This window comes from Meleagris gallopavo, chromosome 1, assembly GCF_905368555.1.
Source record: "Meleagris gallopavo chromosome 1, MGAL_WU_HG_1.1, whole genome shotgun sequence".
Classification (NCBI taxonomy): domain Eukaryota; kingdom Metazoa; phylum Chordata; class Aves; order Galliformes; family Phasianidae; genus Meleagris; species Meleagris gallopavo.
Window position 1 is genome coordinate 87,578,378 of NC_139404.1, and position 284,816 is coordinate 87,863,193.

The 284,816-nt window shown below is 40.7% G+C and overlaps 9 protein-coding genes, 1 long non-coding RNA gene and 1 pseudogene across 22 annotated transcripts in view; 8 read left to right on the plus strand and 3 right to left on the minus strand.

Annotated features, from left to right (window-relative positions):
- The window catches only part of PLCXD2 (phosphatidylinositol specific phospholipase C X domain containing 2), a 23,922-nt gene extending 22,445 nt beyond the window's left edge, over positions 1 to 1,477 (plus strand). Inside the window, exon 4 of the mRNA XM_010721336.3 lies at positions 1 to 1,477. This exon is cut by the window's left edge and continues 4,468 nt beyond it. The gene's annotated coding sequence lies outside the window, so the exon portion shown is untranslated.
- A 30,361-nt stretch (positions 1,478 to 31,838) lies between these two features.
- Positions 31,839 to 54,551, minus strand: LOC146545493 (uncharacterized). 4 transcript variants are annotated; one of them, XR_014887330.1, is made up of 4 exons: positions 54,010 to 54,551; positions 35,844 to 35,963; positions 33,049 to 33,208; positions 31,839 to 32,415 (listed from the first exon to the last, which is right to left on the minus strand). It is a non-coding gene; the product is annotated as an uncharacterized LOC146545493 (long non-coding RNA). The 4 variants fall into 4 exon arrangements; XR_014887332.1 differs by having other exon boundaries at positions 54,285 to 54,548; XR_014887328.1 differs by lacking the exon at positions 35,844 to 35,963 and having other exon boundaries at positions 54,285 to 54,501.
- On the plus strand, positions 53,759 to 122,598 carry PHLDB2 (pleckstrin homology like domain family B member 2). Of its 7 annotated transcripts, none has more exons than XM_085239605.1 (20): positions 53,790 to 53,908; positions 61,613 to 61,703; positions 64,916 to 66,264; positions 75,462 to 75,845; positions 77,834 to 77,977; positions 78,808 to 78,945; positions 88,937 to 89,065; positions 94,946 to 95,101; positions 95,863 to 95,973; positions 96,633 to 96,722; positions 100,012 to 100,155; positions 100,944 to 101,117; positions 101,817 to 101,957; positions 102,531 to 102,630; positions 109,477 to 109,684; positions 112,453 to 112,543; positions 114,423 to 114,569; positions 116,795 to 117,014; positions 119,888 to 119,973; positions 120,695 to 122,598. In XM_085239605.1, exons 2-20 carry the CDS (start codon positions 61,655 to 61,657, stop codon positions 120,833 to 120,835), a joined length of 4,002 nt encoding a protein of 1,333 aa, XP_085095731.1. In that variant the 5' UTR covers positions 53,790 to 53,908; positions 61,613 to 61,654; the 3' UTR covers positions 120,836 to 122,598. The 7 variants fall into 7 exon arrangements, with proteins under 7 accessions (XP_085095743.1, XP_085095731.1, XP_085095755.1 ...); XM_085239610.1 differs by lacking the exon at positions 53,790 to 53,908 and adding an exon at positions 59,351 to 59,462; XM_085239617.1 differs by lacking the exon at positions 61,613 to 61,703 and having other exon boundaries at positions 53,759 to 53,908.
- Positions 122,599 to 125,721: 3,123 nt separating this feature from the next.
- On the minus strand, positions 125,722 to 128,950 carry LOC146545494 (uncharacterized; annotated as a pseudogene).
- Positions 128,902 to 138,128, plus strand: ABHD10 (abhydrolase domain containing 10, depalmitoylase). Its single transcript, XM_031555317.2, has 5 exons — positions 128,902 to 129,060; positions 131,925 to 132,108; positions 132,871 to 132,982; positions 133,910 to 134,047; positions 134,515 to 138,128. The coding sequence occupies exons 1-5, from the start codon at positions 128,949 to 128,951 to the stop codon at positions 134,854 to 134,856; spliced, it is 888 nt and encodes a 295-aa protein (XP_031411177.2). The 5' UTR covers positions 128,902 to 128,948; the 3' UTR covers positions 134,857 to 138,128.
- Positions 134,515 to 155,250, plus strand: TAGLN3 (transgelin 3). Of its 3 annotated transcripts, none has more exons than XM_085239670.1 (6): positions 134,515 to 134,539; positions 144,286 to 144,395; positions 144,839 to 145,020; positions 145,876 to 146,050; positions 150,797 to 150,899; positions 154,699 to 155,250. In XM_085239670.1, the coding sequence occupies exons 3-6, from the start codon at positions 144,841 to 144,843 to the stop codon at positions 154,838 to 154,840; spliced, it is 600 nt and encodes a 199-aa protein (XP_085095796.1). In that variant the 5' UTR covers positions 134,515 to 134,539; positions 144,286 to 144,395; positions 144,839 to 144,840; the 3' UTR covers positions 154,841 to 155,250. The 3 variants fall into 3 exon arrangements, with proteins under 3 accessions (XP_085095796.1, XP_085095792.1, XP_003202846.1); XM_085239666.1 differs by lacking the exon at positions 134,515 to 134,539 and adding an exon at positions 140,501 to 142,067 and having other exon boundaries at positions 142,953 to 144,395; XM_003202798.5 differs by lacking the exon at positions 134,515 to 134,539 and having other exon boundaries at positions 140,501 to 144,395.
- A 19,935-nt stretch (positions 155,251 to 175,185) lies between these two features.
- Positions 175,186 to 204,825, plus strand: TMPRSS7 (transmembrane serine protease 7). Its single transcript, XM_085239861.1, has 18 exons — positions 175,186 to 175,254; positions 179,482 to 179,674; positions 180,476 to 180,606; positions 183,032 to 183,099; positions 184,114 to 184,307; positions 185,204 to 185,242; positions 189,797 to 190,025; positions 190,910 to 191,040; positions 192,271 to 192,383; positions 194,342 to 194,448; positions 197,030 to 197,166; positions 197,780 to 197,887; positions 198,486 to 198,596; positions 199,692 to 199,808; positions 201,257 to 201,434; positions 201,619 to 201,887; positions 202,862 to 202,998; positions 204,654 to 204,825. The coding sequence occupies exons 1-18, from the start codon at positions 175,204 to 175,206 to the stop codon at positions 204,822 to 204,824; spliced, it is 2,484 nt and encodes an 827-aa protein (XP_085095987.1). The 5' UTR covers positions 175,186 to 175,203; the 3' UTR covers position 204,825.
- Positions 204,826 to 206,284: 1,459 nt separating this feature from the next.
- Positions 206,285 to 228,892, plus strand: LOC100549962 (suppressor of tumorigenicity 14 protein homolog). The gene is made up of 17 exons (XM_031556413.2): positions 206,285 to 206,381; positions 206,733 to 206,901; positions 207,534 to 207,658; positions 208,581 to 208,648; positions 209,587 to 209,768; positions 209,865 to 209,903; positions 210,707 to 210,926; positions 212,776 to 212,915; positions 213,626 to 213,723; positions 214,422 to 214,534; positions 215,157 to 215,290; positions 217,767 to 217,874; positions 219,764 to 219,883; positions 220,393 to 220,576; positions 222,460 to 222,731; positions 224,314 to 224,450; positions 226,362 to 228,892. The coding sequence occupies exons 1-17, from the start codon at positions 206,301 to 206,303 to the stop codon at positions 226,518 to 226,520; spliced, it is 2,349 nt and encodes a 782-aa protein (XP_031412273.2). The 5' UTR covers positions 206,285 to 206,300; the 3' UTR covers positions 226,521 to 228,892.
- A 395-nt stretch (positions 228,893 to 229,287) lies between these two features.
- On the plus strand, positions 229,288 to 273,093 carry C1H3orf52 (chromosome 1 C3orf52 homolog). The gene is made up of 9 exons (XM_085239868.1): positions 229,288 to 230,015; positions 230,801 to 231,034; positions 233,877 to 234,000; positions 234,547 to 234,674; positions 235,568 to 235,638; positions 237,095 to 237,294; positions 260,192 to 260,527; positions 265,436 to 265,747; positions 266,133 to 273,093. Exons 2-9 carry the CDS (start codon positions 230,858 to 230,860, stop codon positions 266,381 to 266,383), a joined length of 1,599 nt encoding a protein of 532 aa, XP_085095994.1. The 5' UTR covers positions 229,288 to 230,015; positions 230,801 to 230,857; the 3' UTR covers positions 266,384 to 273,093.
- Positions 241,206 to 264,578, minus strand: LOC146545495 (uncharacterized). Of its 2 annotated transcripts, XM_085239833.1 has the most exons (5): positions 264,313 to 264,578; positions 251,540 to 252,076; positions 247,161 to 247,210; positions 245,903 to 245,937; positions 241,206 to 242,424 (listed from the first exon to the last, which is right to left on the minus strand). In XM_085239833.1, the coding sequence occupies exons 2-5, from the start codon at positions 251,563 to 251,565 to the stop codon at positions 242,227 to 242,229; spliced, it is 309 nt and encodes a 102-aa protein (XP_085095959.1). In that variant the 5' UTR covers positions 251,566 to 252,076; positions 264,313 to 264,578; the 3' UTR covers positions 241,206 to 242,226. The 2 variants fall into 2 exon arrangements, with proteins under 2 accessions (XP_085095959.1, XP_085095969.1); XM_085239843.1 differs by lacking the exon at positions 264,313 to 264,578 and having other exon boundaries at positions 251,540 to 252,301.
- A 589-nt stretch (positions 273,094 to 273,682) lies between the features above and the next one.
- Positions 273,683 to 280,880, plus strand: LOC100550270 (OX-2 membrane glycoprotein-like). Its single transcript, XM_010720932.4, has 6 exons — positions 273,683 to 273,825; positions 275,250 to 275,591; positions 276,795 to 276,857; positions 276,974 to 277,073; positions 277,276 to 277,396; positions 280,299 to 280,880. Exons 1-5 carry the CDS (start codon positions 273,765 to 273,767, stop codon positions 277,373 to 277,375), a joined length of 666 nt encoding a protein of 221 aa, XP_010719234.2. The 5' UTR covers positions 273,683 to 273,764; the 3' UTR covers positions 277,376 to 277,396; positions 280,299 to 280,880.
- Positions 280,881 to 284,816: the final 3,936 nt, after the last annotated feature.

A 284,816-nucleotide genomic window follows, 5' to 3' on the forward strand; every position in this document is an offset into this window, starting at 1 on the left:
ATGAAAGTCGGTTGACAGAGCCCGTGAGACTTGATTACTTGAATATGAAATATTTATTAGAGTCCATATGCACTTTCATTAAGACTTTCAGGTAGACTTAAGTATATTGTTTCCCATCCTTAAAACTCAAGGACTGCTTCTTGGGACGAAATGTAATTTGTGGTGGCTGTTTTGAATGCAGGAGAATTCTTCAGTGTGAAGACCAGAATTAACCCAAAACTGTATTCAAACTTCATACTATATCAAGATGTAGTCCTTTTAGCAGAGAAGATGATTTCTTGCTCTTCTAGGTGTATGATTGAAGTTCTTCCACTGTCTGGTAGCCAGAGCATACACTGACAAAGTAGTGAAAAGCTGCTGGGTGTTGATGTTTCTAAAAGTCCCATTTCAATTTGCTGACAGAAGGCACTGTGGTAGGAGTTCTCTATATTTGAACTGGCCTCCATTTACTAGTTATTTTACAAATAGCAGCTCTTGGCCTTTAAGAAGTCTATGATTGGACCAAGAGAAATGGACATCCATGCATTTTGTCAAAACACACAAATATTGCTCAGTTGAAATCTTTTCAAACTTTATTTGAATACAGGTTTGAAAAGCTATCCTGCAGTAGTGAAATGCTGCACCTGCTCTCACCAGTGTAAGTGCAATAGATCTGTTTTGACTTAAGCTGGTAGAAAACTCAAGCATAAACTGGAGAGTGAGTAGATTTTGTGCTAACAATGTGTATGCTGGGCTAATGTGGGTAAGAATGTAGCATTCTACTTAATGGTAAGTAGGTAAATGATAATCTTCCTAGCACTTTGGGTTAGATTGTTAAACCAGTCTCTATTTTACATTTTAAAAAAGTCAGGTCCTCTGAATGTGAGTCTCACTGAAGAAGTATGTTCATGTAAACATTTTCTTTTTCTACAAGTCTTTAATCTTGTAAACAAGCTGTAGCTCTTAATTGTAAGGCCTGGAATAGCACTGTCAGTTTAGTTGTTTGCTGAATCAAATTATATTTTATATTATATATTTATATTATAAATATTTACATATTGTATCGTTCAGTGAGACAGTGCTGCTGTTATGCTTTGTAGACCTGCGATAACTTACTGTCTGTATCTCTCAAATTCAGCTGTAATGTATTCTCAATTCTTAAGAAATGTACATTCTATATCAAAGTAATTTTGACTCTTCAATTTTGCTCAGTGTCAAATGTATTTTGTAATTGAAATTGAAATTTTTTGTTCATACCCTCGATGGGAGGGGCAAAGGAAGCCAGGTGAAGAAGAATTGCTTGCGATTCATTTTGTGCAATTTCTCTTCTCTTTTTGGCCATTCATGCTTTGAGTCTGTGCAATTCAGTCTTGTGATACCAGGATGCTTCACTTGAACTGCAGATAAACTTGGGTTGACATCTGTTTGTTTCTGCTTTATTCTGCATCTATATCGTTGGGGTTTTTAATCCTGAAAATAAAAATGTCATGTGAGATAATCCCACTGTGTCTTCTGTGCTGTTGACTGGTAAATGAAAACTGCATTGAGTCACTTGCATTGATTAGGCTTGTTTCATTTTTTTTTTTTCTAATTCAGAATGGTGTCACTGAGAGAATCATAGAACAGTTTGTGTTAGAAGGGCCCTTCAAGATCACCTAGTTCCAACCTGCCTGCTATAGGCAGGGACATCTCCCACTAGACCAGATTGCTCAAAGCCCCATCCAGCCTGGCCTTGACTGCTTCCAGGGAGGAGGCATTCACAGCCTCACTGGGCAACCTATTCCAGTGTCTCACCACCTTCACAGTAAAGAATTTCTAATACCTACTCTAAATCTATTAAGCTCAAGGTTTTTTGGGGGTGCCAGATCTTGCTGCACTCGTACTCCTTAGGCAGCAGACCTAAACAGTGTGCTTGGTTTTAGGCTGTGCTGGATGTTTGTCAAAGTAGCGCAAATAGATTAGAAAACTGTATGCTTGCACCTGTATGCATGGATGAATGCATCTCTGCCTGAACAAACAGGTAAAAGTATGCTATTACATGGGTCAAGTTCTCTTATGAAAGGCAGGTAGATGCCTTTGTGCAGCATCTATTGCCATACACAAATGATGAAGCTGTGTGGTAACACTGTATTAGAAAGTGAAATACTGATAATGATTCCCAAAGCCCAAATGTTGGATACTGGATAATCCAGTCGGATCAATGGAACTCTTCTCTATGGTTACTTTCAGCTTACTTGTTTCAAGAATGGAGGGAGGAGGGTGAGGGTGACACCAATTACCTTTTCTTTGGACGGTTGGCTGGTATCTGGTAAGTACTACATGCATCCTGAAGTCCTAGAGGTAGATATCAGAGTACAGGGCCTAATCACTGCTGTTCCTACCTGTAGTCTTACACTTTGCAGTATGCTGTTATGAGCCAGACAAGATTAACAGTCTCCAGTTTAATAACCTGTCTGAAGTGTACTATAAGGAACAGGGTGTCCTACTTGGTTTCTAAGGAATATTGATAATTTGTTTTTAAATAAATTAAAGACTGGCTAACTAGCTTGCTTTTTTTAAACTCTAAATATTGTTTTCCATGTGTCCATGCTGCAGTCTAGTGCCTACCAGAAGTGCTACACAAAGATGTGTGGGCACATGTAGAAGGTAGACATCCTTTGCAGAGCACATAATGAGACTACAGAGACTAGTCACGTTCTGTGACAAATTTATGCATTCCTTATGTGCGGAGTTTTGCTGTTGCCATAAACCTCTGAGTAGCTCTGTAATCAGAATCATTCCTGAGTTGCATGTGGCTAAAGATTTGCCTCTTAGGAGGTGCTGCTGGACTTAAAGGCAGATTTTAGCAGTGGAGGATCACTTCTGTGGTCTAGTTCCCTGGTATAGTAGTTGGCAACCCAGCACCATTATAGTCCTTTTCAACCCAGGCCATTCTATGATTCTATGCTGTCAGAAGGGAAGCCAGCACGTGAACACCCTCAGGCACTGCTGCATTGAGTTAGCAAGACAGTTGTTGCATTCAGAGGAAAGAATGGGACATGATGTTGTTGCATACTGTCCCTCTGCAGTAGTGGCAGGCATCTTTGTTTCAGGATGAACCTCTGGAAGAGTCCTGGTGGCTCAAAGAGATGCTGAACAAGTGACTTTTCATGGAAATGCTTGTAAATTTTACTGAAATGGCTTAAAATCTCAACCAGCAAATACAAAGTACAGATGGAACCTCTTGGTTGGCTTCAAAGGGTAATTTGTGCTTAATCTAACACTGACTGTTGTACGTCTTCAGCATTTTCATCCGTGTTACAATCATGGCGGTATTTTGATCCTGCAGCATCTTGGCCTTTGACATCTCTTGGCAACTCTAAAACCAAGTCATCTTGGGTCACAAACGTGGGTGTCTGTACAACAGGAGAAACTGAGAACCGAGTTGTTGTTTTTTAACAAGTTGATTCTTGCAAATATGCTTTAAGAAAAGGGAAATAAAAGACTGCCTGAGGGGATGTTCTTCCCTGCATCAAAGTCATCATCTGGCAGCCTGGGTAGAGAAAAACATACCTTGTTTGTTTGGTGAGGCCTGTGTAAATGAGAATTAAAGATGAGGAAGATATTTTCCTTGATCTTTCTGCTACTGAGTGTTCGCATTTCAGTCATAGCAACTGAGCAAAGGGTTGGGTTTCAGTATTCTTGTCTTATCTTCCAGCTTGAAATTAGCCTGACATCATAAGTGAAAGAAAAAGCATCCTTGGGGAAAGACTGGAGCAGTGCAAAGGAAGGAGGAAACAAATACTGAAATGTACATAGCAGAAATCTTGTTGCAGTTTTTCCTTTGAAACAAAAAATGAAGTTATTTTTCTTGGTTTGGGGGTTTCTTCAGAACAAATTATTACATGAAGTTCATCCTTTGAATCACATCCAGCACAAAGTTCATCTGATAAGTTAAATACAGTGTTGTGATTACAAAAGTGCTGATCTTGACTACACTGGCAGCAAATAAAATAGAACATGCCAGGCATTTCTTCACAGGGAAATAACAATCACTGATATTTCAGCCTACATATATCATGGCATCACTTTTCCTATAATTTTGCATTTTGTAGAGGAGTCATGATTTGAACTTCACAGCATTAGAAACAGCCGTCTCATCCCATGAGATAGCAGTTATTGCTCGAAAAATGCGCTTTGGTCATTGCCAAATCTAAAACCAAAAAAACGTGTGCATCACAACGATAATCCTCTTCTGGCCTTCCATAAATCTGTCTTGAAAAGTCTGAAGATAAATGATGCAAGCTGTCTCACCATGTTGCTGCTTTTGTTGCACACCACAGATGTGTTTATAGAGTGATGAGCTGGTGTTTCTCAAGACTGTTTTTCCCCTGCATGCTGGATGTGTTCAGTGTGTAGCTGTGCACAGTGCTGACAATTGTGCCCCAAACCAGACAAACCTTTCCAGGATGTAAATTTCCAGGCAAATCCAAAACTCAGGGTAGGGTTGTTGAATTGAGAACTTCACAAAAGGAGAACAAGGCTGCTGCGACAATAGTTTACATGTGCAAATGGTAATGTAACTTTGAGGACCTTGGTGTCTTCTAACAATCATTTGTTTTCATAGTACTACATCTGGAAAGAGATTTGGTGATGCCATCTGGATTTTGTGCACACGGAGCACTGTGTTCTCAGATGGTTGACTGCTATCTCTTGGGGAAAAAATGCTGAAAATTAGACCACTAAAAATGTGCTTATTTGTGGCAATAAGCTAGATAATTAGAATCTTTCCTTTTTGCCTTTATTGCAAAGAACAAGGGCTTCTGAGTAGTTTAATTTCCTTTCTGCATTTAGTTCCTTCCTCCTGTCTTGGGGCTAGGTTGTTCCCTTTCCAGGGCTGACAAATAATGCAGGCAGTGTTAATAAGCACTAGGGACCTCAAGATTACAATTGTAGTGAAATTCTGCTTACCCAGGAGTGAAATGAGATTGAACAGTGAATTTGTTCTCTGCTATATCACTACACTGCGGATTTCAGAGCAGAAAAGGCTATAGGAGCTGTTGCAGCAAAGACTTTAGCAGAGAGTGAGAAACAAGCTGGAAATCCAGCCTCCTGAGGACGCCAGAGCTTCCACTAAAAACATGTTTTGTAGATGGCAAGCAAGCAGCCAACTTGAAATTCTCATTATCCTGCCATGCTGGATGTGAGTGCTTGGTTAGGGCACTTCTGAAAAGCTGAGATTGAAAATGCTTTTTACCATTCTTACGCTCACAGAAATGTAATGCTGAGTTGAGTAGATGTGTATACTTCTGTTCCTCAGTTCACAAGGAGTGCTGGCCAGGAGGTATGGAGGTGTGCCAGATCTCTGCCACCTGCCTTCTTGTTAGAGAGTCAGTTGCCCTGCCCTGTTCCCAGGGCCCTGCTTTTCTTGGGTCTGTATCATTCATTCATTCTAATGGTATTTGTAGACCTAAGATGCCTGTGGAACCAACAAGTGGAGCCTTATTTTATGGATGTCTTCAAGCGTGCATGAACAAAATTGATAGTGGTAAACAATTAAACTGTTATCATCCTTAGGAAAAAAAATGTGAGTACCTTCCAGTATGCTGAAAATTACAGTGGTGATCTTTGTACCTGCCCAGATCACAACGGTATTGCACCACATTCATTAAAGCTTGAGAATGCTCCTGCTATGGTACCAGGGGCTGCAAATATATGGATCTGTATACACTCTGTATTGAGCAGACTGAAACCAAACTCTCTCATACGAATGCAAAAATGACTTCTTTGAAGTGCGGTGGGTATATGTGCTACCTTGCTCCTCCTGAAGATGTGAGACACACCTCCCTGGGGAATGCTGACCCCCAGGTCACAGGTAGGCTCCAGCATATACACCAAGATACCATCTCTAACATTTCAGTGCACCACACGTTATCCTCTTCTTAAAGAATCCTGTGTGTGGTAGGGCAGGAGAGGGAACAAATAAATAGTGTCTCATGTTAGGATCCTCAAATCTATTATCATATTTCCCTTTTGTTCCTGTCTTGCTAGATTCCTGTTGGTCAGGACATGCCTACCCTGCCCAGTGAGTCTCATTACTAATGCTGGTGCTATTGTTTTCCTAGCTCAGAGATAGCTGGCACATATAGCTGTATTCTGTAAGAGAATTTAATTAGATTAGGTATGGCTTTTTGGCTCCAGGTCGAGACAGTATTCAGACTGACTTTTTTTTAATTTTTTTTTTTTTCCAGAGCTGATTAGTCTAGGACAAGTGTTGAAAGCTGCCTTTGAAATTCAAAAGCACTTAACCATTATCCTCAATTATTAGCGCTGGCAAAATGCCACCAAAGTGAGGTGAGGTGATAGAGGTGTTCTTAATTTGTAGGAGCTTTTTGTTGTCTTGATTGGCAACAATCGAGAAGACCACCTAAAATTCAAAGTTTTTCCCTCCTGATCAGCTGGCAGCAGGAAATATTGGCACTGCATTTGAGGGAAATGTGAGCTCTTTCCTGTGTTCTTCTCTTTTGATGGCACTAAATTCAGTATTGAAGGATGGTTGTGAAATAAAGGAAAATTCAGAAAATGCAAAGAATTCTCACTTCTTTTTCTTGCTGTTGCTAAGTGCCTAAAAGTGAGAAGCCCAAAGCAGCCTTTCCAGACCTGTTTTCAGAATATAATTACTCCAGAATGCATTTCATGGTTATTTTGCTATCTGGGGAGGGAGTATCCACCCCTAGAGGGGGGTTTCTGGACTTCTGTTATCATCCTGCTGGATGATGGACTTGCTGATGTTTGTAGAGCTCCATTTGTTGTCTTGGCTGTTTTGTGTCAACACACCTTCAGCTGACCTGCTCTCTAGAATGTTGTTAAACATTGCAGGCATACTAAATGAGACCATCTCCGTTTGGAATGGGATTGCAGCACTCCACTTACCAGTCTGGCAATAGGAGCAGTAGATGCAAGTGATGGTGGTGCTTTTGAGAAGGTCAAAACCAATCTGGAGAGAGCAGGGAATGGTGAAGCATGGAACCGTGTAAGATTTATACTCTGGTGGGATAGGTAAGTAAGGCACTGCCTGTGGGCAGAGCTTTTTAATGTGGGCGTTAGAGCTTTAGGAGAGTTGTAGGCTACTGAGGGAGAGCATGGAAAGGGTCTGAAACCAAACCACTGCGTTGTGTTTGCCTCACTGAAGGAGAAGGTCACTAGAGATGGTTAATAAAGCTCTAGCTGCTGAACTCACCAAACATTCTTCCAGTTCAATGGCCTATGCAGAATGATGTGTTTAGTCAATGTTTAATTCCTAAGCAACAAATGGGGATTGTCATAGCAGAAGGCACTTGTGGTGTTGACTGAAGCAGAGGAGGCCAAGGATTAAAAAGGTCATGTGGGGAAGATCCCTTCTGCAGCCTCTAAGCTTTCTCCTGTAGATCGGGTCCCTTCATAGCAGGAGAAAATGGGAAGAAACAAGAAAAATAGAAATAAAAAGTGTTGCAGGAGAGGCAGACTGCTGGCTGACAGCATGAGGGGAAGAGTGAAACAGCCATGTGGGAGGCAGCAGCTGCAAAGAGGATGAGGACCACCTGTAGGTCCAGGGCTTTGTGAGGAGATGCAGGGAGAGCTGCCCACAGTGCCCTCACAGAACAGGGGACGCCCTGCTAGATAGAGTTATTTCCAGTTTTGTGAGTGTAGACTGTTAGTGAGCCTGGGCATGTGGAATACAGACCAGAGTTCTGCTTTGGGTCTAGGAGATTAAGGCAAGACTGAGTGGACCATCTCTGATCTCTCAATACGATACCTCAACTGTTTGTCAGAGGGGAGGGCATGGCAGCAGGCTAATGGCAGGGCTCACCTGTGGGCAGGGATTGTGGCTCCTTGCATCCCAGAGATTGACTGAGTGGGGACTAGGAGTACACTTTCATCAGTGCAATTTCCATCTGTAAAATAGATCTAGTATGAAATTACTGATCAGTGTTTCAGTTGTGGTAGGTTTTGTTGTTTTTTTTTGTTTGTTTGTTTGCTTTTCATTTTTTTTCCTGATGAGTACGTTCTGGTAAGCACGTAAGGCAGCTTTGTGAAGGTTAACATTTGTGCAGTCTTTGCTTTATTACCATTCTCTGAAATTTCATGCTGCTTACCTTCAGAATGAGGGATATAAAGCAGCGTGTCCTATGAGCCAGCATTACTTTGCTCAGTGTATCAGCAGGACCAAGCTGTTCCAGCAGCCAGGGTGCACATTCCAAAGCAATTAGAACAGCTTCGTGAGTATGTATTGCTCAGTGGTTGATAAAAATGATTTCAGATGTCTTCATAAAACAGATTCAGGTGACCAGCGAAGAACAACTCTCTTTAAACTTTGTAGTCGAATGTGAAAGCATTTGTTTTGATTTTAACAATTTCTTCACTTTAAAATGCCTGAAATTGCAAGTAGCTGTTAATTTGACACATTAGAATAGCCTGCAATAGGAGTCTTAAGAGAAAAGAAAAGGTGATGATCACAGATTCCCTACTCCTGACTGCTTCTCCAGGGCTCTTACTCTCTGGGAGCATAACTACACATGCAGCTCATTTGATGCTTGGCACAGCTGAGAGGATAAAAACTTTTGGGGAGGAGAAACGAGTGGGGGCTGGAAAGCATAAAAGGAGGATTTCCTCTGCCTATAAACCAGCATGTACATAACTGCAATTCATCTGGGAAGCTCAGAAAATTAAAGCATGCTTGTCCGATGCTCAAAAGGAGCACTGCTGCAAGCCCAAGTTTGTGCTTCCCAAACTCCTTGGACTGTCAAACCTCTCTAGTCTTCAGCTTTTCCTGAGGCTGCCCCTTGTCGTTGAGCTGTGAATTCCCAACCCCACAACTGAGATGTGTTCTCCAGGCCCTCTCCCAGGTCCACTAGCTCTTTGTATCCCCCTGGCTTGGGGGGTATCCTTTAGGTATGAACTCAGGGAGGTGGTGATTATTTACTCCAAGTCCAAAGCAAAGATCTCTTTTTCCAGAAATGTGCCTTTAGAAATTAAATAAAACTGTCTTTAGATGTTATTTTTTTTTTCCTTTTTTTCCTCCCCATTTCTCAGTTTTTTTTCTTTCTTTCTTGATGACTTCTGGCTAGTTTTCTTCCTTTCTCTGGATTGATTCTTTTCTCCGTGTTGCTTCTTTGTGAAGGACAGATAGAAAATTACCCAGGGATATTTATTTCTCCAAGCACTTTTGTTTCTGGAGAATTATACTGTGATGAACTGCACAAGAAGGAAGGCTACCTGGGACACCCACTGAAAATGTGTGTGCAAATGTGGAGATGAAGGAGAGAAAGCACAGTCCTGTGACCAAGGCTGAGAGCTGAACTCAAGAGCAATAGTAAGCAGAGATGGGCCTAAAGCAACGCCAGCTGAAATTCAGCCTGGGCTCTGTGTTCAGCCAAAGCCCAGATCTGCTTGCTCTGTCTGGGTAACTTAAGACGTGCACTTGGACATTGCAGTTCAGGCTCTTGCCAACCACACAGAGCATTATTCTCCCTGAATGTGAGGAAGAAGTCCTCACAGCTTGTCCAGCTATGACCCAAGCCTGTCACATAAGCACATCCCTAACATTAAGCTTTTGCGTAGCCTTACTCCCACATGGCATATGAAAATGTATCCTCATTCTCCTTCATCGTGATGTAGAGAACAGTTTATAGGACATGTTTTAGGCATAAAATTTCCTTTTGTTCTGCACTGCACTGTGGTATCCAAGCACACAGATGTGAAATGTACACAAAGATCTATTTAATTTCATTTGCTCCAGCTAGCAGAAGTAGGACAAGTATTGGTGCTTTGTTTTTCTTGTTCAGTTCTGATGTGGTTTTCCTTGGGGGGTTGTACGTGATGTGGTAGAGTGAGAAATGCAAGTGAAAGAACTGAGCTTGGCATTTCCTGTGGACATCCAGTGGGACTGCTGGTGGCACATACCTGGCGAGGTTCCAGATGTGGAAGATATTTCTACTGCCTCTTGCCCAAAAGCTTTCCCTGCTCCCCTTTCAAGATTGCTTCCAGTACAGCAGCTCGTGATTGCACCTGATGGAGCCTGGTTCTGCTGGAACCCTTGGCCAGTGCTGTGCTTGGACCTTGGATCGTGATATGATATCCAGAGATGTACAATCCACTTTTCCTCTCGTTGGCTCGGAACCAGAAGCGTATATATAGAATTTGTTTCCACATGGCTGGATTTTGATTTTTTTTCCTCCCTAAATCTTCAATTAGACTAAATAGGGAAACAGCTGTTGATTATTAACAGGACGCCCTACTTATGGTATGGCTATCTGCCCCAGTTTGACCTGATATTAAAAACAGACACTTCCAAAATGTGAAAAGACTGTGGCTAAAGCTTTCTAATACTTTTGAGAGCCTCAATACATGGGAAGTATCTTAGGTTTGGTTAGCAAGGAATGTAAATTTCAAGTTTATCAAAATTATCAGCTAAATTTCATTCCACACGGGTTCCTCTATATCGAGGCAAAGGTTAAAATTTTACCCAGCAGATTTGAAGAGCTTCAGGACTCTTTTAGAGGACTTTGCTCGGTTTCAGTACTTCATGAAAAAAGCAAGAGGGAGCTTCTATAGTTTTAAATTTAGTTTCAAGCTGTGGCTAGAAACTCCATAGCATCTCCTTGTTTGGTTCAGGTAGACAGCTGCCTGGCCAGAAGACAGCTGATTGGGATATAGCTGTCATACCTCCCCATGGAGCCCTGCTCTTTGCAGGTCTCCTGTCAGGAGTTGCTGGGGAAAGGAAACCTATAGCTGCTGTGGTTTTTCTGAGAACTCAAGCTTCCTACGGATCTGGGCAGTGTGACATCCTGCGGCTCACATGGGCTGTTAGGTAAGGATGTAACAGGCCAAGACAAATCTCCCAGAAGCAGGGATAAGGTCTCAAGGCAGCCAGTCCCTGTGGTCGCTGGGACCTGTCTTGCTATACCAAAGTCAGTTTGGAAGAACTGATCCTGAGAGCACTGTAGCATGCGTCAGCTCTAGGAATATAGAGTTACATTTTTAAAACATTGGGTTGGTTGGATGGAGGGATTTTTCTCTCTGCCTCCCTAATCTTGTGTGAGCAGAGTTGAAGTCTGATGCAAAGTTAGCCGTGAGTCCTCTGGCTTCCAGAATGATGCTCAGGCTCACGTCTGCATGAAAATCATTGTAGCAGACTTCAAAGTGAGGGTTGTGTTTTGGCTGAGTAAGACATCAAAATTCAAGGAGTGTTCATATAGAGGCCTTTCACTGTTTTCATACTTCTGACTGTGAAAAAGCCTTAGATTCTTATGCTTCTTATACCTATTAGTTTTTAGTCCTACCCAAAGCTCTTGTATCAGCACAACTGACAGAAATCAAGCAGGTGGGGACCATGTGACAATTTGCCTGTAGATGTAGATGCTTCCTAATTCTTGCACTGACTTATGCAAAATTCATGAGTTTGGGCAAGTTTTCTTTTCTGCCTTGTAATCATTTGGAGCCTGGATGGTCCTGCTGTGTCAGTGTAGCTGCTCACAGCCCAGAGTGAGGCATCAGTCTTGACTTCAGGAAGAGTGCTGTATGATGAAGACTGCAGTTTTGAAGTCTGAACCCTGTGACACAGGAAAAACCTGAATCTATGCCCCTGTTCTCTTGTGTGCAGTGTGGCAAAAGGTATGTTCTTCTCACTTTTCAACTTCTTGACTTCATTCTTTGCTAAATTTTCATTTTAATTATTTCGTGGGAGAGGTAAAGAGAACCTTTAAAGCCGTCTTTTCAGCTTTAATTTGGGCAAAGTGAACTGAGAACTGCTCATATGACAATGCTGGAATGGATTAGCTAGCATGTTAACAGCTTTGATTGCTAATCTGCTGTAGAAAATGTATTTCTAGATGTGAAAAACTGCTTCTTTTCCCTAATGGCCTTCAGCTGTATGTATACATAGTATTTCCTTGATATCTGCATGAGACCAGTGAGCAGTGTACCAAGATAACTTTAATGGTATCGTACTCCTACGAAAGTTAGCAGCCAGCTGAGAAACACTGGTATTAAGATGATCTTACAAGAGTATCCATCAATGATGGTAATGCCAGAACATCTTAGTTTTTTGACCATGTTTTCACTTCCCTGGAAGCCAAGAGAAGCTTCTCAGTCACAGGATGCCCACAATGCCTAATCACATCTCCTAATCCCTCAGTAAGTCAGAAAAAAAAAAAAAAAAAAAATCCATTTTTTTTTTTCTGGTGTCGTCTTCAGCTTGTTGAGAAATCTCTGCTTCTTCCACTCCCTTAAATGATGATTTTATCATGTGTTCATCGTCTCCTCAGTGATTTTTCTTGCACTGATTGTTTTTGAAGCGGAGTAACTCTGGAGTATGCGTAATTCTATTAGAACGGTATGTAGCTGCTTGCTTTTCCCATGTCCTAGATTCTTGTGGTTTTAATGCACATTCATAAGGTAGATTTTGATCTCTGGGTTCCCATGAAACAGCCGCATACTTCTTGGACATAGGAAGCCATGAGGTATGGAGAGAGTGCTGGAGGACAAGAAATCATATGCTTGTGGTTAAAGAGGCATAGAGAAAAACCAAGTCAGAGTTCCTCCTTAGGAAACCTTTGCAAAAGAGGTGTTTCAGAGCAATCAAAATATTCATCCTGCCCTTCTTTCTGCAAATGGCTAACAGTTTAGCTCATTAGAGAGACTGACTTCTCTGACTACTCATTCACAGAAAAGTTGTGCAGCTCAACAGCAATGGGCTTGAATTAAAAGCCTCAGGGAAGTTCATAATGCATAGCCTGATAGTTTCCCCTCGCATGCATTTCAGAATGATGCTTGCTTCCAATTTGGAGAATGCCCTTTCAGTACCTGTTGGCAAATCACACCACTTTAATTTCAGGTGAAGCTTTAAGACTTTTTTCTTTAGTATCATTTCCCATTGCTTCTTTGTGCCTTGGTTTCCAAACCTCTTCATCTCCTTAAATCTCACTTGTATTCTAAAATATTTGTGGGAAGTTAGGTATTCGGGGAGAAGTAATAAAAAGAAGGCCTTGCGGCATCATCTGATGTATAACAAAAGGTTAAAAAGTCCTAAAAATCTCTCCTCAAAGCTGTGGGCAATTTCAGGCCAGGTTTGCATTTTTTAAATTCTTGCTTTACCTTATTTGGCCATGCAAAATGGGATCCAGAGGTCCCCGGGGACCTGGCTGTACAGCGATGGGGCTTTGTTCAGATGAAAGTATGTGCTTTTTTTCCTTCGGAGACACATTGCTAAATATGGGCTGTGTTAATAACAAACAAGGCTGCTTTCTGGCACAGGTTCAGCTCCCTAACGTCCCTCAAGTTAAGAAGGCAAATTCACAGCAGCCCTTCAGCATCAAGCTCTGCACCTTTGACAGCAACTGCCTTGAAAGCCAGGGGTAGCGAGGGGATATGCTGGTGCTGACATTGGTGAAACATGCTTTGATTTCATGGAGATGTTTGTGTGCAATATAGAAAGAGTTATAAAAAACAAAGACTTAAAACTACGCTAAGCAGGCCAGAAAGTTACAGTTGAATATTTTTGTGAACGAAGACAGTGTGTTGTCTTTGTACTTTCTGTTTGTTTGCTTGTTTTGGGGTGCTTTTCCAGGGAACAGCTACCCTCCGCCTGAAAAATACAAGCTGGCAAAACATAAGGTAGCCAAATAATATGTGTAGCTTTAGGGAATAAATATTGACTAAGGATCTGGTATTGGCTAAGTGTTACAACTGAGGTGCGTCTTTATAAAGGAGAAGGGTCAGATTGCAAAACCTCTTCCAGCTCAGCATTTAATTTCACATTAACAAGAGCTGTGACTGAAATAATTTTCAAGCTGAGATCACTGATGGGCACTATTGACATTTACCACAACTGTGGGGGAGAGCATAAAGGGGACAATAATAATAAAGAAGCAGAAACTTATGAAAGCATGTGTTATATTAACTGTATAAGCAGAGTTTTAATCTAACAACAACATCTGAGACTCTTTAAAATGCTCCATTGCTCTGATTGATAAAGGCATGGTGGTGGATCCATCATTATTTTGATGGATCAAGCTTGAGACCTTGTTTGTCACCAGTGGCAAAAGCATCCTCCAACAGTGGCCTGAGTTGCACTGGAATTGGCAAGAAGAGAAGAAGAAGAACTTTTCTGTGAGCTCTGCTAGAGTTAGCAAGAAGTTGCGGATAGCGAAACAGCTTCTACTGGTGGGAGCCGCTGATATGACAGCATAAGGATGCCCATTCTAGTTAACAGAGTTAGCTTCTCAGAAATAGTTACAGACCCAAATCCTTATAGATGTCTGTCTCAGGCTCTTCACTCACAGAAGAAATTTAGGAAAAAACAGCAAAATGCTGGATTAAACTCTTCTATTGAGTGTGACTTTGGGTGACTTGTCAAGAAAAGGCTGAGACAGCAGGTCCGAATGAGATGTTGGTTGAGAACACATTACATCTCCAGCTTGGTTGCTTCACAGGCTTACTATGCAGCTGATGAAAAGATGAATAGTCAAAAATACTGTTCAGATATGCTGAAAACTTAAGGCAGCCCCATGAGCTTGAAGGCGTGGTGATGACACAGTGCATGTAGATGCAGCTGCATCATGAGTAGAAACAGATGTGGATCAATTGCACAATGGCTACAGCCCTGACCTGATATCTACTCTTGGGATAGTCATTTTAAACTTAGCAGACTCCTGAAATGTTTATATATTATCTGTTGTATTGTATTTTCAAGCAGTGGTGGCTGAATTTTATTTTATTTTTTTGTGAGAAGAGTCTCACAGAAAAGGATCTTACTGAAAAATAACTTTTACATGAAAATGGAAAACTCTTCCTAGACAGTTATTTTGGAGTTTTCTTGCTCTCTCTACAAAATATTTTCCATGAAAAGATAAATATTCCTAAACTTAACGAGATATGCCCTTAGACTTCCTGTGAACACTCGTACTTTCTGCTGGGATGAAGGAGAAGGATGTTGGTTCCCAGGAGCATTGTGTGGATTAAAGTCTTGAAAGTGCTTTGAACATGTGGACTATTATAAAACCTCTGTGTTATTTTTGATGTGAATGACATTCTCAGCCTTTTCATAAATGTTTTGAAAGCCAGAGGGCAAAGATCTCAAAAAAAAAAAAAAAAAAAAAAAAAAAGCGCCAAATGCTGTCACTCTTACTGTAATGTACTTGAGTGTCCAAGGTAGCATATTTTTATTGTTTTTCATTGCCCAGCTTTGTATTCAAATGGTAGCAGTGCTGATAAGCGTAATAAGTTGCGCATGGTTTAGGACTGTCTCAGGCTTCTCAGGCTCCAGTCCAGGATTAAAGACTTTGTTCTGCGGCAGTATGATAGTTATAACATGAAATGTGTGACTTGTTCAGGAGTTTGCTCAGGACTGAGGTCTAGAGGTGGCTGGAGAAGGGTTGAGTGAAAGACTGGGGGCTCAGTATTATCAGTGTCCTCATACTGTGTCCAGATATGGAGTCTTCCAGGACTCCTACAGGAGAGACATGGACTTGTTGGATTGTGTCCAGAGAAGGGCCACAAAAATGACCCAAGGGATGGACAGGCTGAGAGAGCTGGGGCTGTTCACCTTGGAGAGAAGAAGATTCTGGGGAGACATGGAAGCAGCCTTTCAGTATCTAAAGAGGGGCTGTAAGAAGGAAAGGAGCAGATGCTTTAGCATAGTCTGTTGCAATGGGACAAGGGGAAACTGTTTCAAGCTAAAAGAGGAAAGATTCAGCTGGTGAGGCACTGAACAGGTTACCCAGAGAGGTAGTGGTTGCCCCATTCCTGGATACTCTGAAGGTGAGGCTACACGGGGCTCTGAGCAACCTGTTCTAGCTGTAGGTGTCCTTGTACATTGCAGGGGAGTTGGACTAGATGGCCTTTAAGAGTCTCTTCCAACTCAAACAATTCTATGAAAAAAGTGGTTTGTTTTGCTCCTTGTGGCCAATACCAAGACCAGTGACTGCGAGTACTACTTCTGGACCATGCCTAAAGTAAAGCTGTAAGATTTTATTTAGCTGTATCTTGTCACGTGATCTGACACTGTCAAAAAACTATATACCTGTGCAGAGGTGGGGAAGCAGCAGCCTAATGATACTTCACAGACCTGGGCAGGACTTGGTCCATCCTCTAGCTTGAGCACAGCGTGCCACAGAAATTGAGATGCTTCTACAGCCCTTGAGGGCTTTTTAGTGAGCTTCAGCCAACTCAGTTAGCAGATTTTTGCAATACTAATGTTATCGCTGTGCATGCTGCCTCTGTTTTTTTTTTTCTCCAAGCAGCACCCACGCGTTCTGCGAGGCCTTCTCCTCCGTGCCGGCTGGCTGTGCCCACGTGCTGAAGGATGCTGGGACAGGGCTGGGATTCATGCCTGGCATGCTTGGTGCATGCCAACAAACCCACTCCCACCGCCTGTCTGCCTGGAGGAGGCCCTAAGGGCCCTCATAGCCATTGATAAATTAATTAACAGTGACCTGCATGTCCGTAGGGTGGAATGCTGCCTCCCATTGAGCCTCTGACCTGTGTTAAGGAGCTGTCTGTGGCATGTTGTTTTGTGGGTGGACGGCATTAAGTGTTTGTGCAGTATCTGAGGTTGAATGATGCTCCTTCACAACGCTGAAACTGCTCTCCTGCCTGTTTTAAGACATTAATTAGCACAGTGCATCGAAACTGGGCACATAGGTTCATCAGGCAGCCACATGGCCCCCTCAAAGCCAGCATGTTGTGTGAGTAATTGCACTGCTGCTAATTACAAGGTATTCATTATTTATAACCTCTGTTACCCTTCCGGCTTCCTATTGGAAAGATGGGCACGGCTCCATCTCCCCGAGGTAACCGGAGACAGCATGTCTTGGCATTGATGGTTGGCTATATCAGCCGAAGCATGGCACTGGAGGAGAATATCCGAGTGTGGATCAAGCTCCTGCTCTTCAGATGCTCCTGAGCGAGAGTAGGATGGGAAGGAGCAGGCTGTCATGTGGGGAGTCCTGTAGGACAAGAAGGAGGCTGGGGGAACGGGGGCTTGCCCAACGTTTTAAAAACAATGACAACAACAAATCTGGTTATTCTGTGGTGAAGCAGAACATGAATTCCAAGCGGAATAGTTACTGTGAAACAGCCTCCTGGATAAATGAGTGTTAGCGTCTTGAATTAAGGAATTATTGTTTTCAGGAAATGAGAAGAAAGAGGGGAAGCGTGCTTTTCCTTTGGAAACAATAACGTGGGACTTGGGCTGTCAGATTGTGGTTGCGCTGATACAGGCACAATAACCATCTGCAAGAGCATGCTGACAGCTTAAGGTCAAAATCCCAGTTCTCCCAGAGAGCACCCACACCCGTCCAAGGAATTATAGAATCACATAATGGCCTGGGTTGAAAGGGACCACAATGATCATCTAGTTTCAACCCCCCTGCTCTGTGTGGGGTCGCCAACCACCAGACCAGGCTGCCCAGAGCCACATCCAGCCTGGCCTTGAATGCCTCCAGGGATGGGGCATCCACAGCCTCCTTGGGCAACCTGTTCCAGTGTGTCACCACACTGTGGGAAAAACTTCCTCCTAATATCTAACCTAAATCTACTTTGTCTTAGTTTAAAACCATTCCCCCTTGTCCTATCATTATCAACCCCAACTATCAACGTAAACAGTCGACCAGGAAGAGCTGGTGGCCATGGATATGGCCTTCTCCCCAAGAGAAAGATTTCTCTGGTGTTACTGCTAGGGACAATGAAAATTTACCTGATTTAAAATGCTTGCTGTTAAATCATGAGTCTGGGGAATGATAAATAGTAGTCATTAATTTCCTCTATTTGGTTTTGGCTGAAAAAAAAAAAAAAAGAATACCTCAGTTTGAAACAAAACACCTTAACAAGTCAGCCATGTTATGGGAAGGCATTGTTTCATTTGATTTCTTGGAGACTATATTTAAACAAAACTGTATTTGATATTTTAAGACATTTGAAAATGAAAAAAGTTTTTGAGATAATATTTCCCTTTATTGAGATCAGCAATTTGCTTCTAAAAAAGACGCTTTATTGCCCTTAACATAAAAAAGATTTTTAGCCTTTCATTCTTGTGAAGACTGAATTATTTTTAAACATTAGCATGTTTTCCAAGAACAGAAACTGGTTCTTGGCTGACTTATCTATATTAAAGTATTTAATCCAAATATTGACCTAACTGCTAGAGCCTTCAGGACTCAAGTCTTTTAATTTTCATTTGGACTAGCCTGTAAACTCAAGCTTGAATTCACAGCAAGGAGAAATGGGGTAGTGTGAGCAAGATGCATGGGCTCCAAACCCCCTGCCATGCTGATAACCAAAAAGTGGACATGGGTAGCTGTTTATCAGAGCAATGTGACTGTACTTGTCCTTGTCTGCTACAGATAGCTGGTGCATCCAGCAGTTGACATCTCTTAGGTCTGATTGACAGGGTAGGCACAAAAGAGGGGATGAAGAAAGGAGGTGGCTGTCAGGGCTGCCTCATGGAAATGCCATCCACGGGAGGCCCTGCGACCGCCTTTTCTGCTCTTCTCTGAATGATGTGATGATGTGTAGACTGGGTTGATAGTTAAATTATCATTATTACTTCAAGGAACCTGTGTACAGACCGGGCACAGCTGTTGTTTCAGGCTTTATGCACATTGTGCCTTTGAAATCAGAGGGAGCAGCTTCCTGGACAGAGAGCTGAACCTCAGGGGAACAATGCAAGCATTTGCTAGAGGTGTGGCTGGGGAAGAGGGAAGGTTACAAACAGAACTTTGCTGAGTAGCTTCCTGCAGCATCAGGGAACATACTTACATGTTATCATTTTAATGGATACTGCTTTGTCTACTAGACATGTCCATTTTCCTCTGAAGCAGGATAACAAGGAGGCTGCTCTATTTATGCTGTAGTCATCTCAGAGGATTCCAGGGTTGGGTGGAAAAACAAGACGAAAAGACTCAAAGATATGTTTTTGATGGGAAATGAGTGAGCAAGAAAGCAAGGAGTAGAAATGAGAAATCCCTACCCCACATACCTTGCTTCAGAAGGAGTCAGCAGCAGCCCCCTCCCCAACAGGTTGGGCCAGGGGCCTCTAGCTGACTGGAAAATGGTTACAGGCGGACCGTTAAGCATAACACAGGGCCTGGGAAAGGGCATATTCTACACTGGCTCTGGAGAACTATTTCCCTCTGTCTATTCTTGTCTTGCATAAAAATTCTAAATTGGCACCAGTCTGTAGCCAGTTGCAGCCGATGTTGCGTATTTCACATGTACCAGCCTTTTGAAAATATGACCTAGAGCAGTTAGATCTGAAATTTAGCCTTAACTTTCAAATGGGAAGGACGAATTATAAGCCTTAATATAAAATGAAATGTTTTAGTGGTTATTTTTAAACGTGTTTTGGCACTGCAAAGTGCTGCAAATCAAGCACGAATTCCTACATTGTACCTAGAAATAGGAAAGTCTAATAACGATGAACTTAAAAGGTAAGCTAACAGCACAAAGAGGGTTAACATAAGTGTAAAATAACATAATTTCCTAAGGAAGCAGGCTGTTTGATCAGGCCTGCTATTGTGTCTTTTCTGCCTGAAAACTTTTAGCATCTGCTGTCTAATGTCAGTTAAGCATGACAAATGGAGAAAAGTACTCAACAAAATTAAGTTCTGACAAGGTTTGTGAAAGCAGAGAGCCAGCAGCAGGGCGGAGAAGTCATTGCTGTCCCCCAGAGAGTGCTTAGAGGTGATTGCAATCTTCATAGGCGCCAGAGAATCCAGGCAGGGAGAAACCTTGCGCACACTGCTGCTGCGGGAAGGCTGCCTGGGAGCCTGCTGTCCCTCTTGCTGCCTTTGTGAGCCCCACCATCTTGGGAAACACTCCCAGCATAATGGAGAGGTCTCTGCATAGTGAGAACGGAGCGCATGCTGTATGTGAAAAGTTGTAGAGATGCCATGGGGCTTTGTAAAGTAAACAGAAAGAAGCAATTGAGTGGAAAAGAATGAAAAGAAGCAGTGAAAAGTAAATAAAAAGAAACAATTCTAACACAAATAGCTCTGTGTGCAATCAGTGTTGATTGCTATCCCTGCCTCCCTTGTGTCTGCGGCTGGTGCTCCACACGGTTCCCCATCTTGTCAGGAGCAACATGAAAACAGTTGCTTCCTCCTTTATCCTGGAGGCATGCCCTTCTCTTTGAGTGTATTTGCAGAAATTATTTAGAGAGGAAGGTTCTAGCTGCTGGAGCGTTCACATGGCAATGTACAGAGCAGAGCCCTGGCTCCTGTGAGAGCAGAGGTGCGAGGGCACGCAATGCTGCAGCAGTGGTGACGAGAACTGCCAAACTGGATCTCCATACCCAGGAGTATTACATACCCAAAGTCCTACCAGGTAAGATCAGTTGCTTTTTATATAAACACATTGTTAAATAAATATTATTAATAGTCATTCTGTGGCCCACGCTCTAGGGAAGAGGTTGAGTTTAAGACTACCTCTGTCTTTAAAAATTCTGTAAATGTGTAGAAAATGAGAAGGAGAAAAAAAAAAAGAATGCATCTTTGGCAGTGTTGTGTTTCATAGGTATGAAAGCAAACAATTCTGCATGCTCCTCCTAGTACAGCCTTCCCAGTGTTAAGATGGTGAAGAGGTTTACTGGACCAGTACAGGAGAGGTCCAGGTTTTCAAATACCTCACTGTAGCACTCAATCCCAGAGCAGACATTACAATTTGTCATGGGGGTCAGCTGTGTTTGCCTTCAGATGCTACGTGTATCTGCAGATTTTCAGTGGGAGGGTACATCTTTGGCAGAAATTAATGCTTGTAGTGGTTTGTACGGCAGGGATTCGGTGTTGGATGACGAGGCTGGTGCTGGTACTTCCTCTTGGCTGATCGAAGCCTGACCATTCCCAAGCAGGGAAGAAGCCTGCTCCAAAGTGTCCTACCCTGTGTGAGACTAGGATGTGGCAGTGGTGCGACACTGCTCAGCAAGAGGGAAATTAGCATCCCACGTTGTGATGGATGAGTTATGAAATGGCGTGAAGCCTCTTAAGCAAGCAGAGCTTGCACATGCCTTATGATGGCCAAAATAGGAATAATGTGCTGTGACAGAAAATCTTACTAAAGCAGCAGTATGATGTTAATGAAAGTTTTGCTGCTGACAATTTTCATTGTGGAAAAGCTGTGTTCTTTTAAAAGATTCCCATAAAGACCAAGTTACCGCTTTACAGTTCATTTCCTGTATTGTGAAATGGTGTGCTAGCCATATTATTTTATGGAGTAATTCATAACAGTGTTATATTTTCGGATTTAGCAGAATAGTAAGATTTATGAAACATGGAGTTTTATAATGGAAAAAAATGACAGGGAATCGCATTAGGCAGATTTTACATCTATTTGAAACTGATTGTGGTGTTCTGTAAGTTTTCATTGTGGTGAGGTGCTTCTCTCAACTTCTAGCCCTGAATGTCTTTGAAGATAGAGATCATTGTTTTTCACGCAAATCAATTGACCATGCTCACTTTGGTCTTCAAAGAGAAATATCCACTAATGGGTGTTAATGAGAAATAATCCTATTAGGCTTGAGAATGAATAGTTTCTCTAACGCCATATTTGACTATAGAAGAAAATGATGCAACTGTGAGCAGTAAAACAGAGCTTTACTGCAAAAGCATTTAGTTTAGCAGTTTTAGAAACTTAGGCTTCAAGTTTCTCTAAGAGTGAGGTGATGGATTTTCTGTGTATGTGGAATATTCATGTTAGGCCCAGACTTCTCAGATCTCTGGTTTCATCATGCTGCTGCATCTCCTCGGAAATAAATAGGGAATAAAACTGAACATGCACAGGCCATGTTGATCATTGACAGTATGAGCTAATGTTTTTCAAATTAAGCTACATGCTATTTCCGTCACTGTTCCTTTCCTATTTTTTGTTTGGATTGTGGCTTTGCTGAAACTCACTGAACCCTATGCCTTTGCATTTTTGGGTGCAGTTCTTTTTTTCTTCCCTTCCTTCTGCAGCATACAGCAAGAGAAGTAATGTTTGTGATCCATCTAGCTCAGACCTCAAGCCTGGCCTAGCATTGTGAAGCACAGTGGGACTCAACACTGTGACACTGTCTGCGTGGCAGGTTAGACCTGAGCTGTCTCCATAGACCTGGCCTCAGTTCCTGGTCAGAGTGGGCTTGGTTGTCACCCAGCAGCACTTGGGCTGGAGAAAAGAGCTTTGGTTGATTTGCAGTGAATCAAACCTCTCTCATCGTCGTGAAGAACATTGTGGGGCCTTTTATTTGCAGGGGGGAAAGACAAGCTGAGCAGTGGCTAACTTGATTTGCTTCAGAGAGCGCTTGGATCAGATCAGGGGATTAGATTTTGGAAGGGAGGGCTGCATCTTGATAGGAAGCACAGGAGGCAATTGTCACTACCCCTCCGTTTGGTAAACCCATGCTTGCTGAAAATGACTTAATGCACCTGTTTCCTGCATTTTGACTGTTTCTTTTATATACCAGAGTAATTTACATCAGCCTTTAGAACACTATAAAACCAATATAAACATTTGTCCTTTCTTAAGCAAAACTTAACCAGATATTTGCGTTACCTTGCTTGATGAGTCTCAGGACATATATAGTTTAATATAACTGCAGACCAAAAAAGTGCAAAATCCAAACATCAGAATGCCCCACATCAGCATGAGACCGGTCATTATTTCCTTCAACTGCTCGGATGCTGGAATAGCAAGCTCTGGTGAAATGTATTCAATAGTGGTTGTGGGGATCAGGAACTTTGGGTAGCAAAGTTCTGATTCAGAAAGGCTTTGAGAAACTGGAAAGAATGATTTCAAAATAGAATATGGTCCCGAGAAGAGAAATATGAATTCTTGCATTGCAACAAGCAACAGGTTATAAGGCAGGAAACACGTGGCTATGCTGTAGTTCTGCAGAAAGATTTGAGAATGGCACTGGCTGAGGCAATGACTTATAGTGAAGAAGTCAGTTATTCCACAAGGTTACACAGGTGGAGGTGACAGGATATACAGTGTGATCCTGCTCCATGTGAAGATGATAGTGGCAGCTCCCAATAATTAAGGAGAAAGAGCAGGGCCCTAGAACCATGGAAGCCCAAATGGGGTTTGTTATTTTGGGAAGACTGAGGGAAGTGTAAGCTTTCAAATAGATCAACTGTTTGCAAAGACAAATAATAATCTGTTCTCTGGTAGAAATTAAGAATTATTTATTTATTTATTTATTTATTATGGGGGAAAAGCCTTAACCTGTGGTGATGCAACATTTTGGCCAGTGCTTTCTTCTGCCTTTCTTCAACCTTGTGCTCCAATCTCTAAACAGGAACACCTTCTCTTTGCTCTACCTACTTGTTGCCATAAATTATACAGCAAGTTCTTTCAGGCATGGGCTGTGTTTACCTGCCTGTGTTTATCTAGCATCAGCAGGACTCCAGTCTTGACTGAAGCTTCAAACATAAGCAATACCTATTGTCAGAATAGATTATTCAGCTCAGAGCGATCTGAAGTCATTTGGTCATGAAAGGCTCCCCAGAACATGATGGCTTGCTGTGGCCCAGAAATGTTGGCATGAAAATTGATTACATGGAAGGAGTTATGTGGCAAACTCAGAGCTCTTTCTTGTGCAGACAGCGTGCGGTGTCCTGGAGCTTGTGCTTATTGTGTGAAATAGATATGCAGTCCTCCTAAAGTGAACAAAAACTCCAGCCATGTGAAAGAGAGCTGTAGGAGCCAGCTTGCAAGAAGGTGAGGTTACGCTGGAGTTGGTGATGTGGGAGGAAAAGTACAATAATGATGGCAGAGCAAACAAGATGCAGGGCGTGAAGAGAAACAACTCTGACACATGCTCTGCTGCTTGAGCACCAGACAGGCAAAGCACTAGAGAATACACAGCTATGTGTCTCTGAGGAACTAGTCTGCCAAAATCCTCCTTTCTGGGCTGGTAGGGAGAAGTTGTGCCTAATTATTCATTCCATCTGCCACATTTCTAAGTGCTTTGCTGTTGCTATTGCTGCAGCCTGGCAGCAGCTGAGGGCACAGCATCCCATGGAGGGTGACTCAGGCCTTGCAACCCATTGTTACATTCCCCTCTAACACGGTGAGAGTTACAGAGAAGGTCCCCAGCTGTTTAATCTGTGCTGTCTCAGTGCTGTTGAGGATGGCTACCTGGGCGGTCAGACTGCAGGGGCCCCAGGACAGAAATTTTCTTAAAAGCGAATTTTGGATTTCCCAAAGGAAAGAGCAAAATGAAAGCAAAACAAAATATGGGGCTAAATGGCCTAATGGGGACGGTGTTGAGTCTTATTCTGAAATGGTAACACTGCCTCAAAGGCTAAATGCAGAAAACCTCTGAAGATGATCAAAGCCACTCTTCCAGTGCATTCTAACTAGCACAGCAAGGGAATTTCCTGGCAATCTACTATTATGTGAAAGTGCAACATGTTAAATATCTACAAAGTATGCTCTGCTCAGAGCAACAAAGCTGCCTTCTTGATCTGTGCTCTGCAGTAGGGAATGCATGGAATAAAGGACTGAGAAGCTGTGCATGTCCAGCATCTGCATTTTCCCCAGTGGCAGCCACCCGATCCTTGAGACTGTAGCAAACAATCCCCTGAAAGTGAGCTCTGAGAGCATGTGATAGCTCTACATGCAATGAGAGACAAAGTTTATTTCCTAATCCATGTGGTGATCAGTTTAAAGCATGAAGCATGAAATGTGATTACCCTTGTCCTGTGTTTGAGTTAGGGGGCTGCAACGAAAGGCTCGGGTCTTTGGTTTGCATGAGGGAGGGGAAAATGGGCACTGTGAGCTGCTTCTGCACATCTCTGTGGAGCAAGCACATTTATGTGCTGTCACTTATGTGCCACTACAGTTTAATTTTTAATTTTTATATTTTTTTTATTACTTCTTTTAATCTGCCTGCTCTGCTAACCACAGCCATCCATCTGTGGTGAGAAAGTCAGTGGGTTATATTGTGAGGGGAGCTGATGAGACTTTGATGCTGCAGTCTGTTGCATCTTTAGCGCTGCTCTGACTGCTGTAGCAGCAGTGATGAGGGAGGATCCCTCCCTTTCTGCCTGCCCTAGAACAGAGCTGGGGATGCCTTATGGTGTTGCTCTGAACTGATAAATAGGTATCAACTTTGATCAAAATAGAAATGGTTTACCAGATCCTAGTGCTTCTATATTTCATATGTCTAAGTGAATCCACTACAGGCAAGCCTACAGGACTACAGAAGATAGTATCAGCAGTGACTTCAGCTTGCAGAACATTCCTTTGGAGCACCTTCTTCTACACTGTCCTCAAACTTGCAGAGGTTTACAGGGACAATTAGAAACTCTGGTGTGCTTTGCTGTTGCTCTAACACTGGTATTTTTCATGACATGTTGGAGTGGGGTAGCAATTCTTTTGAGTCTGTGTGCTATTTGAACTGCTAGCTTTACAGAGAAGCCATGGTATCCACTGTGAATTTTGAGTGTTTCAAGTTAAAATGTGTACGCAGTAAGAGCTTACAACTAATAGTCATTGTCACTGAAATACGAAGTGGAAACTTACTGTTGCTTCTTCACTTGCATTTGCTTTCCAGACTTTTTCCTGGTTATCTGACTAGTTATGGAGGTTCTCTAGACCGAAAAGAATCACCTTCTGCCTCTAGAAGGAGCTGAATGAAATGTTTTGGTTTTAACAATATGTTTTAATCTTAGTGTACTGGTATTGTACCACTGTCTTTAGAGACTAATCCCACAAACACAAACATTCATAACTCTGTTTGCTGTAACTGGCTAATTGCAAGCACTTGATTTTGTCTGTAGTTGCTTGGACTTGAACATGTAAGAATACTCAGGAGATCTCGATGGTCAGTATCAAGAAAATAAGCTCATTTGGCTAGCTAAGCCTGGAAACTTAGAGAAGAAATCCATACAGTAAAAAAACAATACAAAACAAACAACAGCAAACCCTTAGCTTTGGTCTGGTGGACTGCTGTTATGCCATTGCTTTGTCTGAGGACAGAACGGTGTTCTCCACCCACTTATAAAATGTTATACAACAAATACAGTAAAGTTGATGCATGTCATTACTTTTACTCATTCCCTGAGACTTGCCCCTGGCCTTTACAAGCAAACCTACTTTTCTTTTTTCACTATTCGCTTTGCATGCGCTATCGTGTAGGCTATTGGCAAGCTACCTACAAAGAGATTCCATTCTGGTTGCATATTGTCCTTTCCTATTCCATCACTCTGGCATTAATATATTTTTACATGTTGTATAATGAGTCCATGCACTGAGGTGTTTCAGGGCTTCTTTCCAGCATGCGTGTCCTTGAGGAACTTCTGGAGGGATGATGGAGAGCTGTGGTCACCTTGGATGAGTCTCTGGCTGAGTGCAGGGATTCCCACACTGACTAGGCATTACTTAAGGGCTCAATTATTTACTTTTTAAAAATCATTTTATAATACTTTATTATAATTATTGATTTAATAATTATTTTTTATTATAAAACAAGCAAAGAATAAGAGAGGAATGACATAGTTTGAGCTACAAATCTCTCCTCACTCAAGTTAAAGATTGAAACTCCAGTTCAATTTTTATCTATACCAAATGCTATTCTACTATTGACACTAATACATGCAAAAAGCCAGACAAGAGTACAAGAAACCTTTTAATGTGAAGTAGCCTTCTCATCTTGTTTCAGACTAGGTATTTCAAGTGTGTCATCACCTTTAACAGTTGTCAAAACAGTTGAATATGGCGGAGGGCTTGCTTCTCATCAGGAAAATCTGCAGCCTGTCTGACTTCAGATAATAAATCTCTTTGTTGTAGAAAATGTTTTCCTATGGAGAGACTAGTTGTTAACTTTTGCCTTCATAGGATTTGTAATAATATGCTGCATACAAGAGATATTTGTGGCTTGGACGGGGAAAAGCTGAGAAGAAATGCAGCAATTCATATTTACATATTAGGCAACGTGTCTGGATGAGCAAGGATATGACAGAATTAATTATGCAAGGCTGCAGTGACAGCTGAAAAATCGAGCATACAAATATGGATGTATCTTTTGACGCTACCAGTGCTGGCCACCACAGATAATTCCAACTATGAAGTTGGCCCTGCTTGGTTAGTTCATTATTTCAAATTACCTCTAATTTCCTTCAGATGTATGTGGCATTAGTCATTTTGATCTGGTATATTTAGTTTACTTAATATTATTCTTTTATTACTTACTATTCTTTATTCTTTTCCCCAGCACATGACTGAAACACTCGGGAGAGAACATTAGGGCAAGAAAAGAAACAGGACATTCCAAGTTTAATAATCCTGTTGATATTAGTCAGTGTTGTAGGAGCCACAAATGCTCACATGAAAAGTTGGCAGTCTCTAAATATTTGCAAATAATTAACATTCTGATTTGATAAATGAACACAAACTAAGATATGGGGTTTAAATTCTTTTTATTTTTTTTTAATGTTGCACTGTATTTTTAGCTTTCTTCTGTGTTCTCATCCTGCTCTATTTAATGAAACTGCAGTTAGCCAAAGGCATTTGTCATAGGCTATCATTTTGCACAGGAAGTTACAAGCCTTTGGGTTTCCGGGCAGGGAGCTCTTTTGCTGCTTTGCTGTACACTGTAATGGCATTGACAGTTGCCCTTATGGATCTGTTGGCCAGTGTGTAAAGCACAGGTGCTTCCAGGCAGCTCTGACACCTGCCATTAGCAAGCATCACCTTCCCACACCTACCCTGTACCTTCCCGTTGGAACTCCATCTGCACTCCCCATCTCTGAACTGTTCACCACTGACATTAGATCTTTACATCTTTGCTCATGCAGGGTTTCCAAACTCAATGTATTTCAGTACTGCCAGTGGTAGCAGCAGCTCTGGGCTCTGCACTTTACGCAAAAGCAGAAAGCGATGCTTGTCTGCTCAGGCAGTGTTTTGGCAACATCTCATGCATGCAACTTGTCTGGGAAACTATAATTAAGACTATTCAAGTCCAACAGCATTGCTCTTCTGTGGCTGGAGTTAAAGAGATGTCAGACCTAGCTCTAGAGCCTCAGCTGTAAGCATTTGCTCATGATGCCAGAACTCAAATATTCCCTGCCTTTTTTCCTGAGCCCTGGAAAAAAACTTTAAGAAGCAAGTGACATCTGTCTTGCACATCCTTTCCTGGCATGCAAGCAGTGGCTTGTACAATCAACAGCAAAGGAGATTTTAAGACTGGAATAGACAACAAAGCGGCACAGGCTCAAACCTTTTCAAGAATTTTAACTGTGTAGCTTTTGGGGATTTTTGTTTCATACATTGTGTGGCTTTTGAAGTTCTGGGTTAATTTGAAATGCAAGTTGAACAGGATTTAGAACTGTAAGTCCTTCAGTAGACTTTGGAAATCAAGTGACATTTATGTTAGGTCCACTAACCTGAGGAGGAACATACAGCTTTTACAATACCAGGCAATAAGATGACACTTTACCCTAGCTGAAATCTCTTGTCATCTACGTACAGCTTTGCATGATGTTTTGGAAGTGTCTCATGTACAAGAGCACAGTAAGTCTCTCATTGGGTTTCAGCTGTAGAAAAATGGCTCCATCCTGGAATGGTCCATGCAAATGGCTTTCTATACTTGAGGGGCAAATGTTTAATTAGGCAATTAGGAGCAGCAACTTCATTCTCCACTGCTGGAGTGCAACAGTGTGCAGCTGAATGTATTACTTATTTGCTTCTGGATGTATTTTCCAAATGCTTCTTAAACAGCACTCACTGACTAATCTTTCTTCATACAAGAAAAACAGCTCTGATTACAGCACCACTGCACTCTGCATTTCCATCTTGAATACATCTCAGACTCATTTCTCCTTTCAGGCCTGTGTATAGAGTAGTCATCAATACAAGGTACTTAGCAATTACCTCAGCTTGTTTCAGAGAAGGCTATTAAGCATGTGATTCTTCTTCTTGTAAAGCAATGCTTTGTTCTAATGGATAGCTTTGCAAACAAATTATGATGATCCGTTGAAACAAGAGTTGAAGTGACACACTTTAGAACTGGAATATTACTGCAGCCACAGGTGGTAAATTGGGAAAAGGAATATATTGATAGTATCCATCTTTCCATGATGGCATGTAATATGGTTGTGCAGAAAAAAGTAATCTTGCAACCCTCACCGAGTAACTGGTACTCAGAAGTTATTACATCACTGTCTCAATTTTTCCAGGGTCATCAGTTTTGATAATTGTGTGTGTGCTTGTCTGTAATAAAGCAGTAAAGTTTACGTAAAAGAGAGCGTATGTTTTTGGCAAGGCACTACATCTGCTTGGAAAGGATTATTTGCTGACTCATTTGGCATAGATATGTGATGATTTTATGTTGATAGATAGAATCTGAGGTTATTTTCTGATGATTTGGTTTGTGAACCAGAATAAGTAGACTGGAAGAGAATGTTGTATTTGTCATCTTTTAATAAAGATAGATTAAGAAAAGAGAGAGGATAGACTCTGAAATGCCTGAATTTGGCCTGATATTGCTAGGAATTGTCTGTTCATGATGTCTAGTCAGGATTCTCTGGTGCCAATTAAAAATTTAGGTCCCCAGTGTTTATAAACCAGAAACTTTGCCTGATACCTCCCAGGCTCTAGGACTGTCTGCTTCTATGTTAATTAATATATATATTATGTATGTAAATATATTGAAACTAGATGATCTTATAGGTCCCTTCCAACCCAAACCATTCTAAGACTTTTTGATATATGTATGTGACCATTAAGGAGTCAATCAGAAAAACAGTCTTTTCAGCTTTACAAAAACGTAAGATACATCGGCACAAAGCCTGCAGCCAATTTAGGATTTTAATCAATAGAAGCATTCCTGGGCCTGTTTCTGCTGACAGATAACTTTTGTGTAGGAACAGTTCTTAGCTTACATAAGATCTGGTTTTGTTTTTAAAACTCATTCCTCATTTCAGTTATCTTTAATAATTTATATTTCTAATACATCTTCTTCATCCAGGTCTTATCATCTCAAAAGATGCTCCTGATTGGCCAGTATCTGGCCAAGAAAGTAGAGCAGATGAGGGGGAATAGAAAGATGAGGAGCCTGGTATAACTCTATGCACATTGAATGCTATGAAACTTGGTGATGACATGCCTGAATGTGAATGTCTGCTAGCTGGAAAAGCCAGGACTTGCACTGGATGTGTACAGGACTCTTAGATAGTTCATCTAAGCACCTAGGGTGCTCTTCCCACCTAAATAGTTGGGAAGGAAGGAAAAACCTACTCTTGAGAAGGCAGTTCAGAGCAGGATTATTGCTTCAGAGAAAGACTCATCCATTTCCTTTATATCAGAAGGGATAGGTAATGCCTCGTTGGCACAGTCACTACAGTGATTGTTATGGTCTCTTAACACCCACTAATCCCATGGGGCTTATATGTAGGGGTTCAGGCCATTGCTGGCCCTGGCAATTTTTACCACAAGCAGGCAGTGGGTGAGGCCTGAAGCTACCTCATTCTTTCATTTTCTCCTGGAAATTAAGTCATTTTGGACTGAAGTTGCCCTGTCCTTCTGAGGTATGGGCTGATTGTACGTGCATGTAACAGCTCAGGAAGGAAGCAAGAAGGATTATCATGACACAGTTCCCACAAACTGTTGTTCCTTCTCCAAAGTTTTACTGGGAACACAGTTTGCTCATATATCCATGATGTGAAAAGTTAGGGGGCCACATGACGACGATGGTACCCCAAAGTAACCTCTTGCAGTAGACCCCCAAGTAAGTGCAACAACTCAGTCCTTCCTTTGGCAATCAGAACAGCTGCTCAAAATTTAGGGCTTTGTCACCTTAACCTGGATGCAGATCACCATGCAGGGGCTGGGTTTTCAGAGGGGAGTATTCAGTGCAGTCTGAAAGCCTTCTAGGGTGCTCTGTGTTAAATATGCAGAATTGGAGATTCACAGAATCACAGAATCACAGGGTTGGAAGGGACCTCAAGGATCACGAATCTCCAACCCCCCTGCCACAGGCAGAGCCACCAACCTCCCCATTTAATACTAGACCAGGCTGCCCAGGGCCCCATCCAATCTGGCCTTGAACACCTCCAGGGACAGGGCATCCACAGCCTCTCTGGGCAGGCTGTTCCAGCACTTCACCACTCTCTCTGTAAAGAATTTCTCCCTGACATCCAACCAAAATCTCCCCTTCCTCAACTTAAAACCATTTCCCCTTGTCCTGCAGTTATCAACCCTTTCAAAGAGTTGATTCCCGTCCTCTTTGTAGGTCTTTCAAACCCACCGTTACTTTAGAATATGTTGACTGGAATATTTCAAATTGAATTATTCATCTTTTAATTTCTGGGAATAATTCTGGTGACACCACCGTTTACATACAAGTTGTTCGTCTTTGAATTTCATTACTGTCACTGTGTGTGCCGAAGCAATGGGAGCACTACAACACTTCAACTCTTCCAATACACAGAAAATCTCATCCGTTTTGAAAGCCTTCTTTACTCTAGCTGAACTGAGCAAAAATTCTAGCCTTTGCTTCTGTTTTGTATATCAAAATTAAATAAAATTTTGGCTAAATGGTGATTTTATGCAATCTTTTACTGCAAAAAAAATCTTTTTTTCTGTATTGTTCTTTCCATACAACAGAAAAAAACTAAGTGGCGTGTATCAAGACTTTCAAGTATCAGCTTTTGCAGATGAGACAGTTGAGCAGCAGATGTTCAAAGAAAATATTTTTCGCTTTATACCAAGATGTTAAAGACATTTTGGACAAATTAAAATAGAGTTTGTTAATTGCCAAATGTCTGGCAAAGGTCTCACCATAAGGTCTGAGTTTCAAACTTAACCCATGCTCCAGGGTTAAATTATTAATTATAGTGCATAATACAAATGACAGAAATAGGAAGGTGAAGAAATTGATGTATGGTATTTATTGTTTAACAAATACATAAAATATTACAATCATGACTAATACAGGAGAGAATGAAATCAAGAATTGGAAGGAAAAAAGACACTAGATTTTAAATATTAGTTTAAGCGAATGTTAAAGAAATACTGAATTCTTTAATTGCAAGTTCTTTCTCCTAAATAAATTCCCCAAAAAATCAAGGGGATGGATGTAACATTGAAACACTGCCTTGCAAGGATTCCCCCAGCTATATTTCTCAAGCCATAGAGCAATGTGTCTACCTTTGCATGGGAACTTCTAAGGTGGAAAACACATCATAGACTAACATCTTGTAAAAAAAAAAAAAAAAAAAAAAAATCTACTTGTGCAGAAGAAAGTAAAAAGATAGAGAAAAGTTTTTATTGGACAATAAGGGCCATCACAGCTTTGTTTCAAAATCACGACACTTCTGTGATTCTGTGTTTCAGCCTCTTCTCATGGTATGAAATTTGGGAATGTGCCCAGAGCCTCGTGTGAGCCTGAGGTCCTACGAGCATTCTTGCATTTGGCAGAAAGGCTCTTCTGCTTGCTGTTTGCTGCAGCAAAAAGAATGAAAGGAATTTGGTAAAATTGAGCATTTGATAAAGCTGGGATCTGGAAGCAAACACTTACAGGACTCACACTGGTCACTGGTTGTCGTAAAGCCAAAATATGCTACTTAAACTTGAGCATATGCACACCTGAATTAAATACAATTACTATGCAAAACTCTGAGGCATGAGGAAGAAACATATTTTGGTCTTCCTTATTAAGGTCTAGATAACTATTTGCAGCAAGAACAGAGTGCCTGGTATCATGTAGGGTGAAGTCTAAGACATGCTGGTGGTTTTAATTTTGGTATAATTTTGCCTGGGAACAACACGTAATAATATGTTTATAATGTAGTGATTCACAATGGCTTTCAGAGGAGGAAATGCACATTTACTTGAATGTATACCTTGCCTTGTGGACAGATGGCTGGCTTCTTTGAATGACTCAAATGACAACATCTTTTTTAGGACACGTTAAGCAAAAGATGCTCTATTTTTCCATTATTACTGCTTCACTAATATGTGTTACTGCTGAGTTTGATTTAAAACATAAAAAAGCAGATGAATCTAGAACAGGTCCCGGTGGGAGAGGAAACCAAATAACTGACAAGCCAAGGTCTAAAATAATCTTAGACTTACAACCTATGGCAGCCAGTCTTTCAGGGAAGCTGTGCTAGTCTCCCTGGACCCTGTAGGCTTGAGAACTTCTGGAAATGTTTCCTGTTTGGTGCTGTTTGGTGCCTGCAACTCATAGTTAGGTTTCCAGCCCATTTTGTCCATGTTCATCTTTTGGAGAAATCTGAGAATAAAAAACAAATACCTCATCTTTTGTTTTCCACTTGAAGTGTTTTTACAGAAATCAAGAGTCAGCTGGACTTTTTTGAGAGATCAAATAGGATAGCAAGAAGAAATAACATGTTTTTAGCATTTGTTTGTTTACAGTAGATAAAGGCGTCAGATATTACTTGATTTCATATGGAAGACTCTTTTCATTAGAACCACTCTTGTGTTAGTGAGTAATTCACCCATATGCAGCAATTTAAGGTGTGACGTTCATTCATTTAAAATATGCAGTTTACATGCAGGCTGCATAGAAGTTACAGCTTCTTGTAGATTTTTCTTTCGTATCAGCTTTTAATCTGGATCTTTTCAGAATCTTCCACCTGGGCTTTCTGTTTCCTCTCTTTACATTCAGTAGACTTTTCACTCCATTTGCCTCACGTCTCATGATTATAACACAAATAACACATGATACATACTATTCTTAATGACCTTGGGCAGTAGCTCATGCCTTTTATTTTTTTTTTTTCCCCAGCCCTCAGCCAGGAAGCAGAAAAACAGGGTGTGCAAAAAACAGGCAGGAAAGTAGCTTTAAGTATCTTGATGGCTGTAAGATCTTTTATTTAAAACAAACAAACAAAACAAAACAAAACAACATGTTTTTCTTGGACACTCTCCAAATCTGTGGCTTTGTGAAATGTTAATTTTAGAGTCTCTGTCCCAGTGTAGAAGTGAAGCTTCTAATAACACGAGCAGGACTTCCTTTCCTTCTTTCCTCCTCCCACAAAGTGATTTACAAATAGTATTTTTCCTGTTGAGTAAATAACTTCACCAAAATAGATATATAACCCCACTGTAAAACTCAGTCTGTTTATAGCAGAAATCCAATTGTTATTTTGCAGCTGGTCTCTGCATCATATGCTAAACCTCACAGAATTTTGTTAGCTTATCTGAGATCTTAATTTTTAGCACATTTGTTCTTTTTGAATGAGAAATCAGCCTTATTTCTGATGTTTCTCAGTAGGCATTTCTGCAAGCAGTAGGTATGATGAAGCTCATTAAAGTAGCTGGGGTTGGTTGAGGGTTTGCAAGCTGCTCGCAAGTGTGTTCACCTGAGCAGCCATAGCACCAGAAGCAGCAGTTGGAGGCAGGGCTGGATGCAGCTTGGCAGTGATGGCATGTGTCCTGTTAGAAGCCTCTGCTGCTTCCCTGACCTTGCAGAGCAAAGGAAGCAATTGAAACTGGGATGAGCCAGAGGCTGGAAATCACGTCAGACAGGAGAGACCTGTGTGGCACTTGTCCGCAGTGTAACAGCACTCACTGCACTTGCTCCCAGGCTGCATCTCGTGCAGAGAAGGTCATTAGTCATGTGCTTGGTAATGGCACCCGTAAGGAGTATGGATAGCTCACTGCTAGACTTCCTTTGTGGCTTATTACTTGCCTCATTTGAAACAGGTAGCTTAAGCTTCTTATAAAATGATGTTTGTGTTGTTTGGTCTTTTTTGGCCAAATGGGGACAGTCCCTGGAGCACTCCTGGACTGCAGATGGAGCTGGGGCCTAGAAGGGCTGATATGACATAAAACAAATCATAGAATGGCTTGGGTTGGAAGGGACATCAAAGATCACCTAGTTCCAACTCTTAGTTGTGAGCAGGGCTGCTGCTCACCAGATCAGGCTGCCCGGGCCTCAATCCTCCTGGCCTTGAAGACCTCCAGTGATGGGGCATCCACAGCTTCTCTGCTTCTCTAGACACCTTGTACACTCCATATAATGGCTATTACTCATGTCTACTAAGCATTACTGCTCTGCTTTCTGCATTTTTTGAGGTGAAGAAGGGAGAGGGAAAAGTAAAAGGAAGAGACAAGATTTTTGCAGAATGTTTTATGGGTGCATTAAGGACAGAGCTAGTATCTTCATAATAAGCTGTAATTTCCAAGCTATAGGTCATGGTCATAAGATGCTCATGATTTTTGGAGGTGATGTTACGTGCCTAGAAGCACTAATCAGAAATGTATTTATGAAGGGGAAATTTTGGGAAGCTGCCCTCTCTTTTTTTTTTTTTGCCAGAGCAACTCTTAGATTTTGACCACAAGAAAGCAAAGTGTGGAGAGAAGTGGAAAATTATGTTGCCGTTCCAGTTCAGGTCTTGTTGTCAGAATATGCAAGACCTAACAAGATTAGAGCGGTTTTGCCCTTTAATTTAAACAGATGCATGTTGGAGTCACTAGCAGATTTACATCATAACTCTGGTTCAACACTGAGTCATGGGATTATTTCATTCTGCTGTATTCTTTTTTGATGAACCACTTTGCTCCTTGTTTTGTGAGGGAGGGTTAAACAGTAATTCCTCAATGAAATATTTCTCCCTTGTTGAAACTTGAATGGGATATTTTCCAGAAACTCGGCTCAGAAACCACCCCTAACATGCCAGCTCTGCCAAAAATGCCTTACCAGGAAAGCAGATTGCCCAGGGGGTGGTAGCATTAACAAAACGGGCAAGGGGGACTTTGAGCAGAGCACCTCACTCACAGGTGCTGAGAAGCTGGCTCAGAACATCTGCAAAGAACCAGCCATCTGCGCAATTCCAGGCTGCAGCTGCTACAGCATCATAACAAAGCACTAAATTGGAGCACAAACATGAGAAGGGACTTACTTGGTGCATGAGGGAGCCACGAGCCAGCTAAGGGATGTAATGAGGTTTTTAATTCAACAACCTCCTTGAGACCTGTAAGATTTTACTGTAACTCCAAGCTTCTAATGAAGAGAAGCGTTTCTGCTGGGATAAAAAACAGAAGGTACAGTTACATCAAGGCTTGACTGTGCTTGCTAATGCAAATGAAGAATGGATATTTCTTTTCAAGTCAGCTTTCTTAAATCAGACTATATTGAAAATGTCGGAAAGAAAAAAAAAAGACTATCTTTGCCTGATACTGATTTTCCTCATATGCTTTACCTATGTTTAAATCTGTTTTGCTTTCTCTCCTAGAAATTTGATCTCCCCCAAAGCGTAGTCTGTGTAGCTATAGAAGCAAGACTGCACTGCTCTTGGAAAAATCTGCATGCCATTGTGCTTAGATTTCCTTGCTTTTGCGTCTGAGCCGAGCCCCTGACAATTGAAAATATTTAAAGAAGGAAAACTAAACCCTAATGAATGTGAAACGCATTTGCACAAAAATACAAGCCGTATTCCTTCTGTCTTAATAGAAATACCTTAAAAGGACTGCATAGGCTATACCAGTAAATGCAACCACTCATTCCCTCTATGTGCGCCAATTTTTGAAAGTCTTCGTTTCTATTTTTGTCTCCTTATTCATTATCCAAATAATGATCTGTAAGTACAATTTCTATCTAAGCTCAGCAGCTCTGTGGTCACATCATATCATTTTTCCTGTGAACTTTCAGTTCCTTCTCCTTTACTTGGAATAAAATCAAGCACTCTGTTAATGGCCAGAACTCTTCAGCAGGAAGTCTGTACCACATCTCATGTGGGCCTGCACAGGCAATAGGTGAAATGCTATCAGGTGGAACTGTGATGAATAACTTTAAAGTCACTTTCCTATAACAGAAATTAGTTCAAGAGCAGAACTGATGGTCTGCTTCAGTGCTTTCCAAGACCCGTTTTCACCATGTAAAGTCAATTGGCTGTAAGCTGTAGACCCAGCTTGGCTTCAAAGAGTGCCTGGCTCCTCATTCACAAACTAAATGCTCTAGAGAGTTGCCAAATTGGGGAGATTATTCTGTCTCATTTTCTGGCAAGCTCCGACTGCGTGTATCGCTTCATTTATATGCTAATTGAGGCCAACCCTCTGAATAGGCTCCATACAATATCAGTGTGACTTGGCTCCTCTCTATGATTATTCTGCCTTCCAGCAGCTTCAGTGAATGTTCTGAGACGGAGAACTTTTGCTACGTCTTCATCTATGAAGTCCTGAATCCTAGCCCGAGCTTTCTGAATGTGATGGTACTGGAGGGGTGTGGGTCCCTCGTGTGAACGATCACTGTGGGGCTGTGAAGGTGAGCTGAAACCTTTTCTTGATGAGGACTCTCTCTACTCTCTCTGACTTGGAGGAGATGCTGTTGTTACTCAGGTCAGCCAGCGTAATAAGAGATTGCAGGGGCCATGGATAATTCTGGGCACAAAGTGTTGCCAAGGCAGAACAGACAGTTCTGTTGCCTCCTCTCTTCTGCCGGCTCATATGTGATCATAAGGCAAAAGCTCTATTCTGCCTATTTTTAAAGCACTGGAAGGATCCATGCGTTCAGTCATTCTTTGAGGAGCACTATGTTGTTATTGAAAGAGCGGGCACCAATACTGTGGTGGTTTCACGCTGGCTCAGCTCTACTACACTGCTATCAATCTCCTAACCTTCTGAGGCTGCATTAGCTTTTAATGTAATTGTTTTGTTTTGTATTTAAAAACTTCACAAACCAAGAATGCACTTTTCAGTAAATGGGATGCTTGCCATAAGCTGAATTCACTGAATACTTCACCAAAGGCTACTGAACATAGAGTGGGGAATGCATGTGTTTGTGGTAAAAAATCTTTGAGCCTTTTCAGAGGGAAGTATTAGTACCTCTTGCTTGAAGCAGAGAGGTGATATTGGCTCACAAGTGTATTTTACCAGGATCCAGAGCTCTATAGTTCTGTGCTAAATTCTGAAATTTCCATGTGATATCATTTCCCTACTTTTTTGAACTTTCTCTTAGAAACACATCAAGGTGTATTTTAAAGCCTTGTTAAAAAAGAACTGTGCACTTCAAAGTTAGAAAATTCCAGCCAGTAGTCATCTGCACACGCCCTTTGCTGCGTTACAGCACATGCCATTACGGACAACAGCAGCACAGATGTGGGTGCATGGAGTTGTTAAATGTCTAACTTTTCAGTAGCCAGTGTTTGTACTGGATTTCAGTCCTGGTCCAGGTAATCAAAGAGGGGGTTCACAGCCTACTGGGGAGTGCAAGTAGCCAAGGAAAGAGTGTTAACACAAATATATCAAAAGTTCCTGTGTTCTCATGGGTCAAGTTCATGCTCACAACTTTGAAATAAGGAATGATTTGAAATCAGGATTCATGGCTTGGGCTCAGGCGTCTATGGCATCTCTGTACATGGGAAGTGTGTTGTTCCTGTCTGAGCTGTGGCAACGCCTACTTCTCATCCAGGGTGCAAAGGATATCAGAATCAGTACAGCATGGACCATGTCCCTGCCTCAGGCAGTTCAAATTTAGGCTGCATGTGCAAGGTAATTTGCTTACCTAGGGTGTGATCTGGCACGGAGGCACTCCCCACCTCACCTATTGATGTGGAGTCATGATCCAGCCAGCGAAGAAAGACTCATCAAGCCACAGGGAGATAAAGCAAGAGGGAGCACGACTGTTTTGCTTGATGATGAAGCAATTTCCTGGGGTGGACCAGGTGTGGGTTCTGGTACTTCCCAAATGCACTTAAGCATTTTTGCAATCTGCTCATCACTCACCAGAGAAGCCTTCCATGGGATTTCCAAAGCCTGCCTGTGCATTGAATTCCCTTTGTTACTGCAAATCGTTTATTTGAATCTCTCCTGAGCAACGTGTTGCCTCAGGGTTATGACCTGCTGGCTGACAAAAATAGGTGCCAGGTGAGGTTCCTGCCAGGGCATGACCGCCGGGCTGAAGAATACAGCGTTTGTGTAAGGAAGTGGCTCGTTTATTTCCATGACATGCTGTTCTTTTGTGTGCTGCATGCAGCAGGTCTTGGCAAGCAGTGCTCATGCAAGTCTCTATTTTATGTGGAAAAGCTCCAAAGTTGATAAATTTCCTGTGTCAGATAAAGGACATCTCTGTTCTAGGCCAGGATGCTTTCGCTAGCATCCTGTTGCTATTCAGTCTGTAGTCCTATTGCTGCTGGAGTACGATGCTTGTTCCTTAGCAGATCCAGAGGCTTTGAAATTTGCTTATTCTGTGCTGGAGTGAAAGAAGAACCCTTTGAAACGTTATTGATTTTTACATATATATTTTTCTTGTCAACTCAATTGCCTTAATGTCCTCTTTTGGACTCTTAACAGGGTGTTTAAATTCTTGAAAAGATATTTTGTGGTATCAAACACTGCCTTGATGCAGGATGCATCCCATTTTACAGTGGTAGTTCTGCACACCGTAGAGGTTGCAACTCCAGACCCTTTCAGATGAACAGAGCAGGAACTTGAACACGGGTGTCTCATGGGCGAGAGCTCACCAGATATGTAAAAAGCTTCCATTCATTGCCAAACATGCTCTGGCTATGCTGCCAGCTGGCCACACTGACACTAGCTGACAATGCCAGTTACTTCTGAACTGTTGTTTCACAAAGTTATGCGCCTGTGGATAGGAAAGTTCAGCTTTTGCAGCGAAGAGAAAAGCCCACTGGTAGATAAAACTGGAGAAGTATCTGGGGAGAGGAGAGTGATTTAAAGAGGAAGAGTGGAAGGGATGGTTTTCCTGTAGGATTTAGACACTATCAAGGCAAAGGAGATAGAGCATGTAAATACGGGACTTCCTTACTACAAGAAGATGGAAGAAAAAGCTCTGCAGTTTCAGGAGTTTTGTGGGAGCATATATTAGTGTGTCTGAGAAAACTCAAGTTGTTGCCAGTGGTTAGTGTCTTGTTGAGCACTTCTTAGAGTTATAATTGCAATGGCTTGTCTGGGTACAGAAAATGCATGTATTGTGATGCTGGCAGCTGTGTAAAGACTTGCTGAAGGTAGTAGGAGTAACAACCACCCTTCATTTTATTTGCAAAGTGCAATTAGGTTTTATGGAATAGATAGCTGAAACAATAGGAGCCACCACCCCAAAACTACGGGTACATGCAAAGCTGTTCAAAAACCCGTGCTGTGTGGGAGGAGGGTTTGATAACATGCTGAGTTAAGGTGCAGGTGGCTGAACATAGTTCACGTGGGAGAGAAACCAGGAAGACATCAAAGCAGATGCATAGGGAAGACATCAAGAAAGTCCCAGCAAAATAAAAATACTTGCTGTCTAACTGAATAAAAGCCAAGAGAGTCTCCAGGAATCCAGCAACCTGGAGCTCAAGACAAGCAAACGAGGTGCTACTTTCCCCAGTGTTCTCACTGATACAAGGAAATGGATGTTTATGGAGTTGCACCGAAATCAAAAGGTTTAGTTTCAAAAAAAAAAAAAAATAGGACCACGTTCTACCACCTGTCCATCTGCCTGGGAGAAATGATGCAGAAATACTGGGCGACTGCTCAGCTCAGCATATGGAAACACTCAGATAGATCTCCATTACTGCAGTGTCAAAGAAGCACGGATCTCTGCTTCCAGCTGTAGATAGGTAAATCTGTTATAGGGAATGCAACTTCAGATTTCAGGACAGAAAATATAAATGGAAATCAATGTCAAGGGAAAAGCTAAGTCAAAATGAAATACAAACCTGGCCCACCTAGCCTACTGGTGCTTTTCATGTAGCATTACTTACTGGACACAGAGCTGAATTTGGCAAAGTGAGACATGCACTTAGGTTTGAAGGTTTGCCTTTTCTCTTGATTGCACGGTCAGCTTGACCACTGTTCACCTTTACACATCTTTCTGATTACTACAGTGTCTCATGTGCTTTCTCTTGTATGAGCTTTACTTACTCACTATTCACCTATCTTGCCACCTTCTTTTAGGTGATTCAGATTTTATGCACAGTGTGAGCTTTGTTGACTAGATTTGTCATGTGAATGCCTTTTCTATCTTTGACAGAAAGGTTATCTTATAGCTTAGTTTGAAAAAAAATCCCTTAGGCTTGAATTTAAAAGATTTCTAATCTGAATTTGGGTTACAACTGAGACAAAGATCAAGAATACCAAAGCAGCACCTGCCATAGATGGTTCCTCTGTTTTTAAAGCATCAGCAGGCTCCATCTAATTTCCTATACAACCAAGCCTGACTTTTATTAAAGCACTGTCCCAATGTGACTTGCATTATTTCCATGAATGATGGCCAAGTGCTGATTTAGATGCTTCTTACACTTATACTCCGCAAAATGCAAAGGAAATGGGCTTAAGACAAAGCTGAATCCATGCTGTACATTATTCTGTTGCATCCTTCAGAACCTCAGCTAGCTCTCTGACGAAGCATCAGCCAGAGTCCTGTCTTTTCAGAGCCTTCATAGAATCATAGAATGGCTTGGGTTGGATGGGACCCCAAGGATCATCAAGTTCCTACCCCTCTGCCACAAATAGGGCCACCAACCTCCAGATCTGGTACTAGACCAGGCTGCCCAGGGCCCCTCCCAGCCTGGTCTTGAACACTTCCAGGGACAGAGCATCCACAGCCTCTCTGGGCAGTCGTCTTCCAGCACCTCACCACTCTTTCTGTAAAGAATTTCCCCTGACATCCAATCCAAACCTTCCCTCCTTGAGCTTAAAACCATTCCCCCTTGTCCTATCCTTTCCAGCTTGTATTACCCGAGTTAAACTTCTAGACTTTTGTTATCAAAAATTAGTTTATGTATAATAAAGAAGTTCTTAGTAAGCTTTCAAAGTGATAATATAATGAAGGCATTCTTTATTTCATACAAAACAGTAAACAGTACAAGATACACCACAAAGATGCATGAAATAAACCACTTGGGTCATCCAATTCACTGTCTCACAAGCACAAGATTAATAGATGGTTAGACCCAAAAGTTCTACAAATCACCCCTTCTGCATATACCACAAGCCACAGAACACTCCCCAGTGCTCTGTAACAGCTTGAATACATATTGTACATCCCATTCTAAGCCACAAACTGGTGAGTACAATTGTGCTGCTGCAATCATGGGGACCAGCATCTAGCAACTCCTTTATTGTACCCTAAGAGGCTAGCAAGGTATCTAAGGCATTTTCAGTGTCCTAAGTATCAGACACATTGAAGGATTCTCTAACAAAATGCAATAAGCAATATATCCTACCACATCCTTCAGCTAGACTTTTGCACTCTGTTGCTATTACGTAGGTTGAAAGAGAAAGTTTCAACACAACATGCACACTTCGCACTTGAGCAGTCACACATGTAAACACGTTCTCCTGTGATCTTCTCATTCGTGCTTGAGGTGAAGAAAATTTGGGGTCACAACCATGTGAGCAGACACATCTAAGAACTGCACTGCTCATATGCAAGTCTGAAATCCTTGTATCTATGAGCTTTTTTCCTCCCGTGTTCCACTGACAGTCTTCATTTCCATGAATAATTAGGTGTGAATCACCATGAAGATTGCCCCTCCTGAAAATGCATCTTCTGTAGTTTCAGAAACATCTGCATATGTTCAGTATCATCATATCTGGATGTTTCTGGCTGAGCTGCTGTATCCTGTTCCCTGTATGTGTGCACAGATGTGGAGTATGCACACTTCTTTTTCTCCCTCTCTCAAAACAAAATATCATATATGGTAACCTAAAAGACATGTCCTACAGAGGATCCTAAAGAACTTAGGTATGTTTTCAAAATTTAAATGTTTAATGTTTGGTTTTAATTATGGCTTTTAGTCCAGTTTAGGTCTTCATTTACTTGAAAGAGTTGCATCATTCTTAGCTTATCATACATAGAAATATCAACTCTGCTAGGGAGCAGAAAGCTAATTCTCTACAGATACTTCCAAATAAAATTAAGAAAAGAAAAATCTTAGGTCAGTATACTCTTCTGGTAACAGGTAGATGAGAACTTTCTTCACACAAAGGACAGACTTAGTCTGTTGGCATCCAAACAAATCAGCAGTGTGACATTTGTTTCTCACAGGAAAATCCTTTCCCTAGAGTGCAGACAGGAAATTCAAAATAAGAAGAGGAAAATACCAAAGGACCACTAAGGGAAGGGGAGGATCAGAAAGAACAGTGTTCACTTGTTCCACAGGCTAAAGAAAGAAGATTGTGTGAGAAAAAGTGTTTATTTCTAGATTATCTGAAGAGCTCTTATTGCAGAACGAATCACTTCTCTGCTGTGGAGTGTGCAAATCGCTGTGGCTCTCGGTGAATCCTTCAATTACTGTGTCTTTATTTTCTCCTTTCTTTACTTTTTTGAGGAAAAAAATATCATAAGAAATCATATCCAACTAATGTATGAGAGAGACCCTTAAGTTTGTTCTCTGCACCTATTTTTCTGACCACTGGGAACCAGCAACTTCTGTGAAGCCCTTGACCTTGTGTTGGGCATTCAGGTCCACTCAGCGATCCCATAGTGGGCCAGCACTAACAGCAGCACACAAGTGTCTAATATGCGGACCTTCTGCTGGATATACATTGTCTAGGCTAACTTTACCTTCGCAAGATTCTTCGCTCTACTGTACGGGGCTGCTGAATCACAGCCTGAACCTTTGATTGATCACCTGAGGCGAGCAATGAGTCAGCCACGGGAGTACAGGTGAAGGCAAATCACCTGTGCTGCAGGAAGGGGTGGAGCCTGGCTCCACCTCTTCTAGGCCCATTTAAGAGCTGACTGCCAGTGGAGAAGGATCTCTCTGGAGATCCGCTCCATCAGGAGTTCATCTCACGAGCCCAGGACAAGGTGAGTGACTTTCTCTCATTTCTCCAATATAAATTATATTAGCCAAGCTCCTGGATATATATATATATATACACACCATCTGTATATCCATTGATTAAACGCTCTACGTTATGCTACATTACAGGAGTAACATGGTGTGGTAGAGACGCCTAAACCAAGCTTTGTTATTTCTCCACAAATCCACCGATGGCAGCTTCAGTTTGGGCTGTTGCTGTGATATCAGCTTCCCTCAGAGCCCAGCACCCACAAGCTGGGCAGCTGTGCTGGCAGTGTGTTAACAAGAGTTCATTACTTCAGCACAGGAAACAGAGTAAGGGCAGTTCACCTTGTAACGACGGGCCAGGCGAGGTGCTTCTGCACAGAGCTACTGTGATGTTCAGTGACAGCAACGCTGTGAAAAGAGGCTCTGAAAAGGACATTCCTCCCACTGCATTTGCTGACTTGAAGTTTTTGTCAGCTGGATCTTTGGGCTTCTTGCCAGCCCAGAAGAACTAACAAAGGCCATTTCTTTGGTTGCATATGGGCAGGAAAGAAGGAGGAGAGGAGAAAAAGGAGGGACTATAATACTTTTAAAAGAGAAGGTTTTTTTTTTTTTTCCAGAGAAGTATAAATGTCTTCTTTATATAGACATTCAGCTTCTGGTTATTGTGAGCCCCTGCATAATTCTTAAATTGATGAGAAGTGGCAGAGGTCACACAGCTTTAACAGACAACAGAAGCCAAGGAAAGTTAGGATACTCTTGAAACTGAACCTACAATTCTACTGTGGAAGGAAAAAAAAAAAAGAAAAAGAAACATGCAAAAATAAGCCTGAGAGGGAAAGGCTTGGACTGGATTTGTCCAAAAGGTTACTTCCACTTACTCAGTGTTTTTTCACCCAGTTCCCTAGGCTCTTCAGAGTGTTTGTGCTCTTAAGACAATGTTATCAGGGGCTGACTGATTTCTGTGCCTTCAAATAATGAAATAAATAAGCTGCTCGCGTATCTTTCATTTTCAAAATTTCCCTTTCAGTTTCTCAGTCATTGAAAACGTCTGATTGAATTCAGGAATTTCACGGAGCTCACATCCCCTGGCCATGGCATGTTTGACAAAAGTTGAGCTGTTAGATATCATTCCTTGAACAAATTCCAAAATAGCCACATCTTTGCATTCTCTTACTGATCTGCTACTGGACGCAAATGCCATCATTGTAAGCACTGCCAAATTCTATCCAACTCATTCTTTTTATTTTTTTTTAAATTCCAACTAAATGTATATTTTTAAAAGGGAGTCAGAACAACATTTTAATAGCAAAGTATAACAATTGTTGTCCTTTCTCATATATAAGCTGTTATCAAGTTTTTGAAGTTCTGCCAGCTTGTTTCCATTACAAGGAAAACCTGATACCAGCTGGAATTTTTGCAGTACAGAGGGAGTGATTGCAGTGGTCCTGTTGACTTAAAAAACATGCACAAAATCCTGGGTTTTATGAATGTGGAAGTAAAGAAAGTGAAGAATTTTCTTCTCAACTATCTCTGCCTTGTCAGCAGTACTAACCCCTAGGAAGGTCCATCTTTTTAAACTTCTTCCTAGTCTAATATCCACCACAGCTTTTTTCATTCTCCCGTTTCTGTTCAAGGCTTTATTTTCTGTCTGTGCAGCCCACCAGTACTTCAAGCTATAGCTATGAAGTGTTCCAGCCCTATGCTTATCTACCCTGAGAGGAGCCTCCCTACTCACATTGTGTGGCTCCTACTTGGTGTTTTGGGTGTTAGCTTTTAGTTGTTTTTTTCTGCCATCACTAACTCTTAAGAGTCCTTGAGTTTTGCTGTCTGTTTAATCCAAGCCCGTGACTGATGAAAATGGTTATTAACGCTTTCAGTGTAACAGCTGGCTGCAGCTAGTGACATTAAAACCAGCTGTCATGTTCACTCCGTTGATCTCATGCATCAGTGGGCAGGTAAAGCATTCTCATCACCATCGTTTGCTAAAATGGAGAAATCTGAGTGTAGAATGGATCCTTCTTAGTACACAAAGCAGGCATGAACATGCAATAGCCCTGTTTCATCTACAAAACAGGGTTCCATTTCAGCATGTGTACTCTATTAAGCTTTCTCTGCATCAACATAAAAAAAAAAATCTGGAGTTCTGCAGTATGACATGATTTGAGCCATATGGTGCATGAGAAACAGGTGGAGCAAAGCCTGGGCGAAAAGCATGAAAGGAAGAAAAAAATGAATCACATAATCAAGATAAAGGACTACACTTGTGACCATCACCCTCCCAGCAATTATTACCAGAATAAATAAGCAAGCCTTTCCCAGGAAAGAAATTACCTATGATTGAAGGCTGAATGCAAGAAATTCTGCCACCATACAGCATTCTTTAGAAAGGTGTTACTAACAATTATTTGGTCTAAGCTATGTGTGGCTGTGGGTTGCTGCTGGGCTGATGTATCTGACTTACATATTGCTTATTTGTAATCTGTTTTTGCTAAGAATTTTTCACCTTTATCATTAAGTTTTAGTTCAACATCTCAGTTGTGCAATTTGCTAAGACTCTTCAAAGTGGCTAGTTGAGCACTTCCCAAGCAAGTATTTGTTGATGTGCTTATAGAACAAGATCATCTTACAGATATTTTGTTTTCATGAATGTCGTTATTAGCAATGTTAATGAAAATAAGGGGTAATTTGCAGAAGGTGTTAATACTTCCAGTCTAGCTGGTTGAAGAGGATGGATTAATAAGGGTATTTACAACTACATGTCTTGTTTTTATTTTTCCTTTTGCTTGATGCCTGTTTTATTCTTGTAGTAAGGAAATACATTGTTGTATGTTCCTATGGCAAGTAAAAGCCAAAGCAGTCATCCAGCTGTTAAAATGAGTGTTAGATCTGAATTTTCTATGGATTTCCTGCTGCATGGGAGGAAATCAGCTTTCATTGCTTCTTTCCCCTCCTCCCATTCTAGCCTTCTATTAGATTAATACCAGAAGCATGAAGTAACGCTGAACAGAAAGCTGTTGCTTTTAGCTCTTGGAAAACTTGGCAGCGGCTCCAGAAATGAAGGGGGAGGGGGAACCTGAAACTTCTACTCGCAAAAGAAAAGATCTTGAGCATTCTGCATGAAAAAATATTTTTCTCCTATAAAGCCTCTGAGGTTTTACAAATAAGCTAATGACAAACTACTTGGAAGTCTAGTGAGGATCCAACATCGTCCCCATCCTCTTTCTGCATTCATTGGCTGGCTGCTTTTGTGTCCCCTTTTCATATTGCTACCTAGTTCATATGCTGTTAGCTAAGACGGTGTATTTCTCTTCTTGGTTGTGAAGGATTTCTCAGAAGTTTACAGGGCAGACTAGAGGGAGCTTGGAATCAACATGAATGGTATTGTTCATAAAATGCTGGGATGCTTCTCTGACTGTTACAATGTTTTGGTAGCACAAAGAAGGGAAAAAAAAAAAGTAATGTGCAAACAAGGCATTATGAAACTGAAGAGAGACCACCCCTAGCATCCTATCTCACATTTCACAGTCCTCTTTAAACTACAGTACAAAATTATAATTTATTAAAACAACGTGTTAAAAAATGTCATGTTAATTTCCTGTGATACTCTGGGATCAGCAAGCGTATTTTATTGCTTCCTGTGGGCCTAATTCTACATCAATCGGTGTGAATTTCATTGGGAGCACATGGGATCGTGGTTGCAGCAGGGCAGACCCAGATGGAAAAGCATGCATGGGACTGCTCTGTAAACAGGCAGCTTGGGCTGCTGGCATGCAGTGATGTAGGAGAGGCACAGATGCTCTGAAGTAAGAAGCTTGGTACCGAAGTTCTCTCGGCTGTAGGAGCTGGCTTTCTATGGTAGTGACCAGTTTAAAAATGCAGGGAGGCATTGGTCCGTCTCCCTTTTCAGCCCATGCTGTCTGACAGGACGGAATGCGTTCCATTCTGCAACCTCCTTCCCCACCCTGCTCCACTTTTAGGATTTTCTTGAAGGATTTGCAATGGCAGTCGGGCAGTTAGGTGCTTGGACTGATGTTCTGGTTAGGCTGCGTTTGCATTAGGCATTACTGACTCTCCAGGATGTTTGTCTTTGAGTTTTGCATATTTTGTTTATCTAAGTACATAAGCAGCTTTGAGTAAAGGATAGATAGGGAGAAAATGGTAATTTGTTTTTATTTTCTGTTGCTTTAATCCTGTCCCTGTTTGGAGGGGGGGAAAAAAAAAGCAACAGCAACAAGTGTGCACGTGCACACAACTGAGGCTGAAATTTGTATGCATCTTATTCTGTCCCTAGTAGTGGAGGAAAGCGGTGATATTGTCATCCTTTGCGTTGTTAATGAGAGCTGATTTCACATTTGAGGGCCATCTGCCAAGAAAATCCCTCTACAACTCTCTTCAATGCAGACGTAAAAATTTGTTAGAAAGGCAGCTCCATGAAGCTGTTGTGAAGATGTATTTTACCTACCTTCATTAGGATGAGCTTTCACCCTTAAGAAAGCCATTAACTTAACTGTAGCCTGAATCATTCTGAAAAGAATGAAGAATGTTTTTGGCAACCACCTTCCTTTTTGGCAGATAGGCACTATTTTACCTCTTTTTGACTCTACTACTTAACTGAATTTACACAAATTAACTTTAAAATCAAAGAAGTATCGTGGATTTTTCCATTCAGTGTCTTGCTCTAGCTGAGATTTTGTGTGTAACCTTGGTCATGTGGCTTAAGCGTTTTTAGATTTCTTCAGTTTCCCTGCTAAAGAAAGCACTACCTTGCTCAGACAACTCACTGCATTGTTATAGAGTGAGGTATAAAAACACTTGTGCATCTAGATTTGATAATGACAAATAGAGACCAAATGGGAACAGCACATTTTCCTGGCTTGGCATCAGAGACAAATTAAGGCATGTATGGAAATCTAATAATCAACTTATTGCTTGCTGGGAAAAAATCTAGAAGGAGCAACCGCAGGACATAGATACCCCTTGTATCCAACCACCAACTACAGAACAAATTGCTGCCCTCATCTGTGACTGTACTTGTAAAACACTGAAGCAACTGTATTTGCACCATGTCTTCTTTGCCCATCGTTTGCTTACTGCCTTAACATCCGTAAGGAACACTGGACAAGGTGCTGCCTGGAAACCCCACGCTTGGGGTTATCAGCTTATTTGTTCACAAAGCTGACTATCGCGTACTAAACACGTATTTATGTGTAGAAAATCTTCAATAACACTGTACTGAGTTTAGCTACAGTACTGAGGGTTGAATAATTAAATCAAGAGCCTCTCTCATTCACAAATGCATGCTGCTTCTGGTAATGGGAAGCAATTAATCAGCTACAAAGACAGTCAGGCTCCAAGTAATAGGGCAGTGCTCTTGTGATGCAAAGAGTCATGTCTGGCCTGTGTTAGTAAAAATCTTTTTGACCACTAAAATGAATTAATTACATAGGAACTAGCAAGACCTTTTATTACACTAAATGGTATGCTTGCTTTAACAAAAATGGTTGCCTTTCTAACAACTCTTGTCTTGTTTATATCTCTAGGTTATTATGGCTACAACACTGCTACTACTTATGTGAATAATTAATAGTTATGTAATTTACCGATAGAGACATTTTTAAGGCGACAACTCATTAACAGAAAACTAACCCCTCACTTTCATGGTTGTTCTGAAATACAGCCATACTACGCAAGCGTGGAAAAAAAAGCATGAAAAAGAGCAGACCCTGCAACTGCAATGCAAACATCAGCAAAGCCTCACAGAAGAGCAACTAGAACAAGCCCTGCCAGCCTGGTCCTTTAAGCTCAGAACTCAGCTGCAAAAGCAGGCAGCACTTGATTCAGAGGAATGCAAAGCCTAACCACTTTCTTGCCTTGCAATTACAACCTAGTTAATTGTGTACAACTGCGCAAAGGAAGAGAGTGAGGAAATTCCTTTCCTGACCCTTCCAGCAATTGACTTGTGCCCTGGAGCATGAGATTTGATTAGTCATTTAACTTATTTTCCTAAGGTGGTTTGTGGTTGATAGCTCTTGTGTGACAATTCAACGAAGTTTTAGGGCAAGTCACAGAAACTCCTCACTGGCTGAACATCATCTTGATTTTCTTTCTTTTTTTGATACACCTCTGTGTGCTGGATTAACAGATTTCCAGATCGCAGCTCAGATGACAAGCAGAACTATCAGCAATGATTATTCTCTTTTCACCAGAATGGTACCAATGAATGCAGTCGTGTTCCAGGTTGCCTTTCTGTTTAGTAGAGATTCCCAGTGAGCCTTAAAAACCAAGATTGTTTCCAACCCAGAGCCTGCCTACTACACTGTCTCAAAATGTCTCTGATGATGTTACAGCAGAATTACCACTTGCTTTCAGAAGCTCTGGTAGTGAAGATTGTTATTATTTTTGAGCTATAAGCAACTGTGTTAGTATTATTCTACAATGGCAAACAACAGCTGGGTTTCCTTACTGAGGCAGTGGTTCCAAATGCTCTGGTCACATGCTGTGAAGCACTGAGTCAGTACAACCCCATTTGTTGCCATGTGCTGCTCAATTAGGGTGCAACTGAAAAATCCATTGGTGTTCTGGTGATGCTATTTCAAGAAATGTAGCTTTGTCTCCAGCACAGCATCTCAGATCTGTGCTGCACCATGGTTCCTCTTCACATCAGTCACTCTAGCACAAGAACATATTGGACCTTTTTCAGAAGAAGGGGGCAGGGAAAGAAGTATTCACCTGGATCATTTTCTTGACCTGGTTTCCACCAGTAACTGCACCAGCCCACCATGGAGAGCCACAGGCTATAAATTGGGAACCTAAATGAATACTTAAGGCAGGAAAGGGAAGAAACTGGACCAGTTTTGCCACCAAAGAAAAAACTGGGTGTAACTATGCCCAGAGTCATCAACAGATAGCTTTGTCTTGACTGATTTTGTCAGGTCAGTGTTGTCTCTCCCTCCGCAGGTAGCACAAAGCCAGAACCAGCTCCCAGCTGTGGGCTCTGGCTCATTGTACGGAAATGCAGTCACGCCCACACCTGATGTGGATAAAATCTGTAATGCTAAGAGACTGGTTAAGGGAGAGATGGTGACTATGAGTGCCTGCTGAGAGGTGACTTCAGTTTAGAACTGGCTGAAGAGATTTCTCCTTCCCTGTTACAAAAGCATGCTAATGAGATATTTTTATTACTGTTTTCAATGCTCCTGATTAAAATATACTTCCTGCAAGCTTTCCGACAGTTGATTTTTACTTGTATGAATTACCATGGAAACTACTAAACCTTTATTGAGCGTGCTGCATACTCAAGGATGGAGAGTTTTAAAGGCTTCCATGATTTGCAATACAGTTGATGTAGCAATGATACTGCCATGAAGACAGCTCAAGCTAGCTGGACAAGTGAATCCACTAGAAACTCCTAGTTCATGTGCAAGTTTCCATATCATTTTTTTAATTAAGAAACGTTTTGTTGCTTTTGTTACAAGAGCAGGCAGGTTGCACCTCTTTAGTTTTTGGAGTTTTACTTCTTTACTCATTTTTGACTATTTCTCAATCATAAAAGATTCAGATGTGTAGTTTATGCTACAAGTTGCCAGAGTCTTGCTTGTTAGACATTCCAGCTTATCAACTTATTTCATAGCTGTAGCTATGGCTGGCTTTGTGTATCTCTCGTTATTTTGGAAGCAAGCTCTATTCCTTCCTTCTTATTATTTTCCTGCTAAGAAACAGATGACAATGATTTGGGTAGTGTTTTCCCATGCATACAAGGACTGTTCTGAAAGTAATGCCTCCTATTTCAGCCCATGACGTCAGAGGCAGATGCTAGTAGTGCAGTAGGAGAGGCTGAACCTTCTCATCAATATTACAATACATTTAGTTGCTGTGTGACAGATGGTAGCAGAGGGGCAGTCTGACAAAACACCATCTGATCTGAAAGTGTTTACAAAGCAAAGGTGTGTCACTGAATTCCTTCTTGCAGAAAAAATTGCACCCACTGGCATTCATCAATGCTCGCTGAACGTTGATGGAGATCAAACAGTGAGGCGGTGGATGGTGTGTTTCAGTGTGGTGACAGCAGTGTGAAAGACAAGCCACTTTCTGGACAGCCATGCAGATTTTTACAAGTATGGCATACAGACATTTGCTGGAGAAAATGCATAGCTAATGGTGGTGACTATACTGAAAAACAGTGTTTAGTAGCAGAAAATGTGCCCTATCAAACAGTGCTATTGTGCATTTTGTATATATCGTAGTTTCCACAGAAATAAAGAGGAGGCGTCACTTTTAGACTGACCTACCTACATCTATGAGAGGGGACACACACTCAGCCTCATCCAGCTTTGCTGACGCCCCACCTACTGTGTAGGAGCTAACCACAGGAACAATTCAACAGGCATTTCTGAATTCTTTCAGAGGAAAGGTTTGTACCTTTGTAAGTTACTCCTTTCCATATTAGGCTTCATTTTCCCTAGGGAGGTTTTTTGCATACTACTATTACAGTTTTCCCACTCAAAATAACAAAAGAATACCCTGTGAGATGAAGGCAAGGCTGGCTGCTTTTGGCTCTGAGTACAGGCAATGTTAAAAGCCATTCTCATTTCTTCCAGCTGTGAGCACGTCCTTAACTTTGCATTCCTGAAGTGTATGTGGCTTTATTTGTTTAACCGCATGGACTGACTGTTTGTTTGGTGAGCAGAGCAGAAGAGCCAGGTTCAACACCAGCAGTAGATGAAGCGCCCAGACATCACAGGGGAAGAACTCAGCTAGGTTCTGGCCTCTTGGAATAACTTGTCTTAAAAGCTCATCATTTTCTATGAAAACTGCAGTAGGCACCAGGACAGCCGTTACTTCTTTAGTGTTCTCTGGGACTGAGGGTGTTATAAAACAGATTTGAGATTTTAAAGAGTGATTACAGAGTTTGTACAGTGGTAAAGTGATTGTTTTAGCCAAGCAAAATATCTCCTGGAAAATGCAAGACGGGCTTTAGATCATAACTAATGCTGCAATCAGGACCAGTACGGAGTTTCTGCAATGTGTCGGGTCTGCAGGGTGCTACCCAGGCTCCTGTGCAGTAGGTGCTTGCTTACTGAGTCACAAACAGGAAGTGTCAGGGAATCAAGGCCACACTGCACCAAGCAAGACTGTTATCCAGGACACCCTGGTCTGCTGCCCCCATGTCATGGGGGATGGGGTTAGTTCTCTGATTGCTGGGGTTTCCTTTGTAAAGCTGAGGATGCATACGTGTTGAAGGAGCAATGCTGGCTGCATGTCTGGCTCTTGCAAATCTCCTCAGAGACCCTGGAGGCTCCTTGATTTGCCCTGGTGACAGCGGCAGCCTTGCTGCCTTATTGCTTAGCAGCCTCTCAGACCTCTGGAGGTGCCTGGGCCAGCATCCCCAGCCTTCTTGGACAAACATGTCATGGGCTGGGCACACCATTTAATTGAATGCACCCTGCCTGGTGCGCAGGGCCATAGGCTGCAGGCTCCTTGCCCTAGGACTGCTAGTAAGGCAAAGCAACCACACGTGGAAACGTGGGGCCTCTCCAGGAGGCCACAAGCGTGTGCACGCACACGTGGTGCTTGGTGGTGGTGTTTTTCCAGGTGGAGGCAAACTGTTCGAAGGTCCCACAGGTGGCTGCCAGGCTCAGCCCTCGAGCAGCCCCTTTCCCTCCTGGGGCTCAGGGAGCAGCCTTGCCCTCAGGGCTCCCAGAAGGGCGCAGGTAAAAGCACCCCCGGCCCCGGGCGAAGAAAAGCAAGCCCGCACCTTCCCGGCAGCCGTCCTATTTGTTCAGCTAATCTCACGGGCAGGAAATTGCCTCATGATTAATATTTATGCTTCGCAAAACGCCCTCAGGGGCCGGCCGCTCTCGCGGGCGGCCCCGCCGCTGCCCCTCACGTCGTGCCGCTTAGCCCCTGCTGCTGAGGAGCGACGGGGCAGGACCCAGCCGGCCGCCGCCAATCCTCGCCCTATCGCTCTTTCCGCTCTTTCCTCCCGATCGCCTCCTCCCAACCCCACCCCCTATTCCGGCTCTTCTTCGCCTGCCCCGCTCCCGCGACCCCAGCCTGCGGGGAGCGAACCATTCCGCCCGCGGGGGTACCCCACGGCCGAGCCCTGCCAGGGGCGGCGCTGGCTGCTGGGCTGTGCTGCGCGGGGCGGGGGGGGCGGCTCCCGGCGGCGGCGGCGGCGCGGGGCCGGGACGGGGCGGCGGCGGCGGACGGCTGCGGGATGCGCGGCGGCGGTGAGTGCGGGCCGGGGCCGGCGTCCCACGGGACCGGGTGGGTGCGCGGGAGGACGGTGTAGTTTTGTCTCGGTGCCTTGCGCTTCCCCCCGCTCTCGTACCTGGCTCGGGGACGGCGCTCTTTGTCCGTGCCTCTTTGTTCGGCTGCTGGCTGCGGGGCTCCGCCGGGAGCCGGCACCGCCGGGTGCAGCCTCGCACCTGAGCGCCCTGCGGGAGCCGGGCAGCCCAGCCGGCCTCTCGCGGAGGGCAGCCGACGGATCGCATCCCTCCCGGGGCACGATGCAAGCCGGCGATCCCCTGCGCTCTCCTTCCCACCTCCGAACTGCCTGAGACGTTTCCCTGCGTGGAGAAGTGCGAACGGGCTAGCGATACTTACATAAAGGCTGGGGAGATGGAGTTCTGCCTCCGCGAGCTTAAGCACATTGCTTTTATCACCAGTTCCTTTCCACCAAATGCTCGTCTTGTCACCGTGGCTGCGCACCTTGACGCCACACGTGCCATCTCCAGGGCGGCTGATGGGCGCATTGCCCATAAGAACAGGGCAACGAGTGATCTGTGGGGTGTGTGCATCTCTCTTTAGGGGAAAGAGGGAGATAGGGAACGTTGCCTGTTCTTACTTAGATTTGGTGAATTTTATTTATTTATTTATTTATTTATCTTCCCCAAGCCCTCACGGTTCTGATTAATAAGGGAGAAGGAAGAGATGCAGGATGAGGAAAGGCGTGGTAGAGCCAAGTGGGATTGCCGGCACGGAGGTAGGCTTGCTTTGCTCTAGCAGAAGGAAGGGATGTAGGAGAAAAAGAAGTTAGCAGAACACAAGAGAGTGCTCACCTGTGCTGTTAGAGAGAGAACTGAGAGAGTGTTAGTTTTTAGAGGGTTCGGATAGCAAAACTTTACTCTTGCCAGAGCCACTGATACCTTTGCTGTGGTTGCTTTAAGTAGTTCCTTCTCTGCACCATAAATGTCTTTCCGTTTTGTCAAATGCTAAATCAGCTTTTTTGCGTGTCCATGTTCTCACTGAGGGAATGGAAATCTTTGAGAGCAACCAGGACAGGAAGAGCAGTCATTTTTTTCTAAATTGGTTCTTATCAGGGCTTGCCAGATACATCAGCAACTGGTTTCTTGAAAATATGTGAAGTTGACCATTTCAGGAAAGGAACAAAGTTCAGACTTGGAGTATTTTTTGTTATGGTGGGAGGCACAGGGGTGGGTGGGATGAAGATTGCATGTCTGCCTTGAGATTGGCTGGGACCTGAAGAATTGAGGGGTTTTGGATCTGAAGGAGCAGGGGATTTTGGATGGAGAGGTCTAGTCTGTTTTTTCTGCTTCAGGATCCCGAGAACAGCTGTAATAATGAAAGTGCGGGGAAAAATGTTGATTGCTGGCGAAAGAGTTAATGCTGCCTTCACTGCGCGTGTAGTGCATTCTCCCCATCTTCATTTGTTAGAGCAAACAGATAATGCTGGTGTGTAGAACAGCCAGCACCGCAAGCAGTGCATCCCAGTGCATTAGCCAACCAGCTGTAAGGTGATGCCCTGCTTAGCGTGTTCGGAGCAGATGCTTGTCACTCGGCTTTTGTTTCGGAGCAGTGGGGCACAAATGAGGAAATCTGGGAGTTCTTCCCTGCAGAAGGTTCTCCACACACCTCAGTGTAGGAGGGAAAACTATAAACATGAAGCTTGTTTTTCTCCTCCTCAAGTCTGCAAGTGGGATCAGATTTTCAGTGAACTATTAAGCTAACTGCCTTCATTATATTAAGTACTATAACTGTAGGTATAGCACCTGTATTCCTTGCTCAATGGAACAAAATCCTGCTGATAAGTGCTGTGGTGTGTTGTGTAGGCAGGCCTGTGGTTTGGTAGCACTGCTGCCCGCAGTGGGTACGTCCCGACAGTTTGAAGCTTCTCAAGCTGCCACTGTCATGATGTGGTTTGCTGAGCAATTATGATGTGGAACATTTAGTCTGGGGGCATCTCTGCTGCACTGAGAGTGCTGGAAAATGAAGGCGCGCTGAAGAGCTGGAGGGGATGTTTGGAAATACAGGGCAAGCGTCTCAGGAAGGAGACAAATTGAGGAGAAAGGGACAAACGGAATAAGAGAAACTGTCAGAGTAAGTGGGCAGTGAAGGCTGCTGATTAACAAAGGAACTGACAGGCACAAAGTGGCAGTGAAAGAAATCAGCACAGAGGGAAGCATATCATGGGCGAAGGTTGGCTGAGTGAGTGGGAAAACGTAATGGGAAGATAGGAGAAAAATGGTAAGGATGTCCAAGAAGCAACCCTGGCATCCACTCCCGCCTCAGAGAAAAAAAATAAATCTTAGGAGTTGTTCTGAGTAGTTTCTCTAGCCTCTTAGATTTTCTGGGACTCACTCACCTGCTGTGTATGGCAAGTTCTTATTGAATATATTAGGGGCATCCTAACAGCAAAGGTATCCTGTCAGGTTAGGAAAGTAGGAACTTCTCTTTGAAGTCTTTCTACTCCTCTACAGTGTATGAGTTTGGGTTCATAATTTTTTTTTCACCCAACCTCTTTCCTCAAATTTTAAATCGGGAAAGTCTGCATTTCCTGGGTTTCAGATATGGAAAGTGAATGTATTTATGTACTTTTCCTGCTATGCCAGATGTTGTTTGTTTTTTGTTAGTCTGTGCAATTAGATACAAGCAGTCATAGGCCATTAGCCACCAGCAGAGCTCTCTGTTTGCCAAGTCCGTGTGAATTTTTACATCCTGATTTAGCACACTCAGTTTTTATTTTTTTTTTTTGACAGAAAAAGAGTAGATGAAATAGTGCTTGACAAAGGCCTGGGAGCTCCATGATATTGGTGCATGGTGGTAAGCTGGTGTGGGCTGGGTAGCTGACTCCTAAGCTTCACTACCAGAGAGATACTAAGCCAACCTGAAGCTGGCTTGTCCTTTGCCAGTCCTGTTTTTCGGCATGAAGAAAGGAGTTCATTGTTTCAGCAGGAATTTCTTCTAAAACATTTCTGCCTCTTGGTGGATTTTGTTTGGGCAGAAAACAATGAACTCTCATTTTAAAATAGCAGTGTTAACCTCTGCTTAGCTCAGTGAACAAATCCAGATGAAACAGTGATTTATGTGACCAAGAAGTAAGGGAGGGGTAAGGATGTCTGCTGAAATAATGCTGTTTGAGTAAGTGGTTTAATTTCTTGTCCTACCTGTGCATAGGAGTAAGATAAGGTCCTTTGAGATGTGGACTTGAACGATTTCAATTCCAGGTAAGAGTAGCTGTTATAGTGTAGCTTCTGTTATTTGCACTGAATTTTTCATGTGGACATTCTAGTAAGGTGATGTCTTCTATTTGCAATCAAACTGTGGTACTTAAATGGTAATAAACGTTTTTGATTTTGACGGGTATTTAAAATTGCCAGTTTTCCTGACCTGATAAAAATGAGTATGTGGTTTCAGTTTGCTAGAAAGAGTAAATGGTTTACATCAACTCTCATAAAGGAGAGACTCATGCTTATGCATTAGGGTGGAGCAATTAAAAATCCTGAGCAGTTGTGCAATCTGGTGCAGTTTTCGGAACCATTGGTGTAGTTATACTAGAAAAATAGATGTAGTTTATTATGAGGATGAAGCTATGTAGGATTTTTTCTGTTACTGCATTTCCCTTTTTCTGCTCCTTCTCCAATATCCAGCACAATAATTTCTCAAAGGAAGAGATAAGCTGTAAGAGTGACTTCCTCTGCCACTCCTTTTTCCACATCGGAAACGTGCAGGGTTACAAGGGAGGGACTTCATCAAATCGGATTTGCAGATATTTGCCTTTTAATTTATTTAGTCTAGTGAATGTGCCAGAGGGTGAGCGTTGGGAATGAAAGCTCCATAACCAGACTTCGTAGTCATTCACACTGGCATATTGCAGGCTATGTCTATTCTATATTGTGGAAAGTGAGGGACTGGAAGATTTTCAGAGCTGTGCTGGCAGGAAATTAGCTGTAGCTTAAGGTCTGGTGTACTAGGTTGTGGGGGAGAAGGAGGAGGAAATTGAGATGTTTAAGTGGACTTTAAGATAGCAGCCTTGCTGAGTTCCTGAGCTTTTGGCAGAGATGGCCATGGTCCCTCTTTAAGGATGAGCTCATTCCCTAGGCCTTGGGTATAACATCTCAACTGAGTTATGCAGGTGCCTTGCTGCGAATGTATTGCTTTTGTTGGCAGTAGGCTTTAATGGACTGGGGAAAGGCTGATTTACACTTCGGTGTTTCTGGAGGTAAACTGCAGAGCTCCACAAAGTTCACTTTCCTAACCATGTAAGTGAGCCTATCAGTACTTTTCATAAATAAAAAATAAGAGAGGAGGGAAAAAAAGTAACAGTCTTGCTTTAATTGTGAACAAGTGCACTGTCCTAAGATTCTGCAGGAAAAAAGTAAATGGTCTTAGGATCGGAGCAGCCCATTTTTGGGTACAGGTGTGCTATTCCATGGGAAAGTTGCAACTCCAGGCACTGAAGCCATCAGCACTCATTCACCAAACTTTCTTTGTGTTGGGAAAACTTAGCAGAATTTTTTTTTTTTTTTTTTGCAGAGCACAATGGAGTTTCATCTGTTTTCTTTGGGTGGCTGTATGCTGCTGCAGTGCGAGCTCCTGAAGGGAAATGTCAGGGACATGAGAGGGGACAGGAGCTGCCGGGTGCTACTTGTAGTGTTGTTTGGGAAACCAGGAATGAAGAAACAATGAAGCGCAGAGAAGCCTGAGAGAGCAGATGGTCAATTTTAGGAACTTTGTTTAAAAATGGCTGTTTATTTTCAGTCTGAGGAACGCAGTAGCTATTCCTGAGGCACTGTGAGGGGCTTGTTGGTAACACAGGAGTGACCAGTGTGCTGCAGCAGCTTGTCCTGAGGAGAGGAGGCTGTCAGTTCAGGCTGAAACTGAAGGAAGGGAACAGAGCCCACGCAGTGAGGAAATAACACCCTAAATGTCTGGAATAAAAACTGTGCAAAGCTGTACCTGCATTATGTGGAGCTGTAGATCTGTTCTGCTCAGCTGAGTGGATGGATGTTTGGTATAAAGCAACCCTGTGTTATAATACCTTAGAAATGGAATCCTTTGTTTGTCTCGCCGCCTGTTTGAGCCATGAATCACAGTGTCTTCTGGTCGTTAGTAAAACAAAACTTAATTTGGCCTGGGCACTGCAGGGATGAAACGTGATTGGTAATGCTGTCTACATTCACTTCAGATGACCATAAATCCCAGATGAAGTCACTTTACTTCGTTCCAGACAAGGCTGAGTGCAGTGTGTGCTCTGTCATGAGGATCAGCCTTGCTGGTTGCTGGACAAAGTCCTGCTTAATCTTAACCTGAAAGAGTATGATTTCATGTGAGGAGAAGAACTATTGGGTTTGAGCTGTTAGTTTAACTCCCAAGTTCTTTTGAAGTTTGTTGCTTATGTTCACAGGTGAAAAATTCAGATAGTTTTTCTCTCCCCAGATCCAACTACTGTTAAGTGATGACCTCTCTGATCTCTCATTCTCTAAGGAGAGAGTTATGTAATGAATTCTCAAACTGGAACCGAAGCTGTATAAATATTTAACCGTAAGAAATACATTCTTCCTTTTGACTGTTGGGAAAATGAGTTCACCAAACGGAAGACTGAATTTTCAATTACATAGAAATCCTTTCCTCTCACCTGTATGCTTTTTAAAATTTGTCGTATTGATTAAGTGGTAGCCATCATCTTACAGGATAGAAGGGATGGGCTTTTAAATTATTTTTTAGTGATCTTACCAGTCATCTTAATCATAAAGCAGTAATGCTAGAGATGCAGAAAGGTATTAGATGTATTTCTTATCCTTCCTTTCAAAGCAAATCTTTCCTCTGTCTTTTCATTCCAAGTTGTCCGTAGTTTAGTTTTCTGATCAATGATACAGTTACACTCTGTTACAGAATAGTGTGAAAGTTTGCAAGTCACTAGTTTTCCATGTGAAGTTGAACATGTGCTGAGAAAATTAGGGTCCACTCCTTTTTGAGGAGCATTGTTATGAAAATGCCTTTTAACAGTGCTTTGTGTGCACACACACTGTGTGAAGGTGGGAAGGTAGCAGCCACTTTACTGGCATTTCTGTCCTGTTGCTTAATGTTTTGCCAGCCGGCAAAAGACAGAGTACCAGCTGGTCCTTCCTGGTGGGGAAGCCTCTAAGGCTTCAGAGCTTTGGGCTGGAAGAGTTCATGATCACCAGCCACTCATAAGAGGAGGCAAGGCGAGCAGGAAGGGATCTCTCCATGGGATGGGAGACCCTATGAGGTCTTGGGGATGGTAGATGTTCAAGGTCTGGGTCTCAGAGATGGTAGACGTTCAGCGTCAACAAAATTGCCTGCTGAACGTGACACTTATGGATGAAAAAATTGTCTACTTTCCAGTCCATTTCCTACCGTCTGCCCTGGAGCACACAAAGCCTGCGGTGCCGAAGCCCCAAGTGGAGGCCTCCTAAGAGCAGAACTGCATTCACAGTGCCCACGTCTCCCGTTCCTGGAGAGGGCTGTCAGGGTGAAGGCAGCCTCTTGCTGTGAGGAGAAATGCCCAACAGAGTGGAAACTCTCTCCTTAGAAGGAGTGGGGAATGACCTCTGTATAGAGAGAAAGTGCTGTGAAGTGAGATCAGCACAGATGTGATTCGTGAAGTAAGAGGGGAGGGACAGGGCCTGCCTGGCACAGCAAGGGAGGGGACCAGCAGGGTGGGAGAAAAGCCAGAGGTTACTGCAAGGAAGCTTCTTTCCAGAGGGATTTAGCAGGCAGCTCCTGTTCTAAGGCTGTTCTCCAGTGAAAAAGCCATGGCAAGAAGATTCCGTGCAGCGGTGACCCGAAATGCTGAGGCTGTGACTACCGAGGACAAATAGGTGGCTCATCTGTAGGCGACATCAGTCATCTGTCTCTGTTCCTCACTTGTTCTTCTGCCACGTTTCTGTTTGCTCACCCAGAATTAAAACACAGAGGACCTACAGACGGTCACCATTAATTTTGTCACAGGGTGCAATTCCTTTAAAGCCTGTTTTTCAACCTTTCATAAACAGAGTAACCCTCTAGAGACGTTCTATTTGGATTTAAATTTAATTTTAGTGTTTAGTGGCTGGGATACAATTTTGGCATTTCTGCTAAGCCAAGTTTCTGTTGTAGCTGCATCAATTTATTTATTTCTAATGAACTTTAAAGAACCTGTTTGCGTTCCTCACCCAGCTCCCTTGGAGCCTCAGAAATCACGTCTTGCCAAAATATTTTCTGTGTTTTGCATACCTGTTTCAATATAGGTTTTGTCATGATTGCAGGATGCTGGTATTGCGTGGGCTGAATTTGGGCTTTTGGCTCTCAAAAATAAAATCTTCTGCAGAAGAGTCCAACCTTCCTAACAATTTCTTAAGGAAACCACAGGAATGCAAACATTGCTCGGGAGCTGTGACTAGTAACTGCCTGCACGGAGTCAGGGATCATAGATAACGGCAGATTATCAAATGAAATTTTATGGACTTCTAAACTGATAAAACAACTCCAGTCGCTTTTTTTTCCACAGCCTCCACATTAAACATGGAGTGCACTTTCTAAACATCTTTTAACTTGTTTCTTTTTGAAAAATACATGTGGAAATTTTACGTGAAGAAAAGTCAGTTTTGGTCTGTACCATGCACTTGAAACATGTTCTCAGAATACCTTTCTTAAAGCAACGTTTTTTTTCTTCTTTATTTTATTTGCAGGTCAAAATTAAGTTTCTTTTAACTATCACATAGAAGGTGAATATGATGCCAAACAGAAGTAACGCCTCGTCCTTTCAGAATGTTGGTTCAGGTAATTAATAGAAATGAAGTTTTTTTGTAAATTTACTGAGGTGTTTCAGGATTTATTATTGATTTTGGTCCTCCCTTTCCGCTTACACATAGATAAGATCAGCGCTCCATTCTTCCGTCTCTAACTCATTTCACCAGCTAAAACAGGGCCACAGCTGGATACACTACAGCCAGCCAGCCCTCCCCCATCTGTTTAATGTCTGGCTGGAATATAAATCAGTGACCCCCAGCTAAAGAACTTGGAGTGACAGAAAAGGAAAGGAATGAGGGGGGGAAAAAGGAGAGAGGGAGAAAAAAAAAAGGAAGAATTTTCATCTGTATAGCCCCTGGCAGCAAGTGCTTTGCTAAGCACGGAACCTTGAACTGTGCATCGAAGGTTACCAAGTGTGAGCTTGGGCTGACCTTGGGGCAGGACAGATCCTGTACAGTTCATGGGCTGGAGCTCCTTGCCTGGTTGCTGTGAAGGCAGCATCAGACAGAACATGCAACAAATAATGGCTTATTCATAAAGCCTCATCCCAGGCATTACCTTACAGATTAACAAAACAAAACATGATCTGGCTTGTGGGAAGAAATTAAGATTCAGTTAAACGTGTGCTGCAGTCCAGTTGGGATTTAACCTTAAGATTGTGGGCACTCATACTGGAACTGAAAATGTGGCAGAATTTGCATTAGATATTGTAGAGAAAAGTTGAATCCACATGACTACATAAAGGTATTGTGGCCTTTTTTTGTTATATATGTTTGGATTTAAAGTACAACGAACCCTTCATTGCTGTAGTGAATGAGCCTAAAAGTTTCCATGAGCTAACTTGTTTTTTGGCAAAAGCAGTTAGTCTTTGCAGAATGAGATGTGCCCCACTGGTGTTGCAAGGGAGTAATAAACAATTATAATGTCCCATTAATGTGTCTGCTAAGCTATTTATATAAGAGTCAGTGGAATTTATGCAAAGCCAGTTGAACTTCAGCTGTGTTCAAGTTACGATTTGGACAGTATGTTCTTGATGTGAGATTAACTCTCAGTTAATTTTAAGAGAGATCTGGAAAAGGGAAGAGGAAAGAGGGTAGATGGAAGTTAGGTTATTGTTGTACAATGGAAGGATAAGCATACAAGGCATACACATTGTGCTTTGTTCTCTCCAACAGCTCTTATATCTTCTTCCTCATAACACCACTAATACGATGAGTGCTTGATCTTTTTCAGATGCTTTGTTTCGTCTTGAACACGATCACATTCCTCCTTTTGTTCATTTGCACTTCATTGTTGCTGTTCATCAAAACTTAAGAAAGCAGTTAAAAATGCAAGTAAAATGTCACATTATAAGAAGTTGACTCACAGCAATGATGATATGACAGAGTTCTTGAACTTACTGGTTCAAAGGCAACTTAACTGTATCATCAAAATGAATGCATTAAAATTACAGCAAATAACATCAGTCAGCTTAAGAAAAATATTAAATTCTGTGCAGTGATAAATCTGAGGTTTGGACCTAAAGCTGCAAGATAATGTTTTCTGCTACTAGTAGGACTTGTCTTAACACGTGGTTAGCCAGAAATGCCATGCACAAGGAGACTTTGTGTTCGTAATGTTGACCATTTTTCTGCCTATTGAATTATGTTATTGATGATGATTACCTTTGTTTTTAAATGTACAGATTTGTTCCTTAGGAATTGAGGAGAAAGTTTTGTTATGCATTTAGACTCACCATAGGTGGTGTAGGGTGAGAACTCATTTCCAGTAGCCTGTTGAATAGGTATATATTGAATGATGCCCAGGACAGTCATCCAGGAGATTGTCAGCAACAAAGGTCCCAGAAACAGGGATTCACTCGAAGAATGCATTGCCACCTTCCACCTAATGTTTGAACTGCAGTGAAACTGGATCATCTCTGTTCTGCTCTGCAGTTCCACTGGGGGGTAGAAATCCAAATTCCGTGTCTGGGTTCATATAATTGTTTGAAGTGGTACTCAGAAGAGGATTAAAGGATCACCTCAGAGGCTTTTAAAAGCACTTTACAGGTTAGGATGTTAGGTTTTCTTGCAGAGTGACATTCTGAGATGGTTTGATGTCACAAGTGGAATGTGACTGAGCCAAGAGAAAATCCCAGAGCTGACCCACGTTTCCAGAAGCTGTGCTCAGGGACGCTGCAGGAACTGACACTGAAGAGTGGTTGCCTTATTAGCTCAAAGCACAGTGTGGCACATCCAAGGAGTTGTTGGAAATGTTTATGGTGCCATTTTTACATCAAGGGCCTGTTTATCTCCTGCAGTGACTGATGCTGTCAGGAGCTGAATTCTTTTATCTGCTGTCTGCAGAGTGGGACTCGTAGCTGTAGGCTTGGGCTTGACGTGTCAGTGAACAGTAACATCCAGCACAACAAAATTCTTTTTTGTCTGTGTTCCACCCCAGCATGTAAGTTACAATTCTAAGCTTAGGTAGAGGACTTGCATTTTGAAACCCCTGTCCATGTTTTTTCTTTTTTTTTTAATGCTCATATGATTGTTATTGTTCATGGATCCTAACGTTACACTTGCTTGGGACAATCCTTTCCACTGTTCTCTGCAGATGTAGTTACAAACTTTTTATTTTAAGAACATTAGAGTACTGAGCTGAAATACCTTTAAAAACAGGTGTTGATTTTCCATGAAGCTTTGTATGGCAGACCTTGGAGTGAGCAGAAAGGTAGCCAATGCTTTGTGAGCTTTGAACTGAGCTTTATTGAGGGCTCAAATGCATTAGTTGCACAAGCTAAAAGAAAAAGTCACCCAGAACAGGACCTGTATCCTGAAAGAATTGCATTCAGTTCTTTCCTTTGCTGCCAGCTTTGTATCTTCTCTGTGTATCTCAGTTCCTCAGTTGTAAAAAATCAGAAAAATAACATCTTGTGAGACTCAGGCTTACAAAGACTGAAAGTCCTGCAATGGATAAGACAACAAAGAAAGAGTCTGATATCTTCCCAGCTTTATTGCTGGTCTGCGATGTGAATTTGGTAGTGAGTCTGTTTCTTTTTTGTTCTGTTATGCTACAATTTTTGCTAAAATAGAGATTAGAAGATTGCTTATATCTTGCTTTTTCTAATGATCTGAGACATTTATTATAAGCACGACAATGTTTAGGAAAAGCATTCTTTTCAAGTTAATATGCAGACATACATATACAAGAGGTTACTTATTCGCTAAGAACTTTTTCTTCCTGTTTTCTCTTCCTTACAGATTCCAGTAAGATTATGGCAGAGTATAGCCACACACAAAACCAGATGGAATTACAAAATGCTAGTTTGGGAAAGGGTTCTGTGGTGAATTCCCTTGAAAATGGTCTCCAGGATATTATGGAAAACCTCAACACGAAGAAATATTCATCAAGTCTCAAATTTAAAACAAACGGGGACTGTGCTGGTTCTTACTTAACCCTTTCACAACCTATGATGGCTAAACCCAGTCCTTCCACCAGTGTTAAAAATATACACTCTGTTACCAAAATTCAAGGAGGCAAGCTCTTCCCTTGTGAAAGTCCGTATCTTCCAGATAAAAGCTTCTCTGTAAAGCATTTGAGTTCCCTGTCAGCCACATCTCCATCCCTCAGTGGGTACAATTTAGGAAGGACAGACTTTGATATTCATGCCAACAGAGAAAATGAAAAAGCTCTTGGACACACAGATAAGTTTTACTACTCTAAGTATAGCCAGAAAAACAAGTCGTATGACAATGTCTACTTGCCAGGAATGCTGGACACAAAGAAGATCTCAGGCTCTCTTCTTACGATGTGGAATGGCAGCTCAGGGAGCGAGCTGATGCTTTCTCCTGTTAGCAATTCAGGGGCAGCCAGCATGCCTTCTAGTCCAAAACAAGGTCGGAGAATGAATATTGAAGATGGTCTGGCCCTTCATGCAAAGCCAGTTAAACACAGGGATGTGATGATGGAGACTCTGGCCTCACGCCCTAGGAAATACTCCGGTGGATCTCTAAGTCATATGGGAATGTACAGCCGTTCCCTACCCAGGCTTCATAAATCAACCGAAAGCCAATTGATGCCATTAAGTTTGCCCCCAAGAAACTCTTTGGGTAATATTAAAAGGAAAAAACTTGGAGAAAAGGATCTACCTCAGAATGCTTTAGATGCTGATAATTACCTGAATTTTTCTTCGTGCAGCTCAGGGGTTTTACCACATGCAAATTCTTTCTCTGGGAATAATCCCTATGTTAGTTCAACTCTTAGCGTTCCTGCAAGCCCTCGAATTGCTAAAAAAATGCTTTTAGCATCTTCTTCCTCGTATATTCCTGATGATTTTGATAGACTTGGACTCTCAGGCACAAGTCCCAGTAGTTCATTCTCCCCTGTGGATTTTGACAGATCATTCTCTGTCAGGAGAAACCTCTCCACCAGTTCCATGGAATTTGATGATACAGACTTGGAAAGTTACAGACAGACACCAAACTCACTGCAGACCTCTGTGAGAGAGCGTAAGAACAGCATCAGCTCCATTTCAGGGAGAGAAGACCTCATGGACTATCACAGGAGGCAGCGGGAAGAGCGACTTCGGGAGCAGGAGATGGAACGCTTGGTAATTTCTTCTTTTCCATTCAGTTTTTCATGGCAGTTGGTACTTCCAATTCTATCCATTGTGAGAGTGTAGCAAAGCATACGCTGTTGTCTATTGAAATGTAAATTTTGCCAACGTCAGATGCGTTTTTTTATTACTGTGGTCCATGAAGTTAATGATTAAATGGCGTACTACTCCATTAGCTCAGATGGATTGTGCTGTTCAACCATCTTAAAGAAAAAAATAAGCTGGAGTATACATAAATTGTGATCATTTATCCTGTGGGCTCTGTTAAAACCCACAAGTTACACTGTAGGGATCCAGCACTTTGGTTTTAATTGATGGCACAGCTTTGTGGTGAGTGAGTAGGATGAACCCATCTCCTGTAAGCAGCTTGGAGTCCTGTGTGCTGTGCTGTGAAGTCACGTATACATTGATGTTGGTTCGACGTCTGTCATCAGCTTACCCTGCCTGTGGTTTCACCGTCTGAGTATTTTCATTAAAATGCACCCATTCTTGCTTTGCTTCTGCTCTGAATGGAGAGGAGCAAAATGGGACAGAGCTTCTCTCTCTGCAAGAAGTCTATGGTCAACTAAAACCATGTATGGCCTCAGCCCTGCAGTACATTGGTAGTGAGGTGTGACTTCTATGTGTTATTGAAACAACTTTTAGGTTAAAAATAAATAAATAACTATTCTTCAGAATAGTCAAAGATGATGTCATATTGAATCGCTTTAAGAGAATGCTTAGTAATTCTTGAAAGTTCTTGCAGTGACTACAGAGGCCATCTGGCCCTATTTGCATGCTCTCATACTGTGCTGATTTTACCATCCACAGGGAAACTGAGAGCCCATTTGTGTGATATTGAGTCTTAAATTTGAGACGTTAACTTCATATTTGTGCTTTAATTCAAATGTTGGTAGGTTTGAGCAAAATGGCCATGGGATGTTGTTGCGACTGTCCTACAGAGCTGTTGTCTATGTGTACCTTTGTAAGGCACTGTGAAGATGCTCAGCTTCATGTGCCCAGACACGACCAAGTAGTCAGGGTGGTCCTCTCTTTCCTGGGACAAGTGCTGCTCACTGCTGGCTTCATTCTGGTGTCTTGGGCCATACTGTGAAGGGTGGAGTGGCCCAGCTGCCAGATCATGCCCTGAGAGAAAGGAGGTTTCTGCAAGCAGGAGGAGAACTGCATGAAGGTTGTCTCCCTCCTTCTCCTTGTGGTTGATCCACTCCTTTTTGAAATCTTCCCTCTGTTCCCAGTCGTGATGCTTGACGTGTGCAAAGTGGTGCTGACTTTTTATCAGAGAGTGTTCCAGACGGTGCTGATGTAAAACTCGAGCAGTAATCAGTCCTGAAAGACACTACAGTGGGGTGTATTTATATTTCACGGAGAAGAGTTTTATTTTTTGTGGTGAGGAACTGAAGGTACAGGGTTGTTTTTGTATTCAGTAATACTAAAAATTATTATGGTTTTATGTTTGGATGTGATGGCTGCTTAATTTTCCTTGCACTGTTTCTTTACTCACAGGTCCCTTCAAGTTCTGACTCTTTCTAAAGAGAGTTTGCCTCACATTTTTCCAAGCATGTCGAAGTTCATGAAAAAGCAGTAGTATTTTCTGCGTATCACATAATTTGAACGTTAAAAAAATTCCCTCGGCTTGAGTTTATCTTCTGCTCAGGATTCTGCTTGATTTCCCCCCCCCCCCCCCCCATTTTTTTTTTTTCTTTCTTCTTTTTGAGTTAGCTGGTTGAAGAGCTGCATGTCAGGAGAGCACCTCCTTCCTGGCTTGAGTAGCCCCCAGATAAGTTTTCAGTGCTCTGAAAGAAAGGGAGGAATGTATTTTACTTTATTTATTTTTTATTTTCTTTAAATCCAGTCACGTAATGCTTATCCACAAACTCTGCTGTTTTATTTTTGTCCTTCTGGGAGGATGGAAACATGAGTCCGTCCAAACAGAGTCCTCAAGTATCTAGTCTGAGCTTCCAAAGCACAGCTTGATCTAATTTTGTGGAAGGTGACATGGATGAAGATTGGCAATCCAGATCTGCTCAAGACTATCTTGGGGAGGAAACAAGGGAATAATAATAGGACACAATACAACCACTAGATAAGTGCCTTTGGATAGCAAATCTGTATGCTTTGAATTCTCAGAGGTGGGTGAAAGTCCTGACTGAATACCTGGTGGGTAAATGGCAAGGGAAACCCAGTCTTTCTAAGCATTACTATTCAACTGATATAATGTGCCTTCAAAGCAAAGTATGAAGGACTAGTTGGAGACTTCTTCAGAAACGTGAGCCTCTTGCAGAGGATCAGACCATGCTACAATGCAGATAGAAAGTGAAGACCATCCTGGCTGGCATCCATAGCTGTCCTGCTGGCATGGAGCTAATGTGTTGCTCTTGCCAGCTCATGTTCTTTGAGGTGCATTCAAAACAGCGTGGTCAGCAGATCGAGGGAGGTGATCCTTTCCCTCTTCTCTGCCCTGGTGAGGCTACATCTGGAGTACTCTTTCCAATTCTTGGCTCCCAGTTCAAAAAGTACAGGGAACTGCTAAAAAGAGTCCCATGGAGGGCCACAAAGAGGGCATTGGAGTATCTCCAGTACAAGGAAAGGCTGAGAGTCCTGGGACTGTTGAGCCTGGAGAAGACTGAGGGAGGATCCTGTTGATGCTTATAGATATCTAATGGGAGGGAGTCAAGTGGATGGGGCAGGGCTCTTTTCAATGATGCCCAGTGACAGGACAAGAGGCAATGGGCACAAGCACAAACTGGAACACGGGAAGTTCCATGTGAACATGAGGAAAAAATTCTTTATTCTGAGGGTGACAAGTTGCCCAGAGAAGCTGTGGAGTCTCCTTCTCTGGAGATATTTAAAGCCTGCCTGGACACTTTTCTGTGTAGCCTGCTGTTCAAAACCTACTTTATCAAGTGGGTTGGACGAGATGATCTCAAGAGGTCCTTTCCAACCCCTGTGATTCTATGGTTCTCATCTGAAGTTTTCAATAAAGCCTCTGCAGACATTGTCTTTTGATCTGGTGTCTGCCCTTTATCTCTTCCCTTTATTTTCATTCCTTTTGTTGTGCTTTTTTTTTTTTTTTTCCCCCATACAAATTATTCTGTGAATCTTACTTACATTTAGTTTGCTTTTTAAATGTCAGAAGCCACTTGGGACATTTGCATTTTGGACTGCTGCTGCTGTCTACTTGTGAAACCAAATGATCTCCTCTCATCACTCAGAGAAATAAATATACACGGAATTTTAAAAACACAATACAAACAGTGAAAATTCACAGGACTTTTTTTTTTTTTTTTTTGAATGATAACAACAGAAGATTTTAGTGTGTTCCCATACACCAAAGAGAGAAGACTTGTACGTACTTGTGTTATGTTTGGTGTTGTACCTTCTCATAGTATCATTAAGGTTGGAAAAGACTAGATGATCTAGATGATCTAGAGATCATCTAGTCCAACCATCAGCCCATCCCCATGCCCACTACATGTTCCTCAGTGCCACATCCACACAGTTCTTGAACACCTCCAGGGATGGTGACTCCACCACTTCCCTGGGCAGCCTGTGCCACTGCCTCATTGCTCTTTCTGAGAAAAAATTTTTCCTAATATTCAACCTGAACCTCTCCTGGTGCAACTTGAAGCCATCCTTTCTAATTCTGTCACTGATATCTAGGAGAAAAGGCCGATAGCCATCTCATTGCAGCCTTATTTCAGATAGTTGTAAAGAGCAGTAAGATCTTCCCCTGAGCCTCCTCTTCTCCAAATGCAGCCAGACCCATCTTGTCACCTGGATGTGTATACAAACTTTGCATGAGTACATGGCACAGTGAGCTGTTGCTGGAGATGGTTGATCCGCCTCATAAACAAGGGAAAAACTTAGCATTGGGATCTAAGAATAGTCAGTGAGATTCAGCTATTGATTTTTTTTTTTTTTTAAGAGGAAATTTTTTTTTTTTTTCCTGTCTGAGATAAAAGGCAAATTGTAGTGGCTGCTGGAACTGAAAGGCTGTCATTCTCCTCGGTCTGTGAGGAGCTGGCTGTGCACTGGCACGGACAACAGGGCTAGAGATAGTAAGGCCATCTGTTATGTTTGACGCTCTTCATTTGAATAGCAGCAGCCTCGGTTTTGTGCTGCTGTTTTGGGGCAGTGCAGTGCTCTTCCTCTAGGTGGAGGTAGATACCCAAAAATGAGTGGTGAAGTGTCGGCCCGATCCGGCCATAAGCCAGCTGTCGGTCTGGATCTAAAGCATATGGCTGTAAATTAAGTTTTACTGAATGCGGGAGTCGTGCTGGGAGGGATTTCAGCTTGTATGGCCGGTGACCTAACAAGCAGCAATAGAATTAGGAGAGCTTATTCCACAGTCCACGCAGACGGAGGAGCACTGAATTTCATTACATTTGTTCGGCTAGTAGGAAATGTGGAATTACTCTGAGTATGTCAAGCACTTTGCATTGATTCATTACAATTTAGCAAGATGAGCTAATGTGAGGTAATATTAAATGGAAATATTTTGGAACCGTCAAGGTGATACCGTTTTAAAATTGCAGTTATGGAGCTTATATAAATATCCATATAGATTGGAAAAATCTCCTGTATGTACTCTATAAATTTATTTTGGCACTGTGTCTTTTTATAGATCCTTTAAATGTGAAGTGCCCAAGCTGTATTTAAAAATGCTAGTGACTTGCCTCTTACAGGACCCCCAGGCGAGCTGGATGAGGATGACTTTTCTCACCACTAGCATTGGGCAGTCTTGGTGGTGTTACAGAGTAGCTGTTTAACAACAGTTTGGTTTAGGAAATTAGAAAGCACCATATAATAAAAACAAACAAACAAAAAATTTGCAGAGTACTCCTGAGCTCTTTGCCCATTGCTTTCTTGCTTTGCTCCCTTGCTGCCTTCCTGCAGCTCTCCTGCTTATGGTGCCCTGCTGTGGAAGGCTCCTTGGGTATCTGCCAGGAGAAGCCAATGTGAAACACGAGCGCTTTCTGTGAATCTGGTGCTGGTGCTGATAGCCTTGTGACCACAAGACTGAACATAGCAAAACAAGGACTCAAAAGAGCAGAATAAATGAGGCTGAAGTGAGAAAGTTCTGCAAATTAGAGGGAAGAACAACAATAGCAAATGAGTTGCTCTCAGCCTCAGTTGGCAGTCTGGCTCGGAACCTTATTTCAAGCGAGAAGGCCTGGGGACTTGACTGCTCTCCTCCATGTTCCCTCTGCCTCCTTTTCCTCTTCCTTTTTGACTTGCTGCTGTTCAGCCCTTCAGCTGCAGAGCTGTGGTTTTGCCTGCCCATGAGGGTTTTAAAGAGCAATGGAAGCAGGGAAAGACCAGCAGCTTCCTCTGCAGACATAGGGAGCTGTAGCTGCACTGATTAGCTGCAAATCTTATTAGCTTCAGCTGCAGAGGACAGACTGCACATGTATTTTTAATGAAGTCTTGGGTTGCTTGTACAGTTGCTAATGGCACTTATCTAAAAAGCTTCCTGCTTGCCACAGCTGATTAACAAAGTCTTGCCATGATACCTAGATAACACCTAGCCTCTACGCATTTGTAAAATCCATGTAAATGTTGTGCAGCAGATGAACAAATCCAGGGATTGATGATATGTTTGCCTTTGAAAGATGAGGAGTTACTTGTCTCCATTGTTTCACGCTATTTTTCTTAGCAAGATGCTAGAGATGTCTCCTAATGTCATTGTTTTGCAGTAACAGAACAGGGTTGTTGTCCCTTTGTCAAATCTTCTAGCACCTAAATTTCCAGCCACTTGGATGTGTATATGGATTTATCAAAGCTGGTACTGGTGAAATTGCTACAGCAGCAAAAGCATGAGGCCTATGTACCCCTTCTCATAGCAGGGAAGCTGATAGAATCATAAAATCATTAAGGTTGGAAAAGACCTCCGAGACCGTCTAGTCCAACCACCAGGCCATCTCCACCATGCCCGCTAAAACATCTCTCTCAGTGCCAGTCTATAAGGCTCTCAAACACCTCCAGGGACAGTGACTTCACCACCTCCCTGGTCAGCCTGTGCCACTGCCTCACCACTTCTTCTGAGAAGAAAATTTTCCTAATGTTCAAGTTGAACCATGGAAGGTTCGAGTTAAGGCCATTCCCTCTCATGCTATCACTGTTACCTAGGAGAAGAGGCTCACCCCCACCTCACCACAGCCTCTTTTCAGGAAGTTGTAGAGGGTGATGAGGGCTCCCCTGACCCTCCTCCAGACAGAACAATCCTCGTTCCTTCAGCTACTCTCCTTAAGACTTGTGTTCCAGACCCTTCACAGCTTTGTTGCCCTTCTCTGGACACACTCCAAGGCACTGATGTCTTGTAGTGACTGACCCATAACTGAATGCAGTACTTGTGATGCAGCCTCACCAGAGCTGAGTACAGGGGAACGATCACCTCTCTGCTCCTGCTGGCTGCGCTATTTCTGATACAAGCCAGCATGCTACTGGCTTTCTTGGCCACCTGGGCACACTGCTGGCTTATGTTCAGCTGGCTGTCAACTTACACCCCCCAGATCCTTTTCTTCCATGCAGTTTTCCAGCTACTCTGCCCCAAGCCTGAAAAGATCCACTGAAAATATACAAGGATGTTTTTAGTCTGTTAGAAAGGGCATTTTTACAGGAAACAGTCTGAAAGAAGACTCATCAGGCTCGATTCAACATCCTTCTCTCCCTCCCAATTTTAAACCAAATTTACACTGTTTGACATACCTTTTTTATCTGCTGTGTTCAGTAGCACAATTAAGTTATCGAGTATTTCTTGCAAAGTCATTGCTTGGATTTTCATGGGCTCCTACTCCTGTGTTTTTCATTGCAGGGGTGCTTTGCTAGCTAGCTGCTTGACTTGGAAGCATGTTCTAGAACAGCTGAGTGCAGGTGTGCTGGAGCTGGAGCAAGCTGGCTGAAATGAAGTGATGAGAATAGAGTGTATAAAATAACCACTCGGCTTCCTGTCTGTAAGCCTGTCGGTGCATGTCAAAATAGAAGTGAGAGATAGCGGCATTTCTGTAATGTGTCCAAAAGTTTTTGAAGCCTGGCAGAGGTTTTCCTGTGATTTTTGAGTTTTCCTGACCACGTGAGACTTGGGAAGGAAGAATCCCTCCATTGGACTGCTGACAAAAGGACAGGTTTGCGTTAGGAGCTCCTTACCTTTGTGCCCGGGTTGGGATGAGCAGCAGCTGTACTTGGAAGCATGCTGTTTGCTGTGATTGCTGAGAGGCTGGCCTGGGGTAACGTGATATATATATATATATCCTTTCGTAGCAGGGAAGGATGGGACTTTGTGTCCTAGTGCTGCATTTCCCGTCTGTAACTATCGGGGTGATTGTATTGAGGGGCCAGGCCCTGTGCTGTCGCACCAGCAAGAGCAGCATCATAGAATCATAGAATATCCCACCTTGGAAGGGACCCATAAGGATCATCGAGACCAGCGATCCCAGCCAGCACTTGCACAGCGCTTTAGGAATTGGGTTGCGTGGCCAAAAGACTTGCTGAGAGGGAGGGTAACAGCTTTGGCGGGGTGAGGGAGCGGATGGAGCGGCTGGCAGTAGTCATGTGGAGGGAGCGGGGCTTAGTAGAGTCATAATTACGTTGGATGTTTGGGTTTGAAGGACAACTGCAGAAGCTGCCGAACCCATTTGGTGGAAAATCTGAGCCGGTGGTCACTGCCCAGGGCTCGGCGTGTTGGACAACTCAGCCCTACTGCCACATTGGAAGGGACAAGAAACCTGCTGAGGAGGCGTGGGAGCAGGCTGCCCAGAGGTTCTGGGTTGGGTAGGGCTTTGAATGGGCTTTGGCTCTTTATGAAGGGTGGAAACGCAGCTATGCAATTAACGTGAGCAGTGTGGGTGGATATGAGTGCATAGTGCCTATAACTGCATAGCATGGTGACTATATGAAAAGCAGGGTGCTTATAAACCAGAGTTTAATTGTCATAAAATTCCAGTGGCTTGCTTCAGGGAGAATGGAAGCAACGCAGTGCCCTCAGTGCTCTGCTTAGCTCATGTTCTCTCACTTGCTACTGCATGTAGGATGTTATGACAACAAGGTTGCAAATGTAATGTTGAGTGGACTTTGGAAACTGAATATATCTGCAGTACTTTTTGGGGATGAAGCTGAGGGGTTCAGTGTTTTGGATTTCTTTCTAAATAAGATTAAAAAAGGAAAAGCAATTTCTTATAAGTAAGAAATGGGATCATAATGCAGGTATTAATGCCAAACGTGAAGCTTTCACAGTGGTGTTTTTTATTTGTTTGTTCATTTCTTTTTTTCCCCCAGCAGAATTTTCAGTAGATCTATGGTAAGCAATTTTTTTGTTTATGTTGTTTTCTTCTAGCAGTGGGAATGTGAAACAATATAAAAGCATCACCTCTTAAAAATGAGAATGTCAAATGCTTTCATCTGAAATAGAAGTTATGGGAGGCTATGCATATAGTAAAATAAAGCAACTTTCTGATGCTTTTATAAAGCATTGTAGATATCTAGAAGTCTTCCAGGAATTAAATATCTAAACCATCTTGAAGCATGTCAGGTCAAACTAGTTAATATGAAACCATATAGAGTTTGAGTTAACTGGTAAATAAAAATCCACCCCATTTCTGTATGTTTGAAGTATGATCTATTTTAGATGTGATGTTCCCTGAACTGTGTGCTTCGAAATGTGGACTAATTCTCCCTCAAAAAAGAGAATCAAAGTTCACAGAAAATCCAAAAAAGTCAGGAATTAATGAGTTCATGGAAAATCTGTGCATGTTTTGCAGCTTTGTAGGCGTGTAGCATAAGTGAAAAACAGAATAATTAGTGCTTTATACAGTGAGCTTGCTGGGCACATATATGTACAAATCGGGTGTGGTTACAGCAATCAGAATAAACAATATTAGTTTTCTTCATTGGAAAGAGAAGTAGGTGTAAGGATGCTCTAACTTAAGTAACTGTTAATTTCCATGAAATGTACTTTGTTTTAGAGTTTTACTCCATGTTGGGTTTGATTTGGTTTTCCCTCTATTAGCTTTGATTCTGTGTCCTACACAGCAATTTATTTATGTGGATTTGTTCACTCTCTGAGAGCTAAAGGCATACTTGAAATTGGATGACTTGAAATCGGTCACTGTAAAAACAAGCAGCGTGTTTTTCTGACTTCATCTTTACTTTGGCTCGCATGTGAAGCATAGTGCCTTTATCTTTTCCTAAACTAGGAACGACAGCGGCTGGAGACGATCCTCAATCTGTGTGCAGAATACTCCAAGTCTGACAGTGACCCTGCTGCAACTACAACAGTTGCTGATGTTCAGAAAATTAACAAAGAACTTGAAAAGCTTCAGCTATCAGATGAGGACTCAGTATTTGAAGACTCGCAGACGAATCTAGAAACGCAGTTTAGAAACCACCTGAAATCGTCTGCAAGTGATTCGGATTTCTCAGAGCCAAGTAACCACAGTCGCAGCACTGCTTCTTTCCTTTCCTCCCGGGGGCTGAGAGCCGATGAGCACTTCAACGAAAACATGAAGCCTTCATCATTAGCTACCCCTGGCTTCCTGAAGGATTCCACTGAGTCTTCGTATCTAAGCATCACGCCAAAGGTAATGCTGGGAAGGAAGGCATAGAACAGTCTGATCGATGGCATGAAGTCCTCCTCTGGAAGTCAGATTTCACAGCACAGGTCCTAACTGGGATGGTTTAGATACAAGAATTTATTTCAGAGCTCGTATAACTTAGAACCCAGCAGCAGATAATTTCATTTTCTATGAAAGCTGTTGGTGCTGGAAGTTTTTTTTCTGGGGGATGTAGGGCTTGGGAAGACTGTAAGGAATTTCAGGTTTCAGGATTGCTACTTAGAGCTGTGCTGAGATAGAGGAAAGAGAAGGGAAGTGCTACCAAGCTCTCCTAGACTGAGGCTTCCATTTCCTGAAAGAGGAGGCTATTTTCTCATTGGTAAACCAGTTGCAGAGGAGGTGAGGAGGAATTGCGTGGGCTGTGTTTGCTGGCCTGTCGGCTGTCCCTGGGCTGGACCTGAGCCACTTGTCACATCAGCTGCTGCCTCTCATGAGGCGTGCGGTGGCAGCCTGCCTCCTGGCACTCAAACGCATCTCCTACACTTGCTGAGATGGAGCTTCTTTCTCGTCTGCTGTTCTGTTATTGAAGGGGAGTTGTTCTTTAAAAAAAGAGCTAACAGTGTTTCTAGTAATTTCTTACAGCTAGAAGAGCAGGAGCTTAGTCCAGGGTGGGGAATGGCCTCTCCCCCCTTTTGGATCAGTGCCTGGGCTCTGCTCTGCAAGATGAGCAGCGCAACTGGTTCTGGGGAGAAATGCTGTGTTACCATCCTAAATAGGTATATCCAGTAATTAGAGTGAAGAGTTTATTGTTAAATGTTAAACAAACATGACATTAAGGTTTTACTTGGTCCTACTAAGTCTTTCCATGTACAAAAGGTAGTGAGACATTTAATTTACAAGTTACTCTGGTCTTGCCTTTCTTCCCCATTTGTTTCTTCCTGCAGGTCGGAAATCCTATTTTAAATCCTTTTTAGGAAGTTGAAATTGAAGACATTATGTCAGCATTACCCAAGCAGGATGCTGGACAAAAAGTGGCTTTCCTGCTAGGATTACTAATGCTAATCAAGGAATACCTTTCATTCATTGCAAAGGGTGCTCTGCTAAGCCCTGAGAAAAGCAATAAATGAGCAACTGCATTAATGAAACACAGCTCATTGTTTCAAAATATCGAGATCAGATCTGTCCATGATGATTTGTCCATGCCTGCTCTCAGAACAGCCATTCAGGAGCTTACTTGAGCCTCTTTAGAACATGGCTGTGTAGTCCAGTGGTTAATGCAAAGCTCTGTGCACAGCCCACTTCTCATTTGGGTTGGCGACAATAAGTGAGCAGCCTTACAAAAGTAATTTGATCGTGTGCCCCTGGGATCGGGTGAACATCAAGAATATGTTTGAAACTCAATACTCTTTGATCTAACCTTTGTTGCTCTAATGAGATCACAAGTATTTTTTTAATAATGCTTTTTAATTATTGGCATAGTTGTCTGGTAATTAAATGGCAACGAAAAAGCTATGTTAAAGGTATTGCCTCCTGATGGCCAACCGGGGAGGCAGGGCTGAGCTTTGTCCCGTTTTACAGAAGCTACCCATCTTACTGGCTGCTTGTAGAAATGTGCTGTTCAACATTCTGGATTTTATTACATGAACATTGATCTCTGCATAAAAACCGTCGTTATCTATTTGCTTTATTATTTTTAAAAGAAAAATTGGATTTTTACAGGCTAGATAGCACAGCAGGTAAAGTATTCTCAAGGGTCAGATTTAAATAATTGTATTGTATGAATAGTATTTACTGTCCAGTATAGTATTTAATTCTAGTGCTCGGAAGCAAAGTATCATGTTTGTTTCTCTTGTATGCTTTCTAAATATAGAGGTAGTAATATAGTAGGGATGAAATATGTACCAACTTCAAAACCAGCATGTAGTACTTATTTAAAATGGTCACAATATTAGAGAGGAAAGGGAACACAATATTTAACCTCTTTTTGATAAACCTCTTGTAATGTGCAACTGCAGATACCAGAATGCACAAGTGATGATCAAAGAGGCCAGGAGCTCACTCGACTAGAAGAGGAGCGCATAGTAATATTAAATAACTTGGAAGAACTTGAACAGAAGATCAAAGATTTAAATGACCAGATGGATGAATCCTCAAGAGAGGTATGACATACGTTTCGGTTTTAAATGTCTTGCTTGTTTCATATATCTACATAGCATAGATAGGCTCAGCAAGTACATAGGGAGCTCATGCATGTATTCTGCGCTTTTTCACTAGAATTAGGCACAGAATCATGAACCTGGTAGTCTCCTACTGCGAAGGTTATTTATTTCCAAGCAGAGGGATGGTTGTGATGCTCAGATTAGCCTTTTCCAACTGTAACCATTATACTCATAAGCAGAATTAGAACAGTCTTCTTGCTGAATGGTCACTCGGATTGATCTAAATACCTTGTGTCACTTGAGTGTTTTATAGTGTATCTCATGTGACCCTTGAAAGAGAAGGGAAATTAGGTAACTTCCTATTAAACATCCTTGTCTTTATGGTGGCAAAGTTATATGGCCATCTCTCGGCTTCTGGAATCTCACAGTTGCAGACTTAGCTGATCAGGCATTTGGGCTGTGTTCACTCCAGTTATCAGCGACAGGAAAGAAACAGCTATTCTGAATGGGTTTCCTACAGAGCCTGGGCACGGATACTTGGTATAGTGTCACAACAGGAGGAAGCAAGGAGAAGAGTTAGAAAAAAAAAATCTTCAGAGTGAAGTTGGTTTGGACTTTATTTTGCAGTATTTTATGTTTCAGTTTTACTTTTTCTCAATTTTATGATCTCTTTTTAACTTTGTGGATGTAACACAGACTTTTTTTTTCCTTTTAAAAATGCTTTTTTGTTGAGAATTATGAACAACTCACTACCCTTCCCCCAGAAAATAATGTGTATCGAGATTTCTTCTTAATTTGGACTGCTTCTGAAAAATGTTTTGTGTTCCTAGCTGGATATGGAATGTGCCCTTTTGGATGGAGAACAGAAATCTGAAACAACAGAGCTGCTGAAAGAGAAGGAAATACTGGATCATCTAAACAGAAAAATAGCTGAGCTGGAGAGGAATGTTATTGGTGAAAAGGCAAAGGTAATCAAGTTATCTTAGCTAGCTCTGTGCTCTGTTCCTATTAATCTTCAAAATGCATTTACACAATTAACATATTGGTGGAAGCTATTTTATGAAGTAGATGCACTAAGTAAATTTTTTTGATAAATGTGGAAGAAAAAGTAATTGTTACCAGTATATCCTTCTAACAGTCTTGTTTCCCAAAATATAATCAACTGGCAGAACAAAGTATGCCTAAGTAAGGAGACTTGACCTACACTGAAGATATTTTTGATTAATAAAGAATTCGTAGAGGGCTTGAACTTGAGTTACCTGCTGTTTAAAAGAACAGTATTGATTGCACTGTTCTTCAGCCTTCTGTTATATGTTATAAATTTTGAGTTTTTTTTTTTTTTTAATTAATCCTTTCTCAGCAAAGGAGTGGTATGAAAAGATGTTGCAGTTTCAGAAGATGGTTGTATCTAGAGTAGTATATAGTTTGATTCATGAAAGCATCTGTAAAATATATAGTTTTAAAGTAATTATGTTTGTTCATTTTGTTTGTTGACTAACAGTTTTAGTACTGTGGCATAATTCTACCTGAGATTAAGTAAAAGGAATTACTTGGTTCTCCTCTAGAGTCAGATTCTTACTTGCTCTCAAATACATAACTATTAGCAAAAAGGATAGCATTACGATTTAAGCACAGAAAGGGAAAAAGCTCGTGAGATGAACTTGTCCCTCCCAACCAGAGGGAACTCATCTTCTCCAGCACGCTCTCTGCTGGCAATCCAGGCCAGCAGTTCCTTTCTCCGCAGGGGATGTGCCACAGCCAATAATATCTCAAGGTCAGGAAATTTTTCCAGGGCTTTCAGCCAGTAATGGTTCCTTTTTAAATTTCATCCTCTGCCTCATAATTTAAGCCTGTCACTGTGAAAGTACTCCAGCTAGTCTCTCCCCTCCTTTCACTTTCTAGAAATATCTGAAAGTCTTCTGCATTATTTGCTCTTGTTCAGACAAGCCATGCATTTTTAGCTTTCTTGCACTTCCCATTTAATTCAAGCCTTACAGCATGCATTGTTTTATTTTGAGTTTGCTGTCTTCAGTGTCTGTTGATGCTGTCATGAGCCTGAACATTGTTTTGCATCTGCTCTCAGTAAACCTATGTTTGAAAATGGTGCTCCCACCTCTTTATTCTGCAAAGTGACAGCACACATCCAATTCAAGCTTAAATTTTCATAAGCGTTCCTGCCTTGTTCTCAAGTAGTCCTCAGTGATTCTTCAGCTTTCAGCAGTGCCTCTGGTCACATTAAGGTGTCTGTGGAACATGTTTCATAGTTGTTGGGTTTTTTTTTACTATGGAGAGGAATTTAAAGTTGGTAAAAGCAGGTGGGGTGATGCAAGCAGGTATAGCAATATCCTTTTGCAGACCGAGCTTGGTTTCACTGGTAACAAAAACAGAAGTTCAAAAGATCTTTTGCCTTTTTTATTTGTTCTCTGGTAGACTCAGAGTTCAACAAAACTCATGGAAATTATTTTAAATCCTGTATGTTGTTTACATTTCCATGCAATCAAATATAAAACAGATAATATCCTTGCATTAGTGTATTAGAAGAAAAAAATTACAGTACTAAGTCTAACTTAAAATTTCAGTCAAACTGAAACATGGTAAGCAGCCTAGGGAAGGCAAATTCATTCAAAATAATTTTTTTTCCTCAGTACAAAGCATACTGGTGAAGTTAGTTACTTTATTTTAGTAATCTTTTCTCACATGCTGTTTAAAAAAAAAAACAACAACAAAAAACCAGCTATGAGTGATTGTAGTAGATTTAGAGCCATGGCTTAGTTAATACTGGAAGTACTTTTGAAGAAATAAAAGTGAAAAAAAAAAATAAAAATCTTAGGCAAAATACCTGAAAGTGATCTGGAAAAATTAGTGTCAACCAGTGAAACAGCCAGCACTCACCATGTCAATTAACAGAAGTTCTGGTTGGTTTTAGAGAACAGTATTTTTTAAAGCTTGATTTATGTGTCAGTATGTTTAAGGTTGCAGCCCCTTCAGATCTTGTCCACAGTAGGAAAAATCTTGGCTTTTTAGTAGTACAGGACCAGACTCCACCAGGAAAATGGTGCTCAGGTGGAAGCACTAGGTGGTACGTTTTGTTTAAATTGGAAAACAGATGACCTCCTTAACAGAATGAAGGCTCAGCTCCTGGCTGATAATTGCCACTCCTTTGATGTTACTTCTGCATTGTTTGTTGGAAGAGCAAGTGCTCTAGTATCTGTACAGCGGTAATAGTTTTCTGCAGTTGCCGTTATGTTTTACTTGTAATAATACAGGTAGTTTGGTGTTGGTGGTGTATCATAGCAAGAAGTTGTTGGGTCCATTCGTTCAGACAGTGGTTACATTTTTGTTAGGGCAGGGGGCTGACACCTGAATTTGCTGTGGGGTGCCTTCTTGAGGTGAAATAGATAGTTGATTTCATTCTTGAAACGATGCTGAGGCATTAGTGCTGGGCATGATGGCACTTGTTTCTGGAATGCCTTGAGTATCTCCTGGAATTTGTCACTGATCTCAGCACCTGTTTGACAGGAAACCCTGCCTGATTGCATTTCATCCTTACTGATGCACCTGTTTGAAAATCTTGTGAAATTCTTAAAAAGAGAGATCATGATATACAACCTAATTATTGGGCCACGTTATGTTCTTGAAATAGAGTATGGGTGGAAGTTTTTGTATTACTTTCTACCTGAGTCTGTGACTGTTTTCATGGTTTTTGCATGAGATGAGAGCACAGAGTTTTACCAACCTTTCCACAGTCTTAAAGCCTCAGTTTAAAAGGAAATTTCTAGCCTCTGTGAAAACAGGGACCTGCTTGCTATGCAGGTGCTTCAGGTGGAAAACATACTTAAAGACAGAAGGCAATGAGACTTGTGAGTTCAGTTCCTGGCTGTGGTGGTGAGCTCTTTGCTGTGATACAATGTCTTTGTGTCCCTGCATCTTTGCAATTGTGTTTATGTTAACATGGTATGTTGCATTTTCATCTTACTGAAGACCAAGTGTTCAGCCCTATGTGAACACATGGCAGGACTAACAGTGAGAAAGAATGAATGAGTTAGTGAGGAAGATGATGTAGTGAATGTCCTGTGGTAAGTTCAAAGCATTGCTTTGCTCTTGTGACTATGCTATTACACATGTTGCAAGGAACAAAGCAATTTCGTGTCAATTTAGTCAGGTTTTAGAAAGAAGAGCTATGAGCAGTTCCATTTTGCAAAGAAAAAGACAGAGCCTTTCAACGCCACTGCAGGAATTAGCATTGCTCTGGTAGTGGTGTGACTGTGCACGATGCAAGTGCTGAGAGTACTCACTTCTCCTGGCAGGGATAGCTGCTTTCAGTGCTGGGGATTGGGCATGGCCTATGTCTTCTGCTGTCTGGGTGCTCAGCTGTGCTAGAAATCCTGGTAGCGTATGGATGGAGATTCAGCTTTGCCTCTATGGTCATACTTCCTGAGCATACTTCCTTCTTTCTTTCACAGAAGATGATGACCAACTATGTGTTTGAATAGTAGCATCTAGGCTATTAGTTACAGGCTCCAGTTACACAGGAACAATCCTGATAAGTCACTACTAACACAGTGTGACACGCACAGCTTGGAACTCTCTGGAAAAGAGCTTTGCTACAGATATTGACAGTGTTTTTGAGCCCTGCCTGCTTGGGAGAGAACGGAAATGGACAGTCCTCAGAAACAGATAGGCCTGTCAGCCAGTCTCCTTTAGTGCCTTCCATCAATCCCTGGCCCTTTGTAATGTCGTATTGCCGTACTGAAGGTGTACAATAATTATGCTGTTGTTCCCAGTTCAATAACAGGGTGGAACTATGGTGCTATTTCCAGTCACAACTTTCTTGTGCTGTCTCTTTGGCTCATGAGACTTCTTCAAATTTGTATTTGTTTACAAGGAAGTTGGAGAAAATTTTATTTGCTCAATACAATGTTGTCCAGATTGCAAAGTACTTTTTTTTTTCCTCATACTGTGCTCCCTTAATTTAAATTACATTTTGAATGTGCAGTCTAGCATATGTGGAGAAGATTACTTAATGATTCGCCATGCCTTTTATCTCAAAGTAAGAGCATGAAAATAACAACGTAGTTGTCGGAAGAAGGAATGGATTAATGAATAAACAGGGATAAGTGAACATGATTAATGAATTCAGCAGAAGTGCTGTGGGAGGTAATCATAGTTAAATGGGACTTTTGGCAGTGAATTTCAAAACAATTATCTAGGTTTAGACTGCATTTTACAAGAGGGAGGTTATTCCTTTGCTTCCAGAGGACCTTTGCCTTATGTCATGGTGGAAGTACATACTCTGGAACTCCTTTATCACCCAGGGTTTCCTTTTCCTTTTCAAGAGCAGGAATAAGGAGCAGCTGGCAATGGGTGACTTATCTTCTTTTGGAATACATGAGATTTTGTCTACATGCTTTTGTGGAAATGTTTTTTAGTGATCAGTGGAATATCCCAGACATGCCAAAGCATTTGAAGCTCAGCCTCTTTGCTGAACTAGTTCTGTAAAGATGAATGGAGCCAAGGAAAGAACATCTCTCTAATAATTCATGTGAAAGGAGACTACAGCAATCAAAGATACAAGTCGTTTCTTACGATTTCTTTTTCTTCTGGATTCATAATTCTCCCTATTGTTTTTTAGCATTATTACTCTGACAAATGTGGATGCCATAGCATAGTGCTTTAGATCATTCCTGGTCAGATTCTAGTTGAACTAGATGTAAGCAGTGTTTTTAAACAGTTGAGTTATCTTCTCTATAACATTGGTTGAAACTAGATGATCATTATGGTCCTTTTCAACTCAGGCCATTCTATGATTCTATGATTCTGTGATTCTTAACCTCCTTAAGTCAAGATATATAATTGAGTATTCTGAGGAATACTTGCATCCTCTGGATATCAACTTAAAGATACCCTGTAGAGAAGACATTAATAAGGAAAAAGATGATTACAAGAATCAAGGAGAAAAATCTGAACTCTAATGTTCTCTTTAAAAACAGTCATGAGAGAGTCATAAAATCACAGAATCATAGAATGGCCTGGGTTGAAAAGGACACAATGATCATCTAGTTTCAACCCCCCTGCTATGTGCAGAGTTGCCAACCACCAGACCAGGCTGCCCAGAGCCACATCCAGCCTGGCCTTGAATGTCTCCAGGGATGGGGCATCCACAACCTCCTTGGGCAACCTATTCCAATGCGTCACGACCCTTTGTGAAAAACTTCCTCCTAATATCTAACCTAAATCTCCCCTGTCCTGGTTTAAGACCATTCACCTTTGTCCTATCACTCCCATCCTTGTTAACAGTCGTTCCCCTTCCTGTTGATATGCTCCTTTCAAGTACTGGAAGGCCATAATGAGGTTTCCCCAGAGCCTTCTCTTTTCCAAGCTAAACAAGCTCAGTTCCCTCAACCTTTCTTCATAGGAGAAGTGCTCCAGCCCTCTGATCATCTTAGTGGCCATCCTCTGGACCTGCCCCAAGAGCTCCATATCCTTCTTGTACTAGTTACTTCTTGTACAGTAACAATAACTATTGTGAAATACCTTCTTCTATCACATTATGCTCCTTTTCATAGGCCTGGCGTACTTTTTTTTTTTTGGTCCTTTAATGGTTTCTTTCATGAAATCCATAGAGATTTAGAGACCAAATCATGACAAGCTTTTTCTTTCTCTCCTGAAAGAGGCCAAAGAGTGCAGTAAAGAGTTGTCTGAAAATAAAGAGGAGCGCGTGCATGTTTACAGGAGAATCTGCTTAATTTCAACAGTATTTTTTTTAATGAGAGATATGTGTGGTCTGATTTTATTTTATTTTTTTAATCCAGCCATTGTGCTGGAAATGCTTTCAATTTTACAAGAGTTCAGATTTAATACTTCCTCCAATATTTGCTTCTTCCAGCACATACAATGTTTCCTAGCCTGCTTCTTGTTAGGGAGTAGGCTATTTTCTTTATTCACAGCAAGCTGTAGACCAGTTTTATCAGTGAGTTGATAATGTTAAATTTTCTTGCTTCTTCCTGAAAATGTTTTACTGAATTGAAAAACTTTGTAATTTGACACTACATCCAATCGTAAAGAAATTATTTCTCTAGTCTGTTTTCCTCCTACACATCTAGCATATGCAGTCCTTCTGTTTTCTGTAGTCTTGGGGAAGTAGGGTGGAATGTTCTTTTGGAGTGTAAAAGAAGAGGTGAGAACATGGAGATGAAATGGAGATGCTGTTCGGAACAAACAGCTGCATATGTTTCTCCTTACTCTGAGAAACCTGTGAGACTAGCCTGCTCCATATTGAGGAACAGAATGTGCATGTGAAGCTTGGTGCGGGTAATAAGACCTTGCTACCTTACAACATGATGAGTTGCAGGTGAGTTATGGAATGAGAATGGTCCTGGAGTGCTTTAGAGGGAGAATTTTGAGTAGGAGAGCCTGCTGAATGGAAGGGGATTTCTTTGCAGTTTCTCTTTCTTTCAGTTTGTAGAATGACCCCTATTCACCCAGCCATACTGTCCATTTCATGGTGAGCTAGTAGCAGTGTTGATCAGACATAGGGCATCCTTAACTGCAGGAGATAACACATAAGCAATTAATTTCTCTTTTCCTTCTTTTGTTGCCATTCTTATAGAGGTAGTGGCCTTAAGTTGCACCAAGGGAGAGTTCAGATAGGAGATTAGAAAAAAAGATTTTTTTTCTCTGAGGAAGTGATGAGGCATTGGCACAGGCTGCCCAGGGAGGTGGTGGAGTTACCATCATTGGGGCTGCTCAAAAATTGTGTAGATGAGGCACTGAGGAACATGGGTTAGTGGGTGTGGTGGCAGTTGGACTAAATGATCTTAGTGGTCTTTTCCACCCTTAATGGTTCTGTGATTCTATGGTTATCAGTGAAATGTTTTATGTGTGCTAAATATATATTTTGTTCTCTCCATTTTGCCCGTAAAATCAATTCTACCAGATATGAATTCCTTTTGTGACCTGTGTAACCTCTGTGTTCATAGCATGGGTGCTTTGCTACCATCTTCTCTGCTTTTAGAGGATGACAATATTACAGCTCACTTCTTTCTGCTGCTGTCCTTCATGGTATTCAGATGCCCTTCAAAACTGATCCAAGCTGTGCCCCAGCATCATCAAAACACCGGTTACTGCTGTTGTCTGTCTTGGCTGATCCCAAGTTCACATAACCTCTAAAGGGAGGCAGCACATAGCATGGGCTGGGTAGCCAGCTAAGACCAAGTGCTGTGTTTTACTGAGCTCTATTTCTCGTCTGTAGAAAGAGAGTGGCAACAACTCAGACTATGGATAGTGTGGCTCTGAGATGGGCACTGGGGATGAGAGGCAGTTGTCTGCAGAAACACGTTGAACGAGCACAAGTCTGTGTGGCTGAGGTGAGGATGTGCAACTTAAGCATGTGAGCTCTATTCACAGCTATGCCCTGGCTGGTCTTGAGCACACAGTACCCAGTGGTCTGCCTCAGCTGTGTCCTGCACTTAGCTTACAGTCCTTGATCATTTTCCTTCCAAAAGAGCTCACCTGGATCCATTTATAAAAGAGTCTGGATGAAAAAAAACAGTCTGATTGTTCATTTATTTATTAAACTACTTTTGTGAATTAAATTATCTTTACCAATGCAAAATTAGAGATGTTGATGAACTGAACTCCACAGCTGCAAAACGTGTAGTGCCTCTCACTGCTGAAAGTGATATTTCCTGTAAGACTGCACAATTTGGAGGGAGACAGTTTGGTGGGATGTGAGCACTTCCTATGCTATATATAGGACAAATGAGGATCACTTTCAGTCTCAAAGGAATACATTCCTGATTTCTTGAGGAAGTAATAGTATCTCTTGCATGATTCTCAGTGAGTTTTATTCTTGCTGATGATGTCTCTTCACACACAAAGTTTGATTTGGTTGTTAACAAGTGAGTGTGCTTCTTGCAGCACATAGACATGTAGGGAGCTATTAATAGCCTCAGAGGAGCATTACTGTATGTAAGGTCACAGAGGTCCTTGCAGCTTTAGATTTGTTTCCATCTTCCCCTTTATACTTGCCTAGCAATGTGGCAGACTGTAGGTTGAACAGCAGGGTTTGTGAGGAGGGGAACTACTGATTTATTCAAGACTCCTTATGCACTGAAGTAAGGATGATTCACTAAATGTGGTTCCATAGGGACAGAGGTCTGGAGGTGACATCTCAAGAGTTGCATGCTTTTCCCTCATTTTGCCCCTTGCACATTTCATCCTCTGTGTTTCTGAGCCTTGTTTATGCTGCTGCAAGACAGAAACTAGTCAAGGAAGTGCAGGTAATTGAATATGCTGGCCCAGTTGCTCACTTTTACAAGCTTAAGAACAAATACCAACCAACTGTTGTGTTCACCACTTTGTTCATCTAATTATGTGTGCTGAGAAACTGCACGTGTAAATGGAAACAACAGAGCTGACAATTTGATTCACATTGAGATTGAATGAGAATGTTTCCTCCTGTTATTTTTAAATACTAGGGAAAAGAAATAGCAGCCAATGGTCTCACTCAGATTTAGAGATACGACTGTAAAGAAAGCAGGGAGCTATTGTGAATTTGTTGTTGTGCACTGTGTGGGAGAGTTTGACAACTTTGTCAACAAAGAGAAGATTTTGGAGAAGGCCCATTTCACAGTTTGAAGTGACAAGTTCTACATACAAAAGTAATTTTCTGTGGCGTGTGTCTTAAGGGCGCTGCAAAGCTGAGCATGTTGTACCTGCTGAGCCACATGCTTGACTTTAATAATGGTTGGGACCGAAAGAGGTAAGTGAGTGGATGCTGTGGCAGACTTGAACTGTTCTTGGAGCATCCAGAAGAAGCAGCTGGAACGTTTGGGCTGATATTGAGCTGTAGATTATTGGAGAGAGTTAGAAAAACCATCTGAGAAGAGATGCATAGCTACAGAACAAAAAGTAGATAAAGGGAGCTGTACCAGTGTGCCTCTAGGAGGGAGTGGAGAGTGGTCTCCAGAGACTTATTGATACCTTCAGTTTTTCTAGCATATCAGGCAATTTGCTTTTTTTCAAGTTAATAATTACTCTCTTGAAGAAAATGTATCTGCTGTGCTGGCCAGGGTACATGCAAGTAAAAGACACTGAAAAAATTCTCTAAACTCCAATTTATGGGTTCCTGAATCTGAGTCCATAGACAAATAATCTACAAGGTGATTTGAAGTGATTTGCAGTCAGTCTTGAAAGTAGTGCTGCACACAAAACAAGTAGCATTTGATTGAAGGTTGAAAGGGTAGAGGCTTTTGACAGTAATAAGCAGTATGTTGAGTGCTGCTGCTCTAGTGGAACAAGAGTAAAGCTGAGCTAGTTACAAGAGACCAGGAAGACAGTGTTGCCTTTGATTCCAAGGAATGGTTACAGTTCCTGTATCCTGAAGCAAATGAATTTATGTGTTAAATCATTTGGTGTTTCTGTTGCGACAGGATTTCCTGTCCCAGAGTTATTTCTTTATAAAGCTCTGTCTCATTCTATGTTTTCACTGCTTGCTAAAAGTACTTATCTGTCCAGAAGCACATAAACATGTGATTCATTTTCTTGGGAAAATCCATTTTCTGCTCACTGCTAGAGTACAGTCATTTTCCATCCATTTTGCTTTCTAAAAGCTGCTGCTTTCTCTCTCCTTCATATGTTGCCTGACTAACATGGATATCATTTCCATTTTTTTTTTCATTAGGTGAGACAAGCATTTGAACAGCGGGCATTACAGGCATCATCCAGATGTGGGGACAAAGTGCAGTGATGAGGGGGAGAATTAATTACCCTACTAAAATTATTTTGTTTTGTTTCTATCATTTTGCATCCCATGATTGTATTTCAACTAACAAGCAATTTCTGTCATTGACCTACATGCTTCAACTGTTCGTTAAGTTTTTGCCACACACTGTCATAATCACTAACAACTGCTTCAGTTTGAAGGTAATTCTGTTTATTTTCTGGTTCATGCTTCAGGAAAAATTAAAACTTGATGCTGAGAGGGAAAAACTAGAGAGGCTTCAGGAGCTTTACTCCGAGCAGAAGACGCAGCTTGATAATTGCCCTGAGTCCATGAGGGAACAATTACAGCAGCAGCTGAAGAGGGTCAGTAGCCAGTTTCAAGATTAACTTTTTTGTTGTTGATTTTAGAGTTAAGTCTAACATATTCCGCTTCAGATATCCTACGAGGTGCCTGAAGATATTTGCGCCAAAGTTTCCTTTTTGTAGAATGCTTGCAATAAATATTTTGAATAGTGGCAACCAAGTAGAGTGCAAATGGATGGATTAGAAGGCATTCTGTGTTGAATGTTTCTAAAGCTTTGGGCTACTTACCTGTAATTAGCACCTTAGGCCTGCAAGATTGCAAGGAGAGTCTTGGAATGGTGATGTTTAGATGGGTAGTAGAGCATTGCTCTTTTATTCTGCTCGCACAGATAATAATGAACATTGGCTAGTGAGATGAACCATTTTAACACTTTACTAGCAATATTGTTTAATTTTGTTTTATGTACTCTTCCTTTGCGTTGCTCTAAATTGCTGTCTCACAGCATGGATAACATCCTTTCTTCAGTACATGACTTAGCTGTTGGGCCGAACTGTGCTTTGAATTTTTCATTGTGAAGATTATATCACTTATTTTAACGGTTTTATTTTTCCTACATTTTCATCAGTTTCATATTAGTTGCTGTTTTTTTTTTTTTAATCTTTGCATGAAGTCTACTTGCAACTTGGTTTTATTATATATAATTTGCAACAGGAAACATTACAGTATTGTCAGTTAAGGTACATTTATTTTCTGTGGAAGATTTTAATATCAATATTAAATAGGTTATGCAGCATATATAGTTGGCTATAACAGGGGGAGCTTCAATACAAAGCTTCAATATTGTGAGTTCAAGATAACATCTGAAAGTGAAACTTTTGTTGAGCATTTTTATATCAGTAATAAGATTTTTAATAGCAGTGACCGTAAAAAGTCTTTTGTTTTATAGAACACTTTTAAAAAAATGTATAATAATGAGATTGTTTTATTTATAGAATTTTGTTTTTTTTTTTAAGGAGCCTGAAGTCCAACTTCAGAAAATACAAGTTTAAATTCTTCTGTAGAAACTAAGATGTTTGTTTGCTGCCTTTGAGACATATAAGGATTTTTTGTATGTTACGTTTAAAAACAAAAACAAAAGCAAATGAAAAAGAAATCTTAGACAGTAACTCATAAGTTTTAAAAGAAATCCTTTCCTGTGCAGTCATTTATGAGGGCTGCTCAGAAAGTAATGCCTCCTCTTTTATTATGTTGGCTCATGATGTCAGAGATGGATGTTGGTGGTACAGCAGAAGCTCAACCTTCCCACAAATGCCCCCTCACGTGTTGTTGCTGTGCAACAGATGGCAGCAGAGGGGCAGTCTGACAAAACAGCATCTGACAGGGAAATGTGGGGGAAGAAAGGTGTGACACCGAATTCCTCAGTGTGGAAAAATTGCACCTATTGATGTTCATCAGCACTTGTTGAATATTTCTGGAGACCAAACAGTGGGTGTAGCACAGTGAGGCAGTGGGTTGTGTGTTTCAGCAGTGGCGACAGTAGTGTGAAAGACAAGCCATGTTCCAGATGTCCATGCAGCTGTCACATACAAAATGAACAGCATCTTTATCAGTTCATCTGCTTGAACTGGCAGATTACAACCAGGGAACTATGTATGGAACTGAATATGGGCTTCAAAATGTTGGAAATAGTAGCAACACTGGAATATTGGAAATAACTTTGAATGCTCACACAGGAACAGAAAGAGCTGTATATGAGCTTGTCAGGACTTACTGAATGAATACGAGGCTGAATGTGACAGCTTCCTGGATTACATCATTACTGTTGATGAGATGATGAGATCTGGTGTTATCACTATGAGCAGGAGTCAAGTTGGCAGCCGGTGAAATGGTGGCATGTGAAAAAGTTCAAGATACAGCCCACAGTGGGTAAAATGATGTGCACTATCTTTTTGTGATAAGAATCATGGAATCATTAAGGTTAGAAAAGACTCATCTAGTCCAACATCTAGTCACCACCATGCCCACTAAACCATGTCCTTAAGTGCCACATCTGCCCTTTTCTTGAAAACCTGGAGGGACAGCGACTCCCTGGGCAGCCTGTTCCAATGCCTCACTATTCTCTCTGAGAAGAGTATTTTCCTGATACCCAACCTAACCCTCCACTGACGCAACTCTGTGCGTCATTCTGTCAGCCATTCTGTCTTGTCCTATTGCTGTTGCCTGGGAGAAGAGATCAACCACCACTTCACCACAACCTCCTTTCAGGGAGTTTTAGAGAACAATAAAGTCTCTTCCCCTGAGTCTCCTCCAGACCAAACAATCTCAGTTCCCTCAGCCACTCCCTATAAGACTTTTGCTCCAGACCCTTCTCCAACTTTGCTGCCTTTCTCTGGACGTACTCTAAGGCCTCAGTGTGTTGTAGTGAGGGGCCCAAAACTGAACATAGTACTCAAGGTGGCCTCACAAGTACCAAGTACAGAGAAATGATCACCTCCCTGCTCCTGCTGGCAACACTATTTCTGATACGAGCCAAGATGCCATTGGCTTTCATGGTCATCTTGACACACTACTGACTAATGTTCTGCCATCTGTTGACTAATACCTCCAGATACTTTTACTCCACACAGCTTTTCAGTCTTCTGGATGCTTCTGGATTTCCTGGAACCTGGGCAAACCATCAGCGTTGACAGCTACATTGCAATGCTGACTAAGCTGAAGGCTTGAACTTGCAGGCTCAGACATGAGAAGACAGCCTTTCTCTTGCAACATGATAACATCATGCCCCAACTGGAAGACTGTGGAGCACATTGCCAGTCTTGGCTGGACTGTCCTACCACACGCACCATATAGAATGAATTTCGTGCCTTCTGACTTCCATCTGTTTGGGCCAATCAAAGATGTAACATGGGTATCATTTTCCTGGCAATGTCACTGTCACAGCAGCTGTGAAACAATGAGTCACCTCTGCTTGTGCAGACTTTTTCTAGCGTGATGTGCAGTCTCTTATTGATCGTTAGCAAAAATGCATAATGGTGGAGACTGTGTTGAAAAATAGTGTTTTGTAGCCAAGAATTTGCTCTATCAAATAGTGTTCTTGTACTCTTTGTATCAATTGTAATTTCTATGGAAAGACATTGCTTTCAAAGTGACTGACTTACTTGACAGTGTTAATTCATGAGAAATTGCAATCTTATAGCTATGGGATGGTAGTAAATCCTTTTCCACTATTGACTACCAAGAGACTTTTAGAAATCTGTTTCATTATATATCAGGAGTTGGACTCAATCTTTATGGGTCCCTTCCAACTCAGAATATTCCATGATTCTTTTTTTTTTTTTTTTTTTTCCACTCAGGCTGGCTTAATATCAATTTTGGATTTCAAAGTGGGACAAAACTTGAAATGTGGGGTGCAGTTTGATGTAAAATTGCTTCTGTTGCATATTATTCTATACCAGTTGTAGTGGGAGTTAGCTGAGGCTGCTGTGCTTGCAGTAGTAGAAGTTTTCGCCGAAGTTGTGCACAGTATTGTGATATCAAGGGTGAGAAAAGTTATGACTTCTTTGTAAGCATTCTATCCAAAATAGAAAAAAAATATCTCCCCCAAGAATAGGGAGTGTAGAATTAAATACTTAAACTTGAGAGACCATATGTTGCAGTATTTTATTGCCAGAGTAGTAGATGTGTAGGTGTTGAATTTTTGTTTTAACTCTTGGACTTGGGTAACTTTGAGATTTGTGCCCAGGGAGAGAGCAGCATATTTCCTTGTAGCATCTGACTGCGGTGTGGGTCTGGAGTTTGGGCTGAGATGGGAAGCAGGCAGTTAACAACATCTGTGTAGAGTATTGATTGTTGGGTTGCTTCCCAGTGCCTATCACACTTTTTGTGCTGGACAGGGGGAACACTTCATTAAAGCCTGATGAAACCTGAGGGCTTCTTGAAGGCACTCGGGGAAAGCAGTAATCTTTCTGATGCCTTATGTAAAACTTACTTCCATAATGCATTTATGCATTTATATGTATTTATTATGCATAAATGGAGGATGAGACTAGATGCCTAGATTCCTGCAAAGATCTGAAAAGATAGTGTCAGTTGCTAAGAAATATGTAACTATTCAGAAAAAAATCTAATTTTTACAGATTTTGTGGGACTCTGGATGGAAGGACTTGGTACTCTGCCACTGAATTTTGTCCAGTGCCATGACAAGTAGTAGTAATGCTGGAGAAGTCTGTGATTTCAAAGTCCAATATAGAAATTAAGAGTTTTTTAAGTTACAGTATTTTAATGTAAGTTTGTTTTAGTAAAAGGGGCAGGAGTGGAGGTACTCTCTTCTTTGTTCAGAAAGTCATTACCTACAATGAGTACAATCATTCTACAAATCCTATGCAGCTTTTTGGCTGTCAGTTGCCTTCTTTGGAATCTGTCTCATCTTCTGCCCAAATAACAATTTATTTGATACCAAGTAGCCTGAACTTCCTGATTTTCATACCTCATCAAGACCCATCCGTTTATTTTAAAAACTGATTGTGGATGGCAGGTGTGAATGAGGTGATTCTGTACTGGAGGTAACTGCTTTCTTGTCAATTGTAGCCCATGTCTTTACTTTGGATCTCTTTGCTATCTACTTCAAGTGAAAGGCAAATAATGGAATATTTGGAAAATAATGAGAATATGTTGATATTTTATATCGTTTTTTGAATTCATCAGCTTTTGTATCTTGCCTGATAAATTGAAAGCTGGTTTTTAAAAGCCTTTGTGAAGGCTTCTGTGCGCATCATCAGTCACTCACTATTCTTTGCCTTAGGTTGAAATGAGCAGAGGACTAAGCTTGCAGTTTTCCACAGTAAAAAATTGTTACAGGTCATGTATGAAAACCTGTATCAAATTATGTTCAATGTCTCTATTTTAGAGAGCTTTAATATTTAATAATACTGTGGTTATTAAAAATTCTTTTTTCTTCAGAAATCTGGAAGTAGGGATTTATGTTATGAATGCACACATGTTTCGCAAGAAAGATTGTTACTCAGTTCTTGTGCTAAAAAGCACTGAACGTTTTGTCTCATCCTCCGTAAGTGAAGGGCAGATTTGTTCTTATTTCTTGGGTCTCTTTTGCAGAATTCAACCTCTTGAAGAAATCTGGCATTCATCCATTGGAATGCATACAATTGTTTTGATGCCATTTGTGAAGCAGTACACCTACTGACTAGTGTCTGTGTGTGTGAGGACAGCTCTTATTTGTGTTTTTGTATAGGGAGAGATTGTCTGCTCCAATTCAGTGGTCCTCATGCAGCCACTGGCTGCACAACCAGCACAGCTGGACAGTACTGCTTGTGGGATGGCAGTGTACATAGGATACAGCTACATTTTGTCTTTCCTCTTATTTGTATGTCTGTTACTAAAAAGCAATAGGAGAGCTTGGGCTAGACTTGAAAAAATTCTAAGTGCTGTCCAGGCTCCTTCATTTGAACGTGTATTGCCATGCTTAGTTAATTCAGCATGCAGTTCTCAAGTTCATCAACTTGGATGACACTTCCTGGGATTTTTTTTTGGTTGATGAGCAGATCCTGGGATCAGTTTGGCATGCGACAACCTCAGTGAATTGATTTGCACTTTGGTTGCATGGCAGCTAGGCTACAGCGCTACAGAGGCTCCATCCTGCTGTAAACATTGAAAGACAACTCATTTACAATACAGCTGTCATTTTCACTGGGGGGGACACTAGGAGTAATAGAGAAAGCTTCATTAAAATAGCAATTAGCCCTATTTGTTCTCTTATGACAGTAGGTAATTAAAAGCATTGAGCTTCTGAACCTGTTGCATGAGATACAGTCTAAAACAGTATTTCTGTGATATTTTTCCTGTAAGTCTGTTTACTCCATTGTCAATGAATGAAATGCCACTTTTTCTTTTTTTTCCTTTTTTCTTTTTCTTTTTGGCTTAAGGACGCTGATCTATTGGACATAGAAAGCAAACACTTTGAAGATTTGGAATTTCAGCAGCTTGAACATGAAAGCAGATTAGATGAAGAGAAAGAAAATCTGACACAACAGCTCCTGCGTGAAGTAGCTGAATATCAGCGTAGCATTGTCAGTAGAAAGGTAAGAGCACTAATACTCAATCCATTTGTTCTTTGTTGCTGTGCATAAAGGAGATGAAATACAGATGTCAAGTTGTAGTCGCAAGAAATAATACAAAATTTTTCTCTTTGAGAAAGGTTTTGCAGCAGAGCTAAACTGATGTCCCGCTGATGCTGTAACACATACTGAATCAGGTGCTTCTCTAAAGGAACTAAATTGATAACATTCAATACCTTCTTTGCATATTTGCATGAAAATATGAAAACGAAACCCTTAAATTTTTAACAAAAGGTACTAAAGTATTGTTCTCTCGTTATTAAGCAAGGTGGTTCATTTTCTGTGGACGAAACTGCAGTTATTTTTCATTGATGATTAATATTAAATGATACAATAGGATTTAAAATTATTTAATCATAATAGGACACTGAATTAAGAAAAAATTGTAATTCTTAAAATCAATTGTAAAGATCCTATTTGAACTAGTTAAATATGAATTTTTCATAGATCGGAAGTTCCATTTCCAAGCCATTTACTTTCAGTACAGAGACATTAGTCACCATGTTATCTAGGAATATACGCTGTTGTTCTTTTGTTTTGTCTCTTGAAGAAATTCTCTTTTCTGTCTAAATCTTGTTTAATTCTTATACTTCAGAGAAGGAATGAGCTGTTGTAACTTCTTTTCCTAATACTTAACTCTTAGGAATGAATGAGGTATTATGAATATTATTCTTGTGCTTTGAAAATGAAACATATAAAAGGTGATATATTTTTTTTCCTATTAGGAAAAGATTTCTGCTCTCAAAAAACAAGCTAATCATATTGTCCAACAAGCACAAAGAGAACAAGATCATTTTGTAAAAGAGAAAAATAACCTAATAATGATGCTGCAGAGGGTAAGTATTGTCTTTCAGATATTTTTAATGCATAGTGAAAGAGCATTTCATATAATAAAAGAACACAGAATCTGAGAGAACTCTCCCTGCCCCTTCCGACACAGCTCCATGCCGTTCCCTCAGGCCCTACCACTGTCTCACAGAGCAGAGCTCAGCGCTGCCCCTCTGCCCTCTATGAGGGGCTGCAGCCACCATGAGGCCTCCCTTCAGCTCCTCTGCTCTGCGCTGAACCAGCCAGAGGACTTCAGCTGCTCCTGATGTGCCTTGCCCTCTCTGGAGGGCAAAGGGTCTGCCCTTTGCCATCTTTGTAGGCTTCCTTTGGAAATTAACGTGAAGCTAATGTCAAGCCTTCGTGTCTCTTTTGGTTTGTTTTTGACCACAAGGAAAATAATATTTAGCCCTCTAAGAAGAACCAGCATTTTCCAAATGCTGAAGGAAGACCTTTTTTTTTTATTGTGATTTTTCAATACATTTTTTCACTAGTTTTTTTTGCTGTATACATCCGTGTTTTTATTTGGTTCTGCTGTAAATGAATGAAGGTGGAACTCCGCTTTGAAGTTTTTAGTATGTTTCTTTATACTTTTAAGAAAATTACAAGCATTTATTTTCATTATATTGCTATTGGTATTTAATACAAACTTTATTTCTATTATTAACAGGAAAAAGAGAATCTCTGTAATCTGGAAAAGAAGTATTCCACACTTTCTGGAGGAAAGGGATTTCCTGTCAGTCCCAATAGTCTAAAAGAGGTAAACAGCTTAACTGCCTATTACTTTACCACAAGTAACTTTTAATAACTCTTCATGCAAAAGTATTTAGTGAAATCCTATTTATACAGTTTTATTGGATATGATGAAATTAATTTGTAAAGCTATTCGTGGAAGTCCAAATCCGTAGCAGAACAATAACCGCTCTAACATTTTCCCGGATTTGTTTGGTCTCAATTTAAACTCTTGTCCTAGAAAAATGAACATTTTTGTGTGTATGTGACGTGTCTAAGTTTCTCAAAATGGACAATTAAACTTCACTGAAATGAAGAAAAATGAGGTCCAGGGATAACTGTTCAAGTGCCAATACATTATAGCCTTTATTTTTGCACTGTCAATTTTATCACAGGTATTCCCACTGCACTCACTTCTATTTTAAGGCTCTTCAGAAATGCATGATAAGTGCACGTTTTGATCTTAAAAAAAAAAAAACAACACTGAATTAAAGACTTAACGCTATTGTGGTCTTAATATATTTATTAAGCTATTTATTTAAAGGTGGTGAATAGTTAGAGTAAATTTTTGCTGAATATTTGAGTTAGTTTGGGTGAGTCTCAGAGCTTACCTGCACCTGCCAAGGCTTTATAGCTTTGAGGATACCACATTAAGCTTCTCAAGAACTGTGAATTAGGTCAATGTAAGGTAAACCACAGCCCATTACAAAAAATTGGTCAGGATGTACAGTATTATCTTTAAGCACTCATGCTTATCCTCTTGGCTTGCCTTAATGGATCTGAAAATTGCAGATTAATACGAAGTTATAAATGGGAAAGCAGAAGAAATAGCATTTAAAATATACTGTTAGGTATCTATGGCTGCTTCGTTAACTTCTGATTAAGAGGTCTGACTGGACTTGCTGGATGACTCCTGAGCACAGTCTGCTCATCTAATGATGTAGGTGTCACTGTGGGAAGTTGGGCTCTTGAAGTTTGGGTAATTGATTTTGCTTAATTGGCCCCAAAGCTCCTGGTGAACCAGGATGGGCTGCAGAACATGCCAGTGGGATCAAGCATTCTTCCTCGCTGCAAGCCATGTAGCAACACGGCTTGGACTTAGTGTCCAAGGTTGCACTCTAATCTAGACATTTCACCTCTCACCAGGACATCTGGCAACTCCAGGCTTCTTTTTTGTTCATTTGTGATGGTTCCTTTCGTTTATCATTAGAAAGTGGGTGCTGTCTCTGATTTTGTCTTCATACCCATGTAATGATTTGTTTAATCACAGATGTTTCAGAATGCAACTACATTAAGTGAACCTGATGCACCTTTTGTTGAAATGGGTAATTAAGCAGTGTGATTGCGTTCACCACAGTGAAATCAATTAGGACTTACTGTAAGGTAAATGAGAAAAGGAACAGTGCAAATGATCTATTTTATGCTCAGTGTCCCCACAGGCTTTCTCTTCTATAAGAAATGTCTTTCCTTCCCAGACATGATAATTTGTCTCACTTCAACTCAACATTTTTCCAACTGTTCTGACACCTTTAAAAATAAAGCACCAAATGGGACACAGGTTTAAACAGATTCTCTGCACCCAGGAGTTAATTTCACCGTGCAATTGCTCATACATCAGTTGAGAACTTAGTCTGTGGTCTCGTATTTCCCATTCCCTCCTCAACAAAGCATGCATTTGTAACTCTCTCCCAAAGATAAGGCAGAGCACTTACCCAGTACTTAAGTGAGAAAAAAAATTAATGCTGTTTGAACGTTCAGTATTGGCAAAATGAGTTGGATCTCTAGTCTGGCTTGAAGCCATTTCTTTAACCTAACATAATAAGGCCTGAGCTAACACATCATGAAGTCATTTGTTTGCTTCTTTTTTTATTCACTTAGCCCCATGGAGAATCTCCACTGGTGTTGTGAGTGTGAAATGAATATATATTTTTCATATAACAATGAAAGTGCTTTTATTATCTATAAAAATGAACATAATATTACATTCATAGACTTGCCAAGTTTTGGTGATTAATATACTGCTGCTACAGTATGGTTAAGCAGGATTTATATTTATTCATACTGGATTCTCTTTTACTGTAATATGGCCACATATTTAGAGAGGAAAACTTCAGTGATACCCGGTCTCCTCATTTAATATTTGATCAAGTGGTATGTGAATTGATATTTAACTCCTATTTCTTGAGCGTTGTGTTCACAGTATGTTAATTGTCCAGTATTGTATATCTGCTTGAAAATACAATACATTTAAAATTATGCTGATAGGTAAGAGAGCTCTAATTTTTTTTCAGTCTGCCTTCTGTGATCATTGCTAAATTTATGCATTTTTAAGAAGAAGTACTATAGCAACCTGTGTTTTATCTTACTCAGTTGCCAAAGTATACAAACGTACTGACATGTCAACATGGTGGTGCAATCAAAGAAACAAAGAGCTTTGGATACTTTCTCAGTTAAAAGCAGCTTACCATCCTGATTTAAACATAAGCATACTTCCATCATATTTTTATGATATTGGTTCAACAGTGACTCTTCTTCCACTTGACCATTCTTATTATTAGAAGTTAGGGCAATTCATTGTTTTGCAAGCTGGTATCCTATATGGCATGGATTAGAAGCCATACTGTATTTGTTAGATAAGATTTATTCAGTTAACACCAGAACACCTGCAGTAATTGTGTTCTGCCATTGTATCTAAAATCTGCCTGCATGACTGCTCTTTTCAGGCAGAAGCATGCTCCAACGTCTGAGTCTTTTCTCAATCTGTCACCTCCTGTGTGATTGCTATTTGAGAGGCAATTTGAAAAGACTGTGGGGCTAGCAGTGACAACACCTCCTGTCTCAGTTTCTGGTAACATCAGGAAGTTAGAAGTGACTTCCAGACAGTGCAAAGGAAAGGTGTTTTGTCAGAGTAATGGATGGAGCAACAATAGTGTATCTTCCCAGTTCTGCTAGTCATTTGGTTCACTTAAACTAGCCAAATAGTTAAGAAATAAATCAAACTCTGCATTTGTTATCCCAAGAGAGAGCTACATGAAGGGTGTTTACATTTTACTGAAGGCTTCTGTTCACTTAATGTATATTTGCCTTTTGATCACATACATGTATTTGGAATTAAATGGAGAACAATTTTCAGAATCCAAGTATTCAACATTTGAGAAGCCCGATGATGATTTTGTTTTTTGTATGATTAAATATTTCAATGGTAACAAATATTTGGCTGTATCACTCTGAACTAACTTTCATCGTACTGGATACATTAATACTCTTGCACGTCTTTTTGCTTTTGCTCCTTTTAACTTCTGAATTCCTCCTTTTAGGGCTATATCAGTGTAAGTGAAATTAGTGAGCTGTATGGCAATTCCACGAATATATCCCCTTCCACTCAGCCCCCCACAGATGCTGACGCAGGTACCACTGAGCCTTCCACGGCTGTGCTGACGTGCCAGCCACAAAATAAAGAGGTTTGTTTGAGAGACATTTCCCTTTGTTTGCATTGTTCTTTCATTGCTGCCTTTTTTTTTTTTCTTCTTTTTTTTTTGTAATTCAACGTGTAACAAACTGACCCTAAGGCAAGCTCTCATCTGCCAGTTACCAAATCAGATAATGGCTTAATAGTAAAGCTGGAGGAATGGTCCAGTTGATGTTGTAGGTGAGACTTCAAAGGCCAAAAAACCTAAACGATTATGACCCAAGCAGCAATAAGTGACAATCTTTGCCTGTCAAACACTATAATGTAATGCACCTGTGGAGATGTGATCTGTGAATAATTCAGTTCTTACTCATTCAGTGGTGCTTAGGTGTTCCTTTTGTATGTTTTTCTTCCTGTAACAGAAGAAAGTATATCTTGGGTATTTGGGAGAGATGGGTAACTTGTACTTATATTAGCTATTCCAGAGTCTGTCCAGTCTTTGTCTATAGTTTACTTTTCCTTTTTCTCTTTCTTTGTGCCCTGCTTGCCTTTGTAATGATTACAGCATTTTTAATAAATCCACTTTTTATAGAATGAATTCATCTTATGACTGTAAACACACCTACCTTTGTGTGGTGAGGAGGCAGCAGCTGGTTTAAAAATGTGCTGTTTATGTGCTGCTTCTGAAAGATAGCTATGCCTTAAGATTTCCAATGCAACAAATCTTTTTTGCTAAATGATCCACAAACACAGTGCTAAAACTGCAGCTTGTATGTGCCGTATCTTTCGAGCAATTCCAAAAAGAAAACTCTGTGTGTAATTTCTCTTTTTTCTATAAAGCTAAGATCACCTCTCTGTTCTGGATTTGTGTTTCCTCACTCTCTTTCTCCTCGCTCTATTGCTCAACTTCCATCAGTCCATTGGCCTGAGGTCATGGCTACTCATGTAGATCCTATTCCTTTATCTGATACACCTCCTCCTCTGCCAGCTAAGAAACACCGCAGGCAACAACAGGTAACAGACTCAAAGCTGATAACTTGGGATTTTTTTGTTACTGTTATGGTGGCCGTGAAGTTGATCTACATGGAAAGTTTTAAAAATGATGTGGTAGATCATAAGTTCGTGATGTTTTCTGAATGTTAAACTTAAAAGCACTACTCATTTAAAAATGAATACAGTGGGTTATAGAATGGTAATGATTAAAAAATCTCCTTTCTATGAATCATCCAGAGGCAAATATTAATGTTTAGGAGCCATTGTAATTGTCAGAAGACTTGCAACAGTAATATACCACTGGCTTCATTTGAAATCCTAAAATTAACTTTTGTTATACATTTAAACAACGCCTGTCAAAAGCTGTATTGTTTTTAAGCTGCCGATTCATTAGAATAACTTGTAAATAAATGTTTTTCCTCTTTTAATTGGATTCTACTGGTACTCTGGACTTGAGTTAAAAAAAAAAAAAATTAGAAAAAATTAGATACAGGGACATGTATACAAAAAAGTGCATATTAATTTAGTACATTTTCTTAATCAGCATGCTTTTTTGTTGTGATATTTATATAAATCCTATGTAACACTGTGAATCAGGAGGTATTTCATTCTTTTCAGTGAAATCTCAGACTGTTGCCTTCAGTATATTCCATATAGAGCATAACTGAGCAAGTAGGTCAATTTCTTATGTCAAAGCTGTTCAACAAATTACATTTGAAGCATTTCAGAAATCTGGAAGAGCGAAAGAAACAGCACAGGGAATGCATGTACATGAGTGATACTTTGCCTCGCAAGAAAACAACTCCAACTGTGTCACCACACTTCAATAGTTCTACTCTTGGACGAAGCATTACATCTAAAGTACGTAGCTGCATGCTATTAATAGCCTTCCAATTTTATATAAAAAGCATTCTATGTTAGAGGTAAGATTGAATAGCTGTAGCATCGTGTAATCCCTCAAATTCATGTCTGACGTTGGCTGTGAAAGAAATTTGCATTTGTTAACATGGGAAAAAGCATGAAACCTTCCAGGCTTCCAGCCTTTATATTCACATCTGGAAAGGTGGTGATATAATAGTCATCACATATTTACAATCAATTTCAAGATATTTCAAGAACTTTACTTGCAGGTTAGCTTAAATTGATTGTAGAGACTCAGCAGGCTGCTTTCCTTTCAACCTCTCGCCAGTAAAGTCAAGATTATGTGCAAAGTTAGAATACTCTTTACGTGTGACATGGTAAATAAAAAAAGAAAAGCAAGGGGAAAATAATAATAGGCAAACATTTTTGTTTAATTAGAGAACTGTTCAAAACTAAAATATTAATGGCTGATTCATTTGAGATGACAATGATATTAAGGACAAAGCAACTTATTTTAACATTAGTTGCTAATTCAACAAAAGTTTTAAGCACATACTTATAAATTTCCTGCAGGGACATTTACCATTAGGACAGAGCAACAGCTGTGGCAGTGTACTTCCTCACTGCCTGGCAACCATGACCAAAGAGTCAGAATCAAGAAGGATGCACAAAGGTAAGACTTTGATTAGTTTCTGTTAAAGCCAGCATTTTTATTTTATTTTTTTTTTCCAGAAAATAAATGTGAAATTGATATTATTGTAATCAATGAGGCTGTAAAATCAAAAAATTGCTCCTTGTTGAAAAACATAAGCTCTCAATGTCATTTACAGATTTAGACAAAATAAGAGTATGGAATAGTCACATATACAGATTTGAAGGATATAGTCATCAAATATACTCAGCAGAAAATAAAAGGATACACATTGAGTTAACTGGCTAACTTGATTCATTTGGGGACAATTTATTAAAGATATTACGCGTTGTCTTATTTAGTTAGTTTAAATCTTTTTATTTTGCAATTTCAAAAAAAAAAAAAGATTTTTTTTTTTTTGGCATATATTTTTTCCTGGATAGAGTAATTCCCTAGACAGTCATTTAACGTCATGACTTGGAGCATGTATAGCTGCAGTATTGTAACCTCCCTTAAATATTTGGGCTACAACATAGGAAAGATGTACCTTGCATAGGTAGTTGCATATTTGTAATAGCAACGTGACAGTTCTGAATAGAAAAGTACTTAATCTTTGAGACATGATTTCTTAAACTGTGAAATTCTGTGTCTGCTGTTTGTCTACTTGAATTGATGCACTTAATTTTTTGCTTTAACAAAATACATTGCTGGTAACTGTCCCATCTTCAAAAGGAATTGCTCCTCGGTTCCATCTGTCAGTTTCTTTTCTTTCTGGTGTCTGCATCATTACAAAATTAGTGTAAGAAAGCCTTACCTAGTGCTGACTAAGATGGAGCTGAGACAGCATCCATCCTGTCTTTATAGGAGTTGTCAGAGCTAGCAGGTGGTATAAGTAAAAAAGCACAACTGAAGTCAGCTATACGCACTGGAGTTCTAAGTGCATGTAAGGAACAAACTTGCTGAGAAGAGATCATGACTTACTACCTTCACTTAATAGATCTGCTCCAGTTGGGATTTGTTCTTTTTGAGCTTTATTTGTGCAACAGGCCCTCCACAAACCTGCTGTGGTGGCTAATGTAGCTTGATATATTTCAGAAAGCAATACAAAAGGAGCTTCATACCCAGCTTGGAAAGCTTTTGTGATATAATGCATTTGCCTGGGTGGAATAGCCTGAAAACACATTGAGACTCATCATTATGCTCTTGTTCTGAAAACACTTTATTTCATTTTGAAAATAAGTAAGAACTGCTTGACTAAATTCTGATGGCAAAAGATTGTATGTTATATTGGAACTATTTCTAGAAAATGACTGCAAAAGATGATGTGCCTAAAATACAATTACAAAACCTAATGAAAGCTTTTAAAATGGTTATTATATTTTTCTTTTCCATTTTTGTCAACAGTTAAAAAATAAGCCTAAGAGCATAGGCAGATTTTTTTATCTTAAGAGTGAAAAAGAAAGAAACTCTCCAAACCAAAACTGAAGTATGTATGGATTGACAAAAAACTGAGGCAGGATAGAGTGAGATGTATTGGTTAAGGCACTCAACAGTATACTTGTCATATGCTAGGAACAGTATGTGTGCTGTACTGCCCTCCATACTGGAAGATGATCATTATTCTTTAAATGATTCAACAGTTTGAATGGAAATATTGAATCATAAAGAGAGCCTTTGGTGATTGGTTCCTACTGGGCAAGAGGATGGTTCTTAACAGCTTATTCTGACATTTGGGCTTTGTGAGAGAGAAATTATGTTGCTGTCAGGTGCTTTACTTGAACTCTCAGATTTGCACAGTAAGAGAGACCATCAAAACACAAAGAGTACAGGAATACAAGGATGTATTCAAGGGAAAGTTTTTTACTGAGAGAATGGTGAGGTGCTAGAACAGACTGTCCAGAGAGGCTGTGGATGCCTCATCCATGGAGGTGTCTAAGGCCTGGACATTCTGATCTAGTGCTTGATCTAGCAGCTGGCAACCATGCCTGTGGCAGGGGGATTGGAATTTGATCCTTGGAGTCCCTTCCAACCCAAGCCATTCTAAAATTCTATTCTCTTTGCACTCAACAACAGAGCTCCCTAAGTTTACTTGTGTCAGAAGCACATGAAGAGTGTAATTGCATTCTCTAGTCCTTAAAGCACAGTGGTTCTGGGTTGCAGAAAGCTGCTTTGTCTCAGCAGCATATCACAGAAGTTTCTGCACTGCTCTTTCTCCAGATTCCTATGTATCCCATTATAGTGCAGAACCCAGCCAGGTGGCTGGTCGTGTCCTAGTCCATGGACTATAATGGACATTCTCTGGAATGGAGAATACCTTCAAGGTCATCAAGTCTAATCATCCACCTGACCCACTGAGTCCAATATCACTAATCCATGACCCTCAGTGCAACAAATACATCTTAAATACCTCCAGATATGAGGTCTCCACCACTTCCCTGGACAGCCCATTCCATTTCCCTGAAGAAATTATTCCAAATATACTAAACTTCAACCGCCTCTAAAGCAACCTGAGACCAATTCCTCATGTCCTGTTACTTGCCACCTGGTCCACTAATCATTCATTGCCTTTTCAGCAGTGTCGAGAACACTGTGCAAAGAGGCTAATGCACTCCTGAAGTGCTGGTAGCAGCTCATCACACTTTTCAGGAGTCAACTTCAAGGATGGGCATTTTAGTGAGTTTGTAAAAATTTGGAGAAAGTGTATTCAGCATCTCCTGGAGGAAGTGGGCAGCTCAGCTAGTCAGAGCTGTTACAGGAGAGTTACCAAATTAATAATGGTGTGAATTCTCTCTGACTGGCTTTCTCCAGTTTTTATTATTTCTGTCCAAGAAGTTAATGTAAAAATTTGTGATTCATAATTCAAAGTTAAAAATGAAGTCAGGAAATGAAGAAGAGGTACTCAAGTTTGAACATCGTTTTCTTTGCGCAGGAACAAGTAATGCCTGTGAATAAGTTGAAGACTATAACCCATGGAAACTCAGCAGGAATTTTTATTTATGTATTTATTTTTATTTGAAATAAACATAATCAGAATTATAGAATGGTTTGGGTTTAAAGGGACCCTTAAGATCATCTAGTTCCAACCCCCTGCTATAGGCAAGGACGCCTCCCACTAGACGAGATTGCTCAAAGCCCCATCCATCCTGGCTTTCAGTGCTTTCAGGGAGGGGCATCCACAGTCTCATTGGGCAACCTGTCCCAGTGTCTCACCACCCTCACAGTAAAGAATTTCTTCCTAATATCTAGTCTAAATCTACCCTTTAGCTTTCCTGTAGGCCCCCTTCAGGTACTGGAAGGCTGCTATAAGGTCTCCTCGGAGCCTTCTCTTCTCCAGACTGAAGAGCCCCAGCTCTCTCAGCTTGTTCTCATAGGGGAGGTGCTTTACCCCTCTGATCATCTTCGTGGTCCTCCTCTGGACCCACTCCAACAACAAATAGTGACTGTCAGTAATCATTCCGAGTTAAGAGCAGCTTATATTGAAGAGGGTGCATCTTTGACGTAAGTCGTTCATGGGAAAATCTTTTTCTTAACAGCCAAGTTATTTGGAACGATCCAGAGACCAGTCACTGCACAGATAAAAATGGGGGCCCAAAAGGTTCCAATAGATTTGGCCACCAGGAGCCTGTGTGAGGACAGTGCGAGTGGGAGCCCATTGGTCAGCTCAGTCCCATGGATGGGAAGGATGGCAAGTGGCGAGCTGAAACAGGAATCTGGGCACAGTGCTGGGAGTAACAGTGCTGAGACACATGCTGGGTAACAGCAAAATGGTGATTCATATGCTTCTTAGGCTCTACCAAAAAAGAGTAGACAGAGGGCAATATCTATATTTAAAGGCAATCTGTGAGCTTTTCAAAGTAGTCTTCTTTTTCTTTTTACTCTTTTCTCAGGAAAAGCTAGAAAAGGTATGAAAGCATCCCTTTCCCTGGCTGCAACTATTGTCATTTGGCAAAAGCACTGATTGCATCCGCACTGTCAAGTAGTTTTGGAAATTTTTGAAATCACTGTTAAATAATGATGGTTCTTCAAAAATTCTTTCTTTTTTAATGTCAAACAGACTGTCACAACAAAACTTCTGGCTAGCGCTAATATCTGCAGAGCTGCAGCTTGGCGCAGGCCTAATTTTTTGCTTCTTTGCTCGTAGCCAAACAAGTAGAGCAGAAAATCTGAAATTCTTTGCAGATCTGTAGGTGACAATGGCAAGGAAGACTTGAGTTTCCTACTTTGGCATGCTTCCATACAAAAAAATATATATTTTGACATGTGAATGTCTGTGCTTAAAAAAAAGAAGAAAGAATGGAAATAAAATGTTATGCCTGGACCTTTATTTTATGAAGTACTCTTTTTTAACGTACTTGACAGTGTTGCTGTTAATAACAGCTTTTATCTGTAGTTCTGACCTCTCCATGATTTTTTTGTAGTGGTGTATTTGGGTTATTTTTGGAATTATGTGACAAATACTAAGGATTTTTTTGATGATATGGCTTTATGTATATTTGTAATATTTTGCTGAACAGCATGGCTATTAAGAGCATTAAGCTTAGTATTTTACTATAGGGAATGCAAACTTGTGCAACAGGAAACATTTTTTTTAGTTCCTGTATTAGCTTAGATTTGCAGTATTGGCTTGTGGGTAACTTTTAGTGGCACATAAAGGGAGTTTAATTTTTTTGATTGCATGTTCTGTAATAGACACCTGAGCAGCTAATCGTCTAAAAAACTGATTTTGCATGTGTGATGTGTGAACGAGGCTGGAAATGAGACTGAGAGGTATCTGGGGGTCAGTACACAGCTCATCCCAAGCTGTGAGCTGCCCGTTCCCTAGGGCACAAAGAGCAAATGAGAGCATTGCATTCTGCATTGTTTCTGGAAACGCATGCCATTTCGCAGCCAAACTCCTGTGCTACATAGAGACATGACTTGCAGTGTTTAGTTACATTTGCATGATTGCATAAATTTAACCGATTAATGTTTTCCTTAAAAATGGGTTCTTTATCTTCCTAGAAAGTTGACTTTCCTTTAGGGAAAGCGTAAAAGCGATACGTTGCTCTGTACCTTTAAGATGGGCTTTTTTTAAAGTGTAATATAAACTATGAAACTAATATTTGCAGAAGCTTAGTAGAAAAACATTCATTTGAATGCAGTTTCTTTCAGTAATTTATTCTTTCTCTTTTTCCATCGTGAATAATTGAAAACCATTTCACAGGAGCAATTAGTCATTCCAAAGGTTCAAGTGTGAAAGGTAATTGTGTATCTGCAATAACAGCAGCATTTGCCATAATAATGGGAGTAAAGCAAACATGTAAATCAGTAACATCTGTGTTGTGTGATGCTATTATCTATAAATGCTGAAGTGTATTTGTATCCTTTTCATCTTTTTTACTAATCAGAGCAATTGAACTTACACTGAAATGTATTGTTCTCTCAAATGGCAAGTACAGTTCTATTAGTTCATTGGAAACCAGCCTAAATTGTCTGCAAAAAGTCTTTGTATTGCATGGAGGGAAGTGAAATGGAAGAATGAAGAAACAATTGATCTGCCTCGGGAATGCTTGTAGGCATCATTTCCTTAATAATACGCTTTAATTATACAGCTTTAGTCATGCTTTTATGACACTTCTCTTTGGAGAATATTACAGCCTTTCTAAGGTGGAGCTGTGATTCTTCGGCCCCTGAAGTGAAATTCTTCCAGCTCTGACATGTCCCAGAACATAGCAGATAGTTAAGGTGTAAACTCATGTAGAGAATAAGGCAGGAGAACATTCCTAAAATGCCTAAAAGCAGCATTTTGATGGTGTCCAGTAAAAATCAGTATATGAACACTGCTGCATTTGGATGTTTGTCCATACATCTTCCATGATTATTACTTAAATCTCTGCTTTCCTGTCTGAATACAAGGTTTTCCTTTAGTCTAACAGTCATTCTTAGTCTCCAGCTCAGCCACAAACTCATTTTGGGTCAGAAGTGTGCAGAGAATACTATAAACTCTTAGCATCAAAACTGTGAAGTGCTATTCTTGCATGGATTCAAAGAAAAGGTGGGCAGTGAAGTTGCATTTATTATCATACAAGTCTAACCTTAAAATATGTAAAATAATGTGTGCAGTTAAGACGACAGTTGTCTTTCTACTCTGCTCTTCATTAGACAAGCTCAAAAATCTTTCCATAAGTCTGTATAAATAATGCTGCTTTATTTACCAAAGTGGACAGTGGACAAATGAAGGGGAGTTTTTAGAAGGGATGACTTCATAAAAAAACAAAAGAGTAAAGAACTTAAATATTGCAGAACTTCATTTATGCTTTTATTTCAAGTCACTGAGCTCTAGGGATCTGTGTTAATCCCATAGAGTGCACTGCAGTTTCAAAATTCCAGGGAAGTACCCCCATGCGAGTAACTGATGAAGTGACAGGTAGATTGTATTATTTCAGCTGAAACTAAAAGTTGAAAGCACAGTTATTAGAAACCAAAGTTCCCCAAGCAGACAAAAAGTAATGCACATTCAATAAGAGCAGCCAAGTAAATACTGATAAAGCCTTTGAGTATCAAGAGTTTGTTGGGTTTGTTTTTTTTTTTAGAACTTAATTGGTGCTAATTCTCTTAGAGCTCTGAATTCAGCTACTTTACTTTCAGGATTACATCTAGTTTATGTGTATTACATTTTTTTAATATACATACAATAACGTATCTTGAAAAGTCAACTGTACTAACCTGCACATGTTTGTGTCTGTCTTAGAAAAAATGTGTTTTTAAGGGTCTTTCTTCAGTCATGATAGTATCTTGATCACAGAACAATTAAATCTAAGCTGGTATTCGAAATGCTTGTGCTTTTCACACGCTGTGTTAAGTCACAGAATTTCTGTGTAATATAGATGTTTCCTCTGTACTCTACAGGGTATAACCATCAACGTATATGTGAAAACCAAAGGCAGAAATCTCCTGAATTCTACAGCAGAACAGCATCTGAATCCAACGTGTATTTGAATAGCTTCCATTACCCAGATCGTAGTTACAAGGACCATGCCTTTGATACATTAAGCTTAGACAGTTCTGACAGTATGGAGACAAGCATATCAGCATGCTCACCAGATAACATTTCCAGGTAAATAATCTTCACTTCTGTTGTGTGATGGTCGTAAGATTATAATTAAACAAGAGAACATGTAAATGTTGATGCCATGGTAATGTAAGTACTGCTAACTGGTAGAAAAAATATAAGATCATTAGATAGGTATAATATTTGTGTAGGCCTTCAGATATAATGATCGTCTTGTCAGCAGACAATATTTAAACATATTTAAAGATGGAAGATAAAAAAATTGGAGAGACTTTGAAATGAGGAAGGCCACACAGAAATCAGTGTCTGTCTTGAGCATCAATGATGACAACACTGATAAGTGGGGTAATTCGTGAGCTTCCTATGAGAGGAAATTTCTTTTAAGATATCTGCCAGGGCTGAAGTACATTCATTCTGTATGTCCAGCATGTTAACTTGCTGCATGCTTGTGCTGAAATGCTTAGGAATCCTCTGGCAATCCTTTTTGCCCTTTCCCTTCTCTTTTCTGGGTCAGTAGAAATGAAGAGCTGATACTGAAAGGCATAGAGCTTTCCACTGCTTTTCTTATCCTCAGAGACTGCCAGCCCAGATGCTACAGTTGGAAGGAACATTAAGAGCTTGTATTTAAAAAGCAAACAAGCAAAAAGCAAAACAACGAAACCGAGTCTCAAAATTGTGCCCCAACAGTTTTCTTCTCACAGTCTGTTTTTAATGAATGTGCTTTCCTTTCTGCACATGGTTCTATCCCAAGAGGTTCAGAAGCATCAGTGGAGGCTGATAATTAAATAAAACATCCTCACAGGATTCAGAATCTCTGGTGAACACAAAGATGGCTTTTTGGGCTAGCATGTTGTCTTTTTCCTGTTTCCTTTAACCACAGGAACCCATCAACCCACAGATTTCCTCTTGTAGTCTATCACAACAATGTTAAGAGTTTAGAAAATACCCATGGCATTGATTCTGCTGGCTCAGATTTTGCTTGTTTGCAAAATCTCGTTAGGACTCAGGTTCTGAGGATTTTTGTTTCAAATAGATAAATAGATAGTTTCTGATAGCCACACACAGCTGGGAATTATCTCTGCAGTGTTAAGTACATCAAAGATGAAAGAATTTAACTAAGCTGAAGCACTTTCCCATTTTTATATGGGAAAACCTACTTCAATTAATCAAATTCCAGGTTGCTTGTTAAAATTCATTAAAATAAATTTTTATTTATGGCCCTGTTGCTTTTGTGGCCTGAATGAACTTGGACTGTTCCCATTCTATCTCAGTCCTTCATAGTTAGCCTGTGTGCTACTGAGTAGCACAAATAAACATGCCACTTGGCACCCACTGCTGCTTGAGTGATCAGTTAGCATTTTCAGAATAACCCCAGGTCAAGTTTCTCTGTGCCCTAAACATTTGAACCCATTCAGTTTCCTTGTATTGTCTATTGACTTTGGAATGGCAACACAGCTAGTATTTAACATAAACTGTTTTTCCTGAACAGCATAAAATAAAAAATAAAATGGAGTGCGTGTCATAAAAATGCCACAGTTGTTAAATTGAGATGAAGCACCAAGATATGTATTGGAAGAAAGATGCATAGTATTGCTTTTTGTCTGCCTATAGGCATGAGATAGTGTCCTTTGCAAGAAAAAGAATACATTTTGGCAGAGGTTTTCAGAATGTTAGCAGAGTATCTGAAGTGAATACTTCCACTCCTAAATGCATATCTTCTTGTGGAAACTAAGAGTGAGATGGAAGCACCTTCTCAAAGACTATGAAACAACCTCTATATTATCGAATGAGTATCTGCCACAATGAAGTTTACTCAACAGATTAAAATTCTGACAGATCATATGAAATAGAAAATCACTCCTTTGTGTTGGGCTTGTTTGGATTATTAATTACTAATTAATTATTAATTAAAGCGTCAAATCCTGAAACTCTAGGGTGCCTATATTTTAAGCAAAACATCATTATGAATCAAAGGGCATAAAAGGTATTCTGCACATCATGTGTCTGTGACATGTTAAGGCATTTATAAGTGTTCAAAGGAATAATTAGTCATTGCATTAAGCTGGAACATTCCACAGCAATGAATATGGTAAATCTGTAAAATGAGATTTAATGAGATCCCTTTGCTCTGAAGCGAGATACCATTGCACAGCTTTTGGGTCCAGGATACAGAAATGACACCACCTCTGACAGCAAGCTGAAAGTGTCATCCAAGCACCCTTTTATTGCAAGATAGAGCCAAAATGGCAAAGGTAATAGCTATGTTGTGGTGGGCCAGGATCTAGCACGCTTTGGGATTGCCTTTGTTTCCTTGGCTTGCCAGTTATTTCAACTACCAGACACTATCTGATACTACTCTGTCACTGAATAGCTTTTGGAGATACTTAGTAGTCCATCTTTTCTGTATCAAGAATTTTCTGATGATGAGCTTAGTGGGACAAAATGGACAGTCCACAGCCAGGAAGTTCTAAATCATATATTTAGATGCTACTCATGCAACCTTTGACAAACAGTAACATGTTCTGTTAGGATATGATCACTGTTTTCATCCATATTCTGTTATCTGAGAGAAGATGATGGATCATAGTGGACTGTCAGGATCCATTTTAAGTACTTGAGTCAGTATTTTTCACAATTCCATGTGGAGAGTGTGTATCATACACTTTATAAGTCATTTTTGTTAGTGGCTACTGCACTGACATGGATAAGAACAGTATCAACTCAATCCATTAATGGTTTGTGCGGTTTGAAATGTCAAGTATTCCTTTAAATAACTGCTGTATTGTTGTTTGTGTTTTTTTTTTTTCATACAGCGCTAGCACATCAAATGTTGCAAGAATAGAAGAGATGGAGAGACTTCTGAAACAAGCACATGCTGAAAAGACTAGGCTGCTTGAGTCCAGGGTAAAATTAAATTTTATGAGTAAAAATAGGAATGGACATTTTAGTTAGGTAATACCTTCCTAAAGATTGGACCCTAAATAGCTTACCCCTAATTGAGGCTTAAAAGAATTGCCTCTCCTCCTTTAGTTTGGTCTGGTTTTGTTCTCATGCTACATCTTTGAGCCCATACACATTAAATGCTGTTTTAGTGAATGAGCTCAGAGAGTTATGATTGGTGGCATAGAGTCTAGTTAGAGGCCTGTAACTAGTGGTGTGCCCCAGAATTTGGTGTTGGGTCTGGTCTTGTTCAGCATCTTCATCAGTGAGTTGGATGAAGGGATAGAGCCCACCTTCACCAAGTTTGCTGATGATAAAAAGCTGGGAGGAGTGACTGATACACCAGAAAGCTGTGCTGCCATTCAGTGAGATCTGGGCAGACTGCAGAGTTGAGCGGAGAGGAACCTGATGAGGTTCTACAAAAGCAAGCCTACGGGAGAAATAACTGTGCATCAGTGCAGGTTAGAGGATGACCTGCTGGAAAAGTGCTCTGCAGAGAAGGACTTGGGGGTCCTGGTGGACAACAAGTTGGCCCTGAGCCAGTAGTGTATCCTTGTGGTCAATAAGGCCAATGGTATCCTAGAATGTATTAAAAAGAGCATGGCCAGCAGGCCAAGGGAGATGATTTAGAATACTGTGTCCAGTATTGGGCTCCCCATTTCAAAAAAGACAGGGAATTCCTAGAAGGAGTCCAATGGAGGGCAATAAAGACCTCCTGTATGAGGAAATTCTGAGAAACCTGGGACTGTTCAGCCTAGAGAAGGGAAAACTGAGAGGGGATCTAATCAATGTTTATAAATATCTAAAGTGCATAAGTCACAGAATCACAATGGCCAAGGATGGAAGGGACCTCAAGGATCATGAATCTCCAACCACCCTGCCACATGCAGAGCCACCAACTTCCCCATTTAATACTAGATCAGGCTACCCAGGGCCCCATCCAATCTGGCCTTGAACACCTCCAAGGATGCGGCATCCACAACCTCTCTGGGCAGCCTGTTCCAGCACCTCACCACTCTCTCTCTAAAGAACTTCCCCCTGACATCCAACCTAAATCTTCCCTCCCTCAACTTAAAACCATTTCCTCTTGTCCTGCTGTTATCTACCCTTTCAAAGAGTTGATTCCCCTCCTGTTTGTAGGCTCCTTTTAGGTACTGAAAGGCTGCAATGAGGTCACCCTGCAGCCTTCTTTTCTCCAGGCTGAACAAGTCCAGCTCCCTCAGCCTGTCTTTGTAGGGGAGGTGCTCCAGCCCCCTGATCATCTTTGTGGCTCCCCTCTGGACACTCTCCAACAGCTCTCTGTCTTTTTTGTACTGGGGGCTCAGGCTGGGCTCCTTTCAGTGGTCTGTAGTGATATGACAAGGAGCAAATGGCCAAAAACTGGAACACTGTAAGTTCAAATATGCAGAAGAACTTCTTTATGTTAAGCATAACTCAGTACTGGCACAGGCTGCCCAGAGAGGTAGTGGAGTCTTAGTCTGTGGAGATATTCAAGACCCATCTAGATGCCTAACTGTGCAACCTACTGTAGGGAACTGCTTTAGCTGCAGGGTTGGACACGATGATCTCAAAAGGTCCAGTCCAACCCCTGCAATTCTGTGATTCTGTGAGTTTAGGGCAAAATCCCATCAGAAGCTAATCAGCATTGCTCCCATACCTGCTAAAGGAGTTGCTTATGAAAAACCATCATTTCTAGAGTGGTGATATTTGCATTTCTAATTCCAGTTCTTAACCACTTTGCTGGATGTATATTCCTGCCGACCAAAGAGGCAAAAAGGAGTTTAATCCTAGCTAGAAATGATATGAGGTACAGTTTCACATATAATTGTGGTCTGTTATTTAGGAACGGGAGATGGAAGCTAAAAAGCGAGCTCTGGAAGAAGAGAAGCGCCGCAGAGAGCAACTGGAAAAAAGACTGGAAGAAGAAACTAGCCAGAGGCAAAAACTAATTGAAAAGGAAGTGAAGATACGAGAGAAACAAAGAGCACAGGTGAGATACGTTGACATGAAATTTTTTTTTGGTGCAAGACCCCTACTATAGAGGAAGTGAGTGTACTTCTGCAAATGATAAACAGAGTGACTTCCATTTAAATAAATGGATTTAGTATTTCTGAGGTGCATCTATGTCACTAGGAGTATGTTTGAGCCATTGGAGTCAGTGTATTTATTTAAAGCTAAATATTAGCTTAGATCTATTCAGCATCTTCTATCTAAAGAATTGTTGCTTTCCAAATGTTTGACTGGGGAAAAAAAAAAAAAAAGAGATAAAGACACCTTTTCAGTTCCATGTCTTCTCTAGAGAAGAAACAGTATTTTCTTTAATGTTCTTGGAACTGTGCAATATGGGAAACATTATTTAGTAACATCAGTATTATCTCTGACATCTTTGTTTCAGGTTAAGATTTAGACATAGAAAGAGCCTTCTTTCTTAGCTGTTTCTTTTTTCTGCTACAACTAAGAGGATCTGCATGGTACAGCAAATAGACTGGGCAGTCATTTTATTGTTAGTATACCAGGACAATGTCTCCATCTTAATTATATGAATACAGTAGATTTCATATCATACTTGAATACATTTCTGCTTTCATTGGTGCTGCTTTTGCTAAATCCTTTGTTTTATGAGTTACTGTTCTGTGTTGCTTTTTTAAATCTAAATTTAATTGATAAAACCAGAGCAACCCCAGAGGAACTTTAAATATTCTTAACCTGAAACAGCTAATTCCTTTGTTTTCATAATAAAATACAATAAAAGAATATTAAATGGTATGTATAATTTCTTCTTTGTATCTCTGAGATTTTGATGATAACTCAAGTATGACATAATTTAACAACCTCATGCTTATATCCATATCTGAAGCTGGAATGTGCTATGTGTTGTAATAAAATGCCCTCTTGGGTACTGCTAACTGGGAGACTTAGCAGCGAGACTGAAGACTGGATTGGCAGGAAGACAAAACCTACCTGTCAGAATGAGTGATCGTTTTCTTTGTTTTTCACTTTCTTTTATAGAGTGACACCCACTTCCAGAGTTTTTTCCTCCTGTACTTCCTGATAGTTAGAAATGTCAACTAGGGGAAGGAACTCCATCTTCACACTTGCCAAAGCTAGTTTCAGCTTGTATCATACAGTACTGCATAATTTTAGAAGGGTGTTAAGAGTTCTCGCTGGTAACACAGCTCCCATTGCTCAAAGAGATTTCTTGAGAATGCAGTGAGAGAAAGTCCCTTAGATTTGTGACTCACAGTGGTATTTAAAATGCTAACTTTAGGCATGGAGCAGAGGGAGATTAGGTTATCAATGTTCTCTGAAGTCAGTGTAGAGAAACTGCTTCCATGGGTCGTTCAGGGCAGCTAACCTAGGCTTCTGTTCTGAACAGCCCTATGTTGTAGCTCCTGTCTGCCCTGACTGCAGCACGAGCCTTGGGAGATGAGTGGTCTTCTGCATTTAAAATGAATTCTGTGCTTAGATCCTCTAGATACAGAAAACAGGCATGCTCCCTTTAGCTGGCAGAGGTCCCAAATCACTCCTACTCGTTCTCTCGACTTATCCTATCTGTCTTAATACAGACATTGTCCTGAACTGTGACCAAGAATGAGGCACCATTTCCTGTGCTTTGATGTCTCTTGTAGAGGGATACACTTCAGCTATCTGTACTGTATTGCTGACTGCAAACCAGATACAATGTTTAACTAGTTCATAAGTAATTCTGTTTTGTTTACAGCAGTATTTGTTAGGTTACAGTTCACTCTTTCTTCCTAATTTTCCCGTAATAGTATGTTCTTACTATTTATATTTACATGAAGATACCTTAGCACCTGAGTTAGATGTATGAGTTAGATAAGTTAGATGTGTCTAGCCCAGAGAGGTAATGGGATTGCTTAACCTCATGCCAGTGAAGTTCTCACACTTCATCTGAAGCAGTAACACTCCTTTCACATTTAATTCATGTTTTAGTTCTAAACCAGCTATTCTGTTTTGCCAGTTTATCAACTGATGATTTCAGGAGATTTCCATGTTCTAAATTCACTTCTATAAAGGTGCACTTCTTAAAAGTAAGGATCTTTCGTTTAAAGAAAACAGGCTGCAGCAGGACTTATTTCTGTTATATTCATTGTAAGAATGTATGGGCAGTTGACGCGTAGGTCGTTGTAGTAGAAAGGGTAAAAGAGAAGTGAAGACTTCCATTAAAATAATATTTTCTTTCCTTTGTTGCAGGCTCGTCCATTGACTCGCTATTTGCCCATTAGAAAGGAAGACTTTGATCTACGAAGTCATATTGAAACAGCTGGTCACAACATAGAGACCTGTTACCACGTCTCCCTCACAGAGAAGACCTGCCGAGGCTTTCTGATTAAGATGGGAGGGAAGATTAAAACATGGAAAAAACGATGGTTTGTTTTTGACAGAAACAAGAGAACTTTTACGTATTATGCAGGTAGGCTGCAGGATCGGACAGGCTACATCTGTCCCTCTATTTTCCTCTCAACTCAGTTGTGTTATGAACATGTAGGGAGTCCCAAGTAAAACTTATATTTCCATTTTATTGAGTATTTTACTTGCACATTTGGGGAGGGTCCAATTGCTTTCTTACAGAGTTTAATCCTAATGGCCAAGTGATGCAGTAGTGCCTAACAGTCAGAGGCAGATGTGGATAAGCAAGAGGAGGAAAACAGATCACTAGATTTCTAGTACACAGTATATTGGCTCCACATAATTTATTTTTAAAGGTTATATACTTCCTGTAATGACAGAACAATTTATTGTACCCTTTGTAAAAGAGTAACATTTATGATATTTACCATTAAAATTAAACTGAATGTTTCTGCAATCCCCTCATTTAATGCGCTGAGAAGTGTTTCAGGGTATTTAATAAACAAAAGTAGACATGGCATTTGCCACATTTTGAGAGTCTAAGGAATTTCAAAACAAACAACTTGTAACAATTAAATTTTCTGTAGACTAGATGTGTTATGGTATCTGGAGCCATTATATAAACATTGCATTGTTATTTTAGGTCAAAACCAGATTTGGAATTTAAGAACTTACATATCTCACAGATTGTTGTGCAAATCTATACATAGTTTAATTTCTAAGTTTCCGAGGAAGGCAGAAAAATGATTATACATTCTGAATTTTTATTGTTACGAGAAGCCAGACAGGGGCATGATGATTTCTAAGCATCAGGAGAAAACATCCGGTACCACAAAAACCCAAGCAATTCCATTTCTTTTTATGATATTATTGCTTTCCAGCAAGTCATGAGGAACTTAAAAGTGATGATGAACTTAAGCATTGCTCATCATCTTAAAAATACTTGTTGGAATTAATTACATAGCCAGTGATGATTCCTTACAAATTTGCATTAATACTTGGAAGAATGTGGTGAGCAAACATTCTATTTTACTTTGTTCTTAACATCTGGTTTATTGGTTAGCAAGGCCTACATATCAGCCCTTATCAGGTACTGATTTTTTTTTTTTTTTATCTTAAACAGTTAACAGTTTTGGTTTTGAGTGCTGTACAGTTGCCATAATGCAACTTCAGCTACCAAAGAAAACTTCTCCTAAGTCACAAGGACTCCAGCCCAGCAAACAGTTTCATAAGAATTTTGTACTAGCTGGGCAAAAATGCAGCTGCTTGTATGAGTGAGGATCTGCCCAGATCTTAATTGTACAGTAGACTTCCAAAATAAATTTTGGTGCTGTAAATTTGGAGTAATTGAATTCAAAGTACTGGTAGGTTGTTGTAGTTCTGCAAGTCTACTAAACCAAGAACTTGCCTAAAATCTGAAAATCTAGTGCAGTTGCTTATGCTGCATAAATAATATATTTTGCTGTATAGTATTGTATTTAGCTTTTCATAGCACATATCGCAGTCTTATACCTCAGTACTTCCACTGGCCTCTCAGGGGCTGTTAGGGAGATTCCCAGCATAGCATCATTTGGTCTCTGGGATTTCTTTTTGCTATCATCTAAAGCTTTGGAAACTGATGGCTACTGATAAGATATAAGCGGAGGCCATGAGCATTCAAAATGACAGCAGAATCTGTCATGTGACTGATTAAGATGTTCTGTTTGATTGGTCAGTGCTAAGGTGATATTAACATGGCATCACAAGGCATTACAGTCCCTATGTACAAGAGTAGCAGGCCTGGAGGAAGTTTGCTCTTCATTATCGCATGCTGTTCTGATGCTCCTTGACAACGCTGCAGTAAAACAGAAGATACTTGAGATCATAGAATGGTTTGGGTTGAAAGGGACCTTTAAGATCACGGTTCCGCTATAGGCAGGGACAGGTCCCTCTAGACCGGGTTGCTCAAAGCCCCATCCAGCCTGGCCTTGACTGCTTCCAGGGAGGGGGCATCCACAGCCTCTCTGGGCAACCTATTCCATGTCTCACCACCTTCACAATGAAGAGTTTCTTCCTAATATCTAGTCTAAGGCGCCTATCTCTCTTTGTTCCTTTTTCTCTTGAAACATTACAGTTGTGACTGTCAAGTTCAAAGTCTGTATCCTCTGTGCACCAGTAAATCACTACAAATGCTGAGTCAGAAGGCAAGCACTGTGTGGTCTGCTGGCACACATGCCACAGACTGTTCTCTATCGTGCATGTGGGCACCATTTGTATGTAAAGCCAGATTTCAAATATTTTTTTAATTCCTTTCTGGATACAACATGCAATAATACTTTGTGCGGGAACTCTGAACTTCTGTAAACTTTGCCATACTCAGAGGTCACAGAAACTTACCTGTGACATAGTAACCTCGTATTTAAATACTGAATATTAGCTAGAGATTGTGAGGGACAATTATAAAGGAAGAAGCATTTGTAAATTATAAGAATAAATACTAAGGGAATGTAAGGCTTTTGCTGTCAAACTATATTTCAAATTTGCTTTTCATAGTGTTCCTCTGAAGGAAACTGTGGACCTTAGCCTGCTAGCTATATTGTAAGACTTCAGCAGAATCTGAAGTCTGTCTGGTTTTCATGGAATTGGAAGATTGGATGCATCCCAGAAACATCTCTCCCTCTGTTGGCTATTACTGGCCAAAAGGCTTAAGTGCTTCAGTGAGGGTCTGCCTTAAAAACAGCTGAAAGAATCTTATTTCCTCAGAAAGCAGGCAGAAAAGAAGAGCAAGTAGGAAGTGTATCTCTTGAGAGACTGAAGATTTCTGGGGGATATCACAAGCAGAAGTGTAAATCTGGTTGCTTATCTGCTGAACGTGTATGAAAATGCAGAATAACATTTTGCCTCTTGAAGAACCATCCGTATCAGTGTTCAAAAGCTGTTCTCTCTTCTCCATTTCAGATAAACATGAAACTAAATTAAAAGGTGTAATTTATTTTCAAGCTATTGAAGAAGTCTATTATGATCACCTAAAGAATGCATATAAGGTAAACTTTGTTATTTTGACTGAGTATCAAGCATGTGGTAGTACTCTAAGTATGGCAACTGCAGTAAAATCAAAGGGCATTGACATTATAAAAACAACAAACAAACAAAATAAAACAAAGTGGAGGCAAAGGAAGATGAGACCAGAGCAGTGATAAGCATTGTTCTTTTATACTGTTGAAGCAGAGATAATAGAGTCTTCCTGCCACATGATGGTCCCACATTGACATCTGCTGTGAGGGGTGCCATAGTCTGCTGCCAAGACCACAAAAATCAATAGCTCTGGCAAACTAAGAAGTGGCTGCATGCAGCTGTCATAGGGAGGGAGGTACCTGCTACCTGCTGCTCACATCTGCAATTTAGATGATCAGTCTGAATATGAACAATGTGAATATCTTTAGTATGTGGATTTGTGAAAGCCAAAATGGTTTTGACCATTGGACATAATCCCTGCTGAAAGGGACTTGTTTGGGCATGAAGCAGCAGTTTGGATGCCTGTACTGGTATGTGATAGTCTAATGGAAATATTAACACATTTATACTGGGTGCATATACTTTAAACACATCTTTGTTCCCAGTGCTGCAGTGTAGGATGCAGTGCCTTTTTCCCCCTTAACCCCACCCTAAATCTCCTTGTAAGTAATTTTATTTCTGTTGCCAATAAATAGCTTTGACTTTTCATTGCTTTGATATCCTTCTGTCTGCTTCTTTTTTTTCTTTTAGAGTCCCAACCCACTACTCACTTTCAGTGTTAAGACACATGACCGAATATACTATATGGTCGCTCCAACACCAGAAGCCATGAGGATATGGATGGATGTTATTGTTACAGGCGCAGAAGGCTACACCCACTTCATGTTATAACAAAATGGGGCAATAGGGCATACTGCAATAACGTTAATGTATGAAGTCAGCCATATGTAGTAAAATCTGAAAAGCCACATAAAATACCAATGAATACTCTGAAATATCCTCCTTATGATGTGCAGCCAAAGCCTCAGGATGGAAGGGTTTTCTAAATGCACTGAAAAGGAGGACTTGCTACTTATTTTAGTTGATCTTTGTAGAGACAAAAGAGCTAACGCTGTTGAGAAAGTCGTAGTGCTCCAAAACAAATAAACTGGCCACTTCTGTGACAACATCTTGATTCAATGATAATTTTGTACCAACTGTCTTAAACAGAGAACATCTTCATCAACAGTTCACAAATGTGTGTGCTCTCATCAGTATGCAAAAATTCTAGTATCGGAACAAAAAAGTGTAATAGCATATATTTTAATATGCAGCTTTTGACATTTATAGATGATTAGGTGACTTTTAAAAACTTCTAGTCAAGTATTTTATAAAACTATGAATTAAAAAGCTGCCCTAAGGTACACACGGTTCTTGCCTTAGTAGTTAAGTATTACAACAGAGCCAAAGAGTTATATGACTCCCTTATTGTAATATTTCAGATTGCTAGCTGTATTTAACTTCCTGTAAGGGGACAGTGCCAAAACTCTTCATGACTTGTACAAAACCATGTTACACCACCCAGTGATACTGACTGTAAGTTTTAAGTCTGTATCTATGAAGCTCAACAAGAAAAGGACAGCTTTATAAAGATGCATTTATCCACAAGGATAAGAAATGGAAACATGGATTAACTTTGTCATTAGGAGGACTTTTGTAGTCTTCCATGATGAATGGATTGAGCTGATTCTGGACCCTGCAGCGATTTTATGTAGTCAAGACCCACCTGATGTGGTTCTGAGTTCTCTGTGCCAAATGAACACTTTGCTGAAACCTCATATGTTGGTCTCCATGAAGCAAGCATTGAAGTATCTACCTATCTAAATTTTTTGAAGCAATGTTTTTAGCCAAGGAGACTTTTTAAAAATGTATCTACTCAGAATAATGCTATCAGAATAAAAATGGAAAGGCAAGCTCTAAGGGTTTACACTGAGCAGTGTATGGATAAAAAGCATGAAAATTTTAAGTATCGGGGATTGAGATTCCTAAGACAATAAAAATAAGGAGGATACAGTGGTCTCCTATTTAAAAATCACAAATTCCAAATCCTTGAGAAATACTGCAAAACTTAAGTGAATTGAACTTCAAGAAAGTCTCTTATTCTTTGACTTTAATGAGGTTCTATTTCAGTAGTCAATACTTGTGCTATGTAATTTGTTTGTGTAATAAGAGAAAGCACATAAGACATTTTTGGCGATGAAAATCGAATGGCTATTGATGAACAAATGAAAAACTGAGAGCAAAACAAGTTTGCTGGCAAAATATCTTGTTGTACTATTTCAACCCTATATCTGTTAAGAAGGGGATGCATTCTTCCTTGTATGGTATACACAGGTGATATGGTTGCTCTAGCGTGACATTTGTCAGTTTTGACTTGAATCGTGAAAGAAGGGACAGTTGTCACAAGATAACTGTTATCATCTGTGCAGATCACAGCTTATAATCCAACAACTTTAAAACACTATCAGAATAAATTGCTTTGGTATATGTAATTATTATTTTTCCCTGACGTATCTTGATTTTACTTCTTAGTATAGTTATAAAGGTTTTCTAATCATGATTTTTGTATCCTGCATGATGCAATGAAGGCATTTCAATAAACGTTTTTAAAAATACACTTGTTTTAAATGTTCACTTGATTCTTGATGCATTTCTGTTTGTCTTTTAAATTATATTTTATACATTTATGCAAGCAATGTTGTGTTAATCAATAAAAATTTAACCATTCCATGTGTTTCCCCATAAAAGAGGTATGGAAAATAATTTCTCAAATGAAGTTACAAGAGAATTGTCTAGAAGGGAAGACATATGAGAAAGGGCTTGAAACTAAGCTGTCTCAGCTGAAACTAAGATAGTATCCACCCCTTATTCCATACTGTTTACATCACTCTCAGATCTCAGAGTTTCCCATATATCCCAACTAATTGCCATCACCTATCTCGCTTTTTGATTTATACACACACCTATCATTCTTCTGCTCTGTAGGCCATCCCTCTATAATGTCCATGGAGTTCATTAGTCCATGACTTTGGGCTCCACCTGCTGTAAGAGTCTCTCAGGGCAGGAGAGATGATGGATGGTATTGGATTACTGCATGCTGGAGATAGTTCTGGTTCCATCAAACTTTTTTATTCTTTAAAATAAATATAAATAAAAAATCTTGCATCCAACTAACTGATGAAAATGTTAAAGATGACTGGCTCTGAAATAGAGTCCTATGGAACTTCACTAGTGACCGGTCACCAGCCTGATTTAACGCCATTTCCAGTAACCCTATGAGTTTGACCCATCAGCCAATTGTTCACCCATTGCATTATGTTTTTGTCTAGCTGTATGTTGGGCAGTGTATGGGAATTGCTGAATCACGGCCTGAATCTCTGATTGATCACCTGAGGCAAGCAATGAGTCAGCCACAGGAGCACAGGTGAAGGCAATTCTCCTGTGCTGCTGGAAGGGGTGAAGCCTGGCTCCACCTCACCTAGACCCATTTAAGAGCTGACTGCCAGTGGGAAAGGATCTCTTCTGGAGATCTCTCCTCTGGAGTTTTGCAGCAAGCCCAGGATGCAGGTAAGCTTTCTATTTATTCACTTTTTGTTATTATAATCTGCTTTGTCAAACTCTTGTTTATTTCATAATTATTGCATCTTTATATTCATTGATTATACAGGTGCAATGTCCAGAGTGTAGTTGTTATGAGAAACAGTACTGAAAGCTTTGCTGAAATAAAAAAAAAATCACATCTATGGCTTTCCCTAGGTCAACTAGGTGGGCAATCTTACTGTGAGACAATTGAGATCATGAAGCAAGACTTACCCCTCTTGAACCCATGTTGTCTGTGACCAGTGCTGTCTTTCAGGAGTTTTTCAGTAACTCACAAAACAATCGTTTTTGTAATTTGTAATCTTGTCAAGTGCTGAAGAGAGATTGAGAGGCCTGTAATTACCAGGGTCTTCTTCTTGCCCTCCCTTCTTGAAAACTGAGATAGTGTTTGTTAGCTTACAGTTGACTGGAATCTCTCCAGATTCCCGAGACCATTGAGAAGTAGTTGAGAGAGGTCTCATGATGATGTCAGCCAGTCCTTGGAGTTCTGTGGGATGAATCCCCTTGGCCCCGTGCACTTGTGTGGGATTTGTTTCTACAGCTCGATACATACAAGTTTGGGCTTGCCTTGGAGTTTATTGTTATCATAGTCACAGTCTTCCACCTCAGAGCTCTGAGGGTCCCAGAGTCAGTCACTAGCTGAAAAGCAACTGCCACTTTCCACCCCACACCCCAATGAACACCCCTCAGTTTTGTAGTTTTTTTTTCACGTGATGTCATATGGTGTGGAATATTCCTTTGGCCTGTTTAGGTCAGCTCTCCTTGTTCTATCCCAGCTCCCTATGCCCCCCCCCAGCCTTCCTCGCAGGCAGGACAGTACTAAGAACTGAGAAACTAGAGTAGCGTCCTTGGTTCTCTACAGCACAGCTCAGCAACATCTAAAAGATCCATGTGTTATCAACATGGTTTTTCTCCTAAAACCAAAACATAGCATCATACCAGACACCGTGAAGAAAAAACTGTCCCAGCTGAAACTAAAACAATATCCACTCTTTATTCCAATCACCATTACATCATTCTCATGTCCCATAGTTTACATACAACCCAACTATTAGCCATCACCTATCTTGCTTTTTGATGTATACACACACCTAACATTCTTGTGAGCTAGGGGGCATCCCTGCATAGTGTCTATGGAGTTCAATCGGTCCACGACTCTGGGCTCTTATCTGTCTTTCAGGGCAGGAGGGATGATGCACAGTGTTGTATTATCACGTTCTGTTTCGATCAGAATCTGTTCTCCTTCAGTCTGAATGGATCTAACTGTCGTACTCTTGATAAGGTATATAACAAGCATAGAAATGATGGCATGCAGTATTATGTAGCAATTAACATCAAGCAACTTAAAATATTGGCTGTTCTCACCCAGCATCCAACCACCTGGAAGTCCACCACCAGACATCCCAATCTTTCCACATTACCTACTGCGTGTACCCAGGTCCTCAAGCAGAAGCAATCCCATGGAGGAGCTTGCCATTGCCCAAGACAGGAATAACCCAGGGTGTCTGTTCCTTATATGCACCCCCAGAACTCTCTGGACAATACATAAGGGGTTTGATCGGGCAGGGCCAGCTCTACTGGCAGATCTCAGCGTGCTGACTAACCAGGTGGCATTTGCTGAATGCGTGTCCTAGTGTTTGAACGTCCTAGCGCCCATTGCTCTCAGTGTAGTCCCTGACAGTCCATTGTACTGTTTGACTTTCCCAGAGGTTGGTGCATGATAGCCCATGTGATATACCCACTCAGTGCCGCACTCCTTGGCTTAAAGTGTCTATGAGGTTATTTCGGAAATGAGTCCTGTTGTCTGACTCAACCTTTTCTGGGGTGCCATGTCAACACGACACTTGCTTTTCAAAGCCTGGGATAGAAGTCTGGGTGGTTGCATGGAGAATGGGATACATTTCCAGCCATCCGGTGGATGCCAGATGCTGGATCTGGCAGAGCTTGACTGAAACAGAAAATCATTACACTGATGTTAGAAAAGGTGATTCAACTCCCTTTTGAGAGACAAAATACAAATTCAATCTGAGATTTCACCATTAATGAATGAATGAATGAGTGAATGGCTAAAAGCATATGATGCACATGACAACTGAAAAGGTTTATTAGTCAAACATCTTATTTCCAGAGTTATCAGTCTATGAACTACCAACTGATGGACCTGTAACCGGGTGTTGCTGTCCCTGCTGTGCGCAGAGGATCCTGTGCTGAGGTGCTGGTCCATCAGCTGCACCTGCCGTGTGGGAGCTACAGCTGCACGTCAGGCAGTGCGGGGCTGCCTGGGGCTGCCAGTTGTGTGGTGTCAGCATGGCTGCTGCCATCACGGCCATCCCAAAGGATGGACTACGGTATGACCGGGCAGCCCGAGGAGCCTGCAGCTCTGGTGCTTCTGAGCTTCTGCTGTGGTGGGCCAGGTGTAAATCAGGATTCCACAAAGGGCAGAGTGTTGTAAGGTGGAGGAGTAGAAGTGATATCCAGGGTCTGGCTGCTGCTTGGAGGCAGCAGAGATGGGGCCAGAGGATGGCACTGTTCTTTCCCTGCTGCTGCAGCAGGATCTGGCAGGCTTGGAGTAGCACTGCCCCAGGCTCAGGTGATGGCTTTCTTGCAGCTCTTGAGCAGCAGAGACCCTGTGGGTGCCACTGTCTGTGTGCCAGCTTCTGGATCCTCTGCCAGCAGGCTCCTTCCTGGCCCAGCAGCCGCTCTTTGCATGGACTGGGTCCTGGGCTGCTCCTCGGGCGGCTCTCACTTGGGTCTTCCTGCAAGGAAGGAACAGCCACATCTCTTCTCTTCTGAGCAACTCTTTTCTTGCATGGCACTTCTGGGTGATCTCTCTTGAAAAGTGTGTTAAAAAAGAAGAATAACTGAAAAATGCAAAGGAGAAAAGCTAGTTGCTATCAGTTCAGGACTGAAAGACAGCAAGATAAAGGAGCTAACACTTTCAATTGCTGAAGACAAACAAAAGCATTAAAAAGCTCCAGGGGTTAGTTTAATCCCACAGTTTAGGCTGACTACAAGATGTGTTGCAAATATATTGAAATAAATAGACTCATCGTATCCTCATTTACTTATCTTTCCATTCCATGTGTTCAAACTCAGATATAACCTGACTATATTTTACTCACGTTTTTTCAACTCAGCAGTACTACCTCTAAAGAGCTGCCAACAGCCAAAAAAAACAATGAAGATCAGAACGTTTTCATTTCTCCTCATCTCTTCTATTACCCAGGTTTATTTTTTGGACCCTCCATCTCTTGCACCAGAATATTGCAAGAATCGGTTCATGTGTGGAGCAACTGATGTACTTTCCTACAGTCAGCAAATGCCTCTTCCTCTCACAGAAATCTGAGAAGTGAGGGAGGTCTTCTGAAGTCATGTGATGTTTTGGTGAATCCATACAGATTATGTTGTTGAACGAAACTTTCAATCTTCATACTTTCAATCTCAAAAACTCTCCAAGGCCCTCTTCTTCCCAGTACTTCCATTTGAAATATTACTTCATTGATTACAACACGCTTTCTACCATGACCCCACCAAATGCTCTCGAATTGGTAACTTTCAGCCAACTCCCAGCGTTTCTCTGGAAAGCTGAGGGCAGAAAAGATGTTGGGTTTGCCAGCGCTTTCTTCAGAAAAAGTATGAGATAAACATTTGGTTTTGTCTTCATCAATAAATGTTTCTGACTGCTTTCCATCCATTATCAATGCTATGACAGCATCACCAGGTGTTCCTTGATCCTGTCTTGGAGGATCAGCGAAAGGGCAGCCTTAGGACTCAGCCAGGTTCTCTGAATCAGAAGCAGAAATTTCTGCACATGGTTCACTTTCTCTTGTCTCCATTTGTCCAAAGTTTGCACTTGCAGCCATTTCTGCAATAAGACAGTCTCTGCCCTGCTGGTCAGCAAGCGAAATCCAATGGAATTTCTGAGGGATGTCTGAGGGTTCCAATGGGAGATGCTCAAATGTCACCGTGGCACTCACAAGTCACCACAATGACATCACCGTGTGGTGCCCAGAGCCTCGTTGGATGCAGCAGCCTGAACTGATGTTGCTGACCTGCACTTACTGTTAGTCCTGCACAGAGCTATGGGTATATTAACTTCAGTCAAGAAGTATATAAAACTGTACTTAAAGGGTACCACTCCTCACCCAGACCTTGCTTGCCCTTCCATGCGTTGTCCCCTGAGTAGCTCCCTTCTGGCCTCCTTTTGGTTCTCCAGATGGCATCAGGAATCAGTTTCCCAAGCAAGGCTAACAAAAGAAAATAGTGATCTCTTCCCGGTTTGCTGCCATTTCTTGCAGACACTCTTTGATTTCAATAGCACAGCTTCTGCAGGGCAGTAGCTACATGCACAGGCAATGCTCTGCCATGTCAGCAGTCTTCCAGAGGCTTCCCTGTAGGTCCAACTAGAACAAGACACCAACTATGTTTTGCTGATGGTATAAACAGGAGATGTGCAACCCCCCTTTTCTTTTCTAATGCTTTCATTTGATATTTTAGAAATCTAGAAAGCAATCCAACAAAACCAGTGATGTTCCCAAAGCCATTTGAATCACACCCCTTTCTACAGGATTAAGTGCTTTATCTGAAGGGAAAGGTTTGATGTAGAGATGATGTCTGGATGCAGGATTGGGATGTATGACAACTTTGAGGATAGCACTACACTGACAGGAGCTGTTTGCTCCTTCAGAGGCGGAGAAGTCTTGCAGAGAGGTCTTGACAAAATGGGCAATCACCAACAGCATGAAGCTGAATAAGAGCAATGCTGGATTGTGCACCTGGAATGGGGCAGCCCTGGATGTATGTACCTCCTGCACTGGGTGCAGCTTTGGCTGCCACAATGTCAGAAGGAAATAAAACTGTTAGGGAGTGTCCAAAGGAGGGTTGCAAATGGGGAAGGATCTGGAAAGCAATGCTTATGAGGAGCAGCTGAGGTCCTGTGGTTTGCTTAGCCCAAAGCAGAGGGGGCTGAGGGGAGGCTTCATGGCAGCAGTTTGGATTTTGGACGGTCCTGGGTGGAGCCAGGAGTTGACTCAACGATCCCTGTGGGTGCCTTCCAACTCGGGATATCCTGTAATTCGATGAGCGTAGTCTGCCCGCTGTACCTACACAGTAACTTTCTCATTTCTACGATCCACCCATTTGAAAAAAAATAAAAATAAAAAATTAACGATCACGCTGGGGTACTGATGTTTTTTGTTTTGTTTCACAACACCACGGAAATCGCTCACGTCCAAGAGCCTCGCAGTTTGGCTAACGTTTTACTCAGCCGTGACCGTGCCGGCAAGGTTCACCCGCTAACCACACCAGCCCACGGACCGTCGGACTCCCCTCCTCTCGAGTCCGCCATTCGGGGCCCCGGAGCCGCATGCGCGTGGAGACGGACATGGCGGCGGCGCTGGGGCTGCAGCGGAGCAGTGGCCGCGCCTCAATCCCGCTGTTGAGGTTGCCGCTGCTGAGCGCGGCCCTGGGGCTCCCGGGTAAGGAGGGCCCCGGGGCTGCCCTGCTGGCGCTCCTTCGCCACCAACCAGGGCGAGATAGGGGTGTCCGGGCACGGCGCCGGTCCCTGGGGTGGGAATGGGGCCGCTCCGCTTCTTGAGCGGTCCTGTGCTTTGGTCACAACAGCCTCGTGCATTGCTACAGGCTGGGAGCAGAGTGGCTGGAAAGCTGCGCAGGGGGAAGGGAGCTGGGGGTGTTAGCTGATAGCTGAATGTGAGCCGGCAGTGTGCCCAGGTGGCCAGGGCCAACGGCGTGTTGGCTTGTATCAGAAATACTGCAGCCAACAGGAGCAGGGAGGCGATCATCCCTCATCACGTACTGCGTTCAGTATTGGGCCCCTCACTACAAGAAAAACATCAGTGCCCTGCAGCATGTCCAGAGAAGGACAAAGAAACTGGTGAGGGGTTTGGAGCACAAGTCTTATGAGAAGTGGCTGAGGGAGCTGGGATTGTTGAGTCTAGAGAAGAGGAGGCTCAGGAGAGACGTCATCACTCTCTACAACTGCCTGAAATGAGGTTGTGGTGAGGTGGGATTGGTTTCTTCTCCCTTGTAACAGTGATAGGACAAGAGGGATGGCCTTAAGTTTCACCAGGGAAGATTCAGGTTGGATATTAGGAAACATTTCCGAAAGAGCAGTGAGGCAGTGTCACAGGCTGCCCAGGGAGGTGGTGGAGTCACCAGCCCTGGAGGCGTTCAAGAACTGTCTGTATGTGGCATTGAGGAACATGTAGTGGGCATGGTGGGGAGCTGATGTTTGAATGGATGCTCTTAGAGGTCTTTAGTGATTCAACAGTGATGATTTTATGAAATAAGGAGAAGAAAGTAGTGGGTAGCTGTGCAGATAATTCTTGTTCTCAGCTGTTTTGAGAGAAGTCCTAGCATGTGACTCCAGGGAAGTATGCATTGTAGTTGGCTGGCTAAGGTGATTTCTTTAGGCTTTTGGATTATTTGAGTTCGAATTGCTGCTGGTGCATGTGGAGTAACTTGCAGATTGCACAGCATTCATTTGTGGAGTTGTTTCGTTCTCTTGTGGCTCAGTTTAAACTTTGCTTTGTCTCAGGCAGCTTGAGGTCAGTTCCAGAGTGCTATAGGATGGAAATGTAATGGCCCAGAAGATGGTTATGAGTACATATGGGAGAGACATACTCCTCACTTTTTTCTATGAAGTTTAGCAGTTATTGATGCATCTCTTACTGTCAGGCAGACAGAAATGATTGCCTTACTGATAGAGACAATGCATAGTATAAATGTATCTAAATAAATAAACTTCTAGTGTTGTATCTATTCCCCGTCGTGCATCAGTGGGATGAAGAACTGTCCCATCTTTACATGAGAGATAAAATGGCACTTTTACTTGTGCACATGCAAACTGAAACAAAAGACTTGAATATAATATCTTTGTTTGTGAGAGGAAGCAGCAGAATAGCTAAGTGTTGTGGCACTCTCAAAACTGGTTTTTGCAGTATGTTGACTAGTGGTTATACCACCAAGGTGTCCTGATGTATTTTTTTTAAGGTTGTGTAGTTTTTGTGCTCCACTACTGATTAATGGTATTCAAGAACCTGTGCTCCTCTAATCTAAAGATTAAGAATGTCAGAGTCTTATCAGAAGTCCTGCCCAAGCTTTCAGTTTAACACATTATCTTGCTGAGAGGGATAATAGTGGATTAATTCCTTGTAACACCTCTCTGTACAAACCACTTATCTTCATCCACAGTAGAGGTACAGCTGACTGCTACGTCCAGATTAAATACAGTAGCAGCTGTTGAAACTCAACATAGTTTTCATTTGGTAGCATTTCCTTTATCAATCTGTGTTCCTTGCTCGAAGCCAGCTCCATTTGTGGATGGTTGTTAATGCGAATAACAGCTCAGACCTTAATGTTTTCTTTCCAGATGTGTCTGGGTTGTTGTCTTCAGCCTTAACAAAAATGAAAAAAATACATTCTCAGTATACAGATGGGAAAACTGCTAAGGTCTGACAGTACATTGCAGGTCACTTTGAAAGAAGTTGAACTAAATAATCTTCCATTTTTTAAATACTTGCAAAATATTTAGCTTCTTGTAAAGACAGAGCCATTTGAGTGCAGGTAGAATTTATCCTCTCCAGGAAGAATGCACAAGACCATGTGATGGGAGATCTTTGCCTCTTTAGGAGATGCATGAGAAATTCATAGGTCTACAACAGTCAACTCTTTCTCCTTACAAGTTGTGTTTAATACATTTTTTTCCGTATTAACAGAAAAGGCAGCTTTATTTTTTAACCTTTTGTGCTTCGTGTCTAAGGAAAAGAGTGCTGTTAAGATGAAACAGTTGTGAGGAACTTGACTCAGAGCTTATCACCCTGCTAGTTTTCAGTGTTACTGGCAATAGTCTTCAAGCAGCAATAGCTGTGAGTGATATTGTGAGAGAGGCTGTGTGTTATGTATTTCATCCCACACAGTGCTTTAGGTTCAGAATAGAATTATTTGGTATTCACTAAAAAAAAAAAAAAAAGTTAAGCTGATGAAGAAGCTGTCATTTTATGAGAGATAAGTAAATATTCCAGATGATATACAATGTGAGGACAAATGAAGCAAAGCATATCTTAGTGCTCAGTTTCTGTCGGCCACTTTGCTCATTGCTGAGTGGACTCCTTACGTGACTGATGTTGCTACTGAGCACCTTCAAATCATTACATTACAGTATTGAAGAGTGTAGAAGACACTTCTGTATTTCTTTTCTCCTGAGCCTAAGTATCTTAATTTCACATAACATATATTTATTTCCTGAATTCTCATTTTATAAAATGTTGTTATTTCTGCCAGAGCTGTCTTGGTGGTGGTACCTCATAGCTCTCCTTATTAGTTTGCAGGTGGAAATCATCAGTCAGTTTTCTTACTCGACCAGATCGACCAAATCTAGCCTACCGTAAGCTGAAAGGACGGAATCCAGGGGTTATTTTCCTTCCAGGCTTGCGGTCAAATATGAATGGTCAGAAAGCAACTGCCCTTGAAGACTTCTGCAGCTGTCTAGGTCACGCTTTTGTCAGGTATGTAGAAGTGTTGTTCTTGAGAATATGAGATAGGTATCATACATAGACTTGGGTGTTTGATTTGAGGTGCATGCTGTGCTGTATGCAAGCTAATAAGCGTCTCTCTTGCATTTCAGACATAGAATTTCTATCTGTTGAGGGGCTGAAGTAGATCAGGACAATGTATTTTGAAATAAATGTATCTAAATTTCTGTGGTCTAGCCAGCGTTGCATGTTAAAGCTAAGGCACAACAAAGAAAAAAAAAAGAGAACACTTAGAAATGTTAGTTTTAGAATGTGAAATACTATTTTTTTTTTCTAAATTATGACTGTAAGCATGGTTTTTAACTGCTGAATTGTACTGAGCTGTATCCCATGCCTTCTGTGGTTGTAGAGAGACATGCACGTGCTTGGTAATATGTTTTGAGTATTCCGGCTGAATGCTGAGCTTTGTGAGCCTTCCTGATTGCATATAGCATTTAGAAGAGCTTTCACACTTGTAAAGGGCCTCAAATATTGAAGTATGTTGTTTTTCAGTTGTAAAGGAATTTGTCAAATTCCTTGTTTGGGAAATACCCTGATAAATTTGGATATGGCTACATAAAATGCAACTATTTGATCATATGTGTATAAACCACGTAGTGATGTGCAGGACCAAGAAAGAAAAGATTCAGTGCAGTATATTGTCCTCTGCTTAATTTGTGTTAAACAGTACTGCTTAGTTTTAGTTCCTGTGTTGTTGTAGGTAGATACCACAACTTTTCATGATCGTTTTTTCAGATTTGATTATACAGGATGTGGAAGTTCACAGGGGAACTTTGAGGAGTGTACGATTGGGAAATGGAGAAAAGATGTTCTGTCTGTACTGGATGAACTTACAGATGGACCGCAGGTTGTATTTCATTCTTAAACATAGAACATGTTTTTTCCTCAAGATGGAATATTGTACAATCAAAAATATACTGCAGTAGGTCCTGCGTAGAGTAGCTTCTGTTTAATAGCTTGCACCTGGTAGTTGTCAAGCAGATCCATTTGAAATGACATTATTTGTAGGGCTTCTTTTGCAAACAAATGGATCACAACTTTATGAAGGTATGGGTTGGCAGGAGAGGGTTCAGTAGAGCAGAGCTGTCACTGGCACTGGGTTACATCAGCCCTGGCCTGGTCCCGAGAGGTTTGGGAAAGGCTTGTGGAGGAGGTTCCATCTAAAGAGGGACAAGGAGCTCCTCGTGGAAGCTCTCCTCATGGAAGAGTGAGGCTTTGTTCCACTGCTGATGTATTTATTGAGGGATTTGCAGAAATGTTGAGAGTTAAGATGTTCTATATGATAAAATAGCTTTAAAAAAAAAAAAGAGCAGAAACAATGTTTGGCTTCTTCATTTACTTTTGAAATGAGTGTGAGAAAGTCAGTCTGTATCCCATAAAAACCTAGTAATGTATTTAAAAATCATTTTATATTCTGAGTTGCTTTTGCTGACCTCTGTCACTGCACAGAGCCTTTGTGATGTGCATTTATTTTAAGAAGGGAAAAAAATACGCATGCGATACTGAATTGCTTCAACTCTCATTTTGTTTACAGTGTTTCAGTCTCAGAGACCAATAATCAGCCATGTCAAATAAAAAGAATAATAACATTCCAGATTCTGTGGTGCTTACTCAGGCAAAATTTCCACTGGAGGTGACAGCAGTTCTGCCTGGGTAAGGACAGCAGGTTTATGTCCAAGGTTTAAGTAGTTAAATGAGATGAAAGCCAACGCTTTGTAAAAAGAAAATACAAGCTGTTTCCTATAAAATAACATCTGATTTCTTCTCTTTTAAGATTCTAGTGGGCTCCAGCTTAGGAGGATGGCTGATGCTTCATGCTGCAATAGCACGCCCAGATAAAGTAGCTGCTCTAGTTGGAGTAGCTGTAGCAGCAGACCATCTTGTGACAGCCTTTAAGAGGCTTCCCATTGAGGTAAAGTTGGTCGTTGTCTGTTGTGCAGTCAAAAAATTTGTCAAGCTAAATGTAAATGCTTGAAAAAAAATCTGTTGTTCAAGCTGTACTTTCCCTTCAAGTCTTCCAGTATTTTTTCTGTGTTTGTGGTGGAGGTAAGCAGAAAATTTATGATAATCAAAGGGTCTGCAAAATACGGTGCTTCTAGTATGATGCTGGTATGAACCTATCCTGTGTTTATGTTACTGTGACATACAGGATGTGAAGTCAGATCCCTGTTGTTCAACAGTCTATTAGATTTCAGTGTTGAAATACCTTATATCTGCATTAAAATTGGGTTGAATCCTATTCAGCTTACTGTATATAAGTTGAATAGGATTGTGCTTTCAAGGGCCAAAGTTTTAGTGTGTTTAGAACAAGAATAAATTGAAACATTCTAAAATAAACCCACTGTAACATCTGTCTTTTATACTTTGCACTTTTTATAGGTACAAAAAGAAATAGAAGAGAAAGGTGAGTGGAAGTTTCCAACAAAGTATAACGAGGAAGGATATTACTCCTTGACCTACGACTTCATTAGAGAAGCAGAAAATCACTGTCTGCTAAATAGCCCTATCCCTATAATGTGTCCCATCCGTCTTATTCATGGCATGAAGGATGGTGACGTCCCTTGGCAGATCTCTATGCAAGTTGCTGATCGTGTTCTGAGCAAAGATGTGGATGTTATCCTCCGCAAAGGTGGCCAACATCGAATGAGTGAGAAGGAAGACACAAAACTTCTTGTGAATACCGTCGATGATTTAATTGACAAGTTGGCAACGCTAACATAATCTGCAGAGTAGCATGAATAGATGAAGCCTACGCCTGACTCTTTTCCATCAGTAGCAGAAACCCTGTTCTCACTGAGATTATTCTAGTGGCGTGACTATCGCAGTAGGAACAGAGCTCTATCTGCTGTTTCCTTACCTCTGTTTTGTAAATATAGATTTTTTTTTTTTAATGCTGCATTTGTACAGATAGACCAAAATGTAAGGAAGTGCTGCTGCTGGGTGTAGAACCTCTGCTTTATCTCTTAAATCTTTTTTTTTTTTTTTCATGAGCTTCTTACCCTTTTGTACTGAAATGCTCATTCAGTTTTGTTACTGTTGACCTTGTACAGTACAAGTTCAATTTCCCATGTTTTTGATACTGTTTCAGTACAGTCGTTTTCCTATAATGTTGTTGTATTTAACCCATCTGTGCAAGGCAATGCACAATTTAAGTATTTACTGAAATTACTGATATTAGAAATGGTGAACAGTATGAAGTAAACAGACTCTTCATCACCGATGGTAGTGTTCTTAAGCAGTATTTATGTTCTAAAATGAAGGGCATACCCTGATGGTGTGCTTGGGGTGATGAATAAGGAGTAAGTTAATGTGAGACTTCCTTATAGTTTATGAAGACTAAGCTTAACAAAGATGCATGCCCCCACTGCTGTTGCAGAGGCTTTAAGAGCTTAAGGACACACAGCCTCAAAGTACAGGTAGAACCTTTTTATATATGCTCATCAGAAGTACTTATCTCTTCATGCCTTTCATAAAAAATAATTTATGGGACTACTGTTAAGGGAATAATACATCATCTTGGTGTTAAGTCAGCAGTTTCACATCTTCCTTAAGTTTTGAAGCTTTACAACCTCTTGAAGACATACTTCTGAGAAAAATGAACAAAGACAACATATGCAAATTGCTCAGCCCTTTCCATTCCTGAAGGCTCAGTGTGTTTATGTATTGTTGAACACTTGCCGTCTATGTGTAGTCATGGGACTGTTGCACATAATAAAACCTGAAAAGTTTTGTGAATTATAAAGACATAGGGAAATCAGAATTAAGTTAATTAAAAACTTTACCCATGATAATTTCTGTCACATCTTTTGGATTGCTTTGTGTCAAGAAAAAGTTGACAAAGGTGCAGTGCAGGATCAGGAATAGTTAATGTCAATTAAGGCTTAAAATTAGCAATTATGATAGATGCCTTTTAGGGTTTTTTTTTTTGTTTGGTTTTTAATTGAAGCTCACGCCTATAAACATTCAGTTCAACTGTAGTAGTTCAGACAGGGAAATGTCTTTATATGTGTGCATAATCTGGAGCTGTGAACTCTCTTGAAAGAATCACACTGTATTCTTCCAAAGCTTCACCATAGTGTTTATTTAATTATTCATATTTCATGGGTAAGGTCATCTTGTTGCAGTGCCTTTGAGCAAGATAGTGGAAAACAGATGTGAGGGTAGCAGTTGTGTGAGTGGTTTAGAGAGTGTCTTTTTTGTCTCCCCACTGTTCTAACAGCATTTAGGTGAGAGAAGGCAGGTGAGCATAGTTGTTGAGGATACAAAACTGCAGCATCAGTTGCCTTAATGTCAGCATTACCAAAGGGTCATGATAGGGGTATTTTTGTGCTAGTTGTTTGGTAGAGCTGTCTGTTTCCCTTCTCTCCTTGCTAAATGGTGGTTAGTGATAGCATTTACATCACAGTTACAGCCTTCACTTGTTATATATGGTGTAAGTGCAAAGTCAGGTTGTACTTCCTTAGTAGAGATAGTATTCCAGACAGTGCATTGAGATTCAGTGAATACTAGGGCCCCTCTCGGTTCTCCCTTGCCACTTTATTAATTCAGTATGTATTCCCGTAAATATGAAGAGGCAGACTTTTTGTAGGCAGATGTGTTTTCCTCTAAATTTACCACTGTAGCTCTGTTCTCATTGCAGGCACAGCATTTTCCTTGTGTTCATGCTGGAAACTGCCAGCATTTTGATCACAGCCAGCTTGTGTTCAGATGCCAGGAAGAAGGGATAGATGATAACCAATAGGCTCCAAAATGTTCTCTGTTACCATGCTGATGTTGTCAAAGCTGTGCTGCTAATTGCAATAACAGAAAGTCCAAAGGAAAACAACACTATGGCACAGCTTTCTCAATGCTTGGTCACTCCTGAAACCAGAGATTTACATCGTACTGATGGCCAGCTCGTGACCTCTCAGGAAATCTTACAATCTTGAGTAATGAAATATTTGTATGTTAGAGTGTTGTCGGTTTATTTTCTATACTATATTTGTCCCCAGAATTACTGCATGTGGCATCTCCTCCATCTTTGCCAGTAGATGTCTGGATAATGAATCGTTTTCAATGTTAGTTGTGTTTAAAAATAAGTATAATAAGTAAAAAAATAAGTATAAATAAACTTCTGTGGAAATAACTATTAAACTAGGATACCACATGTTTGGAAAGAGGTACAAATTATTAGAATTTTTTGTAATGAATTGTTAGCCTCTATTTGTTTTTTGCATACATCTAATTTGCTGCCAAGTATAAAGTGTATTTTATGAATATGTAACATGCACATTTAAACAGTCTTTTATGTTTTCTGATTTACCAGTATAAGCAGCTCTATCTTGTGGCTCGTGGAGGATTGTTTTTTTTCTGAGTACCTTAATCTATCCTTAGTTATTTTTGCTAGTACTCGTAATTTAAGTTGTTAGCGTCTTCGTTATCCTTCACTTTTGGCAGGTCTGAAAATGACTTCTGGGCTTATCTGTCACGAAGTGTAGTACACACACAGTGTAGTACAGATGTTGGGAGTGATATTGCTGCCATGTGGAACGTGGAAGCTCTGGATGCAAACAGAGCAACTCAGCATATTCTCTTGATGATTTTGATCAAACCACCTGGGGTATTTTTCTTCTGTGCAAAGCTTAGCATACAGATCGTCAACTCCTGCCAAGGAATCAAATTTCATGAATAAGTAACAAAAAGCCTATATAGCAAGTCACAGAAGCTTGATTACCATATAATACCAAAGAAGCAAGTGCTAGATGTCACCAAAAGAAACAGAAGCATTAACCACCTGACTTCAATTGTCTCTGTCCTTATTGATGTTTTTGTATCCAATTTGCTGCAAAAATCTGTGGAACCACTTGAATCGTGAAACACAGGTGATTCTTCTTTCTGAAGGGAGGGAAATGGTGGATTCTTTTGCATATGTGTGTGATTAAGCTCTGCAATAGACCATTATGTACTGAAAAAGTCTAAAAAGCATATTAAACTGGTTTCCTATCAAGCAAGAACTCTTAGCCTCTGAATAGTGAGCTGTGATAATGTAACTTTTTATACATCAATTTTTATCTTGTCTTGTATTCCAGTTGTTCTGCACCTTCTGTTGTTTGGCTTTGTAGTACATGTAGCAGCCTTTTTTTCTTTCTCAATTGAATTCCGTGGTATGAAATGTACCATACAGCTTCAGTGTAGGCAGTTTATTTTCTCTTGCACAAACACTGAGTGCAAAAACATCCTAGCTGGACAGGCCTGAGAGGAACTGCCTCCTGCTGCTTCTTTCTTATGTTAATTTTGATTACATGCTTTCCCTTGGACATGCTTACTCTATGGAACAAAGAAATTTACGGTACACTGCTTTTCATATCAAGTAAAAATATGCTATAGAGAAGAAACTTTCAACTAGTGATGTTCACAGCTGCTCTCATGTTTTAGTGCTGTAGTTGTACTGCAGTACACAGTTAAAGCATTTTCTGAACGAGTGCAAGAGCAGAAGGAAAGCTGCCTTGGGGAATACTAAGATGTGAAATTCATTGTTAACTATTACTCAGTTGTGCTGTTAGAAAGAGGTCTGCCTTTCACTTCAGAATTTTTTATTAAAAAAAAAAGTAAACAATTGTGTTAAAGCTGACCTCATAGGTCAGTTCACCCAGTTTAGATTGACTTTGTTGCTGCAGGATCTCATCTCTCTTCGGTATGTATTTATAGAATCATAGAATTGCTCAGGTTGAAAAAGCTCATAGAGATCACCAAGTCCAACCACAACCAAACCATACTACCCTAACAACCCTCCGCTAAATCATGTCTCTGAGCACCACATCCAAAAGGTTTTTAAACGCATTCAGGGATGGTGACTCAGCCATTTCCCTGGGGAGCCTATTCCAGTGCTTAACAACCCTTTCTGTAAAGAAGGTTTTCCTGATATCCAAGCTAAATTTACCCTGGCACAACTTGAGGCCATTTCCCCTTGTCCTGTCGCCTGTCACCAATAAGAAAAGACCAACCCCACTCTCACTGTAAGCACCTTTCAGGTGCTGGAAGAGAGCAAAGGTCTTCCCTCAGCCTCCTTTTCTCCAGACTAAACAGTCCCAGTTCCTTCAGTCGCTCCTCATGGGGCATATTCTCCAAGCCTTGTTGCCCTTCCTTGGACCTGCTCCAGCACCTCAATGTCCTTTCTGTACTGAGGTGCTCAAAACTGAACACAGTACTTGAGGTGAGGCCTCACCAGTGCTGAGTACAGGGGCAGGATTACTTCCTTAGTCCTGCTCACCACGCATCCTGATACAAGCCAGGATGCCATTGGCCTTCTTGGCCACCTGGGCACACAGCTGGCTCATATTCAGCTAACTGTTGATCAGTACACCCATTTGCCCGGTACATTTGACAAGAACAATAAAATAAAAAAGTTACTTAGAGCCTTGGACATGTTAAGCATAAATCTAAATTACAGGACTTATAGCAGTCTTGTTGCAGACTTGCCCTTGTACTTCTCTTTCAAGCCCTGCATTTCTATGTTACATGGTCCAGTGCTTCTACTTTATTAAAGAGAAGTAGTTATCCTCTGTATGGTTGGTAACTGTGACTTGTGATCTGCTTATGAGGAGGTAAGGAAAAGGCATGTTCCCAGCCTGCCGCAGCGCCTTGCTTTCTGTTTGGCAAGGACCTCTGGCTAGCTCTGCATTTATATCTGAAACAAAAAGCAAAAGACAGCTGCTAAAACTTCCAGTCACTTGGTTCTGGAACAAAAATACAGATTTAAAATGTTTTTGGACTGAGACTTCAGAGGTTGTACTCTTCTTGGGCCTTCTGACCTGCACCAAGAGGTCTGGTTGCCTCCCACAGGGCAACGTGAGAAGGTCAGCTCTGCCTGTTGGCTGGGAGCAGGTGTTGTGTCTGGGCAAAGGTATGCTGGGAGCAGCACGCCTGAGGGCTGAAGGGATGAACGTGGGCCACCCAGGCCTTCTTCCTGTGAGAGCAGACCCTGGGGGACATAGGTTGTCTTGGGGCAGGTTGGGCCTTAGGATCCTTTGCGTTGCTTCTGTACTCAACAGGTTTGCAGGGCAGAACATGTGGCAGGATGTGCTCCTCAGATGCTAATTCTTGAAGTCCCTAACAACAAAGTGAAATCTCTAGTAATAAGAAGAGAATATGTATTTGAGGGATTTTTTAATTTAATTTTTATTTTTGGATATGTCTTGCTCTGTGTTTTAACCAATATTACATTAAAATAAAGATGATAGTTCTCTGTTCTTTTGGTGAATGCATATGACAACGTGATTTTCAAGCCATGGTAGCTCTTAGAAGGTATTGGTTTTGCTGGTGACAGATAAAAAGTTTATCTGATGAAATATACATGTTGATTTTCTTCCAGGGAGCTTGTAAATCCTTGACAAGATTTAGAAGATCTTGAGAATTAAGACTGCTTCTGCTGTCAAGTGGCCTGGAAGGTGGTAAATGGCATGTTGTCCCCCAGGTTCTGATATCTCTGCCACCTGGTTTGTGCAGTTAAAAGATGGCAATGCTCTAATAGCTTTTTATTTGTTTGTTTTCATGTGTAGAACATATCCAAGTATCTTACAACAAAGAAAGGCCATAAACAGACCAGGTCTGCAGAGTATTTCTCTGTCCTTGCATTTCTCTGCAAATGCCCTGGGCTTGCGCAGAGTTCATATTTATTCCTTAGCATCATCTGTGCATCTCTGGAAACCTCAACGTCAGCACATAGGTGTATACATAGGGAGCATCTTTCAGCAAACCTCCACAAGAGTTTCCGTGTGAAAGGCTGTGTTCAAAGTTTGACAACTTTGGAAACTTTCCAGTTTTATTTTATCTTTTTATTTTTATTTTTATTTTGTAACCTAGTTGTGAAATGCTTGCTGTTGTTGGTAACTGGGGGAATGGAGCCTGGACTTGCCAGTTATTCTAATTGCTGGACTGCTTTATCTGATGGGAGTTGATCCAGCATACTTTTGACAGACAGAATTTGGGGATGGCTGAAATCACCAGACTCTTTCTATGGAGTGAATTGACAAACAGCAAATCTAACAAAGGTCAAGGGTTACTTTGTGGGAGAGCAAGGTGTACTTTTCTCTTTGTATTCCAGTTAGAAGGCATTGAAGGCTGTGGGTCTAAACATGGGAAGTGAGGAAATTAACATCAGCTTTACTGTTGCTGGCAGCTGTTCACAGATTTACAAAGATTTTGAAACTTGTAATATTGTGATTATATGTATTATTTGAAGCATAAGATGAACCACGACATTTACAGGCATTAAATCTTAACTTCAAGTCTTCAAGCTCCATCTCCATTCGCTAAAAAGAATTCTATTTTAGCTCCATCTTCCATTCACTAGGTAGAATTCCATTTTAATTGTAAGTTCCAATCTTGGGTTACCAAGGAAAAATGAATGAGACAAAATCTATTGGAAACTGTAAGAGGAGTGTTCTAATGGTAGTATCTTTGCTGCTGAAAGTCTGATCCTTTCTTCCATGTCATGATTCTGACCATCAGTATGTTGTATGCATTTATCCAAGAGAAGAAACTCAAGTTCTCCTTTACTTTGAAACCACATGTGCTTGCCATTTCTTAATTTGCAGTTTTGGTGAGCTAAACAGGTAATCCTTCTTACTTCCTATTTACTGCACAGAGTCTATTTTCAGTCCTCTGGTCACTGGAATAACTATCTGAATTTCCTGTATTCTTTCAGCACTTTTTGTGGAGAGTGAGTGTCAGAATCAGCTGTAGTGTTTCTCATTGCTGCTGCACCTTCTGCACTTTGCTCAGTGGACTCCTTTGGTCACAGCATCTTACCCAGAGCTTGTGCCCACGTGATGATCTTCGGTCATCCTGTGTGCTTCAGCATCTGCTGCTCCGCAGAACAGTGCTACATTCTATAAAGTACTTTCCTGTCTCTGAGTATGGCTATGTTGAGATACCATTTTACTCGCTTCCAGGTAGACTGTTTTCAAGGAGTTTTCATTATTTTTGTTGTTTGCTCTTTGAAGCTTGTTAAGCTTATGTTACTAAGAGTTTGGGCTTCTTTTGTGTTTGCTGATAACACATTAAATAGCTCAGGCCTGGAAACACATTCTTGTACAAACTCAATGAAAATATACCTAATAATTAATTTCTCAATTACAGTCATTACAGTTAGCTTTAATTTCCCTACTGAGTCGTGCTGCTTTAGAATCAGTTTAGCTCCCTGATCAATAGTGTGCAGTCACTAAGCACACTGTATTGCAGAGCTCTTAGTAAATTGTATCATCACCATATCTTTTCAAGCCAAACTTGTTCCATTGTTTTTTCTGTGGCTTGATGACATAATAGCAGGCTTACAATTTGATTACCGTGCTTTGAAAATATTGGTATGAGTCTGGTGTTTTTCCAATCTTCTGCAGCTTTTCTGGGTTTCAAAGCCTTATTAAAAATTGATACTGAAGGACAAGATGGCTTTTCAGCTTTCTTGGCATGGAATGATCCCTAGAGAACACATTGCAGAGCCAACATCTGTGAAGGGAGAGACCTTTGCAGCTCAGGAGGGTTAAATTACCTACTGCTGCCCCCAAGTCAGAAAGAAGGTCAGAGGCTTGTGCAAGGAGGCATGGCTTTAGTGAAATCCCATTGCTAGTAAGCACGCAGCACCCTGATGTGACTAGAAACAAATGAGCAGTCTTGGGAGCTCTATTTTAAACAGAAGAATAAAAAAGATCTGATAGTACAAAATGTAGGGTTTTTTTTGTTTTGTTTTGTTTTGTTTGTTTTTTGTTTTTTTTTGTGTGTGGGACTGGCCAAAGAGTATAAGGCCCTTAACCATCTTGTGCTGTATTTTACTGTTGCAGCTGCAGTTTGCTCCTACACCAATCTTCAGGCTTGGTTTGCACTCTTGGTCCTCCACGTTTGCTTTGCATCCAACAGCGTGTTCTCTGGAATGGAAATGTTCAAGTAATGGCCTTGTCACGTAACAGGCTCTGAGTTATGTAATCCAATATTTCATGGGGTTTTAAAACTACCAGTGCATAGAAGAGAAAGCACTAAATGAAATGCCATGGAAGACAACGGTAAATCAGGTCATCTATTAAATTTTTCATCTCGAGTTTTTTCAAGCCCAGAGCATCCTGAGCAGTATAAATCTGAGAATTTGTGGTTTTAGAATAAGGAAATAACGGATGAGGAGACCATTATGAGACAGATAAACAAGCAGCTGTACCTCTTTCTCATTTTTTTTCTAAGGCTGTAGAAGAAGGAGTTTTTCTGGTAATGCTGACTGTGAATCCATCTTGGGTTTATCAGCCTCCTTTCATATCCAGCTGATCGCAATTCATTTGCCAAATGGGAGCTGTTTCATAGCTCTCTTCCCTCTCTTCCTCTCTTCCCTTTTCCTCTCACCAGTGCAGTGGTACAATCAAAATTAAACCTCCGTACATGGGCGTAACTCCCTTGCTTTTGCTGGAGGCATGCTGACTCACACCCACAGAAAACACAGTCTCTGTACTTTACAGTATAGTTAATAATTTTCAGTGATTCTCCCTTGTTTTTAGTGGCTCAAGTTATTTTCTTGGGATGATATCTGGTAGCCTAATATATAGCATAGATAGGGTGATGGTAACACTCTGCTGCCTGCTTTCTCTTCCTTGGCTTTCCATCTTATTTTCCCTGTACTGAAACTTTTTTGAGCACTTGGGCAGGCTGGAGGAGAAATTATTTTTCATTCTGTAAACCTGCTAGCATCATGCTGCAGAACAGGGAGAAAAAAGGTTCTGCTTCTGCTTCACGATTAAAAATAAATGAAATGTATAGTAATTTGTGGTACCTTTGTGTAACAGGCATATGATGAAGCCCCTCTGTTTGCATTGCTAACTGTCGGGAGCTGGGATGCTTGCTGTAGTTTGGGGTGATGCAGACTAGGTGGAGTAAAGCTGAGTCTGTGGGGTGAACAGCACAGGGCTGAGAAAACACGCCTGAGAGCAGTCTACAGATGGGCGAGATAAACAGATCCCCCAGCTGCAACGGAGGAGGCAGGCCTCTTTAATGGCTCTTAGCAACGCCCCTGCTCTGACCCTCCTCATATGTGAGGAAAATCAAATCAATACACTGTTCTTCAAACCACGATGCTGCAGCGGCAGCAGGGCATTGTGGCAGCCTCTGTCTCTTAAATCCACTGACGCTTTTCAGGTTGCTGATCTGGATATCCATCCCTGCATCTCTGCTGAAGAAGAACCCGACTGCATCTCAAAAGGATTCCTGGAGCTCCCATGTATAACCTTCTTACTGGCAAGCGTTAGGTAGGCAATTTTAAAGCATTTCTGGATTTGCAGGCAGCTTGTAACATCGACCTGAGAACTCTATTATATTCTCTGTAATCGCAGCAGAAGCCGCTCTCTCAAGCTTACTCTGCTTTAAATCTTCGTTTTCACCTTCTGTTTTTGTTGTTGGGGCAGGGGAGGGTATTTCTGTTTTTCCTTCTTTCCTTCTTTTTTAAAAAGCAAGAAATGTTGTGGCTGATGTATGCTTTTGGAAAATGATATTCCCCTGCTGATCCCTCCCCTGCTCTGCAGAACAGCTATAAGCAATGCCATACAGTGACTTTCAGTGTTGATGAACATCTGCTCAACTGCCTAATGTATAGGGCAGGCTGCTCTCTCCTTTATTCTCTAATTTTCCGGTGTCTACCTGCCAGCTGCACACCAAGACCTTCCCCGCTAACCGAGTTCTGCTTTGGTTCCAGAGATGGCTAACAGAGGACCAAGCTATGGCTTAAGCCGAGAAGTTCAGGAAAAGATTGAACAGAAATATGACCCGGAATTAGAGTCTAGGCTGGCGAACTGGATTATCGTGCAGTGTGAGGAACAGATTGAACCCCCTCCTCCTGGAAGGCAGCATTTCCAGACCTGGCTGATGGATGGAACGGTGAGCTATCTGTTTAACTCTGTACTTGATATCTTTATGCATGCGGTGAATTAGTATATATTACTACGTGTCCTTGTTTTCTGTCTCCATCCGGCGAAATTGGTTAGAGCTCATGGCCAGTGCAGAAATAGGTGTCCTAGCATCTGACTGATTTCCTTTTGCTTGTGAATCCTAATCTCAGAAAATAATTATTCTGCTGGAGTACTGGGATTAGTACGGTGCTTATGATTCTTATGGGTCATGCACATTATATATGGGTATGACTCATTCCTTCAGTGCCTTTCCTCATGCAGTTAGATGAGATCTGCTTTTAAAATTAGATGTATAATTTTCTCTTTAAGAAATAGTATTTATAGAAAAAGAAAAAAAGGTGAGCAGGTGTTGAAAAACTGTTTTCTTCTTGTGAATCATTCTGTAGCCATAACATTGTATCCTTTTGGTTTATTGAACAACAGGCAGATGCTGCTGTTTGCAGAGAGCTGTAGAAATACGCTAATCATTGAATCTCTGCCAAAGTGACTTCAACAGTATTTCAATTGACATTGCTTATTTTTTTGGCTCGAGCATGTGGTTTCTTCTCTGTCAGTTGTTACATAACTTACCAGTGATTGCTTTGCTGCTTCTAGCAGATGAGGATTTATTCGGTCAGGCTATTGCCATCGGTTAATGAAAGCTCTAATACCTTTTGAATATACTTTGACTATTATCAGTCTCTTATTTGTTCCTGATAGAAGAAAGTACGTCCCTGACAGAAACTGTCTAGATTGAAAGCATTTTACAGCATCATTTCATGTGCAGATATTTCTTCTAGTTTGGTGACTGCTTTCTCATTTTGTTTCTGTGTTTCTCTCTCAGCTGTTATGCAAGTTAATAAACAGTTTACATCCAAAGGGAAATGAACCCATTGCAAAGATCTCTGAATCAAAAATGGCTTTCAAGCAGATGGAACAAATTTCTCAGTTCTTAAAAGCTGCTGAAATCTACGGAGTAAGAACAACAGATATTTTCCAGACAGTGGATTTATGGGAAGGTAAAAATAATAAACTGGAAGTCAGCTTGCAGTCTTCATTTTACAGTGCTTTGATGTGTTGTAATAGTGCATTTTGTCTAAGGCATATTCTCTAATGTAATTATCTTTTGTTTCTGTTTGCCTTATCTCATTACCATGTTCTTCCAGTGGTGCATTATCTCCTCTGAGGGATTTATATTACCCTCAGGGCATAATGGAGCTTTTCCAAGCTCATGTGTTATCCAAAAGCCCATCATTTTGACAGAAATCCACAGACCTAATAAAACAACTGCTCTCTATGCTAATTATTTCCAAGTAAATAGCTTCTAAGAGCAAATAGGGGAAACCCTTATTTTGTGATGACGAGCTTTTATTACAGTTTTCAAATTATAAGCAAAGCTTAAATTAGAGCCATAAAGCGCATTCCCAGGAGCATACATGCCTCTGTAGAGCAGATGAGGGCTCCGTTATGACTAGAGAGAGCAGAGCTCACTGCTAATGTTATAGCTGAGTATCTCTCTGCAACAATACAGTCTTGCTGGAAAAGTCACTATGGCAACAGCAAAAATCTGAGTGCCCTGTATATTCACCTGGAGGTGAATACTCTCCATTCCGGACATGAAGTGGACATTGTGTATTGTAGCTGCCAAAGAGCTGAGTCATTTGAGTGTTTGCATGGCTGCTTTTGCCACCTCTGTGGTGATGCACCCTTCCTGGTGCTCTTGTGAAATGCACTGTGTATCTCGCATCTCTCAGGCCAAAATGCAGGGACTCAAAGCAAAGACAGTGCCAGGGTAGTGAAAGGCAGGTATCATTTGTGTAGGAACACAAGTGGAGTGAAAACACTGAGATCTGTTTTCATAGGCTATTGAGATATGTGGAAGAGATCACTTCTTTCAAGGACAGCTTGAGGCATGAAACATAGGGGAGCTCTTTGCAGATAGGTTAGAATGGGAGGATGTATTGACAGACTGCATTAGTAGACTCTCAGGGTACTGGGTTTACTGGACAGATCTCACCTTCGGATGCAAGAGCTGGGTTGTTTTTTCCAGGTCATTTTTTTGTAATTTTTCCAATCTACCTTTAAATATTTTAAATGAAAGGATTTTTACTTCCCTGCAGTAACACGCCCTTCCTCAGCCTAGCAGGCTGTTGAAAGGGAAGCTCCATCTATACTAGAAGGGATGATATTACCTCATTTCAGGTGCTTTTGAGTGCAGGCTTCTGCATTTCATAACACTTCTGCATGATGCAAACAAAAGAACAGTATGTCAATCCTTATGATGAAAAGGACCTGCTTTTAAAGGCAGAGCTCCTAATCGTGGTGGCAATCTCTTTATTTTCTTTCTTTCACTCATCTCCATTCCTCAGCAGATGTAAGGGGAAAAGCTGGTAACTTCCAGATGACAGAAACTCAAAACGCAACTTGCAGCCCAGGGGAGAGATGTACAGGACTTTTCTCCACGGTTATTTTAGGCCTTCCCAAAACTGACCTTTGTCTCTTCACCCCAACATTCTCTTTCCATACCTCATGCTTCTCATTTAGAGTGCTGAGGTGAAGCAGCACGTGCAGGCCTACTTGTGATCATGTGAGGCCTACTTGTGCCTAACCGTAGCTCTGATCTCCAACATCAGTATTGTTTCGAGCCCAAATCATCAGAAATTTGATGCATTGGCTAGGCAGAAAGGACAGAATCTTTCATAATTACATAACTTCTACACTTCAGAAAATACTTCCAGGCCACAATGTGTTTAGACAGGCAGCAAGCATCAATGTATGTTTACATGAAAAGAAAATTATGTGTAGTTGATAAAACAGTTTCTCTGTCTCTGATTATTTTCCAAGAGTTTTTTTTGCTTTGAGATTCTTAGTAATGATTGATGAAAATGCTTTAGTACACAATCTGCTGTTGGCTGTTTCAAACTCAGTCAGTCCATCTGGTGCATTTCTCAACAGTGTCACCTCTCGTTTGGTCCTTCTTAAAGGAAGAGAAAGGTGAGCAACCTTCCCTAGTCCGTGCCCAAGAGAGCATGTTTTCTGTTTTACAGATAGGTCCCTGCCATACTTCCAGAGAGGTAAGAGGCAGATGTTAACTCTGTTTATAGCCCAGCCTGCACAAAGAAGTGTCTCGGGAATATGGTTCAGAGCAGTTCTCCCTCTGTGGGTCTCAGCCCTTCCTTCTAGCCATACTTCCCCAGAGAGAAAGGGAGAGATGTAACCGAGCCACCACCCCCCTCTAATATGCCATGCCAAGACTCTCTACAGGGCTTACTGCAAAGGACAAGAGGGTAGATGCCACAAGATGAAGCGGATCTGGGGTATTCCCTGACTGAGTGCCAATGCATGTGCAGGAGCACTGGGCCCCGCTCGCAGTTGCCCTGCAGCCTCTCCCCTTGCCACTGAGAAGGGAAGCAGAGCTGAGTGCAGAGCATGGGGGAGGCTGCCAGATGGTTCCATTGGGCCCAGCGGGATATTTTGCTACCCGTCTTTTGTTTCTTTTCTTTTTCTATCTGTGTGTACGTGCTTGCTGTCATTATTCAGCTCATTCACTTTTAAATCCTTTTTCCACATCTCTCCTCATCCCCGTTTGTTACCACAACGGGCATCCCAAGGACGTTATTTGTGGCATCTGTTGAGGCATATGGTACATCTGCTGCTGTGGGGAGCTCCGAGCGTCCCGCCCCACGCTGCTCCCTGCGTACGTGCCTGTGCAAGAGGCCGACCCTCAGCTGCCCTCCCTCAAGCAGGGACCATCTGACAGTCTGGTTAACAAACACAGGCACGGGAGGATCCTGGATGGCTGACTATTTGTTTTCTGTACAAATCGTCCCCTGCAGAGAAGACTCCTGTAAACTGTAATGGGCTGTGTGACAGTCACAGCTGGAAGCCACAAGTCATTTTCAGCTTTAGGGTGTCTCCTTCACCTCAGCCAGTGCCTTATGCAGTGAGGTCTGTGTGAACCAGAGCCCCGAGCTTCATCCACCTGTAAGCAGGGTGATGCTTATACATTATGTGCTAAGCTCTTTTCCTATGCACTCCTGCTGGAGTACAGTACTTGTCATTAACGCTATTCCATGGGAGGCATTTCTGGAGTCTGCTGTCATAGTCATATCTTGAGCATCACATGGTTTTGTGAGTCACTTATTTCCCCATATGAAGAACTTGTGTTCAAAATTAGTTCCTTTAACTAGAGAGGCGATTTCAGGAAAAAGGAAGAATTGGAACAGAAGGAATGTGTGGGGAAGATTTCCAGGGCATAGGATGGCTTGTGTTGGAGAAGACCTCAAAGATCATGTAGTTCTGACCCCCTGCTGTGGGCAGCGTTGCCAACTGCTAAATCAGATTGCTCAGAGCCCTGTCCAGCCTTGCCTTGAACACCTATTTCCATTTTCATTTCAGAATAAAAAAAAGGTATATGAAACAAAATTTCCAAAAACTTAGTCACCTCACACCATTGCAAAGACATGTGGCAGCTCCTAGTGAAGTAGAGTTCTTGCTAGAGAGTTTTCTAAATGTCATTGTGCTTGAGTTGGGTAATCAGATAGAATCCGCCTGTTTCTGTTTACTTGCCTAATGTTCTCTTCTCTTTTCACACCGAGTAGCAAAGTGCAGGGGAAGAACCAAAAAAAAAAAAAAAAAGGTGTAACCTTCATTTTTTTAAAAGCAAAACAAAAAACACACACACAAAAAAACCTCACTTTTTTTTTTTTTTTTTAATTAAGTGGAGAAATAAACAAAAGATGTTGATACAAAAGGAAAATTTACTTCTTACCTTAATTTTGGAAGGAAAGATCAGAGGAGTGGGTACTGTTTTTTTAAATAAAAACAAATACTGACAACAGGAATAGCAACATCTTTTGGAAATGAGCCTTATATTTCAAGGTGCTATTTTGGAAACTTGGTGAATTCTCAAGCAGGTGGAAAGCATACATCTAGGCAAGTAATTGACAAGTCCATCACCTCACAGTATAGATGGGAAATTATCCCAAGAAGCTTTTTCTCTCTCTGTTGTTTACGGAAGAACGTTAACAAAGTAGTGAAGACCAGGTATGGAAATTTTACTTGGCTAAAGGAGAGCACTGGCATTTTGAAATGAGGAATCAAGTGTGATAAGGTAAGGAGGGAAACTGTGGAAGAATAATATAAGTTAGGACTGGATGACAGCAAGAGCATCAGCTTTTGACAGCCTGTGTAGGGAAGCCAGTAGGAAGGATTTGGGAAGTGATTTGATGGGTAATTTGGGAAAGGGTGGTGCAAGTTAATCTGCACGAGTCCTTTCCAGGACTGCCAGGAACTTTGTCAGCATGAGGACTGTCTGCAACTGTCAGTGGTTACATGATGGGATCAGTTTACAGGTGAAGAAGCAGAGGCACAGCACAGTTATTTGTCACATTGCTCTCCTTCAGCCATGTTTTACTGAGCACATTATCATTCTCTTTATGCCAAAGTGTTCTCTTTTTAGCACAAAATTTAGAAGGGTTTAAAATAGCAAGGGTGAATGCATTAAAATGGCTTTGAAACTTGAAAATTCCCAAATAGTTACATTTTGCTTTAACACCATTCCTTTGATAATCTTTTTCATAATCTCTTGCATGTCAGCACTTCAATTTGAGCAACTCTAAAATAGCACTTATAATGCTTCTAATGTACTTTTTCAGAGTAGCCAAGGGAAGCAGTTAATGCATTGGATGAAGGCATTGATCAATGTGCCAAGCTGTTTGTTATGCGAGGATTTCTTATATTGGTTTTGCTGTTTGCCTTTCCAGGGAAGGACATGGCAGCAGTGCAGAGAACCTTAATGGCTCTAGGCAGTTTGGCAGTCACCAAGGATGATGGATGCTACAAAGGGGATCCATCCTGGTTTCACAGGTAATGCCCAAGGCACAGTTTCCCAGAGCTGACTTTCATGCAAAGCTGGTATTATTGTCTGTTCTTGGCCTTCGAAGAAATTTACTGGGGAAGGAAAGGAAGAATCTTTGCAAAATTTCCTTGTAGTGGAGAGATCTCCTCTTTGGAGTCTAGACAAGGGGATCAAATATCCAACCAGGCAGCAGCACTTTCTGCCCTTCACTGGTTCCCCGCATATCAGCATCATTTGGCCTCTGCCTTACTACCTCTCATCAGCCAGAAGTTACATCAGGGCTGCTGAGGAGGAGCCCTGTAGGAGGGGTGCAGTGCTTCCATGCTGCTGCCTTTTCTCAGGTAGTCCTCTTCAGCTCATATCACATGTCTCTCCTGCCCTGGAGCTGGAAAAGCACTATTGGTGCCAGGACTAAGGAGCAACTCACCCATGGCTGCAGCTCTGAGTTTTGCCTGCAGGCACCCTTTTATATTGAGCTGCCCTGGTTTGGACATCTGCGCATATGTGGAGATCCTACTAGATTTCTTTCTTAGCCATTTTTTTTTTCTTGTGGAGTACCACTTATCTGCAGAGAATTCTCTGTCGTGGAAAAGATGTTTATTTGCTCTAAAGCCCCATTTGCTTTAGTAAGGGAGGCTGAGAAAGGCAGAAAAAAGAGGAAATCCTCCTATAGTAACCCCTCTTGCCCACAGACATAGTGTTGAAATGAGGTTCCTCTACCCAAAAATATTTCTTATGCTAAAGCAGCTAAGGCATGTTAATGAAAAGAGTGCTTCCTGCTGGTCATTGGTTTCCCTGAATTTTCTGATGATTAGTTGAGGATCAGCAAGCAAACTTTGCTTATCTTAAAGTTTGAGGTGGTTTAACAGAGGCTAAAGGAGACCTGAAGTTTAGGTGAGCAAGTGTCAATTCCTATACATTCTTCATGTGGTATTCATTTAAATTTATTTCATACAGTCCAGAAAGAGATTTTTACTTCCTGAATATAATAGGTTTTTAAATTCAAATCCAGTTACATGCTTTAATTTAAACCAGACATGAATTCACCATGACCCAGACAGGCTTATTTGTTTTATGTAACTATAACAAACTATAACTATAACAAATGGAAACAAATGAAAAATTAATTTTCATCTTTGCTCTTAATTGTGGATGGAATAGTTTTCATTGGCGTACTTGAAGATCATCTCCCTCCCTCCCTGACTGTCTGGGCTACATGGACAGCCAGCCTGCGTCTACTGCAGTCCCTGAAAGACTGTTTTATAGCTGCTGCCTTCAGGAAAACTGTTATTTCTATAAGGAGATAACATATGGCAGACTGGGAGCTGCTTTCTGAGTAGCTTAACCACCCCTTCAGCAGATCGAGCCCTCTCCCCATCACCCAGCATTATTCATGAGTCAGAGCATTCAGACCGATTCTTAATCACCTTAAGTTAAACTGAAAAATGTCAAGATTAAATGGAACAAGAGTATCCATGCAGGGATCAGCAGCGATCAATACATCCCCACATATGGACAAAGCTGCTTAACTTTCCATTGCCTGTGTCTTGCATGCCTGCTTCCATCGGGCCTGACTGCTCTTTCACTATGTGTCCTGGTAAGGTTCATGGATCCACTGCTGTTTGTTATCTGTGAGTTGGAAGCCTCTGGCTCTGGTGTAAAGTTGGCATGAAAAGTTAACAGGTCTGCACGGTGGCAGAGAGAGCGCTGTTGAGTGATGGCAAACAGGTCAAAGACAACTTGTAGCAGTGTGAGATGCTCTCACCTCCTTTTCTACAGCCTTGGTTATGCCTGTTTCCACCAGCCTAAAAGCAAATCACAAGTACCTGCTGTTATCTATAAGACTATCATATTCTAAGGGCAGCATTTATGATTGTAAAAATAACACCACGTGATCTAAACGATACAAGTAATCAACTTTTATTAGCATATCCTTGGTCTCTTTTTTAATATTTTCTTTGCAGTTCTCATTCTTCTTTCCTAGTCATACTTACATATCAACTTCTTCTGGATTTACTCCACAGCACAGCTGAAAAGTCCAAAGGGAAAAAAAAGTAGATTATGTTTCTGGGATTTTAATTAAAATAGAGACAGTCACAGTGAACCTGAGATTCAGTTACGTAATAGGAGTAGTTCCAAAAACATCCTTTCTCCGAGATACTGGCAGTGGTTTGCTGCCCACGTAAGGATTCTGGAAAAGAAATTTTGCAGCAGTGAGATAGAATTGCTGTATGAGGTGCCCAAAACTCTGTGTGCCTGCTTCCAAAATGGCAGTTGGAAATGCTGGAAAGATTAGTGCAGTGGTAAGGTGCAAGATTCAAGAGTGAAATGGCAAAAGGGATAAAGAGGAAAAGAACACTCCCCCCATCTCCAAAAATCTAGGCTTACAGGGAAAACTCCACAGGGAAGGGATCTCCAACCAGAGATCCTTCCCCAGTGCTAGTCAGCTCTTAAATAAGGTCTAAGAGAGGTGCAGCCAGGCTCCATTCCTTCTGGTCACACAGCTGAATTTCTTTCACCTGTGCTCCCAGGGCTGACCTGGTCCTTTCCCCAGATGATCAGTCAGTGGTTCAGGCCGTGACTCAACAGTTCCCATACACATGCTTTCCGGGAAGAGCCTGTGGTAGGTTGCTGTAAGCCCTCGTACTCATCTGTACATTGGCATAGGATCCATTCCTGAGAGATCTGAAGTGCTCTTCTGGACTTCAGCTCAGCCACTGCACAGGATCAGACACTCACAGAGGATTGTGTTGATGGCTTTCAATCACAGCAGGCACCCAATCTAACATTCCCATCTTGTGACGGAGTGAGGAGAAAAGGGAATTGTAATGTGATGTCATATTGCTAGATAACCTGATCCCAGGACAAACAGACACAGATGGCAGAGAGATTGTACCTGGATGGGAGCTGGCTGAAAGCCTCCCTCCCTTTGAGACTGTAGGTTCTTGCCATTTATTTGACAGCAACAGATTGATCCTTCTCCCTTCTAAGTAACTTGTTTTCCCCACCTTGTGTAAATGAAAGATTAATCAAGTACAAACTTTTGTGCTTCTTTTTTTCCCTAGTGCTATTTTCAGGGAAAAGAGGCTCTTTTTAAGGTCCAACAAAGATTCATTGATCTAGATGGCTTTTGAGACTGCTAATGCCAAGCAAAAGTAGTCAGCATGTTTTGGCAGAAGATAAAGGACTGTCATATAGTTAAGACACAGGTGCAAAGACCAAAGTCTATTGCTTTAGAGGGGAGAGATCTGGAAATGGCAACAGGGCTATTGTTCCGTCCTGCAGGCAACCATCATCCACACTTGTGAAAATGAGCAAGCCACTTTGCTGTTCCTTTGTTTCTCTGGGTACATTGCACTCACACCGACTCCACTGAGTTGAATGTATACCATTGCTGTAGACAGATATCTTTTTGTACTACAGCACGGATAAGTATCTTAGTGATCAGATCCCATAGGCTACAGCTTCTAAGAGCTATAGGACAAAATACTAACTCTATCACAAGTCGTATACACAGCGCTACATAAATATTTTACCTATCATAGTTGCTGGGCAAGCTATGATCCTGAAGGTTGTGAGTAGGTGGTACAGCGAAAGACTGAAGTGGTGTGGGTTTTAAGAGAGCACTTCTAACTGCAGGAAAGCAATTAGCCCAGCCAGTATTGTCCACCCAGCAGGATGATGCAAATTAAATACTGCAGTACAAGGGGAGGAGCTGTTAACATGAGCCAATTTCAGATTGCTTTTCACAATCATCTGGACATATGCAGAATGTCTATGTTGTTTTTTTTGTATGCACCTGTACAGGAAAGCACAGCAGAATCGACGGGGGTTTTCGGAAGAGCAGCTTCGTCAGGGACAGAACGTAATAGGCCTTCAGATGGGCAGCAACAAAGGAGCCTCACAGTCGGGTATGACGGGCTATGGGATGCCAAGGCAGATTATCTAAAAGCACCTCTGTCTGTAGAGAAAACACTCTTGCAGCATGGTCTGTTCAACAACAACAGAAAAAGAAAAAAAAAAAAAAAAAGCTCATTAGTTCTCTTTCTGCCTGGTTTTAATAGTTAGTGCTCTGAGCTGTGGGGTATTTTTGGTTTGGTTTGTTTTCTTTGCAGCTACAAGAGTTCATCTAGGAACTTGGGTTTTCGTGGTGTTGTGTGTCAGTTCACAGCACGTGCGCACTGCTGCCTCCTACTTTTCACTTCTGAACTATGCAAAGACAATTATTCTGTTTTAATTTATTTGCAAAGTGTTATCTTCCATATTTGTCTCACATTTCTCTTGTATCTCAACCAGTAATCCCGTTCTTCAACTCAGTGATGACATTGTTTGATCTAAGAATAAAGACATTAAAACACATCTTGGCCTCATTTTTTTGAAGGAAAGAAAAGCAATTTGAACCTCTTATAGCATAGTACAATGCTGAGGAGTGACACGTTTTGGTGGCTCAGTCTTTCTTGCCTCTAACTTCATCCCAGCCAAAGTTGGTAGAGCCAGCGGTGAGTCTTCATGACAGCAATGCAATCCTCAGAGAGTTCTTCAGTTTGAAAGGAAAATCTGTCAAACAGAGGTGAGAACAGCTTTTGCTTTGTGATAATTGATGTTACATCAAACAAAACACTGCAAACTAAGATGTGTTTTAAGCACTTAGAAGAAACAGAAGAGATGTTCCAGAAGGCTCCAGGCATTAATATCACTTGTTTGAATTCAAGGATTTTGTTATTCTCATCTGTGACAGGATGCAAACTGGACAAATAGTTGATTATTGGGACAGTTTGCTGGAGAGCCAGTAGAAGCACTGCTTGCTGGTGCAGTCACCTGGCCACAGCAGTTCACCAGAGCAGTTCACCTGACTGTGAGTGCAGATTGCACATCACACATACACTCAGGGGGCATGCTATTTTCTCAGCAAGTTTCTTTCCTTTTAAGAATAACTTGTAAAGCTCAATCATTTCTTTCCTCTAAGCAAGTAGGAAGCAAAATGGGATAACTTTGTGAGCTTTTAAAATTCGTAACAGAATTCCAAGAAGGCCTGAAGACATAGAATCTGGAAAGCTAATAGTCTGTTGTGAGGGGCCTACACAGGAGTAGTGATGACTTCTGTTTGCCTCATGCTGCCCTGGGTCTGAACCTAGTGACCCCCAGTGGCAGCTAGTTGCCCACTAACTAGCCCTAGAGCCAGTGTCACACACAGTAACACTGCTTCAAAAATTTCTACTGCTACGTAAACTGGGAGGGTGATTCTCCCATCCCAGATTAAGCTTCAGCCTACCTGTCAGAAACATGGGAAAAATACCTACCCACTCAATTCCAGCTTTGGTGAAGCTTGATAAAGCACTGCAAAGCTTAACAAGTGAGAAATGATGTAAAGGTCACCACATGAGCTTAAGACTGAGCTAATCTATGGCAGCTGCTGTTAAAAAGGTCCTGCTCCCATTTGTAGCTTCTCTTCAACATACCAGGGCAACTTGGTTCTTCCACTCTGCTCTTGTCAAGTACTTTACTTTGGTGTTTGCTACCTGCTTAGGGCTATCTTCCTATTACTGAGATGAAGTAGCTCAGTGCAGAGCAGGTGTCTGAAATGGTGTATTTAGGGCAGAGCTCAACCTGCAGCTATAGTAGTTTAGCTTGGTGCAATTTATAACATATAACCTACCTTGCTCATGTATATCATACTGGGCATACTATGCCTCCTTTTGATAAGGTAACCTCATCTTGGAGAACATGAATATGAAAAGCAGCCACCTTCTCCTAACAGAGACTAGGAAGTGCAAACAAAACAGCATGCATTCTTATCAGATAGGGGGGAGGAGCTGGAAGAACCTGCCATGTAGGCAAGAGAGGCTCTTAGCTTGCCCCCACACCATTCCTGAAAGTACACAGCCTGCAGAAGTCAGCTCTGAGCTGGGTAATCTTTGTCTCTCCATTTGAGAGAGTACAGGAGCCTGGATGATTTCTCTGATCCTTGTGCTTTATTCTCCACCTGCAGCTATGGTTGTTGCAATAAGGTAAGTCCCACTGTAAGAAAGACCTTGCCTCTGTGAAATGTTCTTTCACCAAACCTAAATTCCCTAATTAAATGTGCTTTCATTAGGTTTGGAATTCTAATGGCCTTACTGAGGTTACAGAAAACACTATGCCTGTTCAACAGCAACATGGGATGTTTAACATGCCCTGTATAGGCAACAACAGCTTGTGCTTCAGGAAAGAAAATCTGTATCCTGTGGTGTACACATAGTGTGGCAACAGCATTGGAAAGCCATAGCTGGAATGTCATCCTTGGAAGGCCTTCCCCAGCTCACAGAACCCTTTTTTCATCACCTGAATGGCCCTATAGTAATCCCCTTAAGTTGCACCAGGGGAGATTTAGTTTGGATATTAGGAAAAACTTCTTCTTGGAAAGAGTGATGAGGCATTGGAACAGATTGCCTAGGGGGTCACTGTCTCTGTGGATGTTCAAGAAAAGGGTTGATGCAGCACTGAGCAGCATGGGTTAGTGGGCATGGTGGTGATGGGTTGATGGTTGGACTAGATGATCTTTGAATTCTTTTCCAGTGTTAATGATTCTATGATTCTAAAACCATTAAGCTAACCTATCTATTAATATCTGGCAGGAGATGCTCCAAAGCTTAACTTTATCTTTTGTGTTCCCATATGATGATGCCAAAATGCAAGCAGCATTATTATTATTTAAATATTAACATGTTCTGACTTATTTACATCCTTCTATTAAAATGTGCTTCTTCACAAGTTCACAAACATCTTAAGCTAAGAAGTAAATAAGTATAGTACAAGGCTGGTTGAATAACAAAGATGACAGGAAGGAAATATGTTTTTTCTTATACTAACAATAAACTACTGTAAGCTTGCTTCTGTTGCATTAAAAAAGCACTCAGGTTGGTCTCCCACAAGCCTCATTAATCTCTATGACAACCTTATGTATCGTTCCTGCTAAAAGGCTGAATACATATTAGAAATGTGTTAGTGTTGTCAGTGGTAGAGATGTATTCAACAAATGTCAAACATTGCACGTGCACTGGATATAATTATGCCTGTGATTCATGAGTTACAGAGAATGGAAAGTTCTGAGGTGTTCTGGTTCTGGTATGGAGCACAGGGGCTGAAATGTGAGCAAAATGTGAATTTTGTTTCACGAAGGGAGGAAGTGCATGAACCTGGAGTAGACAAAGTGCGGTGTGATGGTGTGCCTGCCATGTGGATCTGTGTTTACTGTAAACTGTGGGGCTGAACTGCATCTTGCTTCAGGTGTGGGCTCAGTGTAACGACAAGTATGAGCTAAGGGAAGCGCTCTCGCACATTGCTAATGGCCCTTCTTGAAGCACAGCCATAACTTGAACAATGATCCTCACTTAAAAGCAACACAAAATATTTATGTAAGCAAGTGCTTATATATCAATGCCCAACAGCAGGCTGGTCTAGAAACACTGTTAGCATTGCCACCCCTGTGCTTCAGTTTGCTGCAGCAGTAGAAATGTGAATGGTATGTATCTGCCTTCATGAAGGCTTTATGACCACGAGCTCATTACAGGCAACTATTTAATCATTCCTTTTTAATGGTAAGGTGATCTCTTATGTCCTTACAAAGGGATGTTGTATAGGCATCCACGTACCTGAATGTGGAATCTGAGTTCATTCCCATTTATAATGAGAGCTGGAAGAAAGTAAATAAAGTCGATGTTAGGTTCAGTCAGCTCAGTTAAGCCAGAGCTTGAGGACTGTTAGGCTAACATAACATGACACATTTTAAATTAAAAGGAATGAGGGTGCACATCATGAGGAGACCTCACTCTTCGGTAAATCTGCTTGTGGCACTGCTTTGCAGCGTGCCTCTGCTGAAGATGATCTGTTTCCCTGGCTGCTGAGGTCAAGTCAAAGCTACAAGGAAGGAAGGAAGGATAATGGTTCAATGCATCAGGAATTTGTTTGTGATTGATTGTATTTGGTTCTGTCTGTGTTATCTGAAGTTGTTGCCTGTGTCTGTCTTGTGTGATAGCAAGGCTAACACTTAATAACAATAGGCACAAGCAGGCCACTCAATTGGACAAGAAGGCCAGTGGCATGCTGGCTTGTATCAGAAATAGTGCAGCCAGCAGGAGCAGAGAGGTGATTGTTCCCCTGATCAACTCTGGTGAGGCTGCAACTCAAGTACTGCATTCAGTTTTGGGTCTATCACTACAAGAAAGACATCAGTGCCCTGAAGTGTGTCCAGAGAAGGACAACAAAGCTGTGAAGGATCTGGAACACAAGTCGTAAGGAGAGCAGCTGAAGGAACTGGGATTGTTGAGTCTGGAGAAGAGGAGGCTCAGGGGGGACTTCACTGCCCTCTACAACTGTCTGAAAGGAGATTGTGGTGAGGTGAAGGTTGGCCTCTTCTCCCATGTAATGGTGATAGGACAAGAGGAGATCACACCGGGGGGGGTTCAGGTTGGATATTAGGAAAAACTTCGTCTCAGTGGTGAAGAATTGGCACAAGTTGCCCAGATAGGTGGTAGAATCACCATCCCTGGAGGTGTTCAAGAATTCTGTGGATGTGGCACTGAGGAAAAAGGTTAGTGGGCATGGTGGGGGTGGGCTGATGGTTGGACTAGATGTTCTTAGGTCTTTTTCAACCTTCATGATTCTTGAATTGGTGAAATGGCAATATATCCTAATAGAAATGAGCTTTACATGTGCTGAGAAGGCCAGCAAGCACCCTCCACTTAACCTGCCCCGTGGAAACCTTGTTGTTTCCCAAAGCAGGGAGCAAGGGCCTAAGGTGAGCACAGCAGGTCCCCAAATGCACAGGGAGGTGAACCAACAGTTATGTTGGCATGTGTCTCTGGTATTCAGTGTGCTTTTGACAGGGAACCTGTGTTGTGCCTGTCAGGGGGGCTTGCTGCTCTGCAGGAGAGGCCATGGACACAGGGAAAGTGCAAGCTACCACTGGGGAAGTGTGCACAGCAGCCACGTCTCCTGCTATTTAAGCAGTTCAATTGCTTAAACTTTACAGAGGTTGTTCCTCCCACCTGAATTCACAAATAAAAACACCACCGTTCAGTGACTAAGCCCAAGCTATAGAAATTCATGAGGTAAAACAGGAGAAAATAAAGATATTAACTGTTGCAATGTGGGAAAATCACAGCCTTGGATGGAAGGCAGTTTTCATCCTGCAGTGTTCATGTGACAGCAAAGCGCGTGATGCTGTGACATTCACGTGAAGATATAGCACTGTTCCTCAAATATAGAAACAAACACATCTGTTGTTTTATTGGATTTATTAAAGAAATTAGTGTGCTGACCTTTCTCCTTAATGAAATTTCTGTTAAATGGCTCACTTCAGTAGAAATGTTACTTGGTGAGTAAGTCCTGCACTGCCCTGCAGCCTGAAAGGCAGGGTAAAGCCCCACACCAGGTTGAGGAGTGCTGCTCAGCATTGCAGAGCAATCCCTGCTCTGCCCTGGTTCATGGGGCTGGTTCATACAGTGAGGGGAGACTGCATTCAAAAAGAGGAGGGCATGGCTGGCTGTAGGCCATCAGATACAGGCTGCTGGGCATCTCCAAACCCCACTGTAAGAAAGGGAGCACTCTGTTGACTCATCAATAAAGACGGAAGATGGATGAGAGCTTTTGTGTGTGCACAATCAGTCAAATATCTTGTTTATCTTATTTTTTATTATTAAGGCACAGAAGGAGAGAAAGAAAAATGTGTAGAAATTGTTTTCAGGGGTTGGTTTTACAGCAGCGTTGTTGATGAGTCAACATTGCGTGCTCAGTGTCTTTGGATCAGCTCCCACGCAAAGCATAGCGTAGGTAAAGGGCAACTCTGCCGCTTCCAGTTCCTTCTGATAGATGTTTCAACCCAGCTATTAAAGGTATTTGAGTGCCTCAGCCACAGACATACCTAATACCACAGGGCTGCTGTGCACCTGACTGGTCTTTGTAGGTTTGGCTCTTGGTAGAAGTGGGCAGTAGTGCTTCCCCAGCATGCAGACACTTTTAGTACCTAAAGGGAGCCTGAAGGAGGGAAGATTTAAGTTGGATGTCAGGGTGAAATTCTTTACTATCAGAGTGGTGAGGTGCTGGAACAGGCTGCCCAGAAAGGTTGTGGATGCCTCATCCCTGGAGGTGTTCAAGGCCAGGTTGGATGGGGCCCTGGGCAGCCTGGTCTAGAATTAAATGGGGAGGTTGGTGGACCTGCCTGCGGTGAGGGGGTTGGAGATTCATGATCTTTGAGGTCCCTTCCAACCAAGGCCATTCTGTGATTCTGTGAAAAGGGCCATGACAATACACATCTGACTGTAAAGTGCTTGAATGCCACAGCAACATTATTTTTCTAGCCGAACAGAAAAGCTTTTGAGGCAAGGAGAAAAATCGATACTTCAGGAAGAGGTTTGGAAGGCTTAAGTGGGATATTGAAGGAATTTGTGCTGGGAGCTATCACCATCTCCTCATATCCTCTGAAGGGACCTTCTGCCCTCATCTGCCACAGCGGCTCAGATGAATCAAACAGTATGGCACCATTGTGGTGGGATTATTAAAGCAAATAAGCTTTTCTTGAATCCCCTTTCCTCAGATAAGTGTTTGGGAAAAGGGGATGTGGCTGGGTGCCCAAGCAATCAGCTGGATAAAGTTTTGCTGGTGATAAGGCAGAGACTGAGCTGTAGCCAGGTGGATTTGGTTGCAAGATTACATGAAGGGCCTGCAGTGAAAGGTTTAGTCATTTACTTATCTTTCCTAAGGCAAATTCAGGCTGCTGCACATCACCTCAGGAACACTACTGTCTTATTGTGGAAGGCTTTGCTCTGAGGCAACATCCCTTCAGCAGCTCAGCATGGGCAGAAGATGCTGGGAATGCAGAAAAGCAGCTATTAATACTCCTTGGCTGTTCGCTAGTAAGCACATCTTATTGCTGGATGGTGATGAAGTAGACATTAGCCAGGAGCAGCGTGGCTGTTGCTGAAAATGGAGCATATAGGAGTGAGGCTGTGTGAAGGCATCTGTCTCCTGAGCATGGCTAGTCCATGCGGTAGCTGCTGGGGTCAGCTGGGCCCTGGGGAAGGCTCATGACCAGCCTGTGTTGCTTGCCTCCACCAAGGCCATGGCAGGAAGCCTTAGGGGTGGATCTGAGGCTCCCAAATCCTGGAGAATATTTTTAAGGCCTTTATGCGTTCTCTGTCTCTCTATGCACGCTCTATCTCTCATATCATAGGGATGTACTCTTTAGGATGTTTTTTAGAGTAATTAGAAAGTATTTCTGCTTGGGTGTCCAAAAGTGACTTGCTTAAATCAGTGTGGTTTTTTGGAAGTGCATTATGCAGCCTTGGAAGTCTTGCTTACAAAAAAAAGTTACTTTCTTTTTCTGCTGTGCAATGTTCAGTTGTGTTCATCCTTCCCTTGGAAGTGTTACCACAGTCTGAGCTGTTTTGTGAGGTGCCAAGTACAAAGAATAGAGCATGTAAAACATTTTTCATTAATAAGTCAATTTATTGCCATACCTTGTCTCTAAATGAAGAGAATTATTATGTGAAGGTCATTTCTATGTTTTCTGTATACAAAATCCTGTTAACAGTTGACTCAAAGTTGAGAAAAAAAATGTAGTACATTTGTAGTGATTGATTATTTTCCTTTTTAAATTACTTCTCTCTGTCATTTTCACTTTATATACTTGGTGTAGGATGAGCACCAAAGCCAAAACTAATGTTTACAACAAGATTCACATGAATCTGTTTTATAAAATGACACCATGAATAATTAAAGTGTTTTTGTGTTGCTTGCCTTTTTGAAGCAGCACTGTAAAATAAAAGCAAGCCATATAACTGCAGTGTCACTGAAGCAGGCTGTTTATGTGAACTTCACTTTGGCAGAATATGTTCTGTATTTAAAATCTCTGCCTCTGTGTAATCTGATGAGTCCCTGAAGAACTACCTTTTGCAGTAGGACTGTGAATTACACTCCCACCAGAGTCAAATACATCCAGGCAAATTGGATTATGAGATGGAGATAAATGGGCCCAGGGAGCATTTAACTGGGGGAGGGTTGATATTCATGTCCTTCAGCTGAGTACAAACGCTGTCTCCTATAAAAGTGAGAGGTGTGGAAAGAAGTTTCAGTTCTGAACGTTGTCCGCTTTCTTCCAGATGCTGTGTTCTACCTCTAGGTAGAACACAGGGATGAATTCTTCCCTGGGATGAATCATAAACCTCAAGGTTCATCTAGAATGACTCTTTAGTTTTTAAGAAAATTGGTTTCAGCAAATGTTAACCACTTCATAGCAATTTTGAAATAAAAGGAAAAATTTAACCGTGTGTTTTCAGACAATCTTCTCAAAATTGTATTGTTCATTTAATCTGTCCTCAAGGTATGAAATATATGATTAAGGCCAACTGAGAGTGGTGAGCATGCCTTAACCTTCAACATTTTTTCTTGAGGTGCTATTTTTAGAGTATCAGAATCTGAAAATGGAGGATGGGGTAGCTGGATTTCTTTTGCTTGCTTGCAATGCTGAGGTGAATGCTGTGCTCCAAACTATACACTCTGCGGATAGCAAAGCCTGGATAGAACTGCAGGGATTGTGATTCTCATAAATGGGGAATGATCCATGCAGTGCCCAAAACAAGCAAAGAAACCCAAGGTATTTTTGATTTCTGGACTCCTTGTTTCAGGCTTGGAAAGGTGAGCAAGAATATGGTTTAATAGGAAACAAAAACCTAAAAGCAAATATTGTATATCTGCTCCTGAAAATGCCTGTTTTATGGATGCAGTAGGTCATTAAGAAAAAAAAAAATGCAAATTAGAAAGTAAATGAATTAGAAGAACAGATGGATTTGAAATAGTCTCTCCAGTGAGGAGGCTTGAAATAGCCTATGAAATACAGGGAAAGATAGGCAGAGGAAAAGATATTTCAAGGGAAATAGGGCCAGAGTGGAAGGAGGGGGGAATCAGCAGCTATATTACAAAAAGAAACATCCCTTATCTTATCCCTTATCTCTATAGGAGGGAGTGAACGACTTTTTCAGACAGAAACATGAATCAGTCAGATTTAATGTCATCAGCGTCACTTCTGTTGTCATCGCAGATCATCAAGTGTCTTGAATTTTAGTTGTTTCTTTGGTCAGTGCTCATATATTTTCAGATAATATTGATGATTTAAACCCATGAATAACAAGTGAAGGTGAAAAATCTGCCATCTTGTCTGGGAACGAGGGAGGGTGGACCATTATGTGCATTAGTGGGAAGCAGTTCATAGCAGAGACTGATCATGTACCTTGCTTGAAGAGAACTGGAACTTGTTTGTTTACTTGGCTGTCTAAAAATAAGTCTGAAAGTACAGCAGGGGGGAAGTGCTTTTTCCAGAAGCTCACCTCTGTGCAGGCAAAGCTGCTTCACTGGATGAGCTGTCCCATGTCTGGTGGGAGCTACTGATCTGAAAAAAGGGATGGCAATGTTCTTGCTGAAGACTTTATTCTGAGATGTATCCATCAACGAATGTACATCGATCAAAAAGAAACCAGGATCTCTAAAAGAACAGGATTATTATTACTCTTTTTCTTCTGCTCCTTGGAGTGAAAATAATTAACTCCAAAAATAGCTTTTCACTTATGGGCTGGGTGCTTGTAACTACATTTTGTCCTTCGAGATAAAGGTTGTGGCTACTGCTGTTTGCTCAGTATACTGCAGAATGAATCATGCTTCCTCCCTTGGGACTCATTAAGAATGCAAAGCACTTCTGAGACTTATCATGCTGCCTTGGAGTCCTTTAAAATCCTTAGGAAGAGAAAATGAAATGTATTATGGATAATTCTTGAAAAAAGTTAATTTCTTTACCACGTTAAACTGTAGGAATTGTTATATATATATATATTCCTACCAATCTCCCCCAGGAAATATATGTAAATTGGAGCCTAAATATTCTGTTCCTACAGAAATGTTTTGAGCTTTTGTGGCTATGGAGAAATGTTGGAGAAATTATCAGCCTCAGACGAGTTCAGAAATTTGGTCTCTTAAACAGGAAGCCAACCAGGTGATCAGTTCAGCATGTGAGTGTAGTGAGGCCCTTACAGCTGCCTCCTGGTAGTGATTTTGGAGACAGTATGTTGACAGACCTGCATGTTACTGATGAGGTGGAGAACCAAGATCTCATTAGACTGTGGAAGATTCTAAGCTAAGAAAGGATGGGTCCAGGCTGTCTGTGTAAAAACACAGGTGCTTTTTGTCTTGTTTGGATTGTTCAATGGTCGTGGCAGTAAAAGCTCTTGGGAGGATGGTTCTGTCAGTGTCTTGGCTGATCCAAATTTGGCTCAACCCTTCTTGTAACTTAGTGAAACACCATGAGGAATCCAACTCACCTGTTAAAATAAATCCACTACACATTTGGACAGGCATGAAATAGGAAGATGACTTGTCGGCGTGGAATTAGAGACAGGGAGCTCCCCACATCTGGAAGTCAAGACATGGAAGTTCAGCTCTGTTCTATAGCACGGCAAGTAGATCAGATTTGGTGGGGTTGGTGGGTTCTGGCATTATTGTACACAAAGGATTCAGCATGGGGATCTTAGCCTGTGCTTTCCAGATAACAAGACACTGAAGTTTTGCTGCAGTAGGCAAATGTAGCTATCTTTACTAGACACCATACTGTTAGACATATTGATCAGCTTTTCTTTCCTGTGGCCACCTTTTGATCCTCACGTGCTGATCCTTAAACAAATCTCAGATGACTTTCTGATTTTGGCAAGCTGCTGATCAGATTGATTTTCTGAATGGTCTCAAGTAGCTTCATTTTACATTTCATGATGCGTCGGCTCTAACACTGATTGGGTTGAAACTCATATGACTGGACTGTTTATCTGAAAGAAGATGGAGAAGGGCTGCTTCTGAAAATGAGAAACGAAGTGTTTAAGTTTCAGATAGGCATTTTGTCCACAGAGCTGTCTCAAGCGGTGTTGTGAAGAGATGTTGATTGACGGAGATGTATAACACAGCAGTACAGGACAAAGGCCTACAGCTCCATACAGCTGAGTTTAGGCTGTATGGAGACCCAAGGGCTGGAAGGATGCTTCTGAAGTTCCACACAGCAGGCACAAGAAGCAAGAACGAAACAAAGCTCAGGCCTGTAGTTAAGCTATGGTAACAATTATTAGTCAGGAACATTATTAGTCAAGTCATATACAGCCAGTAGGGTTCTAGCTCTCTCCATTTAACAGTTCTTTAGTTCTTGCAAATTTGTCATGCACTGGTGAGTGTGTAAATACAGTGTGTGTGTAGATCATCACCAGTACTGGTCTTTTGAAGCCCTGCCGCTGTAAGCAACATACAAACAGTAATCCTTGTAACACAGAACCTAGAAGAAGAAAGAAGAAACAAATACGGCTTATGTGAATCATAGTTAATGAATTTGATATATAAACTTGTTTATGTTTTGTTTCCAACAGCCCAGACCTTCTTCTGCCTGTCCTCACACAGCACTGAGCCCAAGGGCATGAGCAGAAGTTCAAGTTGGTGAGCTTTAAGAGCTCTTAATGAAAATTTCTGCCCCTGCAGGTCAGGCAGAGCAGCTGCTTGCAAATACTCTAAGATGTCAAGATCAAAGGGGATTGCACTCATCTAGGTAGAGCAACAGGTGCATCTTTGGGGAAAAATAGTATGAACTGGCAACTGTGGGATTTGGTGAACAAGTCAGTACAATTCTTGGCCAGGTGTAATTCAAACAATAAAACTACTTCTGTTTAAACTTTCCTAGTCAAATTAGTGATGCTAACTCCTTGCTGTCCCTCCCTGTTAGTTAGAGGACTGAAGAACGTACTTAGCCTCTGCTAGCCTTTTGAGAGTTCTGTTAGTAATCAAAACCTCTGGTGGACAAGAGAGGACAACAGCAGTGTCAATAACCCCATGTCACTTCTTTGAGGTGATATGTTGAGCTGCACCATAATCTATGAAAGAAGGAACTGAAACTCCATATTCACCAGACTGAGTGAAACATCTTGTTTGAAATTGGAAGTGAAATAATCTGCTTAATAGTGTGTTAATTCACATCATTGCTTTAAAAACAAATGAAGGAAACAATAATAATTTTGTTCTGCTCTTTATACTCCTACAGCTTAAGGTTGTAACTGCAAGGAAAACACAATCGTGGAACGGCATGACAATGTGTTATGTTACTGTTTTATAGGGAACTTTATTTGCGGCTCATGGAGAGATAGGCTGGCAGGAGGATTGTGGGCGCGCTGGATATAGTGTTCGCTGAGAGAGAGGCTGCACTCCTACACAAGGGCTGCATCTTTGGTTCACTAACATTAGACACTGTTCTCTTGTCAGTTGGGCATGCATTACAGCAACTGACTGCTATGGAAGCGTGGGAAGAGTGATATTTGTCTTCCATGTGACACTTTGGGTTTGATGATGGAGAACAAGGTACCTGCAAATCGTAACTGCTTCTGGGGATCTTAGTCTCAAGAATAGATGCTTTTGGAAAGCTCTGCTTAGGAACTGAAGCTGTAATGAACTTAGAAATATTCATTTTTGTTCTCTTTCAGTAGGGCACAAACTAAAGTGTGGCTTGTGAGGGAGAGACACGTTCACTGGTGCGCAAGTGCTTTGTTTTCGCATGGTAAATTCTGCTCATGCCTGGCCTGTCTCAGGAGCAGGTGACTGAGCACTCTGATGGATGAGAGCTTGAACATCAGGATTTTCCATCACCTGGAAGGCTACAAACACAGCTTTCACTTGACTGCAGTACTGCTACAACTTGACTTCTGTAAAGGCTGATATTGTTGGCTTCAGCACCAAATGAACCAGGTCAACCTCAGTGTTGTAGAAAACCATTATTTTTTAGAAGTATGGCAGATATCCTAACACTGTGATTCTCATTTAATCTAGTAGAATAGTCTTTGTTTTCTGTTTTTTAACAATCCTTGTCTTTCTCACTGCCGTACACAGCTGTCTAGTAAACAAGGGAGAAATTGAGAGTAAAATTAGCTCGTGGCCCTAATAAGAGGCGAGTGGTGTTTGGCCATTAACTGATTGAATAGCTAGGGATTGTCTGTCCTTAAAATGCCACAGACTGATAAATGCGAGCTGTGGCCAAAAGACGTGCTCATATAGCCTTTTTTTGCTCTAATTAAAATAAATGAAGACACAAATAATTAAGCTGTACTCAGTCTGCATAGACAAGGCAAAATAGTTATATTAGTGCTCAGGGAAGCTTGCTATGCTAGGCAGTTGGCTGCTTCCCTTCAGATGATATGCTCTGTCAATGGCAGTTATAGTCTGTGTCTGAAGCTCTGAAAAGAGATCTGTCATCTGTGACTTCCAAAATGATTTTGTCTGTTGGAAAGTATTTGCTGCGTCAGAGGCCTCTAGTGTGCATACATAAACACTGTCAAGAATGGGAAATTAAGGAAGAGTTTAAGGAGAAGAAAAGCATGTATGAACACTATGATTTCAAGCTGCCTCTTCTAGAAGTCAAAGATCTAACAAGTAAGTAGCGTGGTATTCATTCAATGGAGGAGGTTAAAATTGATACTGAAACATACGTAAGAAGTCAACTATTAATTGCTTAATGTTCAGTAATCAATTGCCACCCACTTCCATACTTTGGTAAAGTCTCATTTCAACTTGATCACAATATAAACTTCCAAAAACAAGTTAAAGAAACATCAATTCTGTGCTTGCTCACTTTCCTGTGAGGGAAGAGATGTATCCAAAATATAAAAGTATGTATGCAGATCTTTGTAGACTGGTTATTATCTGTACAAGTTTTTTTGAAAGTATAGGTATTTGACCTTTCCAGGTTCAAACCTAGCTGAATATGTAATTCATCTTCATGTACTGAAAAGGACAGCCAAAATGTTTTCTTCCTCTGGAGGTAATGTTGGTTGTAATTTGAAGAAATTATGCAAAGGGCAAAATGTGCAGTCGTACAGTATTAGATTGTGTCGTACAATATTAGACTCAAGAAGCATTATGAATGTCTTCTCAAGTGTTATCAGAAATCATCATTTAAACCCTTGCTTAGTCTTCGCAGGCATATTAAGACCTCTGTTTTGATTAAATAAAAATAGTTACAAGCACTATGCAAGAGAATTCTTGTAGGTACCAAAACCAGGTTTTAGTTGAACTAACTTTGCTTTATTTGTGGACTCTTTTTCCTTCCTTGTTTTTCTGCAGTTTGCAAGTCATTGCTACTTAGCAATAAAGAAGGAAGAAAGGCTGCTTCTGAACTGTGGCTGCTTCTGATTGTGGCAACTTTGGTCAGAAAGGAACAATTTCTATTACAAAGAGAGGATTTTGTAGATGATAAGATTGTTCAAGTCTGAAATAATTGGGTCTTTGCTATTTGTATTCAATGGCTAAAGTGTGATTCATCTTCTGTCTTGAATGTGTCTCTTTCACAACTGACTATTGTCTGTCTAGAAAACAAAATTGGATTTATACACATAATTTCCAGGCAGACTGTTGGTAGGTAAACTGATCCCTATCTCCCTCCTCTCTTAGCAGTAGGTTAGTGTAGTGCAAGATGAGATCTTTCTCCTAGAGAGTTGAATCACTGGTATACCAACTTCCTCTGTGAAATCTGTGCAATAGAGTCAGGCATCTCAGCTGTGGCTTGAGGCTGCTGCATAGACTCTCTGCAGTCTTTCCCTTAATTAAGGACTCAGTGGGCTGAGGTGGATGGGTAGGAAGGGATGTCACAGATTATACCAAGCTGCCCCTGGTTACGTCAGAGTCTTGGAGAGAGGGGAAACCAAGTTAGGTTGTCAAAAAAACGTGCAACAGGAAGTCACAGCCCTAAGAGAGAATGATGTGTGTAAAACCAAGTGTCATGGTCAGTGCATGAATAAACAGAGAAGTCTATGATTTGTAACAGTGGTTTCTGTAGTAGTGGGGAAGAATAAGGAGGTGGAACCGGTCTGGAAGCCATGGCAAAAGCAAGAAAACAGGAAGCTTCTGAAACTAATTGATATGAGTATCATGTTGGCTCAGGTCAGAAAGGGGCAACAGGCATATTTTGATATGCATTAATTACAGAAGCTGAAATGAAACTGCTTAATTACCAGTTCATGCGTGCAAAGTAATGGCTCAAAGCCAGCGGCCATTTCTGGTGGATGCATGTGAAAGCACATTTCTCAGAAATTGAGTAATTGGCTTATATTAACCTTTCAAGCTGGCCTGGAATCAGCATTGTCCATCGAGGAACCTAAAAGTAAGCCAATCACTGTGTGGGGATGGCAGTTTTTTAACCTCCAGACTTTCTTATATAGGAAACATGTAATTAATGGCTAAAGAAACGGAAGGAAACAGCAATATTCAGTTTAATAATGTGATTTTATTTCTTATGTGTTTTCCGTCTTATTTTAGTTTGCTAACCTGTGTTACTTGGAGACAGGGGAAAAAAACACCAAACTATAATTTTGCTATTTAAAACTAGAGATGAGCAAAGGAAATAACAGGTACCATACCAATGTTTTGGGTCTTGGCTAGCAGTCAGATTCCTACTTGTTCACTCCTCTCCAAAGCTGGATATGTGGAGAGAACAGGAAGAACAGGAAAGAAGAAAAAGCTTGTGGGCTGAGATAAAGGCAGGGAGGCTGTTTTGCCTGCAACAGTAATTGGTAAGCTGATTCTAACTGAGGAAAACTGACTTTTTTTCCCAACTAAAATAAAATAAGAATAAAATAAAATAAATAAAACAATTTTTGCCAACTAAAATAAAAATGCAGCTGCTAATTTGGGTAGTGGAAAACAAAAAGACAAACACTGAAATAACACCTTTCTTCCCCTGCTTTACCAAGTTCATCTTCACTCCTGTCTCGTCTGCTTGGTTACTTGTGGGGAAGTAACCAAGCAGTAAGGTGGGAGTTACAGTCAGCATACAGTGGCTTTTCTCTGCCACTCCTGCCTTCTCCACAGGATGAAGTTCTTTAGGAAAACCCATCAGCTCTGGCATGGTCTCCTCTATGGGCTTTGGCATGGGTATCTGCTTCTACAGTAGGAGCTCCCTTTTCTCTTCCTCTAGCCTTGTTTTTTCATCTGCTTCTTGTTCATTTTATTTCCTGATTTTTCTCTCCATCAGGCATTTTTTCTCTTCCTGAAATACATTTTCCCAGCAGTGCCAAAAGGCTGGCTGATGTGCTCAGCTGTGCCCTGCTGTGGGCACACTGGAAATGACTGGTACTGGCAATATTCAGCACAGGGCAAACCCTCAGTCTCTTTTCACACAGCTGCATATCCCTGCTGCCAATGCTTTGCCTCCGACAGCCAATACAAACACTCAGTTAGATGCTGTTTGGATAAATTCTATTTTCTGCTTCACTTATTTCATGCAAATGGCTCAGATATAGCCTAGGTATGAGAAAGGTGCATTAATAATGTTATTTATCTCACTGACAGGAATGGAAATAACTTCTGTCTCAGCTTGCCTTTGTAATCTGAAGGAAATGGCATACAATTTTCTTCTCAGGTTTAAAGCATATGTCTAGCACTAAAGCTTCTGATTGACTTTTATTACTGTCTTAATAACAAACCATGGTTATTTTTGTCTTCTCAAGGAAAAATATTTGAAGTTAAACTGCTGAGGGAAAGGCGAAGTCTGGAGGTGAAATTTGTGCTTCTCCAGAGTAAGAAGAACTTATTGAACATAAGTGCAATATATTTTGATACTGACAAAGGTAACAGATTTTTATGTACTCTAATCTGTGCTGTGATCAGTTTGGTGAAAGACTTTTCTGAATTACACAAACAATTTTAAGCAACACAGCCATGTGCTCAGACAAGTGAGAAGCTGGGGAGGTGACAGGAGTGTCTGAGGAGCTTTCAGAGCCCTGACACTCTTGCACTGCATGCGTGGAAGGACTGGTGACTGGTGTCACAAGTGGGACTGGCAAACGCTGGACAGAGCTGGCCAACCACATGGCCAGTTCAAATTGCAGGGAGCTACATACTGTGCAATGATTCCTCATATCAAGCAAGCAGGGCAGGAGACTGTCTTGGCTCCATAGGAAACTGTCTGGAACAAGGGCAGAAAAAGAAAATATATGACCTCTGGGAGCAATGTTCACAGGATATTGCTTAACAGGGACAATATAAAGCTGCAGTTTGTATCTGCAGGGAGAAAATGGGAAAAGCCAAAGCCCAACTTGATTTGACGAGGACCACTGTGGTGTCAGACAACAAAAATGGCTTTTTCAAGTAATATCTACAGCAAGAAAACATTGAAGGAAAACATTTGACTGATATTTGGAGTGGATGGTCACTTAATAAAGAAGGAGGAGGAAAAGGCATATGCACTTCATAATTTTTTGCCTCAGTATTTAACAGTGGTGACAGATATTGGGCTACCCTGACCTCAGAGTTGGAGGACTGCAATGGGGGAACACAGACTTCCCATCTATGATCACTGAAATTGTGAGGGACCAGTTATATCAGCTCAACATTTGTAAGTCCACAGGGCCAGACATGATTAATCCTAGGGAACTGAAGGAGTTAGCAGATGTTACAGCTGGACTCCTGTCAATGATTTAAGTTCATGGGAATCTCAGGAGGTTCCTGCTAACTGGAATCTAATGTTATATCAGTCTACAAAAAAGAGCATGATAGAAGACCTCGGGAACTACAGACTTACTAGTTTAACATCAGTTCCTGGAAAAGTTATGGAAAAGATTGTCCTGGGGGATGCTGAAAGGATATTTAAAGAACAAAGCTGTTATTAGGCATAGTTGACATGAGTTCATGAATGGAGAATCTTGCTTTAATAATTTGATCTCCAACTGAGAAGTGAATGACCTTGTGATAAAAGAAGAAAAGACAACTGATGAAATCTTGCTGGATATCATCAAGGTCTTTGATACAGCACTTTGTGACATCTTTCATGGACAAACTGTCCAACTGTGAGATCAAAAGGTTCGCTTTAGGCAGTGTGATGAACTGGCTGGATGGTTGTAGGGTTGTAGTAAATGGGGTTACCTCTGGCTGGTGGTCGCTCACTAGCAGTGTTCCCCAGACTTTAATTCTAAGGCCTGTTCTGTTCAATGTCTTCATCAGTGATCTGAGTGCAGGATTGGAGTGCATCCTCAGAATGCTGGCTGATGATACTAAACTAAGAGGTGCTGTTAACTCCTTGGAAGGACAAGAGGCTTTGCAAAGGGATCCTGATAAACTGGAGCACTGGGCAGTTAGCAACAGCATGAAGTCCATCAAGGGTAAATGCCAGGTGCTGCACCTGGAACAGAGAAATGCTGGATCCAGGCACAGACTGGGAGATAAGTGGTGGGAGAGCAGCTCAGCAGAAAGGAGTCTGGGGGTGCTGTGGACAGCAGGCTCAACATGAACCAGCAGTGTGCCCTGTTAGCCAAGAGGACAAACAGCATTTTAGTATGCATTAAACACAGCATAGCCTGCAGATGAAAGAGGTGATTTTCCCATTATATTTAGTGTTGGTGCAGCCTCACCTTGAATATTGCATGCTTTTTCTGGTTTCCATAATTTAAAAAGGATGCTAAGGTCTTTGAAAAAATCTAGAAAAGGGCAACCAAATTGGTAACAGGACTGACTGGAAGGCATATCCTGTGAGAAGATGCTGAGGGCACTCAGGCTGCTCCATCTGGAGAAGAGGAGGCTGAGAGGCAACCTCACTGCTCTTTGCAGTGCCCTGAGGAGGGACAAAGAGGTAGGTGCCAAGCTTTGCTCCTGGGAATGATGGAAATCGCACAGAGCTGAGCCAGGGGAGAGTCAGTTGGGAAACATCTCTTTACCTTGAAAGTTGCCAAACACTGGAACAGGCTTCCTAAAATGCCTGGTGACTCATGCCTGACAGTGCTCAAGAGATGTTTGGACGATGCACTCAGTAAGGTGATTTAAGTTTTGGTTAGCTTTGATGTGGTCAGGAAGTTGGACTCAATGATCTCTGAACATCCTTTCGATCTGAAGTATCTACATATTCTACTCTAGTTCTGACAAAATTAAGTGTAATTTAAATAATAAAAAAAAATAAGTGGGAGATGGGAGCAAGCAATTATACGTAGTAATGTGTATATATGTATGTGTATGTGCGCACGCACACACACACACACACATATATATATATATTTATCTATGTTACTACAGTGTTAATAAGGCCTGGAGCTTGTGGTGTGACATTGAATGGATAAAACACACTGCAGTTCTAGCAGAAATAACAAAAAGTAGATATCGAAGACACTGACACTGTGCTTCAAGGCATAAGCCAAGACTAACCTATAGACAAAATATCTTAATTTACAAACACTTCATGTAACTGTAGGATTTCTTGACCCATAGACCCATATTTGAAGAATTCTATTGCTAGTTACAGCTATGGAGCGTAGATTTTGCTTGGAGATTGTGTTATGAGGTCTGGCTGCATCTTTTCTATCCATCCTATATCTCTCCATTATTATGTTGCTAATGTTTTCATGATTTTTAGTGTAGGCTTGATATATTAAGTGATAAATTCAGAGAACGTGTACTTTTTGAAAATAAAATAAAGTTGCCCTTTCTCCAATGCCATTTCCAAACTTGACCCAAGGAAGGCATTAAAACTGTTAATCACTTAAGAGCGCAGACAGCTCTATAGTTAGTATTCATTGAAGAAAGTACTGTTTTACATCCTCTATAAATATTTAATTATCAAGGAAAATAGGATGCTACTATTATGGTACAAGTGACTTCATGCCTCTCATTACAAAAAAGGAGTGCCAGTTTGAAACTGTATTTATTTTAACAATATAAAATATGCTTATTTCTAGGTTACAATAAAGTAACTAATTCTGAATCTTCAAAAGATACCTTATGAAATTCTGAGTCAGAATGCTATTTTTGTTTATAATGGTCATTTGCTACTTGAAGTGCTCTTTACTCAAGGTGCGTGCTTTTTTTTTTCCCCCTTCTCTGTACTTGTGTAATTTTTCTTTCATTTGCATTTTATTTGGTATGGTTTTTATTGTTCATGGCAACTTATTTTGTTAGATTTTAATGATGCGTAGATTTTAGCATCCTGATTTGATGTGTTAACAAGCTGGAGTCTATTTCAGCTTAAAAAAAAAAAAAAAAGACTATGAAAAGCCTGTTATATTCAGACTGACTTTGATGTCTAAAGTTACTTGATAGCATCCTTCTAATACTCACAAATGAGCAACAGGGCAGATGAGATTACAACTGGAAACTCATCAAAGTAAATTGATGCCTCTTTTGGTCCTGGTCATTGCTGTTAGCTGTCTTCAGCTTCAGAAGGAGAAGCAGAGCCTGGGGAAAAAGTGCAAGGCTTTCTTAGCTGAGACAAGCAATAAAACTAATTTTGCTGGAATGGATGAAAGAATTGATCACCCAGCAGCTAAGCCTGAAGATGACCTAAGTGTAAGTAGGTTGACTTAAGCATTCTTTATTTCATATACTTGGCACTATTAGATCTGTTATGATCTAATTCTCAAGTACTAACCTTGACATTCCAAGATTTCTTACACCTTTACAATTTATAGCTTAATTTGTAAAAGTCCATGTATGTTTGTATATCTTCCAATTGTTCATAACATATATTTTCAGACAGCTGAAATAATGGGATTGTTAAAGTAACAATGTGAAAAGCCTATAATAGTAACATGGCAGCATGTTTTTCCAAAAACAAATCTATTTCTAGACAAGAAATTAAACATTAGAGTAAGTGAAGTGTTTGTTTTTTGTTTTTTGTTTTTTTTTTTTTCCTTGAGGTGATACAGAAGAGGATTACTCATGACAAAGAAGTTAATAAATAATTTAGTGATAGTCAAATTGCAGTTTTATCTGGAAAACACTTCTAGAATACGGAAAGTAAGCTGCAGCAGCAGAGAGATGAATTAATAATTGTGATCCCTGTTCAGGGAAGGTAACAGCTTAACTTTGCATCTATCTTCCTACTTACAAACTGTTTATGATAAACTAATTTAACTTAGAGCACAGCATTAAATACTGCTCTGAATTCTTGAACAGAAAACTGCTGTACAAGTCTTGATACATGAAGTGCATCTTTAAAAAAAATAAGATTACCATTGCAGTAGATGAAGATATAAACTGTTCCCAGTGTATACTCATATTCCAGTGACATCAATCCCATGTAATTTCTATTGATCCTTGACAGGGATCTCTGTTTCTGTTTTTTAAAAATAAATCTGCCTTGTTAGGTCTATGAACAAGAATGAAATGTCAAGATTTGAGTATAATTTTTTCTTGGGGGAAACATGATAAAAGCAGCAAGTGTACTCATTGATCTATAAAGTGACTCAAATTTCAGATCTTAAACATTGTTGAGCTGTGTTAAGTTGTACTAGTGAACATCTGAGAGTATAACTGAACTTTACAGGATAGAACAAAGCTTAAAAACAAACAAACAAACAAAAAAAAAAACAGGCAAATTGTGTTTATCCTTGCATTAAATTGTACTTAGTAAGGCCTTACAAATACAACAGGTAACTTTTGTCCCTTTTGAGAACATGGAAAATAAGTACTCTATTATACTAAACAGAAGATATAGGCCAGGACTCTTGCAATTAAGTTTTTTCACATTTTGTTTGAGGAAATTGTAAAGTATACTACTGGGTCTAATTATTCTAGTATTAATCTTGCTCATTTCTTTAACTCGTGTACATTCTCAGCTCTGCAATCAAAGGTGGCTAGCTGTTGTGTTTGACTGTGGGTCTGGCAGGACTTTTGTCATGATGAGTTTGCTTCTGTCTGTTTGATACACAAAGTTCTCTCGTCTAAAGCATTGCTAGGGCATAATATCAGGGAATCAGACAAGTGTAGGATGGTGAGAACTTCTGAAGGTGACCTACCAACTGCTATTTTCAAACAGAGCAAAGCAGAACAGTGGGCCTAGTCCCACTGAGTTTTGAATAACTCTAGGCATGTGCAGCCTTTAGGACGAAATGCTTTATTTTTGATGTATTCAGATGGAATTTCCCTTGCTTCCACAGGTGACTGTTGCAGCTGTCTCTTCATCGTGCATGACAGAAAGAAGCATGGTTCTCTGTAAGACACTTTAGACAGGGAATTATATGACTAGCATTATTCACACTGATTTTACTTACAGCTCTCAGATTTTCACGGTACAATACAAGCTCAAGACCCTTCTAGTTTATCAACATCTCTTTTGTACTCATGGGAGCAGTACTTCGGATGTGGCTCTGATAGCATTAGGCAGAAGGAAACAAAAACTTATTTCAGATTATATCACAAATGGCTTTTGCAGATGGCTAGTATTTATGCCTAGCGCTTCCTGGATGTCAAGCTCCAAAGGCATACAGTTTTTATAATCACCGAGTTAATGTAGCAACCCATGTTGTTAATTTGGAGTGCAGTTGTGCAGTTGTTGGATAGATGCCTCCTCCAGAGAAATACAATTGGTAGTGTTGAAGAATGAACCTTGTGCCTATATCTTTTATTCTATGATAGGCCACATATTCTTTTACTGCATCTTTTGAGAGGCCTCCAAGATTTAAATCATGGCAAGTAGCTTAGAAGTTTGTTGCAGTCTGTCTCCTCACTGCCTACTCCTTTTAGCCCTGCAGAGGATACGAAGGCCTATTCAGTGCTGGGAACAGCTTGATTTGCACAAGACAAGGCCTGTGTTGATATATGTGTATCTGTTCTGGTGTGGCCGTGACCTCTCCTATGTCCTTGAGTAGTCCGTACCTCAGCAGAGGTAGCCTATCTGCATCTGAGCAAACAATGCGATGGTTGTCACTGGGTCATGTCAAGACATTTCTGATTTGAATAGCTGGGAGATGATGCAAATCTGAGTATGTCCCAGCCCACACATAGCATAACGTTGGCTGAAGAGTGAGGGAAATGCACTTTGAAAATGGTCACGAAAATTAAGCTGTTCTGAAAGACCAAATCCAAAAATGAGCTTTTTCCTTAAATTTGCAGTGGTGAAGTTCATCTCTGTATACATGAAATCTTGAACCAGGTCTTTTGATCCAAAATCTGTTATGCACTTCATACAAGTCTTCCCACAAAAAGCTCTTGCTACTGACTTTTGACAGGAGTTTGTTAACGCCTCTCTCAAGGAGATCCCATAGCTTTCCAAGGCATCCTCGTGAGTGCCTCCCTCTCACAAGCATCAACATACTTTTGAGATGTTTCTTGAATCTTCCCTATTATGTGGCAATATTCTGTAACTTATAGTTGTGATTTAAAAAGCAAATGTAAGTTTTTCTATAGTTATAATTCTAGATTAAGCTAGATACTGTGGCCCTGTCTATGTTCATACCCAATGCACTCAGTTATTAAGACCTCAAATGGCCCAGGAACTTACCAACAAATCTCTGTGTGGATAAGACAATGAAAGTTACATGGAAACATGGAAAGATAGTTGAACCTTCGCCTGATGTTGTTAGGAAATATTTGACTATCACAAGAGCTCTCCTGGCAGGAATTTTACGAAATCCACAGATTTTCCCTGACAGCTCTTGCTGTGCATGTACCAACTGATAGACAGTATTCATATGCGTACATGCATTGATTTTTTTGCATGGAGAATCCGTTTGTACTAGGCACTCCCTCAGGCATTTTCATCTGAAGAACAGACAAAACGATGAATAAATAATATAGGGAATAGAAACTGCCCCAGTAAATGCAGATATGGTCACATAGTAGTCTTTCAAACCGAGTTAAGACAGTTAGGAGATATTCTGAATAGTTTAGGACAACTGGGACTGTAGTTCAAAAAAAATCTTCTAAGGGGCTGAAGATCCAGATAATAACTGTGTTTAGGTTCTATCCCAACAAGAATTCTGTTGTTTCTCCTGTTCACTGGGGAGAATTTCTTAAAGGGAGCTGGATATGCAGGAAGAGGCTGCCCAAACCCATGATTTTTCATCCTGAAAGGAAGCGGAGTACACTACTATTGGAATAGCCACGGTGTGAGAAGAAAGTACACTTTATTTTCAGAAGAGCAGTGATGCTTTGACCATAGGCTTGGGAGGAAGCAAGGATAGTGTGCATGCACCTGTCTCCTGGTTCCTTAGCAGGGAAATGACAAGCATAGTACTGGGAAGAGGACAGACTATCTGAACACCTTATTAAAACTTCCCTTCTATTTCATGCAAAGAGAGGAATGAATGACTGAACGTGTGCCTGATTTTGCACCAAATCTGCATCACCCTAGTGAATGTTTGGGTAGTGAGACTGCTTGCTAAGTTATGTCAGCAAGTTGCCAGTGGAAAGCTGCTGTTCTGCAGTACTTGCCTGTGTATACACTGCAGTTTAAACCAGTAAAAGATAATTCAAGTTTGCCATCTCTTTAGAAAAAAAGAGGGCTAATTTACACTAATGAGAGATGCACAAGGTATAAATGTTTGTTCAGATGGTTAATTCTGGATTCCTATTGCATAGTAAGCTGTTATCCTAGGGCCCATTGTGTTTTTATGTACCCTCTGCAATTGTCTGAAAAAAACATACCTTGTTTCCTGACTGCAATTTAAACTGCTGCTGCATAAATAATGGTTTTGTATGTGCAGTGACAGATGACTGTGTGTGGGCTTCTGTTCTAGCTTTTTATCGGTCAAATGCTTTTACATTTGCTTGTTGTCTCTCACCTTATTTTAGGTAGCCAACATCTCAGTCCAAATGGTATCTGCAGAAGACAAGTTGGTAAAGAGGATTCTGGCGAGGAAAAAACATGGCAAGCTGAAGAAAAAAGAAAAGATGCTGTGGAATTTTCAAAACCAAATAATTCTTTTTACCCTCATTCTATTTGTTTTAGGAGTTGTAACCTGGACTTTACTGTGGCTTTTCATTGGTGAGTTGCTGAAAAGTTCAGGCCTCTTTCAAATGTCACTAATAACACTTTCAGTGTTTGTAGATCTTCCTTATCTTGAAGGCTCTTTCTTAAAGAGCAGAACAAACAAACAAACCAACCCTCATGAATCTTATTTAAATGGGACATGGAAGAATTTTGAATATCTTTGTTAGAACTTCATATGACTGCCTGCTGTTATGTTTGTAAATTCACAGCAATTGGTTTAGGTATTGTGCGTTGTCTTTTATCAAAGATTACACAAAGTATTTCCTGTGTGCTAGCTAATTGTGCAAATAGTTATGATAACTTGATTCCTCGTAAATTGTGACTTCCACTGTGTTTCTTAGCCTGCTGGAGACCAGGTAAATCTTTTGTTCCTTATGCGGAATAGGTTTAAAGAAGAAGGAGGAAAATATAGAAAGCAAATACTTTTTTCATGATCTGTAAAAACACTAGACAGGACAAGAAAAGAAATGATATTCCTGTGGAGTGTTGCCTTCGTGCTTGATGTGGACAGTGAAAGCCTAGTACTGCCTAACGTTCGTTAGGGACACTCCAGGATATGAACATTGACACTGCCTTCATTATGCTTGTTCGTTCATACCATTGTATCTTATATTGTGTGCACAAAACAGGTTTTTAATTAACCTTTATAACATAGTACTCATCTAAATCAACTGGCCATGAAAATTTAGTGTCGATTTGGTAGTTATCTCCACTGTAAGGCTGAATGGATGAACTTGGTTTAGCATTTATGCATTATTTAAAAAATAACTAGTTTGTTTTCTTTCTTTCTTGCAGTTCAGGCAGAAAACAAAGATGTGTTGTACTTTGTTGGGTTGTTCCGTGTTGCCAACATAGAGTTTCTCCCTGAATATAGGCAGAAGGAGTCAAAAGAATTTCTCTCTGTTGCACAGAACGTCCAGCGTGTGGTAAGATGAGTGGGCTGCTCGGCTAGCAACAAGTAGCAGGGACTAGAGCTGTAAACAAGAGGTGCAAATTTCAGGTGCTATCAAGACTGCTGTGGTATTCTGCTTCTTTCTTTTTTTTCCCTCCCTCAGAAGACTGCAAAGGTGGCTGTCTGGAGGCAGAAAGGAACTAGCTGGTTATAGCTTACTATTGTCAAAATAAACTTTGGAGAAGTCTGTTTGACATTTACATTTACTAAAAATTTTAGATATTGTCCCCCACAAATCTGAGTCTGTGAACAGAACTCTACACAAATCCTTCAAACTTAATTGCCACTTTCAAGACATTGATGAGGTCTTTTGTGTTCAAATTGGTATCTGCTGCCAGTCTGCTGTCTTAGAGCATCTACAATTACACTAGAACTCTGATACACATTTACATTTCTTTCTGATACCAGATATTCTAAATAGCATTATTCTTCTCAAATGCCTTGATCAGTCACAGTAGAAGGAGTGCTCAGTGTTGGAGGTATGTTGGAGGTATACAGTTAGAACTACTTTAGAGCTGGAAAGGGGAGGTGTGCATCTCAATTACGAGCGAATTTGCCTTTGAAGACATGTAGTGTGGGCAGGAAAAAAACACTGCAGTCTAGTAATGCAGCACTGTCCACAAAAGGATTAAAGCACTAGTTTAAAAAAAAAAAAAAAAAAAAAAGCTAAAACAAGTAAACAAGTCAATGCAAACAATGAGTAATTGCTCATTTTTTGCCATCTTATAATATGAACTCATGGTCATGTTTTCCTGTTCTATCTTTGATAAGAGGGATGACATTTTTCCCCTAGAAGCTGTCATGAAAGACTTGAAATTAGTTTTCTTTTCATGCACTCTTGAAGTGCTTTCAGGCCAGAGATGGAGCTGTGCAGATACTGCTTTTCCCCACCCACAAGGGAGCAGCTCCAACCTTCTTTGGGCCCTATGTCTTGCTCTTGTCCTGGCTTATCTTGCTGCTATTTCAGCAGAGGGAGGTGACAGATAAGAGAGTGAACTGGCAGTGTCACCACCTTCTACTTGAACATAACCTGGAAATTATTTCTTGTCTCTAAACTTTGCTTGAACTCACCGATAGAATTTTGCACTACTGATACAGTACATCTTGTTACCTGACTATTGGCTAAAAAGGCTGGTAGGGATGCAGGGGAGTTGAGTTTTTGAGGTTTGTGTTTGCTTTTTGTCACTGAAACACCTTTGTTTATGATTCATGGCTCTGAGATCCCCAGAACAGCAGCTGAAGAACCTCTCAGGATAGAATGTTTCCCCTTTGATAGTAACAGCAGTGTATAAAATCCTTTGCAACCTAATCTGGAGAAAGATTGAACTCCACCTATTTTATTTAGGCCCTTAAAAAGAATTGTTCAGTCTTTTTTGTCAAACACCAAAAGTAAGGAGATAACAGTAATGTGACTTTCACAGGCTTTGCCTCAAAAAAATCCGTGTTAGTCCCTTGGGTATTAATGTTAATGATTAAGCTGCAGGACAGGGTCTGAACAGCTTGAGGTACATGCCACCTGGTGGTATTAGCAGCGCACCTCCTTCAACAAGAGAAATGAAGTAATATGGCATCATCACACTCTTAGCTAAAGAACTGGTAGAACTGGGAGTGTACTTTCCACAATAGCAGTCCCACAGCATGAAATGGCAGTTTTTCCTTCTCCATATATATTGGAAAGAAATATGTTAATGCTAAGCTGCTAATAGAGAAAATTCCCCATTAATATTGGGATAAGGAACACAACAACCAAACAGTAAGCATTGTTTTCTGGTGATGGTGTTCAGGTGGTCCAGAGCGATTGTGGAGTCTCCATTCTCGGAGATATAAAACCAACTGGTTGTGGCCCTGAGCAGTTGTTGATGCTGCTTTGAAGAGGTTGGACTAGATGATTTTCAGAGGCGCCTTCCAACCTCAACTTCAAACCTCAATCTTCTTGTAATTCTGTAATAAATAAATAAATAAATAATAATAAAAAATCTATTGTATACTGTTCGATGCATCTTAGTGGTAACGTGCATGTTATGAGTGCCCATTCTTTTCCTGAAGATTGGCTCTAAAGGTTTTGTATTTGGAGAGAGAAGGACTTTGTGTTTGGAACTTTCGGAGCAAAGAATGTGCACCCTTTTCAAAACTCTTTTATTTGGGAAAAGTGTTTGCTGTACACATCAGCTGGCCTTGTACAGAAGATATGATGTTCCTGTTAATACTGGACTCAGTATTGGTGCATTGCAGAGCCAATCTGTCCATGTCTATTGCTGTATGTCTGGACATGTGTGCTGATTTTTTATTCTTGGTGAAAAAGAGGATATTCCTGGGAAAATCTAGGCCTAGAACATCTCTAGGTATGTCTGATTTTTTGAAATGCTAAATCTTTATCAGCTTAATACTTTCTCTTTCAGATGAACTTGGTTTACACTACCTCCTCTTTCTCCAAATTTTATAAGCAGTCCACTGTTACAGAAGTCAGGTAAAACTGTGGTCAATGCATTCATTTTTTTTGCTGATGATACATGATACAATGAGCCCACAAGAGAAGCCTGGTTTTGGTCACTATGATTTAATCGTTCTGGTAATCACTTGCACTGATAGCAAAATATAAGTATAACCTGCACCAATTCCTTTCATGCAAGTAAGAGCAAGCTAAAGTCATTTCAACAGTTTGTTTTCTGCAGGGTAAATGGAAATTTAAGGTTAATTTAAGTTACACAGAAATAATGTCCCTGAAGAAGTGTGGTAATACTTTGGCTGATAAGTCATCAATACTCTGATGTTTAGCCACTCTAACATGCTGTTACAACAAAACTCTGTATTATTTACGTTACAGAGTTTGATGTATTTTAGAGGTGCTATTGATATTAAAATATTTTGTACTGACTGATGTCTTTGCATGGGAGAAAGGAAAAACCTCTATGCTGTGATAAAGTATGTTTACTTTAGTATTAAAAGTGCAGTTGATGTGAAAGGATTAAGTATCTCAATCCTCATGAACTAAGAACAGTTTTGGAACAGGAGTTTCTGGCTTACGTTTGATTTAAGGAGTTTTCTTCTTGTCTAATGGGCAAAGATTGATGTGACCATATTCAGCATCTAAAGTATTACCTAAGTAGTGTAGAAATTGGTTCTTGCACACTACAGTACTCAGTACAGCGTGAGATGCACTGAGATGCAGAGTTCTGCATTTCTGGAGATAGCAATTGTACCATTCCTGTTACAATTTTTAGGAGGTAATCCAGCTCTTACTCAAGTAGTTATGATGTTTTTAGGCAAACCACAAGAGCCAGAAAATCACCTACTCAAGATCCTCAACTGGGCATAAGACATGCATTTTGGGTCTCCTTTCTTCAGAAGAGAAATATATTCATATCAAACCAACAAGACAATCTGTAAATGAGCCATATTGTTCAAAAGAAGCTTGTGTTGAGAGTCTAGTCTTCGGAAAACTTTCAACATGATAGTAATCTGTAGGACCTTCTTATTTCAGTAACAACAATAATGGAGGCCTTCTTATTCACTTCTGGATCGTATTTGTGGTACCGCAGGCGAAAGGCCAAGCACTGTGTGAGGACTGTGTGGCTGCCATTTTAAAGGATTCTATTCAGACAAGCATCGTTAACCGGACCTCAGTGGGAACTCTTCAGGACCTTGCAGTTGACATGGACTCCATTGTACTGAGTGGTTAGTATTAGTACATGTCCCTGTCCTTGAAGGGACACTTTTTTTTTTTTTTTTTTTTTTTTTTTTTTTACCCTTGGAGTTGCAGATTCTATAAATATACCAACATCTCTATCATGGGGGGAGAGGAGCTGGTGGTGTAGAAAAGAAAAGATTGGAAGTCAAATTAAGGTACAAGAGCAATCCTTTCTGTACTTGGAGTGTTTATCTTCTAATTCTGGAGCTGAGCCTGACACCTTGCAGCCAACTTAGATTTGGCTTAGGCTGTGACCTAGAAGGTGTCACAAGGTGATGGGTCTCTTTTTATGCAAGGATCAAACTTCAACCCACTCCACTGAAAAGGAGATTTTTGTTCACACCTTTATTACAGTTAAATAAATAAACAGTACACAACTTCTATACACTATGCCATTCCTGTTTAGGGAAGAAATTAGCGGGGAAGGATTCAAGACCCTGTTTAATGTAATTAGTTACAATGTAGGTTAAGATTTTTAGCTCTGTGAACAAAGGACAGATCAAGCTTTATGTGAATAAACCTCCCGGACTGGAAGCTGAAAAATAATTTGAGATCAAGGGTGAGGAAATCAGTTCCTAGGTACCTATGCCTCAGGCCTTCAATTGAATTGGATTGCTTAATTGAGATGCAGTCCCTTCGTTCCTCAGGAGCTGAGGTTTTGTCTGCAGACATGACTGCAGACATGACTGCAGACATGACTGATACTTCCAAAGCAGCCTGCAGGATTTGCAGAGATGGAATGGGCTCGGGCAGTTTTCCTCACTGAGACAGATGTTTCATTCTATGTGCATAGTGCTAGGATTAGGAATGTGTGATAGAATCAAACACTGAATTCTGGTTTTTGTGCAAATGGGAAGACTCATGTGACCTCTCTTTTGTGCAGCAGGTCTTCGGTCAGATTACTGGTCAACAACAGGAACAGGTAATTCACCATTTTGGCAGCTTCCTGGCAGAGGTAGTGGATGAGTTCTAATTCATGTCTTAAGACTCAAAGGTACTGCTCAGTATTAATTTAAAAGGGTTAAATTCAGCCCTGGCATTTCTTGCTTACTTGCTGTTAGAGTGACCAAGAGTTTTGCATCTGACAAATACAGAAACTATCTGCTTTCATTTTGACTGTTAAAATTTGACTGTATCAGTGGCATGGTGGGGAATAAACTTAGCAGTTTTTTGCCAGTTACTCTATGCTGAAAAGAATATAAACCTGTTCTAATTTGGACAGTACTGAGTTTAAATCTGTTTATTGGCTTTTACCCTGAACAATAACAAAGCTTTTCTCTATCCTTTATCCTACTTACTCCCTTTTCTCCAAGGTTAATGATGTGTTTTTCTTTTAAATGAATTCCCCAGCAGAAGTTAGTCCAAGCAGTTCAATTTGGCCAGGGTAGTGGGAGACACTGCTTACATTCCTATCTGATTAAATGTGATTAAACCTCCCTGTGAGATTCTTTGTTGGTATGCAGAGACTTTAGAAGCAGACAAGAAGAGTTCAAAAGTAAGTCACAGCTCTGTTCGTTAGCACGTGCAGTAGATACCTAGAAAAAACCACTGCTAGACTAAGCATTAATAAACTAACCAATCTGTATGAGCTACCTGTTAAGTCTTTGATTTAACGCTGTCAGTCAGACAGGGGCTTGCTGGTATCTCTTGCTCCTTGACACAGGCTTATTCTTCTTCTTGTCAAATCACACTCTTTTGATTTTTAAGGTCTTTATTCCCCTCTGTATCTATGATTTTTGAGATATTAACTTGTATAAGGGCTGCTCTGAAAGTAATGCTTCCTATTTTATTATACTGGCCCACGAAGTCAGAGGCAGATGTTGATGGCATGGCAGTAGACGCTGAACCTTCTTGTCAGTATTCTCTTACATTTTGTTGCCATGTGACAGATGGCAGCAGAGGGGCAGTCTCACACAATGGGATCTGGCAGTGAATCATAGAATAGAATGACTTGTGTTGGAAGGGACCTCAAGGATCATCAAGCTCCAACCTCCCTTTTGCAAGCAGGATCACCAGCCTCCATATCTAATACTAGACCAGGAAGTGAGTATGAAACTAAGGTACGTCATCAAATTCTTCCATTTGAAAAAAGTGGTACCCACTGGTGTTCATCGATGCTAGCTGAATGTTTATGGAGACCAAACAGTAGATGTGAGCACACTGAGGCAGTAGGTGATACGTATGGTAATGGTGGGTCACTTCTGCAGATGCAGATGTGTACAAGTGCAGCATCCAGGCTCTTGTTCATCGTTGGTAAAAATGCATAGCTAAAAGTAGTGACTCTGTTGAAAAGCAGCGTTTTGTAGCTGTGAATTTACTCTATCAAATAGTGTCATTGCTCTCTTTTTATCTGTTGTAGTTTCCAGGGTAATAAATAGGAAATGTTACTTTCAGAGCAACCTACTTAAATTGTATAATTGCCTTCTAAAATGGTCTATCCAAACAACACAATCCCACAGACTATTTTTTCTTAGTATCCTTTTTCTTAATATTTCTAGATGCTTTCCTGAATACAAATAGTTGGGAGTTTACATTTGTTTAAGATAGTTTCATTACACCTTGTCTGATGACATTAATCTTTCCAGTTAGTCCAGAAAAAAAACTGGTGGTAGATTTCCTGCTATGAGAAATGTAGCATCTGATGATCTTTGGTTTATGTTTTGCTCTTCACAGTCAAGTTATATTAGTGCATTACAGTCAATCCTAAAACTATGACAAAATTAAATCCTTTTTTAGTAGTTCAAATTCCAAAGCTCACAATTTATTGTAATATTTCTTTTGCACATCTCTTTATGGACATTTTAATTACATAACAGAATTAAATATATTGTTGCTCGCTTGCATAGCAATTTCATTTTCCACTTCAGTGTTCCAGGGCAGAGGAATAGTTTTTAAAATTTCATTCATTCATTCATTCATTTATTTATTAGGATTTAACCTATTATCTTAGGATTTAACCTATTATCTTTCACATAAAGGGGTAAGGATGGCCTGCCATGTTCTAAACATCTTTCAAAGACTAACAGTGTTGTCTGTCACAGCTGATAACTGTTATCTATGAGTAGTGCTTATATTTGTGAAGTTGTAGGAGAACAACAATATGAATTGCTATGATGGTTCAGAAAATCATATATTGATGCAGTTTCATTTGCTAGGTTCCCCTGATTATGTCTGCTTAGGTCTATAGAATATGGTGAAAAGATGGAAGTGGGATTAAGTGCATCCTCAGCAAGTTTGTTGATGACATCAGGCTCACTAGTGCTGTTAATAACACAGAAGGAAGGGATGCCATCCAGAGTGACCTTGTAAAGCTTGAGAAGTGGACCTACATGAACCTAATGGGGTTCAACAAGGCCAAGTGCAAGGTGTTGCACTTTGGCCAAGGCAATATCAAGTATGTGTACGGTCTGGGAGAAGAACTCACTGAGAGCAGCCCTGTGGAGAAGGACTTGGAGGTCCTGGCAGATGAGAAGCTTGAGGCAAGCCAACAGTGTGTGTGCCTGCAGCCTGAGAGGCCATCTGTATCCTGGGCTGCATCAAAAGAGGGGTGGCCAGCAAGGAGAGGGAGGCGATTTTTCCCATCTACCTATGCTTGTGAGGCCCTAGCTGGAATGCTGCATCCTGGGACTCTCAGCACAAGAGAAAGACATAGAGCAGTTGGAGCAGGTCTAGAGGAGGCCACAAAGATGATCAGAGAGCAAGAGAATCTCTCCTATGAAGAAATGTTCAAGTAGCTGGGATTGTTCTGGAGAAGAGAAGGTCTGGGGAGACCTCTCTCTCTGGGGCCTTCCAGAGCTTGAAGGGAGCTTAGGAGGGATATCAAGTTTTACATGGGAAGATAGTAGTAGGACAAGGAAGAATATTTTCAAATTAAAAATGGGAGATTTAGTTTAAATGCTAAGTGGAAAATTTTCATACAGAGGGCAGTGAGGCACAGGCTGCACAGAGAAGTGGTTTCCCCATCCCTGGAGGCATTCCAGGCCAGGTTGGATGTAGCCCTGGGCAATCTGATCCAGTGCGTGGAAGCCCTACCCATGGCAGGGTGGTGGAACTGAATGGTCTTTAAGGTCCCTTCCGACCCAAGCCATTTTGTGACTCAATGACTCTATGATTACTTCTCGCACCAGGGCTGGCTCTGAATTCTATATGTCACGCTCTTTACCAGCAATGAGCTAGTCACACTGCAATTCGCTTTGTAGCAATAATGACAGTAATAGAATTCTAAGGAATTTCAGTTGGTTTAAAACTGGCTGTGTTAGGGGGTGAGAAAATATGCAGAAAGAACTACTATTAAAAAAAAAAAGTTACTGGAAAGAGATTAAAAAAAAAAGGAAGAAACAATAGTTCAACCAAAGCTCTAAATAGTTATAACTGTAATTGAACTTGAATGGCATGTGATTCTGACAAAATGTTCTCAAGCATTTATAGCGTTAGTTTCAAGATTGTAACTTAAAAGTGGAAGTTGGGTAAGGCCTGCCTTTTCCTATCTTGAACATCTAGCAATTAAAACACCATCATTCAATCTGAGTTGATGAGTGAGGACAAATTTTCTCAGTGCTCTAATTGAAGCTCCACTAATGTAACTATTTCAGACACTTGTCTCCTTAGAAGGTAGAGATTCATGCAAATATTTACTGAGTTTTATTTTTGCTAATTTGCTTGTTTGCTCCTTCTCACCTTTTAAAGTGCTATGTTAAGAGTTCTAGGTATGACCAAACAAAAAAATCCCTAAGCATTTTGCTGAATGGGGACTGCCATATTTAATTGAAACAAAGACCGCAATATATTTGACTTGATTGCCTTGCTTTGTTCAGCTTAGTTTGAAAATTGTATGTAAGTAGGGTAACTTTGGTGATTTTTGTCTAATATATGATGCAGGCTTTTGTAGTTGTTGTTTTTTAATAATAACAGTTTGTGTAGGCTAGGTTGTATTGTCTATTTTTTATAGCACTTATTTTCTAACAGTGACTTTTAATACTGCAAATGTTTTTAGGACTTGACATTACAAAATCCTGATCTGAATTCATTTTGGCTCTACTTTGTGCAGGAGGTTAAACAAGAAAGTTTCTAGAATCACTTTCAACTTGTATTAATAGTGAATCTGAACATTTCCCAGGGAATAATTGTTTGTTATTATCCTTTGGAGGTCTTTGATAACTGTGGACATGTGCTGCACAAAATGTCAGAGCTTTTGTACCAGTACCCTTACAGCTATTTATTTACAGTACTCTTTGCCATGCTCTTTAGCTTTATGAATAGACTTCTCCTTTATCACAGACTTTTAAGTAGAATAAAAACAGTGAATGGCACAGACTACTTTGTTTTCCTATTTGGATAGGCAAACATTCTTACATTCTTACATTGCTTTAGTTCAAAATTATATTTAGGCTTTTTTTTTTTTTTTTTTTTTTTACTCTGCATGGATTTAAGAGTTTTCGAGCAGGTTTCCAGTGCTGAAAATGTGATGTTTCCACAGGAACAAATTGTATGTATGATCTGCATGCTGATCATCTACATGAACGTTTTCCTCTGGATATCCGTGCTACTTCTGGGGGAACAATCTGCTATCTTAAACTGATAGCATTAGTGGGCTATCTTATTCGTCTTTCAGTAGTATCCCTTCAGATTGAAGCAGATAACTGCATCACTGACTCACTAACTATTTATGACTCTTTGATGCCAATCAAACATAAGATACTGTATCGGTGAGTATATGTTCTCATTGAGAATTCATTGACAATCTTTTCTGAAGATTTGTCATATGATTATTTTTGGCTTTGTTTAAAGTACTCTGATCTCTATGTACACAATACCAAAAATACTCTTTTTTTATTTTAAAATCCCTGTAAAGAAGTGGAAAAGTTAAAGAAACTGTTACATATTCTTCAGATTCTTCTTTATTTTTACAAATAGAGTGCATCTTCACATGCATAATGAAATATGAAAAGTTCATGCATTAATGGATGGAATTTTCTCTTTATCAGCGGGAAACAGATGTTAACTGGAAGAAAATGTCATAATTTCTTCCTGTAGGAGAACTTGTCTTCCACATAAGTTGGGCTTCTTTAGCTTGGAGAAGAGAAGGCTCCAGAGAGACCTCACTGGGGCATTCCAGTATTTGAAGGGAGCTTATGAGCAGGAGGGGGACTAAGTTTTTACACAGTGTGATAGTGATAGGACAAGAGGGAATGGCTTTAAACTAAAAGAGATGTTTAGCTTAGATGTTAGGAAGAAACTTTTTGCTCTAAGGGTGATAAGCCTGCCCAGAGAGTTTGTGGATGCCCCATCCCAAGGATGAGTTGCATGGGATCCTGGGCTGCCTGATCCTAGTGGGTGGCAACCCTGCTCACAGCAGGGGGTTTGGAAAGAAATGAGTTTTCAGGTCCTCTCTAGCCTAAGCCATTCTAAGTTTCTGTCAATAGAGATCAGTGGTGTTTCTAACTGGTCTAATTAGAGGCACTTCTGAGTTTAAATGCATGGATTTTTTTTTAACTAGGCTTTAAAGTACATGAGCACTGCAGCAGGGAAAAACTCAAAATGGGAACAACGTGTTGCTAATGCAAATTACTCCTTTTTTCCCCCCCCATAGGGCTTGCGAACCAGCTGATTCCTTGGTGTCACTTGTATCCACGAATAATCTGATGCTGGTAATATTTAAGGCAGCACATATAAAGGAACAGAAGGGATTCCATGGCTATTTTGAGGTCATTACGCAAGAAAGTGAGTTTGTTATGTGTGGAAATGCATTTACTGTATTCTTTCTACCTAAAAGCCCTACGTGGCTATCTTATTCGTTACTGTGAATAAATGACTCCTTACAATTCTGTATCTCAGTATTTCCCTACATTCTTATCTCTCCTTTATCTCCTCTGCATTACTAAGTGGCTCAGGAGTAATTTCAGCTGTTCAGATTAGCAGTCTACTCAAAATACGAGTGTAGAAAGCTGAACCGGCACTGACTGAACTTAGTAGGTCAGAACTGCAGTGTGCCAGTAGGTGGAGTTGTTATTCCAGATGTGGCAGCGCTCAGGCCTTTCTCCTGATTTGGGTCTCGGTGATAACGTTAAAGGAGGAAGGACCTCAGTACTGAGAATTACTTTGAGAGAGAAAAGCTTCAGTAGCTCTGTCTGCATTTGATTGTTGGTCTCTGCTTCCTCAGTAACACAAAGGAGTCAGTTATGTTTGTTCATTAGGACTCTTCTGCCTTTTATTGGTTTAAGCTTGAAGAAATCAGTCACAATCATAAAGTGTATATGGAACCTCACCCTTGTAGCATAAAGACAAAGTACAACGCAATCCAAAAGAGGAAATGAAGCTGCAATTAAGCTGCTCAAAAAGGCACTGCTTACTTTCAGTGGTGAGAGTGATTAAGCACTGAAATGCCATCATAAAAGCACGTGATTAATTTTGCATCATAAGTAGCTTTATGTTCAGGATACGTTGTTACTTGTTTGGTTTTGTTTGCTTTTAAACTGTCTGAATGCATTGGTATGTTATAAAAATACATTTTGGCTTGCAGGAGGCTGATAATGCTTCACATTGTTTTCTCCTGTTCCCACGGAGCTAAGACAGAAGTCAACATCCCAGTAAAGAGCTCTCTTTAAAGAAGGAAAAAACATTGTCGTTTCCAAACCTCTGAGCTAAAGCCTAAATTTGCAGTAATTTCTGACAGCCTTAGAATATCCAATGGACAGTATGAGCTTACTCTGTTGCATGTGCCTCTCATCAAGCAGAATCTCAGCAAGCGTTCTTAGAGTTTACAACCCTTATCCGTCTGCAACACTGGAAAGGGTAATTCATGACAACTTGAAACCAGATAAACATGATTCCTAAGTTGTCCAGTTTTACAGTGAAATATTGGTAAGACTTGAATGTGTAGCTAACTAAATAGCTTTGCTGGAAGTAGATGGTTTACCATCTTTTGCCTCCTCTTTTTTTTTTTTTCTGTAGGGTGTGGAAAAGCCATAGTGACAAAAGAGAAAATTGGCTATGAAGGGAGAATCACAAGTCCTTATTATCCGAGCTATTACCCTCCAAAATGTCTTTGTGCGTGGAACTTCCAGGTAACACAGATTTCTTTCTAAGTGCTGTTACTTTTTTTGAGCACACAATGACTGGAAATATAGCAGAAACAATTGAGAAGAGGGTAATCTTTATGCTCATAGATATGGCAGTTTCTAAAAATGGCACAGCTGAATAGCTGTCTGTGCTCACTTGGTTTCGTTTTCAGTGCATTTATTCTTAATGTAGAAAAAACTCTTCCTAAGTTGTCTGATTCATTACAAATGTAAAGAGCTGAGAAGAAATAAATTTTGACATTTAGCTTGCAGAATTGCTTCAGAAAATGCAGGAATTAAATATTTCTTCTCCTCTTTCAAACTTCTCAAATTGGAGGAAAAATGAAGAGGACAAAAAGGAACCTTTTTCCTCTAATCTCACTAGTATTGCTGCTTCTCTGATAACTTCTTTCAGTCTATTTTCATTATGCATAATAAATTGTTCTCTTCTAAGATGGTCTGTTCAAACAACGCAATCCCACAGACTACTTTTTCTTAGAATCCTTCTACTTATCTTTTCAGCCACTTTCCTGAACACAAATAACTTGAAGTTTATTTTGTTTAAGATAATTTTATTATCCATTTTCTGATGACATTAGTCTTTCCAGTTATCCAAGAAATCTGATAGTAGATTTTCTGCTATGAGATGATCTTTGGTTTTGTTTTGCCCTTCACAGTCAAGTCAAGTTAGTGCATTACAATCATCCTGTGATTGACTATAGCAAACTTTAGTCATTTTTAGTAGTTCAAATTCCAGAAATCACAGTTTGTTTTAATGTTTCTTCTTCGTTGACCTTCAAATGGATAAACTTATATTCCGCCTTAGCTCTTTTTGGATTTCTGGATGGTTTTGATGACTTGTTCTTTCTTTAAGGTGTTGCCCTCCTTCTTTATGAGTGGTGGTGTTTCTAAAGTTATGAATAAAATGTATTACTACATCCTCTTTTGTAGCAAGATCAGCTGTCCAAATTGGGAAAATAAAACAAACTGCAAGATTGGGATTTTGGGGAAATTTTCTGGTACTTGTTTGGAATCACAGATTTTTCTGTGAGAACAGGATAATGGATAAAATGTGTTCTACTCTGCCTGTCATCCTACTTTAGCTTCTAGTTACCCATGTTGAATTGTACCATTTGAATGATGTCTAGCTAGCCAAGATCTGCAGCTTTTTTTCTCCTCTAGAAAATTATGGTGATGACCTTTTTGCTAAACTTAAGCCTGAACTTCTGAAGTACAGTTTGCCAACATAAATCTTGGGAGTTGTCTGTGTTCTTTTCTCAAAACAGTTTAATTTCCCTGAAGTTTGATGCTGAAATTTTCCGCATTATGTATTTTCTGTAAGAAAGGAGGAAAAATTTTCATTTCTTGATTCTTGCTGTGACTCAGCCCTTGCTTTTGCAAGAGGCAGCATTGTTTCTTAAAAAGTTCTGTTTCTTTTAATAAAGGAAGTTACAATTAGCTCTTACGATACTGCTAGGCTTAAAATATTTTCCATAATATTAGCAAGTCCTTGGCTGATCATCTGCTATAAAAAGCTACCATGTTATTGTCGAAATAAGTCCTAGCATTTCAAAGGTGGCACAGGTGCAGTGTCTTTGCTAACAATCCACTGTGGCTGTCTGTCCCTGTGCAAGTAAATTTGGATGCACTTGAATGCTTTGATCTTGACATAAAAGCTGCCTTCTATCTACGGACAGTGGCTTTTTGAAGATGAAAGGGCTGTTGGCTAGAGGGGAAGAAAGCCTGCAGCTGTGGTGACCCTTTGCCAGCCTTTGCTTTGACTGAGGGCTAATAGCTGTCAGGTGTCTCAGGTGCTGGATGTTGAGTCAGGGAAGTCAGCACAGCTCCCAGAGCCTGGCATTGCCAAGCACTGTAACTGCTGAGATAAATCTAAAGGCTATCATGAGCTATGTTCACAAAAGGAAAAGGAAGCTGCCTTGCACTATCCTTCTTACTCACAACAGACTCCACAGAAGAACCTTGGTATAGCTCTGAAGTTTCATAACTATACCATCAGTGAGAAGAATATTAAAGGCTGTGAGCGAGGATGGTGGAAAATTAATGAACACATGTAAGTACTTCTGCATTCGTTATTAAACAAACACTACCAAAGTAAACTTTGTTATCACTACCATGGTTCCTTCAAGAGTTTACACTAGACAGAAATACTTCACTTGTGTCTCTTACGATTCAAAATTTGCTAAAATAGGTTAAATTTGGGAGGTTGAATTCTAATTTTTTTTTTTAATTGTTCGAATGGAAACATCGGTAAGATCAGACTTGAAAGTGAATTTCTGAACTCATTACTAAAACTACAAGTAGAGGAAGAAACATTTCCTTATTCTTTGATACCACGTTGTACTTCTGTACAGACAACTCAGTTTGCCTGAAGCTACTAACATTGTATCTTAATGGGAATTGGTGGTCCAATGACACACACATGAAAAAAGCTGGTAAAAACAGACAACATGGGGTGTGTTTGTAGATTTCTCTTGGTCTTCTTTATGACGTAAGTGGAAGAAATTGAAGTTTTAGAGATTGCTGAGAGATGGATTAAATAAAGGCAAAATCTGATGATGAGTTCATATTACAAGAATTTTCTCCACAAAAGACCCACTTTTAAATAAGCCTATTCATTAAACATTTCACAGAATCAAATGTCACAGTATGACCCTCAGAAATGTATTCAGGGGTTAGTTTTGAAGAACTACAAAACAGCGCATGCTCTGAATTTTTTGTGAGCAAACAAAACAACAGAACAACAACTCTTCAGCTCCCTGAAATGGCAGCTGAAAACATAAATAAATATAAACATAAAGAATGGACTTATGAAGATGGTGCAGATGAAGTTTCTTCTGACTTCTCGAGTCAGCTTCATGCAACCAGAGACAAGAACTGCATGGTTACATTCAGTCCTTGTCTTTTTTCCAGGGAATATACAAAATATGTTTCTTTTCCTAGTTAGAGGTGTTGAATAATAAAGTGCTTTAGCACTGACAGAGAGATTGCCTGCGTTTATTGATGTGAAGTGCTGCTCTGAAGAAATGCAGTAGTTTCCCTCCATTCTCAACTATCCCTTCTGCATTGCAAAAATAAGCAATGCAGAAGGGATAGTTGAGATAAGACTGCATCAGTCTATTTAACAATAAAATAACTAATTTTGCGTTCAAGTTCACTTTAAACATACTGTGTGACTTCTCACTGCTGTCAAGCAAATGTATATGCTAAATGTGCTAAGAACTATTACAGATGCTTTTGTTTTTCTATCTATTTAGACTAATAAGTACTTTTTTTGACAAGAGACTTGAAGCCACATGGTTTTCTTGTAAGTGATGTATTTGGTGTTATTTGATGTTGTTGTTCAGGCAGAGAAAAAGGAGCTTAGCTCTACTTGTAGTACAGCCTAAACAGTCGATTGTCAGTTTTACCACATGTAAAGTTGTATTCAGTTTTCAAATCCTATCCAGCAACATCTTCCTTTTAAAGAGGGTATTTGTTTGTTTTTTTTTCTTGTATTATTATTATTATTATTATTATTATTATTATTATTATTTCCTCCTCAGCTAGAGTAGTATCTAAATGCCTGCTACAACATTCTTAGCATCTTTGATGAAAGTGGCAGTGAATGGATTAAATGTTTCTTGGGATCTGTGAGCTTTTAGGTTTCTCTGAGTTAGGGGATACCTAAAAAGAAGTCCAAGGAAATTATTTGCTGAATGATAACTCAAAGTTAGATGTGTATCCAGTGGACTTTTTCATCTAGACTAGATATTTGAAGATATGGATTTCAAAAGTTAAATTCTGCAGTTTTAATGATGAATGAAAGATGAACGGATAAGAAGAAATATTTTCAATTTCTCTACATCTTTTTTACTCTACCCCCAAAATTGTCAGACCAATTTTATCCTGGTAAAACTCTGCACTCTTCTTTAGAGGCATTCCTTAAAATGAGAGCAATTAAACTTGGCTCTCCACTGTGTGACATTTCCCTTCACACCAAACTGCTTGTGTCTTCCCAAGAATTCAAATCTTTTGAAAAGAGTTAGCAGCAGTGGTGATGGAAGTACCGTGTTTGACAACAAATTTCTTCATTACGTTTCCAGTGCTCTTGACTTTCTGGTAAAACATTCTGCTTGCATGCGAAGAGGATATTGTACTGAGAAATTAAGGATCACTAGTTGTATAGGAACTGCTGAACCACGGTCTGAACCTCTGATTGATCACCTGAGGCAAGCAAAGAGTCAGCCCTGGGAGCACAGGTGAAGGCAATTCAGCTGTGCTGTTGGAAGAAGTGGAGCCTGGCTGCACGTTTCCTAGACCCACTTAAGAGCTGACTACCACTGGGAAAGGATCTCTTTCTGGAGATCCCTCCTCTGCAGTTTTACAGCAAGCCTACGACAAGGATAAGCACTCTACATATTCTCTTTTTGGTATAATAACCTGCTTAGCCAAACTCTCTTGTTTGTTTCATAATTATAACGTCTGTATATTCATTGATTATACACTAGTGTTTAGGGAATTTGGATGCTGTTCCAGATTTTGGTTCTTAATTAAGGTATGCTAGTATGTATTGTTGAATATCAGTGATGCTTAAATTGGATGCAAGGCAATTTTGATGCAGGTTGTTCTAGCAATCTCTTGATCCTTTTTAGGTACTGCGGTTTCTATGTTGATCACCAAACGGTCTTCCACATTGCAAGCTCTGCTGTTAACATTGAGCTTCAGTGCAGCTCAAAGGTGTCAGAGAAGCCCCTTCTGGTGGAGTATGGCAGCTATAACATCAGCCAGCGTAAGATCAATTCTTATCTCTTTCAAGCTATCTCTTCATTTTTAGCCTTATGAACTTATCATGTTTGGTCAGACTTAATTATGTTTATGCTGGAAACTGTGTTGATATTAATTTTTTACTGCTAATCTTTCTAAGCTAAGTAGCCAGCAAACCAGGAATCTTTTCTAGATTGTCAAGGCTATGTGGCTAAGGTTTATGATCGTGTGCAGCATGCTCTGGTTTCCTGTACATATAGAATGTGTTATCTTCTGCACAGTCCATAAAGCTTCCTGCATGGCCAGAGTATGCATATGCAGTAAGCCTGGCGAACTCCTGAAGCCTCGCATTTCATTCTGCCTGCACCAGTAGCTCTGCTTGCTATTTCCTTCCTATGTAATAAAATCTGAAGTAATGTGAGATCATCCACTTTAATTTACTGGATGATGAATATTAGTCAATTGAAGTCTGCTTTTCCTGTTTTCGTTGCCAGAGTTCTGTTTGCAATCTTCCTGTTACTACAGAGAGTGCTAGGTAATGAATGCAGTATGCTGAATAACCAACCACTTGTTCTAACTGGTGTGCAAGTAGAAATTTTTGCTTTTTTTTTTTTTTTTTTTTTTTTTTTAATCTCCAGCATGTCCACCTGGATATTTCAAGTGTTCTACTGGCTTATGCATCCAGCAGATGCAGCGCTGTGATGGGGTAAACAACTGCTTCGACGAAAGTGATGAACTCTTCTGTGGTTTGTATTCAATTACCAGAGATCTAGACTAGAAAACCCACTGAATGTATTCTCTGGTCTTACGAGGCAAACAAAAAAAGCTGAAAACTCTTTTAGGAAAAGAAAGAAAGAAAGATGTTTCTGACTTTTTGTGTCCAGGTTCAGGCTGTCATTTGTCTTGAGAATTTTACAAAAAACTGGAATGGAGAAGGTATGCTATTGAAAAGCAAGAGGAAAAAAATTAATATGGAAAAATGGTTGTAAGAGATTGTATCTTAGGTTTTCTTCCTGTGGTAAATGCTTGATAAACATGAAGTTCCGTTCTATTTCAGGAGTAATTATTTTCACGTGGGGATGGCAAATTGTGTTGGACACAGTAGATGAGAGTGGTAATAAATACCTATGGTTGAAAGAGCACAAGCCATTCCACCTGGGGCACTGTGTGAACTAGCATAGGTTACTGAAGTCTTTTGCACCTTATTTTTTCCATGTGTACTGTGGCATTTAAATCATCCTGGTAGTGCACTGAAGCTATGACAGTGATCCCTGGTCATGGCCAGAAGCGTAGTGTTAGCATTGTGATAATGCTTCTGTAACTGACTTGACTCATGTTTTAAAGTTGTCCCTGAGTGGAACTGTAACTCCAGCTTTGAGATACAGGATAACTTGCTTGTCTGTAACGGAGTAAACGATTGTGAGAATGGAGAAGATGAGCAGAACTGCACCAACAGTAAGGCTTCTCTCTTGGTTTTTTTTTTTTTTCTATTCTTTTTCTTCTATTAGTTATTCCATCCTGATTTGAATACTAGATGCAGTATATGAAGAGTTAAGAGGTAAATCTAACAAAGGCTTTATAATTCTGTTCAATTTTCTGTTATGCTTGTAAACAAGTAGTTATTGATCTAAATTGTTGTGGTATTTTTTGTGAAGTCAACATCTGTTTCAGTGAAATGAGACATGAGAATTAACTACTGTGGGTGCGGGATGTGGATCTAGGGATTTAATTCCCAGATTTTATCTCCTTAAAGTAAAATCTTTGGCAAATTATTTCCTGGACTCATTTTACCATATGTAAAATATCAAGAAAAAGGATTGTTTCTTTGGAACTGTTTTCAGAGTTCTGAGGCCAGTGCTTTTAAAACGCTGTGGAAGTTTTGTGTTTGGCAAAACGTGAATGATTTGAGACAGCTGTTTCTTTAACTTCTCAGAACAAATGGACAAATTGGCATGTGAAAGGGAGCCCCACTAGCAAGAGCTGCAAGTAACATTTTTAAAGAGATGTAATGTTTATCAGCTGTTTATCAACTTTGACAATCCATGTAAATGGTCACAGCATATTTCTGTGTATCGAGAAGAAAAATAGATTCCTTGGAGTACATCCCTTATTGTGAGACATGGAGAAAAAACTCCAAGATGGGGAATGTAGTAGTATTGGATACAATTAGTAGATTGCTTCCACTGCAATTTTTGTTTTGTTTCCTATGTAATGCTGAGATATAGAGGAGGTTCCACTCCAGAGTACTGAATATTCTTCCTTTCTTTGCCTAGCGCTTACTCTATTGGCATGTTTTTGCTAATATATTTATGTTCACTAGTCCTCTGGGAACAAATGAGTGGCAATCTGTGTACAGGCACTAGTTTAGATGCAGCTCTACTTGAATAATTTCTTTAATTTAAAGACTGGATTAAGCCATTCTAGGCAAAGTGCTTTTGGTATGTTCTCTCCAGTCTACTGATACATGCATTAATTTTGCCTATGCAGCTGTGTTTTTACATGTAAAGCCATTCCAATATTCATATTTCTTTTTCCACACAACTATTTCAGGTATTCCTTGCACCAACCACACATTTAAGTGCAGGAATAACATATGCATTAAGAAACAAAATGCAAAATGTGATGGGACTGTGGATTGTACTGATGGAAGTGATGAAAGCAGTTGCAGTAAGTCCCTCCTGCTGTTTTGTACTTTGAACATTTTCCATTTTAAAGCCCTTTCTTTCTTCCTCTTTCAGAGTATGTATTACTCATGCAGCACGCAGTGAGGTTTTTACTGTATCTACTTGGTGATAGTGGGATAGCAGTCAGCTATCAGTTTACGTCAGGTCTGGTTGCAGTATCTGTGGGAGGTGCAGTTTACAGGTATTGGAAGTTTCAGCAGGGAAGCTAGGGTAACTGCAGAATGAACTTGGCCAGCTGGTAAGCAATATTCTTACTGCAGCAGAGTCAGGTATTTTTGTTGGAGTTGGAGTGTGTTGAGACTGCAGGAGTGACACAGGTGCAGTAAGAAACAAAAATGGTTAACTTATCTGTCTCTTGGTGGGAAAGACCTCTATTTCACAGCATCAGTTTAGATTCTAGTCTCAAGCCTTCCTACAGAAATATCTGTGCAAGCTTCTTGCTCATATTGTTATAAAATAGACAGGTGATTCTTACTGCTGTAGGAATAAAAATGGGATAGGATTCACTTGCTCTAAGTGAATGTCCTATAGTATTTTGTTTGGCCTTCAGCTGTTCTTGCCACAGTAGCTGTATGTCAAACCTGCCAGCACCTGCCTTGGATGCAGTATGAATCTTAAGCCATGTGCCTTTTTTTTTTTTTTTTTTTTTAAATACTAATGCTGCTTTTGATTCTTTGGTTGTGTGCTGGGAAGTGCTGGTATCAGCCTGTGGAAGCAGAAGCACAACGTCCCGCAGAAGGGTCTATCTCCATTGCTCTCTGAATTAGCGCGAAGCTTTTTGTGCTGAGGCACGTCTTAATCGCTTCGCACTTAGTAATATATAACACTTCCAGACCTTCAGTTGTCTCCAAGCGAAGTAATTATTGGACCAGTTGGTTTCTGAGGTATTACATGACCAAATTACACATGTGTAGCTATTACTGTAAACACACCATTCCCACTGTTTTTGCTGGAAGTAAGTGTGTAGGTGTTACTGAGCTTACTTACCACCAGGACTCCTTTCAGGTCAGGACTAATAGTAGGAGAAAGAGATGAAGACTTGTCTGTTTTACCATATTAATTGTGCTGCTTGTTAAATCAATGGATGCTCTGACATTTCTGACACGAGAAAGACTGAAGCCAACTTGTGTGGCAGAGCTAGAAAAGAAACTTACCCATGCCAGTGCCTTTTTCATGGTGCCACTTCTTGTTTCAGGAACATAGTATTGAATGGAGGAGTTTTCTGATTAAAGCAGGATAAGAAAATGAACTTCAAATAATGTTGTATTTTAATATGTTTTGTAGAGTACCTTCTTCAGCAGGGTAGTTGGACTTGATGAACTCTTGAGTCTTTTCCAACCCTTGGAGTTCTGTGATTCTGTGATTATTTCATACCCTATGTGGGGAGCACTCTCATGGGATAGAGGCAATAACTTGAAATACCCCTTGCAGGTTGCGGCAGCAGCAAGAGTGGCAATCTCATCTCTCGGATTGTGGGCGGTACAAACACTAAGGAGGGTGAATGGCCCTGGCAGGTCAGCCTCCATTTTGTGGGAACTGCATACTGTGGGGCATCAGTGATATCAAAAGAATGGCTTGTATCTGCAGCTCACTGCTTTCAAGGGAGCAAGTAAGCAGTCTTCCCTCCTAACTCTGTCCCAGACATTGCTAGTGTCCTGAAACACCTTTAGCTTCCAGTTTGAACTGGACTGAAGGATGACGTGCCCTCCTTTTGCATGTCCCACTGCTGGGGTAGATTGTGCATTTTGGAGCATGTTTTTGAAGATTTGGCATGTGTTATTATTTCCAACCAGGCTGGCTGACCCCAGAGCATGGCGTGCTCACTTGGGGATGCGAATACAAGGCCGTGCAAAGTTTGTATCTGCAGTGAAACGGATCATTGTTCACGAATACTACAACAGCAGGAACTATGACTATGACATTGCGTTGCTGCAGCTGAGCAAGCCGTGGCCAGATACAATGAGCCATATCATTCAGCCAATCTGTGTGCCTCCTTTCTCACACAAAGTTCGCAGTGGTGAGAAGTGCTGGATAACAGGTTGGGGCCAAAAGCAGGAAGTGGGTGAGTTTAATACCTTCAGCTGCAGTTTTGTGTGCAAGACACCTGCCTCTGCTTCTGAGGCATGCAGAAAATTGTAATGTTTTCAATTTGCTCCCCTCTGGAAGTAGGTTCTGGTATGTACATACCTTCATTTACTCAGGAAAATTGGCTACTGCTCCTGTGGATCTAGAAGACCTGAGTGCTCCTGCTCTAGATAAATAAAACGTAAAGGAAGCTGCACTTTCTGAGTCATACAGCATCATTTTTCCACTTTGTTACTCTTGGAGATGCGTTAACATGCCTAAATGGACTTTTCCCTGCCTGCTGCAGGGGAATTAAGCTAAACTAAACTAAGGCCTCCTGCCTTCAACCTCTGCAGGCTGAACAGTCCTGAGATGCTGACCTGCTATCCTCGGGATGTGGTGTGATAAAATGGTCATATTACTGACCGAGTGGATGCCCCACATAACAGTGAGCTGCTCCGTGTCAGGGGAAGGCCTGGCCCTCTCACCACCTTGTCTCAAGCTGCCTTTTCCTTGTCACAAATGCTGGTACCTTTTGTCCCTCTTTCTGGCCATACAATATCGGAGAGAAGAGTTGAAGGAAAGGATGGGGTGATGGTACACTGGCTGCACGTACTGGTGGTTAGACTCCATGGACAACTCTGATTGCAAATCTATCTTATTATAGTCCAAATACCTTTAGAAAGTCCTATTTTCTTTCCAAAGTGGAAAGAAAAAAAAAAAAAGGGACAAAGAAGGAAATCTTTTTTACAAAAGGCTTTTTGGTCAACCTTGTTAAAAGGCCAAGGCCACATTATATAGATGCATGATACTTAGAAGTGGCTTTCCTTACTTTAACAGTTGGCTATTTGGAATCTGGAATAGCTTGGAGTTCAAACATATAACGCGGTATTTTCTGAAGTCTTCCTGGGTTTGCTTTCAATAGATAAGTAATATGTTAAGCTCTGAATCATCTTTCAATTTGTTTTCCAGATGATGAAGGTGCTGCAATTCTTCAGAAAGCAGAGGTAGAAATTATTGACCAAACATTGTGTCATTCCACATATGGAATTATCACAGCTAGAATGTTTTGTGCAGGATTAATGTCTGGAAGAAGAGATGGGTGCAAAGTATGTACTTCAACACACCTCACAAGTTTATTTTGTCTTTCTTTGTCGCATGATGAGGCATAAGAAATGACTGGCAAGTTGCCTTGTTTTACTGAAACACAGCTATGTAAAAGAGCTATCAACCAGTCTGCAATGTGGGTATTCTCAGGGATTTGCTGCTTGATGGGCATGAATAGGATCGTGACATTTCAGTTGCAAGCCTCGGTCCAGAGAATTTGCACATAGTAGTGTTGTGAAGGTAGGCTATTTCTGGCAAGAGGGTCTCTGTTGAAGTGGTTGTGAGACCACTGATGTCAAACATCATTTTCATTAACTGGAGAATTTGTTTCTTTGCTTATCTCTCTGGCCAATCAAGACAGAACCAATGAAAGGCATAATTCAGAAGTCCCGGGGCTGAATTTCTGCAAAGGAAAATGTCTCAATATGTTGGGCAGTTTTTAGTACTGATAGAATTGTAGGATTTCTGTTTTATGAAAATTACTGCTGTTCCAGTTCCTTTTTGTCCCAGTAATTAAAGAGAAACTTAAATGTTTATCTCTCTAAATTGAAAATCTTAGTGGTCATGGATGAAAGATGGATCTTCAAAGTTAAATATATAATAATTTTGTGAGACAATTCAAGATGGTCGTGCTTTGAGTAGCAGGTGGCTTTACTAGGCCATCTACTGGTATGCCTTCCAACCTGAATGTCGCAGAATCATATCATAGAATCATAGAACTGCCTGGGTTGAAAAGGACCACAATGATATGTAGTTTCAACCCCCGTGCTCTGTGCAGGTCATCAAACACAAGCCCAGGCTGTGGTCCTTTAAAAGTTTAAGCAAAACAGATCACTGATTCTAACAAAGAAATGTGCATGGAAAGAAAGCATCCCATTGCAAACATTTAAATCGTACCAACTTGGGTTTTGCTTTTGGAGATCATCTTTTACACCCAATGATTTGCTAAAACTCAATTTGCTAGCAGTTGTTTCAGAGAAGTTATGTCTACAGCAGAGTTTTTCGGGGAAGTTTAAAGATGATTCAAGAGACTTTCCCCAAACAGTGACATACCTTTTGCTTGAGCTACTGTCATATTTTTAAGTACTGTGTACCTTTAAATATTATCTACTCACTTATATCTACTATAAGACAAGAGTTAGTGGGGGGGGGGGAGGTTTGTGAAGAAGAAGTAAGTATTAATATATTCAATCTGTTTCACTTGCTTTTAATTTGAAAAAAGTGATATTGCGTATTAAACACAATAATCACAGTTTAATTTAAAAAAGAAAAGGCTTGATATTTGGTGCCCTGAGATGTGTAACCTCTAAATGGATATACATATTCAGTAGCAGATTCGGGGTTTAGCTTTGAGATTGGGAAGTTAATTGTGAATTTGAAATATAGATCATAAAAAGTAGCATCCTAATACCTTTAAAGAGTGCCAGCTAGCTCTCTCTCCTGTGAAAGAGTAAACTTTGGTAGAACTGTGCAATCCCTTTTGCTTCAAGAAGAGAAAAACAAAGCGAAGAATTATAAAGTTAGAAGTATATAGATGGGAAAATATAATCACTGTTGGAATTATTAAGGAAAAATATCTTCCATTGAACTTTGTCCCATTTTTAATTTTCCAGACTTTAAATGCATACAACTCTTTTTTTTTCTTTTTTTTTTTCAGGGTGATTCTGGTGGACCTTTGTCATGTCAAAGCAATGAAGATGGCAAATGGTTTTTGACTGGCATTGTTAGCTGGGGTTATGGATGTGGAAGACCAAATTTTCCTGGTGTCTATACAAGAGTGTCAAATCTTGCCCCATGGATTTACAAACATGTGCCTTCAGTCATATAATCTGAAAGCTATTTTGCTGGAATAAAACATGTGCTGGATATCTTCATTAAAAAGCGTGTTAGGCTAAAAACTGTTCAGTGTGGGAATTTCTTTGCATGTCACCCTGATGTCACAATATTTGATTCTGGAGTGCACATATGGCAGTAACAAGCACCTTTTGTTCAAACCTTGGGGGAAAGGAGAATCAGAGGAAAAAAAGGCTGATTTTGAGATTGTTCTGCAGAGATATTTGGGGACACTGGAGATGTGGAAATAAGCACCTGGTCCTTTTTGCTCTTTTCACATGGCACATTCGTATGTGTTATCTATCAGGAAACTAAAGATACAGCTGACTATCTGGTGACAGCTTAAGTCTCGCTCGTTTTTCCTCTCAGCTGTGCATACAGTAATTAAGAGTGACATAGCAGTCACCCACTAGTAACTTTTGCTAATCCTAGTTTTCCTGCCTTCTCCAATAGAGAGAGAGAAGGGATTGTAGCAAGTGAGCTTAATCCTCTCAAATTGCAGGGCACTCATTTTTGGAGATCAGAAGTTCTGCAGATAAGCATGGAACAAAGCATTAGCAATATACCTTTTCCAACTTCTGTTTTAATTGTCTGCATGCTTTGAAACTACTAACTTTTTTATTTCCTGCCTTATTTCCCCTCATGTAGGAAAAGGAGGACGTGAACAAAGCAGTCTGTCTACAGTTGTATTTTACATTCCTGACCTGTAACGATTGCTTTCCAGTTTTCCTTTCTTTGGTCATGATGTGACCTGTGTTTGACTTCAGGTGTTTAATTTTGTTTTCTGGAGTAGAGTTTCCTTGGACCTCTTCTGTGCTCTTGTTTGTATTTTGCTTCCTCTATCCAGCTTTGTTCTCTGCTATATACACATGAAAGTATCATATGTAATGTGTAATTTCCCCCCATGAATCCTCAATTTTCTTCATTCATTTCTTTTATGTGCAGAACTCTCTGAAGTTGTTGGCTTGTTGACTTGATGCTGTTTTTAAGTCTGAATAGGAAACACATTAATTGCTTTGCAATTATGTTTGTTTTGCTGTGCAGGTTTAAGTCTATCACATTTAAAATGGAAAATTCAGGTGATCTTTCAAATTGTGTATTTTCTCTCTTTTATAAATATTTCTGTGGATTCTATCAGGGGTTCTTTAGAAATTACACCATTTATTCTAGATCTGGGATTTTTCTCACGCGTAAATTGCTTGTGTGTCCTTTCTGTTTTCAAATAACAGGATCTATATCTTACTCTAGCAGTGAGGAAAACAAAGAGTTACAGTGATGGCGACTTTTCCTCCCCACCTCTTTGATTGCAGATCAGCTGGCTCCAGCTTTCAGCAGTATGGCAAAGGTGAAATGAGAGAAGCCTGGTGTGCGAGGCGGTGAGCAGTACGCTATTACTGGTTTATGTTTAAGGAATGAGGTTCATCTAGGATTTTTGTTATTACATTTCTCAGAAGGCATTTCTCAAGGCATCATGACACAGGCTTTTCCCTCCGGACGGGTTTCTGTGTACAGCATACCAGCTCCATACCACCCTGAGCAGGCTGATGGGCAGGTAAGAGACAACAGTTGTGCTTTACAGCAGGAGCACAGTAAGCATTCTCTATGGCACCTTCTGATGCCTACAGGTCTCTGTTGGTGTGTATTGATCTCTGCTCTTCATGTGCAATTGCTTCTAACTAAAGTGACAGCAATTTTTTTCTCTCCTCCACCCTGACCTTTTATCATTTGAAATGCAAAAAAGTGAAGTGCATGGGTTTTGTGTGTGACATAATATGAAACACATTGTCTTAATCTGTTAATTTGTATCTCCGATAAAAACTAAAAGAGCAAATATACTGAAAAATGATACAATGGCTCTCTTTGTGTTGTCATCCAACTGATGCCATCCTATGTCTTTCTTTAGGAAAATCTGTATATTCACTACTGCACATCCTACCAAAAGGGTTTGTGTCAGAAGTACTATTTCTTCAAATGGATGAGACCGTGTTTCTGGAGAAGATGGCTTCTAGGAATATTATCTCTACTTTTTTTATCAGTTGCAGTAATTGTGCTAGTCCTGCACTATTCGTTCTGTAAGTTATTCCCCAGCACGATCTGGATGGGACGGTGGTTTTGAACTATGTGAATGCTTAATTCCAAAAGCTCTGCTCTAAGCACTTACTGTGTGCGCAGTCATTGAATTTCATTTCTCTTTAAAGTCTTTGCTAAACAACAAAATGCACAAAAATCAGCACTGTTGATAGTTGCGCAAGAAGGCATGTATTTTATTCCTAAGTTTTGTCTCTGCTTCTGAGTACCATCATTATTTAACTGTTATCTTTCCTAATAGCCTTGATGAATTAACAGTCTGCGTTCCAGTCACTTTTTCAAAACAGAGTGAGTTCCTACTTTTTGTATACTTTTTCACAGACCTCAACTCATAGCCATGAAAATCATCTCTCTTTAGGAGAGCCCTGCAAAAAGAAGGAAGTTTGAGAATTAAAGCATTACTGGTCGAAATGGTTATCTGAGCCTATACCTCAGTTCTCTCCTTTCTGTTGGTGTAGCAATGGGACTCAGAACTCGCACATGTGTGCAGGTTTCTCTTCAGAACTAATGCTTGCTGATGCCAAAGACAAATATGTACTTCTGCAATTGTCTTGTTCTGGAATCTTTTCCGTAATGTTATCAGATGTACTGATTTTTGATGTTTTTTTTTCCTCAGCTCCAGCTTTCACTTTAATATATTTTGGTGGAAGTGTAGAAATTCCTAATCTGACTTACACAAATGATCTCAATGATCCCAGCTCACAGGAATTCCTCCTGCAAGCAGAGGCAATCCAAAATTATGTAAGTCCCCATATAGGTATGGCAGTAACTTAATAATATTTATTGCAGAATCAAATTAAGATTAGGGAGAAGACTCCAGTTTGAGTCACAATTTATTTTTTCAAAAACAATGAGTTTAAAACATGTATTGTGGAGGTGTACGGCTTTAGGAATGCAGCTAAACAGCTGTGTCTTTCTCTCTTACCATAAAGACAGCATTTCTGAGGTCTTTTTGATTATGGGCAAATTATTGTTCTTGAAGGAGTTTGTTCTTCTGTTTTGCTTTTATATACTTGAAAATTCCTCCTTGCTGTATATTTTCTCTTTGTCCTGCTTTTGTTTGTTTTTAATTATAGCTTGCATTTAATGCATAGCATTTAAACTAACGCATTAGTTTTGATTTGTCGATTTGTTCTGCTTTTCTTCCCTAAACAGTGCTTGCTTTCTTGTACTGTTGATATGCATTCATATTTTTGAGATCAGTGGTTTCTTTGCTACTTGCAATCAGAAGCTTTAAACACAAAGCAGTTCTCTGTTAGCTGGTATTTCCCAAAAGGGCTAATCAAGTGTCTCCGAGTGCACAGCCAATACACTTTCCTTACATCCAGATTATATGACAGAAATTTGCCACAAATTTTAGGTAACTAAAAAATGTGAAGTCTTATAGCAAAATATAAGCAGGTTTGGTTAAAGCTTATTTTTCATGGTTGATTATCAAGAGCTTTTTTCAATGTTCTTATAAACGTGATCACTTTTAATGAGAATGCGTATGTCTTTATGATCCCTGTTTGAGACATTGGTTGAAATTATTTGATAGTGTCTGTCATGCCTAGGGGGTTTTGGAAAGGAAAAAATAGGATAAATACTTCCCAACGTAAGACACATTATTGACACTAAAATATAACACTTCAGAGTTACTTTCACAATTTTTTTTACCTGTCAGCTCGCAGAATCCTATGAGTGTTCCACCTTGGGAAAGTATTATTTGAAGTCCATAGTGGCTGCTTTCAGGTAGGTACTTTTCCAGTATGTGGTTTAAATATGTGATCTTTAATTGTGTTAATCTTGTCTTTTTGGCAGATTTTACATTTGTTACTTTGGGATAAAATGCCGTGATACTGAGATAATATGCTTCATAACAGGAAATGGAAGACAAGATAAAAATGTGAACTAAGCTCTAAGATAATAGTGTAACCTCAGATTAGTGAGAGAAATGAAATCTGATTAATGGTGCTTTTGCTCTGTAATCTGTTCATCCATTTCTGATTACTGGCATCATAGCCCAGCATGGTTTTTTCACGTGTAGCTTATTTTGGGTTTCTCTATTCAAGTGAAGCTCCTTTTTAACCTTCCAAAAACAAAATTTAAAGGCACTCTATTTAAGGTCCTGCTGAGAAATGTAAACACTTTGAGCAGATGGCTGTTACTATCCCAGATTTCTGAAAACTGGAAGGTCAGTCCATCAGCAGTTTCAAAAGGACACTTGTGATGGACTGTCTCTTTGAATCACTGAAAAAATCCTTTATATGTGTATCTGTACATATCATTTATATCAAGAATTGTGTGTATCAAAGCACAAGCATAAAATTATACTGTTGTGTGGTATGAAGCCTCAGTTAAAATATATCAAGGAAAATGTGTCTAGTACTGGAATATGATCTTTAAAGTGTATAGTGTATACAACAGGTATGAAAACATCCAATTCCGTAAAACTATTTGCAGGATTTTCTTTGAGGAGTAGATTTTTGTCTGAGTGTTAATGTTTGAACAGCTTTTTCTCAGTTATTCGTGTGTGTGTGTGTGTGTGTGTGTGTGTGTATAAACATGTATATATAGACCAGTTGTTCAACTGACTAGCAAACTAGTGTAAGCCAGAAAAGCAATGGAAATCATGTTCAAAATACTATCTAGAGTGTATTTATGACACTGATGCTTTTTCCCATACGCAGTGAAGGAGAGCATGGACTTCGAGCTTACTACTGGAATACATTCTGGGCACCACAGGATATTACTGGCTCTCTTAAAAAGTTAATCCCGTTGGAACAAAAAGAAATGAGTAGTAAACAAATACCTCACATATTCAGTACTTCTGGGGAAGGAGATTTTGATCTTGTTACAATGGAGCTTTTTGGTAACAATGTACCTGTCATTTAATATCTATTCTGTCTGTTTTTCTTTCTCTGGTTTTCATCTTTGGTTGGTGTAATTGATAGTTACTAAATTTCAGTTTCAGATTCTACAGAATACGATGTGATGCTAAAATCAGGTAATTATTCTTCAATCCCATATTACTCATGTTACTTTTGTGGAGAAAAAAAAAAAAAGAAGAAGAAAAAACAGAAAAAAAATCAATCCTGTAATAGGAAAACAGCAGTTTCTGAGTTATCCTTGTATTTGTGGGTCTTATGAATCAAACCAAACTAGAGATCTTCCCTGGCTTGAAAATAGCTTACTGGTTTTATTATGATGTTCTGAGTAGCATGGCTGGAATTGAATACTCTGCACTAAACTGAATTGAGCTGTGCATCCTTGGCATCTTTAAAAAAAAAAAAAAAAAAAAAAAAAAAAAAAAAAAGCTGCTGCATATAGCTAAACAGAGTTTTGTTTTCCTTGTGACTAGTTTATTTGTAGTTAGTGATCATTCAAATACAGTAGAACTTCAGTTGACTCTTCCCAGTCTTTCAATATCATGCATGTCTCAAGTTTGGCTTCCTGTACTTAGTGTTTTCATTGCATGAAAGTAGGTCAAGAAATGGCAAAGGAAGAGGCAGGTTTCTGGCAGAGATTGTAGCTGTTGCAGACAAGTCCCCTCCTGCTTGCTGAGTGTGCAGTGAGCCAGTGGTGATAGTGAAGCTCTGTGCTTTGTTGTCCAGAGCAGGATGAGGTGATGCAGCCTGGAAGGGGAAGGAGTAGATTGTGAAAATAAGTCAAGAAGAGATTAAAATAATCAAGACATGCATGTAGGTGTTTATTGCCACCACTTCTGAATTTTTCACCAATTATTTGTTTTTCATTTCATTTGTTTTTTTATTTCAGTTTTTCAGCCACTAATCTAGATTCTTTATATAGCAGTATCCTTCGACCTGTATGCAAAGCCAGGTAACAACAGAACTCTAACTCTGCTGAATCCCAAGAAGTCTTTTTATCAATGGAGGTTGCGAGTTCCTTCTAACTGTGTAGTGAGACTGGTAGTTACCTCTTTGCATGTTGTCACTTCAGAGAACTGTGCATCTCACCGTTTGTCTGCATATGATTTCCTTCTTCCTCTGCAGAACAAGATCATTACAAGGTATGTTAGTATGGGGCAAAGAGGTTCTTGAGCTGTAGAGAAGCTCTCTGAAACTGCTGAGTATGAAATTGGTCTCAATCAGGCTTCCAAAATGTAAGAGATTCCTAATACAGCTTAATTAAAAATCTTCATAAAGTGTATGATAAAAAGGTCTTTCATATTATCCACCCTATAATAATTTATAAATTTCAGTGGGTTTAATTTTATGCTATGAATCATTTTTTACTATGTGGGAGTTCATAAAATTGTTGACACGAATATACAGACTTTTTTTTTTTTCTTTGAGTATTGTATTTTATTAATTGTTGAAAATGCCTATTTTATAGTAGTTCATTCACAGTCGCACCTCTGTTCATAACAGGCTTATGTCTATGGAAGGCTTCATCCCCAGTCACTTTGAAGTCCACTTGCATAAATGAGATCAAACATTACTGTAATTTTCAGCAGCCACACTAATCCTAATCTTCCAGAGTCAAGTTTTATGTGTGGGCGTGTTATCTACCGTGAACAAAATAGTCCAACAAATTTTAGAATGGTTTCAATGACAAACAAAAAATAACAGACCTACTAGGTAGAGAGGTAGACGTTAGATGAACATGCAGATTCAGTTAGCACTGTCCAAAATGTATTTATTTAGTTGTGCTTTCAGTTTCAATAGGTCAATAGACAATAGATCTCATCATTGTTGGTAGATTGTCAGAAGGGCAGGTTTATATAGACTAATTCCTTCTGTAATTAATTAAACTCTTACTGTCTCCAAATCAACAGCACCACATATAGGTAGCATAGCATGGAGAATCCCATGCCTAATGCTCGGCTGCATACACTCTACTGCTGACTATGGGTTATTTCCTGAACTGTTTCTCTGTTGTGTAGTGGCTCAGTCTATTACAAACCAGAAATGAATAGACAACCATGTGCATGAAAGCACCAGGAAGCTAGCAAAACCCACAAGTGTATGATGCAACATGTTTAGAAAACACTGATGCAGTAAGTCATAAGTTAAATATCAAGAATATGTATGTGTATTGATGTCTATCTATCAAAGAATTTGATTTGAGCAGCAGAGAAAAGAATGCTGCGACTAAAATGGTGTTGAATGCTACAAACAAACCAATTTTCTTGATTACTTCTATTGCCAAAGTAGCAAATGTGCCTTTTTTCTTATGCCTGTTAGTTTTCTACTTGAAATTTTTCACACACATAGAATTGTAAATTAATGAAAAGAAATACTAAATACACTGTAGACTTAAAAATACAATAAATAAAATAGCTAATTTAGAAATGCATGAAATAGCAACTCATGTTACAAGGAACAATAAGTATTCAGGCGCTTCAGGATATAAATGAACTCATAATTATTTCAAATTAAAGAATAAAAGGAAATAACTGCCACAGATGGAGATCTACGCCTCTTGTAAAAGCTCTTAGGATGTGAAATCAAATTGAATGCTGAAAGGCTCATTATCTGTTGCATAGATGCTGTGCAACACTGCTGAGCTGAGCACTTTCTGGCTTTTTTCATCACTGCCCATTGCTTCTCAGTACTACGGCTGTTACTGAAATAACCTAATCTGGCGCTGCCTTTCTGATATTTCTACAGGTCTGGAAAGTCCAGCGCACCTGTTAGGCAAGAATATCTGTGATGATTATTCTAAGTTGGTCAGCAAGGATACGGGGAATTAGCATCTCATGTAGTATCATTGAGGTGGAACAATTAAGGAAAAATAGTAGTTGGGGAAGTACTCCTGAAACAGCTGGTTGGATCAGTGTCATCTCTGCCCAGTTGGTCAAAAAAGGTGATTGGAATGTGGGAAGCTTTTTCTATGCAATCTTTTTAATATTTCAGGTGGTGCGGCTCTGGAGCCTGGACTCCTCCAGTTATACGTTTAACTTCTTCAAGTAATGTCATGTTACTTACCTTCTCACTGGACCACAGAGAAGAAAGGAATATACTAAAAGCTCACTTTCAAGCAATCCCTAAAATCAGTAAGTGACTAACATAAACAAATATTGGTGTAAGCTACCAGGGCATGCTGCTGCCTTGCGTTCAACTTTCCATCACCCAGAACCCCATGTCCCTTTCCAGGATTATGCTATTTTCAAATTTGTTTTAGTTTATTATTATTATTATTCACTGCATACTTAAAGAAAGGCAATGCTATAGGGGATGGGCATCTAGGAGAGAAACTAAAACCTCATAGATGCAGTTCAAAAGTGATGTACGTTTTCAGCCTCAGAACCAATATATTCAAATTTTTTGGTTTACATGAAATTAGTCAGAGGTATCATGTTAGACAACTGAATGCTTTCTAACTTCTGAGGATGTTCATAGGAAGGCCAGAGGTAAATTATAAGTAGCAGGAGTATTCCATACTGTTCATGTTTAATTGTTTTTTCCATTTAATGTCAAAGAACTTTTTTTAAATTAAAAAACAAAAAAAACTTCCATCAGAAGTATTTCATATTTAGTTTCAACTGCAATGTGATTTTTTTAATTTTTTTTTTTTTTTTTTAAGGGGACTAAGAAGGGACTTAAGAGTGATTCTCTGTTAATCCAGGTTAAAACTGAGTTTAATCAGTTCACAACCCATTATTCTAACTCTGCGAATAGAGAAGTATCCAAGCAGGAGAAGTAGGCTTTCCCCTTTAACCCGGCTGAGATAATTCTGTTCCTTGCTGTTATAATTCTCCTCCAGTGTGTGGTGGTCATTATATTTCCTGGAATGGAAGTCTGAGTTCCCCTTACTACCCAAGTTACTACCCACCAAACATTGACTGCAGCTGGATCATCCGAGTAAGTTCTGGGAAGAATTCTGAGTTGTGGTGACTTTGCTTTATGTGATATAGACATAAAACTGGGAGTAACATCTTTTGATGTTGGTGAGATGAAGGGAAAACATAATAAGACCACTGCACCTGACTTCGCAGGCACCCTGTTTTCTTTTCCTTATGTACAAATACCAGCTGTGGAAGAGAAGGATTTCCAAAAGATTGAGTGTTTGCACATGACTGAAATAAAACGGTGGACAAGATGACAATTCCTAGCAGCTGGAGCAAAATACTCATAGTCCCTGGCTTTATTTCTATATCAGAAAGACAAAAGAAGTTCATGTAACTCATGTCTCAGACAGTACACATTACACTATTTCCTTGAGCTGTGCATCAGAACCTTCTTAAATTTTTTATTTGACCTTCTAGGAACATGTGGTGGTGCAAACATATTGTGAACATCAGATACTGTGTTTTCTGTTTGCTGCAGAAAAGCTTACATTTCTTATGTAGCACACTCTGGCCAAAGGTGGGGCTAAAAATGTTTCTATACATGTTCAAGGTAGAAAAATTTTGTTTATTCAAAGGTCCTACTGTGGATCATTTAAAAAAAAAAAAAAAATCATTTTCAATCCGTTGATAAGTAAAGCATGATTTACATGCTATCTCAGCAGCAGACTTTTTTTATTTTGTGGTTGTGTTTACTTATCCTTTGATTTTTAGGCACCCTTGCCTGCCTACAAGCTCTCATTAAAAATCCTTGCAATACAAATTCAAGAGAAGTCTCCAGGGTCCAGTAAATGTGATAAAGACTGGTTAGAAATTGATGGAGTTAGGTAAGTCAATATACTATCTTCTGACATGTTATTTTGCACTTTATCGTTCTACACGTCATACTAAGGAAAAAGGTCTCACCAGATTTGTTTCCACTGAATTTCAGCAGAATAATACTTACTCCTGCTCTAGTACATTTGTAATCTAAACATTTGTCATTATGTTAATTTAAGTATACTACTACTTCTACAGTGATAAATATTTTACTTTATTGTTTCTCTTGAGAGCAGTGATGAAACTGCAGGATTTTATGCAGCTGCAGTGGATGATCTGAGTATTCCTGGCTATGATCTTAACATGGGTGTAGTGCTTGAGTAATTTGAAATTTCACTTCCTATGCCAGTTACTCTTTAATGGTTGTAACTGTTTTCAGCAAATAATGCAAATAAAAATGTTGTGGATATGGTGGGGTGGAATGGAAGGTATTTTTTAAAATGCTTTCTAATACTTCCATTGTGCTGAAAAACACTTTTAAAACAAACAAACAACAACAACAAAAACCATATCTTTATTGCATTGCTTTAAAGCTTTTTGGTACTTGTACCCTTTAATAATAGGAAAGGCAGCTAGGTGGTAATGCTTAGTTTGGTTGGAAATCGACTCCTTTTAATTTTGTCTTGCCAGATACTGTAAAGATATTTCAGAAAATGGCAGAAACAGAGAATATGGCTATTCTGTTGCTATCAACTTCCATTCCGATGAACTAGTCACCCATAGAGGATTTTATATTGAATACAGAGCCTTCAGTCACGCAGACAGTAAGTGAATACACATGCACTTTAAAAGGAGCTTACAGAAACCATTTTTGACAGACAACATATTTACAAATCAATTTGCCTTTTTGCTTATTTTTGAGAGTAATATTTAAAATGTTATTTTGTGTTATGTTAATGTTAACTGAACAAATATATCTGAGATATTAGGGGAATGTTGCTTTTAGAAGCTTTTACTTATTTCCAGAAATATTCTCTCTTTTTGTTTCTTAACAGACTAACTTCCTTTTGCTAATGAAATTAGCTCCATGAAATTAGTTCTCCATGACTTCAAAAGATCACACTGTGAAACCTCAGATCCTCAGTTTGCTTGACTGAGTGTAGTTCTTTTCATTGGTGACTTAAAAGTATTTTTGTATCTGAGATAGGTTCTTTTCTTACAGAGGAATTCCTGCTTTGAGCTACTAGTACTAGCTGAGTAGTATCTTTTCCTCCTATCAAGGCAGTAAAGAGAAGAAAACAACTCCAAATTGGAACTGACTACATAAACGTGGGACAAATTAGTTTGGTCCTTCAGCCTTGTTAAGCTGTTAATTTACCTCCAGTGTTAGAGGAGGAAAAACTAAAGTTGACCTGATCTGAGAAGAAATGACGTGCTTACAGCCCAAAATGCCAACAGTATGCTGGGCTGCATCAAAAGAAAAAGGTAGCCAGCAGAGAGAGAGGGGATTGTTCCCTTCTACTCTGCCCTTCTGATGCTCGTCTGGAATATTACACAAGAAAGATACACAACTGTTGGAGCAGGTCCAGAGGAGAGCCACAAAGATGATCAGAGGTTCAGAGTCACCTCGCTTATGAAGAAAGGTTGAGGGAGCTGAGCTTGTTCAGTCTGTAGAAGAAAAGGCTCCAGGATGACCTAATTGCAGTACCTAAAGGGATTTTATAAGCAGGAATTAGACCAACTTTTTACATGGGTAGATAGTGATAGCACAAGGAGAAATGGTTTTAAATTAAAAAGAAAAGTGAGACTTAGATGTTAAGGGAAATTTTTCACTCAGAGTGGTGAGGCCGCGGCATAGGCTGCTTAGAGAAGCTGTGGATGTTCCATCCCTGGAGGGGATCAAAGTCAGGTTGGATGGAGCCCTGGGCAGCCTAATCTGGTGGAATGTAACCCTGCCTATGGCAGGGTGGTGGAACTGGATAGTCTATATGTCCCTTCCAACCCAACCCACTATATGATTCTATGATTTTTTTCTAGCTTGTCCTCAACAGTTTGGATGCACAGATAAGGCATTCATTCCTTCAAGTAGTCTGTCTGACTAGTGGAAAGGCTATTCAGATGGTAGTGATTAATTAGATACTGGTAGGGCAATTATTTGTGTGCACCTGTAATCAGATTATCTTAGGGAGTTTAGAGATCAACTGATAAAAATTGTATCTACTTTTAAGCTTGCATGAAGTATATGAGTGATGATTGAAAAGTCTGGAGAAGAGACTGTGCAGTGTATTCCTTTAAAGAGTGGGAAAATAGAAAAAATGAAAATTTTACACCGGTCTTTACAAGTTAAGCTTCTAAAAAATAAAACAATGGGTAATCAAGCTGAACTATTTGTAAATGATGAAAGAATGGTTAAAAGTAAGTATGGAGTTTTTAGTTTTGATTTGGTTGAATACCATGAGAACGTTAATATAGGAGAAATTGTACATGCAATATTGTGTGAGCATTTCAGGAAGTGTGGGAACCAAGGTGAGGAAAAAAAAAGTATAGGAAACTGTTTTCAGAAAGTGATTGCCAATGTCTCACAGCCAAAATGGAAAGATATTTATACTGTTGTTCTGCTAATATATGTTACTGGTCATTCCATAATTTCTGCTAGTGATTTAAATGATGGACTAGAGAAGATGCTTATGAAATAAGAAAAGTGCCACAAATAAGAAGAGTAATGGATTTATGAATGGACTAGATGTGATGGAGAACTTATATAAAGAAAATGGTCTTCCATTCAAAAAAAGATAAAATCTGGACTTCTGTAATCTAACACACAGATTGCTTACATCTCTTTTCTGCTGAAAAATGTCTGGGGACAGGAATGTGACAGTGACTGATAATCTGACAGGAAAGTCACAAAGTTCTATGGTTGTGTATGCTTTATTTGTTAAAAACAACAACAAACAAAACAAGAATAACAACAACAAAAAAATTGTACTAGGATGTAAGACAAATGTTTGAACGGGTGTTCACAACTGTCTGTGAAAAGGCCTTGGCTGGAGTGTGACAGTGCATGTAAAAGAAGATGGGAAACAATAAAGAGACGCTGGAAAGAGCGACCAGAAGGTAATCCAGGTCCAGAGAGCAGAGCGTAAGTTAATTAATGCAGTGAATCTTTCCCTTACTAGAAACTAACAAGAAATAGTCTGATAGAAATGGCAAGTAATGTCAAGCTGACCTGTAGCAAGTGAAGATAACACATGGCCACCAACTAGATATTTGGATAAACATTTACAGACCTTTCTTCTTCAGGTTGTACTCCAGAGCGCTTGAACTGTGGCGATGGAAAATGTAAGCATCAGTATAAAACCTGTGAAGGTGATGATAGCTGCAGTGAGGACAGCAATGAAAATAACTGTTGTAAGTATATATTTTTTTGCTGTTTTCCAAGAGATGGTGGAAGGCAGAAGCGAAGATGCATTCATTTTAATTTTTAATGCAGAACTTTCTCATTCAATTTGTGAATCTTCCAGTAGACATGCAGATTATAAATACAGTTGAATTTTCTACATGTAAGAATCCAAACCAAGGATTTTTTTTCCTCTTCAAGAAGTACTTTTGTAGTCAGTGTCCATTAACTTCCTGAAAATGGCTTTAAGCAGCCATTTCTATTTGTACTGGTAGGCACACACCATCTTCCCCTCTCACACACAAAAAAGCAGACTTCTTAGAGGGTTCTTTTTTTCCATCATATTTTCTGTGAGTTCCACTTGTTTGACTAAGCATACAGCATACGTTTACATGAAGTCTTTAGATTTGCCTATCCATAGAGAGAGTGTTGGTGAAGAGGAAAGAAAGTTAATGTCATCTCCAAATGCACTAAATCCAATTAAGCACACAAAATCGAGATACTACTTTCTGAACTTAACAAATGAATGCATCTTTAGCTACTTTCTGCCATAGCTTAGCTGCTAAGAATTCCCTGCTCTGTTTTGCAGCAGGAATGATTCATGCTGCTGTCACAACTGGTTGTCACTGGTTAAGATAAACAATATGCTCAGTCTCCCAGTAAGGACCTGCTGTATTTTAACCTTTCTTCTCGTACTGATTCCTGTGCAAGGACAACATAAGGCATTACCACAAGGATTTACTGGGATTAAAAATGAACCTTAAGAGATGTCCTCAGGCCTGTAATCTCAATGACTAAAAGTAATGACAGTACTGTTATATGAGAAATCTGCTTAATAGAATCTAATTTGCAAAAGAACTTCAAATTCAATTCGCTTCTGATGTGGACCTATTTTGGTAGTCATCCTGCTTCATATCACCTATTCATACGAAGTGAATGGAAATGCTTCTGAATTATTTACTGAATTTAGTATTTCTATGTACTCTTTCACAGCACAAGTTTTGTAGTAGTAAAAACATAACATGCCTAGTGTAACTAGTTTATGGGAGAGTCTAGAGCAGAAATTAATAAAGTAAAATCAAGGATAACGGTGATTTTTATTTGGAAGATCTGTGTCTTGCTGTGTGTTTCTGTTAAAACAGCAAATTCTCCTCAAATGCTGCCTGATCAGTACCAAGTAATGTAAGGGACAGAGACATTATAGTTCTGGGACTTTTGTCCTTTTACCACATACGTGTCTTTACAACACCATTATGGACATTGCTGGTACTGCTAATGTCTCCTTGCATTTTGCCAATATAATTTTTGTCTTGTTTTGAATCTTCGGTCCTTGACATAGCCAGCAGAATGTCCTTGTTTGCTGGAAAAATCCTTACTGCTATTTCAAGATTGCTGTAAACAACTGATAATTATAGTGTCATAGAACCATAGTATCATAGAATGGGCTGGGTTGGAAGGGACCTCAAGGATTATCAAGCTCCAACCCCCCTGTCACAAGCATGATAGCATAGGTCAGAATTTCTATATAGCAAACTATGATAGTTATTAACAAAAAATTTATTGGAGATTGCTTGACTTAAAACAAAAAGATGACTTCTGAGTAATATCTGCTCTGTCAATGTGTGATTTGTAATGCATATAGTTCTAGTAGAGGTAAAACAGTAGATCTGACAAGCCTAGTTTACTCACTTCGGAGTTAAAATCAGAATGAGTGCAGCTGAAGGCTGTGGTATATTTCTTCAGGGATGACTGAGATTTAAATTAGTGTGATTATTAATCATTTTCCAGAGGGAACTGTTTACACTAGCACAGACTATGACTTCAGACAGATTGGAATGTGTGGCTTTGAACAACACTTGGAACAGAAGAGTACGTGACACTGTCTTCTCTCTCATTTCAGCCTACAAAAGTTGCTTCCCTTATACTTACAAATGTCTTAATGGAAAATGCTTGCTGAAACCAAATCCTGAGTGTGATGGGAAAAGAGACTGCACAGATGGATCTGATGAAATGAACTGTGGTGTGGTAACAGTTATTTGAAAATTAAAGACATCACAAAACAGAGTTAGGAATTGGTGCCATTATCAAGTATTACTATATTAAAAGTTGATAATATCAGATGTGAGTTTAAAAAAAATTCCTGGTAACTTTTGCATGAAAACAGACATCTTAAATTTTTTGTACCTTCTCATTTTAAACTTACTGATCTATTCTGTCTGTGATTATTTATTTCAAGCAATAAACGTTTCCAGATTGTTAAACTGGTAGATCTTGTTGCATGTTCCATCTGAATGAAATTCAAAGACTCATGGAGCAGTGTATATAAGTAGGGAAACAATAAGATCTTATTCCAGTAAACTGTTGAAAACAGCCCAGTTTAGGATTGTGTTTAAATGGTTTGGGGGTTATTAACCTCTTAGGGAATCTGTAAGGGAGGATAAGCAAAGTGTGATTTATTCCTTACCCACCCATTGAGTGAAAATGGGCAAGTACCTGTATCATTTTTTTTTTTTCTTTTATTTCTATTAGCTTGTGGAAGACACCAGTTTAAGAAAAACAGGATTGTTGGAGGTGAAGATGCACAATCTGGAAAATGGCCTTGGCAAGCAAGTTTACAAATAGGAGCACATGGCCATATCTGTGGTGCATCTGTTATTTCCAAGAGGTGGCTTGTATCTGCTGCCCATTGCTTTCTGGATTCTGATTCCATAAGGTATGGAAAGATTATGCTGTCAGAGTTCTGCAATTTGAAGTTTGACAATTTTGCAGTATTGCTTTCAAACATCTGTAGTAGGTATTCCATGTTTTGATAAATTGAATCAGGTATAACTGTGACATTAGAAGTACGTGAACCCTCAGTGTATTATGCACACTTTGGAAGTCCCAAATATTTGAAGTAATTTTTCTGCCTCTATCTCCAGTGAATCCTGGATGATAAAACACATGATTGAAAGGATTCAGTTGCTGAGAATGAGATTGTATGCATGACAATAACTAGACATAATTTACAGTAAAGATTGTATAGCTTTTTTTTGTAAGATAATCTGGTACTTGTGCAACATATGGCACATGTTCAGACAAGACTGAGATCATATTTTTGCTTGTCAAGCACATCACGGTTCTCTTGATGCAATGTGTACATGAGTTCCAGTAGTATGACTGCATATTAGTTTTTGAGTTGGTGACAAACATTTTGTATTCCTGTGCTTTACTTTCAAGGCAAAACAATTGCCTTCACTTTAATCATTTTAATAACCCACTATCACCCACAGTGTTGCATATAATTGTGGAAAATGCTTTAATGACCTAGGGAAAGAGACCACACTGAATAAAGGCTGTAAATACTGCAGAGACAGATATTGCAGTGCAGTGCTTGTGTCTGAGATGTAATCTGGCTTTTACTCAGCACAGAGAAGTTTTTTCAGAGAATTTCCCTGAGCTGTATATGTATCCCAGTTATCCTTAACCGAGTAGATAACCTCTCTTTTCATACACAGGAATGTGTAATGTGTATGAGGATTCTTCCAGTTCTGTATGCTCTGGTGCATCTTGATTCGACCTGAATTCTAGTATCTGAGGCTTAAGAGTTTTAATCTGTTATCAAATGACATAATTACAGTCAGAGAATTCTCCGAACAGCTGTCCATTTGTGTGTTGATTAGAGTTTTGATGCATGTGCTTTAGATAGTAAACGGTTGAAAACTGTGGTGACGTGCAGCAGTAAGTTATTGCTGTAGCTAAATAGCCACTTTCAAGTTTAATTATCCAATCGGCACAAAGTAATTTTATAATTAAAACAGACATGTTATTTAACAGAATTTTGACCAAGACCCTGAAGAACCACTGCTAGTATGAGAAGAAGGATATGTGCTTTTGAGGTTTGTATGTCAGAACAGTTGACTTTGGCCTGTTTCTTGGCCCAGGAATGTCAATAGCAAGACTGACTTTTACCCGAGACAAGTGTTGCTGGAAGTATAAGTGTGCTGAAAACAGAGCTCTGAGAAACCCACTGCTAATAGCTCAGTCTGGTTCTGCTTTGGTCATTGCCTGTGGACAGCGTCAGGACCGATAACCTACCTGTCCATCTGTACCTCTCTTTTTCCACCTAATATTTGTCCTAAGGCTATTTATGCAAAAGATTTCTGGTGGGTCAGTTGGGGTTGATCTCTGTACCAAAAGAAAACCATACAGTTAACTGCACTACAAAGAAAAACTGCATGATTTACCACAGCATAGCATATGTCATTGTGTTTTCATCATACCTGAATATAAGAGTCAGCTTTGAAAGTATTGTAGAATACACAGGGTGCGTTGCTTACTCTAAAGATGGCTGAAAAATGTGCTTTTCCAAGAACTGATCTTATAGCTTTAGGACATTATTAATTTCAAAATGGTAACTCAAACCATTATTTATTGTTTTAGGACGCAGAGACTATAAAACATCTATCTTCATAAGTGGTTATGGTTCTACTTATGGTTCTATTCCATTCATTTTGTTTTGATGAATCTCATCAAATACCATACTGTTCATAAAATGGAGTGAACTGATACTGCACTGCTTTGCAATGGGTTGTTCTAAAAACATTCTCTTTACAGATACTCTGCTCCATCTATGTGGAGAGCATATATGGGCTTACGCACTGTTAATGAAAAGAGCAATCATGTAGCTATGAGATCGATCAGAAGGATTATTGTCCACCCACAGTATGACCAATCTATCTCAGATTATGACATAGCTCTGTTGGAACTGGAGACACCTGTATTCTTCAGCGAGCTGGTACAGCCCATTTGTTTACCAAGCAGCTCTAGAGTATTTCTTTATGGAACTGTCTGCTATGTAACTGGCTGGGGAGCCAAAAAAGAAAATAGTATGTTCATTTCCTGGATATACTTCTTGCAAGTTTGGCTTAATTTTAAACATTAACAATGAAATATTTATAGTCCTAAGAGAAAATGCTTCTGGTTTACATAATAGTTCTATAAAAAGAAACTTGAAAATGTCATACCAGGCTACAAATTCTGAATATACTTGTAGTGGGCAGTAAGTGTCAATACACATACTGTGTGTGGGGTTAGAGATGATGTCACAGATCACTGAAAAACAAATGTGTTTACACATTTACAAAAAGCAAGCCCATTTTCATCTTCATAGTTTCATTTATCCAGTGAATACATAATAATCTGCCTTCTAGTCAAGAGAACAGGAACTTGGAAACACAGAGGAGAAAGACTTGGTCTCTAAGGCTGTGGTTAACAATATGGAGCCCCTGAAATAACTGCAAGAATATGGTGGCTTTTGGTTTTGTTTGTCTTAACCAAAGGTAAATTCATGTTTGTCCCCAGGGGAGTGCTGACTGCAGATCAGAGCAGCTTGCTGCAGTGATGAGGGAGGAAAAAAAAAAGCAAGTAGAATTAGAGCCACAGAGGAGCCTGTAGGATCTTGGCCCTATCACACGGGAGCCAGCTTTGAGACTTGAGTGTAGACAGCTCCTCAGCATTGCATTAGTCTCCACTGTTCTGCTGAGATCAAATCATTCACGTTTGATCAGAAGCCATCTGCTGTGGTGGTGTTGGCTTTCCTAACATAAAAAATAAACATAACATAAAAAATAATAAATAAGTAAACAAATAAATATAAGACAACCCTTAATAGCCTAATAAGTTGCAAATGTTTTTTTTTAATGATACCTTCTTATATTATCAAAATAATTTAGGTAATATTTTAAATCAATCTAAACGTACGTGGAAAACAACATATTTTCTGTCTTGCTTATTCTATTCTCAACTCACCCGAAGAGCCTAATGAGTAAGCAGACTTCTGTTCATGCAGATATTGAAAAGGTTATGCTCACTATTGGGCCAAAACATGACTGACGATATGTAGTTCACAGCAGCACCTTATGCCAATGCTTTAGTATAGAATCAAGTTCCTAGTATGTCTTGTGACTTACATGCTTGAGTTTCAGTCCCATTTTGCTTCCATTTTCATTCCTTAGCTCCTTATCCGTAAGTGAAAGGATGGGAAACAATGCAGGAATTTTCTTGGCTAGGCCACACACAATGTTTAAAGATAACCAGAGTGTAAATAACAACAAAAAACTTTGGGCACAATTTGAAATAGCATTCAAAACTAATTACATTCAGTGGTATACTGTATTATTTTTTATAATTTAATGACTTTTTACTGCTTTCTGGCAGAAAAAGTTCATAAGAATAAAGACTGAGGAAACGGAAAGGGAATACTGGTGGTGCATATGGACTACTTTGTCTAAAAATAGACAGCAGTGTTCAAAAGCTGAGGGCAGGTCACAATTAAAGAGAGGGGAGTTACTCTCCAACTATCACTTGGATAGAGTTTGAGTTTGGAGCAATTCTCCTTTGATTTGGCAAGTGATTTCCATTATAGAAATCTGTACTACTGTCATCTCTGCAACATTTGTTTTTTCCTAGGTCATCTTGCCAGAACACTGCAGGAAGCTAGAGTGAGAATAATTAATCAAAGCATTTGCAGCAAGCTGTATGATGATCTCATTACATCACGCATGCTCTGTGCTGGGAATCTTAACGGTGGCATTGATGCATGCCAGGTAATCTGGGGCTTGTTAAGAAACTGAAAACAAATGTTTACTTTCATTGGAAAACTTCAGAGTTTGGGGTAGTATTTTTGTTGCTTTTTTCCCACTCCTTAGTAGTAGGAGAGTGAGGTGTCCTGAATTTGATTAATTTAACACGGCAATTAAGGATCTTCAAAATAAGAAAGGAAAATTAGCATAAATAATATCTGAAACTCTTGAGAAATACTGCTTCACAAGACAAGGAGTAAAATGTGTTGAAAACAATTCTTTTTCCTCTCTCACGCTTAATTTTGTTATATAATAGCAGTTGTGTAAGGATAAAAGGAATGAAGCTAAGTCTTCTGTACTTTTTGCTATTTATGTTGATTTTTTTTTTTTTTTTTTCCTTTTTTGATATCTGGGTGTTGGGATTGTAGCAGTCTGATGAGAAATACACTGTTACAGTTGCAAACAAATATGTAATGCAAAAGGTAAATTTGGTAAATGCAATTGAAGTGCTGCCTCTGTTTCATGTGTTTATTCATGCATATAATGAGTTTTGATTACATCATAGTATCATGAGTTATACGACCTAGTTTATTTGTGCACACAATCAGAAACTGTCCTTTGGACTTACTGCAGCTCTCTTAACTCTTCTTTTTCCTTCCTAGTTGTTAGATTACTTGTGCTATTTATCAGTATTTAATTTTACTTTGATTAATATCCGCTTTCTGAATTACAAACACAGTCAATTTTCCAGATACTGTGTAAAGGGAGAAAAACATGTTACTGAATTTAGACAGTGGTAATTTGATAGAACTTTTGTATAATATATAAGGTTTACTGTTTGAATGCGATAGATTATTTTTTACAGTATGTAACTCTTAATGGGTCAAACTTCTTTATATACAGTGGACTGTTTGTAGGATCCTCTTGCAGTCTTTAGGTTCTTATTCAATGAAGCATTATTTTTGTTGACTTACTGTTCTGTTTATGTATAATCTTAAACCTTAGAATTGTTTTGTTTGAACATGTCATAATACACCTAAGGCTTGAAGTTCCTCCAAAATATGTGTTGCATAAAATATGCCCTTAGATTTTTAGATGGGTATTTTAACTGAATTTGCTATAGACTATGCTGTTTAATCCAGTTTCCAATGCATTATGCTATGTTGTGTCCCAGTGTGCTGGCTCTCTGTGTCTTTAACTTCTTCGTCTGTAGCAGATTTACTATTTCTTCTGTCTCAAGCATATTTCCTGTGCAGTGCTAGAGATGAATGACGTTGAATTTCAGGAAATCCCCAGAGGACCCTGAAGACCACTGTATTACAACTCAAGCCTTGTTGGCATCCTGATTTGTTTTATTTCTTCATGGTCATATAACCTGTGTAGTCCATTCACAGTTCATCTGAATTTTCCAAACAGTTTTCATCTTTAGCTGATGTTATAGTTACAGTGAGAAAAAGTGTATATTCTTTCTGGCTTAGTTATCTTATCACTCTTGGGTCTTCTTTGGTTTTACATGGTTCCTCTTTCCAAGATCCTTCCTCTTTCTACCTTCACACAGCTCCTTCTGTCTTTCACAAGCAGCTGCATAAGTGGTTAGAATATGTAGACTCCTTTCTCAAGTTGCCTCTAGATCAGCCTCTTTGATAATCCAAATTGCCAGTATACCAGCACCCTTAGAGAGGGTTAACTGTTCTGGCTTCTTCTTTATCAATGGATAGTTTGAGTTGGTTGGCTTTCTATCACTGTTCCTTTCTGGTGGCTTTCTTCTTGCCTTTTGCATGTTTTAGCTCCAATTGGAGGCTGTTAACTGCCTTGTGTACATTAGGAGAATCTGAAGGAGTGTGCTAATTTTGTAAGTAAAAACAAATTGAATAAATTCAACATTTTACGGTACTCTGTGTGCGAATGCTAATAGGTAAACTCCCTTTGTTTCAGGGAGATTCTGGAGGTCCCTTGGCCTGCACAGGAAATGGAGATAGATGGTACCTTGCTGGCATTGTGAGCTGGGGTGAAGGATGTGCCCGGCGCAATCGTCCTGGTGTATACACCAAGGTGACAGCACTTTATGACTGGATTCGTCAGAATACAAACTGATGTGCCAAGGAGAAAATGCAGGTCATCTCCATTACAAAAGCTGCTTCCTATGTTATCATGTATGTGAAAATGCTGCTGTTTCACTGTGGAAGAAAGCACTATCTTAATGCAGAAATGATTATTTGTCATTCACCTAGTGGTAACTGTTTGGATTCAGACCAGCTTCAAATAACTTCAGGTTCCTTATGGATTCATATGTCTTATTCCCTACAGAATACAGAAACAGGGTTCCCTTACAAATTAAATTTGTATCTGGGAGAAAAAAAAAAAAAAAAAAGTTCAGCCAAATTGTTTTTATCAGATCTTCTTCCCTCCTTCCACCTTTGAGATGTACGTGCATCTCTTTTGCTATCTACCTTTGCACAGGCATACATGGATATTCACGCTCACATGCCATATGTATTCGCATATATTCCCTTACTGATGTTATAAGATTCTAAATGTGAATAATTTCTTTGTTTTTTTTTCAAACTATAAATAATATGATCATGTATACAGATTTGAGATGAATTTGTGCTTTAGTTTTGCTGGCACTTCATGGCTGTTCCTTTCTGGGTTGTCCTCTTCAGTGCTTTTCCTAAAATCACCAACTACTTAGCTCACAACTGTTATGATGAAAAAAAAACAAAAACAAAAAGTAAAAAAAAAAAAAAAATATGGAAGAGCATAATTAGTTTCTTGGATTAGTAAATAAGAGGAAATAAATACTGAAATTTAATTAATTAAATGAAAGAAAACTGCATGTAAAAGTGCATTGTAAATTATGCTTTTTTTAAGTTCCTAAGAAAGATCTCATAAGCTATCAGTTCATCAGCAAAATGTCAGGAATTTAGAATACTGTCCCCTTCCTATCACTAAAGGCTGTTAGTGCATATTTGTGCATGTAACTGATTAAGATAAAACTGTATATTTGCCTTCTTTAATAATTCTTAATACCAAGGCTACTTATTAATTGCCTTCTTTGATACTAGGCTGTGATGAAATCACCCAAACCAGAATGATTTCCTTTATAAAGGAACTGGCAATCAAATCTCAATTGTAGCGCACACTGGAGTGTAAGTTAGTTTGTATCCAAGATTTGACTTGAGGACTCACTTAGCACCCATGCAGAAAGTGGTAGGTGGCAACTGTAGTGGAACTGTGTTGTATCAGTCGTCAAACCAGCATGGCATTGGTCCCTAGGTCATAGAAGACCAATGCCTCAGTGGCTTCAGTGGGTGCCAGAAACTGCACATCCACCTGCTTAAAATGAAAGGCTAGAGCTGCCTGAGGAGAGAAGGTACCACATGAGCAAGACTGGACAAAACTCACAGTGGCATTTCTCTGGGGGCAGCTTGCAAGCTGTCTGTTTCAGGACTACTGCTTTGCCAGGAAGTCTTTCTTGTGGAATCCAGTCTTCTAGTAGAAACAAGCAAAATCTTGCAGCTCTGTGACACTCCTGATTAACCTGGACACCTTCCTCAGTCTTTATTGCTTTCTTACCTTCTCTTTACACTGAGAAAATACTTGTAGGGTCTAAGGTTTGCAATGTATAACAAGTGGATTGTATCATCTCTGGCTCCAGCAAGCTCTTTGTATTTTGGCATGCTTCTGGTGGGTTTGTGCAACTTTCCTTGATGTCCTTGGTCTGCAGTGAACCGAGTTTCAAGGTCATGTTCTTTGTTTTGTCTCTTTTCCTGGCCAGAAGAAAGAGTTGTGTCCATATGACCACACTGCTCTGAAAGAGATGAAAAAGGAATTTAGAGGTCCTTGGTCCCGATGAAAGTGGAGGAGGAAATGACTGCCATACTTCTGTCATAAGATCATTGTTTCAATCTTAGCAGTAAATCTAGCTATGAAAATGATAATCTGTTGATGAGCCTATACACCAAATCTAGCTGATTTTTAAGATTCCAAAGCCATTTATGATATTTAATAATTCAGGCATTCAATTTAATAAAAGATCTGTCTGCATTTTTCTAGAAGGTCTTAGAATTGTGCTGTGTATTTGGAAGTGTTTAGCTTTTAAAAGAGGTGAAAAAGATGAAGCTGGTAACTTGAATATCAGTCCTTGCAGATCACAGCACGCTTTTTTTCTAAAATACATAAATATGTGGTTCTTGTTTAGCCACTGATCTTTGGGAAAACGTGAGAATGAGCTAGTACTGAAATTTTTACACAGTGTGCTTCCTGTGTCTAACAGGGATATGGCTTCTTCATCCTTTCTTGCTGTGGTTTTGGGCATTCCCCTCACTGCTACCCCCACAGCAATTCTTGTGTCAAGCTTTCTATTTAAACTATACTCAAATTATATTCTGTAGGGGTTTTAGTAACTATAAAGGCATAAGTCATTCACTTCTTCTTTTTCAATAAACACATGATAAAAATGTAAATGTCTATGTTTCCTTCATTTGGTTGTGCCTCTGAAACTCTAATCCCCAGATATGGTCAAAACTGCATTTGTACTTTGGAGTTTACATTTTTTGTAAAGCTGAGCCAAACCTGTCTGCATTACAAAAGCATGTATTTAAGGGCATTTGTTTTTTCTCCTTATTTAGAAACAACAGTTGTCTTCACTTCAGAATAGAATAGCTTTCCTGCTGTTCAGTTTGAGATAAGAGCCTAGGCCAGAAGGTTCAGCTCAGTTCTTAACTTCCCGTTTTATTTAAGAATTTTGCAGTTCCATGTGTCAGAAGGGTCAGTTGCATCACTGGCAAAAAAAAAAAAAAAAAAAAAAAAAGACACTAAGTGTGAAAGTTAGATCACCCAGACAACAGAAATTCAGGAGTTCATACAGAGTTCCTTCAGAAGAGTGGAATAAATGGACTTTGGCATTTACAAGCTGAGATCAATAATCATTAACTCACTTGACTTAGAAAAAAAGTTGTTGTTTCAGGCAGTTTGCCAGAAAGATAGTCTCATATATATGTGAGTGGAAATGAAGTGAACCCAGTTTTTCAACAGGAATACTGAGAACCAGCAGGTAAATTCTTTTCTAGTGAAGATTCCAAGTGAATTCCTGTGGATTCAGATACCTGTTTTGATCTTGATGGCTTCCCAGCTTCATCCTCAGTCCTCCGCTCTTTTAAAGATTCTCCACAACCAGAAGATGGGTCGTGGAACTTGTGTTTGTTTTTATTTGCTGATTTAAACAGTGCCTTATGCTCAGCTTCACAGAGTGCCTTTGCCTGGATGACTGCACCATGACATCAGCAATCCAAATCTCCTTGGGACTACTCTAAGCTTAGTAGCCAGAAGAGTTGCACAATGAGAAAATCTGAGGGAGAAAAACCCATCCTCAGCGTTTGGCAGGGGAAAGAAGGAGTGGTGCTGTGAGTGGATGTTCATCCAGCAGAAAAAGGAGTTGCGGAAAGAGGCTTTGTTCCCTTTTTAATGCACTGTCCTCTCTTCTGAGGCAGGAGTGTGAGCATCCTTTTGATCAAAAGTAAGAGGAGTGCTCTGTGGCAAGGAAGAAGAAACGCCTGGAAGGAGTTAGAACAGAAGAAATAAGAGGAGGTAGGATGAATAATAATGGGAGGGAGGGAGGGAGGAAGAGGGGAAAATGCTACAGAAAGCATTTTATTTCTTGTGGCAATCTAGTGCAGAACAAATCTCAGTCCACACAAGGATTTGCTTTGTAAAACCCTCAAGGGCACAAGATAAAATAGAAGGCCACCCCCATTCTCTCTTCATATTTGTTCTTTTTTTACATGGAATTAAATTCTCAACTTCTCAAGTTTACACTCCACAGTATGTGAATAGACATAAACTCTTCTTTGGTACCTGACATGATTTCAAACTATAGAACAGCTAGAGAGGACAATTCCCAGCTGAGTTGTGTTCAATTCCAAATAGACTATACTGGGAGGCTAAAATTGGAAGCATTAATGAAAGATGTAAACTCCTTTTGTTGCCCAGCAGAACCACAAGCGATGTGATACTTTCCTTGGTTTATGCTGTTGAGAACCACATCTGTTTGTCTGTATTTCATTGTTTCAGCTGAAAGCAGCAGGGAAAGCAATCCAGTTGCTTTCAAAATCACTCCAGCAAATGGCAGCACTGCTGAAGGTTAGTCACCTGCTCGTGCTTGTCAAGGGCTGGTACAGTAAGGTAGACAAACTGGAAAACCTAGTCTTGCACAGTGGAGTTGTGGAGACGAGGCAAATCGATACTTCCTCTCCCTCCCTTTCCTACTTGACTTGTGCAGATGATGTTATTTGTCTTTCCAAGGATTTCCCCTTACTTACTGACGTGTTGAGATCGCTCCTGTAAAAACTATCACAGCTCTCTCACTGTTACAGTCTCCAGCTTCATACCAGAACTGTTACTGGCATAATTACAGCTGAAACCAGAAGGAAATGAGCTGGCTCCGCACTTGCTACAGAGACAGAGGTCCTCACACAGAAACAGAAGCTATGAAAAGGCAAAGCTCTGATGGGGAGCATGAAGTTATTGAATTGCCAGAAATTAATAGGGAGGAAAGTACAGCTGATCATAAGAAGCCTCTAAATTCTCCAGCACCTGCAACGAGCAAGGTAGGAATTTCAGTTGCTCATCTGATGCTTGTGGAGCTTCTGGGGAAATACCACACAATGACAGAAGTGGCATTTCATAGAAACTTCGTGTAGGGGTTTTTTAATTTGTTTGAGAGGGGGGAAAGGTTTCTCGCCTGAAAAGACTGAAAGCACGTAAAGTGTATTTATTTTATTTTACACAATGAAACGTTCTAGTTTTTGAAGTCAGGTATTGAGCAGTATTATTTTTTGGTGTTGTCTGTGAGCTTTATCTTAGGAAATAAAAGTTGTAGTTGTACTTGGTATTCTAAGTTTTGCTTTCTGTTTTCATGTGCTGCCAGTGGGAGTAGGCTTGAAATTAGAAGGGAGAAATGTTGAAACACATTAAAAACAGACTTTCTGAAGGAACAAATTAATCTGAAAACGGTGCTGTCAAAGCAAAAATCAGAATGTCCTGCAGTAAAGTTTGTAAACCATGCTGAATTCTCCCTCTTTGATATTTGAGCAATTTGTGGTTGCTAACATTTGGGAATTTATACAAGAGCGCCCCAAAGCCTCAATTAAGAGTAGTATGTGAGTCCTGGAGTAGCCAGTGCCCAGCATTTAGCTTCAAGCTATGGGACAGGCTAACACTGTCAGACGAGCAGTATTTACTCATGAGTAGCTGTGATACAAAATTCTCATTACTTAAGAGCAGAGGGAAAATCTATGGCAGGAATTCCACATTTCTGCGTGGGCAGATCTTTTGGAAGGCTGAGCCCACCTGAGATCTCGGCAGCATTAGTCATGCTGTCTCTCCCTTTGTGCTCCTGCCCACGTTTTGTTGTGTGAGCACTATTCATCGTTTCAGAGTTTATCTGTGCTATTAAATAAACAGCCTGATTTCCTGTACCACATAGTGGGCCAGTTCCTTCTCCTCTGATCCGGTGAGCCGAACCAGCCTGCTACAGGATCAGGCAGCTTCTGCGGAGGTTCAAAGAGGAATAGGAGAAAGGGTGGAGGAGAGAGGCTCAGCTGCCTTGAGAAACTGCCTTGAGTTTCTGTTCAGCCTTCCCTTCCCAGAAATGTGTTTTCATCTAGGCACTTTCTGCTGACTCTGGAATTTGATTTCCTATCCCATGAAGAATATTGGAAAATTATTACGCTCTGCTTCCTGTTCAGGCAGCAGATTAATCACAGTAGCCCTGCCCATCTGGGAGAGATTTTTTTCTGTTGCTTCTTCCTGGAGGTCTTGTGACGTTTATGGGCAATGTCCAAGAGGGTGCTGGCCCAGCTGATGTGACACTGTTGCAGAGCTGAATGTCTACTTGACATCAATCTAGTTTACAGAGCTTGATTAGCAATTAATCTTTTGTGGTGGCCTGAATATGTGACTTGTATTCTAGGTGGGAGTTTGGGCTTGATAACTGTCTTGACTGATGATATAAAGCTGATTTCATCAGTGTAATGCTAGACAGTACTTACCAATTTATTTTTTTCAGATAAAAAAATTATATACTAGTGTCAGGTATTAAACAGAAGGTTGTCTCTTCTAATACATTTTTTTTTTTAAATGAAAAAGAATCCCCATGTATATACATGGCCACTTGAATGTGTGCTGTAAAAGAAACTATATATTAAGCCAGTTGCTCTTCATCCCCCTCAAAAATGAAGTTATCCATGGGGAGGTGTCTGTAGAGGACACTTTGTCTACCCCAGTTCCTGGAGAGCTCAAATAAGCTCTTTCTGGGGATGTTTGCTCTCTTCCCCTGTGAAACTGCTGTTCCAATGAAGTTTTAAGCCAGCTGGTGGATGCTAGTTCAATTCATTAAAAAGTTTTCCATTGTGCTAGATTCTTAGAAAGTTCAGAAGGTGAAGGAAAGGAAACTAGATTAATGCTGACAGCTAGCAGCTGGTTCCTGCCAATCTACCTATGTGTATCTCGGACAACCCATAACACGTGCTTTGCCTCATTTGGTGCCAAAGACAAAAAGACATGGAGTTCATAGGTTTACAGTAGATGGGAGGAGGATAAATTAAAAGGAAAGTATGCATTCATGCTCTTCATTCAATTTTCTGTCTGTGGAACAAATTAGTTGGCATTTATTTTATTATGTTACCTAAACTTGTTGTTTAATGTTAATACAGCTGGGTTAGCTAATAACCTTGCTCTTAAATCTTAGTAAAAGCCAAATGAAATGTGTGTTTGTCTTTCCACTCCTACATGAACATGCATGCAAACACAATTTGTTTGAATAATTTCCTTGTCATCCAGAACAAGTGAGATTTGTAATAATCTTTAAGTCTATTCAATAGCCTCCCAGTATTCAATCTTCTGAAGAAAAAGGGAGTCATCTTTAAAAGTCTTAATTACTCTAGTGTTTTTTTTAATGCAATAATATCTAATGAATAGTATCTCACTTGCTTTGAGTGCTGGCATCCAGGAACTATGCAGGCTAACAGCATCAACATCACAGAGGTGAATTATTTTGCAAGTTCCTCCAGACACGTATTTAGCTGGGAGACATGGCACACTTTAAAAGGACAGCCTGTGGGACATGCACATCAAAATGAAGTAGTTAACAAAAATTGGAAGCAGTGAAAGAACCTTTGTAGCACCTCAGCTTTCTGAGCATTTCAAAAGTTGGAAACTGAACAAATGGGGAACACTGCATCTCTCAGGTAGTAGTCTGCAGGTCTATCTTCTGTCTTGCACCAGTAATTCAGGATGGGAACCCTCGATACAGAGAATTACTTACATCAAGACTCTCATTTATGTTGGGCTTTTTTTTGAGTGTGTTTCTATGTGTGACCATAGAGACATGATTAAATATTCTTCCCACCTCATTTCATTAATCAAAATTCCCTTTCCTTTTGTAACTAGGAGAGAGATCAGTGGAAATCATGCAGGAAGATAATTTTCTGGAAGTGTAAACTATGGATGGTTTTAACTACAATTTTTGTTGTTTTGTTCCTGGTCATTCTCATCAGTCTAGCTCTATATTCTAGTAAGTACTTTTGGCTTGTTTTCTCATAAAAATGAGCAATATGTACAATCTAATAAAAATATTAATTGAACAGCAGCATCCTTTAAAGTCCTGCTGAAAACTGCATAGGAGACTTGGGTGCCAATTGCAGAAGGTGGTGTGCTGAATAGAATAGATGAAGGCTTTTAATTGAGCAAGAAATCAGCAGTAACTTGCATCCTGATGGGATGGCAGCTCTTGTAGCTAAGTGAGAGAGTGTTACTAGAGCAGAGTGAGAGCTAGGGTAGAAGCAATGCTTGTAACACTGCGGGAAGGGCAATGGATCATTCACCTCTCCTCATGTGATCTCTGTCAGGCTCCCAGAGCAGATGGCTGTCATTGATGGGGTGGGTCACTGTTCTCTGGGCGCTGTCACTTTTCCTTAGGTGACTCATGCTTTCTTTCTGTCCAAAATAGCAAGTTTGTGTGAAAGCCACCTTGAAGAATACGAGGAGGTTGTTACTTTTTCCCCAATAATTCTGCTAACTGGAACTTTTCCTACCATTTCTATCTCCTTTTGGATACTAGATGTTTACACAGATGAAGATGATTATTGGTATACAGATGCACTGCTACAGAATTATCACAATTTTTCTGGAAAGTTCAACTTATTGTGTGGTCTTCCACACCTTTTCTCTGAAGACATTACTAAGAGGGTACGTGTTGATGTGCTTCTTGGCAAAGCAAATTCTCTTTACATAGGTTCAATGTTTTTTCTTTTAAGTGTTTTCTGTTTCTCTGTGTAGCAACTCAGCCACTTTTAAGTCCACATAATTTGTTAAATGCTGAATTGCATTTTTGTAAAGAAAAACTGGCTGCTTTTAAGCACATAAACAATTGCATTTGCCAGGGAAGAGGGAAAAAAGCTAAAAAAAAAAGCCAAAAAAAAAAAAAAAAAGCCTGTGTTTTACAAATTTCTTTTTATTTCTTATTTGAGTAATAATTGAGACATGATCGTCACTCTTTTCATTGAACCATTGAATAGCTTAGATAAGGAGAGGCCTGTAGAGGTCTTCTAGCCCAGTGTCAGATTTGCATTGCATTCTCCTGTAAGTGCATAATGTCAGTCTGGGTTTATATCTGCCATTTACACTGAGCCATTGCTGACTGAACAGCGCCTGAAGTGAAGCATGGCCATACTGGTTTAGATGTACTGTGGAATGGGAGTCTCAGCTGGGACACCCTTCCCTCTGCCAAGTTAGAATAGAAGAGCTATTTTGCCACTAATAAGAACCCAAGCCAAACAACGTAAATTGCTTCTGGCAACATGAGCACATACTTTTAGTTCACCCTGAATGCCTTTCTTTGTGCTAAGGTAATACAATAATCACTCAAACACACAGATTAACTTGTCTGTCAAGCTTAAATGGAATGTGTACCATTTCCAGGGAAGATATTTGCAGATATTTGGCCTTCAGCACCTGTGTTTATGGCCCTTAAAACACCTTTATAAGAATGATTCATTGTACTGTCTTTTCTGGGGAAGGTAGAAATTGAACGGAAGAAATACCTTATTTTTAAATTAATTTATTTTCTTTTCCTCTCTAAGATAACAGATGTCTACAGCTCATCTCCAGCTCTAGGACGCTACTTTAGGTCTGCTAAAGTGGATTATGCCAGGTAAGCAATTTTTATTACAAAAATTATCAAAAATTTACAAACTTTGGGTGGCTGTGTACCTATGTAAATATGCATAACATTTGAATCTGTGAAAAATAGAACGTTTTGGGGAGAGTGATAAATACAGGTAGTGAAAACTTGACAAGGGATCCTCTGGTGTAAAAGACAAGTCCTACAAGTAGTATATAATGACAGTAGCATTTTGTTACTGTTGAGTATCTTCTCTGCTATCTTTGATCCCAAGCGCAGGCTATAATTTGCTTATTCTTATTAAGAAGAAAATGAGCTACTGGAATCTATGATGGTTGGTTACAGATGACAGAGAAACTCAGCTCATGGTTCCAGAGAAATAGTAGTGGTGGGAAGAAGGGGAAAAGAACACAGACTTGCCTTGCAGAGGCAGAAGAAAGTTTCAAACTGGAATAGATATGAGATCTTACTCTCAGCAGAAACTGACACTGAAGAAAGGCTGAGGAGTTCATTGTGTTTTAGACACTCATGTTTTAAGCTATAAAGATTCCACAGGAGTGAAACTAAGAAGCTGCAGGAAAAATGAGGCTAGAAAGCTCAGCTGTAGTGTGGTCCTCTCATGGAGAAGTAGCAGTGTGGCAAATGCAATTGATCCCAGAGGCTTCTGAAAATGCAGTATTGCAAAGTGGATGGGGAAAACAGGAGAACATCATGGGCAGAAGGCTAGCAAAAGCCTCAGATCCTTTGAGCCAAAGGGCAGACCTGAGGGTGCTTTGGGGAATGTGTTCCCATGCACCACCAGCCATGGCCACACTGTTCAGTGAGTGAGCTTTAGCTTCTTGGCCTTTTGGGCATACATAATGATTTAGATTAAGTACAAATCTGTAGTACTGTGTATGTATAAGCCAATCCAATCTGTGCCTCTTCTTCCCTGTGCAATTTCTTTTTTTGGTATTCTAACTTCTGTTTGAATAAAATGGAGCTGTCTATTTGTACTTAATGGATTTGGTAGATCACAATTAAATCTCCAGAGAGGGACTGCAGTTAACTTTATCCGTTCCAGAGCTTGGGCTAGAAGCACAGCTGGGTTGTGCCAGACTCTGCTATCAGGAGAGCAAGTTTTTTTGTAGATCATTAGCTAAGTTGTGTGCCAGATGTTGCAGCAGCTCTTCCCTTATCATTATATATTTGTTAGGCACAAATGCCAAAAGCCTCATCCTCACATGTCTAATTGCCCTTTGTGCACTGGAAAACATGCCTCAGGTATGTGCCCAGTTTCTGTTAATATCAAGAAGGGCTTGGAGAAGATAGGGGAAAAAAGAAACGGGATGCTTTGGTGGTTATTTCTATTTTTTTAAGATGCTTTTCTTTAGAAAAAAGGTTAAAGAAGAAATCTGTGCCAACTTTGTGAGAATTCAGCCTCCTCAAGGAAGAAAGGATTCACTGGTGACTCACAGGCATTCATTCTTGGCTTTCTATTTTTCAGTAATGAAAGCTCCACTGTATTTTACCAACTAGAGTTCTTTGTACCGCCGTCAGCAGAGGGGTTTAGGGAGAATGTAATGAACCCAGACTTTATAAGGAATGTTCTACTTCAAAATATTTATGATGAAGAAGATACTTCTAATCCCGGGGCACCTGAATGTACCAGGTTAAAGCTTGACCCAGCTTCTCTCACATCAACGTGTAAGTACTGTACTCTAGAGGAACTGTTTACAAAAAGCACAATTATTTACTTGAAAAGAGGGAAATCTTTCTGGAAAGATGTTGAGATTTATTAGCTCATGTTTTGCATAACTTTGTTAAGGGAATTGTAAAATACTCCGTTTACAAGAAAGTCTTGTTGTAACTAGCTTATAAACCAGAATTCTTTTTTTGGTCCTGTAATGAGAAATTGAGTAGTGATGAAGATGCTTAGCTACAGAATCCAACCAAATCCTTCTGATCTCCTCTTGCATTTAACGCACACAGTTAAAAAGAACATCACATGTATATGTGTACCATAACAGGGGGCAAAAATAACTCAAATTGGTTTTCTTCATTTTTAATTTGTATTTAAGTGTTTATAAAACAAATTTAAATCCAAGTGAAAAGGATTAGCAATTTAGGAGTGAACTTCTGATGAATTAACAGTCAACAATGAAAAGGGAAAGAATTTTTTGGGGAAACTTTCATATACATGAAGATACCTTTTAAATGAACCAACTGTTCCAATTTCCAGATTTTCTAGTGAAAAGGCAGTGATTCCAGTGTATTTAGGTTTGTCTTTATTGAAATATCAGTATAAAAGTCATATGAGCTTTGAAGTTTCACTGAAAATAATTCAGGGAGCTGTTGTGTTATTTTTTCCCTGAATTTATTAAGACATACCTGAGTGCCTTCAGAATAATCCATAAAATGGTTATGGCACAAGGCCTCCTAAAGTTCAGGAAATGTTTGGACAATGCTCTCAGACATATAGCCTAATTTTTAGGTAGTCTTGTGTGGGGAGGGAGAGGAACAAGAATTAGATTCAGTGATCCCTGTGGTTCCTTCCCAGATTGGAATATTCTATGAACCTGGACTAACATCACAGAACATTATATATAAGTAAGATTTGTGCTTAACTCATTCTTTATTTCCTTGGTAATCTCATGAAGGGACAAGAAATTAACAAGTCATGAATTCTAATCCTCAATATTATTTTATTCCTTGTATGTTGGTAATATTTAAAGAAAAAAAGAAGCATACAAAAAATCCACTGTAACACTACAAAAGGGGCAGGAAAGAATACTCTGAAATATCTAAAATTTAGTGTTAATAATGTGTTGTTTTTATTTTCAGGAAAATAATGGACAGACTCCTCATCTTCCTTACCTCCTAGAAGAGGTGGTCTTCTACTGTCTATTAGTGATCTCAGGTTAGAGAGTCATTCAACAGGTGGAAACACTTCTGAAGATGTTATTCTTTAAATGAAAATGTGGTATTGCTATGAGAGTGCCTTACTCCGAAAACATTGCTACCTCCTTTATTTTTGTGTGGAATTATCGGTAAATCTTCAATCTTGTGAAACTAACATATTTTGCCTGAATAGGGCTCTGTTGGCTTCCAAACCTCTGATTTTTCTTTTTTCTTTCTTTTTTTTATTATTTCGTTTTTAATGAATATGGATTACTTGAATGACCTGTTAAGGCAAATGACTCATTTCTTCTGCTCTTGGCTTATAAAAAAATTACCTGCACAACCTCATCTTTAATACTTACATCCACCTGTGCTCATGTCTTTTCCTTTTCTTCTCTGCCAGCTTCATCTGCCATATCTCCCCAGTGCTCTTTCCTCTCAAAACAATCGAAAACTTAAATATACTTTCTATTTTCTTTAATTACTTGCAAAACTTTTGCACTTCCTTCTTAGAAGTTAGTATTCACATCATCCCCTTGTTCATCCTATAGTCTTCCCAGGGAAGGTGGTGTCTGCTCTGTTTTTCTCTTCTGTAATGTGAAATAGAAATGAAGAAGGAAGCAGCACTGGGAAGACTCTAATGCATCTGGATGCTGCAGCAATCTTTCAAATCTGTCAAATTAGCTGTGTACTTTGCTAATTAGCTACTGGTTCTTGTGAAAAGACCTCATCGGATTCACATCTCTAAATTCAAAGGAAAATGAGTCTCTGTTCTACTTATACCTCCTGCTCTGGCAGTGATGGGAAAAAAAAAAAACAAACACAGAAAAGAAAGACCACAAGTAAACAGATGCAAAATACTTACCTTAACAAGGCAGTGACAGTTGTTCTTGATGACAAGAGATCATATGGGACAGACGAGTGTCAAGAGGAAGATGCTGAGGCAAATGATGTAGGCCAGTGTAGCGTGAGAGTTACAGCCAGTAACTGACTATAACACGAAAGCTAAAAGTTAAGCATTAACTTCATGAAGAATGTGATAAATTCACTACTGTGCTAGTGAAGTAGAACTTTTTCTCACTTACAAACATTTTTAGTCAGTATAAATATTAGTAATGTTGCATAGATAAATTTATTTTAAGGAATATTTTGTATTGTGAAAAATATCCTAGGGAAAATAGTTTTTCTGTTTTTCTATTGTTACTAGTTTATTTAAACAGTAAACTGAAAACTATACTATGCATTAAATTATTTATTTTTACTCTAAAAGTGATCATTTTCATTCTTTGGCGTTCTTTCAGCATTCTGAGTTGAAAAATAGCAATGGGAATTCTGAATGCTGAGAGCAGTACGAAGGGTCTGTCTGACACAGCCATGCACTCAAATGATTGTTGTTCTAATTTTATCTGAGCTTGGGGTTGGGGAATGGTCTAGAGCAAATCAGGATGTCACTAAGTTCACATCTGTGATTAATTCTGTCCCCATCCTGGTTTGTAAAATGTAGAACTGGCTATAAGTACCATAATTTCTCTTTCCTTGCCTCATTTGATTAAATGGTATGATTGTATAATTAGGGCTATTATTTCTATGCATTTATCTAAAAAACAACAGCAACAACAAAAAGATCTACAGATATACAAATGTTGTGCATTAATATAGAATGCAGCATACAGTTAAAAGAGATACTCTAATTCTGGGGAAGGACAAAATTCAGTCTGCATAGTTTATCCCAAAAGCCTATGGAAATGACTGCAGCAAGAAAATAGTTTGCCTTTGAGGTGCTGCTTGATATTATTGCTCTTACTACTTAAGGTGACTGAATGTGCCAACACTGTATCTTGATTCTGTTTCAAAGAGCAAAAAAATAATAATCACTTCTTTATGAAGACACCTCCATGTGCATTAAGAATTAATGAGGAGAAACAAGAAGCTGCAAAGCATTCATTTTTTCCCTACTGTTCTCCTCTGCTCCAGAATGCTCAGGCAATTCACAGGGGAGAATGCAATGAAGTTGTAGCAAGATGTAGGGCTGCTAAGATGATCAGAGTGCTGGAGCACCTTTCTCCTATGAAGAAAGCTTGAGGGAAATAGGGCATGTTTAGCTTGGAAAGGAGAAGGCTCCAGGGAGACCTCATTGTGGCCTTCCAGTACTTGAAGGGAGCACATAAACAGGAGGGGAGATGGCTGTTTATGAGGGTGGATAGTGATAGGACAAAGGGGAATGGTTTTAAACTGAGACAGGGGAGGTTTAGGGTAGATATTAGGAGGAAATTTTTCACACAGAGGATGGTGACACACTAGAACAGGTTGCCCAAGGAGGCTGTGGATGCCCCATCCCTGGAGGCATTCAAGGCCAGGCTGGATGTGACTCTGGGCAGCCTGGTCTGGTGGTTGGTGACCCTGCACATAGCAGGGGGGTTGAAACTAGATGATCATTGTGGTCCTTTTCAACCCAGGCCGTTCTATGAATTCCATGATTCAACAGAAAGTATCCAACTTTACAGCATGTCTCCAGATGTACTTTGAACTCTAACTGAAGGAAATGCCAAAAAAAGACAAGTCATATCTGGTTTAACTCTTAGAGGTAAATTGATAATACAAAAGAAAATAACATAATAAATACCTTATCCATTAGGATCAGAATAGTGTGAAAACATTTCAACAAGTTAGGTAATTTGGGTACAAAGAAAGATTTTTATATCAGCAAAACTGCACGCTTTTTTTTTAAAATGTTTTATTACAAAAACAAAGGGAAAAATAAACACGTGCGGTAGCAAGAACGTTAGCACATAATCACTTTATGATCTCTGGTTAGCAGATGAATAACCAGTTTCAATCTGGACATGTGTGATCAGAAATGCTTCTTGCAGCAGGTCAATGGGCTGTGGAGAGGTTGTGCTCTGCCGCTGCAGGGAGCCAAACCTAAGAATCCAGTAGGAGAGAGCTGAAAGTGTTATGTGCCAGATGCAGTGCCAGGGAATCCCCCGCAGCTGCTGCCTGTGCAACTTTGGGATCTTCAGTGGTTTCATGGTCTTCTAGGTGGCAGTGGCTTGAAGTGCCTAGATTTATTTATTTGTTTATTTATTGTGTGCAGTTTGTTGCGTTCTTCATTCTATCCAGTTTTGTTAAGACTTCACTCTGTGACAAGCAGTATTGTATTAAGGGTTGTTGGGGAGAACAACTAGAGAAATGATGCCTTTATCCAAGTTGTATCTTTGTGTGTATACTGATATATATGAAGCAGGCCAGAAAAACTCTGGAAGAGCAAGATCACCTAGCACAAAGTTTATGATTTTTTTTTTTTTAAGAGATTATTATCATTATTATTGAATATTTGAGACTTCTATAATAAAGTCTACTATACCCCTTAAAAAAAAAAAAAAGGCACAGTAAAAATCCTGAAAATCTGGAAAAATCATGAAGTCTCAATTGCTTCTAGCAAAAAGCACTCCGTTTTCTAAAGAGAAACATTGCTTTGCAATGGTAGCTACTGCTGATTCCTCTTGTTTTAATTGTTAAGTCCTGTATCCTCTCCATGCTTCTTTCTGTGATTGCTTTTTCAGATTTGTCTCATTGGGACTGACTGGAAGACATAAGCTTTTATAATGTAAGAGAGATGCTCTCCAGCTTGTTTGAAGAGTCAGCACAACAGATGGGATGATTAGGAAGGCTGCATGCTGCCGGCTTAAATATTCACATAGCTCCCAGGAATGCCATCAGAGCAGAAAGGCTTCCTTTCTAGTGCATCAGGACATAATCGTATGTATTCTGGTCTTCAGAGTACGTGGTATATTGCTTGCTCTTAGGTATGTTGACAATTGCGTATTCTGTCTGAGTTTTGGTGTTAGTTGCATAGGATTCAGGTTTGACACTGTGGCTGACAGTAGAATACCACATTCCACTGGTATTCATAGAGCCTTTTGTGTCACAGTGTTCCTGAGAGCAGGGAGAGGGAGAGAGAAAGAGAGATGAATCAGATTCAGCATGGTAATACCCTCCTGCTGAAAAATCTTGCAGCGCTCCTGCAGTGGTGTTAATGCACGTATGTAATAATGAGAAGGGTTTGCAGACCTGTGGCTATTTCCCTTTTGTGTGGACCACAGCTGCACACAGGAGCACGCAGCAACACGTAACTGCTGCATGGCTGGATGGTGTCACTGATGTGTTCTGAAGTTGATACTGCCTGCTGGTGGTTTACATGAGAAAACCTTCATCACACCATGCACATGAGAACACAGCAGCACATACAGGGGCGTCTGAATCATCCTCTGCCTGCACCCAGGGACTGCGACTATGGGTTAACTGGCCTATGTGCTTGGCTGCTGGTGCCTGGAGAGATCCAAGTGCCAGCCACCAGCACGAGCTGGGCTCAGGAGCAGCACTTAAAGTGAGCGTGGACATGTGGCTCCTGGAAAGGGCCCAAGTGTTGCAGGGGATGCAAGGACACCCTCTGCCTGGTGGCTCTCTTCTAGCATGTTCCTTGGAACCAGAGAGAGAAGGAAGAATCATTCACTAATGAATCAGAAGGTAACATTGCATGAGTAGCTGCCTTCCCAAACCTGTCAAAACTTGCCCTTCCTTTTACCTCCTGAGCATGTCTGCTAATGTGTTTTGGGTAACTGCTCATCCAGGTAGGCAGAAGAATGACTCATTAAATCTAAAAGGATGCAGTGAACTGGAGCCAGAAGTTAAAAATTTACTTGCCCTGATGCTTGATTTGAATTCACAGAGTAAGAAAGCTAGCAAGTAAATACAGCTTTTCTGGTGGCATTAGCTACTGTCTGGTGCAGTAGCAGTATGTTTAAGTGAATTTTGCTGGGATCATGCTGACATTTGTAGCAGGGCTACTTTTGTGTTCTGTAAGTGGAACAAAGGTATCTGTTGCATGAATTATTAAACCCAAGGGGTTATCTTATGTTTTTCAAATCTAGGCGTGAGAAATTGTCATTGGAATCACAGAATCATAGAATAGCTCAGGTTGGAAAAGACCTTTAAGGATCACCAAATCCAACCACAACCTAACCATACTACCCTAACAATCCTCTGCTAAATCACATCCCTGAGCACCACATCCAAACTGTTTTTAAACACATCCAGGGATGGTGACTCAGCCACCTCCCTGGGGAGCCTATTCCAGAGCTTAACAGCCTTTTCTGTAAAGAAGTTTTTCTCGATATCCAACCTAAATTTACTCTGGTGAACTTGAGGCCATTTCCCCTCATCCTGTCACCAATGAGAAGAGAGCAACTGTGCTCTTGCTGTAAGCACCTTTCAGGTATTTGAAGAGAACAATAATGTCTCCCCTCAGCCTCCTCTTCTCTAGACTAAATGGCCTTTCTTCAGTTGCTCCTCATGGGGCATATTGGAACATAATTCCTGAGAAATCTGTCAGATATTCTCAGTTGTAAACATCATCTTGTCTATTTGGGTTCTGCTTGGTGTGGAAGATCTCACAATGTGAGGGAAACAGCACTTTGAAAATAATTCCTGAGTTTTGAATTGAGGCTTTGCACTATTTTTTGAGACTTAGAGATTACAGAAGTTTTGAAGAGTGAAGTGATAAAGGAGGACAAGCTTAAGAAAAAGAATTCCCTATCTTTCTGCAAAGGCCAGGCTATCCCTTTCCCTAGCCACTGTTAGAAAGAACTGGAAGGGCAGCAGCATTTCTCTTAATATACCTGAAAATAAGAACAGTTAGGCAGTTTATTTTCATAACTAACTGGCTCTAAATCCACCAAGTGAAGTCTGGAGTGGTTCTTGTTCCTTCCAACACACAGGTCTACCCAAAACTTAATTGTAGCCACACATTCCAGCGTGCTTGAAACCTATGAGTTTTGCAAAGCTGTTGTCATCAACTTTCTCTTATCAGTGGGGGGAATTAAGTGTGGAGGTGGGGTGATTCATCCCACACATTCGCAGTGCATGAGGAGTGTGTATGAAGACTCCTGGCACTTTGGTTGAGTCTTTCATGAGCCACAGACTGAGTTTAATACTTGGAAAGAATGATCCTTGTATCGTAGTAAAGGCTCTCCCAAGACTGTCTTCACATCTTGCTCTGTGGATCATACTTGGGATCAAAAAGTCTCAAAATAAGACTGCTACTTGGCAGGTTCCCCATTAGAGTTCCACCCGCTCCGTTTTTCTTCCCCCTCATCTCACTCCACGCCCACACAAACAATGAGCTCATTTAATCACACCCTTTTCTGTCATCTTGCCCACCTTCTTAAAATTTTCTGTTAAACACCCACATATCTACAGGCAACTTTTGCTTTGCTGCCATCTTAAAGAAAAAATAAAAAAATAGAGCAGGCTGCTAAATGGCAGCACCTTTTTCTGCTCTCACAGGTTTTCTGGTGATTGTTTATGATTGGTGATTTAAAAGACAGCTTCCCTTATCCTCTCTTAAATTAATTTTGCAAAGCAGAGGTAGCAGACCACAGGTATCAGCTGACGTGTTCCAATGGAATCATAGAATCGTCTGAATTGGGAGGGACCCTTAAGGCTAGTCCAATTACCCTGAAATGAATAAGGATACCTACAGCTTGATCCAGTTTCTCAGAGTCCCATCCAGCCTGACTTTGAATGTCTCCAGCAACTAGGCATCCATCACCTCTCTGGGTAACCTGCTTTAGTGCCTCACCAAAAATAATCTCAGCGAATGAACACAATGCACTAGTTGGATGCCTCGGGCAGAAAGGTTCTGCTCTCCCTCCCCTTCCCTTTGGGGAGATGAGCGTGGGCAGATTAGCAGGCACACACCAGTGGCTGGCTACCCCTTCAGCTACCTCAGGATGCCTTATCACAGCTCCTGGATCTGACCCCAAAACAGGGAAGCAAGATGGACTGGACAATGTGACATCACGCCATCCTCCTGCATGCCCTGTCGTGCAGCACAGACATTTGATCTCTTGTGTTTTGTAAGAATCCAAATGTTTAACTTGATAGTGCATGCTTTGAGGCTTTTTTTCCTCCTTCTAGAGGCAGGAAGGAATTGGCATCAGAAACCTTGATCTGTTCCAGAAGAGATTTAGCCATTCAACATTTTTTTATACTGGGAAGATTAACCAAAACCTTGTAACTCCCGAAGTATTAAATCTCTTTTATTCTTTCAACTGGAGACTTCTATTGCTAAAGTGAGTTGGCAACACTCCAGATAAAAGGCTTTTTATTAAAAGAGGTCATGCTGAAACTTAAACATTTTTTGCAGAAAGCATGCCGATTTTGATGAAGCTGCAGGCAGGAGAGGTTATGCTGGCTAGCAGGCAGCTGAGAGGAAATGGCTATGATGGGGAGGAGAGGGCAGTACTCCTTAGAAGCTAAGAAGGGAAGGTGATGGATCTCTCTTTTTTTTTTTTTTTTTTCAAACAGGAGGATGCCTTAGGTGAGCTGTGAAAGCACATGCTTGAATCATTACCTGGGCAGGGCTCGGCGGGTGACTCTCGGTCTGTGCTGGGAAAAAAGGAAGCAAAGAAGTGACTGCCAGTTCTTGTATAGCCAAAGGAATATGGGGTGTGGGAAGGGAAAACCCCTGGGGTTCTCTCTGGGTGCTAGAGAAATCTGGTGGATGGTAAAGATTGGTTTTTTCTTTGGTTTAGCATACACGCCTTGTCATGTTACTCATCGATTACAATGAAACCCAGACAAATAACCTTATCGGTTCAGAAGTTTGGGCTTATCTAGCAGTTTATTTCTCTGTCCCTTGACCCTGGCACAGAGCTGTTTGCCTCATCCTTTCTCACAGCTTTATTTTCAGCTGCCTATTGGGTTATTACTGGGAAGTTGGTTGAGCTGTTGGCTGCTCCTACAACATTTCAGAGCTGAACTTTCACTTCTGCCTAAGATAGCAGACCTTGAAGCATGTCTGCTTTGCAACTTAACTGAAGGGAAGGTATCAGCCCCTCAGCATTGCATTAAGGCTGCCATCCAGAGACCTGGCAGCAGTTTCAAATAGCACAGTGCTGCCTCGAGGTTGCCATGAGATTGCCAATATATACAAACACACACAAACAAGAAGCTGCTCCTCTTGAGTAAGTTCTCAACTCATGAGAGCAGTGCTACATATTATATCATCAGCTCATGAACTGTTTTACCCCACTGACAGAAAAGATGAGAGTCTGAACTGAAACCAAGATCTCGTGGTTTATGTGAATGCGAATGATTCCAACCACAAGTCTTCGCTATTTACATATTTAATATGCCTAAACTATTTCATTAGCCGAACACCTGATAGAGTCCACAGGTTTGCTCTTCATTGTTAATCCTTCAGCCATGAAATACTAAAGCATGTAAAGGTGCTCTGCTAGATACATGTTTAGATGTAAAGCCTGAAGATGCTTTTTGCCCAAACATAAAAAACATATATTTAGAACCATAGAATCATGGAATATCCCAAGTTGGAAAGGACCTATAAGGATCGCTGAGTCCACTTCCTGGCTCCACACAGGATCAGCCAAAATCCAAACGCTATGTCTGAGAGCACTGTGCAGGCATTTCCTGAGCTCTGGCAAGCTCAGTGCCATGACCACTTTCCTTGGAGAAGGTTGTATTTGTGCCTGTGTTTCTAGGAAAAATCCTAAGACAGTGCAGTTACATTGGAGCACCCCATGGCTGGTGCTTCAGGGTGGTTGAGGGTCCCCATCCCCCTGGAGTGTTGGAGGAGCACCTTTACTTACTTTCTTTGTCAGAGTATCTCTTCCTCCACACAGGAACGCTCGTCTTCCACCTGGAATGCAGGGACAATGGCAGAGGGTCAGCTTGGGTGCTGGTTAGACTTCAAACTTCACTGCCAACCCACAGGGGTCTGTGATTAGCTGGGCAGCTCCCTCCTGCTTTGAGACCTGTGCCTTTACTTGGCATTTTGGCCTGCTCAGCCTTTCCCCAGTCTTCTCAGGGAGGCAGCGTGCAGTGGGCACTGGGCCTTTCTGGGTTCATCTGTGTTAAACAACTCCATATGGGTGAGTGAGCAGGAAATGCATGGAAGAGAAATGGGAGACCCAGCCCTGTGTCCTTGTGCATTATTTACATCAATCTGCCCTTTGGTGTGTCTCAGTGACAATCAGGAGGAATGGGAAGGAGGTGACTGTGCAGCACAGCTACAGGCACAGGGGTGATGGTAAGGGCAGGCAGGCTGGCTCCTGAGACACCCAACCTCTGGCCACTGAGGTACTGTTTACTCTTCAAGCAGAAGGCGATGCAGCTTTAAGTACACTGAAATTATCAGGCATATTTAGCCCTTCAAATTACACTTGTACTGTTAGCAAGGTTTTTTGGTAGTAACAACTAGGTTCAATGGAGTGGTACTATTGCTTATATTTTACAACTCTATGCTTGTAAAATTCCTATAAGGTAACTCATGAGCATTTTACAACACTGTGTTGGTATCTAAGTGATATATTTGCATATATTCTAAAAGCATTTTTGCATATATTTTAAAAGTGTTCTCAGGAAATATAAAGCTGCCAAATCAATTTGAGACAGGAAATGCTCTTGAGCAAATGGCTTGCTCGTTCATTTCAATAATTAATCTCTTTCTAATTGCATATTTGCACTGTATTTTCCTTTTCCAGGACCTACGGTAAATAGGTGTTGCCACCATTATTGCTGCTATAGACACTTTCTTACTAAGGTCTTACTTGTTTCCCATGCCATCTAAATTTGGCAACTAACATGAAATTATTTCTTTTTGCACATCTATGGTGTTCTTATCAGAGCAGCAGAAAGTTTTCAAATATTAGTGAATATTAGTTCCCAACTTCCCGTTCAGGGGGAGAATTTACTTCTCTTGTTGCAGTTGAGAATAAAGATAAAATTTATCTTGCCTTACTTCACATGGTCTACCTCATTTTCTTTATAAGTTTTATTAAATGCACTGAGCGTGAACTCCTCTAGTTTAGCTGGAGAGACCAGTGCAAGCACTTCACACAATTTGGTCCTAGAAGTACTGTAAGGGACACTTTAAATAAAAATGCATACGTATGTTACGTATATTCATAATATACATAATTCATATTGACTATATTGTAATGCGAGATATCACAAATTTGATACCAGTATTTTTGTCTTCTCATCTGTTCATTCATCTGTGTCTTATTTATACTCACTTGGTTTCTGATTTTTCAGTTGCTCACTCAGAATGAGAAGTGCTACAGACCATCAGAATTATAGAATCATAGAATTATTGAGGCTGGAAAGGACCACTAAGATCATCTAGTCCAATCACCGACCCAACACTACTATGCCCACTTGGATAACTCTTTCCCTTTGATAAGGTTTGGATAAGGCTCGGATAGCTCTTTTCCTGGATGGTTGAAAGAAAAATACCACATTTCTGTAGCAACTTAGATCTTTGTACTGCTGCACAACCCCTAGATAAAGTTGTCTTATTTAGTCAATAATGTGGACTCCTCTGGGAAAATATGCTGTGATCTAAGAATTTAAAAAGTTTCTCAACATCTGTGCTCACACAACAGACGTGCAGGCTCTACAGCAGGAAATATCCAGTTGGAGGACTAGAGCTGGACTTATCTGCGATTGGAGGGTCTTATCTGCGATTGGAGGGTCTTGGGGATTGGGTGTTGCTTGTTGGGTTTTTCAGTTAGCTTGTTTCTTTAGGTAATTATATGTATAGCTTTATCAACAAAAATTCTGGGAAATAGATCTGGCTAGCAGTTTCAAAACAGAAGGAATGCAATTAAAATAGAAGCAAAACCAAAAGTGGTTGTCTTCAGCTTTGTAGTTTTGCTTTGCTCTGTGCAGAGAAGCTGTTTGAACTCTTCTACAGGCTTCAGGGCTGTCACATGGGGGAAGGGGGAAGCGGTTAGAACAAAAATAGCAGTGACACGAAAACCTGAGGTCTCCAAACAAATGGGATGAAGTGGTGGACTTGGGAATATGTATGCTAGCAAGGTTACATACATATTTGTAAGGAAGGACAGCCAGTCCCATGTTCTTCCACAAATATGCTGCTCCTGGTCCTCTGATGTGGTGGAGCATTACTGCATGAGGCTTCAAGAGAGAGGACTTCACTGGGGAGCTGCTGCAGCTCTTCTCTCTCCTTCAACAAGAGGTTATGGTCTGGAAATAGTTTTGCTCCTGCCTCGTTCCTGAAATTAACCACCTCTGGCATAAAACTGCCAGACCCCCAGAAAAACAAATATCAACCACTTGCACTTCTCTGGTTTATTTCTTTTCCAGACTTGGTTGAAGCTACTCAGTGGAGATACAGACAGCTGGGTGGTGTGGGTGCACAAACCTCATTTGTTAAGAACTTGAGCTGATAACACGTAAGCTATAAACAAAGAACTAAAGTCTTTGAGGAGTATTTTTGACACCAAGTTACACGCCCTAAAACCTTGCATAAGAAAACCAGGTACTTGGAAGGGCTTCATGCAATGCTGTGGGTTTGGGTCCACAGTAATACCAAACACTGTGATGAACGCAGAGTCAGGATGGCCTGACTGTCAGCAGATGTTCACCAGCCCTGACATTTTTGGAGTTGGCAGGGGCAACCCATGCCACCCTCCCTCTGGAGTGTTGGAGGAGCACCTTTACTTACTTCCCTTGTCACAGTATCTCTTCCTCCACACAGGAGGCTGCGGGTCTGAGGTTGGACCTACAGAGCACAATGGAGCTGTACCAGGATGCTGAGTCACTGCATGGGTAGAAGAGTTTTCTGAATAAAAAAACATCCTGCTGTTTTTTCATCCCACTGATTTCTGCAAGGCCTGTGATTTCTCAGAAAGACGTGGATTTATCAGCAATCAGGGGGCTGTGACCAAGGAGTGACATGCCACACCAAGCTGAGGGCGGGATGGTGCTGCTGACTGACCCGGTCAGGCATGACTAGGCTGCTGATATTACCTATCCCAAGCCAGTAGCTCATTAGTGTTCTACCACCTACGTCTTCTGGCAGCAGCTTGTTTCTGGAAAGGAGTCAGCAATGTTAAAAAGCAGTAGGAATCCTGTACATGTAAGTGTTGCAAGCCCTTAAAATCATGGGGATTCAGTAGGCTTGGGAGCCAAGACCCTACAGGCACAGGTTAGGGCCACCAGTTTTGCATGGACTTTCTTGGCCTTGCCTGCTAGAAAGAGCAGGACTTCAAGTTGTGGGAACTTTAAGCCATTTCCCCTAAAGACCACCTTAAATAGTTGTTCGCTATACCTCTGTCAACATGGAGGTGAGAGATGCCTTCTCTTTGAAAATGAGCAGAACATTTAATTTTGGCAACAGCAAGCCTTATCTGAGCTCCTTAAGGCCAAGCAAGCTGTCAGAGTACAGTGGTTTTCCAGTTGTGTTTACAGAGAGTGGTGTTACCAGAGAGCTCTGGTGACCATCTTTTGGAAGTGCAAAGGCATAGACTGAGGGGAGAATTTAACATCAACAAAGCTGACACACAAATACTTGACAAAGCAGTGGTGAGATGGGCTGGCTGGCTGGGTAGGAGAGTCCTCCAAGTGGGACTGTCTGTCCCAGGCATCTCTTCCTACATCTGTGCATGTGGGGTAAGGCATCCTTGGAAATCCCAAGTTGCTTTAGGATAGTGCATGAGCCATCGCGTTCCTAGAGCAAATCTGTTTGCGTTAGGGAAAGCCACTGCACATAAATACAGTATATTTATATATAGTGTAAATATAATCTATCTATACATCTATGTACGTAGAAGGACACCCTTATGAGATGCGGTTCAACAGATGAGAGATGCCAAGGTCAACCTGTAAATGCAATTTTCCCATCTGGAAGGCCAGGGCAGCTGACAAGGATGCTCTACTCCTTGTGTATCACGCCTGTAACATCCTTCCCTGCCTCAGTAGGCTCAGAGTGCTCTAAACCTAGGGGTGTCACCTCTGTAAAGAACAGTCCAAAGCAATACTCAAAACCATATTGTCCGTGTTAGTTTGCTTGCTAAATTATCCTTGTTTATTCAAGAAACTCCATGTGGTACCCTACCCAGTCCTTTAAAGTTGACTCATTGCAGGTATAGTTTTCTCAAATTCTAGTGAACTCACTCTTTTAGATTTATTCTAATGAAGCATAAAATGATATTGAACCTACCTTATTTTTGGTTGACAGTTTCCCATCCTTTCACTGGATCTCTGCACCCTTGAGTAGCCAATTTTCAGTGCGGTTTCCCTGCTTTCCAAATTTGCTGTACTGTATATGTTACCAAATTAATCTCACTGATCAGAGAGGCTCCTTACCTCTTCCACTCAGATACTGTACACCAAATAAAATACTCAACCACAACAACAATGTGCGGAGGTAGGGAAAGTAGGAGGGGAGAATGAATGAGTGACGTGGCTTCCTGAGGCACCAAGGCTGGAGTGTGTTGCGCTGGCGGCCTCCCCAAGAAAGATGATGAGCTGCAGCGTGGACTCCCTCTAGGATCCCTCGTCTGAAATAGCAACAGGGAGTGCTCTCAACAAGAGGAAACCTGGGTGCCTAGCCATCTTGACCTTCTGAGAAATGGTCTGACAAACCAAAACGTTAAAAAAAGAAGGCCTTCAGTCCCGTCAAAAAAAAAAACAAACCATAACTTTTGTTGCTGAATTCTCTTTTGCCTTCTTTTTTTTTAATCCTTTTTTCTTCCTCCTGAGATAGATGGAGAAGAAAAATAAAAGAGTCAGAAATACAGTTTGCCAGGCTGATAATTTAATAATCTTATAATTCATTCACTGTAGTTGTAACATTCTATCTGAAGAAAAAGCCTCTTAGACATGAGGCGCCTGCAGCAATTTTATCTGAAGCGCTGAGGTATGTAGTGGAGCACGGGTGGTTAACCAGACAGTTTCACACTGTCTGCTGTCCCCCAGTAACATAGGCTTGTGTGGACAAGCGTGCTTCACCATGCATCAGTACTGGGAGCCAAGGTCCCAGTATGAGACATGAACCCTCAAGTAGTTGGCTGTAAGGCAGACGTGCTACCCAGGGTCACAATGACACCTAGTAGCATCTCAATTTAACAGACTACTTTTTTTCAGTGACAGTCTCTTGTCTTGTATTTTTATGGTCTGGATCACTGCAAGTCTGTTTTTCATAATTCAGTTATAGAGAGTGACACTTTGCTTTCCTTGCCTGTATTGCTGTTGGCAACTGCGAACAATATACTATTGAACAGTTATGCTCATTTAAGAGGAAACTACAACTAAACATTTCAGAACTGGTTTCTGTAAGCTCTGTAAATAAGCTTTTAAAAAGTTAGGACAAGAAAAATTCCAACAATTCCAAAAATAAGCTGAGGAAACATCTGAGCCCACAGAAGGCCTCTGGATCCATGGATAGTCATACTGTTTTCAGGAGTTTCAGTAGATCTGAGAACTGAAAACATCCATTTTCAAACACTAAAGCCAAGCTTTTCCAAACCCAAAGTCTTTATTTGCTCTTTTGTTTGAATGTTCTATTTGAAAGGCTTTGTAATTGCTAGCACTTTCTGAAAATCAGATCTCTTTAATGTACCTGTTCATATAGTGCAGAATGGAGGGGCTGAAGCGAGGGCTGGGAGAAACTGGTGATGTGACAAGGACAGGGGACAACTGGTGCCAGGTTGCCTAATTTTGGATACAAGCCGTTGGGAGCCATGGGGGTAAGTGAGGGCATAGATCTGCTGCATAAACTGAGGTGGTGGGTCAGCACTGCAAACACCTGTGGCAGAGCTCCCTGGTCCATGTGAGTCGCCTGCCACAAAATCCCAGCTCTGCTGCCAAGGGCTCTTTGTACATTTTATTTTCTTGGCTTTTGGTGTGCAAACTGTTGGGCAGCCCTCACCTAAGCACAAATCCAGATTTGCAGATGTCTGGGAATGGAGCTGAGTGATGCTACCCCAAGCCCTCCCAGGCTCATGCCTCCTCACACTTAAATGAGCTTCCTTGTATTTGAGTGTTCGCATAATCCAGGATTAAACTGTGAGAACTTTGCAATGTGTTTGCTCTCCAGATCTAAAAGTTTATTTTTGATCACAGCTAATAAATTGTTAATACTCACATTTGATTAAAATAAACCTTTGCTAAGAAAGAAACAAACAAAACAAAAAGAAATAAACCCCTGAAATATCAGAAGGTTTTTTTAAAAAATAAATATACATAAATAAAACATTAGTGCACTCAAGGGAAAATAATGTCATTTTGATCTCAGTTAGAGAATATATTTGTCAGCACTTGAAGAAAAATATAAACAGTTCTGGCGGGTAACTAACAGGATTTTTGTGAGTGGTGAAGATGATATTACTTCAAAAGTGCTACCACTAATTTATCTTTTCATTTGAAGGCATCAGTTCAAACATGAAATGATCCTAACAAGAAGAAAGCATTTTTAGCTGGATGGGATTTTTAGCTAGGCCCACAGGGACACGTTCTCCAAACAGCTGATGGACAAAATAACCATCTAGTGGTGCTACTCCTTAGCTTTGGCTAGCTGAAGAAATTCTCCCTGTAGAGAGTAGCTGGGCTACTGGCGTTATCTGCCCTAAGGCAAGCATCAAAAATTAGCATGAGATAGTTAATATGGTTGCTTTTCATGGGGAAAAAGGGGGAGAAGAGGCATCTCAAGAGAGAAGCTCATCTCATTGTTCAGATCCCCGTGATCTGAACCATCCTAGAAACCAAAGCCAAGTCTGATGAACTGGCCTTAGAGAAGTCACAAGGTCACCAACACTGACCTGGATAGATAACTATAGTTATTTGATAGTATAAACCACCCAGTATGAGTTGCTTGAAATACGTATGCTTCCTTAGCAAACTACATTTCTAAGAAAAGAACCCTTATCTTTTAAAACTTCCATTTACTTATTCCTGGCATTTAAAAACTGTCATAATAACAACATAATCAGGGGTGATCTACAAAGAAAAAATCAGACGAGGAAACAAGATGAAAAATTGTCTGTGGTGCTTTCTGCCTTATGATCTTTTGGTTGACTTGTGATTGAAATTTGGTCTGCAGCAGATATTGGCAAGACCATTAGTAATAACAAATAATGAACATACATTTTTAGAACTCTTATCCTCCCATTCTTTCCATAACAGTTTTACGCACCCGTCAAAACTCTTCATATGCTCAGCCACATAGTGGGGGCCCCATCTGCAACATGATCAGCATGTCTACTTCTGACAACTAAGAAGTACATTTGCCAGAAAAAATCATAATTGAGAAGTCACTCAGGGATTCATACAACTGCTAAAAGCAAAATAAGAAAAAGTAATCAAGGAATTAACTGTTGGACAAACATTTACCCTGAGTCCATTAATTAACTAACCAGGCAGTACAAAAGTAATTCTCAGAACTTTAACGTCATAGAATCATGGAATGGCCTGGGTTGAAAAGGACCACAATGATCATGTAGTTTCAACCCCCCTGCTATGTGCAAGGTCACCAACCACCAGACCAGGCTGCCCAGAGCCACATCCAGCCTGGCCTTGAATGCCTCCAGGGATGGGGCATCCACAACCTCCTTGGGCAACCTGTTCCAGTGTGTCACCACCCTCTGCATGAAAAACTTCCTCCTAATATCTAACCTAAATCTGCCCTGTCTCAGTTTAAAACCATTCCTCCTTGTCCTATCACTATCTACCCTCGTAAACAGCTGTTCTCCCTCCTGTTTATACTATTTTATATATTTTTATATTAATAAATATAATTAATAATACAATATATTATAATATATATATATAATATAATAATAATTATTATTTTTATATTTTTTATACTCCTTTCAACTATTTGAAGGCCACAATAAGGTCTCCTCAGATGCTTCTCTTCTCCAAGCTAAACAAGCCCAGTTTCCTCAACCCTTCTTCATAGGAGTTTTGTTTGATTTACTGTTTCTAATTATTCCATATTATCTCACATTATTTTTAGTAAGTTAGTTTTCTTACCTGAATCAAGTCGGCTTTTTTTCCCCTACTTCCTCCCCTTCTCTTGGGGGAAGGGAAGGGTGTTGCGTAATAAATCCCAATTGCAACACTAGCATTAGATCCATGTTCACCAATTCTATCTTTCTTCCCTACCTGCTAAACAGTGAGAAGAAGCACTACAAATTGTTGAGGATGAAGAATATTTGCTTACAAATTACTAACTCTAGTCAAGGATATCTTTCTAATTCCGGTCTTGAAACATATCCTTCCCTCCCTTTCTCCTTTTCACTCTTTATTCCTATGGAAAAACATATTCCCATGCTTTAACTGTTCGCTTTGTATTGATTAATATAGAACTTGTCATAAATGAGTTTTGGAAAATACGAAAATACAAGATAGACTTTGCTGTGCAAGCAGTATTCACGTGTTTCAGACATAACTGCAGAAGTTATTAGGGATAAGGTAATTTGTTTAAAAAATGTTTATTTGTGGTCGTAGAATCAGAGAGTAGTTTAAGTTGGAAGTTACTTTAAATGCCATCTACTTCTATCCTCCTTGCCATGGCCAGAGGCACCTTCCACTGGGTCATGTTGTCAAATCAGTTTCCCTCCTTTTTATAATCCTCTTTTAAATACTGGAAGGCTACAGTGAGGTCTCTTCACAGCCTTCTCTTCTCCAGGCTGAACGAGCTCAGATTCCTCAGCCTGTCTTTGCAGGGGTGGTGCTCCAGTCCTTTGATTGTCTTCATGGTCCTCGTCTGGACTCTCTTGTGATGTTTTAGGCTCACTGTGCACAAGGAACTCTGGTCAGTGGCGTCTTACAGAAGTTCAAATCTCTGGTTTATGAATGTGATTAGTCACTTGAGCTGTGTAGAAATGCTGTGACAATGTGCAAATAATTCCTGCACATGCTTTTTTTGATTTCCTGTGAACTGGATAGACTGTTCTAGAGCAACAGAACGGAAGAGACAAATAAGAATCGTACTCTTTTTCAGTCAAGGGTTGCAGAAACATCATGTGCCTAATCCTTTCCAAATTTTCACCGTGTTCTGGCAAATGCCTTAAGTCCAGATGTCACACGCTGTTCTGAGAAATGAAGCTGCTGTGCAGCTGAAGTGGGAGAGCGTGGGATTTGATGGGAAAGCAAATAAGCAGGCGAGAAAGATAAGAGTGGGTAATCCACCTGATGTTTGTGCAAAGAAAGAATGGGAATCCAGAAGAGGGATACAAAGATTGCTGGGGGTCTGGAGCATCTCTTCTATGAGGAAAGGTTGACAGACCTGGGACTGTTCAGTCTGGAGAAGACTGAAAGGGGATCTTATCAACGTTTATAAATAACTAAAGTGTGGGAGTGAAGTGGATGGGGCCTGGCTCTTTCAGTGGTGCCCAAAGACAGGGCAAGGGGTAACAGCCACAAACTGGAACACAGAAAATTCCATCTGAACATAAGAAAGAATTTCTATACTGTGAGGGTGACAGATCACTGGCACAGGGTGCCCAGATAGACAGTGGAGTGTTCTCTGGAAATATTAAAAATCCATCTGGATGCTTTCCTGTGCGACCTGCTGTAGGGAACTGATTTAGCAGGAGGTTGAACTGGATGATTTCCAGAGGTTCCTTCAACCTCTACGATTCTGTGATTCTGTGAAATCTCAAAATAAGTGCATTTAAAAATATAAACTGATCTAAGTGATGGAATTAGAGTGGGATCTCATATTTCTGCCTGCCCTATGTTTAAAATGGTGAAGTAAACGTTGTTTGCTGGTCCCTGCAGGAAGGCAGTCAGACAGAGATGCTGTAGCACTCGGGTGTGCATTGTGTGACCTGGAATGGGGTCCTTGTGACCAGGAGCCCAGGAAGAGACTGAAGAAGCAGCCAAGGCATGTAGCTCTTTGTCACCAGGGAGGAGATGCTGTGAATAATTTGAAGTCCACCCATTTTGCCACCCATGGCCGTCTCTATCTTCTCTCAGGATGTTGGTAAGACTGCAGGCTTGCTCTTTATCTGAAGGTGTTTGCTCTAGCAGCACCCAAGTCTTCAAGTGGTTTGAAAAGACTTTAGGAAGAGTAGAATGTTTTTGACAAAAAATAAAATGGAGTGTGATTCTATTCCTGTGAATAGAAAATTATGTAAACTAGGCGCGCTGTTCTTTCATGCAAAGTGCAGTTCCTTTTGTGATCACTAAGTGGAGAAGTTCAGCCATGAAGATTTCATCATAAGGATCTGCAAGTTTCTTGAAGTTCTTCTGTCAATGTTTTGTTTCAAAATCATATTAGAGCTAACATAAGCACACCAGCAAAGCCTGGAGAGCATCTCTGCATCCCTATAGAAATCACTCTCATCCTGCCAGGAGGCTTTGATGCAAAAGGATATAGTTCCAATAAATCTTCAATGTTTTTCAGTTTTGAAGGTTCTGAGGGTGAAGATCAGAAATTACATATTTGCTTGTCAATCAGAACTGTCCATTTCAAAGCTGTCACTTTACTCCTCTGACATGGTCCAGGGTCTTCCTTCATATCTTATTGGAGCTATCTCCTGTACAATAGCTGTAGAATGGTCTGGAAAGCCTCCAAGGAAACATATTTCACAGATTTCATGTTCTTGCTTCATTTGATTAGGTCAGAATGCTCTTCCAGAAATACCAAGATAGAATAAGACAATGGAAATAACTCTAGGAAAGGAAAACACAGTGATATACCTCAAAGGGGGAGTACTATAGTGTGAGGCAGTCCCAGTTCGCAGAATGAAATGAGTGAATCACTGTGCCTACTCAAAAGTTTGCCCAAAGTGTTTCTTAAGCGTAATAGGAATACCAAAACTCCAGATATTGTTTTTTTTTTTTTTTTAAGGTAATTAATTACCACTTGAAAGGAGGAACTATGCGTGTGAACATACCAAAGAAGTTTTTGTTGTGCTGTGGCTTGGGCTATTGGTTTTCCCCAAGCCACTCACATGATTGAAGGTTAGCCTGTGCAGCAATTCAGATAAATGATAAACAAAAACATTTCTAATGCAGCCACAGTTGTCAGAGTTGTCAGTGTCATCATCATTTGCAAAAAACATAAGCCACCTAATCAGAAAACAGAAACATGAGACTGAGCGTGCCAATAACAGTTTCATTAGCAAATGAGGTCTCACTGACTGACTTGATGAAGGGTGCAGAAGTGACCCATGGGACAAGATTTGTATTGGTTTCGGCAGCATGATCCCAGCTGTCAGAAAAAAAGAAGCACAGAGGTAGACGTGACAAAGCAAAAATAGCACAAAAACAGTGATTCAGAGCAGCCCGGTGAGCCACCTCAACCTATGCCCAGATCTCCCTGGGCTCCTGACCTGGCAGAGGCCTTGAAGTACCATCAGCTCCTGGTGCTCCACTGTGCATGCAGATCCCAGGCTACCATTCCTCCTGGAGTGGCCATTCCTCCTACTCTGCACTTGGTGCTGGCTTCATGACCACCCAGTTGTCATCCAGACACGTAGCCAGGGTAGAGACCTGGGCTTTAGTTTAAGCCCTTGACAAAACCTCATAAGAAAGGTGCTTCTGAAAAACCCAGCCTTGTAAACCCTGCCTTTCTGGTGGTCTGACTGGGAAACCTAGATTTCCAGCTCCGACACTTGTCAGAATTTTTGTTATTCAGCTGAGTGCACGTGGACCAGGAAGAGTTTATGAGGCACTTCTTACTGTATTTGAAGACCGGAATGTCCCCAGAGAGAGCAAAGCATATAAAAAAGGGGAAGCCGTGGTGCAATCGATCAGTTGGTCGCTTGTTGGTCCTGTGGACGCAGCTGAGATGATGGCCACTTGCTTGCTCCTCTCCAGCCTCTGGGCCCTCGCCTCAGGTAATCTCCTGCTCTCTCTTCTTTCTTAATCACTATGATGGTGCAGACGGCTTCAGGGGACAAAGGCAGCATCTGTTCATTGATTTGTTGTCAGCGTGTTTGGAAGCTGAAGGCAAATGATTGGCTTTATTTACAAATTCTGCATCATAAACCAGTGACCCACAAGACTAAAACTGGATTTCAACTCCTGATTTAGATGAGACTTGAGCCAAGGTATAGCACTGATTTTCTTTAGCCAGGACAGAATTATCTGTAAGGATGGACATGATACTTTTAGACAATCAGACCATTAGAACTGTGGGCATGGTACATTTGTTTTCATACTTAACAAAGCCTGAATTTGTCCCCAAACAGCTTCTATGGCCATGGCTTGTATTCTGCCCTATTCTGCTCTGCTGAGGTCTGAACTGCAAAATACCTGCTGGCTTCATGGCTGGCTACTGGGTGTTCTGCACGTCTCCACCTGGATAAGCCATGCCAGGAGGTTTAGATATGATCAAAGTGGACTCAAGGCACTGCAGACAGCCTCACTCCTCTTTAAAAATTTCAGGTTCCTGCAAACTGAATACATTTTCAGTGCTGTAACCATTTCTGATGTTATCTCCCTTCCCACGCACCACAGAGAGATGAGTGCAGATAAATTTTAAGAGCTATTGTCCTATGAACCAAAGAACTTTGGGTCTGTTAAACCTGGGAGCATTCAGGCACTTGCCTGTCTCCGTATTTTTTTCCTATGTGGCAGTGAATTGGAAGAGGAATGCTTATTTTTCCCTTCTCTCTGAACATCCCTAACCACAGCACAGGTACAGAGCTGCTGAAGTGTTTCATAGGAAGTGGTGTGAGATGTGCCACCTTCAGCCATACTCCCATGGAAACTCCTTTAAGTTGTGTTTTTGGTTTTCCTCTGGCATCAGGGACAGGGAAGCCCTCCAAGGGTGACGGCTGGGGTGCAAAACATTTGCTAGGGTGGGCTGCAGTGGGACAGTGAAAGATGCTAAATGTGGTCCCTGCTTCTTCACCAGGCTCTGTGCAGGTGATGCACAAAAAGGTGCAGTCGGTCCAGGCAGGCGGAAATATTACTTTCTCATGCCAGTCAGTCACGAACGAAGATGTAATACAAGTGACCTGGCAGAAGGAGATGGATGGGGCTGAAGACAACATAGCAACTTACAGTACAATGAATGGCCAAAAGATAGCAAAGGGCTACGAAGGCCACGTGAGCTTTGCCCACAGCAGCCTGCAAGCCTCAGCCATCTCCCTTCACCGAGTCACCCTGCAAGACGAAGGATGCTACAAGTGCATCTTCAACACCTTTCCCTCGGGAGCTGTCACTGGCAGGATGTGCCTCAAGGTTTACGGTAAGACACTCTAATTGCAGAAAGGGTATGACATCTTTCTGAAGATCAAGCCATTCCCTCTGGGGAAAAACCTCCCCTGGTCAGTGCTCATTGCTAAATCTCTGTGGGAAAGGTGGCTCTGTTTCCTTCCCGGCTCTGCTTTCCTTGTCATTTTTACTTCTGATGGGAAGGCACTGTTGAACACTTCTCCAATTTTCTTCCCTTTTAAGTCAACAGCAGCTGACGGGTGCCCTACTGCTTCCCTAGAGTTCCTCTGACCCAACACTGGGTTGCCAGCTGTCCCCACATGTCCTCCTGACTTGTTGACCTGTATTTTGTACAGGTCAGCATCAGCTTGTTTCAAGGAGAGAGCCAAAGCACACCGCCACAAGCATCCTCACACGCAAGGAGCCCTGTGCTGAGGGAAGAAACAGACAACCTTGGCTTAGGAGGAGTGATGACATAAGCAACAGGGAAAGAGAAGGAGAAACATGGGGGAAAAACAGAAGCAGAAGTCTGTTTTTCCTCTCTTCTGATAAAGCTCCTAGAGCAGATCACTTGATGCTGAGTCATGCAGAGGGTAAATGCTGAGTCATTCATTACAGGAATATATGGAAAAACCTAGCTGAGAGATTTCATTCTTGCTTACTATGAGAATCTAAACATGGAGTTAAATTGGCTTTGATTTATTCTGCCTGATTTTTATCCAAGTGTGGGAAATGTTTCCCAAAATTACCAGTTTTGTGGCTATGATCCAGCTCTTAGCAGAACTCAAGGCATGAAAACAAAAGCAACAAAAGCTGTTTTTTTTCCCTTTTTTTTTTTTTTTTTCCCCTCTGATGTACTCTTGTCGACTGCTCTACCTGCTTCTCTCAAAGACACGTCATTTGGGGGTTTCACTTCCCTGGCAGCTGGCAGCATGCTGCCCCAGTGCTAGAGTGAGCACATAACCAACTAAGTGCTTGCAGAAAGGGTTCATTTTAGCCTAACTGCAGTAACACATTTGAGATGTTCTTAATTTCCTTGATTTCCCGGCCAAGCCCTTCTGCAGGCTGGGAGGGAGAAGATGTCCAGGCGTAAGGGGATCCCAAGCAAGGCAAGCAGGCTGACTAATGGAAGCACCTCAAGCAAATGAGCTGCTGGCATGTGTCTCTCATCTAATAGGGACAGCCAGGGAGTTTACAGGCTGGTTATTGCCCAGTTGCAACAGCCTCCATCAGAAGAGGCTCTTCCAGAATGGACACAGTGCTGCATAGTGTGCAGAAGTGAAACCTTGGTAAGAACCAGAAATGATGCTGGGAAAAATGAAATAGGTATGGGAGACAGAAATCTCAGACCTATTTAGCTGAAAATAACAATGTGAAGCAGCAGCAGCAGTCTTCTACCCCATAAGAAATGTCTTGGCACAGAGCATTTTCAACCTGCTTTGCAGGTTTCTTTAGTGCCTGTTCTTCTTTTATCTCCATTTTCCACTAGAAATGTTTTGCTGACTTTTGTTTCAAAAGACGATGAAAATGAAACCCAAAAAGGGGTAGAGTTTGGAGTATGGAGAGAGGGGCATGTGTCACTTGAGTCTAGGCAAGGTTTTGCTGGATCAAAGACCTACAGTCACCTTCTACCTGCAAGTAGATGGCCCCATCCACATGGAAGTCTCCAGCATTATGGAGAAAGCCATGACACTGTTGACTTAGATCAGGAAGTTGAGGCTGCGTTGCTGACGAGCACCCACATGGCTGGAAAAGGCACATGAGACACACTAATTCCTAAAAATGTTCAGCCGTTAATTTGAGACCAAAGTTCAGCCTTAAAATATTAAAAGCACATCATGATCTAGCAGTTGTCCTTAAATAACAGAAGCCCAATTGCAGTCAAAGCTGGCACACATTCACTAGAAAGCCACCTTTGCCAATAGTTAGGAGCACCTTCACAGCTCAAGCCTGGGAATGTTTACGTTGCTGCTCTAAGGATCTATGAAGTCAGGTACAACATGTCTTGTAAGTAGTTTTTCACATGAAATAAATATTTTGATGAAATAGAAAACCAGCATTTACTCTAAATGTGCATCAAACACCAACTCAGTGCACATGCTAACAAACAGCATGTGCAAGAGAAAGTGCTCACATATTTTGACTGTGTATTTTCTACAGGCATATAGTAAGGCAAAGAGCAACTGTCCAGTGTTTTTCTTGCCTACAAATAATTCTCTGGATTGCAGTGTGGGAAGGCAGAGAACTGTCTAGTGAGGAGAATGGATTTGGCATACATGTATGTCTGCCAAGATGTGATGCTGAGCATTTTTTCTCTTCTCCTCCTTGTGCCTTTATAAGCCAAGATTCACCTTAATCTTTTGTAATTGGTTAAGATTTGAGATTGCCAGACTGGAGCAGTGGCACCAATCTGCCTTCTGTGCTTTTTAAAACAGGCTCTCTGGTACTCAAGAGAAAAGTCTGTGGCAGTTTTCCTTTACTGCTTTTGGACATTGTAACCTGATGTTTGAAGTTAGCACTGTGGGTGGATGTGCTATTTTTATACATCCCGTGAGTGAAAGAAGAAGTTCAGAAACCATTTATTAATCAAAACATAAAGTGTTTATGACACTTGTCATTTCAAAGACGGGAGATTTTGAGAAGTTCCAAATGAAATCCCCCTAAGCCTTTTTTTTTTTTTTATCTCAGAGCAACACAAATGGGGTTTCACCAGCTCTGTTTCTAGGGTCTGAGTTTCTACCTGTGGGTGATGCAAACACTGAGAAATGTCTACTTTATTCTTCTAAGCAGCATACCCATAGTAAATAGTGAGGCAAAGCCATAGGAAAACAAAAATGATGATGTAAAATGTCTTAGTGGCTGTTTTGGCTTGGAAGATCCAGTTTCATGAAGTGCATATAGGATTTTACCAGGGGCATAGGTGCTGCTATGCAGTTGGCATGTGCTGTTCCCCTCCTTTAACAGAACCATTTGGTGTTATTTATATATCTTTCATAGAGGAACCTTCTTTTACGGTCCAAAATGAAACATAAAATCATTTTTCTTAGGAAGACTAAACAAAATTTTCTGTTTCAACCCGGGATTACTAAAAAATAGTTATTTGTTTGCTGAAGTTTTGGCAAAAATCAATTTCAGCATAAGTATTGTCCTGATTGGTTTTTTTTTGCTATGTAAAATAGTAATATATGCATATAATACTATTAAATAGTACTATTTCTCATCTATTAATAGACGCTTTTTAAATCAGAAGGCATTCATATTAACTCAAACTTGAAGAAAACCAGAAATTCCATTGCACTTAAATTATTTTAAAAGGCAACATTATCAGAAGCAGACACCCGAAAGTAGAATATGATTTGGACCACTGTACTACCAGCAGATGCACTGATGTAGAGACCAGGCTGATGAACTGTTATCTGGAAACTTGTGTACTGGGAGATCTCACTCCCAAATGGAGTCATGTGCCTTTACAAGTCTTGGCATGACAGTCTGAGTTAAATTGACTGGTCTGAGGAGGAGCTTGGATTAGGTGACTTTCAAAAGTCCTTTGCAACCCAGATTATTCTATGATTTTATGATTTGATTGATTTTCACAGGTACAAAACGCATCCACTCGTGGTTGCAGTGAATAGCAGATATTCAATTCTCATGAAAATCCAGCCACTTGCTTAATTTTCAACACAAAAATTTCAGTTTGGTCGTTCTGGAAACAATGCAAGGTTTGGGTACTCTGACAATCATGCTGTTGCCTGCTAATGAGTTTGCAGTGTTAAACTCCAGAAGATTTCCCTCCAAGACAAAACACCTTAGTTTTCCTACCTCGTACAATGGAGAAGAGCTCATCATCTCTGTGTTTTCTTCTGCTTTCTTGAAAACTGATAATCTTTTCCAGGCACATGTGTCCTCGGGTGTTCAGATCTTCCCTGGAGTTCTATCCAGGTAGAAGAAAGCTTCTTGCACTTCTCCCATTTCTTTATTTCCTGAAAATACTGCAAATATAAATAGGAATCAACAAGCAGGTTTCATGTGAATATGTGTGAGTGGTATCTAAGGTTCATTGTGTCTTCTGACTAAGACTAAATAAGACTGCAGCTTGCACTTGTAGCGTGTGGAGGAATTTGGAAAACCGATCTTTAACAAAACTTTTGGAGGTTACCATGACACCCCAAAATTAGACATTAGAGAAAAGAAAAGATGTATAAACACAAAGCCTTCACAGCTGAAATCTCGAGGTGTCACTTCATACACATTCATTTACTGTCTTGCATAAATAGATGCATTACTCCCTAAGTGCTCAAGTTTGCATGTCTTAAAAAGCAATAAAACAAACCTTGCAGATGAGCTTAAGGGATAAGAGCAAGTGCTTTGAGTCACTGAAGCAGTTCAACCCTTTTGAAGAGAGGAGGACATGGTTTCATAGTTTCACTATCTGTTGTTTTCACTTGTCCATCGTTACCACTCATCAGCTGAGATGCTGTAGGGCTGCTTTTAGTAGTGAATTTGAAAGTTGTGCATTTCTACCCTCTTGTCCTCTGATTTTGCCAAACTCTTCATTTTCATAAAGAACTGAGTGCAGTTTCAGGCACCACAATATAAAAAATAACATAAGACTATTAGAGAGGATCCTTAGGAGAGCTGTAAAGATGGTGAAGGATCTAGAGGGCACTGTATATGAGGATTGGCTGAGGTCCCTGGGTTTGTTCGGCACAGAGCAGAGGAGCTGAGGGGAGGCCTGATGGCGGCTGCAGCTTCTAGCGGGGAGCGGAGGGGCAGCGCTGAGCTCTGCTCTGTGTGACAGCAACAGGGCCCGAGGGCACGGCATGGAGCTGCAAGTCCCTTCCAGCCTGGGGTATTCTGTGATTCTCAGATAACAGTAAATCCAAGTGTTCTTAGCTCAAATGTAAGCACAAAGTAACAGATTTTTCTACTTTGTGTTTTACAGCTATCTCAGACCCCAAAGTAGAAGCCAAGCTTATACCCAGTCCTGACAAAGCTGAAGTCTCTGAGGTAGTGGTGGGGATGAGCTGCTCAGCAACAGGGAAGCCAGCTCCAAAAATCACCTGGCACCTTCCTAGCACCCTGCTGCAGAAACCAAAGGAGTACCACATCAAGCTCAACAACCAGACCATCACTGTCATCAGCAACTTCACCCATGCCCACTCCAAAATCCTCAAGGAGTACCCCATTGCCTGTGTGATCCAGCACCCATCACTAAATGTGACCCTGTCCCTGCCCATGGACAATCTGACACAAGGTCAGTATGCAGCCTGACTCCTTCCCTGGAATAGAAGACATGGACACATCTCCTGGGCTATATCAGCCTCTAAGGGCTGGAGGGCAGGTGGGAAAGGCACCATGAAGAGCAGCTGGGATGGGGAGGGACAGGAGAAGGTGCTTGGAACAGCCAGACATCCTGGGCAATGATGCAGACATTTGGCATCCATTTGGGACACTATGGTTTGTCTCTGGGTCACCAGACCCCAAACACAGGTCTGTTAGTTGCACTGCTTGTATATATGTTTGCATGTGCCTCTTTACCTCCTCTGACCCAGGGGATCAGCCAAGGGATGTCCAAAAAGGGTTTGGGTGTCCTTTCTTCATGCACAAGCCTGCCTGAATACCTGCTACTTTTCCCACAGGTCAGGACAGTATCATGGCACCAACCGTGGCCATTGTTGTGGGGGTGCTGGTCCCTCTGATATTCCTTCTCGTCTTCGTGTTGCTCCTTTGCTGCTGCCAGAGACACCTTCGTGATCCAGAGAGAAACCCAGCGTGGCCTTGCTGGGTAGGTCTGTGTTCCCTCGCCGAGGAACAGCAAAGTTCAGATGGGAACCATACCTTATACCACTCTTCTGCTTGGCTAGGCCATGCTTTCAAGGATGTGTTTTGAACAGGAGGGGGGATCTTGAAGAGAAGCATGCCACAGTGCATTGCTCAGGATGGGAAATGCAGCCACATGTGACCCTACTGGGTTCTGTGAAGGATGACAGTTCTAAACCAGAGCAGACCCAGTTGGATGCTGCCACGTGACTAAGTCCTGTTTTGTGCTGATGGCACCTCAGCCTCTCTGCAGAATATGCCTGAGGCATGCACCTTTGCCTTTAATTAATGTTGTGGAGAAAAAATAAGGCAGTGGCAGGAAGTACAATGCATTTCTTCCACTGATGCTATTTTTCTAAATCCAAGCTGAGGTCTACTAAGGGAGCTGCAACGGGAAAGGCCCTGTCTACCGTGCTTGAGCACCGACAGACACAAAGCCCCATTTGGTATTGCAAGCAGCCCAAGTCTGAACCCCTGCACTTAAAACATACATATATTTTTCAAAAAGTGAAATAAAACATCTCTTCTGCTAGGTCCTTGCTGTTTGTGCCAAGGAGAGAGCATGTGGACAGTACATGCTTACTGGCAAGCGGGCTACCGCTGCAGTGCCCAACACATGAGCTCCTGCATGCCCTACATGTGGACATCTTGGACTGTCACGTAGACCTGCTGTGACATCACACCAAAGGAAATAGAGGGGGAAAAAAAGAATGTTATGATACGTATTTATTTTCTTAGACAACTTCATTCCGTTTTGTAGGAGAAAAGCTGTGAATTATTTATTTAAGACTCTAAGACTGTTGGCTTGGCTGCGTGGGTCTGTAATGCAACTTGTGGTTGGCATTTTCTGTGCTGTATTTATTCTTTTCCCATCTTTCAACATCCCAGGCTCCAAGCGGAATAAGGGTTTCCTGAGGCAGTGTGGTATTTTGTGGAGCAGTGATTTAGGAGGTGCTGCTTCAGGTAGAGGGAAGCAGCAAGTGTGTGGAACCTGCTGACATTACTGAGAGCTGCCAGGAACCTTCTCCCCAGCGGGCATGGGAGATGGAGCATGTCTGCAGCTGGATCAGACTTGTAACCCTGTCGGCAGACTCCAAGCCATCAGACACCAGAAAGTTACCACCCTTTCCTAGAAAGTTTTTTAAAGGCAAAGTGAAGTTTCCTTCTCCTTCAATGGTTTCCACGGCCAATTTTTCATTTCCTTAATCTAACACAGTTGCCTCCTGTTTCCACATAATCACACCTGCCTGGGGGGAAGAGGTGGAGGAATTTAAGGAGTGTTCGGAAGGGTATTAGGCAGAGCAGTCCTCCCTTTACTCCTGTCCTCCTGGCTCCATGCAGCAATTGTATGCTATCTGGTTTTTCCCTTGCACATCTACTTCATGTGTACTTCCCAGATGAAGCAGGTTGTGTGGAGGCCGACAAGCTGAGTCAAGTGAAATGAAAGAGAGTGGGTGAGCTGAGAATGAATAAACCCACTTCTTGTCATAAAAAGCTTTTATAGAATCCCTAATGCTTAGTAATAGCTGATCTGATGATTGCAAGGAAAGGGGAACCAGCTACAGACCAGCAGCTCTTGCAATTGGGAATTTTTCTTTTGAGCCCCATAACTGTCAAAGGAGGAAACCTGATTTTTTCCAAACTTCCCCACAACTGCAATTTAAGTTTCCTCCACACCTGTATGGAAAGGGGCAAGGAAGTGAAGCAGACCTTCCCAGAGAGTATTTTGTATCCAATGGGTTGCAGGCAAAAGAGCACTACTCCAGGGTTCTTGGGCTGTGTTGTATCAGAGCTCTCTGCTCAATACGGTCCACACTTGGCCTTCAGGGGTTGGGTTGTTTTTTTTCTAAGAATTGTTAAGGTTGTTTTTAAGAGAAGATACTACAAATATTTGGATTGCTGGGCTTTTATTTCTTTTTAAATTTTTTATTATTTTATTTTTCTTTTTTATTTATTTTTAAATAAAATAAAGGGAAAAAAGAGAAAGATCTATTGCAGACATGGGGAGTCTGGACATGGGAATGAAAAAAATTTTCAGAAAGACGATGAAAAGGCACAAAGCTAACAAGAAACCCTTATTAAGCATATGGAGAAATATGTTTTTGTTTTTTACAAGTTGATCTAGAATGGGAAAAGAACAGAGTTTGAAGTAAAGAAAAGGCCTGCTTATGTGTGTTTCTGACTTTTGCTCTTTAGCCGAATGTTGAATTGTGAAGGGCTTTTGTATGTTCTCCTTACTGGTGCAACAGAACTAGAGGCTGAATGAAAAGGGAGGATGTAGAGGCATGATACTCTGCAAAAAAAAAGCATGTTATTCATCTATTTGTTTTTTACAGCATTGGGATGAGAACACCAAAACGAACGAGAAAGGTAGAACATTTAAAACCAGTACACATATTTGCCTTCATAATATACAAATCCATCAGCTGAAATACAGCACCATAAAATACTGTATGCTACTGTTATTGTGTTTGGCTTCATGTAGCAAAGAGCTAAATGCAGGCATCCAGGCGATGTACAATGAACAATGTCAGATGTGAAAAGGACTATAAAATAGATAGAAACCACCTTTGAGAGAACAAACAAGCATGTGACTGGAGGAGATGAGGGTTTTACTGTGGGTGACTAAGATCCTAACTGTTGTTTTGAGGTTTCTTTACGATTATCTTGTGCTTATGTCGTTTGTCAAGTTATCTCTGTGAACAATTTCATAGTTAAACTCCAGTGCTTCAGACGGGTTTATTCATATCTTTAGTATTTGTTTTAATAAACAGCATGTAGAGTATGAAATGCTGCAAATTTCAATTGGTTTAGAGAAACAAAAATAAAGCTCGTCACAACTTCAAGCAGAATGAACTGCTCTATACTTCTGTTCCATGCAAGCAATGTGGAGCAGCTTAGCTTTGAAAGTAAGTGAAAACATAGTGTACAGGAATGTCCCAGGTTAGTTTTACCACCACTGAAATCCCCCAAAGCCTAGGTAAAAGTATGGTTACAGCCTGCATCCATACATTGACCAAAATTCCCCCTTGCTGCAGGGCCTCACGATGGATTTGGTTACAGAGGAGATGACTGAGCTGAGGGAAATGAAGATAAGGACAATTCTAACATAGCTTTGCTGACAGCATAGGCTGTAACTGAGCCTGAAGCACGTACTTCCTGTAGAACTTTGTTTTGCACTATGTCTCCCACAAAGGTTTTGGGGTTTGCAACCCTAGGGAATGAGCACAACATGTTCCACTATCACCATAGCATAAGATACACTTATGTCTAGATACAGTCCTTGAATAAGATGTGAAACTATGCTTTTTGAACTTACTGTATCAGTATATAAAAAAGAATTCTAAGGTTGTGCAGCTTGCCCATGTTTATGCTTTGGCATGGTGGGTTGCTGCAGGGATCTGCCTGCACTGGTATTTTTTCTCTCTGGGTGGTGGTTCCTGACTCCACCAGAGCAGTAACACGTAAGGACTGAGGATGTGACTTTGAAATGTAGCTGAAGTGCTGCCCTCACACATTTGGTAAGTCATGGCTGAAGCAGGAAGAATATTATTCTATCAAGACCACTACTGGCAGAGACATGGAACTAAATCCATGAAGTGAAAGGGAACTTTGTTTTGGCGACTGAAGTCTGAAAGCAGCATTCATCATTTCATTATTCTGTGACCCTGAGGAATTACTCATCAACTAAATATCGCATCAGGGAATTTTCTTATGAATTCATACTTGAAAAAAAATGTAGCCTATTGTTGTTCACTCCTTTTTCAGCACTGGGCAGCAGAAAACCCACTGAAATGAGAGAATTGCCTTAAATGAGTGCATTTTCTTTTTCATAAAGAGGCTATCAAACCAGACAGATAAAAGTCAGACATACTTTTGTTTTTTCACTCTTAGAATACCAGAAATCACTCGAACTTTGGAAGCCATACAAAAGACTTTCTCATATCTTCACAGCTTTCATCTTTGCTTACATAAAGCCGTGTGTGAAAGAGGCATTCAGCTCGTATCCAAGCAGACAGACTTTGTTGTGGTCTGTTCAGCTTTGGGTAAAAGATCCATGTGAAATTTCTGGGAAGCCTGAGAGAATCCTCAGCCTAAGACCCCTGTACAGCACAAACATCGTTATGACTTCCCGAACTGCAATTTTTAGGATGAATCATCCTAAAGAAAGGGGAGGAAAAAGTGGCTTGTCTAATAAAATTGTACTAGAAATCACATACAAAAGATTAAGATGCGAGGAAAAACTAGTAGGGGGGTGGAGGGTGGAAAAAGAAAAAAAAAAACACTTTTAGACTAAAAGTTAAAGATTTTCTTTTAATTTGAATATTTTATTTGATATTATCCTTCAAACAGATTATGACGGGATGCTGAAAATTCTATAAATACCCAATGTTATATTTTAAGCTTAAAGAAACTAACATTTGCCTCAGAGGTGTCAAGGAACTATTTACAGAAATAGCGCTACAGTTCTATAGAAATACAGCTATTTTCATAAATGAGTTTTTTCACCTTTCCATTGGACAAGGGAAAATTAAGACATCTGTTTGCCATAGGTTTATTTCTAAATATCAGAACTCATACACAAAGATGAGAAAAGGGAAAATCCAATAATGTTTTAAGATCTTTGTATATCAAATTCAGAACTATTTCATTTTGAGGATATAAAACATTGGTTGTGTCCTTTCTAGAAAGAATTTGTCAGTAGAAGCAATGTGGCCATTCTCAACTCAGTGCTTCAGTATTTGTCCATGTATCTTCAGCAGTTCTTCCTAAGAAACAGACATCTTTACTGTAAAAATTTCTGGCCATGTCAAGACCACTGGAAAGGGGTTCTCAGGTCTTAACTTGGGCTGCAGGGGTAAGCCAAGACCTGACCATAACATCAGCAGAAAGTGCTGAGCTCTCTGCAGGCTCCTCTAGGATGGAAGCCTTCTGAATAAGATGCAAAATGAAAGGGACTGAGCCTGGATCATACGTAACAATGTCCCAGCTTGAAGGAAAGGATAAAGCTATGTCTCTGGTGGGATCTGGCCCAGCAAAAGGCCAGATGACTGTGACTGCCAGGTGACTGTGTAGTAATAACTCTTCAGTCTTAGGTTCATGAGTGTATCACCCAACTGTGGATCTGAGAGAGATGGATTTGGGGGACACCATAGGGGAAAAAAATGAAACCAGAATTCACCAGGAAACAACATCAGTTACCACTAGTGACTGTTCTTCTGAAAGGCAAGTTAGAAGGTCTGGGGATCCTCTAACTTCTAGCTGGTTTTCCCAAGTATGTTCATGGCTGATTTCTCTCCCTGATGAAACCCCTACACATCTGACCTTTGAAGATGCTGCCTTCTTGTCTCCAGCACCTTTTCTTTGCTTTCCTTCTCCCTACCAGGAGCTGGCTGAGCTGGGAAGAACTCTAATATTGTGTTCCTGTGTCAACACCCTGGGACACAAGGAGCCAACTCCAATCCATGCCCCAGTCCTCTGCCAGGTGTTAGCTATCCATCTACAGGACAACTGTGGCAACCAGGAAACTTATGAAATGGTGATGGCCCTAAGGTGATGGTCCCTGGCCTCTTCTCCAGGCTGGGACCAGAAGCATAGCACCTCTGGGCAGAAATGCAAACCAACAGGGATGGGGAGAAAATGTTTTAAAAAAAAAAAAACCTGCTGATCACCTGCCTTTCCCTTTGCTAGTCATTCTCCTTTGTGGCATAAGTGGAAAGAGAAAGACTAAAGCCTGAAAATGAGGCTGACCCCCAGCAAGTGTTCCTTTCAATTTAATTCTAAGGCAGTTCTGCAGACTTTCTTCCTCTTTTTTTTTTTCCTTTCTTTCCTTTTTTTTTTTTTTTTTTTTTTTAAAGAAGAATTAATTAAGGTCAGGCTCTGCATTTCTTAACAATCCAAACATACTGCTTTATCTAAAAGTTGAAAGCTGCAAGGTCTGCCTAGAAGTAGTCCTCAGTGGTGGTTGTTTTAAAGCAGAGAGCTGCATTTACCCAGAGCCTTTGCTAAATGCTTAGGAAGGGAAAGCTAGCCTCTTTCTTTGTATGTACATAGTTCAGAAACTATGTAAAATAAAAGCAGGAGGGGAGGGGATCTCAAAAACAATGTCATGGAAAAAAACAACAGATGTTCAGGAATGAAATTGTTGCTAAAATAAAATTTCCACTTTGCTTCCTGGAAAATGAGATTGAAGGGGAGAAATGGGGGCAGGATTGAGGATAATTGTGCCAAGTGCCCCTCTCACATAGGAAATAAAATGAAGATTTACACACACACACACATCCCCAGACCCCGCATATGTCACCACCTACTGCTGCCAACTGGGAGCCTCATCATGAAAGTATGAACTAAGAAAAGACCCATGCAAGTGCTCAGCTATCTGTGGGACATGATAGTGACCCTCCTGATGAAGAGAAGCACTGAATTCATAAATAGCAGAGATGAACACAGACAGAAATTGTATAGTAAACTGCTTTGTATAAAAATACTCTTGTGAGATAGGCTTTTCTCTGTCGTAAAGACAAATCCAGAACAAATTCATCAAGCGCAGAGGGCACTTTTCTGCAATTACAACCAGAAACTAGCATGGTGCTTGGTCTCACTGCTGGGTTACTGTGTGGCTAAGAGATGTAAGGCTGGACAGTGAAATCCTTGCGCACTCGTCCCCTATCACACTACTGGCTTTAGGTTTCTGGAATTGCATTGGATACAGACAAACTTGGGGAGGGGAATCTTCAGCCAAACCTGCCCTCTGCAGACTCCTTTCATAATGCAGCTTGTGTTCTTGGATTTGGTTTGCAGGTTGGAGCGTAGCAGGTGGAGTTTCTGGATGCCTCTATGCTGTCTCCATGGTGGAGGAGCATTCAACTCCTTTTCTTGCTGGTGAGTCCTTGCTGCTGGATGAAAGGCACTAGGGTGATCTCTCTGGGGACCGTGAGGTTGGCTCCCAGCATGGTGCTTAGTGAGTTGCTGGGCAGTGACCCGTGTGTAGTGCCTCTCAAAACTTCTTCCCAAAGCAGAGAAAAACTGTGAGCTGCTGGTACCCTCTTTTCTTCTCCTTCAGGCCACCAGCCACCTTCATTTACTCAGAAGAGTTACACCTGGTAAGGCACAAGCCCTTATGATGGCACCCAGAGCTGAACTTATTAGGGTGGCTCTGACAGGCCTGCGAGGAACCCCAAGCATTCCTGCTCTATTTTTAGGGGTTTGGGGTTATTTCCAAGCCTGAGAGCCCTTGCAGTACGGGGAATAAATCCGTGTAGCATGACAGTTAAAATGTGGTGAGCAGCAGGAATGGGATTAATTAATGATTGACCAGGAAGAAGGAAGTGAAAGAAAGTCTGATTGGTCTCCTGGGAAATTTGAAAAAAAGGCGCAAAAGCTGAGGGCCAGCCTCCATTCAGCGGTGGTGGGAGAAGTGGCAAGTTTCGGGATACACACTCAGCCCCACAATGCTTCTGCTGCTCTGCCCACTGCTGCTCTGCCAGAGCTGCTGGCTGGAGGCTGCCAGGGGTGAGTAGGAATGCCCTTTCCCCATAGACGCTTTGTGGAGTATGAGCAGCCTTTCTGGGCACACGGAGCAGCTCAGGGGTTAAGTTGAACTCCTTAGCTCCACGGCTTTGCATTTCCAATTCATGTCTCTGAGCAATGCATGTTGCTTTTGGGACAGGCTGGAGCAGGGAGGATAGTCTCCTGGCTATGGGCCGCTGCTTGCCCTTTCGTAGATGCTAACATGGGGGGCACAGGGATGTTCTCTGGAACAAGAGCTGTTTTACTGGGGCTTTACAGGACACCCCAGAGCAATTTGGGGCAAAGAGGGATTATTTTGGCAGCAGTAGGATGTGGGCAGGGAGGTGGCTGAGGCAGGAGAGATAGCACCTCTGTCTCATGCCCAGCTTCAGGGTGGGTGGTGGCCCTAAAGGTCTGGGTCTGCATATAGGGACCATACACACGGAGTGGGTAGATGACCCAAGTCTCAACTTCTTATTTTTTTTCTAAGACACCCTGCCCAAAATGCATGAATGGGAAAACCCAAATGCACAGAATGATAGAATATCCTGAGTTGGAAGGGACCCATAAAGGTCACTGAGTCTAACATTTGGTTCCACACAGGACCACCACAAGTCCAAACCCTTTGTCTGAGAGCAGAGTCCAAATGCTTCATGAACTCCGGCAGCTTGAGGCTGTGCCTGCTGCCCTGGGCAGCCCGATCAGTGTCCAACGCCCTCTGGTGCAGAACCTGTCCCTAATCCCCAGCTGCCCGTCCCCCTGACACAGCTCCGTGCCGTTCCCTCGGGCCCTGTCGCTGTCACACAGAGCAGAGCTCAGCGCTGCCCCCCCGCTCCCCTCCCGAGGGGCTGCAGGCTGCCATGAGGCCTCCCCACAGCCTTCTGGGCTGAACCAACCAGGGGCTCTCACCCTCTCCTCATATGTCTTGCCCCTCTTACTCTTCACCATCTTTTTAGCCTTCCTTTGGACATTGTCTATTAATTTTAAGTCTTTCCTACATTGTGGCACCCATAGTTCATGCAACACTCTAGGTGAGGCCACACATCCTGATGCACTCCAGGGTACAGTTGGCCTTCCTGGCTGCCAGAGTATACTGTTCACTCATAATAACTTGCTGCTGAACCCCAGGTTCAGGGCTATGTATGTATGTATGGCAGGGCTCATGCTGAACTCCTTCATTAGTGCATCTTCCCGTCAGTTGATCCCATATCTTTTTCTCCTCACCAAAGCACCGCTTCATGGCTAAGAAATGCACACCATAGACTAATCGAGTGATGGCCACTTGCAAATGAAGGTTTCCAAGAATCTCTGAGCAGCCTTTGTGGACTCTCACTGCAGTTTCAGCACTCTGCAAGAGAGGTTGCTTCAGGGGACTACAACTTTTCCCTGGTAAATTGTGTTTTTTCTCTATTCTGGTTTGTTTCTAGGTTTGGAGGAAGCAGTGAAGTGTGAAAGCATTACTGAAGCAAGCCTCGGTGAAGAGGCAAATTTCTCTTGCAACTTCTTACTCCCAACGGATGTCCTACAAGTCACTTGGCAAAAGATAAATGGATCTTCCTTCCAGAACATAGCCACTTACAGCCAAGCCCATGGGCTGCGACTGATAGGATCATTTCAGAGGAAGGCACGTTTCATTAGAGCAGCCCTGAATACCTCAGCCATCGCTCTGCAAAATCTCACATTTGAGGATGTGTCCTGTTACAGATGCATCTTCAATGCGTTCCCTCATGGCTCTTTCAGCAGCAAAGATATATGCCTCAACATCCAGAGTAAGTTTTCCACTAGCAGCTTCTCACTTTCTGCCATGCAGCACAGGTGTGATGGAGTCAGAGGGCAGGTGAATTGTTATCCCCTCCATCCAAGGCAGTTTGCTACACAGCAGCATCTGCTCAGTGGATATTTTCCAGAATCACCATACCTGTCTATAGAGGTAGTGAAGGTAAAGAAGCCAGGGGATTTGGATAAGAACCTTAGTACAGAAAGCTGACCTATCCAGCTTTGACCACTAACTGAGTGTAATCAATGTCTTCTCTCATCAGTTTCTGAGCTTACAGAGGAATTTGAGTACCATTTGGCTACAAAAGGTTTCCTCACTGCTGTCAGCTCAGCAACAGGAAAGTCTCCCCCCAGCGTCACCTGGTTGGTTGATGGAGGCCTGGATGAGTCCCCCAAGATACACCACATCCAAAACCCGAATGGGACACTGACAGTGGCAAACAAATGCACCTTCTATGCTAGGTGCATCTACACTTTGGCTTGTTTCCTTGGCCACCCACAGAGAGGGAAAATGAAGTAATTTCAGCTCACAATAAAGAGTTAAGGCTGAGTTTACATGGAAAAGTGCAGCTTGAAGCAGGGAGTGCTTTAGAAATCAGTATTAGTAGTGATACTGCTAGCCAGCTCCAGGGAAACAAAAACATAACCATGTTGTGTGTGATTGCCCACTGTTTGGCTGCTGTCCAGATAGGCACTGGCATGTGCAGTTGTAGTAGTGCAACTTGTCTTAAAGAGTCTGATCCTACTAGAGATCTTTTCTGAGAGTGCAGACCTTATGTGGGATGAAGATTTCTTAATTTGGAAACATACAGAAGACTCTTTCCTATAGTACTTCCATGGCTGCACGATGTCTGTGTATGTATATATGTATTATTTACATAGGAATCACAGAATTGCAGGGGTTGGAAGAGACCTCCAGAGATCATCAAGTCAAAGCCCCAGCCAAAGCAGGCTTCTTACATCAGGTTGCACAGGTGAACATACTTACATGCATCTCTGTATGTTTCTATTTATACATAATCACTTATTTAGGGATGATATTCTCCAGCATTATCCCCAGCTGGAGTGTACTAGCTAGCAGAGTAGGCCCTTGCTGTTGAATACTGGGGAGCAGTCTTTCACAAAGAGGGTCCTATAGGATGACACCTCTCAGGAATGATGAAAATCTTCCCTAATTATAAAACTTCTTTTTACAGAAAGTAGAAACACAGACAATCCAGAAGACAAAATGTTGGATTTGCTTTCCCCCAATACAAGAGGTATTTCTGGTATTTATTTTAAAATGAAATGATTAATGTTTCAGTTTAGTCACAACCTCTGGAAGAGGACAGAAGGAACATACTGACACTCCTCCATGCTCTGTGTCTCTTTATAGGTATTGAGAAGAGAATAGGCCTTGTGGTGGTCTTCATTGGTTCTGTCTTAGCAGTTTTGATACTTCTCATCATGGGGCTAATCAACAGAAGAAGGAGAAAGTAAGAGTGATTTTCATTTTCTTGTGAAGGACATGGCTTACCTGTGTTCACATAGCAATTTGCCTTTCTCTTTCCTGTTGGTGTTTTTATATATTTGCACTGGAAACTCATCCAGGTGGAAACACTAGTTTTAAAGCAACAAGATTCAATCTAAATGCTAGATTTCTGAGTATTATGTGATGAGTTGGTGTTTTTTTTTCAGACTGCAGAAACAGAGAGCACGTAGCACACCTAAAAAGGAGAAAGGCTTACAGCAGGATGTAACTGAGCAATCCGAAAGCCTGAACATGCTGAAGGACTAAGACGGTGCTTATCAAAATAAGGTAATGCCAGTGCCCAGCACTTCCAGCAATTCTTCAAATCTTTCAGAAGTCTTGGACAATTATTGCAAGGAACATGACAAAAATCTTCTTCAAGATAGAATCATAGAATGGCTTGGGTTGAAAGTGTTCTTAAAGACCATCCAGTTCCACCATCTGTCATGCGCATGGTCACTACCCACTAGACCAAGCTGCCCAGCGTTGAATGATTCCAGGGATGGGACATCACAACTTCTCTGGGCAACCTGTTTCAGTGTCTCTCCACCTTCACAGTGAAAAATTTACTCCTAACATCTCATCGAAATCTCTTTTAGTTTAAAACCATTCCTTTTTGTCCTATCAATATCTATACATGTAAACAGTTTATTTCCCTCCTTTTATAATATTCGTTTAATTTGGAAGGCCTCGATGAGGTATTGCTGGAGCCTTCTCTTCTCCAGACTGAACAAGCCCAGCTCCTTCAGCCTGTCTTCATAGGAGAGGTGCTGCAGCCCTCTGTTAATCTTCATGGCCCTCATCTGGATCCTTTCTAAAAGCTCAACTCTTACCTGTGTTGGGGGCCCCAAACATGGATACAATACTCCACCTGGGGTTTCACCAGGGCAGAGTAGAGGGAGACAAGCACCTTCTTCTTCCTGCTGACTACGCTTCTTTTGCAGCCCTGGATACTGTTGGACTTTAGGGATACAAGCACACATTGCTGGCTCATGTTAAGTCTTTAATTTACCAGGACTCCTAAGTCCTTCTTGGCAAGGCTACTTTCAAGGAGTTCTCCTATTCTGTATACATATCTGGGATTGTCCTGACCCATAATGTAACACCTTGCACTTTGTTGAATCTCATTAAGTTTATATAGGCCCAGCTTTTGAGTTTGTCAGGATCCCTTTGGATGGCATCCTTCCTCTGTCCATATTAACTACACCACACAGCTTGGTGTCGTCTGCAAATGTGCTGAGGGTGTGCTCAATCCCATCATCTATGTTATTGATAAAGATGTTAAAGAGCACCAGTCCCAAGACAGACCCTTGGGAGACAACACCCATCACTGGCCTCCACCTGGACATAGAGTGATTGACTGCAACTCTCTGGCTAGGGTCATCCAACCAATTATTTACTCACCTAATAATTACCCTTCAAATTCTTATCTCTCTAATTTAGAGGTAAGGATGTGTTGCAGTACCATGTCAAAGGCCTTACACAAGTCCAGGCAGATGAAATCCTTTGTCTATTGATGCCAAAATAGAAGGCCATCTGATTGGTCACGCATGATCTGCCCTTGGTGAAGCTGTGATGTCTCAGATCTCCTCCATGTCTCACACACCTTAACATCTTTTCTGGGAGGATCTGCTTCATGATCTTCCCATTCACAGGCACGAGGCTCACCAGCCTGTAGTTGCTGGGCCTTCCTTTCCACCTTTCTTGAATATGGGACTGATGTTTCTCTTTTTCCAGTAACCAGGAACTTCACCTGACAGCTATGACTTTTCAAATATGATGGAGAGTGGCTTGGCAACAACATCAGTCATCTCCCTTAGGACCCTGGGATGCATGTCTTCTGGTCTCATAAACTTGTACACATTCAGTCTCATGAGGTGTCCTTGGACTTGTTCTGCTGGGGTCCACTTGTGCAGGGCTCTTTGTAGGGCTGTTATTCTAGCTATTTGGGTGTGAAAGCCAGGATGAGCACTCACTGTCAAATCTCCACAGCTCCAGATAGCTGCAGGGTAGGTGACCGCATACATGCCCCAGCTATGCTCTAGCAATGCTGGGGAGTGTCTGGAGCTTGAAGGAGGAAAGTTGGTCTGCAGTTGAGTGGAAAGGCAGATGAGGTACTGGAAATGCCCATCTGTGTGGATGGGACGTCCCTTCTGGACTAAGGTGATGCAGCACTGCAGAGCTCAGGCTCTGTGACTGGCAGTCTTAGACGGATACTTTCCCAGAAAGGTTTGTCCTGCCCTGATGGTCACACAGGCATCAGGGTCTACTGGAGGGCTGGTGGCATCCACAGACACAACTGGTAAGTGACTGTGGCTGCTCTTTGGCCCCATTAGTCACTTCTCTTTGATTTCCCCTCTTCTTTCAAGCTCTTGCTAGTCCTGTTGTCGCAGACTGATTATGATACAGCTTTGGTTTTAGCAATAATTTAGGTTTTATTAATATTTTCATGATAAATCACAGGGTTAGATAGCGTTACTTAATCATAAGCCAATTTAACAGTGATTCAATGGAGCTTACTACCGTCGAATACAGTGACTTAGTTAAAGGTTTGAGAATGACAAGGTTCATCTGAAATTTAAAGGCAGAGTATTCTGAGGGGAGGTTTCTAAACTCATTTGGGTGAATTACTTAGCATCCCTTTCATCATCTCTCAGTGAGTAATGAGATCTGTCCCAAAAGGAACTCCACTTCTTCACTGTTGAATCTCAAAAATAATCTATGCTGAAAGGTGTCCCAACTCTGGCGGAGATCAAAGATCACAGCAAACTGAGGTCCTCAAGAGCTCAAGGGGCTCTTTGCTTAGGAAACCCTTAACAGCAGGACCTTGAGATAATTGACTTTAGTCAGAAAACTTTCCATTCTGGCCACAATTCAGATGAGGCAATCTTGGAATTTTCTCCCAGTTGTGCAGTTCCAGTGCTCCCAGGTTGTACAATTCTGGTACCTTTCAGATCAGGCTGCAATTCAAGGAGCAGCAATTCCAGGTATGTTCAGGGAGTGCCTGAGCATCTCAATACACTATGCTTGAGCAAAAGCAAAATTGTGCCAGTGGCTTATGCTGAGATCGCAGAGCAGCTTAGGGGTGGCACCACCACACCAGTGCTGTGAACAGGAGCCCTTCTGTTTTCTTGTCTTCAAGATAATGGTCATGTTATTGTCGTTAATTATTGTGCTGACTTTTTTACAGAGGCAGACACCAGGATCTTCACTTCACAAAAGGCCACTAAATCTGAGGAGAAATCTGGAAAAGAACAAAGGAAGAGAAACCAGGAAGAGAAACAAGAGGCTCATGTTTTCAGAGGAAGCTGACAGCCAAGACAGTACCATCCACAACACACCTCTGAAGAAGCTCCCTGAATTGTGCAATAATGAGCTGGGCTGCACGCTCATGAAGAACAACAGTGAGACAGAGGCATGTGAGGAGTCTGAATTACACCCTGCCATGGTTACTCCTTGGCCCAGTACAGGAGGGCAATCAGCCCAGCAAAGCCCTGTCTTCACAAGTCCAGAGGAGCACTGAGGGCTTCATGCAGGTGGGGAATCCAGGCTAAGGGCTCGGAGGAGACAGCCTATACCGGCCCTCCTGGTGCTGTCTCAGCAGTCCTACAGTCCCAGAATTCAAGTGTGTATCCTGTCAAGATAAGCCACCACCGAAGCACCTTTTGAACTTAGGGGTCACTGTTTTATGAGGGTATGGGACATGGGATGGGATGCAGTGGGAAACAATTTATGTTTTTTTTTTAATTAAATGACTTTCCATTTCCTAGTAGCATAACTCTTTATTTGATATGCTTGTGTGTATGGGGGTCTAGTGCCAGCAGCTGGGCTGAGACCATGGTGTCGGGGACTGGAGACACCCACATGAGCCAAACCATCCACCAGATTGACCAAGGTCAGCAGCTGTGTGTGGTGTCTGGGGCAAGTGCGGGTGTGCTGTTTGAGAGCCAGCAAGCATGGAGGTGGACCGGTTGGTAAGTAGATGACATGTGGCTTGGGAGTCACGGATGGACTGACTGAATCCCACAGCTGTGGAGAAGATGGCACTGTCTTCCTGTCAGAGGCACCTGGCAGTCAGGGTAGGAGCAATGGGAACAAGAAGTACCCATTCAGTGTGATAAATGTTTTTTTCTTACTGAGAGGTACGACAGACATTGGAACAAGAGCCTGGAGAGGCTGAGGAGGCCCCAACCTTGGACACAGCCAAAATTCACCTGGGCAGGGCTTGGAGCAACCTGATCTCCCTAGTCCTGCTGTGTGCATGGTCCTGTACAAGGTGACATCCCAGATTTCCTTTAAACTGACCCCCCTGTGATGCCATTTTTTGGCACTATGGGTATTTCCTCTCTATTTGGACTCTTCACTCTGTTCTCACTTTCTAGCAAGGCTGTGAGAGGAGAAGAGAAGTCATGGATGTGGAAGACTGAATTTACCGTATTGTTCAACATGTCATTGCATGTTCTCCTTTGGTGTTCCACAAATGATCAGGGAGGAGGATCTGTGCTGCAGGTGCATCAAGGCCTGTGGGACATTACCAAGACAGATATTTGGAAAAGAGTTACATGTTTATGAGCTTAGGAGAGGAAGCTTCCTCCGCAGTTCTCTATTTTATTACGTGAAACTTTACCAGTGTCTCTAGGAAGGCTTCTGACAGCTTATGCAGTTGCAGGGCAGAGTGCATTCTTCTCCAGTGGCAGAGTACCCTCTAGTGGAAGAGACCAGGAATTGGAGGTGGAATGGAACGAAGGTGGAAAGGCCTCCTGAGAGTGCCTTCGTGACTCGATCTGCTTGTTTTTATTTTCTGTTCTGACTTGCAGATGGAATCATAGAATCTCCCGTGTTATAATGGACCCATAAGGATCGTCGATTCCAACTCCTGGCTCCACAGAGGACCACCCAAAAATCAGACCATGTGGCTGAGAGCACTGTCCAAACGCTTCTTGAAGTTTGTCAAGTTAGGTGCCATGACCACTGCCCTAAAGAGCCTGTTCCAGGGCTCACTGACCCTTACAGTGAGGAACATTTTCCTGATATCCAACATGAATGTGAAAGCTTGGATATCCTCAACATCCAACATACAGAGAAGACAGTTAATCCTCCCCCAGGCCGGTGATATCCAAGGCCACAGACACAAACCTACGTGCTGCACTGTTGCCTTCCAGGTTTTTCCTTTAGGCCTGCCTTCACACATTTGTCCTTGTACTTCTTGTTCTTCTGGAAAAAGAGGATTTCCCACAGCATCATGTCATGCATGCGTACCCAGCAAGACTGGCTGGTTAGACATCTGCAGTTCTCTCTCCAGCAGCAGGGTCAGGGAAGATAGTAAAGTAAGGAAGTGCAGCCACAGTATCACACAATGAAATGACCTTACAGAGGCTGTCCAGCAGAGAACACTGATTGGGGTCATTGAAAGGCAAAGTGACCAACAGGGAACTTGATTTCAGTCCTGCCGTGCAGCCCTGGAAAATTTGCAAAGAATCTTGCATTCCAGAAGGAATAGGGACGTGCTCCCAAGTCTGTTCTGAAACTGATGACTGAAAGAAGGTTTGCTAAGGCAAGTGTGGAATCACAAGGAGAAATGTGGTTGCTGGACATCTGATGGGACTTGGGAAGGCATCTAGGGTGCCAAAAACCTTCTGACAAATTCTGTTTTGGGGGTTGTCAGCCATGGGCGATCTTGTGAGGGAGCTGGATTTTCTGCATCTGGGCTTTTCAATTAGGGGAGCTTTAGCAATATTTCAAGTCCTGTTTCAACCACATATAACTTTGCATTTAAAGGGCAGCTATTTCCTGCCTTCTAAAAGCCACATGCTGCTCCAGCTTGCCTTAAAATTGGTTATGTCATGTGGGTTACAAGTGGAGGCTTCAGCTTGGCTTTTCCTGATGGAGAATTTAATGCTTATTATTATCATTTTTTAATTTATCCAAACCATCACTCTGACGAAGCAGATAAATTAATGTGGTAATTTTGGACGTACATGTTCTTTAGTTGTAGCTCTGACTGGTCTAGACATCCATATAGGTATATAGAAATACATATGCACATACATACAAGAGGAGTGTGAGTTTGCTGTTTTTCAAAGATATTTTTTCCCAGGAAATTGAAATTCTAGAGAGAAAAGAGCGGGCTCAGGGCTGTGCAGCAGTGAGTGGCAGTGTGTCATGGTTTTATGACTTTTGTTATTGGCATTCCACATCATAACATCATGGGAGAACTGGGAGTTAGAGAGTTAATGCTCCAGTTCTGTGGACCGTGGATAGCTCATGGTACCTAGTTCTCAGAAGAGAACTACATATCTTGCAAGACTTTCATTGTTCCATTTCTGTTTTCCATCTAGAGGAAAAGATAAAACTGCTCACAAGTCACAAGACTGCTCTTTCTTTTGCAGCTCCTCTCTGCAGTGTGTGCTTCCTAGCCATCTCACCTACAGCTTCAGAGTAAGGCCTTCAGTTTTGGACACTTTCTCTCTCATTCTATTTCATTTATTTGCCTCAATTCCAATTATATTGTATTATATTGTGTCTTGTATCCCGATATCATATTTGGTAAATTAGTTTTTCTCCCTTATCTTCTTGTCACTGTTTTGTTTTCAGGCCCATCTCCCTACCTATTTCCCTTTTTCCCTCTTTCCCCTCTTCCAGGTGGGGGTCCATGGGTCCCCCCATTCCATTAGTCATGGAAAACGGGTCAAACTGGCCCGTAAACCATTGACACAGTGTCCAGCTGGACCTGTAAGGTTATCCCCATACACTGCTGGAAGGTAGTACAGGATTTATCCTCCGTGCAGAAGTGTAATTTTCCTAAGAGTAAAAAGGTAGCTCTGGTAATTGAGAAGGAAAAACTGAAAATATGATGAAGTGCACACCAAGGACTCAGAAAACAGGCGGACAGGAATAGTCTCAGCTTTTTTAAAACATTTCAGTACAGGATGTCTGCAAGTAAGATTAACACGTTGGGTTTTTTTGTTTGTTTGTTTTTTCTTCCACTAGTGATCAGGTAGAAGTTTTGATTCTTTCTGCTGAAATGGCACTAATTGTTCCTTTTGGTCTTAGTAATCGCAAAGGGAAGTCCCTTCAGGAGGAAAAACATTGCCAAGAAGCTGAGACCAAACCCAGCCCCACTAATAAAATGCAGATAAAATGCTCAAGTTATCTTTACTTTTAGTGTACCCTTCTCAGGAATTGAAGAAGGTTCTGTGGGAGGGCAGAAATCTTAAAAATTTGTAGTAGCGGTCTCACCTTTTTTTGAGATATCTTTCTCCCCCAGTGATTACCCTGATCTTCTCCCAGTTACCTGTCCCTAGGAAGCCGGAATTCACACTATCTGGGTGCAAGAACATTTATTTGTCTCTGTAATATGCAATGTGCTTCTGAACAGGTCTGTGAAACAAGTCGTGTCCACAGCCCCTGACTGCTAGGTAGAGAAAAAGCCCCTATATGAAGACTGTGAGAGAGATGTGAGGAATCATTGAAGCAGAAAGACCAGTGTGTTGCACTGGGAAATAAGAGACGGGAAGAGTACGCTTGATTAGATACTGATATCTTAGATGTATCAAAGATGAATGGTATGCAACGGCTCCCACTTCTATGAAGTCCATCTAACACAAAACATCCTTTTACAGCAAAGATTAAACATGTCCATTTTACACTATGAGAAGGACACTGAGAACCTGGAGTGTGTCCAAATAAAGGCAAAGAAACTGGTGAA

What these genes read in the sequence shown, in the direction of transcription:
- TMPRSS7 (XM_085239861.1), top strand. Translation starts at nt 175,204, where the DNA reads ATGGATGAAAGAATTGATCACCCAGCAGCTAAGCCTGAAGATGACCTA. An exon ending in CACAGAACGTCCAGCGTGTG is followed by an intron (nt 180,607 to 183,031) that starts GTAAGATGAGTG and finishes TTTCTCTTTCAG; the next exon opens with ATGAACTTGGTTTACACTAC. An exon ending in TGAGGTCATTACGCAAGAAA is followed by an intron (nt 191,041 to 192,270) that starts GTGAGTTTGTTA and finishes TTTTTTCTGTAG; the next exon opens with GGTGTGGAAAAGCCATAGTG.
- LOC100549962 (XM_031556413.2), top strand. Translation starts at nt 206,301, where the DNA reads ATGACACAGGCTTTTCCCTCCGGACGGGTTTCTGTGTACAGCATACCA. An exon ending in AGTCCTGCACTATTCGTTCT is followed by an intron (nt 206,902 to 207,533) that starts GTAAGTTATTCC and finishes TTTTTTCCTCAG; the next exon opens with CTCCAGCTTTCACTTTAATA. An exon ending in TCCATAGTGGCTGCTTTCAG is followed by an intron (nt 208,649 to 209,586) that starts GTAGGTACTTTT and finishes TCCCATACGCAG; the next exon opens with TGAAGGAGAGCATGGACTTC.
- TAGLN3 (XM_085239670.1), top strand. Translation starts at nt 144,841, where the DNA reads ATGGCTAACAGAGGACCAAGCTATGGCTTAAGCCGAGAAGTTCAGGAA. An exon ending in CCTGGCTGATGGATGGAACG is followed by an intron (nt 145,021 to 145,875) that starts GTGAGCTATCTG and finishes TTTCTCTCTCAG; the next exon opens with CTGTTATGCAAGTTAATAAA. An exon ending in GACAGTGGATTTATGGGAAG is followed by an intron (nt 146,051 to 150,796) that starts GTAAAAATAATA and finishes TTGCCTTTCCAG; the next exon opens with GGAAGGACATGGCAGCAGTG.
- C1H3orf52 (XM_085239868.1), top strand. Translation starts at nt 230,858, where the DNA reads ATGAGCTGGCTCCGCACTTGCTACAGAGACAGAGGTCCTCACACAGAA. An exon ending in CAGTCTAGCTCTATATTCTA is followed by an intron (nt 234,001 to 234,546) that starts GTAAGTACTTTT and finishes TTTGGATACTAG; the next exon opens with ATGTTTACACAGATGAAGAT. An exon ending in CTGAAGACATTACTAAGAGG is followed by an intron (nt 234,675 to 235,567) that starts GTACGTGTTGAT and finishes TTCCTCTCTAAG; the next exon opens with ATAACAGATGTCTACAGCTC.
- ABHD10 (XM_031555317.2), top strand. Translation starts at nt 128,949, where the DNA reads ATGCGCGTGGAGACGGACATGGCGGCGGCGCTGGGGCTGCAGCGGAGC. An exon ending in CTAGGTCACGCTTTTGTCAG is followed by an intron (nt 132,109 to 132,870) that starts GTATGTAGAAGT and finishes TCGTTTTTTCAG; the next exon opens with ATTTGATTATACAGGATGTG. An exon ending in AACTTACAGATGGACCGCAG is followed by an intron (nt 132,983 to 133,909) that starts GTTGTATTTCAT and finishes TTCTCTTTTAAG; the next exon opens with ATTCTAGTGGGCTCCAGCTT.
- PHLDB2 (XM_085239605.1), top strand. Translation starts at nt 61,655, where the DNA reads ATGATGCCAAACAGAAGTAACGCCTCGTCCTTTCAGAATGTTGGTTCA. An exon ending in AGCAGGAGATGGAACGCTTG is followed by an intron (nt 66,265 to 75,461) that starts GTAATTTCTTCT and finishes TTCCTAAACTAG; the next exon opens with GAACGACAGCGGCTGGAGAC. An exon ending in AACTTTTACGTATTATGCAG is followed by an intron (nt 117,015 to 119,887) that starts GTAGGCTGCAGG and finishes TCTCCATTTCAG; the next exon opens with ATAAACATGAAACTAAATTA.
- LOC100550270 (XM_010720932.4), top strand. Translation starts at nt 273,765, where the DNA reads ATGCTTCTGCTGCTCTGCCCACTGCTGCTCTGCCAGAGCTGCTGGCTG. An exon ending in CTGGCTGGAGGCTGCCAGGG is followed by an intron (nt 273,826 to 275,249) that starts GTGAGTAGGAAT and finishes GTTTGTTTCTAG; the next exon opens with GTTTGGAGGAAGCAGTGAAG. An exon ending in ATCAACAGAAGAAGGAGAAA is followed by an intron (nt 277,074 to 277,275) that starts GTAAGAGTGATT and finishes TTTTTTTTTCAG; the next exon opens with ACTGCAGAAACAGAGAGCAC.
- LOC146545495 (XM_085239833.1), bottom strand. Translation starts at nt 251,565, where the DNA reads ATGGGAAACTGTCAACCAAAAATAAG. An exon ending in GAGATACTCTGACAAAGAAA is followed by an intron (nt 245,938 to 247,160) that starts GTAAGTAAAGGT and finishes CTTTTTTCCCAG; the next exon opens with CACAGACCGAGAGTCACCCG. An exon ending in ACCCGCCGAGCCCTGCCCAG is followed by an intron (nt 242,425 to 245,902) that starts GTAATGATTCAA and finishes CCCTGCTCTCAG; the next exon opens with GAACACTGTGACACAAAAGG.